General features: G+C 40.1%; 5 protein-coding genes across 10 annotated transcripts; 4 read left to right on the top strand and 1 right to left on the bottom strand.

Annotated features, from left to right (window-relative positions):
* The first annotated feature begins 4827 nt into the window (after nt 1-4827).
* On the top strand, nt 4828-26797 carry dhcr24 (24-dehydrocholesterol reductase). 2 transcript variants are annotated; one of them, XM_061888086.1, is made up of 9 exons: nt 4828-5220; nt 9180-9335; nt 11979-12084; nt 12480-12598; nt 20093-20356; nt 20423-20566; nt 24090-24287; nt 24360-24538; nt 26373-26797. In XM_061888086.1, the coding sequence occupies exons 1-9, from the start codon at nt 4981-4983 to the stop codon at nt 26524-26526; spliced, it is 1560 nt and encodes a 519-aa protein (XP_061744070.1). In that variant the 5' UTR covers nt 4828-4980; the 3' UTR covers nt 26527-26797. The 2 variants fall into 2 exon arrangements, with proteins under 2 accessions (XP_061744070.1, XP_061744071.1); XM_061888087.1 differs by having other exon boundaries at nt 4890-5053.
* A 10501-nt stretch (nt 26798-37298) lies between these two features.
* Nucleotides 37299-52872, top strand: serpinb1 (serpin peptidase inhibitor, clade B (ovalbumin), member 1). The gene is made up of 7 exons (XM_061887971.1): nt 37299-37431; nt 43577-43765; nt 44586-44723; nt 44786-44903; nt 48693-48835; nt 48914-49081; nt 52409-52872. Exons 1-7 carry the CDS (start codon nt 37429-37431, stop codon nt 52817-52819), a joined length of 1170 nt encoding a protein of 389 aa, XP_061743955.1. The 5' UTR covers nt 37299-37428; the 3' UTR covers nt 52820-52872.
* Nucleotides 52873-60562: 7690 nt separating this feature from the next.
* si:ch211-121a2.4 (transmembrane protein 205) lies at nt 60563-82851 on the top strand. Of its 2 annotated transcripts, XM_061888467.1 has the most exons (5): nt 60563-60681; nt 67939-68166; nt 73658-73821; nt 73901-74223; nt 75399-82851. In XM_061888467.1, the coding sequence occupies exons 2-4, from the start codon at nt 68067-68069 to the stop codon at nt 74201-74203; spliced, it is 567 nt and encodes a 188-aa protein (XP_061744451.1). In that variant the 5' UTR covers nt 60563-60681; nt 67939-68066; the 3' UTR covers nt 74204-74223; nt 75399-82851. The 2 variants fall into 2 exon arrangements, with proteins under 2 accessions (XP_061744451.1, XP_061744450.1); XM_061888466.1 differs by lacking the exon at nt 75399-82851 and having other exon boundaries at nt 73901-74570.
* Nucleotides 82852-153142, bottom strand: LOC133543719 (nucleotide sugar transporter SLC35D2-like). Its single transcript, XM_061888461.1, has 12 exons — nt 152944-153142; nt 152741-152774; nt 152561-152647; nt 148089-148156; nt 147912-147983; nt 142911-142979; nt 127338-127440; nt 123226-123318; nt 102922-102989; nt 98445-98523; nt 87001-87083; nt 82852-86913 (listed from the first exon to the last, which is right to left on the bottom strand). The coding sequence occupies exons 1-12, from the start codon at nt 153051-153053 to the stop codon at nt 86808-86810; spliced, it is 972 nt and encodes a 323-aa protein (XP_061744445.1). The 5' UTR covers nt 153054-153142; the 3' UTR covers nt 82852-86807.
* Nucleotides 125814-200329, top strand: bloc1s2 (biogenesis of lysosomal organelles complex-1, subunit 2). Of its 4 annotated transcripts, none has more exons than XM_061888464.1 (5): nt 125814-125952; nt 181793-181909; nt 187807-187926; nt 188011-188132; nt 198074-200329. In XM_061888464.1, exons 1-5 carry the CDS (start codon nt 125883-125885, stop codon nt 198143-198145), a joined length of 501 nt encoding a protein of 166 aa, XP_061744448.1. In that variant the 5' UTR covers nt 125814-125882; the 3' UTR covers nt 198146-200329. The 4 variants fall into 4 exon arrangements, with proteins under 4 accessions (XP_061744448.1, XP_061744446.1, XP_061744447.1 ...); XM_061888462.1 differs by lacking the exon at nt 125814-125952 and adding an exon at nt 179723-179925; XM_061888463.1 differs by lacking the exon at nt 125814-125952 and adding an exon at nt 179725-179925 and having other exon boundaries at nt 188011-188115.
* Nucleotides 200330-242500: the final 42171 nt, after the last annotated feature.

The raw sequence follows: 242500 nt of genomic DNA, 5'->3' as shown, positions 1-242500 counted from the left end.
ACATGGAAACATGACTAGGTTCGTGTGTGTGTGACATCAATTACAGAAACAAGAGCATGTGTTGCCATTCTAATAAGATAATGGTCCCGGCAAAGACTACACGGACTGTAAGTCCCCCAAAATCAAAGCCAAAAAAGTACAAAAGTGAAGTGATTTATATTTATATAGTGCTTTTTCTCTAGTGACTCAAAGCGCTTTACATAGTGAAACCCAATGTCTAAGTTACATTTAAACCAGTGTGGGTAAAGTGTCTTGCCCAAAGACACAACGGCAGTGACTAAGATGGTGTAAGCGGGGATCGAACCTGCAACCCTCAAGTTGCCGGCACGGCCGCTCTACCAACCGATGCCATACCGCCCCAAAACCAGTGACATGTTGGCACTTTGTGTAATTCGTAAATCAATCCAATCCAATCCACTTTATTTATAGAGCACATTTAAACAACAAGAACATGTCCAAAGGGCTGCACAGCCAAGTTAAAAACTATTCAAAAACAGAAACAGAAATTTGCACAATTAGCCTTTTCATATAAACCCATGAGGGAATAGAACGACCTCACAACAAACTTGGAAAGTCGAAGAGTTTACTCGTCATTCACAATTGAAGTTGAAAAGTGCCTTTGGAGCAATCAAAGCTGCTCACACGGTCAATAAGGTGGTCACTATGTTTGACACATCAACTTAAAGGCCTACTGAAACCCACTACTACCGACCACGCAGTCTGATAGTTTATATATCAATGATGAAATATTAACATTGCAACACATGCCAATACGGCCTTTTTAGTTTACTAAATTACAAATTTTAATTTCCCGCAGAGTTTCTTGTTGAAAACGTCGCAGAATGATGATGCGTGTGCATGACGTCTCTGGTTGGAGGGGACGTATTAGCCCAGCACCACACACGGCTAAAATTGTCTCTTTTCATCGCATAATTACACAGTATTTTAGACATCTGTGTTGCTGAATCTTTTGCAATTTGTTCAATTAATAATGGAGACTATAAATAAGAATGCTGTTGGTGGAAAGCGGTGGATTGCAGCTGCCTTTAGCACCGAGACACAGTTTCTTTGTTGTGAAGCTTTAACACAGAGCGGTCAAGCGAACATGTTTCTCTACGTCAACCAGCAAGTTTTTGGATGGGAAAATTGTGATATTAAGTCAGCTCTTACCGGAGACTTCAGTGGATTATGGGACCTCCTCCTGTAGCTGTCAAATCTGTAATAATGGCTCCTCCATTGGCTTCTCTCTGAGACACTGGCGTTCACCACAGCCATCCGACTTTCAGGTATGACTTTAGAATCTCACTAAAACACTATTAAAACAATAAGCAGATAAGGGATTTTCCAGAATTATCCTCGTAAATGTGTCTAATTACATCTGAAACGCTACCACTGCCGCTGTCCAGAGGTGTCGCTTTTTCTTTTCTTTTTTTTTTTAGTGCCTCACTCTAACTTTCCTCATCCACAAATCTTTCATCCTCGCTCAAATTAATGGGAAAATCATCGCTTTCTCGGTCCGAATAGCTCTTGCTGCTGGTGGCCATGATTGTAAACAATGTGAGGATGTGAGGAGCTCCACAACCCGTGACGTCACGCGCACATCGTCTGCTACTTCCGGTACAGGCAAGGCTTTTTTGTTAGCGACCAAACGTTGCGAACTTTATCGTCGATGTTCTTTACTAAATCCTTTCAGCAAAAATACGACAATATCGCGAAATGATCAAGTATTTTACATAGAATGGACCTGCTATCCCCGTTTAAATAAGAAAATCTCATTTCAGTAGGCCTTTAATGTGTATTATATTCATCCATGAGAGCATTTTTGTTGTAAATTGTGAGGTGTGTTTGTTAAAATCATTGTGTTTTTTTTTTACAAAGGATGACAGATGTGAACAAGAGCATGTATTGTCTTTGTGTGATGATGTAAATGAGGTGGGGTTGTATTGTATATTGTGTGTCCATGAAAGGGCATTTTATGACTTTTCTTAATTTGATCACATGCTGTGGTATGATTTTATTGTCATAATTGTATTGCATCATTTTTGAATCCCTTTAATTTAGGTAGCCAGGGACTGCAGATGGAAATGAGCTATTTAGCTATAATCTGGTACAGAACATATCTGTCTTTGAGCTTAATGTTTCTGTGCATTGTCCCTTCAGATAAAGACTAAACTAAACTATTCAACCTTATATTCAATTGAATAGACTGCAAAAACAAGATATTTAATGTTAGAACTGAGAAACGTATCTTTTTAATGCAAATAATCATTAACTTAGAATTTAATGGCAGCAACACATTGCAAAAAAGTTGGCACAGGGGCATTTTTAACACTGTTACATGGCCTTTCCTTTTAACAACACTCAGTAGATGTTTGGGAACTGAGGAGACAGATTTTTGAAAGTTTTTCAGGTGGAATTCTTTCCAATTCTTGCTTGATGTACAGCTTAAGTTGTTTAACAGTCCGGGGTCTCCGTTATTGTATTTTACGCTTCATAATGCGCCACACATTTTCAATGGGAGACAGGTCTTGACTACAGGCAGGCCAGTCTAGTACCCGCACTGTTTTACTACAAAGCCAAGCTGTTGTAACACGTTGTTTGGCATTGTGTTGCTGAAATGAGCAGGGGCGTCCATGATAACGTTGCTTGGATGGCAACATGTGTTGCTCCAAAACCTGCATGTACCTTTCGGCATTAATGGTGCCTTCACAGGTGTGTAAGTTACCCATGCCTTGGGCACTAATACACCTACATACTGTCCCATATGCCGGCTTTTGAACTTTGGGCCTATAACAGTCCGGATGGTTCTGTTCCGCTTTGGTCCGGAGGACACAGTGTCCACAGTTTCCAAAAAAAAATTGAAATGTGGACTCATCAGACCACAGGACACATTTCCACTTTGCATCAGTCCATCTTAGATGAGCTCGGGCCCAGCGAAGCCGGCAGCGTTTCTGGGTGTTGTTGATAAATGGCTTTCGCGTTGCATAGTACAGCTTTAACTTGCACTTACAGATGTAGTGACAAACTGAATTTAGTGACAGTGGTTTTCTAAAGTGTTCCTCAGCCCATGTGGTGATATCCTTTAGAGATTGATGTCGGTTTTAGATACAGTGCCGTCTGAGGGATCGAAGGTCACGGTCATTCAATGTTGGTTTCCGGCCATGCCGCTTAGGTGGAGTGATTTCTCCAGATTCTCTGAACCTTTTGATGATATTATGGACCGTAGATGTTGAAATCCCTAGATTTCTTGCAATTGCACTTTGAGAAATGTTGTCCTTAAACTGTTTGACTATTTGCTCACGCAGTTGTGGACAAAGGGGTGTACCTCGCCCCATCCTTTCTTGTGAAAGACTGAGCCTTTTTTGGGAAGCTGTTTTTATACCCAATCATGGCACCCACCTGTTCCCAATTAGCCTGCACACCTGAGGGATGTTTCAAATAAGTGTTTGATAAGCATTCCTCAACTTTATCAGTATTTATTGCCAACTTTCCCAACTTCTTTGTCACGTGTTGCTGGCAAATTCTAAAGTTAATGATTATTTGAACATCAAATATGTTTTTTTTGTAGCATATTCAAATGAACATGGGTTGAAAAGGATTTGCAAATCATTGTATTCCGTTTATATTTACATCTAACACAGTTTACCAACTCATATGGAAACAGAGTTTGTCTGTATATGTTAGGGGTGTGGGAAAAAAATCGTTTTGACTATGAATCAATTCGGATCGAATCGAATACGTTGTGCGATTCAGAATCTATTTTAATTTTTTTTTTTTAAATCGATTTATTTATTTATTTATTTATTTTTTTTGATCAATTCAACAAACCACTACACAGCAATACCTTAACAATACAATGCAATTCCAAAACCAAACCTGACCCAGCAACACTGCAATAAACAGAGCAATTGAGAGTAGACACAAACACGACACAGAACAAACCAAAAGTAGTGAAACAAATATGAATATTATCAACAACAGTATCAATATTAGTTATAATTTTAGCATAGCAGTGATTAAAAAGCCCTCATTTACATTATCATTAGACATTTATAAAAAATTCAAAAAAAAGAACAATACTGTCACAGTGTCCAATGTTTTCACAAAGATAAAATAAGTCATATTTATGGTTCGTTTAATAGTTAAAACACATTTACATTATTGCAATCAGTTGATAAAACATTGTCCTTTACAATTATAAAAGCTTTTTTAAAAAAATCTACTACTCTGCTAGCATGTCAGCAGACTGGGGTAGATCCTGCTGAAATCCTAGGTATTGAATGAATAGAGAATCAGTTTGAATCGGAAAAATATCGTTTCTGAATCGAGAATTGAATCGAAAAAATCGATATATTATCGAATCGTGACCCCAAGAATCGATATTGAATCGAATCGTGGGACAACCAAAGATTCGCTGTCCTAATATATATATATACATATATATATACATATGTATATATATATATATTTTTGTACATATATGTATGTATATATGTATTTATATGCATATGTATATGTATATGTATGTATATTTTCATATATATATATATATATATATATATATATATATATATATATATATATATATGTCTGTTTAACACACATTCATAACAATCAATACCAAGTCAAGACGGTGGGTGGTGTGACAAATTTCCTGCTTTTTTATTGGTCAAAGCTCAGGAAGTAAACGCCAAACGTGTCAGCCCGTTCACAAACTTGACCAATCAGAGGGAGGTGGCCGGCGCCTGGGCCCGCCTTCTCGGCTGTATCCACCAATGGTTGTCCTCCTAGCTGGCAGCTGTGAGTCCACATAGCCCTGCTCACCTATCAGGAGGAAGAGGTGACCGGCGGTGGCTTTTTAGGCTTTTTTTTTTTTTTTTTTTTTAAAGTAACCCCACGACGACTCGTCACGTTTCCCCGTGGAAGTGTGGCAGCTGCCTGTGTTTGGCGGTCACTGGTGTGTCAAACAGTTGTAGTAGAATGCAGACTATGGAGATGCTGCTCTACGTGGCCGTCGTGGTTCTCATGTTGGCGCTGTGGACCAAAGTCAAAGGTGTTGACTACGTGCTGGTACACCAGCGGTGGATTTTTGTGTGTTTGTTCCTGCTGCCTCTCTCCGTTGTCTTCGACGTGTATTTCTACCTGAGAGCGTGGATTATATTCAAGGTGTGCTCGGCGCCCAAAATGCACGAGCAGCGCGTGCGCGACATCCAGCGACAGGTGGGTGCAAAGTAGCCAGGGGCGGACCTTTGCGCCTGCGCACTAGGGGAGACCCGCTGTGTTGTTTACATGCATCAAGAAATAACTTTTTTGCAATAACCTATTGATCCATCCACTGTCTACCGCAGGGGTCACCAACGCGCTGCCCGCGGGCACCAGGTAGCCCGTAAGGACCAGATGAGTTGCCCGCTGGCCTGTTCTAAAAATAGCTCAAATAGCAGCACTTACCAGTGAGCTGCCTCTATTTTTTAAATTTTATTTATTTACTAGCAAGCTGGTTTCGATTAGCGTGACATTTTTTAATTCTTAGAGAGACAAAACTCATAGAATTTGAAAATCCAAGAAAATATTTCAAAGACTTGCTCTTCACTTGTTTGAATAAATTCATTTTTTTTTTTTACTTTGCTTCTTATAACTTTCAGAAAGACAATTTTAGAGAAAAAATACAACCTTAAAAATGATTTTAGAATTTTTAAAAACCTTTTAAATAGGTTCCTCTTCTTTCCTGATAATTTAAATCAATCTCCATCCATCCATCCATCTTCCTCCGCTTATCCGAGGTCAGGTCGCGGGGGCAGCAGCCTAAGCAGGGAAGCCCAGACATCTGTTTCCCCAGCCACTTCGTCTAGTTCTTCCTTGGGGGATCCCAAGGCGTTCCCAGGCCAGCCGGGAGACATAGTCTTCCCAACGTGTCCTGAGTCTTCCCCGTGGCCTCCTACCGGTTGGACGTGCCCTAAACACCTCCCTCGGGAGGCGTTCGGGTGGCATCCTGACCAGATGCCCGAACCACCTCATCTGGCTCCTCTCGATGTGGAGGAGCAGTGGCTTTACGTTGAGCTCCTCCCGGATGACAGAGCTTCTCACCCCATCTCCACCCGGCGGAGGAAACTCATCTCGGCCGCTTGTACCCGTGATCTTATCCTTTTGGTCATGACCCAAAGCTCATGACCACAGGTGTGAATGGGAACGTAGATCGACCGGTAAATTTAGAGCTTTGCCTTCCGGCTCAGCTCCTTCTTCATTTCAAATCAATCTTCAAGTAAATTAATGTTTTTATTGTAAAGAATAATAAATACATTTTAATTTAATTCTTCATTTTAGCTTCTGTTTTTTCGACGAAGAGTATTTGTAAAATATTTCTTCAAACTTATTATGATTAAAATAAAAATAAAAATAATCTGGCAAATCTAGAAAATCTTTAGAATCAAATTTGAATCTTATTTCAAAGTTTTTTGAATTTCTTTAAAATTTTTGTTCTAGAAAATCTACAACAAATAGTGATTTGTCTTTGTTAGAAATATAGCTTGGTCCAATTTGTTATAAATACTAACAAAATGCAGATTGGATTTTAACCTATTTAAAACATGTCATCAAAATTCTAAAATTAATCTTAATCAGGAAAAATTACTAATGATGTTCCATAAATTATTTTTTTAATTTTTTCAAAAAGATTCGAATTAGCTAGTTTTTGTCTTCATTTTTTTCGGTTGAATTTTGAATTTTAAAGAGTCGAAATTGAAGATAAAGTATGTTTAAAAATTTCATTTTCATTTTTTCCCTGTTTTCTCCTCTTTTAAACTGTTCAATTAAGTGTTTTTTTCATCATTTATTCTCTTCCGTAAAAGGAAAAAAAATGTATGACGGAATGACAGACAGAAATACCCATTTATGTATATATATATATATATATATATGTATGTATATGTATATGTATGTATGTATTTTATTTATTTATCAAAGGTAAATTGAGCAAATTGGCTATTTCTGGCAATTTATTTAAGTGTGTTTCAAACTGGTAGCCCTTGGCATTAATCAGTACTCAAGAAGTAGCTCTTGGTATCAAAAAGGTTGGTGACCCCTGGCCTACCACTTGTCCCTTTTTGGGTCGCGGGGGGTGCTCGAGCCTATTTCAGCGGGGTACATCCTGGACAAGTCGCCACCTCATCACAGGGCAACACCGACAACATTCACACTCACATTAACCCATCATTCGTAAATTGACTGACAAAAGTGAGACATTCACTAAATTCAGTTTTAAAAGTGACTTTGTACTGCGCTATCTTGAAAACTACCACTTTAATCACAAAACTGTTCACAGTATTGCTTCTCCTATATATTTTTTTTTTACAGGTTTATCTCAATTAGATTTGCCCTACCTGACACATTTGTTCATTCAGTATTGTATTAACTTATATTTGCACGACCTAAAACATTCATTCAGTATTTTGTTATAATTGCGCTACGAGGGACATTCATTCAATATTCTGCTGTCTTATATTTGCACTACCTAAAACATTCACTCGGTATTTTGTTATATTTGCGCTACATTGGGACATTCATTCAGTATTCTACTATCTGATATTTGCACTGGCTAAAACATTCAGTCAAGATTTTGTCATAATTGCGCTACATTGGGACATTCATTCAGTATTCTACTATCTGATATTTGCACTACCTAAACATTCAGTCAATATTTTGTTATATTTGCGCTACATTGGGACATTCATTCAATATTCTACTGTCTTATATTTGCACTACCTAAAACCTTCACTCAGTATTTTGTTATATTCGCTCTATGAGGGACATTCATTCAACATTATATTATCTGATATTTGCACTACTTAAAACATTCACTTAGCATTGTGTTATATTTGCGCTACAAGGGACATTAATTCATTATTCTACTACCTTATTTTTGCACTACTTAAAACATTCAGTGAATATTTTGTTGTTATATCTGTGCCACGAGGGACATTCATTCAATATTCTATCATCTGATATTTGCACTACGCAAAACATTTAGTCAATATTTTGTTATTTGTGCTACGTTGGGACATTCATTCAATATTCTACTGTTTTATATTTGCACTACCTAAAACATTCACTCAGTATTTTGTTATATTTGTGCTACAAAGGACATTCATTCATTATTCTACTATCTGATATTTGCACAGCCTAAAACATTCAGTGAATATTTTGTTGTTATATCTGTGCCACGAGGGACATTCATTCAATATTCTACTATCTGATATTTGCACTACCTAAAACATTCACTCAGTATTTTGTTATATTTGTGCTACGTTGGGCCATTCATTCAATATTCTACTGTCTTATTTTTGCACTACCTAAAACATTCACTCAGTATTTTGTTATATTTGTGCTATGAAGGACATTCATTAATTATTCTACTATCTGATATTTGCAAAACCTAAACATTCAGTCAATATTTTGTTATATTTGCGCTATGTTGGGACATTCATTCAATTTTCTTTTGTTATATTTGCACTACCTAAAACATTCACTCAGTATTTTGTTATATTTGCGCTACATTGGGACTATCATTCAGTATTCCACTATTTGATATTTGCACTACCTAAACATTCAGTCAATATTTTGTTATATTTGCGCTACGTTGGGTCTTTCATTCAATATTCTACTATCTTATTTTTGCACTACCTAAAACATTCACTCAGTATTTTGTTATATTTGCGCTACATTGGGACTATCATTCAGTATTCCACTATTTGATATTTGCACTACCTAAACATTCAGTCAATATTTTGTTATATTTGCGCTACGTTGGGTCTTTCATTCAATATTCTACTATCTTATTTTTGCACTACCTAAAACATTCACTCAGTATTTTGTTATAGTTGCGCTACGAGGTACATTCATTCATTATTGTATTATCTGATCTTTGCACTACCTAAAATATCCAGTCACTATTTTCTTATGTATGCGCTACGTTGGGACATTCCTTCAGTATTCTACTATCTTATATTTGCACTACCTAAAACATTCAGTCAATATTTTGTTGTTATATTTGTACAACGAGAGACGTTCAGTCAATATTTTACCGTCTAATATTTGCTCTATCTAATGCACACATTCAATATTTAGTTTTGTTTGATTTGCGCTACTTGGCGCATTCATTCAGCTTTCCATTATTTACTTTTCAGGTGCGTGAGTGGAGGAAAGAGGGCGGCAAGAGCTTCATGTGCACGGGTCGACCCGGCTGGCTGACTGTGTCTCTGCGAGTGGGCAAATACAAGAAAACACACAAGAACATCACTATCAATATGATGGACATTCTTGAGGTGGACACCAAGAAGCAGGTGAGATAAAGCAACACAGACGTTGAGTTTCTCTGCAACCTATCAGGGAAGGTATTTATTTTTCAAAATACTGGTGTATTAATCCGTAACATTTTTTTCATTTGACAAACCAGTGGGTTTTTTGATTTAAAAAAAGTACCGTATTGGCGTATGAGTGGGTCTATTCAGGTCTTTTTTCATACAAAAGATATGAGGCGCATTAAAGGAGTCATTTTATGATTGTTTTCTAAATGTAAAACACTCCCTTGTGGTCTACATAACATGTAATGGTGGTTCTTTGGTCAAAATGTTGCATGGACTATAATTTACAGATCATCTTTCTGACAGTCGCTTCAGGATGCACCGTTTTGTCTTTTTTACGTGGCTCACCTTGGCATTAAAGTATTACAATCTGTGCTTCAAACTTAAGTAAACATTTATGTAACAAGAATTCAGATCGGCACAAGGAGATTTAAGAGTAACCGGTAATGTCGTTATCTCGCTACATAGGAGCGCACAAAGCTGGTTGGCCCGTTGCCAATTATTAGCACAGTCTAAACCGCCCACGTAGCGTAAAAATAATGCAAGTGAATTGACGGAATTGTGTTACAAATTCCAACTATTTCTTTGGTGTTTTATCTTTAACAATAGCCACGTGTACATGGACAACTTTTAATTAATCTGATCAACATTAGGATTCGAATGTTACTTTGTACGTGCACCCTGAAAAAATTGATCTGATAATGATCTGTATTTTCATGCATCACACCTTCAATCGGAATTCTTTACTTTGACATGCGCATAACCTAACATAAACATAAAGATGTGTTATTGTTTGTGTTACGGCGCCATCTTTTGGACGAGTTCACTCACTGCAGGTGCTGAAGAAGCAGTAGATTTCCACCGTACACAAACATGGATTTGTGCATTCTGCCTGTCCGACGTTATCACAGTATTTATTAATTCCTCCTTCTCTTCACTACTTTTGTTTTACCTCTCTTTTTGAAATGGAGCTGTTCTGTGTTTTTTATGTCGTGATTATGTATGACAGCGTCCAGCCAACAAAAAAAGGTGAAATAACTGAAAACATGTTTTATATTCTAGTTTCTTCAAAATAGCCACCCTTTGCTCTGATTTCTGCTTTGCACACTCTTGGCATTCTCTTGATGAGCTTCAAGCACAACTGTGAAGTGAAAACCATTCCAGGTGAGAGAATGCCAAGAGTGTACAAAAAAGTAATAAGAGCAAAGGGTGGTTATTTTGAAGAAACTAGAATATAAAACATGTTGTCAGTTATTTCACCTTTTTTTGTTAAGTACATAACCCCACATGTGTTCATTTGTAGTTGTGTTGCCTTCAGTGACAATCTACAATGTAAATAGTCATGAAAATAAAGAAAACACATTGAATGAGAAGGTGTGTCCAAACGTTTGGCCTGTACTGTAGCTACGGTGTCTTTTACCTGCTACTTGTCTTTGTTGGAGGTCCATGTTTTCTCAATGTGGCCAGCTCAGTGCTTCCCGTACATTAATTTAACCTTTTCAGGCCCAAGCTGTTTGTTTACATGCTTATTTTTATTTCTCTTTGATATCTAGGCTTCTTGGAGCCTATTTAGAATAAAAACTAAGAATCATCTTTTGATATGATGTACTTAGTCCATAAGTACACAGACGTGTACTTCGTGTATAGTGACATGCTAATTCTTATTTTTACACTTTTTTTCCCCCCAAATTCCATTGTATGTTATACTCTTCTGACACCACTAGATGGCGGTATACGTGTCCACATAAGCGGCCATAAGACCCCAATTCAGTCGTGTACACCCATCCATCCATCCATCATCTTCCGCTTATCCGAGGTCGGGTCGCGGGGGCAACAGCCTAAGCAGGGAAACCCAGACTTCCCTCTCCCCAGCCACTTCGTCTAGCTCTTCCCGGGGGATCCCGAGGCGTTCCCAGGCCAGTCGTGTACACCATTTTGGGAATAAGAGCTAAAAAGGTGCTGTCCATGCATGTGGCCACTAAGCCTTTAGAGCAGGGGTCACCAACGCGGTGCCTGCAAGCACCAGGTAGCCCGTAAGGACCAGATGAGTCCCACGCTGGCCTGTTCTAAAAATAGCTCAAATAGCAGCACTTACCAGTGAGCTGCCTCTATTTTTTTATTTTATTTTATTTATTTACTAGCAAGCTGGTCTTGCTTTGCTCGACATTTTTAATTCTAAGAGAGACAAAACTCAAATAGAATTTGAAAATCCAAGAAAATATTTTAAAGACTTGGTCTTCACTTGTTTAAATAAATTATTTTATTTTTTTACTTTGCTTATTATAACTTTCAGAAAGACAATATTAGAGAAAAAATACAACCTTAAAAATGATTTTTAGATTTTTAAACACATATTCCTTTTTACCTTTTAAATTCCTTCCTCTTATTTCCTGACAATTTAAATCAATGTTCAAGTATTTTTAGATTTTTTTTGTAAAGAATAATAAATACATTTTAATTTAATTCTTCATTTTAGCTTCTGTTTTTTCGACGAAATATTTCTTCAAACTTATTATGATTAAAATTCCCCAAAAATATTCTGGCAAATCTAGAAAATCTGTTTTAAAATAATAAATAAATAAACATAAAATGCTAATGTTAGTTCTGCTGTCTGTTATTTAGGTGGTGAGAGTCGAGCCCCTGGCCAACATGGGTCAGGTGACTGCCCTTCTCAACTCCATTGGCTGGACCCTGCCAGTGCTCCCGGAGCTGGATGACCTCACCGTGGGTACGTCACGGCACACATGAATTTCTCTGGAATCTTCAACGACTGTGTGTGTGTGTGTGTGTGTGTGTGTGTGTGTGTGTGTGTGTGTGGGGTGGGGGGTTTCGAGGTGTATGGTCTGTGCACCCATCCATCACTGCTTCCTGTTTGGACGTCCCTAACTCTGTTAGAAGACGTCCACAGATAAAACTCTGCGGAAATGGCCGCAGAGTCGGAGGCACCCGGGGATCGGGTTTCATAATGGATTTCCTGATGCCATAAACTGTCCATCAGCGGCCTAATGTTTTCCCATCAAGCCCGCCGTGCGCTCATTTATCCTGACGTTTGTGTGCATCCACGGCCTCTGTTGTTGTGCAAGAAATGAAATCACAGCGCGCTCCCCCCTCCTCCCGTCTCAGGTGGTTTGGTGATGGGCACCGGCATCGAGTCGTCCTCTCATATTTACGGCCTCTTTCAGCACATCTGCGTGGCCTTCGAGCTGGTGCTGGCTGACGGCAGCCTTGTGCGCTGCACTGAGGTGAGTTTCTTTTTTTTTACTGTGCTTTTACTTTCAAAAAGTATCCAATTTCATCCGTAGGAATAAATGTACAGTAAATATTCATTTGTTGACATATTAAAGGGGAACATTATCACAATTTCAGAAGGGTTAAAACCAATACAAATCAGTTCCCAGTGGCTTATTTTATTTTTCGAAGTTTTTTTCAAAATTTTACCCATCATGGAATATCCCGAAAAAAGGCTTTAAAGGGGAACATTATCACAATTTCAAAAGGGTTAAAAACAATAAAAATCAGTTAGTTCCCAGTGGCTTGTAGTATTTTTTGAAGTTTTTTTCAAAATTTTACCGGTCCCGGAATATCCCTAAAAAAGCTTTAAAGTGCCTTTTTTTCGCTCTCTGCCAAGACACTGTTCATTTTCCTGTGACGTCATACAGTGCTGCCAATACAAAAAAACAATGGCGAATACCACAGCAAGATATAGCGACGTTAGCTCGGATTCAGACTCATATTTCAGCGGCTTAATCGATTCAACAGATTACCCATGTATTGAAACAGATGGTCGGAGTATGAAAGTATTGAAGAAGAAACTTAAACTATTGAGCGAATAGCTATTGACGCTATTCATAGCCATAGCATGGCCGAATAGCTGCGTTAGCATCGCCGGTAAAATGTGCGGACCAAACGATCAGGACTTTGGCATCTTGTGACACTGGAGCAACTTAAGTCCGTCGATTGGTAAGTGTTTGTTTCGCATTAAATGTGGGTGGAAGGAAACGTAATATAGTTACAAATGCATCTGCAGGTTATCCATACATCTCTGTGCCATGTCTGCTTTAGCACCGCCGGTAAATAGCATGTTAGCATCGATTAGTGTAGCATGTTAGCATCGATTAGCTGGCAGTCAACATCAACAAAACTCACCTTTGTGATTTCGTTGACTTTATAGTTGCAAATGCATCTGCAGGTTATCCATACATCTCTGTGCCATGTCTGCTTTAGCACCCCCGGTAAATAGCATGTTAGCATCGATTAGCTGGCAGTCACGCCGCGACCAAATATGTCTGATTAGCACATAAGTCAACAACATCAACAAAACTCACCTTTGTGATTTAGTTGACTTTATCGTTGCAAATGCATCTGCAGGTTATCCATACATCTCTGTGCCATGTCTGTCATCGCCGGTCAAATGTGGAGACACTTTGGCACATTCAATGGGGGTCTGGCGGCAGATTTCTTGCCACTTTCGCATCTTCGGGCCGGTGGTGCAACTTGAATCTCTCCCTGTTAGTGTTGTTACACCCTCCGACAACACACTGACGAGGCATAATGTCTCCAAGGTTCCAAAAAATAGTCGAAAATAACAGAGCTGAGACTTGGTGTTTGCAATGTGTTGAAAATGAAAATGGCGGGTGTGTTACCTCGGTGACGTCACGTTCTGACGTCATCGCAAAAAGACTGATAATAAACAGAAAGGCGTTTAATTTGCCAAAATTCACTCATTTAGAGTTCGGAAATCGGTTAAAAAAATATATGGTCTTTTTTCTTCAACATCAAGGTACATATTGACGCTTACATAGGTCTGGTGATAATGTTCCCTTATAAAGTGCCTGATTTTCGCTATCTGTAAATCCACCCGTCCATTTTCCTGTGACGTCACATAATGACGCCAATACAAACAAACATGGCGGATAGAACAGCAATGTATAGCGACATTAGCTCGGTTTCAGACTCGGATTTCAGCGGCTTAAGCGAATCAACAGATCACGCATGTATTGAAACGGATGGTTGGAGTGTGGAGGTAGATAGCGAAAACGAAATTGAAGAAGAAACTGAAGCTATTGAGCGAATAGCTATTGAAGATATTCGGCGATCGCTTTCTAACCAACGATTGCATCATTTGACCACTGGAGCAACTTAAATCTGTCAATTGGTAAGTGTTTGTTTGGCATTAAATGTGGGTGGAGGGAAAGGCTGGATGCAAATATAGCTACAAATGTACATACAGCTTTCCTAAAGAGCATGTTAGCATCGATTAGTTGGCAGACATGCCGTGACCAAATATGTCTGATTAGCCCATAAGTCAATAACATCAACAAAACTCACCTTTGTGATTTTGTTGACTTTATCGTTGGAAATGCATCTGCTTTGAGTGTCGCAGGATATCCACACATTCTTGCCATTTCTGCCATGTTAGCATCGATTAGCATGCCGTGTTAATCGATGCACACTCCACGTAAGACAACTTGAATCCGTCCCCGATCGTGTTGTTACACCCTCAACACACCCACGATTCATGATGTCTCCAAGTTACGGAAAACAGTCGAAAATAACAGAGCTGATTTGACTTGTGTGTGTAATGTGTTTGAGAAAATGGCTGATTGCTTCACATTGTAACGTCACGGCAGTAAGATCATCGCTCCGACAGCGAACAATTGAAAGGCGTTTAAATCGCCAAGTTCACCCTTTTAGAGTTCAGAAATCGGTTAAAAAAACATATGGTCTTTTTTCTGCAACATCAATGTATATATTGACGCTTACATAGGTCTGGTGATAATGTTCCCCTTTAACTGCTAGCATTTTATTTTCCTTAACTGTCAGCGTTTGGATTGAACAATAATTAAACAAACTTAAGTCAAGTAAGACTATTGACTTTTTGAAAACACCTCACACTACAGAGCATTAGTGTCACCTAGTGGCCTTTTATAGGTATTGCTGCAATAAATACGTTTTTCCGCACTGGTGCCATTGTAACTCTCAAAATTAAATTACATTTATTTATTTTTTTAAAATCAAAACCTGATAATACACGTATTAAACTACACATGATGTGTTGGCCCATCTCTGGAAGCCATTTCATTTTTTTTTACTACACAATAATTTAGTAACGAGTGTTTTTTTTTAGCATAAAATTAGTAAATGGATAAAATTGAAGCACATTGCATCTATGCTGATAGCAAATTAAGCACATTACGGCGATTCAACATATTGTAAGTTAGGTAACAGGACTGTGCTGAGGTTTTTCGCGGAATTCTTATTTTAAAGACTACTTTTACTTAAGTCATTTTATTCTAAATTAGCTGTATTTTTGCTTGAGAACAAAAAAGCTTGCAAAATCCCGGAACGACTAATTATAATTCAGCTTCCTATTTATTATCACTGTAAGCCTTCAGTAATGAAATACCATGAAGTACAAACAAACAGTAAGACACTTGTTGTGTAGTTAGAATAGAATAGAAAGTACTTTATTGATCCCTGGGGGATATTCAGCAATAATAATAATAATAATAAGCAAATGAATAATTGTTGTGTCATGACTTAAATATGTAGCAGTGTTGGCGCTAGCAATTTTCAAAATGAGGACCCAGGGACCCCATCAAGTCATAAAAACGGGGTCCCACAATACATTTTTGGGGTACCACATTTTTTTTGTAAGTGTTTTGAAAACAAATGATAAATGTATGCATTATCCTGTTATATCTCACATTCTATATAGTGTTTTGGAAAATGGTTGTCATAAACCATGGGTGTCAAACTCTGGCCCGCGGGCCAAATTTGGCCCGCCATGTAATTTATTTTGGCCCTTGAGACAATATTAAATTAACATTAGAGCTGGCCCGCCGGTATTATACTGCGGCGGTGAATTCACCGCTAATTCTAATACTTGCCAACCCCCGCAATTTTCCCAGGAGACAACCGAATTTCAGTGCCCCCCCCCAGAAAATCTACCGGGGCAACCATTCTCCCGAATTTCTTCCGATTTCCACTCGGACAACAATATCGGCGGCGTGCCTTAAAGGTACTGCTTTTAGCGTCCTCTACAACCTGTTGTCATGTCCGCTTTTCCGCCATACAATCAGCGTGCCGGCCCAGTCACGTAGTATTTGCGGATTCTACACATACACTAACACAAGTGAATGCAATGCATACTTGGTCAACAGTCATACAGGTCACACTGAGGGTGGCCTTATAAACAACGTTAACACTGTTACAAATATGCACCACACTGTGAACCCACACCAAACAAGAATGACAAACACATTTCGGGCGAACATTCGCACTGTAACACAACATCAACACAACAGAACAAATACCCAGAATCCCTTGCAGCACTAACTCTTTTGGGACACTACAATTTCAACCCCCGCTACCAACAAACCTCGATTTTGCATGTCACTATATTTTAAATTTTCAATGCAAAACTTGTTTGGGTCCCTATTAAAAGGTTAAGTTGTTCAACTTTGGCCCGCGGCTTTGTTCAGTTTAGAATCTTGGCCCACTCTGTATTTGAGTTTGACACCCCTGTCATAAACGTTACTTTTTTAAATTCATTTTAAAAAATACTACAAAAGAAAACACATTTTTTTGCACATGTAAATGTATTGAGTTATAAACATTCATTCACATTCTTCTTTCCTTCATGGATGTAAACTTTATTGCTCCCGGTAGTTTTTTCTATATATCTTTTTAATATGTTGTAGGTGTATTTATTTCAGTATAAAAGTGTAAAAAGTTTTTTGCTTCGGTCAGGGAATGATGATAATGGTGTGCCAGGGCATACATACATTATTTATTTAACGCTTAAATATCTAGAGTCTACATCAACTTCAGATCTATCCGTCAATTCTAAGTTTTTGGGGGGGGCGGGGGGGGGGGTTTATGTTGTTGTTTTTATGTTTGTTTTTTGCCCTTGTTTTTATGGCAAACACACAAAATATGCAAAATCTTCAACAAAAAAAATATTATTTTAAAGAGGAATATTAGATGTGAGGTAATCAGAGACTTGGATAGGTCAATAATTCATGAAAACATTGATTTTATGTTTTGAGCAATGACAGTTTTAAAGAAAAAAAACAGCTTTGTTTTATTAGTCAATATTGCAAGTTTCTAAATTACATTTCACCTGTAAGCTTTTTTATTCCAGTTTTTTTGTATTTTTGTTTATTTGAATAGTATTTTTAGAATGTACCGTGGGCCTTTAAAACATTAGCTGTGGGCTGCAAATTGCCTCCAGGCCACACTTTTGACACCCCTGCTATAGATAATAAAAAATGTTATCTGATATGTATGTCGATTAAAAAGCAGAGCCTGGTGACGCATGCACGTTTATTATAATGCACAGTCAGCGTCTCTGCTTCAGTAAACAATGACGGCGATGACGTCACTGTCAGCGATGCGAGTGACACTTGCTAACTTGTCAGCCACTTCTCCAAGAGACTCCTTTTGAACACCCCTTGCACATTAGCACTTAAAAAGGCACATATTTGCCCCGTTTGTTGACCTACAAAGTATGTTTTTGGGCTGAAGAAGTCTGGTCGGGCCTGTCTCCATTCTCGAACGATGTCGATCCAGCTGGAGATAAAAGTGAAGTTTAAGTGGACTTACCAAGACTAAAACAAGTCATTTACTGGAGACATGGCACAGGATGAAGTTAAAAAGGTTGACTTCACACTCACCGAAGTGTTTACCAAGAAGTATTTATTTTGACAGCCCCTCGCGGAAAAGTTGGCCGAGTGCAAACTGAGTCAGTATTTGTCATTGATAAAGCTTTCGGGGAGTCAAAATTTAAGAAATTGGACCGAAAAGTTCATTACTTTGAAGACAACCAATAAAAACGCGGAGAAGGCAGGGTCAGTAAAAAAAAATCTGCGTCCCGGGACATGATGACTTACGAAAATTTCAATGTGTAAAAAGACAAAGTGCGTTCACGCCAACAGTGTGAAGACACAAGTTTTGTGACATTTCGCTTTTCCACAGTTGCGTCTGACCGTTCTTTCTCTCAGGGAATACAAGTCACTGGTCAATCCCAAAATCTTTCAGATGACATACATGCAGAGTGAGGACCATCAAAACAGAATAGGGATATTATCAAGTTTTACTAAATATTTAGGAGACCAGTCCTACAGTCCGTTTAATTGCGGCATCTAGAAGCGGTCTGAAAATCAAACGGGAAGAGACAACTTATCGAATACAAAAACAGAGTATTGTTTTAATACTGATAAGGTAAAAAGAGAGTATGCTATACTCCCACATTCCAACCCTTCAAGGGAAAGCACAGACTTTACTTGCGGACATAAGATACAAGCAAAAAAGGTACTCATGGGAAAATATTAGCGGTTTTAAAGGCCTGCTGAAACCCACTACTACCGACCACGCAGTCTGATAGTTTATAAATAAATGATGAAATATTAACATTGCAACACATGCCAATACGGCTTTGTTAGTTTACTAAATGGCAATTTTAAATTTATCGCCGAAGTATCCTGCTGAAACTTTGCGATATGATGACACGTGCGCGTGACGTCACACATTGTAGAGGACATTTTGTTCCAGCATCGTTCCCAGCTATAAGTCGTCTGTTTTCATCGCATAATTCCACAGTATTATGGACACCTGTGTTGCTGAATCTTTTGCAATTTGTTCAATGAATAATGGAGACATCAAGGAAGAAAGCTGTAGGTGGGAAGCGGTGTATTGCAGCCGCCTTTAGCAACACAAACACAGCCGGTGTTTCATTGTTTACATTCCCGAAAGATTACGGTGAAGCTTTTACTGTGGAACAGAGCGGTCAAGCGAACACGGTTGGATTGGACCACACACACAAAGTATAGTGTATTATGCAGCGATCATTTCGAAAGATCCAGTTTCAAAGAGGGTCCCTTGCGAAGGGCAGGGACGGGCATCGCCACCACCCGTCGACTGGTGCTGAAGAAAGGTGCGGGGCCGACCTTCAGGTTGTACAGGTACAACCGTATAATCTCACTAAAACACTAGTAACACAATAAGCAGATAAGGGATTTTCCAGAATTATCCTAGTAAATTTGTCTAATAACATCTGAAACGCTCCCACTGTATAGCCTTTTTTCTTCTTTCTAGTCCTTCACTCTCACTTTCCTCATCCACAAATCTTTCATCCTCGCTCAAATTAATGGGGAAATCGTCGCTTTCTCGGTCCGAATCGCTCTTGTAGCTGGTGGCCATGATTGTAAACAATGTTCAGATGTGAGGAGCTCCAAACCTGTGACGTCACGCGCACATCATCTGTTACTTCCGGTACAGGCAAGGCTTTTTTATTAGCGACCAAAAGTTGCAAACTTTATCGTCGATGTTCTCTACTAAATCCTTTCAGCAAAAATATGGCAATATCGCAAAATGATCAAGTATGACACATAGAACTGACCTGCTATCCCCGTTTAAATTAGAAAATCTCATTTCAGTAAATGAGATTTTCTAATAAAGAAAGAACTCTTGAAAATATATGCATTCTCCACACCACCTGCAGGAAGTAGACAGGAAGACTTTCTTTGCCAGTCTTATAACTTCCAATATTCGAGGAAGACATTCTTATGAGTGTTTAGTTCATTCATCCATTTGTGAGGTCAGACTTCACTGCCTCACATGGAACTTATGTATCCATCCAAGCCATAGGAAAAGGCAAGCCAGCGTGTCTCAATACTTTTGTCCACATCGTGTTCATTCTGAGTGTTTTTGTGTTTGATGCCGCTGGCCAACAGGAGGAGAACTCGGACCTCTTCCACGCCGTCCCGTGGTCCTGCGGCACCCTGGGCTTCCTGGTGGCGGCCGAGATCAAAATCGTGCCGGCTAAAGCGTGGGTCAAGCTGCGCTACGAGCCGGTCCGGGGCCTGGAGAACATCTGCCGCCGCTTTGCGGAGGCGTCCCAGAACAAGCAGAACACGTTCGTGGAGGGCATCCAGTTCTCCCTGGACTCCGCCGTCGTCATGACTGGAAGCATGAGCGAGCACGCCGAGCCAGACAAGGTACCTGTCGGCGAGGGCTTCACGTGAGCCTTCGGTCTTGTCCAATTCACTCTGTTTTGTCGTCAGATCAACAGGATCGGCCTGCATTTCAAACCGTGGTTCTTCAAACACGTGGAGAGCTACCTGACAGGCGGCGAGGCCGGCGTGGAGTACATCCCTCTGAGACAGTACTACCACAGACACACACGCAGCATCTTCTGGGAGATTCAGGTGCGTAAACACACTTTATCTGCCCGTCACGGTCCTCCATCTTTGCACCCTCGCCTCGTGTTTGTGACACGTGCAGCCCATCAAGCCATTAGCCAGCCCTCGCCTTGTGTAGAAGGTAATGGTGTGTTTAATTATGCATGTGTTGGTCCGACACACATCCATCTGCCGACTTTTGGTTTGGAAAGAGAGAGGTCTCCCTCGGCTAAACCGTTGGATGCTTTGAACTAGGGGTGGGCGATATGGCCTTTTTTTAATATCTTGATATTTTTAGGCCATGTCGCGATACACGATATATATCTCGATATTTTGCCTTATTATGGCGGTCCGCTCCCTGGACGATCAGTGCCAGAGCTTGGTCCGCATTGCCGGCAGTAAGTCAAACACATTTCCAGTGAGGGTTGGACTCCGCCAAAGCTGTCCTTTGTCACCGATTCTGTTCATAACTTTTATGGACAGAATTTCTAGGCGCAGCCAAGGCGTTGAGGGGTTCGGGTTTGGTGACCGCAGGATTACGTCTCTGCTTTTTGCAGATGATGTGGTCCTGATGGCTTCATCTGACCGGGATCTTCAGCTCTCACTGGATTGGTTCGCAGCTAAGTGTGAAGCGACCGGAATGATAATCACCACCTCCAAGTCTGAGTCCGTGGTTCTCGCCCGGAAAAGGGTGGAATGCCATCTCCGGGTTGGAGAGGAGACCCTGCCCCAAGTGGAGGAGTTCAAGTACCTAGGAGTCTTGTTCACGAATGAGGGAAGAGTGGCTCGTGAGATCGACAGGCGGATCGGTGCGGCGTCTTCAGTAATGCGGACGTTGTACCGATCCGTTGTGGTGAAGAAGGAGCTGAGCCAGAAGGCGAAGCTCTCAATTTACCGGCCGATCTACGTTCCCATCCTCACCTATGGTCATGAGCTTTGGGTCATGACCGAAAGGATAAGATCATGGGTACAAGCGGCCGGAATTAGTTTCCTCCGCCGTGTGGCGGGGCTCTCCCTTAGAGATAGGGTGAGAAGCTCTGCCATCCGGGAGGAGCTCAAAGTAAAGCCGCTGCTCCTCCACATCGAGAGGAGCCAGATGAGGTGGTTCGGGCATCTGGTCAGGATGCCACCCGAACGCCTCCCGAGGGAGGTGTTTAGAGCATGTCCAACCGGTAGGAGGCCACGGGGAAGACCCAGGACACGTTGGGAAGACTATGTCTCCCGGCTGGCCTGGGAACGCCTCAGGATCCCCCAGGAAGAGCTAGATGAAATGGCTGGGGAGAGAGAAGTCTGGGTTTCCCTGCTTAGGCTGTTGCCCCCGCGACTAGACCTCGGATAAGCGGAGGAAGATGGATGGATTTTGCCTTAGCCTTGAATGAACACTTGATGCATATAATCACAGCGGTATGATGATTCTATGTGTCTACATAGAATCTTGTTCATACTGCATTAATATATGCTCATTTTAAACTTTAATGCAGAGAATGAAATCACAACTAAGTCAATTGACCAAAACCGTATTTATTAAACAGTTATCAAGCAGTGGAACAAATATGGAATTTCCAAAACAGAAAGTACAAGACCGTCAGACACTTTTAAAGGGGAACATTATCACCAGACCTATGTAAGCGTCAATATATACCTTGATGTTGCACAAAAAAGACCATATGTTTTTTTAACCGATTTCAGAACTCTAAATGGGTGAATTTTGGTGAATTATACGCCTTTCTGTTTATCGCTCTCTGAGCGACGACATCAGAACGTGACGTCACCTAGGTAGTCAACGCCTTTTTTCCCTACCACATCACACGCATCAAGTCAAATCAGCTCTGTTATTTTCCGTTTTTTTGACTGTTTTCCGGTACCTTGGAGACATCATGCCTCGTCGGTGTGTTGTCGGAGGGTGTAACAACACGATCAGGGACGGATTCAAGTTGATTTACGTAGAATGTCCATCGATTAGCACGGCATACTAATCGATGCTAACATGCTATTTAGGCTAGCTGTGTGTACATATTAAAGCATTATGCCTCATTTGTAGCTATATTTGCATCCAGCTTTTCTCTCCACCCACATTTAATGCCAAACAAACACATACCAGTCGACGGATTGTAAGTTGCTCCAGTGTCGAGAGATGCAAAAGTCCCTCGTTTGGTTTTTACCGGCGATGCTACGACAGAGATGGCAAGAATGTGTGGATATCCTGCGACACTCAAAGCAAATGCATTCCCAACGATAAAGTTAACGAAATCACAAAGGTGGGTTTTGTTGATGTTATTGACTTATGTGCTAATCAGGCATATTTGGTCGCGGCATGACTGCCAGCTAATCGATGCTAACATGCTATTTAGGCTAGCTGTCTGTACATTTGAAAATATACTTACATCCAGCGTTTCCCTCCACCCACATTTAATGCGAAACAAACACTTACCAATCGACGGATTTAAGTTGCTCCAGTGTCAATGCGAAAGTCCTGATCGTTTGGTCCGCACATTTTACCGGCGATGCTAACGCAGACACGGCCGAATAGCTTCAGTTTCTTCTTCACTTTCGTTTTCGCTATCTGCCTCCACACTCCAACCAGCCGTTTCAATACATGCGTAATCTGTTGATTCGCTTAAACCGCTGAAATCCGAGTCTGAATCCGCGCTAATGTCGCTATATCTTGCTGTGGTATCCGCCATTGTTTGTTTGTATTGGCAGCACTGTGTGACGTCACAGGAAAATGGACAGTGGCTTCGAGAGAGCAAAAATAAGGCACTTTAAAGCTTTTTTTAGGGATATTCCGGGACGGGTAAAATTTAGAAAAAAACTTCAAAAAATAAAATAAGCCACTGGGAACTGATTTTTATTGGTTTTAACCCTTTTGAAATTGTGATAATGTTCCCCTTTAAAGCAAGCTTTGAGTGCACTTGTGCGCATGATGTCACTAAGATGACATTTTAAAACAACACTAAATTAAAGTGCACTTTTTGTACAGAACGCCACTACAATAGTTTAAAACAAATAAAGCGCACTTTTGTGCATGAAATCACACAAGATATTTCAATAAGTGTCAAAAAAAATGGGCTGCATAATAGGAAATCAAATACTGTTCGTCGCCTGCTATGTGGTAGGTTACTACGGACGTTATTAAATTCTGTTGTTGACTATATTTTTCATACGGTGTTGATCTGGAAATGTTTGTGTATATATGTATATGTATTTATATATGTGTGTATATATATATATATATATATATATATATATATGTATGTATATATATATATATATATATATATATATATGTATGTATGTATGTATGTATATGTATGTATGTATATGTGTGTATATGTATTTATATATGTGTATGTATATGTGTATATGTATTTATATATGTGTATGTATGTATGTATATATGTGTGCACATATATATATGTATATATAGATAGATGTGTATATATATGTGTATATTTATATATGTATATGTATATATATATATATAGTATTTTTTTCTTTTTCAAACCTTTTTCCATTTATTTTGCAAACAATATACTTTTGTACATTGCAGGATATCATTCCCTTTGGCAACCACCCGGTGTTCCGCTGGCTCTTTGGGTGGATGGTTCCTCCGAAGATCTCGCTGCTGAAGCTGACGCAGGGAGAGACCATCCGACGCCTGTACGAGCAGCACCACGTGGTCCAGGACATGCTGGTACCCATGAGGCACCTCCGCGCCGCCATCATGCGCTTTCACCAGGACATTGAGGTAGGACTAAGTCAAAAGATACTTGCCGTTCCAAAAAAAAAAACATGTGTGTGCCATTTTCTGCGGTTCCAGGTTTACCCTCTTTGGCTGTGCCCGTTCCTCCTGCCCCCCGGCAGAGGGATGGTCCACCCCGAAGGTCAGGAGGAGGAGTTGTACGTGGATATCGGCGCGTACGGCGAGCCTAAAGTCAAACACTTTGAGGCGACGGCGTCAACGCGGCAGCTGGAGAAGTTTGTCCGAGAAGTTCACGGGTACGTCAGCCTATGCACTGAATTTGACTTCTTACAGCCTCCACGACTGCAGCTGGCTTACTGATAGCTGGCAAAGTCTCAGGCTTCATTTTAAGATGTGTAGCAAAGCCTGCTTCTTTTTTCCCCCCCCCCACAGTTTTACAAATTCAAATTCTAAGATGTCTTCTGTGTTCAGATATTGTTGCTCGATCGGTTTGGGACATTAGTGCGTCTGATGCGGGGGTCAGCAACCCGCGGCTCTCTAGCGCCGCCCTAGTGGCTCCCTGGACCTCTTTCAGAGATATGTGACAAAGGAAAAAGATAAAGAAAAAAATATATTTTTTGTTTTAATATATTGTGGTATAATAATGTAATATATTAACATGACACAAACTTTCCTAATTGTTAGAAGTCCCACTGTTTATATTAAACATGCTTCACTGATGAGAGTATTTGGCAAGCACTCTTTTGTCCGACTAATTTCAGCGGTCCTTGAACTCATCGTAGTTTGTTTACATGTGCCACTTTCAAGGGTGAGCTTTGTTAAAGTTATTGACTTGTTGGAGTGCTAATTAGGCATATTTGGTCAGTGCATGACAGCAAGCTAATCAATGCTAACATGCTATTTAGGCTAGCTGTATGTACATATTGCATCATCATGCCTCCTTTGTAGGTGTATTTGAGCTCATTTAATTTCCTTTACTTATGTCCTCTGTGTATTTAATTTAGAATTGCATGTCTCATGACATTATATGTATGCAATATTGGCTGCGTTTTTGATAGTTGTTTGTGTGCCATTTTGTTCCAGACCACAGCAAACGTTACTCAGCTTGCAAAGATTGTAAGAAAACCATTAGAAGAAGACACGCCCATCTATAGCCTTGGCCATTCTAAGCCAGTAATTTCCAGGAGTTATCTCATCCTGTGAGAAGCCTACATTTTACTAATGATTTCCAATGTTGCAAAAATGTGTAGAATAAAAATTTAAATAGGACATTTCTGTCAACAAAGATTTGTGTCAGCCTTTGATAGTAGGTTAATATAGCCACATCACGTGTTGCCTTCATTATAACACTTATATAAGACTTTTGAAGTCATTTTGATAGTAGGTTAATGTGACAGACTTAAGCCGTCGTACGGGTTCAGTGGACCACCCAGGAAGGACATTCTCAATCAGCAGGTTTGACTCTCGTTTATTTTGCAATAAAGGATGTTGTTTGCGCCGTCGCCGCTACCGCTGCTCGCTCTCCGTATCTCGCTCCTCGTCTCTCGCTCTCCGGTCCGCGCTTTAGTCGGCCGTGTCTCCGTCTCTCGTGTCTTGCTTCCTGTTTCTTCTGCTCTCCAGCCACTGCTGCGGACTCTCCACCTCCTTCAGCCACGTTCCCCCCCCTCCTTCTCCCCTTTTATACAGCCAGAGGAGATAAGATAATTGTGTGCCGGTGAGTGAGCCACGCACCTGATTTAGATTGCGGCGGCGTCGCTCCCGGCATGCCCCGCCTCTCCGCTCCGCCGCATCCTCCACCTCCTTGCCACCATCTTGGGCAGGGCTGCAGCGTGCCCTGCCCCACCGTCGGCCCGTTGGCTCCGCCTCTCCACAGTTAATATAGCTAATATATACACATCACGTGTTGCTTACATTATAACACTTATATAAGACTTTTGAAGTAATTTTGATAGTAGGCTAAAATAGCTAATAAAGACATTTACATCATGTGTTGCCTTCATTATAACACTTATGTAAGACTTTTGATTTTTAGCGGCTCCAGACAGATTAGTTTTTTGTATTTTTTTTCCAATATGGCTCTTTCAACATTTTGTGTTGCCGACCCCTGGTCTAATGCTACGATTTTTGCAGCTTCCAGATGCTGTACGCAGACGTTTACATGGACCGCGCCGAGTTCTGGGAGATGTTCGACGGCACGCTGTACCACAAATTGAGAAAAGAGCTTGGCTGCAAGGACGCCTTTCCGGAAGTTTACGACAAAATCTGTAAGGCCGCACGACACTGATGCACAAAAGCACTTCCTGTGTCAGCGACAGCAGGTTGTATCAGGTGCGTCTTGCTGTGAAAGAAGTTCATTTATATAATCTTTTTAATCATTTATTGCTACCAGCATAAGGCGTTTATCCAAACGGCTCACACATGAAACTCATGAACTTATAAACATATATGTGAAAATGATTCAATCCCATTTGTATTTGCAAGATGTACACATTTCAATAGATGGTCCCTTTTTAATAAAAAAATTAATGCTTGTAATATTTTTTTAAAATTGGAAATCTGCAAGTTTGTACTTTTTTCCATCCATCCATCCATCATCTTCCGCTTATCCGAGGTCGGGTCGCGGGGGCAGCAGCCTAAGCAGGGAAGCCCAGACTTCCCTCTCTCCAGCCACTCTCCAGCCACTTCGTCTAGCTCTTCGGGGCGGTTTAGCTCGGTTGGTAGAGCGGCCGTGCCAGCAACTTGAGGGTTGCAGGTTCGATTCCCGCATCCGCCATCCTAGTCACTGCCGTTGTGTCCTTGGGCAAGACACTTTACCCACCTGCTCCCAGTGCCACCCACACTGGTTTGAATGTAACTTAGATATTGGGTTTCACTATGTAAAGCGCTTTGAGTCACTAGAGAAAAAGCGCTATATAAATATAATTCACTTCACTTCACTTCTTCCCGGGGGATCCCGAGGCGTTCCCAGGCCAGCCCGGAGACATAGTCTTCCCAACGTGTCCTGGGTCTTCCCCGGGGCCTCCTACCAGCTGGACGTGCCCTAAACACCTCCCTAGGGAGGCGTTCGGGTGGCATCCTGACCAGATGCCCGAACCACCTCATCTGGCTCCTCTCGATGTAGAGGAGCAGCGGCTTTACGTTGAGCTCCTCCCGGATGGCAGAGCTTCTCACCCTATCTCTAAGGGAGAGCCCCGCCACACGGCGGAGGAAACTCATTTCGGCCGCTTGTACCCGTGATCTTATCCTTTCGGTCATGACCCAGAGCTCATGACCATAGGTGAGGATGGGAACGTAGATCGACCGGTAAATTGAGAGCTTTGCCTTCTGGCTCAGCTCCTTCTTCACCACAACGGATCGATACAACGTCCGCATTACTGAGGACGCCGCACCGATCCGCCTGTACTTTTTTACCTGTACTTTTGTACTTTTTTAAAAAATGTTTTACTTTTGATCATCTTCCTCTCATTACCGTATATAGTATTGAATAGAATAGAATAGAAAGTACTTTATTGATCCCTGGGGGAAATTCAGCACCACAGTTTGCTCACAATAGACAATAATAATAATAAATAATATACAAGATATATTATATAAATAATGTATAATTTATGAATAATATAAATATATTCTACATTTAAGTGCAGTCAAGGAACATATGTATTATACAGTCTGATGGCTTTCGGTATGAAGGACCTCCTGTATCGTTCCGTGCTGCATTTTGTTATTTGTTATTATTATATACACACTAGTACAGGGCTTTTCAACTACCTAATAAAGAGGGGCGCAGTTTCAAGAACTCAAGGTCTCAGGGGCCAGATATTAAAATTTAGATGTTTCTTTAGAAAGTACCTTTGCAGTTTATATTCCTTTGAAACTGTGTCTACTTATTTACAAAGTAAACACACCGGCTTTCACACTGCACTGTCAACAAATTCATGAATCTGCCCTCGCAACTCGTTTCCAGCGTGTGCAGCTAGACAGATAATTAACAGCATGAAGAAACAAAAGCTAGGTTTTGTTGATTTTAAATTATCAAGTTTTTTTCCATTTTTTATAAATCTTCCTATACCTAGGTCTGTAATAGTGAAAATATAAGCATTACAAAAGTATAACAACTATTTGGAATTTACATAAGTAATGTCCATTGTGTATGTTACACAAATAAAATAGAATATTTAGTATTAATACACACAGCAAACATTGCACACACGTTGTTGAACACAATTAAACTGGTCAAATTTAGCGCTACATGTATTTAACAAGTTTTGATGGCCAAGGTTAAACAGCCAAAAACAACACAACCATGAGTACAAAAGATACAGAGTCAGCAATTATTTTTTTTTTGGTCATTTCCACCTACTCAGGCAAATCATATAGTTGATGTAGATGCCCATATTTGCTGTACATATTTACTTTACAAAAGAGAAGTGTGGGATACTTCTCATCTTGGTTTGTTTGTATACGACTTTATTAAATGGATTTTATTCATGTTTGCCACAGCCGGGCTGGAGCAGAAGGGGATAGAAAGAGGAAAAAAAGGAAGACAGAGGGGGAAATTGCAGAGACAAGAGGGGGATAATAGAGAGAGACCACAATAATAACAACAACAAACACAACAATAACAGGATTCAGGATACTTTATTATTGTCAATTCTAAACATGTACAAGACATCTAAGAACTGAAATTACATTTTCGGCACAGTCCCACTAAGAGCAGACATACATTACAGGGAGACAAGAACAGGACCGCCACTTACGGCGCTCCTTAAAAAAGGTGGGGAAAAAAGATGATATTGGGGGAGGGGGGGAAGAGTAACAAATATCAGTCAAAGGGTGAACCCTCGGGAGGGTGTCCAAACTGAGTCCAAGGGAAAAAAACTCATTTGCCATAGCACACATAAATAAGTTACATATAATCACAACAACTTGCAACAGAGGGGTGGGTAGTTGGGGTCCTGGAGGCCGGCCTGTTGCTATGAAGCGCTACTCAGCCGTCTATCTTGTGGCTGTATAGCTTGGTTGGTAGAGCGGCCGTGCCAGCAACTTGAGGGTTGCAGGTTCGATCCCCGTTTACGCCATCCTAGTCACTGCCATTGTGTCCTTGGGCAAAACACTTTACCCACCTGCTCCCAGTGCCACCCACACTGGTTTAAATGTAACTTAGATATTGGGATTCACTATGTAAAGCGCTTTGAGTCACTAGAGAAAAAGCGCTATATAAATATAATTCACTTCACTATCTTCCCGAAGGGGAATCAAGCGACGATGAAGGCGTTGGGTGGGGGTGGAGTGTGTGTTTGTGTATATGCCCATTGTTTTAGAATAGAATAGAATAGAAAGTACGTTATTGATCCCTGGGGGAAATTCAGCACCACAGTTCGCTCACAATAAGTGTAGTGGTGGTGTGTCCATAGGCCTGGGGCCATTCTGCATGCAATGCAAACAAATTTCAACTTCCAGGTGTCGTTGAAGAGGGAGGGAGGTCAAAAGCGTCCATCATTGAGGAGTCATCGGGGCGTCCTTGCAGCGTCAAGGCCATTCGAGGGAGTCAAATCGTAGATTAGGACTTTTGTTTTTTTCCGCGAGCCGACATTACAATGGCTTGTCTGTTCTATCCGTCCATGCTGGCTCTCATATCCAATCTTTCCTTCTCAACAAGCTTTTCCATGATGTGATCCATCTTGCGATTCAGCTCAGAAATCGCCCAAGTCTGTGATCTCACAGCCCGACCCAATCCTTCCATTGCGACGAACAGCCTTTGGGCTCCTTGAGTGGCTGCCATCGTCTTACGAATTTGACGATACACCAGAGCAATGCCCAGCCCAAACAGCAGGTGCCCCGCGATCACGGTTCTAAATAGGTAGATGTCTTCTACGTCCTCGATGGAAAGGACTGAGAGGCACATGATTCTTCATTTGTCCCAGGAATCTTTCCCGCAGCAATGGTTCCATCAGGGCAGTCAGACTCCCCCGAACAACAACAACAGAACAGCACCAGCAAATACCAGCAAATGTACACATGTGATCGGAAAACTGATAGCAAAGAAGCAGTTAGTGAAGTAAATATTAATAACACAGAAATGACAATGAACATTTTTACACTACAAATGGAGCAATAAAAATAGCAATAGAAAATGCGCTAATTAAAATAAATAGCAATTACCTCTTTTATCAACAATACAATTGTTTCAAATGCGCAAAGTCAGCAACTTCAATACTTTCATACTTTGTTGTCCAGTCGCTGTTAAAACTCACATTGTCGCGATTTATTGCTGGGTTTTTTTCAGGGTCTATAGTGCCATCTTCTTCCTACATATTAAAGATGCGCGGTTTGCGGTCTCATCCGCGTAGTCCGCGGATATATCGGGCGGGTGACATGACGAAAAAATTTATTTTAAATAGATTCGGGCGGGTGGCGGTTGAGCCATTCGGAAATATTTGATATACATGGTTCAGGGATCGGTATCCTTTACCATTTAAAGAGCCATTTTGGACCCGTGTCACAAAGCGAAGAAGACAATAGGAGACACAAACATTCTCTAGAATGACTGCCGGCTGTCACCCAGTTCATAAGTATTAGGGCGTGTTATGAAGCCATTGGTTTTGTCGCCTTCTACAACATGTACGATCTGCTTGTCAGTCCAGCATCATGTTGTGTGTGGCTTCCGCAGACACACGCACACGACTGCAAGGCATACTGGGTGACACAGAGTACAGTGATGGTTGTGATATAAACAATTTTAACACTCTTAGTAATATGCGCCACGCTGTGAAGCCATACCAAACAAGAATGACAAACACATTTCGGGAGAACATCCTCCCAGTAACACAACATAAACGCAACACAACAAATACCCAAAATCCTTTGCATCAATGACTCATCCTGACTATTTTATACACCCCGCTGGATTCCTCAAACCAATTGGTTGATGCTCGGCAGGCCAAATTAAAAGCTTTGGCGGGCCACCAGTTGAATAGACCCGCAGTAGTACCTCAACCTACCAACTCAATTCGTAACATAACCGAGCTTGCAACTCAACACACTTGTATCTCAAATTAGCGCTGCCCAGTGAAATAAATTGAAAATCCATTTAATCAGTACATGCCCCTGGAAGAACAGCACAATTTTAACATGCAACTAACTTTTGAAAAAGAAAAACTAACTTTTACATAAGAAATATTGATTGAAAATCAGTATAATAGTGTGTAGTATTGCAGTAGTTTTATGAAGTAATGTCATAATAAACAGCAGGTACTTAGGAGAATCAGAAGAATTATGGAATCGCCAGACTTGAAGGATGTTTATTCAGTTGTTTAAAAAATGCAGATAACGTGTCAGGTTCAAACACCGATGACATCTATTAGACAAGACACGAAGCAAAGAAATCAAACAGACAGGATTCAATTTAGCTCATGAGGAGAAACGTCTGTGCTGCAACTTCGTACAGTCTCCCACCACGCTCTGACGAGGGAATTCCACGCCACCTCTTTTATTTGGGCCTTTTCTGGTTACATAGCATTACATTATTAAGGGGTGGTGGTCATAAACGGCTTTTGCACTCGGTCATAAACAGTTCAAAGAAAGGGTGCCTGGAACACACTAGTGCGGGGGTCGGCAATCGCCCTAGTGGCTCTTTGGAGCTTTTTCAAAAATGTATAAAAAATGGAAAAAAATTAGGGGGGAAAAAATAAATTTTTTGTTTTAATATGGTTTCTGCAGGAGGACAAAAATGAAACAAATCTCCCTAATTGTTATAAAGCACACTGTTTATATGAAACAAGCTTCACTGATTCGAGAATTTCGCGAGCGCCGTTTTGTCCTACTAATTTTGACGGTCCTTGAACTCGCCGCAGTTTGTTTACACGTATAACTTCCTCCGACTTTCTCGGACGTGTTTTTATGCCACTTCTTTTTCTGTCTCATTTTTGTCCACCAAGCTTTTAACGTTGTGCATGAATGCACACAGGTGAGTTTTGTTGATGTTATTGACTTATGTGTAGTGTGCTATTCAGACATATTTGGTCACTGCATGACTGCAAGCTAATCGATGCTAACATGCTATTTCAGCTAGCTGTATGTACATATTGCATCTTTATATCTCATTTGTAGCTATTTAAGTCCTCATAATTCAATTTATATCTCATGACACACTATCTGTATGTAATATGGCTTTTAATTTTTTGCGGCTCCAGACAGATTTGTTTTTGTATTTTTGATCCAATATGGCTCTTTCAACATTTACGGTTGCCGACCCCTGCACGAGTGTGTTCATGCTAGTGTCCACTAGGCGGCAGCACTGTTCCAAGAGATGATTAAAAAAACACTTCCATGGCATGTTTGTTTGAAATAATATACAAACTCACATGTCCTTCTGCTCAGAACAACAAACCAAATATAGTAATAATAGGTCTCGCTATCAGATGCCATCATTTAAACACAAAAATATTTATTGCATTTTGAGTGTGTATGTATGTGACTGAGCTTTGAATCTCAAAATTATTAAATGGTAAAACACCAAATTTGCATAAAAAATACAGCACTCACACCACTTTAGGACTTATCTTTTTACAGGTGGACTTAATTTGACCTTCTGTAAACTTTTGAATGCATTTGTCCAGCTGTTCCACTACCAAGGTGTGTGTGATCCATGTGGTTTGATTGCAATTCATATTAATCACATTGTTCATATTTGGACATCAAAACGTTGGTCAGCCGGCTACCAAAAGTGGCCACTGAGCTTAAAATAGTGTCTCCATGGTCTAAATCAGGGGTCACCAACCAGGTAGCCCGTAAGGACCAGATGAGTCGCCCGCTGGCCTGTTCTAAAAACAGCTGAAAAAGCAGCACTTACCAGTGAGCTGCCTCTATTTTTAAAATTGTATTTATTTACTAGCAAGCTGGTCTCGCTTTGCTCGACATTTTTGATTCTAAAAGAGACAAAACTCAAATAGAATTTGAATATCCACAAAAATATTTTCAAGACTTGGTCTTCACTTGTTTAAATAAATTCATTTATTTTTTTTACTTTGCTTCTTATAACTTTCAGAAAGACAATTTTAGAGGAAAAATACAACCTTAAAAAGGATTTTAGGATTTTTTTAAACATATACCTTTTTACCTTTTAAATTCCTTCCGTTTCTTTCCTGACAATTTATGTTTTTTGTTGTAAAGAATAATAAATACATTTTAATTTACGTCTTCATTTTAGCTTCAGTTTCTTCGACAAAGAATATTTGTGAAATCTTTCTTCAAACTTATTATGATTAAAATTCCCAAAAAATATTCTGGCAAATCTAGAAAATCCGTAGAATCAAATTTAAATCTTATTTCAAAGTCTTTAGAATTTCTTTAAAAATTTTAGTTCTAGAAAATCTAGAAGAAATAATGATTTGTCTTTGTTAGAAATATAGCATGGTCCGATTTGTTATTTAATTCTGACAAAGTGCAGATTGGATTTTAACCTAATTAAAACATGTCATCAAAATTCTAAAAATAATCTTAATCAAGGAAAATGACTAAGGATGATCCATACATTTTTTTTTTAATTTTTTCAAAAAGATTCAAATTAGCTAGTTTTCCTCTTCTTTTTTTCGGTTGAATTTTGTATTTTGAAGAGTCGAAATTGAAGTTAAACTGTTTCAAAATGTTAATTTCATTTTTTCCTGTTTTCTCTTCGTCTAAACCATTCAATTAAGTGTTTTTTTCATCATTTATTCTCTACAAAAAAACTTCCGTAAAAGGAAAAAAAATGTAGGACGGAATGACAGACAGAAATACCCATTTTTATATATATATATAGATTTATTTATTAAAGGTAAATTGAGCAAATTGGCTATTTCTGGCAATTTATTTAAGTGTGTATCAAACTGGTAGCCCTTCGCATTAATCAGTACCCAAGAAATAGCTCTTGGTTTCAAAAAGGTTGGTGACCCCTGGGGTATTGTGTGTAGAATTTTGAGGACAAAAATACATTCAATAAGGCTGGAACATAACATGTGGAACAAGTGAAGCTGTGAATACTTTCCAGATGCATTGTGTACTTTAAAACAATTATGGGATTATTTGAAAACTATATATTCATCTAATTTAAATAATTTTTATGATTTTTTTCTATTGTCCTAATGAGCGTCCTGTAATAACCGTCACTAGATTGCAATGATTTAAAAAAAAAATTAAATAAAAAAAAAAGTCAGTGCGTCACTGCCCTGCAGTCACCCTTCATCGCGTTTGCTTTTTTTTCCACAGCGAGCAAATGCCACCCTAATGCCGTCCCCATTGTGTGGAATGAAAAAACATTCCACATGCTGTAAAAGAACGATAACAAAGCGCTGCTCCCTGCCTCTGCTGCAAAGCCTTCACCGCCAGCACGAATATGCTACCAACTTTTTTTTTTTTTGGGATTATATCTGAGCAATTTATGCACAAACGACCTATAAAGTACAAACCTTGTTTCCATACGAGTTGGGAAATTGTGTTGGATGTAAATATAAACGGAATAAAATGATTTGCTAATAATTTTCAACCCATATTCAGTTGAATATGCTACAAAAACAACATATTTGATGTTCAAACTCAAACTTTTTTTTTTTTTGGCAAATAATCATTAACTTTAGAATTTGATGCCAGCAACACGTGACAAAGAAGTTGGGAAAGGTGGCAATAAATACTGATAGAGTTGAGGAATGCTCATCAAACACTTATTTGGCGCATCCCACAGGTGTGCAGGCTAATTGGGAACAGGTGGGGTATAATAACAGCTTCCCAAAAAATACTCAGTCTTTCAGGATGGAACAAAGGTACACTCCTTTGTCCACAACTGCGTGAGCAAATAGTCGAACAGTTTACGAACAACGTTTCTCAAAGTGCAATTGCAAGAAATTTAGGGATTTCAACATCTACGGTCCATAATATCATCAAAAGGTTCAAAGAATCTGGAGAAATCACTCCACGTAAGCGGCATGGCCGGAAACCAACATTGAATGACCGTGACCTTCGATCCCTCAGACGGCACTGTATCAAAAACCAACATCAACCTCTGAAGGATATCACCACATGGGCTCAGGAAGACTTTTGAAAACCACTATCACCAAATAAAGTCCGTCGCTACATCTGTAAGTGCAAGTTAAAGCTCTACTATGCAAAGCGAAAGCCATTTATCAACAACATCCAGAAACACCGCCGGCTTCTCTGGGCCCGAGATCATCTAAGATGGACTGATGCAAAGTGGAAAAGTGTTCTGTGATCTGTCGAGTCCACTTTTCAAATTTTTTGGGGATATATTCGACATCGTGTCATCCGGACCAAAGGGGAAGAGAACCATACAGACTGTTGTCGACGCAAAGTTCAAAAGCCAACATCTGTGATGGTATGGGGGTGCATTAGTGCCCAAGGCATGGGTAACTTACACATCTGTGAAGGCACCATTAATGCTGAAAGGTACTTACAGGTTTTGGAACAACAATATCTTTTTCATGGACGCCCCTGCTTATTTCAGCAAGTCAATGCCAAGCCACATTCAGCACGTGTTACAACAGCGTTGCTTCGTAAAAAAAGAGTGCGGGTACTTTCCTGGCCCGCCTGCAGTCCAGACCTGTCTCCCATCAAAAATGTGTGGCGCATTGTGAAGCGTAAAATACGACAGCGGAGACCCCGGACTGTTGAACGACTGAAGCTCGACATAAAACAAGAATGGGAAAGAATTCCAAATTCAAAGCTTCAACAATTAGTTTCCTCAGTTCCCAAACTTTTATTGAGCGTTGTTGAAAGAAAAGGTGATGTAACACAGTGGTGAACATGCCCTTTCCCAACTACTTTGGCACGTGTTGCAGCCATGAAATTCTAAGTTAATTATTATTTGCACAAAAAATAAAGTTTGAGTTTGAACATCAAATATCTTGTCTTTGTAGCATATTCAACTGAATATGGGTTGAAAAGGATTTGCAAATCTTTTTATTCTGTTTATATTTACATCTAACACAATTTCCCAACTCATATGAAAACGGGGTTTGTACAAACAAATATTAAATGTGGGCTGATACTTTACAGATAGTGTAATATGATTTTCTTGTGTTTCAGTCAGTACAAATTGGTGTTGGATCGCATTGCTGTGCGTTACAAACTCAAAAGGCGTTCCGGGTTGTTGTACAAGCTTGCTTATCTCTTGCCGTAGTTAAGGTTTACGGCCGACACCGTAGCACGTTGATGTGTTACTACGCTGACCACATCACACCAACTCTCAAATCCCTTCATTGGCTTCCTGTTCCACTCAGGATTGAATTCAAAATCTCCCTACTAACCCACCAGTGCCTTCATGGAAATGCCCCCCTCTACCTCAAAGAACTGCTCACCCCCAAATCCTCCACAGGACACCTATGCTCCAAACAGGCTAACCTCCTCCAACCTCCACGGACAAAGCTACGAACTATGGGAGACCGGGCTTTCTGCTCCCACTCTGTGGAACGCTCTCCCAGACCACCTGAGGGCACCTCAGACTGTGAATGCTTTTTAAAAAGGCTTAAAAACCCATCTTTTAAAAAAAAACCTTTTTATAAACATGCATGCTGGTTCTAGCTATTGAGCTGTTTCTAGTTATATATTTTATTTTTATTATTATTTTTACTATTTTTTACATTGTGGTACTTTGAGGTTGTTTGCTCAACATAAAGTGCTTTTTTACAAGTAAAATCTATTATAATTATTATTACGCTACAAAAATAGTTCCGCGTTCTTACAATAACGATGTCTTGACAGCTTGGTATTTGCACAAGTTACGGAACATAAATGAAGTATTGGTGACGGGTTTTTGAATGCATTTTTTTAGAGATGGAATTGATTGCTCCCGACATCGAGCCGATTTTTATATGATATAAGGCGGGGGAAAAAACATCTGTCTTCTTGTCCCTCGTAGTGATTGTGAACGATGGGCAAAATTAAATAAATAAAAAAATGTGCACTTAAATTATTTGAGCTACGTCTGTACTTGGAAGTTGACGAGTGCTTCATACCTTTTTCACGCCTGCCTTTCGTAATCCTGCAATCTGGTCCTTTTTTGGTGTGTCAGAGTTCATGTTTACAGTAGCAAGGCGTGTGAGGGAGAGGACGATAAGAAGGACTTCTGTGAGTCGAGTATCTTGATGCCGACAGGATTGAAGCAGTCCAAAACCAGTTAAGTTGGCACGTCGTGTAAATGGTAAATAAAAACAGAATACAATGATTTTCAAATCCTTTTCGACTTATATTCAATTGAATAGACTGCAAAGACAGTATAGATATTTTTTGGCAAATAATCATACACTTAGAATTTAATGGCAAACAAATTGGCACAGGTGCATTTTTACCACTGTGTTACATGGCCTTTACTTTTAACAACACTCAGTAAACATTTGGGAACTGAGGAGACCAATTTTTATAGCTTTTCAGGTGGAATTCTTTCCCATTCTTGTTTGATGTACAGCTTAAGTTGTTCAACAGTCCGGGGTCTCTGTTGTGGTATTTTAGGCTTCATAATGCGCCACACATTTTCTATCGGAGGCGGGTCTGGACTACAGGCAGGCCAGTCTAGTACCCGCACTATTTTACTACGAAGCCAAGCTGTTGTAACACGTGGCTTGGCATTGTCTTGCTGAAATAAGCAGGGCCGTCCATGATAATGTTGCATATGTTGCTCCAAAACCTGTATGGACCATTCAGCATTAATGGTGCCTCCACAGATGTGTAAGTTACCCATGCCTTGGGCACTAATACACCCCCATACCATCACATATGCTTGCTTTTCAACTTTGCGCCTATAACAATCCGGATGGTTCTTTTCCGCTTTGGTCAGGAGGACATGATGTCCTCAGTTTACAAAAATAATTTGAAATGTGGACTTGTCAGATCATGGAACACTTTTTCCACTTTGCATCAGTCCATCTTGGATGAGCTCAGGGCACAGCGAAGCCGGCGGCGTTTCTGGGTGTTGTTGACAAATGGCTTTTTAGCTTTGCATAGTAGAGTTTTAACTTACGCTTACAGATGTAGTGACCAACTATAGTTTCTGACAGTGGTTTTCTGAGGTATTCCTGAGGTGTTCCAGCACCTCTTTAAGTTCATCGAGAGAATGCCAAGTGTGCAAAGCAGTAATTCGAGCAAAGGGTGGCTATTTTTTGAAGAAACTACAATATAAAACATGGTTTCCGTTACTTCACCTAGTTTTTGTTAAGTACATACTGTAACTCCACATGTTTTCATTCATGGTTGTGATGCCTTCAGTGACAATCTACAATGTAAATAGTCATGAAAACGTATTGATAGTGTGCTCTAACTTTTGGCGTGTGTGTGTGTGTATATTTATGTGTATGTAGGTGTGTGTGTATATATATGTATGTGTGTATATATATATATATATATATATATATATATATATGTGTGTGTATGTATATATATACATGTATGTATGTGTGTATGTATGTATATATATATATATACATATATATATATGTGTATATGTATTTATGTATATATGTGTATGAATGTGTATATATGTATTTGTATATATAATTTATGTGTTTGTATGTATATATATATATATGTATAGATATATGGTATTCTGGGATGTTGAAAAGAACAACAATAACCAACAACAAGAGTTACAGACTCGAACTGTGGACTTAGTGAACCGTTCCACCCCTATTAAAATTTATATGTAGCATTTTGCGAGCCGTACTTTATAACCTGACCGTGATGATGGACGCCCTGTTTATACAACAGACCTGAACGGAGCCTTGCATGACCGAGCCTTAAATCAGGTTGCCATAAATCAGAAGCCTTTATCACGGTTGCCAAGGCGATGCAGTATATTTGCATGTCGACACGCACAGAGACACACCTTGCTCGACAAACAATGACTAGTCTTTGCAAAAGGGTTCTTTCTGCCAACTGACCTGTGTAACTCTGTATGAACTGTACATACATGTATGAACAGGATAAGCGGAACGAGTTTTGCTCATTCAGAATTATCCAATGAAGTGGCCCTTCAACTTTTTTACCACCTCAGAAAACACTTGGCTCCCCCGTGTACCAACATTAAAACCCAGTAGCACAGTAGGCCTAAGTAGTCATTAAAGACAAGGCAAATGTTGTACTTGGCAAGTCTATTGTAACATTACACACTGTTTGAACAGTAACACTGTTTAAATATAGACAAATAAAACAGTGTACACCAATATTGAATTAAATATTTAGCGTACCATGTACACGTACCACAGTTGGATTATCCAAGATCTAAGTGGATCAAGACATGAGTCAGACCATCACACTTATTGTTCAACAAACCGATGGATAAGCATAGCAGTGAGGAATAAAACTTGATTGTGTACTTTACTTAAGGCTCCTCCTGTACGTCCTTATCTCCTTTGCACCCCACCTTTGAGTCTTACTAATATACAGGTGGTCATAAAAATTCAGCTTGGTTCATTAACAGTCCCCCGTTTCTCACGGCCACTTGGTTCCAGGCAATACCAGAGCATAAAACAAATCTATTTATGACTTTCTAAATAGTTTTTGGCATTATTAGAGCCGTCTAAACATGGTATAACACTCATAAAGTCACATTATATATATATATATATTTACATATATATTTACATATATGTGTGTGTGTGTATATATATGTGTTTGTGTGTATATATATAAATGTGTGTGTGTATATATATATTTTTTTATATATATATATGTATGTGTATATATGTATGTATGTGTGTGTATATATATATGTGTGTGTGTGCGTGTGTATATAAATATATGTTTGTGTGTGTGTGTATATATATGTGTGTATGTATATATATATATATATATATATGTGTGTATGTATATATATATATATAGATTATATTGATTGATTGATATACACAGTATATTATGTATATGTATATATATACAGTATATTATATATATGTGTGTGTACATATATGTATAGATGTATGTGTGTGTGTATATATATATATATATATATATATATATATATATACAGTATATTATATATATGTGTGTGTACATATATGTATAGATGTATGTGTGTGTATATATATATATATATATATATATTTACAAACATATATTATTTTGTCCTAATTTTTATTCAAATTTTATTTAGACTTTTAAACAAATACATTTTATTCTTATTGTTGTATTTTTATCTGTATCAGCAAAATGTTTTTTTCCAGGTTGGGGACAATTCTAACCAGTCAAAGCATGTTTAAGGAATATTTAAAGTAAAAACAATATTTCAGTATAATTATTTCTAATATGATCATATTTGTGTACATTTTAATTATTCTGATCCACATCCTCTCTAAAGACGATTACTAGTGATTGTTTTGCTGCAACAACAAATAAAAGACTTAGACTATAATAACAATAACTATAAGGACAACTGATGAAAATTAGCTATTGCGCTAACTCCGGCATATTTACATTGTTGCTCTCTGTTGATGAATATGCATTGTTCCATTTCAAATAAATAAATAACAAGCCAGTTTTTTGAACGGCTCTTTTATTGTATCGGCTCCACAACACCCGGCTTCTTTTTGAAGAGCCATGAATCTCATCTCTATTGGAAATGAAAATAAACTCAGCAACTCAAATGACCTCAAATAATATTGTTGGAGTTTCTTGTATAGATGGCAGTGATTAATTTCCCCGCCGTGAGTCACACCCACGCGCGATGCGCAGCGATTGCAGAACTTAAACGAGCGCAGTGACGTCATCGTCACTCAACCTCTGGACGCTTCGGAGCCATTGAGGGTGGGGGGGACTCCAACGGAACTTGGTCGGCTTCTTATCGTGTGAACAAAGTGGCAGTAGCGGTCTACGAGGACGTCGAACAGGTAAAGTGACATTATTGACAAGTTTGGTCAAAATATCGCACGAATGAGAAGGTAAATGACAACAGCTGGTGCTTACCTTTAGAGTGAGGGGTCGTTTAAAAACGATCAGACTTTTAAAAGTCAACGATTCGGTTCTTTACTGTTTTTGTATTAAACTCGTCCGTTTTTCTGTTAAAGCCGCGCGACATTGATGAAAATGTGTAATAATTATAATTTTTATTCAAACAAATGCATTTAGTCATAAACAATTTCAAGTAAAAACAGCATCCAAAGAGCCGTATGGGATTCGAGTCGTGTTTGTGAATCGACATAGAAAAGCCCACTCCACTAAACATAGTGAACCTTATTTCCGGGTAAATTACGTTGGTAGATTGTTGGTTTAAACGGTCAACTTCCGTCAATAAATTTGATGAAGCCCACCACAACCTGCCGTTTATTATCTACTGTTACCAAAACTGTATAGTATACATTCCAACGCAGTTTTGAACTAAAAACTAGCAGCACTGTTAGAAGAAAAGTAGAACAACAGCGCCCTCGTATGGCTGAAAAAAGGCGGGCGAGACAAAGCTGAACATTAGAGGCAGTGCAGGATTTATCCCGTTTTGCAATAGTTAAGGCGGGGGTTGGCAATATAAAAAATGAGGGAAAAACATATATATTTGTTGTTTTAATATTTCTGTATGAGGGCAAACATGACACAAACTTTCCTAATTGTTAGAAATCCCACTGTTTACATTAAACATGCTTCACTGATGAGAAAATTTGGTGCGCGATTTTTTGTCCTACTCATTTCGGAAGTCCTTGAACGCACCGTAGTTTGTTTACATCAGGGGTGTCCAACTTTTTGTCACTGAGGGCCGCAGACTGAAAACTCAAAGCAAGCGGGGGCCATGTTGATATTTCTTATGTTAAAAACCGATACAATATATGTACAAAAAATATACATTTGGGCCTCCACTCAGGCTTGATTTTGGGGACCCTAAAAGGTTTTGGTCAAAAAAATATAAAAAAAATGTGTCATTATTCAGTATTATTATTTTTATTATTATTCAAGGTTTAAATTTCTAGATCAACATTAGGTATATCTTATCTTAGGTTAGGTTAGGACTAAGGTTAAAGATTTCGTTGTATATTAGTGTGACCCCACCACCCCTTTTAAGGGGACGGGCAATATGCGCATTCGAATAGTTAGGAGATGCCTCATTTAGCGCCCAAAAATTGTCTGGATTACCCCAGGTTTCACTGAGACCGATGACGTTAAGATTGTTGTCTCTAATTACTTCATTAACTAATAACGTTTTGGGTGACAATGATCTTATGTTTAAAAAGCCCATATTACAGGAGTTTTAAGGAGTAAAGATGAAAATTATCCGTAGTAGCAATATTAATAATGTTGCATTTATCATACGTAGTGCACTTAAAATATCTGTAAATATAACGTTATTAAAGATTTAAGTTGTATGCTCTTTTTGTCAAAGAAAATCCTGTTTTTTAATGAAGAAAACCCCCACAAAATATGTAATATTTTCACCCAATAAAATTTTTAAGTGGAATATTTGACATTATATAATAATTGGAGCCTTAAAAAGGTCAATAACTCATAACAACATTGATTTTAATTCCTAATTATTGTTATTTATTTAGCAACAACACTCAAAAACTAATTACACAGCAATTATTGGGGATCCAAAAGGGTCCTGCTCATTAAAGTGTTAAAAAAATAAATGTATACATTTTATTAACTGTTTACTTTTAACACAATGACCTCCAGATAAAATTCAGATAAGTTTTATTGTTTATGTTTTTTGTTTGTTTGTTTTAGGCCCTTTTTAAAGCAAATTAAAAAAAACAGCTTACTTTTTTACAGAGCAAACACAAAATATGCAACATTTTCCCCAAAGAATATCTCAAAGTGGAATTTAATGTGACGTTATTGGAGCCTTGAATAAATAATGCCATTGATTTTGATTCATTATTATTTTTTAAAGAAAGAAACAGCCTGAATGGCAGCTTTGTGTTATTAGAGTCAAAATTGCAACATTTTCTTGTTACATTTCACCTGTTGGCTCTTTTATAACACTTTTTATGTTTTTTTTTTTTTTTAAGTATTTTTACAATGTGCCTTGGGGCCGTTAAAAAATGAGCTGTGGGCCGCACTTTGGACACCCCTGGTTTACATAGACAACTTTCCTTGATCCCGCCACAGTGAGACGTGCTTTATGCCACTCCTTTGTCTCAATTTGTCCACCAAACCTTTTCATTTGTTTTTGCCACTTGGCCCTATATAGATAACTCCTACACTTTAAGGGTGTCTGACAGCCTAGATTACTTGACTTTCCAATTGTGATCTTATTAGTTAATTAAAATGTCATTTAATCGCGCTACACTGTCAACAGAAAATTCAGTTTTGGAGTTTTTGCAAAACAGCATAGAAGAATATTGTTTTAAACCCCACCTTGCTCGTTACAGGAGAATCCCTCACCATCAACAATGGCCGCCATCAGCGTCTCCAACACCACTTTTGCTCTGGAGTTGTTCCGCACTCTGAGTCAAACAAACCCCACCGGGAACGTCTTTGTCTCTCCCTTCAGCATCAGCTCAGCGCTGGCCATGGTCTACCTGGGAGCCAGGGGCGACACGGCTGCACAGATGGAACAGGTAAACTGCAACTATATCTCAAATGACTAAACACCAAATTAAAATGTACCGTATTTTTCGGACCATAGGGCGCACCGACCGATTAATGGTCTATTTTCGATTTATAAGGCGCATCGGATTAAAGAAGTCATATTGTTATTTTTTTTCTGAACGTAAAACACTTCCTTGTGGTCTACATAACATGTAATGGTGGTTCTTTGCTCAAAATGTTGCGTAGATGATGTTTTATAGATCATCTTTCAGCCACTTTCCGACAGTCGCTTCAGGATGCGCCGTTTTGTGGGCGGTCTTATTTACGTGCCTCCCCGTCATCTTCGTTGTAGCGGTGTAGCGTGCAAGGACGGGAGTGGAAGAAGTGCCAAGTTCAAGTTGTATCTGTTCTTAGTCTGTTTTGTAGTTTTAATAAATCATTATTTCTTACCTGTACGCTGTGTCTGAGCCCGATCTGCATCCAGGAAGAGCACCACTCGCATCACGATGCCTGCCAAAGGGCTCATTTTTCAGTTGCACTGTTGTTGATTCCTGCATAGTTTGAGATTTAGAGATATTATCTTTTGCATTCATGGGAAAATCCGCCATTCTGTGCTTTCAATTTGCATAATATTGTAAAGCCGTCTTGGTGCAACCTGCAAAGCATGCTGGGAATATTATAAGTTAGTATAAAATTGTGTTCTTGTGCATCTATATTGGTATGCCTAATATTTGCATGTGATCTGAGCGAATAATTGACTGTACTGCAGATCAACCAAACTTTTGCTTTTCCCTTTTCCCTGTTTGTGACACGATTTATAAAAGTCCCTCCTCTGAAATCTTCCCCTAGGCCCTGTCCTTCAGGTCCGGCGAGGGCATCCACGCGGACTTCCAGACACTCAACGAGGACATCAATTCGCCATCTGCAACGTACATCCTGAAAGTGGCCAACCGTCTTTATGGAGAAAAGACATCAAAATTCATCGCTGTGAGTTTTCAGCATAAAGTCAACGAGGAAATTCAACTCACCAGCAATTATTGGTTTCGCAGGAGTTCCTTGATGCCACACTCAAGTACTACAAGGCAGACCTGAAGCCCGTGGATTTCATCGGGGATTCGGAGGCTTGTCGAGCAGAGATTAACAGCTGGGTGGAGCAGCAGACGGAAAGTGAGTTTTGAAAAATAATCAACACTCACACTTAGGGTATTTGACTGATGGCTGAATGTACAAAACCCAAAACCAGTGAAGTTGGCACGTTGTGTAAATCCTAAATAAAATACAGAATACAATGATTCTGAAATCCTTTTCAACTTATATTCAATTGAATAGACTGCAAAGACAAGATATTTAATATTCAAACTGAGAAATATTTTTTTTTTTTGCAAATAGTCATTAACTTAGAATTTAATGGCAGCAACACATTGCAAAAAAGTTGGCACATGTGCATTTTTACCACTGTGTTACATGGCCTTTCCTTTAAAGGCCTCCTGAAATGAGATTTTCTTATTTAAACGGGGATAGCAGGTCCATTCTATGTGTCATACTTGATCATTTTGGGGTATTGCCATATTTTTGCTGAAAGGATTTAGTAGAGAACATCGACGATAAAGTTTGCAACTTTTGGTCGCTGATAAAAAAAGTCTTGCCTGTACCGGAAGTAGCAGACGATGTGCGTGTGACGTCACGGGTTGTGGGGCTCCTCACATTGTTTATAATCATAGCCAGCAGCAGCTAGAGCTATTCGGACCGAAAAAGCGACAATTTGCCCAATAATTTGAGCGAGGATGAAAGATTCGTGGATGAGGAAATTTAGAGTGAAGGACTAGAAGAAAAAAAAAGGCGATTGCAGTGAGAGCGATTCAGATGTTTTTTGACACATTTACTCGGATAATTCTGGAAAATCCCTTATCTGCTTATTGTGTTGCTAGTGTTTTAGTGAGTTAAATAGTACCTGAAAGTTGGAGGGGTGTGGCCACGGGTGTGTTGACGCCAAAGTCTTTGAGGGAAGTCACGAAGCTGCAGCCGGACAGAAGCTCTGCTGATCTCCGGTAAGAGCCGACTTATTACCACAATTTTCTCACCGAAAACTGCCAGTTGACATGTAGTCGGGATCCATGTTCGCTTGACCGCTCTGATCCATAGTAAAGCTTCACCTCCGGGAATGGAAACAAGGAAACACCGGCTGTGTTTGTGTGGCTAAAGGCTAAAAGCTTCCCACCTCCATTTTTCTACTTTGACTTCTCCATTATTAATTGAACAAATTGCGAAAGATTCAGCAACACAGATGTCCAGAATACTGTGTAATTATGGGATTAGAGCAGACTACTTATAGCTTGGATCGGGCTGGAAAATAGTGTCCGCTACAACCGGTGACATCAAAAGCACGCGTCATCATACTGCGACGTTTTCAACACGACACTTCGCGGGAAATTTAAAATTGCAATTTAGTAAACTAAAAAGGCCGTATTGGCATGTGTTGCAATGTTAATATTTCATCATTGATATATAAACTATCAGACTGCGTGGTCGGTTTCAGTAGGCCTTTAAACAACATTCAGTAAACGTTTGGGAACTGAGGAGACCAATTTTTGAAGCTTTTCAGGTGGAATTATTTCCCATTGTTGCTTGATGTATATTTTAAGTTGTTCAACAGTATCTGTTGTGGTATTTTAGGCTTCATAATGCGCCACACATTTTCTACGGGAGACAGGTCTGGACTACAGGCAGGCCAGTCTAGTACCCACACTCTTTTACTAAAAAGCCACGCTGTTGTAACATGTGGCTTGGCATTGTCTTGCTGAAATAAGCAGGGGCGTCCATGAAAAAGACGTTGCTTGGATGGCAACATATGTTGCTCCAAAACCTGTATTTAACTTTCAGCGTTAATGGTGCCTTTACAGATGTGTAAGTTACCCACTGATGTCGCTTTTTGATGCAGTACCGCCTAAGGGATCGAAGGTCTGTGATATAATCGCTTACGTGCAGTGATTTCTCCAGATTCTCTGAACATTTTGATGATATTACGGACCGTAGATTGTGAAGTCTCTAAATTCCTTGCAATAGCTCGTTGAGAAATGTTGTTATTTATTTGTTGGACAATTTGCTCACGCATTTGTTGACAAAGTGGTGACCCTCGCCTCATCCCTGTTTGTGAATGACTGAGCATTTAATGGAAGCTGCTTTTATACAAAATCATGGCACCCACCTGTTCCCAATTAGCCTGTTCCCCTGTGGGATGTTCCAAATAATTGTTTGATGAGCATTCCTTAACTTTGTCAGTCTTTTTTGCCAGTTGTGCCAGTTTTTTTTAAACATGTTGCAGGCATCAAATTCCAAATGAGCTAAAAATGCAAAAAATAACGTTGTCTAGTTCAAACATTAAATATATCGTTTTTGCAGTCCATTCAATTCAATATAGGTTGAAAAGGATTGGCAAATAATTGTTTTCTGTTTTTATTTACTATTTACACAACATGCCAACTTCACTGGTTTTGGAGTAATTTAATTAAAAGAACACCACATTTGGTCAATCGTTATTTTTTTAATGCAAAATAACAAAACTGACAGAATAAAATAAATATTTTCTGAAAATAAATCTTAATCATCCATCCATCCATTTTCTACCGCTTATTCCCTTTTGAGGTTACGGGGGGCGCTGGCGCCTATCTCAGCTACAATCGAGTTGGAAGGCACCACGGACTGGTACCGGTCCCTAGACCGGTGGTTAGGGACCACTGCAATACAACATTATAATCATCTGTTTATTTATCCTAAACCATTAACTATGAACACCTTTAGTCCAGGACAGCCCTACACTCTCTAATTTGAAATGTCTCTAATATTTGCGACATGTTTTTAATGGTCCTTAAAGGGGAATTGCAATTTTGGGGGAGTTTTGCCTATCATTCACAATACTAATGTGACACAAGCACACATGTCTTTCAGGTCTCAAATTTGAACTTTGAAAGGGCAAGGTAATAGTTGCCTTAAAGGACGGCTCAAATTTTATTTTTTTCTTTCGAGGCAGGGGCTCCAAAGCATTATTGAATGCATATATATATATATATATATATATATATATATATATATATATATATATATATATATATATATATATTGGGCTTATATATATATATATATATAAAATGGGCATAGTGTCCTCTTACGCCCAAAACGCCCATGTTTATGCCAATGACGTTAATTATGCAATGTCTTAAACAGTTGAAAATGTAAGAAAAAAAGTAATTTCGTTTTTTTTTTTATGAATTTATTCGACGAAAAAAATACCTTTACAAATGCCCATTAATAAGTAAAAAGTCAGGGGCGGTCACGGCATGCTCTTGCCGTTGATGCCTGTCAATTTTTTTTTACGGCATTACGCTGGTTGCCGTGGTTGAACTCGAACCCTGGAATTTACTTTTTTTTTATGCATTGTAAAGCGTAAATAAAAGCTAAGAAGAGGTGGCTAACAGAGGCTCTAATGGGGTCTGTACTATTTCGGCTATAAAGTGCTCTGAAAACATCCAAAAACCTCCATCAACGTTTTATATACATTTTGTGAGTATATACAGTATGTAATGTAGCAAGAGGCACATTCATAATAACTTGCATTCATTTCACAAACGCATCACAGCGTTCGCTATTTCATGCAACAACTAATACTAATCATGGGAGACTTCATAAGAGCCAGCAAAAGCAACTTTGGGACAAATGACGATCCAGAACTGTATATTTTTGAGCATCAATATATGGAGGATGAACCCGTTTTAGTGTCGCACAAAACATGTACAGCTAAGTGCTGTATAAGAACATAATGTCTATGAATGTTTCAGGGCGTTCAATCGATCACAACTGGAGTGCTCAAAGACTTAGATTGGTCCGAACTAGTCTAGCGGCCGTTGCCTAAACCCAAAATATAACATTGACCTCTTTCTTTGTTTTGTGCATTGTTGTCAGATAAGATTAAAGATCTCCTGAAGCCAGGAACTCTCAGCCCAACGACAAGATTAGCTCTTGTCAACGCCATCTACTTCAAAGGCAACTGGAAGCACATGTTCAACCCAGGCAACACCTGTGAACAGCCTTTTAAAGTCAATCAGGTGGAAAAAAAAATGATCTGCCGCAGATGGTTTGTTATGAGGCAATGACTCTTACGTCGGGGTTTTTATATTTGTCAGAACGTGACCACGAAGGTGCAAATGATGTATCTGAAGGAGAAACTTCCGTACAACTACATCCCTGAGCTGGGTCTGCAGATCCTAGAGATGCCATACAAAGGTGATGAGCTCAGCATGGTCATCCTGCTTCCGGAAGAGTCTACTGATGGTTCTGACCCGCTGCTGAAGGTACACAACACTACAACAATGACCTTCATGCTCAGATGATCTCGTTAAAACTTATTAGGTTACCGTAATTTTCGGACCATAAGGCGCACTGGATTACAAGGCGCACTGCCGATGAATAGTCTATTTTTGATCTTTTTTCATATATAAGGCGCATTAACCTCTTAAGGCCCAAGATGTTTGTTTACATGCTGTTTTTATTTCTCTTAGCTATTTTGGCTTATTGTACTCTAATTAGAATAAAAACATCTTTTGATATGATGTACTTAGTCCATAAGTACACAAACGTGTACTTCATGTTTAGTGACATGCTAATTCTTATTTTGACACTTTTGTTTTATGACCACAGTTCCGTTTGTGTTGACGTTTTTTTTGTTTGTGTCTCCGTCTCGTGCGCGCCTTTTGTTTACACTTTTCAGAGTAAGAATTAAATCATGTGTTCACCTTCATGCCAGTTCTTTTGCATCTCGGGAAAACAATCCACGCAGGAAACTGCATCATAGTCCACGCCCTGACAGGTTCACAGTGTGGCGCATATTTGTAACAGTGTTCAAGTTGTTTATACGCCCACCCTCAGTGTGACCTGTATGGCTGTTGACCAAGTATGCATTGCATTCTCTTCTGTGTGTGAAAAGCCGTAGATATTAAGTGACTGGGCCGGCACGCAAAGGTAATGCCTTTAAGGTTTATTGGCGCTCTGTGTTTCTCCCTACGTCCGTGTACCACTCCGTACGGCGGCGTTTTAAAATGTCATAAATTTTACCTTTTAAAACCGATACAGATAATTTACGATATTACATTTTAAAACATTTATCGGCCGATAACATCGGCAGCCCGATATTATCGGACATCTTTAGTTTTGATGATATTACGGACCGTCGATGGTGAAATCCCTAAATTCCTTGCAATAGCTGGTTGACAAATTTTGTTTTTAAACCGTTGGACAATTACGTCCGATATTATCGGACATCTCTACTTGTGAGTGCGGATGACACAGCTTTACAACTGTTGACATTCTAGTTTCGAGCATGTTTTACTCAATATACAAACTCAATATACCCGCACTCTTTTTTTACAAAGCCACGCTGTTGTAAAACGTGCTGAATGTGGCTTGGCATTGTCTTGCTGAAATAAGCAGGGGCGTCCATAAAAAAGACGGCGCTTGGATGGCAGCATATGTTGTTCCAAAACCTGTATGTACCTTTTCAGCATTAATGGTGCCTTCACAGATGTGTAAGTTACCCATGCCTTGGGCACTAATGCACCCCCATACCATCACAGATGCTGACTTTTGAACTTTGCGTCGATAACAGTCTGGATGGTTCGCTTCCCCTGTGGTCCGGATGACACGATGTCGAATATTTCCACAAACAATTTGAAATGTGGACTCGTCAAACCACAGAACACTTGCATCAGTCCATCTTAGATGATCTCGGGCTCAGAGAAGCCGGCGGCATTTCTGGATGTTGTTGATAAATGGCTTTGGCTTTGCATAGTAGAGCTTTAACTTGCACTTACAGATGTAGCAACAAACTGTATTTAGTGAGAGTGGTTTTCTGAAGTGTTCCTGAGCCCATGTGGTGATATCCTTCAGAGGTTGATGTTGGTTTTTGATACAGTGCCGTCTGAGGGATCGAAGGTCACGGTCATTCATTGTTGGTTTCAGGCCATGCCACTTATGTGGAGTGCTTTCTCCAGATTCTCTGAACCTTTTGATGATATTATGGACTGTAGATGTTGAAATCCCAAAATTTCTTGCAATTGCACTTTGAGAAACGTTGTTCTTAAACTGTTTGACTATTTGCTCACACTGTTCTGGACAAAGGGGTGTACCTCGCCCCATCCTTTCTTGTGAAAGACTGAGCAATTTTTGGGAAGCTGTTTTTATACCCAATCATGGCACCCACCTGTTCCCAATTAGCCTGCACACCTGTTAGATGTTCCAAATAGGTGTTTGATGAGCATTCCTCAACTTTATCAGTATTTATTGCCACCTTTCCCAACGTTTTTGTCCCGGGTTACTGGCATCAAATTATAAAGTTAATGATTATTTGCAAAAAAAAAAAAAAATGTTTATCAGTTTGAACATCAAATATGTTGTCTTTGTAGCATATTCAACTGAATATGAGTTGAAAATTATTTGCAAATCATTGTATTCTGTTTATATTTACAGTGGGGCAAAAAAGTATTTAGTCAGCCACCGATTGTGCAAGTTCTCCCACTTAAAATGATGACAGAGGTCTGTAATTTTCATCATTGGTACACTTCAACTGTGAGAGACAGAATGAGGAAAAAAAATCTATGAATTCACATTGTAGGAATTTTAAAGAATTTATTTGTAAATTATGGTGGAAATTAAGTATTTGGTCAAACATTCAAAGCTCTCACTGATGGAAGGAGGTTTTGGCTCAAAATCTCACGATACATGGCCCTGTTCATTCTTTCCTTAACACGGATCAATCGTCCTGTCCCCTTAGCAGAAAAACAGCCCCAAAGCATGATGTTTCCACCCCCATGCTTCACAGTAGATATGGTGTTCTTGGGATGCAACTCAGTATTCTTCTTCCTCCAAACACGACGAGTTGAGTTTATACCAAAAAGTTCTATTTTGGTTTCATCTGACCACATGACATCCTCCCAATCCTCTGCTGTATCATCCATGTATCCATTTTGGTGTAAACTCAACTCGTCGTGTTTGGAGGAAGAAGAATACTGAGTTGCATCTCAAGAACACCATACCTACTGTGAAGCATGGGGGTGGAAACATCATGCTTTGGGGCTGTTTTTCTGCTAAGGGGACAGAATGATTGATCTGTGTTAAGGAAAGAATGAATGGGGCCATGTATCGTGAGATTTTGAGCCAAAACCTCCTTCCCTCAGTGAGAGCTTTGAATGGTTTATTTTCCACCATAATTTACAAATAAATTCTTTAAAATTCCTACAATGGGATTTCCTGGATTTTTTTTTAAATATTCTGCCTCTCACAGTTGAAGTGTACCTATGATGAAAATTACAGACCTCTGTCATCATTTTAAGTGGGAGAACTTGCACAATAGATGGCTGACTAAATACTTTTTTGCCCCACTGTACATTTAACACAATTTCCCAACTCATATGGAAACGGGGTTTGTTGGACCAAAACTCTTGAAACAAGTAAAACACTATCATAAAATCTGCTTAGTGAGAAGAATAATCTTATCAGACAGAAAATAAGCAAACATCAGCCTTATTTCAGAGATTGAATCTTACCTTGATTTCAGTTTTTGCAGTGAAGAGTGTCTTTGCGTGGATCAATCACACCGTGCTCCTTCTTCTTTCCTCCCCGTGCAGCTAGAAAAGGAGCTTACTCCCACCAAACTGAGCCAGTGGACCAAGAGGGACAACATGGACGTCAACACCGACGTGGTCGTTCACCTGCCCAAGTTCAAACTGGAGGAGGAGTACGAGCTGAACGAACCCCTGGCCAAACTGGGCATGACAAACGTGTTTTGCACCGCCAAGGCTGACCTTTCCGGAATGAACGGCGAGGGAAGACTGTCCTTGTCCACGGTGGCCCACAAGGCCTTCGTGGAGGTAAACGAGGAGGGCAGCGAGGCCGCCGCGGCCACCGCCGGTATCGCCTCGTTCTGCATGCTGATGAGGGAGGAACACTTTAACGCGGACCACCCCTTCCTCTTCTTCATCAGGCACAATAAGTCCAAGGCTGTCCTCTTCCTCGGCAGGTTCTCCTCTCCCCAATAGAGAGAACTCAAATCCATGGAGAAAGAGTTTTTGAAAATGTCATTTTTCTCAATCCATACTAGGGTACCAAACTGTATTTCGATACATTTTCGATACTTTTCTAAATAAAGGGGACCGCAAAAAATGGCATTATTGGCTTTATTTTAACAAACAATCTTAGGGTACTGTGGAGAGGCGGAACGGAGCGGCAGGGCATGCTGGAGCCCGGCCCAAGATGGCGGGAAGGAGGCGGAGAATGCGAGCGAGCGGTGAGGCGGGGCTTGAAGGGAGCGACGCCGCAGGCGAGATCAGGTGAGTGGATCGCGCTCTTGGACACAATTAATGTTTCTCCTCTCAATATATAAGTGTGAAGTGAAGTGAATTATATTTATATAGCGCTTTTCTCTAGTGACTCAAAGCACTTTACATAGTGAAACCCAATATCTAAGTTACATTTAAACCAGTGTGGGTGGCACTGGGAGCAGGTGGGTAAAGTGTCTTGCCCAAGGACACAACGGCAGTGACTAGTATGGCGGAAGTGGGAATTGAACCTGCAACCCCCAAGTTGCTGGCACGGCCACTCTACCAACCGAGCTATACCGCCCTAAAAGGGGAGAAGGAGGAATTGGAGAGACTGAAGCAGTGGATGAGTAGCGAAAGCAACAGAGAGTAAAACGCGGACGACCGGGGCGGCTGAAAAGCGAGACGGAGGAGCGACTCCGGCGCTGCTAATAAAAAAACAGGTGATTAGATAACTCGTTCCAGCTGAGATATCCACTCACCTGTTGGCTGCTTCATGGCCGGCCCCTGCACACACCCCGCCCGCAGGGGATGCGTGGACCACGCCCCTCTCCACAGGTACATTAAACATATGTTTATTATTTTGTCCTTAAATACAATTGTGAACATACAAGACAACTTGTCTTTTATCCATCCATCCGTCCATTTTCTACCGCTTGTCCCTTTTTGGGGTCGCGGGGTGGGTACTGGAGCCTATCTCAGCTGCATTTGGACGGAAGGCGGCGTACACCCTGGACAAGTCGCCACCTCATCACAGGGCGACTTGTCTTTTAGTAGTAAGTAAACAAACAAAGGCTCCTACTTTAGTCTGCTGACATATGCAGTAACATATTGTGTCATTCATGTTATTTTGTCAAAATTATGAAGGACAAGCTGTAAAAATTGATTATTAATCCACTTGTTCATTTACTGTTAATATCTGCTTATTTTCCGTTTTAACATGTTCCATCTACACTTCTGTTAAAATGTAATAATCACTTATAAAGTTAAAGGCCTACTGAAATGAGATTTTCTTATTCAAACGGGGATAGCAGGTCCATTCTATGTGTCATACTTGATCATTTCGCAATATTGCCATATTTTTGCTGAAAGGATTTAGTAGAGAACATCGACGATAAAGTTTGCAACTTTTGGTCGCTAATAAAAAAGCCCTGCCAGTACCGGAAGTAGCAGACGATGTGGGCGTGACGTCACGGGTTGTGGAGCTCTTCACATCCTCACATTGATTACAATCATAGCCACCACCAGCTAGCGCGATTCGGATCGAGAAAGCGACAATTTCCCCATTAATTTGAGCGAGGATGACAGATTCATGGATGAGGACAGGGAGAGTGAAGGACTAGAAGAAAAAAAAGACGAGGGCAGTGGGAGCGATTCAGATATTAGACACATTTACTAGGATAATTATGGAAAATCCCTTATCTGCTTATTGTGTTACTAGTGTTTCAGTGAGATTATATAGTCATACCTGAAAGTCGGAGGGGTGTGGTGACCGCCAGTGTCTCAGAAAAAGTCGCAGCTGCCTCTTTGACAGCTGCAGGGGGGACGACACAACCTCCGCTCATGTTTACGGTAAGAGCCGACTTATTACCACAATTTTCTCACCGAAACCTGCCGGTTGACGTGGTAGAGAAACATGTTCGCTTGACCGCTCTGTTCCATATGAAATAAAATAGTGAACATACAAGACAACTTGTCTATTATGTATCCATCCATCCATTTACTACCGCTTGTCCCTTTTTGGGGTCGCGGGGGGGGGGGTGCTGGAGCCTATCTCAGCTGCATTCGGAGAGAAGGCGGTGTACACCCTGGACAAGTCTTTTAGTAGTACGTAAACAAACAAAGGCTCCTAATGCAGTAACATATTGTGTCATTTATCTACCTATTATTTTGTCCAAATTATGAAGGACAACCTGTAAAAATTGATTATTAATCCGCTTGTTCATTTACTGTTAATATCTGCTTATTTCCCGTTTTAACATGTTCTACCTACACTTCTGTTAAAATGTAATAATCACTTATAAAGTTAAAGGCCTACTGAAATGAGATTTTCTTATTCAAACGGGGATAGCAGGTCCATTCTATGTGTCATACTTGATAATATCGCGATATTGCCATATTTTTGCTGAAAGGATTTAGTAGAGAACATCGACGATAAAGTTTGCAACTTTTGGTCGCTAATAAAAAAGCCCTGCCAGTACCGGAAGTAGCAGACGATGTGGGCGTGACGTCACGGGTTGTGGAGCTCCTCACATCCTCACATTGATTACAATCATGGCCACCAGCAGCCAGAGCGATTCGGAGCGAGAAAGCGACAATTTCACCGTTAATTTGAGCGAGGATGAAAGATTCGTGGATGAGGATAGTGAGAGTGAAGGACTAGAAGAAAAAAAAAAGACAAGGGCAGTGGGAGCGATTCAGATGTTATTAGACACATTTACTAGGATAATTTTGGAAAATGACTTATCTGCTTATTGTGTTACTAGTGTTTTAGTGAGATTATATAGTCATACCTGAAAGTCGGAGGGGTGTGGTGACCGCCAGTGTCTCTGAAAAGTCGCAGCTGACTCTTTGACAGCTGCAGGGGGGACGACACAAGCTCCGCTCATGTTTACGGTAAGAGCCGACTTATTGCCACAATTTTCTCACCGAAACCTGCCGGTTGACGTGGTAGAGGAACAGAGTCGCTTGACCGCTCTGTTCCATATTAAATAAAATAGTGAACATACAAGACAACTTGTCTTTTATCCATCCATCCATCCATTTTCTACCGCTTGTCTCTTTTTGGGGTCGCGGGGGCTTATCTCAGCTGCATTCGGACGGAAGGCGGTGAACACCCTGGACAAGTCTTTCAGTAGTAAGTAAACAAACAAAGGCTCCTATTTAGTCTGCTGACATATGCAGTAACATATTGTGTCATTTATCTACCTATTATTTTGTCAAAATTATGAAGGACAAACTGTAAAAATTGATTATTAATCCACTTGTTCATTTACCGTTAATATCTGCTTATTTCCCGTTTTAACATGTTCTATCTACACTTCTGTTAAAATGTAATAATCACTTATAAAGTTAAAGTACCAATAATTGTCACACACGCACACACACACACACACACACACACACACACACTAGGTGTGGCGAAATTATTCTCTGCGAGCAGTGAGCAGCAGCGGGGGCCGCGCCCGGGATTATTTTTTGGTGATTTAACAGCCAAATCCAACCCTTGATGCTGAGTGCCAAGCAGTGAGATAATGAGTCTCATTTTTATAGTCTTTGGTATGACTCGGCCGGGGTTTGAACTCGCAACCCACCGATCTCAGGGCGGACACTCTAACGTCATTCTCCTGTTGTTTGATCCATTACACCAGTTTTGGATGATATCACACGTTTAGGTATCGATCCGATACAAAGTAGTTACAGGATCACACATTGGTCATATTCAAAGTCATCATAATGATTTTTTCTTTAAATAAAGACCAATGTGGCGATAAAAAATATTGATGTAATCATAGTAGTATCGTCTAAATACGCTCTTGTGCTTGGTATCATCACAGTGGATGTCAGGTGTGGATCCACCCATGGCATTTGTTTACATTCAGGGGTGAGCTATTGTATCCTACGGTGCTTAGCGAAGCATGTTTGGATGATATTTGTAAGAAACGTACTTTATTTGTCGCCATGGAGATGAGGATTAGTGATTTAGAAGTCGCTAAAACACTGCGGATGGACGTTAGCCGCGAGCTAACGAGCCATGTCTTAAAGCACCTCTTCTTGAGGGTGTTTCAGTGTTATAAATTCATATTTAGCTCTACTTTTTAAGCCAAAATGCGTCCGTTCTCCCTTTTCTGTCTCCACACACTGTCTGTTTACAAGTACTCAGTGATTGTGTGCTGCCGAACATGCTCCTCTGCTCGCAAAACCAGCAATGTCGTCATGCCCGTTTAAAAAAAGGTGAACCGGTACTTTTCAAACAGAGGAAAGTACCCTTTTCTATTCATTAAGACCGCGATACTATCCCAGTACAACCCTAATCCATACGCTGAATTAGATGTAATGAAGCACTCACAATGTTTTATTTCAGTTATTTAAAAAAACAACCCCAATAATAATAATAATAATAAAAAAAAGTGGAGTATATGGAAACCGAGGTACCACTGTAGCTGTATCAAAAAAAAAAAGCCCATTCATTTTCCTACCGCTTGTCCCTTTTGGGGTGGCGGGGGGTGCTGGAGCCTATCTCAGCTGCATTCGGGGGGAAGGCGGCGTACACCCTGGACAAGTTGCGTGACAAAAAAAATATTGGCTCTATTTTCCAGTGGGACGTTTTGAGGTGTGCACGGTAAAGAAACGATGATACAGATGTTTGAGCAAAAATAACAAAAGAAAAGCAAAATTGATTAATTCAAAAACCTTTCTTAGCTCTCCTGTCCTGTGTCCAAATACTTGCACGAGTTTGTCAACAATATAATAATATAGAAGTGTAATAATAACAATATGAACACGACAAAAGCACTACACATTTAAAAAAAACAAAACAACAACAACATATTATGACTTATGTTTTTAAATTGTCTCTTTAGTTCTCATAAGTCTTGTTTTTTGTAATTTTCATTCTTATATAATGTAAAATCATTGTTTTTTTCTCATTGCATTAATTGGCAAAAATACTATTTTCCCTCACAATATCACAGCTTCATTGTTGTACTGTTTAATGTAATTTATTTTACGCAATATTACAATTTCAGTCTTACGTTTTTGTTGCGGTCCCCTCCAAGGTTCCTCATTGTAGCCCATTGGGTTGAGTTTTTCCTTGCCCTGATGTGGGATCTGAGCCGAGGATGACGTTGTGGCTTGTGCAGCCCTTTGAGACACTTGTTATTTAAGCCTATATACATAAACTTTGATTGATTGGTTAACTGTTTAGTTAGGCAAATCTGACCTCCCCCCCAAAAAAAATCAAGTGTATTTCCACACGATTCGGTTTTTGTCTGGCCTTTTAGAATGCATCAGTACCATGTTTTCCCATATTCCGTTTTGTGAGCTACAAATGTTTGAGCAAAATCAAATGTGCAAAAATAACAAAAGAAAAGCCAAATTGATTCATTCAAAATCCTTTCTTAGCTCTCTGGTTCTGTCCTGTGTCCAAATACTTGCACGAGTTTGTAAACAAAACAATAATAAAGAAGTGTAATGATAACAATGTGAACAACAACATGACAAAAGCACAGGGATATTTCAAAAAAACATTATATCATGACCTAATTCTTTCACATTGTCTCTTTAGTTCTCATAATTTTATGGATTTAGTCTTGTTTTTTTTGTATTTTTCATTTTTACGTAATGTAAAATTATTGTTTTTTCTCATTGTATTTATGGCAAAAATAACATTTTTCCTCACAATATCACAGCTTCATTATTGTACTTTTTAATACAATTTATTTTACGCAATATTACAATTTCAGTCTTATGTTTTTTTGTAATCGGCTTGATCAGACTATAAATATTTGAGTAAAAAAAATGAGATTGGTAAAATTGTTTTTGCTAATAGTATATAATTTGGGAATTTATGCTTCAGTATTTCCTGTCAAATCAAAACACACAAATCTCACTGTGTAGTTTGGCAAATCCCACCAGAAAAAAAATAAATAACAAAAACACAAACAAATTTGATTCATTCAAAACCTCCTGTGTCCAAATACTTGCACGAGTTTGTAAACAATATAATGATATATAGAAGTCATGTAAACAATATAAACAAACAGTATATAAGTAATAAGTAGTATAAGAAGTAATATAGACAAGTATATACAAACCCCGTTTCCATATGAGTTGGGAAATTGTGTTAAATGTAAATATAAACAAAATACAATGATTTGCAAATCCTTCTCAACCCATATTCAGTTGAATGCACTACAAAGAGAAGATATTTGATGTTCAAACTCTTAAACTTTTTTTTTTTGCAAATAATTATGTTACAATTTCATGCCTGCAACACGTGCCCAAGAAGTTGGGAAAGGGCATGTTCACCACTGTGTTACATCACCTTTTCTTTTAACAACACTCAATAAACCTTTGGGAACTGAGGAGACACACTTTTGAAGCTTTTCAGGTGGAATTCTTTCCCATTCTTGCTTGATGTACAGCTTAAGTTGTTCAACAGTCCGGGGTCTCTGTTGTCGTATTTTACGCTTCAAAATTTTCAGTGGGAGACAGGTCTGGACTACAGGCAGCCCAGTCTAGTACCCACACTCTTTTACTATAAAGCCACGCTGTTGTCAAACGTGGCTTGGCATTGTCTTGCTGAAATAAGCAGGGGCGTCCATGATAATGTTGCTTGAATAACAATATATGTTGCTCCAAAACCTGTATGTACCTTTCAACATTAATGGTCCCTTCACAGATGTGTAAGTTACCCATGCCTTGGACACTAATACAGCACCATATCATCACAGATGCTGGCTTTTGAACTTTGCGCCTAAAACAATCCGGTTGGTTCTTTTCCTCTTTGTTCTGGAGGACACAAATGTCCATAGTTTCCAAAAGCAATTTGAAATGTCGACTCGTCAGACCACAGAACACTTTTCCACTTTGCATCAGTCCATCTTGGATGAGCTCGGGCCCAGAGAAGCCGGCGGCGTTTCTGGATGTTGTTGATAAATGGCTTTTGCTTTGCATAGTAGAGCTTTAACTTGCACTTACAGATGTAGCAACAAACCTTATTTAGTGACAGTGGTTTTCTGAAGTGTTCCTGAGCCCATGTGGTTATATCCTTTAGAGATTGATATCTGTTTTTGATACAGTGCCGTCTGAGGGATCAAAGGTCACGGTCATTCAATGTTGGTTTCCGGCCATGCCGCTTACGTGCAGTGATTTCTCCAGATTCTCTGAACCTTTTGATGATATTATGGACCGCAGATGTTGAAATCCCTAAATTTCTTGCAATTGCACTTTGAGAAACGTTGTTCTAAAACTGTTTAACTATTTGCTCACGCAGTTGTGGACAAAGGGGTGCACATTTTTCGGGAAGCTGTTTTTATACCCAATCATGGCACCCACCTGTTCCCAATTAGCCTGCACACCTGTTAGATGTTCCAAATAAGTGTTTGATGAGCATTCTTCAACTTTATCATTATTTATTGCCACCTTTCCCAACTTCTTCGTCATGTGTTGCTGGCATCAAATTTTAAAGTGATTATTTGCACACACAAAAATGTTTATCAGTTTGAACATCAAATATGTTGTCTTTGTAGCATATTCAACTGAATATGGGTTGAAAATGATTTGCAAATCATTGTATTCCGCTTATATTTACATCTAACACAATTTCCCAACTCGTATGGAAACTGGGTTTGTAATATAAAAGTAATGTAAACAATATAAACAATGTGGTAGTAAATAATATAAGAAGCAATATAAACAATATAAATAACACGACAAAAGCATCGGCAATTGTGACGTCAACTGAAAATATCGAACTCATCACGCTCGTATCGGACCACACCCAGTATCGAGATGATTGATATCGGCGTCGACCCGCCTACCGCCAGCTCTGGAGTCGTCTCTTCACCGCACACACGCAGGTACGTGAATATCAGCTGTTCTCCACCTAAAAGTATTTAAATAGTAACTCACATGATATTGTTGTAATTCGTGGCGGTATAAAAGCGGGCATGGTAACATTAATACGACCAGCTAGCGTGAGTTGTTTGTAACCTTGCCACTCTTTAGCCACACTTGTGCTAACTCGGCTAGCAACCGTGCCGCCTACAAAGTTAGAGAACCTCAAAACGTCACTTTTACCAACGTCGTGTTTCGGAAGTGTAAGTTTAAGTAATACTTTTTTGTTTTATTTTTTGTCGTTGTCTGGTTTTATTTTGCGGTTATTCTGGCTAGTTTGAGGTTAGCCTCGCGGGTCCTTTAAAGTTGGTCTCCATGACAACAACAGCCCGGAAGTGGCTCCATTTCTGTACTGGTTGCCTGTGTAAAAATAAATAAAATACTGCTTGCTGAAGGACAACCATAGAGATCTTATAAGTAGACGCAGCATTGGCCGCTGTGACGCGAGAAATTGCGCCGCCATCTTGAAGTGGTGACGAGGAGCCGGTGAGCAGCCTAAACTGACAGTTGACAGGTACAAAACAAAAATGGTGTTCGTTTTCCTGCTCAAATGAGCGTACTGTTGAAAATAGGAATCGAGGGTAAGATTTAACATTAACATTGATTGTATTTTGTGAAAATAATACAACCGCAGAGTTGAGAAGGAGCAAATATCTTCATCCATCCATCTTTTTCTGCTTATCCGAGGTCGGGTTGCGGGGGCAGCACCCTAAGCAGGGAAGCCCAGACTTCCCTCTCCCCACACACTTCGTCCAGCTCTTCCCGGGGGATCCCGAGGCGTTCCCAAGCCAGCCGGGAGACATAGTCTTCCCAACATGTCCTAAACACCTCCCTAGGGAGGCGTTCGGGTGGCATCCTGACCAGATGCCTGAACCACCTCATCTGGCTCCTCTCGATGTGGAGGAGCAGCGGATTTACTTAGAGTTCCTCCCAGATGGCAGAGCTTCTCACCCTATCTCTAAGAGAGAGCCACCACCCGACGGAGGAAAATCATTTCAGCCGCTTGTACCTGTGATCTTGTCCTTTTGGTCATGACCCAAAGCTCATGACCATAGGTGAGGATGGGAACGTAGATCGACCGGTAAATTGAGAGCTTTGCCTTCCGGCTCAGCTTCTTCTTCACATCAACGGATCGATACAGCGTCCGCATTACTGAAGACGCTGCACCAATCCGCCTGTCGATCTCGCGATCCACTCTTCCCTCACTCGTGAACAAGACTCCTAGGTACTTGAACTCCTTCACTCCACTTTGGGCAGGGTCTCCTCCCCAACCCAGAGATGACAATCCACCGTTTTCCGGGCGAGAACCATGGACTCAGACTTGGAGGTGCTGATTCTCATTCCGGTCGCTTCACACTCTGCTGCAAACCGATCCAGTTAGAGCATAAGATCCCGGCCAGATGAAGCCATCAGAACCACATCGTCTGTGAAAAGCAGAGACCTGATCCCCGGGCCACCAAACCGGAACCCCACAACGCCTTGACTGCGCCTAGAAATTCTGTCCATAAAAGTTATGAACAGAATCGGTGACAAAGGGCAGCTTTGGCGGAGTCCAACCCTCTTTGGAAATGTGTCCAACTTCCATCCATCCATCCATTTTCTACCGCTTATTCCCTTTCGGGGTTGCGGGGGGCGCTGGCGCCTATCTCAGCTACAATCGGGCGGAAGGCAGGGCACACCCTGGACAAGTCGCCACCTCATCGCAGATGTGTCCAACTTACTGCCGGCAATGCGTACCAAGCTCTGACATTGATCGTACAGGGAGCGAACCGTTCCACTCAGACAGTCCGATACCCGATACTCTCTGAGCACTCCCTACAGGACTTCCCGAGGGACACGGTCGAATGCCTTCTCCAAGTCCACAAAGCACATGTAGACTGGTTGGGCAAACTCCCATGCACCCTCAAGGACACTGCCGAGAGTAAAGAGCTGGTCCACAGTTCCACGACCACGACGAAAACCACACTGTTTCTCCGGAATCCGAGGTTCGACTATCCGGCGTTGCCTCCTCTCCAGTACACCTGAATAAACCTTACCGGGAAGGCTTCAATAGTACTGAAATCGTAGCTGCTAGCAAACAAGAGTATGACCATAATAGAATTGCTTGTCAATGAAATTAATTACATTTATAAATGTCATACTTGAATAACGTTGAAATAAATGATGAAGATAAAGATAGCTAACTAGACAATCATATGGACAGTGGCTATACAGTATTTTACAAGTCTAAATTTAGTCTAGCTTTCCAACCCTTCAGTGTAGGGCGATATGGCCTTTTTTTAATATCTCAATATTTTTTAGGCCATGCCACGATACACGATATATATCTCGATATTTTGCCGTAGCCAGTATGATGATTCTATGTGTCTTTTTACTGCATTAATATATGCTCATTTGAAACTTTCATGCAGAGAGGGAAATCACAATTAAGTCAATTTACCAGAACTGTATTTATTAAACAGTGGCACAAACATTCATGTCATTTCCAAAATAGAAAGTACAAGATTGTCAGAGACATTTTAAAACAAGCTATGAGTGCACTTTTGTGCATGATGTCCCTAAGATGACATATCAAAACAACACTAAATTAAAGTGCACTTTTTGGACAGAACACCACTACTATAGTTTAAAACAAATAATGTGCACTTTTGTGCATGATGTCACACAAGATATTGTCAAATAAAAATGAGCTGTATAATAGGAAATCAAATAGTGTATTTCCTTCGCTATGTGGTAGGTTCCTGCGGACATTATCTCTTTCTGTTGTTGACTATTTTTTTCATACGATGCAAATGGTTGCTTCGACATTTTGTTGGTGTGGCACCAAAAAGAGATATTGATATGCGGAGTGTCAAGCACTCTTCATTCTCTAGCGGGTGACTTTTCAAATGATGCTGCATATTAGCCGTAATGCTACTTTTTGTAGCAACGCTTTTGCCCCACACTTGACAAATTATGTTTGTCTGTTCGAAACATTCCCGCTTGAAGCCAAACAACCGCCAGACGATGGAGCCCCTGCTGTATTTTTTGGGAATTAACTCTTCCTTCATTTGTTACCAGATTCGCACCTTCTCTCTCTCGTATTACCCACTGGCACCGCACGGCTAGCACCACAGCTAATGTTACCCATGCCACTACCTCTCTGCTCCGCGAGGGTGCATACGTATGTGACGTATGTAAGAACGTGTGTTTGTTTTAATGTCTCTGTGAGGAGTGAAACAGAGTATAAACGCATTTAGTGTAATGCCCAAAACTAAAAGCAACTGCGTGAGAACGTATACTCAAATATCACGATATAGTCATTTTCTATATCGCACAGAGACAAACCCGCGATATATCGAGTATATTCGATATATCGCCCAGCCCTACTTCAGTGTGCATATTGTATATAGTTCTCTGCAAACCGATGAAATGTTATATTTCGTCTTCATTATTTTGTCAGAATGAACCAGAATACTTAATTTTTATGTGAAAATCAGAAAGAAATGTTTCCCGGGGGATGATGAACCCTCTACAGGGGTTTGGTTTACAAACTTTCAGTCCCACCTAAAACAAAATTCACCAGCCGCCACTGATTATGATGCATTCTCATTTTAGGCAAAGTATAAGAGAATACTTTCTTTACAGTGTAATTGTAACCAGGAATATGTCTTCAAGTGAATATTCAAATACTAACATTGTTAGGTAAGACATATTTTCGTTTTATTCTGAATCCAGTGAAACAGATTGATGGTTTTAGCTGATATAAAGACATTCAAGTGTTTATATATGTTTATGTTTTGGATTTGGCAGACGCTTTTATCCAAAGCAATCACTATAAACATTATCATTTAAGGGAAGAATGTAATACAAAATATCAATCCAAAGTGTAAAGACAGAATAAACTCTCTGCTGCAGCAGCAACAGAGATACAGTCTATAGGTCCCTAAGATATATAGATATCTAATGTATTCATACATTGTTTATGTAGGATATACGCATGTATATATAACCTAATCATATTGTTTCTTCAACTTAAAAGTAGCTGACCGTTTTTTTTCCCCCTTTCTCTGGGATTATATTCCCAGTTTTGATCTTGGATGTCTGGTCACTTATAGCAGGGTTGTATTTGACATTATTAAATGTATTTATAATATCATTTGGTGCTAACATAAAGTCTTAACAAGCTGCTACGCTTCTGCCAGTACGTCTCTACAGCACCCAGCATTGTGCCACCCACACAACCATCTGATTGGTTACACGCAGAGCGGTAACAGCCAATCAGCAGTGTGTATTCAGAGCGCACTGCTACGTACTGCATATTGCTATTGTACTATTTTTTTCAACTATAGTTACATTAATCATTAGTCCCTGCTATCACATGTTGATGAAAATATAACATTTACATAATAAAAATCAACTAGAGGCTTCCCAAAGGCTGTAATAAATTAAGCATGATGAGTTATGCATATGTCAGCATGTGGCCCCACTTTTAACATTTTTATTTTTTTATTTTTTCAAACGCTTATTGCAAACACTTACAGTAGGTCATTAATTTAACTTACCGTATTTTCTTGAATAGCCGCCGGGGCGCTAATTAATTTAAAACCTCTTCTCACTCCTGCGCTTATTCAAGGCATGCGGTAAAAGTAAGCAGGCGCTAATAATTTTAAAACCTCTTTTCACCCCTGCGCTTACCAATGGCATGCAGTAAAAAATAGTGTGATTAAAAAAATAAAAAAATTCTGCCGCTACTCTACAACATGTCATTACGCCCACCTTTACACCATGCTATCTGCGGACCGGCCGGACGCATGCATATCGCTGCTTTCATCGAGATTGCAATGCATACTTGGTCAACAGATGGTTGTGATATAAACAACTTTAACACTCTTACTAATATGCGCCACACTCTGTGAACCCACACCTAACACATTTCTGGAGAACATTGGCTCTGTAACACATTATAAACGCAACATAAGAATCACCCAGAATTCCAAGGCATCCATGACTCTTGCTGTATTATACACACGCCCCCAACCCCGCCCACCTCAACCGATGCACTCGTGACGTCATGACTTTGACCCGGCGGTAAAAGTAAGCATGCGCTAATAAATTTGGGGAGCGAGTTTGACCCGGCAGTAATTCAAGGCAGGCGCATATTACATGCCCGACGGCTATTCAAGGAAATTACTAAGACAAAATAATGACTAAGTCAAATTAATGACTTACTGTAAGTAAGTCACCACCTGTTAGTTAAGGTGGTGTCTCTCTGTAAGGGGGAAGGGGGGCGTCGCCATGGACAGGCGAACGGATGGGGGTGGTGTAAGGAACAGTGGAATGTGGCCCCATCGCGTCTCCATCTCAACGCTGCCTGGGGGGGCAATAGACTACAGGCTGTGGTGAAGTGGGCTGGCTTCGTCGCTACATATTTTGGTTGTGTTTTACGCTCCGTATGCTGAATGGCAATAATACGATATATATCTCGATATTTTTTCCGTAAAGTAAAAACAAAACACAAAACAGTCCTAGTTACCTGAGATACTAAGTATGTCATTATTTTGTCTTAGTAAGTCAATATGTACAAGTCAAATTAATGACTTAGTAAATACAACCAAAAATTGTTGGCTTATTCACGCGACGAAGCCAGCCTACTTCACCACAGTCTGTTGTCTATTGCCCCCGCAGGCAGTGTTGAGATGGAGACGCGATGGGGCCACATTCCACTGTTCCTTACACCCACCCCCGTCCTTTCGCCTGTCCCGGGCGACGCCCTCCTTCCCCCTTACAGAGAGACCCCACCTGAACGGACAAATATTCTGGGGGAAACACTAATATTCTATTACTGTTAAGCAAACAATGTATAATGAAACACGCCAAAACATGTGTCCTTTATCATAGCTACACGTATGACAAAAAAACACGTAAAAATCAGTAATATTCAGTGAGGTAGGATGAATTAAATGCACAGACAGCTCATTGCTTCTGCCAAATGAATTGCACTGAGTGGCGCGGATCACCACTCCAAGATGGCGGCCCCTCGTCTCGTCAGCGCCAGTAGGCGGTAGTGCTCGATGCTGCGTGGCTCCGTTTCCGCACTGAAAGCCTGTCAAAAATAAAAAAATACTCTATGCTGAAGGACAACTTGATAAGAACTACTACTATTATTATTCTAACCTGCTTGAGGTTAGTCTTGCCATGCTTTCAAGCGGTGGGCGCGTGGGTCCTTTTAGTCGGTCTCCATGGCAACAGCAGCCCGGAAGTGGCTCCATTTCTGCACTGATTGCCTGTATAAAAATAAAATACCGCATGCTGAAGGACAACTTGATATGAACTACTACTATTATTATTCTGGCTGACTTGAGGTTAGTCCCGCCATGCCAGCAAGCGGTGGGCGCGTGGGTCCTTTAAGTTGGTCTCCATGGCAACAACAGTGGCTCCATTTCTGCACTGATTGCCTGTATAAAAATAAAATACTGCATGCTGAAGGACAACTTGATAAGAACTACTATTATTATTATTCTGGCCGGCTTGACGTTAGTCTCTCCATGCTTTCAAGCGGTGGGCGCGCGGGTCCTTTTATTCTGTCTCCCTGGCAACAACAGCCCGGAAGTGGCTCCATTTCTGCACTTACTGCCTGTCAAAAATAAAATAAATACTGCATGCTGAAGGACAACTTGATAAGAACTACTACTACTATTATTATTCTGGCTGGCTTGAAGTTAGTCTTGCCATGCTTTCAAGCGGTGGGCGCGCGGGTCCTTTTAGTCGGTCTCCATGGCAACAACAGCCCGGAAGTGGCTTCATTTCTGCACTGATTGCCTGTATGAAAATAAAATACTGCATGCTGAAGGACAACTTGATAAGAACTACTACTATTATTATTATGGCTGGCTTGAGGTTAGTCCCGCCATGTTTTCAAGCGGTGGGCGCGTGGGTCCTTTAAGTTGGTCTCCATGGCAACAACAGTGGCTCCATTTCTTCACTGATTGCCTGTATAAAAATAAAATACTGCATGCTGAAGGACAACTTGATAAGAACTACTATTATTATTATTCTGGCTGGGTTGAAGTTAGTCCCGCCATGCTTTCAAGCGGTGGGCGCGCGGGTCCTTTTAGTCGGTCTCCATGGCAACAACAGCCCGGAAGTGGCTCCATTTCTGCACTGATTGCCTGTATAAAAATAAAATACTGCATGCTGAAAGACAACTTCTTAAGAACTACTACTCTGTTTCTTTTCAGGCGCTGCACTGTTTCTATTCATGCACTGACACCGCCTTCCGGTTCCTTGGCTTTACCGGCCTTTCCTGTAAGTTCTGTTTCGGGGAGTTGAAGCTGCAGTCGAGGGAGAGAGACCGGCAGGAACAAGCATGGCCACCGACCGGGACCCTTCTTTCACCGTCAAGCTCGCCCAGCTGCTGCTGCTGTCTACATACTGGGGCATGCAGATCTGGGTCACCTTTATTTCAAGTTGGTACCACACACACACATGCTAAAGCTTTAGTATCATGCTGCCATTTTGTTATATGCAAACCAATATAGCATATTTAGCAACAATTTTGCAGATTTATCAATTATCTCTCATCCTGAAGCTCCACCGATGTATTGCGTGCCACATATCGGCACTATCGCGCCAAGAACAGGATAAGCGGTAGGGAATGAATGAAACTATTTTAATTTGAAAATATGTGTGTGAAAGTTTGTGAGAGGCAGCAAAAAAAAAAAACGGGCGTGTTCTGGATTGTGTGTTATGATACTTATCCTGTCACTGCAAAGAGAAAGTAGGGCAAAGGTGACTTCATGATTCAATTTCACACTGTAATGTTTAAAAACAGGTCTTCAATCAAAGTTTTTGGTTTGTTGTCACAAATGATGGGTAATGTTTACATCTGAACCGATATCAGGAACTTATAAAAAGGTGCCGGTGCTTAAAAAATGACAAAACAAACTCATTTAGGTTGAAAAGCAATGTTTTTTTTTTTTTTATTCTAAAAGACTTTTGCGACATGCAAGTTGTACATTTTAGTTAGGTTATTATTATTTTATCGGTCAGTGGGCAACAAAGTAAACACAGTTTTACATTCATAAAGTGACAATTTTACTGACCGAATGGGTTTAGGCTGAAGTTAAGCACTTATTTTGCCTAACCCTATAAACCGGGGGTGTCAAACTCATTTCAGATCCAGGGCCACATGGAGAAAAATCTACTCCCAAGCGGGCCGGACTGGCAAAATCACGGCACGATAACTTATAAATAAAGACAACTTCAGATTTTTTTCTTTGTTTAAAAATAGAAAAATCACATTTTGGAAATGTGCAAAACATAATGTTGTTGCGTTTTTTTTTTTACACTTACATGTTGCGGCTACTAGTATTCTATCTTTATTTGTCGTTATTTATACTTTCTGAATAACTTATGTGATAAAAATGGATGGATGGATAATATTCATCAGTAAACTTATTGGTGTTAATGTTCAATCTATCAAGATAAAAGGATATATAAAAATCAAATTACAGGATGTTATTTATATCGTTGGCCCATTTTCCTCGACTGGTGCATTAACATCATGTGGTTTATTTTGTAGAAGAGAACATTCATGTTTTTAAAAGCAGGTTTAAGACCCACCTTTTTGACTTGGCTTTTACCTGATATTAATTGTATTGAAGTCATTTGTATTTTACTTTTCAACCTATTAGTTATGTAAAATCTTATTTATTTACTGTATACTCTATCAATTTTTTCTATCAATCATCTATGTCTTACTTGTATTTTTCATGGTTCTCACCATTTTACATGTTTTATTATATTAATTTTACAACGTTCCTCAGATAAGCCATCTGCCTCAGGGTTTATCGGCCGTGCTTGTCAGCGTCCTGGTGGCCATGGTCCGATGACCTCCTGGTGCAGATGGCTCCTGTGATAGTGTTTACTCACATGTCTCCTCTGTACTCAGCCATGTAATCATTTGTCCATATAGTTGCATATGTGTGTGTGTGTGTGTGTTTGGTACGGGTTCATCGGGGTATTGTTTTTAACTAAGTAAAGCACTTTGCGTCGCAATATTTTTATGTATGAAAAGCACTATATATAAATTAAGATTGATTGATTGATAAAGCGCCAGAAAAAAACTACGCACCTAAGTTTTTGTTTGATACCGTCATGGCTTTATTGCAAAAACTCTGAAACCGAAATAGCGCGCTATCGACAGTAGTGTTACACCCCGAGGAATTTATGTTCAGAATTTCAGGGTTTGTGAACGCACCTCGCTTACCTAAGTGTGTGATTGGTGGTTAATGAGGAAGTGACTTTCAGAATCCTATTACAGTTTAAAAAGAGCATCAGAGTGTGTGCTACTCAATTAGGCAATATCACATTAAGAACTTGTTACAGGTGGCTGAGTCTGCATTCGCTTGGCTACCTTTTTTTCCCCGGTGTGGGAAAATCCTTACTTGTCATACGACTTTTTTTTTTTTTTAAGAAGTATGAAGTGCAGTTCAGTTTCGGTTTCAGTTTTATTTCGAACATGCATACGATACAATGTAATGCATCACACATTTCCAGTTGTTTGATTACAGCACGTCCGAAAAGGAGTAGGAAGAAGCAGAGCTTATTTAAGCTCCCCTTTTCATACTATAGCAATTTTATCCCATTTCCTTGTTGTCTGTAACAGAACAGTGAACAAATGAATAAAAAATAAATAATATACTATAGTAAGCAGACACATATTAAGTACACAAATAATATTGTCTCAGTAACTAACAAACAAACAAAAAGGGTTCAAGATGTTCATCATAATTTTTGTTCTGTGTACTTTGTGCACACTTGTAGTTTGAACAGTCTCTTGAACTGAATCATATTGGTGCTTTGTTTGATTTCTCTGCTTAATCCATTCCATAATTTAATTCCATATACTGATATACTAAAGGTTTAAGTGTTGTACGTGCACACAAATGTTTTAAATTACATTTTCCTCTAAGGTTATATTTTTCCTCTTTTGTTGAGAAGAAATGTTGTATATTCTTGGGTAGCAGGTTATAGTTTGCTTTGTACATCATTTTAGCTGTTTGCAAATGCACCAAATTGTTGAATTTCAATATTTTTGACTCAATAAATGAAAGGTTTGTATGTTCTCTATATCCAACATTATGTAATATTCTAATTGATCTTTTTTGTAACACAGTTAGTGAATGAAATGCACATTAGTAGTTTCCCCATATTTCTGCACAATAACTCCAATATGTAACAGTAGCAAGCAGGAGAGTATGAAGTGATTCTTGGTCTTGAACATGTTTTGCTTTATTCATTATTGACGTGTTTCTAGCCACCTTATGTTGTATATTTTTGACATGAAATTTCCAATTCATTTTATCATATATATACACTATATTGCCAAACGTATTTGGCCACCTGTCTTGACTCACGTATGAGCTTGAAGTGCCACCCCATTCCTAATCCATAGGGTTCAATATGATGTCAGTCCACCTTTTGCAGCTATTACAGCTTCAACTCCTCTGGGAAGGCTGTCCACAAGGTTGTGGAGTGTGTTTATAGGAATTTTCCACCATTCTTCCAAAAGCGCATTGGTGAGGTCACACACTGATGTTGGTTGAGAAGGCCTGGCTCTCAGTCTCCGTTCTAATTCATCCCAAAGGTGCTCAATCGGGTTCAGGTCAGGACTCTGTGCAGGCCAGTCAAGTTCATCCACACCAGACTCTTTATGGACTTTGCTTGTTGTGAAGAGGAAGGGGCCCGCTCCAAACTCTTCCCACTAGGTTGGGAGTATGGAATTGTCCAAAATGTTTTGGTATTCTGGAGCATTCAAAGTTCCTTTCACTGGAACTAAGGGCCAAGCCTAACTCCTGAAAAACAACCCCACACCACAATTCCTCCTCCACTAAATTTTACACTTGGCACAATGCAGTCCGAAAGGTAGCGTTCTCCTGGCAACCTCCAAACCCAGAATATTTAGGAGCAAGGAAATTTCACGACTGGATTTGTTGCACCGGTGGCATCCTATGCCGCTTGAAATCACTGAGAGTGGCCCATTGTTTCACAAATGTTTGTAGAAACGGTCTCCATGCCTAAGTGCTTGGTTTAATACACCTGTGGCCGGGCCAAGTGATTGGGACACCCGATTCTCATCATTTGGTTGGTTGACCAAATCATTTTGGCAATATAGTGTATACATGTAGTCGAGGTTTCTGTGGTGTATCCGTTACACAGTGCTCAATACTGGGGTGGAGCGGAATATACGTTAGGTCAGGGAAAAAAAACACAAGAGGCTATATCATCCCTACGAGCCTGTTTTGCAGGTTTGACGAGCAAGGAAACCTGTGAAACAGGGTTATAGGGATGATATAGCCTCTTGTGTTTTTTCCTAACCTTATATATACAGTGGGGCAAAAAAGTACTTAGTCAGCCACCGATTGTGCAAGTTCTGCCACTTAAAATGATGACAAAGGTCTGTAATTTTCATCATAGGTACACTTCAACTGTGAGAGACAGAATGTGAAAAAAAAATCCCGGAATTCACATTGTAGGAATTTTAAAGATTTTATTTGTAAATTATGGTGGAAAATAAGTATTAGGTCAGCCCTTCAAAGCTCTCACTGATGGAAGGAGGTTTTGGCTAAAAATCTCACGATACATGGCCCCATTCATTCTTTCCTTGACACGGATCAATCGTCCTGTCCCCTTAGCAGAAAAACAGCCCCAAAGCATGATGTTTCCACCCTCCATGCTTCACAGTAGGTATGGTGTTCTTGGGATGCAACTCAGTATTCTTCTTCCTCCAAACATGACGAGTTGAGTTTATACCAAAAAGTTCTATTTTGGTTTCATCTGACCACATGACATTCTCCCAATCCTCTTCTGTATCCATTTTGGTATAAACTCAACTCGCCGTGTTTGGAGGAAGAAGAATACTGAGTTGTATCCCAAGAACACCACACCTACTGTGAAGCATGGGGGTGGAAACATCATGCTTTGGGGCTGTTTTTCTGTTAAGGCAGTGGTAGGGAACCTATGGCTCTCGAGCCAAATGTGGCTCTTTTGATGACTGCATCTGGCTCTCCGATAAATCTTAGCTGACGTTGCTTAATACAATCAGTAATGAATAATACGGCGTGGCGCAGTGGGATAGTGCCCGTGCGCAACCCGAGGGTCACTGGTTCAAATCCCACCTAGAACCAACCTCGTCACGTCCGTTGTGTCCTGAGCAAGACACTTCACCCTTGCTCCTGATGGGTGCTGGTTGGCGCCTTGCATGGCAGCTCCCTCCATCAGTGTGTGAATGGGTAAATGTGGAAGTAGTGTCAAAGTGCTTTGAGTACCTTGAAGGTAGAAAAGCGCTATACAAGTACAACCCATTTATCATTTATTTATTTATAATCACAGTGTTAAACATAACGTTCAAAATATAAAACATTCTCATGCATTTTAATCCATCCATCCGTTTTCTACCGCACCTGTTCAAGAAGTTGTAATAATGGTAAGAAGTACTTTATTTATTATTGGTTAGTTTCAGAATAACAATGTTCAGTGTTCTAATATATTATATGGCTCTCACGAAAATAAATGTTAAAATATTTGGCTTTCATGGCTCTCTCAGCCAAAAAAGTTCCCGACCCCTGTGCTAAGGGGACAGGACGATTGATCCGTGTTAAGGAAAGAATGAATGGGGCCACGTATCGTGAGATTTTGAATGGTTGACCAAATACTTATTTTCCACCATAATTTACAAATAAATTATTTAAAATTCCTACAATGTGAATTCCTGGATTTTTTTTTACATTCTGTGTCTCACAGTTGAAGTGTACCTATGATGAAAATTACAGACCTCTGTCATTTTAAGTGGGAGAACTTGCACAATTGGTGGCTGACTAAATACATTTTTGCCCCACTGGATATATATATATATATATATATATATATATATATATATATATTGTTTGCACGCAGGCTTCGTGATGGACAACCACCTGAACAGGCACACTTACGGCTTCATCCAGAGCCGCCTGGTTCCTTTCTACCTGCACTTGGGCTCTGCCTGCGCCTTCTTCAACCTCGCCATCTACGCCATCTACCATCCCAGCGACATGCTGGACGAAAGGGAGGCCTTCCAGGTGCGACAGGGAGTCCCTTCTTCGCACCTGTGGGAACTGTTGTCTTTAATGCCTATTCCTCCCCCTCCCCCGCCGGCAGATCTTCATCTTCTTCCTGTCGGTCACCATCGCGGCGGTCAACGCCCAGTGGTTCGGCCAGATGACGTCGGAGATCATGGCCGACATGCACCTGGTGGAGCAGGCGTGCGGCCTGGGCCAGGACATCGGCCTGTCGTCCAACCGCGAGGCGTACGCCAAGCTGAGCGAGACGGACGCCAAGTACCGCCACCTGAGCGGGCGCCTGCGGCTCTACCGGCTGCTGTCGTCGCTCTGCAATGTGTGCTGCATCGCCTGCAACTTCTACAGCCTCAGCTACATGGCCGAGAACCTCAGGGCGCTGTGACGCGGACTTTTTTATCAGGAGTAAGTTATCTATTTAATACGTCTTTCTTCCTCTGTGCCTTAGAATCCATGAGCTGGATTTTGCCAAAATCAACTCGACAGACTCGCTCAGGCCTGTTGCTCCTGTTTGTGTACAAGCCCCGCCCACACAGCAGGTTGCTTATTCTCCTCGGGCTAACTCGCTGCACCTGTCACTTGGTTTTCCTCAGTAATCCGGTCCAAAAACTCAGATGAGCTATTTTTCCCTTAGGACAGGGGTTGGCAACCCGCGGCTCTTTAGCACCGCCTTAGTGGCTCTCTTGAGCTTTTTCAAAAATATATGAAAAATGGAAAAATATGAGGGGAAATAAAATACATTTTTTGTTTTATTACGGTTTCTGTAGGAGGACAAACGTGACACAAACCTCCCTAATTGCTATAAAGCAGACTGTTTATATCATACTTGCCAACCTTGAGACCTCCGATTTCAGGGGGGAGGGGGTGTGGTCAGGGGTGGGGAGGGGGCGTGGTTTGGGTGGGGGCGTGGTTAAGAGGGGACGAGTATAATTCACCAGCTCGAGTACTTCATATATATTTCATATATATATATCATCATTGTCACCGACGTCCCACTGGGTGTGAGTTTTCCTTGCCCTTATGTGGGCCTACCGAGGATGTCGTAGTGGTTTGTGTTGTGGTTTGTGCAGCCCTTTGAGACACTAGTGATTTAGGGCTATATAAGTAAACATTGATTGATTGATTGATATATATATATATGTATCTATGTATGTAAGTCTTGATTGGATTATCCAGAGAATAGTGCTCGATACCGTGGTAGAGCGCAATATGTAGGTGTGGGAAAAATCACATGACTACTTCATCTCTACAGAACGTCATCAGGAGATCTCCTGATGATTGAGGGATCCCCTCATGAAACCGTTCTGTAGAGATGAAGTAGTCTTGTGATTTTTCCCACACCTACATATATATATATATATATATATTTATATATATATATATATATATGTGTGTGTATGAAATACTTGACTTTCAATTAATTCTAGCTATATATATATATATATATATATATAAATAAAATAAATAGTTGAATTTCAGACGGCACCTATCAAATACACAGTAATAAAAACACAGTTCTACTAACTGCTAGCTGGTTACTAAAAAAAAAAAAAACCTTTTAATTTTTCCATTTTCTACAGCTTATTCCCTTTGGGGTCGCGGGGGGCGCTGGTGCCTATCTCAGCTACATTCGGGCGCAAGTCGGGGTACACCCTGGACGAGTCGCCACCTCATCAACACAGATGGACAGACAACATTCACACTCACATTCACACACTAGGGCCAATTCAGTGTTGCCAATCAACCTATCCCCAGGTGCATGTCTTTGGAAGTGGGAGGAAGCCGGACTACCCGGAGGGAACCCACACATTCACGGGGAGAACATGCAAACTCCACACAGAAAGATCCACTTACCTTTCACTATTTGAGTAACTTTTGTTCTGCCATTTGCGTACTGGCGAGAGTCACTTGCCGTCAGGTGCCCAACACCACGTAAATCGTTGGCCAATCAAAAAGCAACCCCATAACGCTATAGCCAACATTCACCAGGAGATGGCGACAGACAACATAGAATCACTTTGCTAAGGCTGTAACTTCCTCGTTCTTCTCCTTCGTCCTTGTGTGTGCACTTTTTTATTAAAATCCCTAGATGTTGTAACGTGATTGGGCAGGCAAGCTGTTTATATAACAGGAAAGCGGACGTAAAAACAGGCAGTCCCCACTCATGTCCGCATGGAGCTGGAGGGGGTGTGAATTTCGGGAGAAAATTTCTTCCGGGAGGTTTTCGGGAGAGGCGCTGAATTTCGGGAGTCTTCTGGAAAATCCGGGAGGGTTGGCAAGTATGGTTTGTATTAAACATGCTTCACTGATTCGAGTATTTGGCGAGTGCCGTTTTGTCCTACTAATTTTGGCGGTCCTTGAACTCACCGTAGTTTGTTTACATGTACAACTTTCTCCGAGTTTCTTAGACGTGATTTATGCCGCTTCTTTTTCTGTCTCATTTTGTCCACGTTGTGCATGAATGCACAGAGTTGAGTTTTGTTGATGTTATTGACTCATGTGGAGTGCTAATCAGACATATTTGGTCACTGCATGACCGCAAGCTAATCGATGCTAACATGCTAATTAGGCTAGCTGTATGTACATATTGCATCATTATGCCTCATTTGTAGCTATATTTGAGCTCATTTAGTTTCCTTTAAGTCCTCATAATTCAATTTACAGCTCATGACACACTATCTGTATGTAATATGGCTTTTATTTTTTTGCGGCTCCAGGTGGATTTGTTTTTCTATTTTTGGTCCAATATGGCTCTTTCAACATTTTGGGTTGCCGACCCTTGCCTTAGGAAAAAAAAAAGGGGTGCAATAAATATTACGACAGAACGTCCTGCTGATAACATTAAAAATAAATAGCTCTGATTATAGATTTTTGTCAAAAATAGGTTATAGTACCCGCACTGTGCTGTCGGTGGGTCAGGGCGAACAAATCAAGCGCTCCTTTTCACCTGTAAACAAAAACTGGGATTTCAAATGGTCTGTAAATGTTAAAGTACCAATGATTTGTCCAACACACACTCGTGGCGAAATTATCCTCTGCATTTGACCCATCACCCTTGTTCACCCCCTGGGAGGTGAGGGGAGCAGTGGGCAGCAGCGGTGGCTGCGCCCGGGAATAATTTTTCGTGATTTAACCCCCAATTCCATCCCTTTGATGCTGAGTGCCAAGCAGGGAGGTAATGGCTCCCATTTTTATAGTCTTTATGTCCCGCGGAGAGGGAAAAAAAATAATCATGCATCAACACATCGAACCTTATCATCCACCTGGAATGCCGGCATCGCTACCACAGTGTTGTGAAAGCCTAAGAAGACGCCAAGCAGAAGCCAACTACAGTCAAAGCGCCATTAAAAACATAAATACAATTAAGTTATCGGTCTGAGAAGTTATCTGTAATTGTGTCGGCCCGTCCTAAAAAATATATATTAGCTCATAGGGTAGGAGCCAAAGTAGCCTGTTTTTAAAATGGTTGTATTATTGCTTGAATGCCAAAGAATATATTGCGATACAGAGATGATCACAAAAGGCGGTGTCGCATATCGCAATGTGGATTTTATCCCATGTTGCATATGTCCAAGTGCACCTTTTTTTTAATGAAAGCGCTAACACTCGCAACTTTTTTTGGCCCCATTAGTGAGGTGAGTCACCGGGTGCCTTGTAAAAAAAAAATGTTTAACCAAGACGACATATGAAAACCAAAGGGGAAAAGTTGCTGTAAAAACACGAATCATACAAAAATATGATAGTTTAATCTGTGAATAACTTTTTGCAATTGTGGCATTACTACTCTGCAACCAGCAGGGGCGCTGCAATAAGTTACAGGAAGGCGAGCTCCGGTCTATGCACGCCTCACCCAGGTAACTTTGTTTTCATTTGAAGGGTTTTCAAACACGTTTTCTCCAACGGCGTACGACCGCGACATGTCTGATGGTACGCAGCTGCCATGTTTTGGTGCTAACTTGGTGGGCGGGTGAGGTTGCACATGAAGCACGGCGAGGACTCAAGGTTTTTTTTTTCTTGAGGTCATGTGCACCACTCTCCATGACACTTTGTAAGTGGAGTCCCTTTTATGGAAGTATTATTGTCGCTAGATTATTTGCAAATGTGTATCTCAACTGGAGTGTGTGTAATCAAATTCACACGTGTGTGTGTTCTTGTGTTTCTACCCTTCTTGAGACATCAACAAGGAAAAGTAGCTTCCATATGAGGAGGTGTGAACAAGTTTGGACATAAATCATGCTACCAATACGGAAAAACATTGCATCTAATAGAGAATGTCTCATTTGCACCCCTGCTGGTGAAATGTATCAAAATGAGGGTGGTCCCAAAAAGAAGGGATTTTTCAAATTGACTGTGTGTCGGTTTTAAAGGTGCTCCCTCTCTGGTCAACATATGAAATAACAAGTGTGTGTAAAAATTTGAAATGCTCCCCCTGTGGCCAACATATGAAATAAGTGTGTGGAAGGAATTGAAATGCGCCCCCTCTGGCCAACATAAAATAACAAGTGTGAGTGTGTAAAAATCTGAAGTGCTCCCCCTCTGGCCGACATCAGAAACAAGTGTGTGGAAGGAATTGAAATGCACCCCCTTTGGCCAACATATGAAATAACAAGTGTGTGTGTGTGTAAAAATCTGAAGTGCTCCCCCTCTGGCCGACATCAGAAACAACAAGTGTGTGGAAGGAATTGAAATGCGCCCCCCTTTGGCCAACATATGAAATAACAAGTGTGTGGAAGGATGTGAAATGCTCCCCCTCTGGCCAACATATGAAATAACAAGGGTGTGTAAAAATTTGAAATGCTCCCCCTGTGGCCAACATATGAAATAAGTGTGTGGAAGGAATTGAAATGCGCCCCCTCTGGCCAACATACGAAATAACAAGTTTGTAAAAAATTTGAAATGCTCCCCCTCTGGCCGACATAAAATAACAAGTGTGAGTGTGTAAAAATCTGAAGTGCTCCCCCTCTGGCCGACATCAGAAACAAGTGTGTGGAAGGAATTGAAATGCACCCCCTTTGGCCAACATATGAAATAACAAGTGTGTGTGTGTAAAAATCTGAAGTGCTCCCCCTCTGGCCGACATCAGAAACAACAAGTGTGTGGAAGGAATTGAAATGCGCCCCCCTTTGGCCAACATATGAAATAACAAGTGTGTGGAAGGATGTGAAATGCTCCCCCTCTGGCCAACATATGAAATAACAAGGGTGTGGAAGAAATTGAAATGCTCCCCCTTTGGCCTACATATGAAATAACAAGTGTGTAACAATTTGAAATGCTCCCCCTCCGGCCAACATATGAAATAACAAATGTGTGGAAGGAAGTGAAATGTTCCCCTCTGACCAACATATGAAATAAGTGTGTGGAAGAAATTGAAATGCTCCCCCTCTGGCCAACATATGAAATAATAAGTGTGTGGAAGAAATTTAAAAATGCTTCCCCTCTGGCCAACATATGAAATAATAAGAGTGTGGAAGAAATTGAAATGTTCCCCCTCTGGCCAACATATGAAATAATAAGAGTGTGGAAGAAATTGAAATGTTCCCCCTCTGGCCAACATATGAAATAAGTGTGTGGAAGGAAATGAAATGCTCCCCTTCTGGCCAACATATGAAAGAACAAGTGTGTGGAAGGAAGTGAAATGCGCCCCCCTTTGGCCAACATATGAAATAACAAGTGTGTGGAAGGAAGTGAAATGCTCCTCCTCTGGCCAACATATGAAATAACAAGTGTGTGGAAGAAATTGAAATGCTCCCCCTTTGGCCTATGTATGAAATAACAAGTGTGTAAAAATTTGAAAAGCTCCCCCTCTGGCCAACATATGAAATAACAAGTGTGTGGAAGGAAGTGAAATGCGCCCCCTTTGGCCAAAATTAATTAATTTATTTTTATTTTTATATAGAGACATAAGGTAATAACGAAGTAAATAAACACCAGTTACAAAGAAAACATTCGGAAACAATTTATTAAATGGTTTAATTGTTTTGTATTTGCATTGTATGTATATATTAATGTTGTAAATACAAATATTTTTATATCTAGAAAGGCTGGTCCTAAAGAGGTAGGCATTTTTCAGAGGTCTCAAGAAGGTAAGTAATACAAGAATGTGTGTTTTTGGCCCGTATCATGATGTGTCTGTGTAAAACATATCTGTCCGTATTTCGATTGGGATGTGTTAAATTTAAAAAAATATATGTTTGCGTATTTAGATGTGTGTGTTTGTGTGTGAAGCAGGAACTCTGTCGGCTGTCTTTTTACACACAACTCTTCTGCAGTTTAAGGATGTTCTTGTCTGCAGCGACTTGAGCGTGTAAAGTGATTTGTCTGCTCCTCCCCTTGCCTTTCCTTATACTCACCACTAGTTGGCGCCTTGCAGTCTTTCTCACTCGCGTTGCCATTCAAACTTGAAGCCAAGAAAAATGGACGTTTCATCACTTGCTGTACATAAAAAGTTCATGTTTTAGCAGTAACTCTTTAATCAGAAGTATTTTTGTTGTGGTGATGTAGTGACATGAAGGCGGAAATAATCACGTTTAAGAAGACAGCCGAGGGTTCCTGCTACACACACACATCTAAGTACACACACACACCATTTGTTTTCTACACACAAACTCATATATGAACAACTTAACACACACACACAGATTGCTATACAGACACTCATTAGTACACACGTTAATACACACATACTTTGCTATACAGATACACATTAGTACACACATATTGCTATACTGACAGTGTACACGCATTGATACACAAACACACATTACTACACACAGATAGCTATACAGATACACATTAATACACACACACACAGATTGCTATAAAGATACACATTAGTACACACACAAAGATTGATACACAGACACAAATTAGTACACACACAGATTGCTATACAGATACATATTTGTATACACAGATTGATATACAGATACACATTTGTACACACACAGAGATTGCTATACATGCACACACACACAGATTGATAGACACAAATTAGTACACACACAGATTGCTATACAGATGCACATTAGTACACAGATTGCTATACAGATACACATTTGTACACACACAGAGATTGCTATACATGCCCACACACACACACATACAGATTGATACAGACACAAATTAGTAGACCGATTGATACATAGATATAATAGTACACACACAAATTGATTCACAGACACACATTAGTACACACACAGATTGATATACATACACACAGATTGCTAAACAGACACACATTAGTACACACACACAGATCGCTATACAGACACACATTAGTACACACACACAGATCGCTATACAGACACACAGTACACACACACAGATTGTTATACAGATACACATTAGTACACACACACAGATTGTTATACAGACACACATTAGTACACACACACAGATTGCTATACAGACACACATTAGTACACACACACAGATCGCTATACAGACACATTAGTACACGCACACAGATTGCTATACAGACACACATTAGTAGTACACACACACAGATTGCTATACAGACACACATTAGTACACACACACAGATCGCTATACAGACACACATTAGTAGTACGTACACACACAGATTGCTATACAGACACACATTAGTAGTACACACACACAGATCGCTATACAGACACACAGATTGCTATAAAGATACACATTAGTACACATAAGATTGCTATACACACACACTCACAGAGATTGATACAGAGACACCAATTAGTACACACAGATTGCTATACAGATACACATTAGTACACACACACACAGATTGCTATAGATACACATTGGTACACACATAGATTGCTATAAAGAAACACATTAGTACACACACAAAGATTGCTATACACACAGATTGATACACAAACACGAATTAGTACACACACAGATTGCTATACAGATACACATTAGTACACACACAGATTGGTAGACACACATTAGTACACACAGATTGCTATACAGATACACATTAGTACACACAGATTGATACAGACACACATTACACACACACATGTTGCTATACAGATACACATTAGTACAAACACAGATTGATAGACACACATTAGTACACACACACAGATTGATATACAGATACACATTTCTACTCACACAGATTGATACAGACACACATTAGTATACACACACAGAGAGATTGATACACAGTACACACAGATTACTGTAGAAACACAGATTGCGACCCAGACACACATTAGTATACACACACACACACACACACAGATTGCGATACAGACACACGTTAGGACGCACACACAGATTGTGATACAGACACACATTAGTACACACACACAGATTGTGATACAGACACACATTAGTACACACACACGCAGATTGCGATACAGACACATTAGTACACACACACGCACAGATTGCGATACAGACACATTAGTACACACACACACACACACACATTGCGATGCAGACATACGTTAGTACACACACACACAGAGATTGCGATCGACACACGTTGGTACACACACACAGAGATTGCAATACAGACACAGGTTAGCACACACACACACACACAGAGATTGCGATACAGACACACGTTAGTACACACACACACACAAATTGAGATACACTTTTGCAAGTAATTTTGTTCCAATAACACTTCCATACTTAATGCTGACTCCTCAAGGTGTGTCTGGGACTATGCTGATCAACCAAACAATGCAATATTAATTAGACTTATGTTTGTATGTACTTTATTTATGAATGGAAATGTTTGTGGTTTTTAACTTTTCTTTGGGTGTGGAAAATAAGATGATTGCCTAAAAGTGCAGCTCTTTCAATGATCAGTAACAACTCAGGAAATGAAGAAATAAGCTTGAACTACAACTTGACATTAAGCCAGTTCTTTGTCGGCGTGTAAAGAATAATTTGATTTGATTTTCAAAAGCAATTCTTTATTTGGTCTCACTTGTATTTGTGTTGCTTGTCTATTTAAAACACGCACAATATTGTCATCATTGTAAACATGCTGGAAACATTAAAAGAAAAAGAAGTACAACCTGATCTTTTAATCTTTTTTTTTTTTATTATTAGAAACATGTGCTCATCACATTTCTAATCCTTCACTGGCGTGTCACACGTTTACACGGAACTCCAATCAACTTGGACAAAAAGTTGTAGAACTTGTACCAGAATATTATGAACGTGAAAAAAATAAAATAAATTAAAGGTGAGTGAGGCAGGCTGCTCTGAAAAAAGTGCTGTGTAGCACAAAGTACCAGAACTGCATCGAGGGCACACACACACACACACACACAAACTAATTGTACCGTTTCCCCAAGATAAAGCCATGTTTGACAGTGCAAACACAAAGTAACCGACTATTAAAGGTGACATTGAAGGCATCACATGTTAAGGCTGGAAAACACTCTCATGCCGTCTTGCTTGCAGTTCACTTCTAGAACACTGAGGGGCAGCAGAGGACGGAGGGAACTTGCAATGCTATTTATTTGGCGATGTGACTGAAAACAGTGTTGATGAGTAACTGATGTCCAGACTTGGGAACATAAAGTGTGTTGGAATTCAACCTGAAGCAATAAAGGTTAAAAAGAGAGTAGTGCGATTTAGGCCAAAATAATGACGATTATGTTTTCATTATTCAAGTTGGGTGGCTTGAAGGTGACGTCATCAAGTCATTTGTAATTAAACAGTCTAATAGGAGGCTTGATCAGGGCTATGAAACTCAGTTTATTTTATCATGGCTGCTTTCAGAGGGCCACTTTAAATATTTACACATGTAGAATAGCTTTGTTACATAACTTGCAAAGGCAACTGTTTTTATTGTTTACGACGAGCCGAAATAAAAATATATAGCGGCCTACATAAATGTATGTGTCGGCCTCTATTAAAAAGAAGTGACTGGTCACTAAATGCGTAGCAGACATAAAATGACTTGGCGAGCCACGTTAGATTTTTGTAGTGTGCAACAAAAAAGTTAAGGGAAAGGCTACAATAAATTATGTACAATCAAATGGTGTGCCTGGCCAAGATAAAATTATTTGGCTGGTCGTACTAAAAATATGTGGCTGGTGACATACTTATGTAGCATGCCATGATTAAATGAAGGAACGGGCCACTATAAAATGATATTGTGGCCTACATAAATTAGGTACGGGCCACGATAAAAGATGTAGCGGGGCACAATCAAATGGTGTGCCTTGCCACAGTAAAATTATTTGGCTGGTAACATTAAAAATACGTGGCTGGCCACATAAATGACTTAGCATGCCACGATTAAATTAATGGACGGGCCACTATAAAAGTATATTGTGGTCTACATAAAAATATGTGTCGGGCCACATTAGAATGATGTAGCGGGTCACGTTTAAATGCTGTGACTGGCCACATAAATGATGTGGCAGGCCAAATTAGAATTATGTACCATGCCAAATTAAATGAAGGGACGGGCCACTATAAAATGATATCACGGCCGACATAAAATTATGTTTCGGGCCACACTAGAATGATTTAGCGGGCCACATTACAAATATTTTGCAGGTCACATAAATGACGGACCACAGTAAAATTATGTGGCAGGCGATATTATAATTATGTAGCATGCCACGATAAAATTAAGGGATGGGCTAACATAAAATGATATCACGGCCTACATAAAATTATGTGTCAGGCCACATTAGAATGATGTAGTTGGGCACATTAAAATGGTGTGGCTGGCCATTACAAAATTATTGGGCTGGTCACATTAAACATATGTGGCTGGTCACATAAATGACTTAGCATGCCACGATAAAATTATATCGTGGTCTACATAAAAAAATGTCAGGCCTCATTAAAATTATTTAGCGCGTCACGTTTAAACGGTGTGGCGGGCCACTTAAAATGAAGTAGAGGCCAGGTTAGAATTATGTAACATGCCACGATAAAATTAAGGGACGGTCCATAGTAAAATGATATCGCAGTCTGCATTAAAATGTCGGGCCACGTTGGAATCATTTAGTGGGGCACATTTAAATGGTGTGGAGGGCCACTTAAAAAAAATTGTGGCTGGTCACATACATGACTTAGCGGGCTACATTTGAATTATGTGACGGGCCACAATAAAATTATATCGCGGTCTACATAAAAATATGTGTCGGGCCACGTTAGCGGGGCACATTTAAATGGTGTGGAGGGTCATATTAAAAAAGAAGTGGCTGGTCACATACAGTAAGTGACTTAGCGGACCACATAAAATGACGTGGGCGGGTCACATTAGAATGATGTAGCATGCCACTATAAAATGAAGGGACGGTCCACTATAAAATTATATCGTGGCCTACATAAAACTGTGTCGGACAACATTAGAATTATGTAGTGGGGCATAATCAAGTGGTGTGGCTGGCCACGATTAAAATTATTTGGCTGGTCACGTTAAAATATGTGGCTGGTAAATGACTTAACAGACCACAAAAAATGACGCGAATTGGAATTATGTTGCATGCCATTATAAAATTAAGAGACGGGCCACTATTAAATGATATCGAGGCATGCATAAAATTATTTGTCAGGGCACATTTAAATGGTGTGGAGGGCCACCTTAAAAATACATGGCTGGTCACATAAATGACTTAGCGGGTCAAATTAGAATTGTGTAGCATGCCAAAAAAAAGTTAGGAGAAGGGCCAATATAAAATGATATCGCGGTCTATATAAAAAATATTTGTCGGGCCACTTTAGAATGATGTAGTGGGGCACACATTTAAATGGTGTGGCTGTCCACGTTAAAATATGTGGCTGGTAAATGACTTAACAGACCACATAAAATTACGCAAAAAGACCACATTGGAATTATATAGCATGCCATTATAAAATGAAGGGACGGGCCACTATTAAATGACATCGAGAGCTGCATAAAATAATGTGTTTAGGATAATGTAGCGGGGCACATTAAAATGGAGTGGCTGGCCACATAAATGACTTAGTAAAACGATGTGGCAGGCTACATATTTCTAATGTAGCAACAACAGTCACTCTACAATTAAGGGGCGGGCCCTCATTAAGAGGATATGGCGGCCTACATACAATGACGCGGCGGGCCACTTTAATCTAAAGGCCTTAGTGGCCACATGCGTGAACAGCACCTTTTTTAGCTCATATTTCCAAAATTGTGTACACTACTGAATTGGGGTCTTATGGCCACATATGTGGACACTTATACTGCCATCTGGTGGTGTAATTTTTTTTTTTGTAAATATTAGAATTAGCATGAAGTACACATTTGTGTACTTATGGACTAAGTACATCATATCAAAATATGATTCTTAGTTTTTATTCTAATAAGGGTCCAATAAGTCCAAATAAAGAGAAATAAAAAAAGCATGTAAACAAACAGTGTGTGCCATAAGAGGTTAAATGACGCCGTGGGCAAGATTTGGCCCCTGTTCCTTGAGTGGGTTGGATACGTAACTGTTATCCATTTAGTGTAGACAAATATTGAGTTCATTATTAGTGTCAAGGCTTTCTGACGCTGCCTTAATAACAGCCAAAGTTCCTACAAACAAAAAATACACTAATATCGGCATGAAGTGTAAGGACCTAACCTGGCCTGGATTCATACGCAGGTGCGTGAGTTCTTGCGGGGAGCAGGTTTTTCCAGAACCCGATGAAAAGGGTAGTTACGAATTCTTTTGGCGCCGTGATTGGCAGTTAGTCCTGTCGGTGCGGGGGCGAGAAGACGAGCGAGAGAGTATATTTCAGCCCTCACATTCATGTAAACAGCTAGGAAGATCATCCACATTCCGCACAAACCTCATAAATATTCATCCCTTTTTCAACACTGGCCGTATTAAAAAAATACAGACGTCAAGAAAATAGCATCTCTTTAAAAGGAAAAAAAAACAACAATCTGGTAACCATGGCAGCCACACGACAACTATCAGTCACCTTGCTTGGAGTCATAAATACAAAATAAAAAGACTTTAGCTGTACATTGTCATACAAAAGCAAAAGAGGAACCAGTGTCATACGACCATCTTGCCCTTGATTTCCATTTTGGGGCTTTCGCTGGCCTTGTTGGGCTGCTCCTCTCGCAGACTGATGTAGGAGTACACCAAGCTGGCCACGATGCTGCACACACACACACACACACACACACACACACAGAGTTGTCCCACACCAGTGATCAGGTAACAAATGTGTGAGGAGGATCATTACCTGATGTTCACACCTATGAAGTTAGTCCAGGAGAAGACGTAGTCCCCGATTAACACCATGCCGATATACGTCACCAGCACATTCTGCAAGACAAGTTGTTTCACAACGTTGGAAACACAACCGGCTTGTGTCCGGATGACGCCGTCATATCATTTCCATAATTGGCCGTTACGCATGTGCATGTCATTTAGTTAAAAAGGGGTCATATTTGATTTTGGATTTCCACATATAAAACACTTCCTTGTGGTCTGCATCGGTGTTTCTTCCCCACTAGAGCAGTGGTTCTCAAATGGTGGTAGCTCAGTTGGTAGGGCCGTGCCAGCAACTTGAGAGTTCCAGGTTCGATCCCCGCTTCCGCCATCCTAGTCTCTGCCGTTGTGTCCTTGGGCAAGACACTTTACCCACCTGCTCCCAGTGCCACCCACACTGGTTTAAATGTACTGTATTTTCCGCACTATAAGGCGCACCTAAAAACCTAAAATTTTCTCAAAAGCTGACAGTGCGCCTTATAATCCGGTGCACCTTACATATGGACCAATATTGAGCCACAACAGGTCTCACAACTACGGTATGTAGTTGAATGAATGGTTTATTTTGAGCCATGCAAACAAAACAAGAGAATGACATAAAATACAAAAGAAATATATAGATACATTATTTTTACAGCTACATTGAAAACATTACATGTGACTATAATCTTTTGTAGATGTCAAGATTGGCTCAAAAGGGAGTGGGAAGAAGTAAACTTATTAGGTCCCACCCCTATACATATACAATATATATATACAATATATAATACAATAATATATATAATATAATTCAATTTGGTGGTTGCTGCTATATATTGTCTATATAAAATACATTTAAATTCACACACACTTACATATATACATATGTACACAACACACACATATATACACACACACACACATATATATATATATATATATATACATATATATATATGTATATATATACACACATACATACATATACACACATAATCACATAGATACACAAATGCATATACCCAAAATACACACACACACACACACACCTATATAAATACTATAAATATAATAGTATATATAATATACACTTTTGTCTAAACATTATTAACAGTTTATGTTGCCGATTTCATTTTCCCCCGTAGAAGAAGAAGCACGCGGTGCATGCTGGGATGTCTGACTGCACCAGGCGTGCCGTTTCATTTCCATTTATGTGTTTATGTAAAGACCCCAAAAAGGCTCCTATTGAGAGAAATTATTTCAGGAAAGCGGGAACAGCAGCGACACTAAATCCATTAACAACGTCTCAAAATAGTGCAAAGCAATAACAATATATCAATAACTCAATGTTGCTTAAACGATAATGTCACACAACAAAACACACAGAATAAACATGTAAAGCTCACTTTATTAAGTTATTCCTCATCCACGAATCCCTCGAAATCTTTAGTGTCCGAATTAAACATGCCACAAGAGGTCTCGCAACTATGGTGAGCAGCCGCCTAGCTTATTTTCCCCCGTAGAAGAAGAAGCGCGTGGTGCATGCTGGGATATATGACTGCGGGAGGAGTGCAGTTTCTGTGCAAAGTTTAAACTCAAGGCGATCAGTCACACAGTAGATCAGTGGTTCTCAACCTTTTTTCAGCGATGTACCCCCTGTGAAAATGTTTTTCATTCAAGTACCCCCTAATCACAGCAAAGCATTTTTGGTTGAAAAAAAGAGATAAAGAAGTAAAATACAGCACTATGTCATCAGTTTCTGATTTATTAAATTTGTATAACAGTGCAAAATATTGCTTATTTGTAGTGCTCTTTCTTGAAATATTTGAAAAGAAAAGATATAAAAATAACTAAAAACTTGTTGAAAAATAAACAAGTGATTCACTTATAAATAAAGATTTCTACATATAGAAGTAATCATCAACTTAAAGTTGCCCTCTTTGGGGATTGTAATAGAGATCTATCTGGATTCATGAACTTAATTCCAAACATCCATCCATTTTCTACCGCTTATTCCCTTTCGGGGGCGCGGGGGGCGCTGGCGCCTATCTCAGCTACAATCGGGCGGAAGGCGGGGTACACCCTGGACAAGTCGCCACCTCATCGCAGGGCCAACACAGATAGACAGACAACATTCACACTCACATTCACACACTAGGGCCAATTTAGTGTTGACAATCAACCTATCCCCAGGTGCATGTCTTTGGAAGTGGGAGGAAGCCGGAGTACCCGGAGGGAACCCACGCATTCACGGGGAGAACATGCAAACTCCACACAGAAAGATCCCGAGCCTGGATTTGAACCCAGGACTGCAGGACCTTCGTATTGTGAGGCAGACGCACTAACCCCTCTGCCACCGTGAAGCCCAATTCCAAACATTTCTTCACAAAAAACAATTTTTTAACATCAATATTTATGGAACATGTCCACAAAAATCTAGCTGTCAACACTGAATATTGCATTGTTGCATTTCTTTTCACGGTTTAAGAACTTACATTCATAATTTAAGTAGTATTCAATAAATATATTCATAAAGGATTTTTGAATTGTTGCTATTTTTAGAATGTTTTTCTAAAATCTCACGTACTCCTTGGCATACCTTCAAGTACCCCCATTTGAGAACCACTGCAGTAGAAGACGGGAATAGAGCAGCAGCAAGAGGATTTAACATTAACAACAGCGACATTGACTCGTTTAATGACGACTTTGACGAGACGGAGTCGGGCTAGTTGGATGCTGTATTCGCCCAACTGTTGAATTCGAACACTGAAGAAGAAGAATTTGAGGGATTCGTTGATGAGGAATAATTTTACATGTTTATTTTGTGTGTTGTGTTTTGTGACATTATCATTTGAGCAAGGTTGAGTTATTGATATAGTATTGCTTTGCACTATTTCGAGAGTTACTATATTATGATTGCAGTAACCTTTGATTTACCGTAACAGTATCAGACTGTTTTTTACGTGTTTATTGAATCGGGGAAAAAAATAAAACAGCTGTTAATTCATTTTGGGAGTGAACGGAGTTGTCAGAACGCTGGTTTGTAATCTATTAATAAAGCTTGACTGACCTATTTGACTGTTTTGTTGACATTCCCTATGGCGCAGCTCCATCTAAAGGATGCATAACGTAACCCCAGTCTCTACTGTAGCATCTATTCTACGCGCCTTATAATGTGGTGCGCCTTATATATGAACAAAATATTAAAATAGGCCATTCATTGAAGGTGCGCCTTATAGTGCGGAAAATACGGTAACTTAGATATTGGGTTTCACAATGTAAAGCGCTTTGAGTCACTAGAGAAAAGCGCTATATAAATATAATTAACTTCACTTCACTTGAAGGTATGCCAAGGAGATTTTTTTAAAAATAGCAACAATTCAAAAATCCTTTATAAATATATTCATTGAATAATACGTCAACAAAATATGAATGTAAGTTCATAAACTGTGAAAAGAAATACAAAAATGCAATATTCAGTGTTGACAGCTAGATTTTTTGTGGACATGTTCCATAAATATTGAGGTTAAAGATTTCTTTTTTTGTGAAGAAGTGTTTAGAATTAAGTTCATGAATCCAGATGGATCTCTATTACAATCCCCAAAGAGGGCACTTTAAGTTGATGATTACTTCTACCGTATTTCCTTGAATTGCCGCCAGGTGTATGCGCCTGCCTAGAATTACTGCCGGGTCAAACTCGTTTCGCAAAATAATTAGCGCATGCTTAGCCTTACCGCCGGCTCAGGATTAACGCCAGGTCAAACTCGTTTCGAAAAATATTATTTTTATTAGCGCATGTCTAGAATTTCCGCCGGGTCAAACTCGTCACGAGTGACACTTCACCTGTCGTCATTTTCAAAATGGAGGAGGCTGATTTCAATAATTTGAAATCGCATAAAGGGAAGAAGATTAAGAGCTATTTAGTAGGATTTCTAGGCGCAGTCAAGGCGTTGAGGGGTTCCGGTTTGGTGGCCACGGGATTAGGTCTCTGCTTTTTGCAGATGATGTAGTCCTGATGGCTTCATCTGGCCGGGATCTTCAGCTCTCACTGGATCGGTTCGCAGCCGAGTGTGAAGCGACCGGAATGAGAATCAGCACCTCCAAGTCCGAGTCCATGGTTCTCGCCCGGAAAAGGGTGGAGTGCCATCTCCGGGTTGGGGAGGAGACCCTGCCCCAAGTGGAGGAGTTCAAGTACCTAGGAGTCTTGTTCACGAGTGGGGGAAGAGTGGATCGTGAGATCGACAGGCGGATCGGTGCGGCGTCTTCAGTAATGCGGACGTTGTATCGATCCGTTGTGGTGAAGAAGGAGCTGAGCCGGAAGGCAAAGCTCTCAATTTACCGGTCGATCTACGTTCCCATCCTCACCTATGGTCATGAGCTTTGGGTCATGACCGAAAGGATAAGATCACGGGTACAAGCGGCCGAAATGAGTTTCCTCCGCCGGGTGGCGGGGCTCTCCCTTAGAGATAGGGTGAGAAGCTCTGCCATCCGGGGGGAGCTCAACGTAAAGCCGCTGCTCCTCCACATCGAGAGGAGCCAGATGAGGTGGTTCGGGCATCTGGTCAGGATGCCACCCGAACGCCTCCCTAGGGAGGTGTTTAGGGCACGTCCAACCGGTAGGAGGCCACGGGGAAGACCCAGGACACATTGGAAAGACTATGTCTCCCGGCTGGCCTGGGAACGCCTCGGGATCCCCCGGGAAGAGCTAGACGAAGTGGCTGGGGATAGGGAAGTCTGGGCTTCCCTGCTTAGGCTGCTGCCCCCGCGACCCGACCTCGGATAAGCGGAAGATGATGGATGGATGGATGGATAGTAGGATTTAATGTCCAAGCTATTGAATATGCTAAAAAGAACAGTAAGCAGCTATGTTTTATTAATATACTGTAGCTGCGTGTGTCAAATATGAGTCATTAAATGACTCCCGCCTCCTGGTGGTAGAGGGAGCTAGTGATCCTTCTTGCGATTACTTGGCTGCAAAAGAAGTGACAACAAGCAGCAAGAGTGAGCAGCGATCGTTTATTTTTTCCTCTCGCTTGCACTTTTAACATGGAGGATTACATATCTAAAATAAAACAGCTTTCTAAACTGGACTTTCAATCGAAGCAGGAGGTAATAAAGGTAGATCTCCATCGAGACAGAGAGACTTTTAAAACTGAAGAAAGATAAGGAAAACTTCTATAAACAAGTTATCGATGCTTTTGATCAGAAGGAGCTGCGCATGGACTTCATTTATAAGTAAAGATAAGGCCATAATAACGTTTTTTTAAATTAAATGTGCTTTTCATGATGGTATCCTTACATCACACTCAAATTTATAAGCACAGGCCTAAATTTACCGCATGCCTTTGGTAAACGCCGGAGTGAGAAGAGGTTTTAAATTAATTAGCGCCCCGGCGGCAATTCAAGGAAATGCGGTATGTGTAGAAATCTTTATTTATAATTGAATCACTTGTTTATTTTTCAACAAGTTTTTGGTTATTTTTATATATTTTTTTCCGAATAGTTCAAGAAAGACCACTAAAAATGAGCAATATTTTGCACTATTATACAATTTAATAAACCAGAAACTGATGACATAGTGCTGTATTTTAATTCTTTATCTCTTTTTTTCAACCCAAATTGCTATTGCTCGGATTAGGGGGTACTTGAATTAAAAAAATGTTCACAGGGGGTACATCACTGAAAAAAGGTTGAGAACCACTGAACTAGAGGGCTGCCCAAAAATATGTTTGTCAGCTGTGGTTGTCGCTACACCAGGCCTGGGCAATTATTTTGACCCAACGGCCAAATTTAGAGAAAAACATGTGTCTGGGGACCGGTGTATCTGATTTTCAGGAAATCCGATTTTTACTAATTTCTTTTTAATACGTACAATATTTTGAGCAAAATAACAAAACATAAGCTAAAGCCACGTTTGGCTTTGATTGAAATTCTTTGTTGTTGCCCCTTAAAGCTCTCCTGTGAGCGGGGACTTATTTCCTGAGTTTGTAAATAATAACAAAAGCAACAAAAAAAGATTGAGTGATAAAAACTAAAATCGATCCACCCGCTGTAGTATTGATTATGTACTGATACTAGACTTAATATTGTTACTTTCAATATTTGTATCCCTCTGCCCACCTTTGTTTACATTCAAGAACTCTTGCTTAGCGGTTAGCATATCCTCTTAAGGTGGATTAATTAGTAAACATCAATCTATTTATTTATTGTAAATAAAGTAAAGCAGACAGTTCTAAAATTTGGCTGACTGCAACGAGTCACTTCAAATATACGACCGGCTCCTAAATTATAGGGCACTTATTGTCATGATCCACTACTTGGATCATGTCATATTCTGTTTTGGTACCGTCTTGGTATCGATTCTGTTCTGTTGTCTTCCTGGTGGCACTTTCTGTTTTGTTCGGTTGTCATGACTACACATTTGTGTCACCTGCCTTGTGTTTTGACGCACGCACCTGCCTCCCAATTTCTGTCCCTATTTAAGCCTGCCCTTTTTGTTCCTTCGGTCTCGCAGTGTAAATTTACTTTTCATGCAACAGGTGACGTCGCTATTCCCGCTTGTGGTAAAGTACCTTTTGAACTCGTTAGCGTCCACGCTATTCTTCTGTATGTTTCCCTAGCTCACATGCAAGCGCCTTTTGTTCTTTTTATCTCTCACGCTAGTTCCGTTGGTTTTGTTGTTAGTGCCTTTGTGCAAGTGTTTTTTGTTCTTAGTCTGTTTTTGTAGTTATTAATAAATCATCATTCTTACCTTCACGCTGTGTCTTATCAGACTGCACATTTGAGAGAACGCATCCGCATCACCACAATGCCAGCAAAACGTCACACTTATGTCCGAGTTTTGCACATATTTGCAAGTATTTAATACATTTCATGGGAATTTCTTATTACTTATCCTTGTTTTTAAAAGTTGCAAGTGATTAAGACTTATTTAGTGAAACTGCATCAATATACATAAATTAAAGATGCATCAATAATTGATTTTTAATAGGAATCGAAGCTCCTGAATGGTAATCGAATCCTGAGGTGGCCAAAAAATCCCACCTCAAGTGTGTAATGTTTGCATGTTTGCCTATTCTTCATCCTCCAGTGATAATGCTACGTGTAAGAAATGTAATTTATGTGCTGCCAAGGAGGATTACTGACTTAGAAGCACGTCGTACACATACTTGCCAACCCTCCCGATTTTTCTGGGAGACTCCAGAATTTCAGTGCCCCTCCCGAAAATCTCCCGGGGCAACCCTTCTCCCGATTTCCACCCGGACAACAATATTGGGGGCATGCCTAAAAGGCACTGCCTTCAGCATCCTCAAAAACCTGTCGTCACGTCCGTTTTATCGGCGTACATACTCCCACATAATATATGCGGCTTTTACAGACACACATAAAACAATGCATGCACACTTGGTCAACAGCCATACAGGTCACACTGAGGGTGGCCGTATTAACAACTTTAACACACTTACAAAAATGCGACACACTGTGAACCCATACCAAACAAGAATGACAAACACATTTCGGGAGAACATCCGCACCGTAACAAAACACAAACACAACAGAACAAATACCCAGAACCCCTCACAGCACTAACTCTTCCGGGACACTACAATATACACCCTAGCTACCACCAAACCCCGCCCCACCCCACATCTCCCAAATTCAGAGGTGTCAATGTTGGCAAGTATGGTCGTACAGCAGGGGTCTCAGACACGCAAAATTGGCCCGCGAGACGTTATTTTGCGGTCCGCACCTTGATATGTAAATGTAGTGTTAGTGTTTTATATGAATGGCGCTTGATACCGTCATATTTGCTCTAATTACCAACCCTCCCGAATTTTCCGGGAGACTCCGAAATTTCAAGGCAATCATTCAAGGGTAATCATTCCCGCGACCATCCGTCAGTTTTCACCCAAACAACAATGTTCAATGGGTGCCGTGTTGACACTGCCTTTGACGCCCTCTACATCTTGTACTAACAGCGTATCATTCCAGACCAGTGGTTCTTAACCTTGTTGGAGGTACCGAACCCCACCAGTTTCATATGTGCATTCACCGAACCCTTCTTTAGTGAAAAAAAATAATAATTTTTTTTTCAAATTCAAGACAAAGTTCTATGTTTTTGGTAACACTTTAGTATGGGGAACATACTCTAAGTCAGTGGTTCTCAACCTTTTTTCAGTGATGTACCCCCCGTGAACATTTTTTTAATTCGAGTACCCCCTAATATGAGCAAAGCATTTTTGGTTGAACAAAACAGTTGAAGTAAAATACAGCACTAGTCATCAGTTTCTGATTTATTAAATTGTATAACAGTGCAAAGTATTGCTCATTTTTAGTGGTCTTTCTTGAACTATTTTGAAAAAAAGATAAAAATAGCTAAAAACTTGTTGAAAAATAAACAAGTGCTTCAATTATAAATACACATAGAAGTAATCATCAACCCAAAGTGCCCTCTTTGGGGATTGTAATAGAGATCCATCTGGATTCATCAACTTAATTCTAAACATTTCTTCACAAAAAAAAAATCTTTAACATCAATATTTATGAAACATGTCTAAAAAAAACCTGGCTGTCAACACTGAATATTGCATTGTTGTATTTTTTTTCCACAGTTTAACCTACATTCATATTTTGTCCATCCATCCATTTTCTACCGCTTATTCCCTATTCAATAAATATATTTATAAAGGATTTTTGAATTGTTTCTATTTTTTCAATATTAAAAAAAAAAAATCTCACGTACCCCTTGGCCTACCTTCAAGTACCCCTATTTGAGAACCACTGTTCTAATTAACAAATACTTAATTTAGAGTTATTTGGACACTAGGGGGAACATATTCTAAGTCAGGGATAGAGAACCTATGGCTCTAGAGCCAGATGTGGCTCTTTTGATGACGGCATCTGGCTTCCAGATAAATCTTAGCTGACATTGCTTAACACGATAAGTAATGAATAATTCTGCTGGTAATCACAGTGTTAAAAATGACGTTCAAATTATATAACATTCTCATTCATTTTAATCCAACCATCCATTTTCTATCCCACCTGTTTAAGAATTTGCATTATGGGAAGAAGTATTATATTTATTATTGGTTAGCTTCAGAATAACAATGTTATTAAAAAGAATAAGAGACTTATTATACTCTAAAAATGTTGTTCTTACTTAAAAATGCACGCATTTAGCTGTATTCAGTGTTAAAAAATATTATATGGCTCTCACGGAAATACATTTTGAAATATTCGGCTTTCATGGCTCTCTCAGCCAAAAAGGTTCCCGACGCCTGGTCTACGTGATAAAGACTTAAATTAGAGTTATTTGGTTAGGGTTAGGGACTGGGTTAGGGTTATAATAAAGCCATGCCGAATAAGGCATTAATAAGAAATGACTAGTTAAGAGCCAAAATGTTACTAATTTGCATGTTAATAAGCACCTATATTAATGGTGAATATGTTCCCCATACTAAAGTGTTACCATGTTTTTTTTACTGGTGCACAAAATGAACCGTGCATGAACATCACCTTGTTCAAACAACAAAACCAACACAGTGCATAAACTCACAACAAATTATACACCTGCAAATCAGTCAGCTGTTGCTGTATCCGTAATACGCCGATAGGGAGAAGTTTGTATTTACACGAAGAGTTGGGTCTGTTTTGACCTCCGCCGAACCCCTGGGGCCGACTCACCGAGCCCCTAGGGTTCGATCGAACCCTGGTTAAGAACCACTGTTCCAGACATTTCTGCCAACGCATCCACCTTTTCATCAAACATACAGCATACAGTCTCAGCCACATGTTCTGTAAGGTTCCTGCAAACACGTGTCAGTGACTGCAAGGCATACTTAAAGGTCACACTGACGGTGGCTGTTTAAAAAGCTTTAACACTGTTACAAATATGTAACACTGTGAACACACACCAAACAAGAATGACAAACACATTTCGGGAAAACATCCGCACTGCAACACAACGTAAACACAACAGAACAAATACCCAGAATCCCATGCAGCCCTGACTCTTCCGGGCTACTAACAAACCCCGCCTCCCAACTCAATTGTCAGTCAAATGTCTATATTCCGCTACTCTGATTACATTAGGATCAGATATGTTTAATTTAGAGACGCCTGGTCACAGTCTGACTCTGTATTTTGTGTTTTTCAGTCATCAAGTTTCCATGTCATTGCCACGACGTTAGAAGAATGGCTGTTACTTTCTTTTTTAATGTTACAGTTGTCTATTTGGTGGAGTCGAGGGAGGTGTTTAAAGCTTTGTCGGTAGCACGGCGTGGCTAATGTGTCCAGGCTAACTGAAGCAAAGCACACACGGTGTATGCACACTGACATAGGGCTGGGCGATATGGCCTTTTTTTAATATCTCGATATTTTTAGGCCATGTCACAATACACGATATATATCTCGATATTTTGCCTTAGCCTTGAATGAACATTTGATACATATAATCACAGCAGTATGATGATTCTATGTGTCTACATTAAAACATTGTTGTTCAGACTGCATTAATATATGCTCATTTTAGACTTTCATGCAGAGAGGGAAAACACAACTAAGTCAATTGACCAAAAGTGTATTCATTAAACAGTTATGAAGTAGTGGGACAAACGTTCATGTCATTTCAAAACAGAAAGTGCAAGATTGTCAGAGAAGTTTTAAGTGTCAAATAAAAATGAGCTGCATGATAGGAAATCAAATAGTGTTCGTCCTTTGCTATGTGGTAGGTTACTACGGACGTTATTAAATTCTGTTGCTGACTATTTTTTTTCATACGGCGTTGATCTGGAAATGTTTGCCTCAGCATTTTGATGGTATGGCGTGTGGCACCGAATGGAGATGTTGACATGCGGAGTAAGCACTCTTCATTCTCTAGCAGGTGACTTTTCAAATGATGCTACATATTAGCAGCAATGCTACTTTTGGTAGCAACGCTTCTGCCCCACACTTGAAAAACTACGGTTGTCTGTTCGACATATTCCCACTTGAAGCCAAACCACCGCCAGACAATGGACGCCCTGCTGTTAAACCAGTAATTCTTTCTTCATTTGATACCAGATTCGCACCTTCTTTCTCTCGTATTACCACTCGCACGGCTCTGCTAGCACCACAGCTAACGTTACCCATGCTGCTACGTCTCTGCTCCGCGAGGGCGTGTATGTATGTGACGTATGTAAGAAAGTGCGCTTGCTTGACTGTGAGAAGGAGAGACAAGAAAGAGCGAGAAGAGCCTGTAGTGTAATGCCCGCAGCTAAAAGCAACTGCGTGAGAACGTATACTCAAATATCACGATATAGTCATTTTCTTTATCGCACAGACAAACCCGCGATATATCGCCCAGCCCCACACTGACATTATTGTGTGCATTTTTTTTTGACATTCTGATTTCACTGTTACAAGCTTGCATGTGTCTGTCATTGTGCGGCTAACCTTGATGCATCCAACGATGGCGGTGGTCAACGCAGAGTTATACTGTGTACACAACACTGTGGAGTACATGAGAACAAACCTGCAAAAGTAAAGACATGCTCAGTCATTAGTTGTCCCGATACCAATAATTTGGTACCGGTACCAAAATGTATATCAATACTTAAAAAATGTCAATATTGGCTTTATTTTAACAGAAAATCTTACAATGCATCAAACATATGTTTCCTATTTTAAAGTTTTACTGACATTATATTAAATGTTTCATGATTTATGGTTGCCACTCCTGGCATATGCTTAAAGAAAAAATAAATTATTAGTAAGTACTTCAAACAAAACGATGGATAAATGTACACGGATAAGCCATGTAGCGGGTAAAACACACATTTGTTAAAGATAAAACACAAATCGTAGCAATATGTTAGAAAAAATTCAGTCATTTCACTTGCATTAGTTGACGCTAAAAGGGCGGTCTTAGCTCTGCTAATATTTGACATCACACTGCAAAAAGTCGGTGTTCAAAAACAAGAAAAAAAAAATACAGAAATGAGGGGTATTTTATTTGAACTAAGCAAAATGATCTGCCAATAGAACAAGAACATTTGGCTTGTCAAGACCAAAACAAGTAAAATTAGCTAACCTCAGTGAACCCGAAAAATACCTTAAAATAAGTATATTCTCACTAATAACAAGTGCATTTTTCTTGGTAGAAAAAAAAGAGATCGTTTTGCTCAATATGTTGAAAAATATTCTTAAATTAAGTAAATGCTAGTGTCATTATCTTGACATAATGATATGCGCTCGGCATCATAGTTTTTTCATGCTTGAAAGTAAGAAATTATTACTTTAAAAAAGTAATTTTATACTTGTGAGTGTTGATGACACACCTTTGCATCAGTTGATATTCTACTTTCAAGCATGTTTCACTCAATATGTGGGGGAGTAAAGAGAGAGGTAGCGCGTGCACTGCGCAGTAGAAGAATGAACGGCTCCCGTTGTGTCCTGCAAAACTAATAATAAAGCCACTAGATTATCACGGATTGGTGGCCTCGAATTCTGACCGGAAAGCAGAGTTTAGCAGATCCATTTCCGGGTGACGTATAGGGTGTTACCCCCGATGAAAACATCCACCCTGGAAGGAATGTATGTCCTGTACTCTTCGACTACGGTCTGTACCGGAGCCAAACCGGTGTAACAACTACATTATTACCTGTCACTCTTCATAACTCCTTATGCAGAGCTGAATGAGTATAATTTACATGTTAACCTAAGTTTGAAGCAACGGTGGTAATATTTATCGCCACGTTGTAGGTTGGTAGAAGGTGGGGATCGAACCTGGAACCCTCAAGTTGCTGGCACGGCCACCCTACCAACCGAGCTAAACCGCCTAGTAGAGATATGATAATAAGATTTCATATCACAGTTATCGTTCATGGTTATCATGAATTGTCAGTTGTGGTATTGTTGGGTGTGCTCAAAATGTACACACTGAAATCCTTTAACCAAGTTTCGTTATTTTTCTGAACTAAAATTAATACCGTGTTAGAAAACCAACTGTTTTGCTTCTTAATGCTTAACTGATAGTTTTTTAGTCTTAGTATTTTACCTGTATTAATGGCTTTTGTTGTATAAAATATCACTTTATACTGTAACACTTTAAGATTTATTCAAATGAAAATTGCTCAAAATGTTCTTACCGGTATACACACTGAAATCTTTTAACCAAGTTTCGTTATTTTTCTGAACTAAAATTAATACCATGTTAGAAAACCAACTGTTTTGCTTCTTAATGCTTAACTGATAGTTTTTTAGTCTTAGTATTTTACCTGTACTAATGGCTTTTGTTGTATAAAATATCGCTTTGTACTGTAGCACTTTAACATTTATTCAAATGAAAATTGCTCAAAATGTACTTACCGGTATACACACTGAAATCTTTAACCAAGTTTCGTTATTTTTCTGATCTAAAATAAATACCGTGTTAGAAAACCAACTGTTTTGCTTCTTAATGCTTAACTGATAATTTTTTTGTCTTAGTATTTTACCTGTATTAATGGCTTTTATTGTACAAAATATCGCTTTGTACTGTAGCACTTTAAGATTTATTCAAATGAAAATTGCTCAAAATGTACTTACCGGTATACACACTGAAATCCTTTAACCAAGTTTCGTTATTTTTCTGATGTAAAATAAATACCGTGTTAGAAAACCAACTGTTTTGCTTCTTAATGCTTAACTGATAATTTTTTTGTCTTAGTATTTTACCTGTATTAATGGCTTTTATTGTACAAAATATCGCTTTGTACTGTAGCACTTTAAGATTTATTCAAATGAAAATTGCTCAAAATTTACTTACCGGTATACACACTGAAATCCTTTAACCAAGTTTCGTTATTTTTCTGATGTAAAATAAATACCGTGTTAGAAAACCAACTGTTTTGCTTCTTAATGCTTAACTGATAGTTTTTTAGTCTTAATATTTTACCTGTATTAATGGCTTTTGTTGTACAAAATAACCCTTTTTTTACTGCAGCACTTTAAGATGTATTCAAATGAAAATTGCTCAAAATGTACTTACCGGTATGGTATACACACTGAAATCTTTTAACCAAGTTTCGTTATTTTTCTGATGTAAAATAAATACCGTGTTAGAAAACCAACTGTTTTGCTTCTTAATGCTTAACTGATAGTTTTTTAGTCTTAATATTTTACCTGTATTAATGGCTTTTGTTGTACAAAATAACCATTTTTTTACTGCAGCACTTTAAGATGTATTCAAATGAAAATTGCTCAAAATGTACTTACCGGTATGGTATACACACTGAAATCTTTTAACCAAGTTTCGTTATTTTTCTGATGTAAAATAAATACCGTGTTAGAAAACCAACTGTTTTGCTTCTTAATGCTTAACTGATAGTTTTTTAGTCTTAATATTTTACCTGTATTAATGGCTTTTGTTGTACAAAATAACCCTTTTTTTACTGCAGCACTTTAAGATGTATTCAAATGAAAATTGCTCAAAATGTACTTACCGGTATGGTATACACACTGAAATCTTTTAACCAAGTTTCGTTATTTTTCTGATGTAAAATAAATACCGTGTTAGAAAACCAACTGTTTTGCTTCTTAATGCTTAACTGATAGTTTTTTAGTCTTAATATTTTACCTGTATTAATGGCTTTTGTTGTACAAAATAACCATTTTTTTACTGCAGCACTTTAAGATGTATTCAAATGAAAATTGCTCAAAATGTACTTACCGGTATGGTATACACACTGAAATCTTTTAACCAAGTTTCGTTATTTTTCTGATGTAAAATAAATACCGTGTTAGAAAACCAACTGTTGTGCTTCTTAATGCTTAACTGATAGTTTTTTAGTCTTAGTATTTTACCTGTATTAATGGCTTTTGTTGTACAAAATATCGCTTTGTACTGCAGCACTTTAAGATTTATTCAAATGAAAATAGCATTAAACAGGCACTGAGTGAGCACAATATGTCCATCATGTCCTCATGTGTAATGTTTACATTTTTTTTCTCTATTTTTTCGGACTACAATGTGCAATAATGTTATATGTATGTGTGTATATATATTCATATGCATGCATATATGCATCTGTGTGGATATATATACATATACATAGATACATCTCTCATCTCTATATTTTTTTTTTTACTATTTATATTACCATATTGTATATGCACCTTAGGAGGATCTGCTCCAATTTTGTTGTTCTTTGAACCTGTTCATTGCAATAATGACAATAAAACTCTATTCTATTCTAAAATGTACTTACCGGTATACACACTGAAATCTTTTAACCAAGTTTTGTTATTTTTCTGGTCTAAAATAAATACCGTGTCAGAAAACCAACTGTTTTGCTTCTTAATGCTTAACTGATAGTTTTTTTAGTCTTAGTATTTTACCTGTATTAATGGCTTTTGTTGTATAAAATATCGCTTTGTACTGTAGCACTTTAAGATTTATTCAAATGAAAATTGCATAACACATAAAAACTATTATTATTCCTGGCGGGTGCTGTGGCGTTGCACTCAGCGGTCTTTGACCGCGACATAAAACACCTTTGTCTCGCAATCCTCCGAGTATAGAACGATCACTCTGTTCTGAGAGGGCACAGCTCGTAGGTTCAATGTGCATAATTGAGTATTTTAATTACTCAGAGGGACTTGCGTTTATAAGTTTAGATTGGGGTGAGTCATTTTTTTTTATGAGGAAAGCTGTTAATGTTTCTTGTATTCATGTTAGCGAGCTAGCGCCAGTCAGTCTGTGAGTTTATTAAAGTGGAGTTATCAATTAGACTTTTTTGATCATTTCAATTTAAAACAGCAACACTAACCGTTGGGGTTTTTACCGCTTTATCATTAATACTGTTTATCGTTACACCCTCAGTCATTACATACAAACGCACACAGCTAAAAATAAGTAGCACACTAACAACAACAGTCATGATCATCTTACCCCATGATGCAAGAGAGGAGGAACAGTGTGAGGAACAAAGCATCTGACCAGCCATTGAAAGCCATAGCCTTGCAAGGAGAAAGAAACACATTTTTAAACTCTTTACTTCGGACAAAAAGATCAAAAGCAAAATGTGGTTTAGAGACGGGCCAAAAACCCCCCAAAAAACTGAGGTTAAAAGTTTGGATCAAACCAGCAAGTCTTTCAGGCTTGACTAGTTACCTCCCTAAAACAGGCTGGGCTGCTGGAGTACCGAACGGCAACAAAGATGAGTTTGGGAGCGTTATACAGTAACACTAATTATATATGTTACAAATGTGTATGCAGTGTATGTGTGACATTCACATCACTCTTCACACAAAACTGGTCCAACAGAGCACACATGAGAGCGGGCCACCTATAGAAAGGCATTCTTGTGAAATGTCTGCACTGTCAAATGGAGATGACATTTCAAAATAGCACTAGATCTATGGTGCAGCATGTTACTTGAAGCCCCCAGCATATTTACAGAGCAAACAAGCAGAAACATGTTAAAGTCTATATAAACTACATAGTATATGTTTGAACAAATGTTTAAAGGGGAACATTATCACCAGACCTATGTAAGCATCAATATATACCTTGATGGTGCAGAAAAAAGACCATATATTTTTTTAACCGATTTCCGAACTCTAAATGGGTGAATTTTGGCGAATTAAACGCCTTTCTGTTTATCGCTCTGGAGGGGATGACGTCAGAATGTGACGTCGCCGAGGTAATACAGCCGCCATTTTCATTTTCAACCCATTGTAAACATTGGGTCTCAGCTCTGTTATTTTCCGTTTTTTCGACTATTTTTTGGAACCTTGGAGACATCATGCCTCGTCGGTGTGTTGTCGAGGGTGTACCAACACTAACAGGGAGGGATTCAAGTTGCACCACTGGCCCCAAGATGCGAAAGTGTCTGCCGCCAGACCCCCGTTGAATGTACCTAAGTGGCTCCACATTTTACCGGCGATGACAGACATGGCACAGAGATGTATGGATAACCTGCAGATGCATTTGCAATGATAAATTCAACGAAATCACAAAGGTGAGTTTTGTTGATGTTGACTTATTTGCTAATCAGACATATTTGGTCGCGGCGTGACTGCCAGTTAATCGATGCTAACATGCTACGCTAATCGACGCTAACATGCTATTTACCGGCGGTGCTAAAGCAGACATGGCACAGAGATGTATGGATAACCTGCAGATGCATTTGCAACTATATAACGTTTCCTTCTACCCACATTTAATGCGAAAAAAACACTTACCAATCGACGGATTTAAATTGCTCCAGTGTCACAAGATGCGAAAGTCCTGATCGTTCGGTCCGCACATTTTACCGGCGATGCTAACGCAGCTATTCGGCCATGCTATGGCTATGAATAGCGTCAATAGCTATTTGCTCAATAGCTTCAGTTTCTTCTTCAATACTTTCATACTCCAACCATCTGTTTCAATACATGCGTAATCTGTTGAATCACTTAAGCCGCTGAAATCCGAGTCTGAATCCGAGCTAATGTCGCTATATCTTGCTGTGCTATTCGCCATTGTTTGTTTACATTGGCAGCACTGTATGTCGTCACAGGGAAATGGATAGTGGCATCGTGAATAGCGAAGATCAAGCACTTTAAAGCTTTTTTTAGGGATATTCGGAGACCGGTGAAATTTTGAAAAAAAACTTCAAAAAAATACAACATGCCACTGGGAACTGATTTTTATTGTTTTTAACCCTTTTGAAATTGTGATAATGTTCCCCTTTAAAGGCCTACTGAAACTCACTGCTACTGACCATGCAGTCTGATAGTTTATATATCAATGATGAAATATTAACATTGTGACACATGCCAACACGGCCGGGGTTAGTTTACTAAATTGCAATTTTAAATTTCGCGCAGAAATATCCGGGTGAAACGTCTCGGTATGATGACGCGTGCACGTAACGTCACGGATTGTTGAGGACATTTTGTTCCAGCATTGTTCCCAGCTCGTCTGCTTTCATCGCGAAATTCCACAGTATTCCGAACATCTGTGTGGCTGAATCTTTAGCAATTTGTTCACTGAATAATGGAGACGTCAAAGAAGAAAGCTGTAGGTGGGAAGCGTTGTATTGCGGCCGGCTCTAGCAACACAAACACAGCCGGTGTTTCATTGTTTACATTCCCGAAAGATGCCAGTCAAGCTCTAATATGGAACAGAGCGGTCAAGCGAACACGGTTGGATTGGACCACACACACAAAGTACAGTGTATTATGCAGCGATTATTCAAAAGATCATGTTTCGAAGAGAGTCCCTTGCGAAGGGCAGAGATGGGCATCGCCACCACCCGTCGACTGGTGCTGAAGAAAGGTGCGGGGCCGACCTTCAGGTTGTACGGGTACGATCATATAATCTCACTAAAACACTAGTAACACAATAAGCAGATAAGGGATTTACCAAATTTATCCTAGTAGTACTCCTAGTAGTACTCCTCTCTGAGCTGCAACCTTATCGTGGTAGAGGAGTTTGCGTGTCCCAATGATCCTAGGAGCTATGTTGTCCGGGGGCATAAAGCCCCCTGGTAGGGTCTCCCAAGGCAAACAGGTTCTAGGTGAGGGATCAGACAAAGAGCAGCTCGAAGACCTTTATGAAGATGAAAAACCATGGAACCAGATTTCCCTCGCCCGGACGCGGGTCACCGGGGCCCCCCTCTGGAGCCAGACCCGAAGGTGGGGCACGATGGCGAGCGCCTGGTGGCCGGGCCTGTTCCCATGGGGCCCGGCCGGGCACAGCCCGAAGAGGCAACGTGGGTCACCCTTCCAATGGGCTCACCACCCATAGCAGGGGCCATAGAGGTCGGGTGCATTGTGAGCTGGGCGACAGCCGAAGGCAGGGCACTTGGCGGTCCGATCCTCGGCTACAGAAGCTAGCTCTTGGGACGTGGAACGTCACGTAACTGGGGGGGAAAGAGCCTGAGCTAGTGCGCGAAGTCGAGAAATTCCGGCTGGATATAGTCGGACTCACTTCGACGCACAGCAAGGGCTCTGGAACCACTTCTCTCGAGAGGGATTGGACTCTCTTCCACTCTGGCGTTGCCGGCAGTGAGAGGCGACGGGCTGGGGTGGCAATTCTTGTTTCCCCCTGGCTCAAAGCCTGTACGTTGGAGTTCAACCCGGTGGACGAAAGGGTAGCCTCCCTCCGCCTTCGGGTGGGGGGACGGGTCCTGACTGTTGTTTGTGCTTATGCACCAAACAGCAGTTCAGAGTACCCACCCTTTTTGGGAACACTCGAGGGAGTACTGGAAAGTGCTCCCCCGGGTGATTCCCTTGTCCTACTGGGAGACTTCAACGCTCACGTTGGCAACGACAGTGAAACCTGGAGAGGCGTGATTGGGAAGAATGGCCGCCCGGATCTGAACCCGAGTGGTGTTTTGTTATTGGACTTTTGTGCTCGTCACAGTTTGTCCATAACAAACACCATGTTCAAACATAAGGGTGTCCATATGTGCACTTGGCACCAGGACACCCTAGGCCGCAGTTCCATGATCGACTTTGTAGTTGTGTCATCGGATTTGCGGCCTCATGTTTTGGACACTCGGGTGAAGAGATGGGCGGAGCTTTCTACCGATCACCACCTGGTGGTGAGTTGGCTGCGATGGTGGGGGAGGATGCCGGACAGACCTGGGAGGCCCAAACGCATTGTGAGGGTCTGCTGGGAACGTCTGGCAGAGTCTCCTGTCAGACAAAGTTTCAATTCCCACCTCCGGAAGAACTTTGAACATGTCACGAGGGAGGTGCTGGACATTGAGTCCGAGTGGACCATGTTCCGCACCTCTATTGTCGAGGCGGCAGATCGGAGCTGTGGCCGCAAGGTAGTTGGTGCCTGTCGGGGCGGCAATCCTAAAACCCCTTGGTGGAGACCAGCGGTGAGGGATGCCGTCAAGCTGAAGAAGGAGTCCTATCGGGTCCTTTTGGCTCATAGGACTCCGGAGGCAGTGGACAGGTACCAACAGGCCAAGCGGTGTGCAGCTTCAGCGGTCGCGGAGGCAAAAACTCGGACATGGGAAGAGTTCGGGGAAGCCATGGAAAACGACTTCCGGACGGCTTCGAAGCGATTCTGGACCACCGTCCGCCGCCTCAGGAAGGGGAAGCAGTGCACTATCAACACCGTGTATGGTGCGGATGGTGTTCTGCTGACCTCGACTGCGGATGTTGTGGATAGGTGGAAGGAATACTTCGAAGACCTCCTCAATCCCACCAACACGTCTTCCTATGAGGAAGCAGTGCCTGGGGAATCTGTGGTGGACTCTCCTATTTCTGGGGCTGAGGTCGCTGAGGTAGTTAAAAAGCTCCTCGGTGGAAAGGCCCCAGGGGTGGACGAGATCCGCCCGGAGTTCCTTAAGGCTCTGGATGCTGTGGGGCTGTCTTGGTTGACAAGACTTTGCAGCATCGCGTGGACATCGGGGGGCGGTACCTCTGGATTGGCAGACCGGGGTGGTGGTTCCTCTCTTTAAGAAGGGGGACCGGAGGGTGTGTTCCAACTATCGTGGGATCACACTCCTCAGCCTTCCCGGTAAGGTTTATTCAGGTGTACTGGAGAGGAGGCTACGTCGGATAGTCGAACCTCGGATTCAGGAGGAACAGTGTGGTTTTCGTCCTGGTCGTGGAACTGTGGACCAGCTCTATACTCTCTGCAGGGTTCTTGAGGGTGCATGGGAGTTTGCCCAACCAGTCTACATGTGCTTTGTGGACTTGGAGAAGGCATTCGACCGTGTCCCTCGGGAAGTCCTGTGGGGAGTGCTCAGAGAGTATGGGGTATCGGACTGTCTTATTGTGGCGGTCCGTTCCCTGTACGATCAGTGCCAGAGCTTGGTTCGCATTGCCGGCAGTAAGTCGAACACATTTCCAGTGAGGGTTGGACTCCGCCAAGGCTGTCCTTTGTCACCGATTCTGTTCATAACTTTTATGGACAGAATTTCTAGGCGCAGTCAAGGCGTTGAGGGGTTCGGGTTTGGTAACCGCAGGATTAGGTCTCTGCTTTTTGCAGATGATGTGGTCCTGATGGCTTCATCTGACCGGGATCTTCAGCTCTCGCTGGATCGGTTCGCAGCCGAGTGTGAAGCGACCGGAATGAGAATCAGCACCTCCAAGTCCGAGTCCATGGTTCTCGCCCGGAAAAGGGTGGAGTGCCATCTCCGGGTTGGGGAGGAGACCCTGCCCCAAGTGGAGGAGTTCAAGTACCTAGGAGTCTTGTTCACGAGTGAGGGAAGAGTGGATCGTGAGATCGACAGGCGGATCGGTGCGGTGTCTTCAGTAATGCGGACGTTGTACCGATCCGTTGTGGTGAAGAAGGAGCTGAGCCGGAAGGCAAAGCTCTCAATTTACCGGTCGATCTACGTTCCCATCCTCACCTATGGTCATGAGCTTTGGGTCATGACCGAAAGGATAAGATGACGGGTACAAGCGGCCGAAATGAGTTTCCTCCGCCGTGTGGCGGGGCTCTCCCTTAGAGATAGGGTGAGAAGCTCTGCCATCCGGGAGGGACTCAAAGTAAAGCCGCTGCTCCTCCACATCGAGAGGAGCCAGATGAGGTGGTTCGGGCATCTGGTCAGGATGCCACCCGAACGCCTCCCTAGGGAGGTGTTTAGGGCACGTCCAACCGGTAGGAGGCCACGGGGAAGACCCAGGACACTTTGGGAAGACTATGTCTCCCGGCTGGCCTGGGAACGCCTCGGCATCCCCCAGGAAGAGCTAGACGAAGTGGCTGGGGAGAGGGAAGTCTGGGTTTCCCTGCTTAGGCTGTTGCCCCCGCGACCCGACCCGGATAAGCGGAAGATGATGGATGGATGGATCCTAGTAGTAGTAGTAGTAAACTATATTTATATAGCGCTTTTCTCTAGTGACTCAAAGCGCTTCACATAGTGAAACCCAATATATAAGCTACATTTTTTAAACCAGTGTGGGTAGCACTGGGAGCAGGTGGGTAAAGTGTCTTGCCCAAGGACACAACGGCAGTGACTAGGATGGCAGAAGCGGGAATCGAACCTGCAACCCCCAATTTCTGGCAGGGCCACTTTACCAACCGATCTATGCCGCCCCAAATAGTAAATGTGTCTAATAACATCTGAATCGCTCCCACTGCCCTCGTCTTTTTTTAATTTATTTTCTAGTCCTTCACTCTCACTTTCCTCATCCACAAATCTTTCATCCTCGCTTAAATTAATGGGGAAATCGTCGCTTTCTCGGTCCCAATCGCTCTCGCCGCTGGTGGCCAAGATTGTAAACAATGTTCAGATGTGAGGAGCTCCACAACCCGTGACGTCACACGCACATCGTCTGCTACTTCCCGTACAGGCAAGGCTTTTTTATTAGCGACCAAAAGTTGCGAACTTTATCGTCGATGTTCTCTACTAAATCCTTTCAGCAAAAATATGGCAATATCGTGAAATGATCAAGTATGACACATAAAATGGACCTGCTATCTCCGTTTAAATGACAAAATCTCATTTCAGTAGGCCTTTAAGTCACACTTGTGAGGACATGTTAGCATCTAGTTTGTATATCATTGCCAATTTTTTTGTTGTCAAAAATCAAACCCAACTCCTCCAATTAGTACCTTTTTAAATGTGCACGTTGTCACTCAATTTATTACATTTTATCAGAGAGGCTTTTTGTTTAAACCAGTGGTTCTCAACCATTTTTCAGTGATGTACTCCCTGTGAATATTTTTTTAATTCAAGTACCCCCTAATCAGAGCAAAGCATTTTTAGTTGAAAAAAAGAGATGAAAAAAGTAAAATACAGCACTATGTCATCAGTTTCTGATTTATCAAATTGTATAACAATGCAAAATATTGCTCATTTGTAGTGGTGTTTTTTGAACTATTTGGAAAGAAAGATATAAAAATAACTAAAAACTTGTTGAAAAATAAACAAGTGATTCAATTATAAATAAAGATTTCTACACATAGAAGTAATCATCAACTTAAATAGAGATCCATCTCGATTCATGAACTTAATTCTAAACATTTCTTCACAAAAAAATAAATCTTTAACATCAATATTTATGGAACATGTCCACAAAACAATCTAGCTTTCAACACTGGATATTGCATTTTTGTATTTTTTTTTTCCACAGTTTATAAACTTACATTCATATTTTCTTGAAGTATTATTCAATAAATATATTTATAAAGGATTTTTGACTTGTTGCTATTTTTAGAATATTTAAAAAAAAATCTCATGTACCCCTTGGCATACCTTAAAGTACCCCCAGGGGTACATCTACCCCCATTTGAGAACCACTGGCCTAAACTAAAGTCTTAAGAAAAAAAAAAAAGCTTCTTAGGTGTCAGGTTTGTACCTGACAGTTTGGTCATGTTTTAGTTTTTCCTCTGTGTTTGTCTTTATTTCCTGCTGTTATCCCTTTAGTGTTTTTTCCCCTCAGCTGTGGCTGATTGGCACCGGGCCACACCTGGCGTCAATCAGCCAGATGCTATTTATACCTGCTTGTTCCTCCACTCTGGGCTGGATTATTGTCATTAATGCTTTTCGTAGAACCTGTAGCTGTTTGCAGCGTGCTGTCTTTTTGTTGCTAGTTCCTGTTTGCTGGATCCTGTTTATCGTTTTCCAGTTTGGCTGTTCCTAGTTCCTGGTTTGTGTTTTTTCATTTCTAAAGATTAAATCATGTGTTCCTGCACAATACTCTGCATCTGAGGGTTCGTCACAAACTCTATGTGATATTGGGCAAATCATATAAATCTCTTTACAAATCTGAAGTGTAGGATACTTCTCTTGTTGCCTTATTTGTATTTGACTTTATTAAATATATTTATAATTTCATTTGGGGCTAATCTAAAGTCTTAACAAGCTGCAACGCTTTGTTCTACCTCTGTCAGTACGTCTCTGCAGCACCCACCATTGTCCCACCCACACAACCATCTGATTGGTTACACACAGACCGGTAACAGCCAATCAGTAGAGCGTATTCAGAGCGCATGGACGGTGCGGGTTAGTAGAAAGGTGTTTAGCAGGTGAGCATTATGCAGCGGACGCTCGCTCGCAGTACACAGTCTGTAGTCTATTGCCCCACCCAGGCAGCGATGAGATGAAGATATCTAAACACCCAGCCACCCCCTTGTTGCACGTCTGTCCGCCTGTCTCGGGCGACGCCTCCTTCCTCCTGGAGAGACACCACCTTAACTAACAAATATTCTGGGGGAAACACTGATATATATGTATGTATGTACAGTATATGTATATGTATGTACAGTATATGTGTATGTATGTGTATGTATGTATATAGATGTATGTATGTATATATATATATATGTATGTGTATATATATGTATGTATATGTGTGTATGTATATATATATATGTATGTGTATATATATGTATGTATATGTGTGTATGTATATATATATGTATGTGTATATATATATGTATGTATATGTATATATATATATATATATGTGTATGTATATGTATATATATATATATGTGTATGTATATGTATATATATATATGTGTATGTATATGTATATATATATATGTGTATGTATATGTATATATATATACGTGTATGTATATGTATATATATATATGTATATGTATATATATATATGTGTATGTATATGTGTATATATGTATGTGTATATATATGTGTATATATATATATATATATATATATATATATATATATATATATATATATATATATATATATATATATATATATATATATGTATGTATATCCATTATTTCAGTAATCGAGAATTCCTTCAATCAATCGAGTAATTTAATAAAATACGTTCTTGCCTTAATGTGTCTCTTTCGGCAAAATAGATGAATTAAACAAGTATTTTTCTAATGACCTTTTAGTCTTATATATGAACATCACATTGAAATTTGCAGGTTTACAATGGGAAAATCACTATATATGACTTATACAGTAGCATCTCAACATATAAGTAATTTGAGATACGAGCTGTTGTTTGCTTTTATACTACGCTTTAAATTGCGAGCATATCTTAAGTTATCAGTACCGAATTTTTGTAGTATGTCGCACCTGCCGAAAATGCATAAAAAACAAGGAAAAAAACACATAAGTCGCACTGGAGTATAAGTCGTATTTATGTGATAAAACCCAACACCAAAAATAGACATTTGAAAGGCAATTTAAAATAAATAAAGAATAGTGAACAACAGGCTGAATAAGTGTACGTTATATGAGGCATAAATAACCAACTGAGAAGGTACCTGGTATGTTAACGTAACATTATGGTAAGAGTCATTCAAATAACTATAACATATAGAACATGCTATACGTTTACCAAACAATCTGTCACTCCTAATCGCTAAATCCCATGAAATCTTATACGTCTAGTCTCTTACGTGAATGAGATAAATAACATTATTTGATATTTTACGGTATTGTGTTAGAAATTTCACACATAAGTCGCTCCTGAGTATAAGTCGCACCCCCGGCCAAACTATGAAAAAAAATGCGACTTGTAGTCCGAAAAATACGGTATTTTTGTTCTCTGTAAATTAATATTTTGTGACAGGTTTGTGCATTGGAGGAATAAAAAGTTATATGTATTGTTACTAGCATTGTCCCAATACCAATAATTTGGTACCGGTACCAAAATTATTTTGATACTTTTCTAAATAAAGGGGACCACAAAAAAATTACATTGTTGGCTTTATTTTAACAACAAAAAAACTTACGTTACATTAAACATATGATTCTTATTGCAAGTTTGTCTTTAAATAACAAAGTGAACATAAAAGACAACTTGTCTTTTATTAGTAAGTAAAAAAACCAAGGCTCCTAATTTAGTCTGCTGACGTATGCAGGAACATATTGTGTCATCTATCATTCTATTATTTTGTCAAAATTATTAAAAACGAATGATTAATTTACCTTTCATTTACTTTCTCTTTATCTTACACTCATAAAGCGGACGTTTCTCTTCGCACAGCAGTCTGAACTTAGCCGGTTTAAATAGATAAATGGATAGATAGATAGATAGATAGATTGATAGATAGATGGATAGATAGTACTTTATTGATTCCTTCAGGAGAGTTCCCTCGGGAAAATAAAAATTCCAGCAGCAGTGTACCGGATTGAGATCGAATTTAAAAAGTAAATAATGTGAGTATAAATGGAAACAAAATAGAAAAATATTACAATAACAATACAAATAAAAAGCAACAATGAGAATAAAAATATAACAGTAAAATAAGAATATAACAAGAGAAACAAGGCAGTAGTGACCATGTTATGAAAGAGTATTGCTGTATACGAGCACGGCCTGTCCGCCTCTCACTGCAAGTATACATTCAAGTGCTTTAGTGCTAAAGTGTCCCACTTTTCTCTTCTCTTGTCCGTTAAGTAGCAAGCTGTGTCTTGTCACCGTCAAATTAGAAAAAACTTGTTTTTCCACTGAACTGGTACTTTAAAGAGAACATCTAATGATACATCAATCATATGTTCCTTGCTGCAATCAAATAACAATTATACTAGAGAACTTGTCTTTTAGAAGTAAGCGAGCAAACGGGTTACACATGCTCCTAATTTGGCCTCTGACGTATGCAGTAACATTCATAATTGTGTTATTTTGTCAAAATTATGGGAAAATGGTATATTATTCTACTAGTTCATTTCTCTTTTTAACAAGTTCTATCTACGCTTCTGTTAAAATGTATTCAGCACTTATTGTTTGGTTGTTCTGGGTGATTCTACAAATGTGGGTATCGATCCAATACCAAGTAATTACAGGGTCATACATTGGTCCTAATTAAAGTCCTCCTGTGTCCAGGGGCGTATTTCCTTAGTTTATAAACAATATAGAAGCCAAACGATATTGAAAGATTATATACTATTATTACATAAAAAGATGACAATCAGTATAGACCAGTGGTTCTTAACCTGGGTTTGATCGAACCATTGGGGTTCGGTGAATCGGCCTTTAGGGGTTCGGTCAAAACACCCGACTCATCGTGTAAATATTATGGATACAGCAACAGCAGAAGTCAGACTGATTTGCAGGTGTGTAATTTGTTGTGAGTTTATGCACTGTGTTGGTTTTGTCGTTTGAACAAGATGATGGTCATGTACAGTTCATTTTGTGCACCAGTAAAAAAAAAAACATGGTAACACTTTAGTATGGGGAACATATTAACCATCAATTAGTTGCTCATTAACATGCTAATTAGTAACATATTGGCTCTTAACTAGTCATTAAGTTCTTATTAATGCCTTATTCTCGGCATTGGCCTTATTATAACCCTAACCCTCTAACCCTGACCCTAACCCTAACCAAATAACTTTAAATTAAGTCTTTGTTGCTTAGAATATGTTCCTCTAGTGTCCAAATAACTCTTAAATTAAGTCTGTTACTTAGAATATGTTCTCCATACTAAAGTGTTACCGAAAACATATAAGTTGTGTATATATATATATACACACTGTATTTTTCGGATTATAAATCGCAGTTTTTTTCATAGTTTGGCCGGGGGTGCGACTTATACTCAGGAGCGACTTATGTGTGAAATTATTAACACATTACCGTAAAATATCAAATAATATTATTTATCTCATTCATGTAAGAGACTAGATATATAAGATTTCATGGGATTTCGCAATTAGGAGTGACAGATTGTTTGGTAAAGGTATAGCATGTTCTATATGTTATAGTTATTTGAATGACTCTTAAATTAATATGTTCCGTTAACATAGCAGGCACCTTCTCAGTTGGTTATTTATGCCTCATATAACGTACACTTATTCAGTCTGTTGTTCACTATTCTTTATTTTAAATTGCCTTTCAAATGTCTATTCTTGGTGTTGGGTTTTATCAAATAAATGTGTACAAAAAATGCAACGTATACTCCAGTGTGACATATATATGTTTTTTTCCTTCTTTATTATGCATTTTCGGCAGGTGCGACTTATACTCTGGAGCGACTTATACTCTGAAAAATACGGTAACTGTCATGAATTTGGGGCTTCACGGTGGAAGAGGGGTTAGTGCGTATGCCTCACAATACGAAGGTCTTGAGTAGTCCTGGGTTCAATCCCGGGCTCGGGAACTTTCTGTGTGGAGTTTGCATGCTCTCCCCGTGAATGCGTGGGTTCCCTCCGGGTACTCCGGCTTCCTCCCACTTCCAAAGACATGCACCTGGGGATAGGTTGATTGGCAACACTAAATTGGCCCTAGTGTGTGAATTGTGAGTGTGAATGTTGTCTGTCTATCTGTGTTGGCCCTGCGATGAGTTGGCGACTTGTCCAGGGTGTACCCTGCCTTCCGCCCGATTGTAGCTGAGATAGGCACTAGCGCCCCCCGCAACCTCAAAGGGAATAAGCGGTAGAAAATGGATGGAAAATAAAATAATTTTTCATTAAAGAAGGGTTCGGTACCTCCAACAAAGTTAAGAACCACTGGTATAGATGTTATCATTGTAGTATCGACCAGATAAGTCAATATTTGTATGGATGCACTTGTTTACATACAAGGGGGCTGGCAGTTGTATCCTCCTACGGTGTATAGTCAAGCATCTTTAGATATTCCTCGTCCAGCAGGGATGATCATACTTGCCAACCTTACCGATTTTCCCGGGACATTCCTGAATTTCAGTGCCGGGGCAACCATCCTCTCAAATTTCTCTCGATTTCCACCAGGCCAATAATATTGGGGGCGTGCCTTAAAGGCACTGCCTTTAGCTTCCTCTCTCACCTGAAAAGGAGACTATTATATATGTCTCTGTTATCCATAGGTGTATCTATAACCCATAAAGTAGGCAGGGACGGAGCTATTTCTCAGCGTGTGTTTATTCCAGCCGGCACGTTAATAAACTGACACACAACATCCGGATTCTTATCATGCATTGCTTCAAAACTACGGCAAGTAGTAATGTCCAAAAACGTAACAGAGACGAAGCAGAAGAACGAAGAAGAGACATGGCGACGACGAGTAAGAAGAAGTACGCTAGCATGTTCCAAAATGATTGGAAAAAAATGATTTCGGTTCAAAAAGGATAGATCGAAGGGGAAGGGGTATGTTGCCTGCAAATTAACCCCCCGCCCCATCTCCCGAATTCGGAGGTCTCAAGGTGGGCAAGTATAGGGATGATACTTTTAAAAAACAAAGTTTATTTGTCACCATGGAGGCGAGAATTAGTCATTTTGAAGTAGCTAAAACACTGTCAAGGGACGTTAGCGACGAGCTGGCTATTTTTTTAAAGGCTTACTGAAACCCACTACTACCGACCACAAAGTCTGATAGTTTATATATCAATGATGAAATATTAACATTGCAACACATGCCAATAGGGCCTTTTTAGTTGACTAAATTGCCATTTAAAATTTCCCGCGAAGTGTCCTGTTGAAAACGTAGCGGAATGATGACGCTTATGACGTTATTGGTTGTAGCGGACATTTTATCCCAGCACCACTCACGGCTAAAAGTTGTCCGATTTAATCACATAATTACACAGTATTCTGGACATCTGTGTTGCTGAATCTTTTGCATTTTGTTCAACTAATAATGGAGACTACAAAGAAGAATGCATTTGGTGGAAAGCGGTGTATTTCGGCCGGATTTAGCAACACAAACACAGCCAGTGTTTCTTTGTTTGTTGTGAAGCTTTAATATGGAACAGAGCGGTCAAGCGAACATGTTTCTTTACCACATGTCGACCGGCAGGTTTCGGTGAGAAAATTGTGGTAATAAGTTGGCTCTTACCGTAAACATGAGCTGAGCTTGTGTAGTTCTTCCTGCAGCAGCTGCCAAAGAGGCACCTGCGACTGACTTTCTTGGCTCCTCCATGGCTTCACTCAGAGACACTGGCGGTCACCACACCTCTCCGACTTTCAGTTATGACTTTATAATCTCACTAAAACACTAGTAACACAATATTCAGATAAGGGATTTTCCAGAATTATCCTAGTAAATGTGTCTAATAACATCTGAATCGCTCCCACTGCCCTCGTCTTTTTTTTTCCTTCTTCTTCTTCTAGTCCTTCACTCTCACTATCCTCATCCATGAATCTTTCATCCTCGCTCCAATTAATGAGGAGATTGTTGCTTTTTTGGTCAGAATCGCTCTCGCTGCTAGTGGCCATGATTGTAGTCAATGTGCGGATGTGAGGAGCTCTCACACCGGTGACGTCACGCGCACATCGTCTGCTACTTCCGGTACAGGCAAGGCTTTTTTATTAGCGACCAAAAGTTGCAAACTTTATCGTCGATATTCTCTACTAAATCCTATATGGCAATAAATAGGGCAATATCGCGAAATGATCAAGTATGACACAGAGAATGGACCTGCTATCCCCGTTTAAATAAGAAAATCTAATTTCAGTAGGCCTTTAAAAGCACGATAAATGCGAACAGCGAACAAGCGGACCACGTCACATTCATCGCTGATTTTTAAACCCAAATTTGTCAAATCTCCCTCTGCTGTCGCCATTCTGTTTGTGCTTGTAGGTGCTCTGTGTGTGTTGACTAACGTGCGCCTCGGTTGATATTACCAGCAATGCCACCACGGTGCGCCATCATGTCCATGAAAAAAAGTACCTGTATTGTTTTCAAAGGCTGTATAGTACCTTTTTTTTAATTCATTAGTACCACAGGACTTTATCAGTACCGTATATAGTAAAACCCTATTTTAATATAAAGTTCATGTACTTTTTGTACATTATACAAATACACTGATTTCAGTTGTTTGCTTTCCAGATAACCCTTAAGGGGAATTCTTTTTGAATGCACCTTTAATGATGAGGTTAGTACCACGCACGTGTTGTCAATAGCAGTAGTATGTGCTGTTGCAATGAGTCTATGAGGTGCATAATAGCAGCTTTGTGTCTTTCTGGCTCCTGCTGGGCCTTACACCGAAAAAGCCAGTTTCCAGCAGTTTTTAACCATTCAAGTACCAGTAGACAGAGGTGGGTAGAGTAGCCAGAAATTGTACTCAAGTAAGAGTACTGTTACTTTACAGATGTATTACTCAAGTAAAAGTAAGGAGTAGTCACCCAAATATTTACTTGGGTAAAAGTAAAAAGTATGTTGTGAAAAAACTACTCAAGTACTGAGTAACTGATGAGTAACCTGTTCGTTTAATGACGACGGCAACAAGTAATGCACAAAAACATAAAAAATTGCAATGAACAAATTCAGAGCCAGGAACATCTCTTAAACAACTGAAACAATAATATATATTAAGTAATATATATTTGGTTTTACAAAGCATTGAAAAAAAATTAGAAAATGAATTTTACCTTTGCAACCTCATTATACTATTGGCTAAGTTTTATATTCATAAATGTAAGTTTCTCAATACCCGACCTGTTTTTTGTGCCTTTAAAAAAGATTTAGAACTCTACATTAAAACACTCTACCTCTAACAACCAAAAAGCTGTGAAAACGATGATGCTGTGTTCCAAATTTAAGTTATTTACTGAAATTGAGTGAGCCTATAGCTTTGCACTTTGTTTACTTTATATACATATATATTTTTTGCATTCTATTTTAGTTACTTTGGATTTACAACACCCTGGCGCTGTTTTGTACGGTTTTTATACTGTTTTGTATTGTTTTTGTACATACTTTGATTATTATTTTCAACTGTTTGTAAAAGTTGAAATTTATAAATAAAGGTTTCTTAAAAAGTATATATATATATATATATATATATATATATATATATATATATATATATAATATATATATATATATATATATATACATATACGTGTGCAGTTAATCATGTGACCGCCTGGCTCTGTTTGATTGGTGAAACGGAGTCAAACGTCACCAGTGACTGCATTTGAATGGTGAAACACAGTCATGTAATAGATCCGACTTTGAAAGTCTGTCTGACAAAACAACAAAGCGTGCACTAACAGATCGATAAAAATCAGTAGCGAGTAGAATGGTGATAAATGGAGCGGACTAAAAGTAGCGTTTCTTCTCTATAAATATACTCAAGTAAAAAAAAAAGTATGTTGCATTAAAACTACTCTTAGAAGTACAATTTATCCCAAAAGTTACTCAAGTAGATGTAACGGAGCAAATGTAGCGCGTTACTACCCACCTCTGCCAGTAGAGTGGAAAAACAAGTTGACTCTGTATTGAAGCTATTATGATATACATCTGATTTATGACACCGAAATATTTCCAAAGTTCGCTGATAAATAAATATGCTCAAAAAAGTATCAATCTCACGGAAATTCCCGAGCCCTTTTGAGAGTTAATGAGTAAACCAGTCACATGATCCGTGACAGAGCGTTAGGAGCCGCAGATCCCTTCCCCATCAACAAAAATGCTAATCAAGCAGACATTGTGACAGCCAACAACGATTACTTTGTGAAAAAATATGACCAGTCTCCGCTTAAGATGGTCTCCTGCTGTTCTCACTATGGACTGTACTCTCACACTATTATGTTAGATCCACTATGCACTGGACTCTCACACTATTATGTTAGACCCACTATGGACTGGACTCTCACAATATTATGCTAGATCCACTATGGACTGGACTCTCACACTATGATGTTAGATCCACTATGCACTGGACTCTCACACTATTATGTTAGATCCACTATGGACTGGACTCTCACAATATTATGTTAGATCCACTATGGACTGGACTCTCACACTATTATGTTAGATCCACTATGGACTGGACTCTCACACTATTATGTTAGATCCACTATGGACTGGACTCTCACAATATTATGCTAGATCCACTCGACGTCCATTGCACCGGTTGCCCCGGGTCCCCACATCTGCGGTCCTCTCCAAGGTTTCTTATTGTCCCATTGGGTTGAGTTTTTCCTTGCCCTTATGTGGGATCTGAGCGGAGGATGTCGTTGTGACTTGTGCAGCCCTTTGAGACACTCGTGATTTAGGGCTATATAAGTAAACATTGATTGATTGATTGATTACAGAACCTTATATATTTGAGCCCCAACACAAAGAGGATGAGCAATAGGTTTTAGAAGCCGAGTGCTAAGCGGATGTAGTTTTATCGAAACACTATAGCATCAGTGGCAATGCCAGGTAGTAACATACTAACTAGAGATGCGCGGATAGGCAATTATATCATCCGCAACCGCATCGCCAAAGTCGTCATCCACCCGCAGTCCACCCGAACCAACATATTATCAGAACCGTAACCGCCCGCCACCTGCCCGCTGAAATACATCAGAAGTCGGCCACCTTTGTCACTCACAGAGCTATTTTAACCCGTTTCACAGAGTAATGAAGACAATTGGAGCCGCAAACGTTCTGGCGAATATCCAATTGGCGTTCATCCTGATGACAAGAACATGGGCGTGCTGTGAAGCCATTGCCTTTGACACCTTCAACAACATGTACAAACCGATTGTTAGTCCGGCAACATGTTGTGTGCAGCTTCCGCAATCACACGTACAAGATTGAAAGGCATACTGGGTGACGCCGAGTACACTGATGGTTGTGATATAAACAACTTTAACACTTACTAATATGCGCCACGCTGTGAAGCCACACCAAACAAGATTGACAAACACATTTCGGGAGAACATCCTCACAGTAACACAAAATAAACGCAACACTACAAATACCCAGAATCCTTTGTATCCGTGCTATTTCCTGAATATATTTTACACATCCGCGCCCCCAACCCTGTCCACCTTACCGACGCACGGGGGGGGGGGGTGTTGCTGCTAGCGGTGTGTATAAAATAGTCAGGAAGTCTCATGGATACAAAGGATTCTGGGTATTTGTTGTGTTGCGTTTATGTTGTGTTATTGTGAGGATGTTCTCCCGAAATGTGTTTGTCAATCTTGTTTGGTGTGGTTTCACAGCGTGGCGCATATTACTAAGAGTGTTAAAATTGTTTATATCACAACCATTACTGTACTCTGCGTCACCCAGTATGCCTTGCAGTCATGTGCGTGTTGCTGCGGAAGCCACACACAACATGTTGCTGGACTGACAAGCAGATCGTACATGCTGTAGTAGGCGACAAAGCCAATGGTTTCATCGCACGCCCTAATACTTATTATCCGGGTGACTGCCGGCAGTCATTCTAGAGAATATTAGCATCTCCTATTGTCTTCTTCGATTTGTGACACGGGTCCTAAATGGCTCTTTGAATGGCAAAGGATACCGATCCCAGAACCATGTATATCAAATATTTCCGGATGGTTCAACCGCCACCCGCCCGAATCTAATTAAAATAAATTTTTTCGTCATGTCACCCGCCCGACCCGCGGTTTATCCGCGGACTCCGGATGAGACCGCAAACCGCGCATCTCTAATACAAACTAACCATAATAAAACAAACACTTACTGTACACTTTCCACTCTCGCCGAGATGCCGACCGACAGGTCACTTAAATTATCTCGTTTAGAAGAATCAATCCTCAAGAAAGGTTAAAAAAAAAAGTAGCAGCAACTGACGTTTTTTTCACCATTTTGGGGGATGTGAAAGTCGACCAGCTTCTCGGCCCATGGCCACAAATGTCTACTGCTAGGTGAGAGATGCATCAATTATAATGTAGAATGTACTTTCCAGAAGCAACTTAGTGTGTCAACAATAGCAGGGTAAGTTTGCAAAATTGGCCGTCTGCGTTAGCACTTCTAATGACAAATATCACTCATATTTGGCAAATTTGTAAATAAAGTATTGTTGGCAGTTTTCTGTACGTAGAATGGGTGCAATAGAGCAGTGGTTCTCAAATGGGGGTACGCGTACCCCCGGGGGTACTTGAAGGTATGCCAAGGGGTACGTGAGATTTTTGAAAAATATTCTAAAAACAGCAACAATTCAAAAATCCTTTATAAATATATTTATTGAATAATACTTCAACAAAATATGAATGTAAGTTCATAAACTGTGAAAAGAAATGCAACAATGCAATATTCAGTGTTGACCGCTAGATTTTTTTTGTGGACATGTTCCATAAATATTGATGTTAGATTTTTTTTTTTGTAAAAAAAAGGCTTAAATATTAAGTTCATGAATCCAGGTGGATCTCTATTACAATCCCGAAAGAAAGCACTTTAAGTTGATGACTAATTCTATGTGTAGAAATCTTTATTTATATTTGAATCCCTTGTTTATTTTTCAACAAGTTTTTGGTTATTTGTTACCTTTTTTCCCCAAATAGTTCAAGAAAGACCACTACAAATGAGCAATATTTTGCACAATTTAATAAATCAGAAACTGATGACTTAGTGCTGTATTTTACTTCATCTCTGTCATGCTGTGTGAACATGTTTTGTTTTAGTCCTGTTTGGTTTTGTTTTTGGACTCTTTGTGCACTTTTATTTGTTTTGTCACCATCGCAACCCATTAGTTTTCACCTGTCGAGTCACGCACCTGTTTTCACTGATCATATCATTGCTATTTAAACCGGTCTGTTTCTGTTTTTCGATCTATCTATCTATCTATCTATCTATCTATCTATCTATCCATCCATCCATACTACCTCTGCTACCCATGACATTCCTATTTATTATAGTTGATTCTTCATGCCATGCCACAGTAAGTGTTTTTGTTTCGTGTTCATAGTTAATTGCCTTTGTGCAAATCTTTTGTTTTCATTAGTCAAATTTGTTCTCCGCCATTGTGCGCGCCTTTTGTTTGCTTCCTTTTTTGTAGTTTGTTAGTGTTCAAATAAATGATGTCCTTACCTTCACGCCTTGCCCGCGCCAACTTTCCTTTGCCTTCCAGGAAAACAAACCTCACAGTCCACGCATTGACAATCTCTTTTTTTCAACCAGAAATGCTTTGCTCTGATTAGGGAGTACTTGTATTAAAAACAATTTCACATGGGGCACATCACTGAAAAAAGGTTGAGAACCACTGAAATAGAGGACCCTCGATCTTTTAACTCAATTGTTAGCTATTTATTAACGATTTTGAATGCATAAAATATTATTAATAGTATTTCCAATATGACTGATCTGATTATATAGTCAGAGTGCAGAAGCATTACTCTAGCGACGTAGAATCTATGGAAATTGCCGAAGATATTTGGAGCGGAATATCTTTAAAAATGGCTGTCTGAATGTGTAGAATTTTGTGATGTTTGGACGGTATTTTCACCATATTTTTCAGCTTGTACATACAGTTAGATATGACTTAATGGGTACAGTGAAACAGAATAAAGCAAATTAAGTCAACTTGTGTTTCCACTCTACTGGTACTTTAAGGAGTTAGCTCACTTTTAACACACTCAGAAGGCGCACAAGTGCGTGTACACAACTCTATTTCAGGTTCAAGTCTGAAGACCATGTAACTTACCTTCTGTATGTCGCCGGTCATGTGAGCCAACATCACAGTGGGCAGGATCATAAATAGTGCGTTATAATACAGCAAACCGTATTTGCCCAGCTCCTGTGAAACATATGGGACGCACAAAATCAACATTAAAATGAGCTCATGTCTCTTTTGTTAAAGTTGCCCAATTTTTTATCCCACATGGTTTTATCACACAAATGTCTTTTGTTTGAACGTCTGATGTAAAATTATCATTAGAGACCTGAAGTAGCAAAATTAACATTTGTAATAAATACACTTGTGTTTTATCTATAAAGATTCATTCTTTATTTATGAAAATATCAAAGAAAATGTGTCTCTCTTGCAACGCTCATACTGTAGGAATCCAAATTTGTGAAAGGTTTTCCCGTTAGCCCTATGCCTCACTCCTATGAATGGTGATTGAATTTGGAACTTTTAAAGGTACCAACCAAATTGCGTTTGTACTACCTTAAAGTTAAAGTACCAATGATTGTCACACACACACAAGGTGTGGTGAAATTTGTCCCCTGCATTTGACCCATACCCTTGATCACCTCCTGGGAAGTGAGGGGAGCAGTGGGCAGCAGCGGGGCCGCGCCCGGGAATCATTTATGGTGATTTAACCCTTGATGCTGAGTGCCAAGCAGGGAGGTAATGGGTCCCGTTTTTTTTATTGTCTTTGGTATGACTCGGCCGGGGTTTGAACTCCCAAACTACCGATCTCAGGGCGGACACTCTAACCACTAGGCCACCGAGTAGGTCGTGTACAAAGTCATGTAAAATCAAACAGTGCTATAAGTTAAAAAACGTTGTCACACTGGACAGCCCTTCTGGTTGTAGTCTTGGCGGCAGCTCATGCCTTTAGGTAATAATTTGTTGATGTTATTATACTAGAATTACAGCTGTGTTTTGTAAATAGCATTTGACTGTAATGAGCTCGGGCTTCACGGTGGCAGAGGGGTTAGTGCGTCTGCCTCACAATACGAAGTTCCTGCAGTCCTGGGTTCAAATCCACGCTCGGGAACTTTCTGTGTGGAGTTTGCATGTTCTCCCCGTGAATGCGTGGGTTCCCTCCGGGTACTCCGGCTTCCTCCCACTTCCAAATACATGCACCTGGGGATAGGTTGATTGGCAACACTAAATTGGCCCTAGAGTTTGAATGTGAGTGTGAATGTTGTCTGTCTATCTGTGTTGGCCCTGTGATGAGATGGCGACTTGTCCAGGGTGTACCCTGCCTTCCGCCCGATTGTAGCTGAGACAGGCGCCAGCACCCCCCGCGACCCCAAAAGGGAATAAGTGGTAGAAAATGGATGGATGGATGTAATGAGCTCCTATGGCTAACTTGCACATGCTGATTTAAGACTATAATTGAAACTTACATGCAAGTATATATGCTGCCATTGGTCGCATCAACATTTTTGTATTACATCAATATTCAGTTTATAAGCATACAAGATACAGGCATTGAGTTTTAAATGACAGAATAATAAAATGATCTTGTGTATTTCAGATACTAAACCAATGCCCTGTGTATTAACTTTAAAGTCCACTTGATAACTTTGTGTTTAAATGAAAGTCATCTCGGGAATAAAGGACATTTACATTAATTTGTGCCTGTAATTATGCGATCATTCCTAATTATGCAAATGAGACACTGATGTAATTTCCTGATGCCATCTTTTTGACAAATATTTAATCGTACAAAAAGTAGGGTGTACGAAAACCAAAGTACTTGTGGAGTTAAAAAACTCAGAAGTGTCAGTAATCCATGCCCTACATCAGGGGTCGGGAACCTTTTTGTCTGAGAGAGCCAAGAAGCCGAATATTTTGAAATGTATTTACGTATGAGCCATATAATATTTTTTCAACACTGAACACAACTAAACGTGTGCAGTTTTAAGTAAGACCAACATTTCTAGAGTATAATAAGTCTCTTATTCTTTGTAATAAGATTGTTCTTCTGAAGCTAACTGTGGAGGAGGCGTGGCCCGCGGGCGTGCAGCGAAGCAGGGTGTTGCCATGATCGGCCTCAAAATCAGTGACAGGTGCGTAGATGGCCCACCTGGGCCTTGTTATCTAGTCACCTGTCGCTCTGTTATAAACAGCAGCCAGGAGGATAGACGGGGTTGGGGCTGGAGCCAGAGCGCGAGCGAGAACGAAAGAGAAAAAGACTGTTGCTGGAAAGCAACTGAGAGACTTATTGAAAAATAAAACAATAGTGTAACCCTGAAACAGGCTCTCATGTCGGTGCTTGGTGGTCTGAAGAACCCCCAGGAGGGCAAGTCCCACGCTAACCAAAAATAAATAAATAACTTCTTACCATTAACGTAACTTCATGAACAGGTGTGGTAGAAAACCGATGGATGGATAAAAAATGCATGAGAATTTTTTACAGAAGTTATTTTTAACACTGTGATTAAAGGTGGAATTATTCATTACTTATCGTGTCAAGCAATGTCAGCTCAGATTTATCCGAGAGCCAGGTGCTGTCATCAAAAGAGCCACATCTGGCTCGCGAGCCATAGGTTCCCTACCCCTGCCCTACATGGTTAAAAAAATCATTGAAAACTACAACTCCCAGAATGCCAAGGTAAAATGGCCGCCAAAATTACTGATTGAAGGCACCTGAAAAGGAAGGACTCATTCACCAAACAAGCTACATGCAAGGAAGAACAGCCAGCAGCCACAACCGCAAGATCCACTCTCCAGGTTTCTCAAAACACACCAAGGGTCAGTGAATATGCTTCATTTAATGACGATCGAAATGCTTTGTTTGATATGCTTAACTTGTAGCTGCAAGCTGGTTAAATTTGTTTACTGAACTATCTTAAAGTGTTTGTTTCAACTGCTGGGTTCAAGTTGAAATACCGCATTACACTTTGAGCATTGATTGCATACAATGTTAGACCAGTTTAAAGCACACGTAAAAGTTTAAATCTGAAGTTAAAATGTTAAATGGTTTAATTTAATAGATTTAAAGTCAAAGCTAATGGTTTAAAGCTAAAACAATATGTAGAAACATTAAAACATTATTCAGTGATTTAAAAGCTTTTGCAAAACATTGTGTAATTAGATTAACATCCATGTTTCTGTGGTTTAAAGGTTTACAACCTGCTGATGATTATTTGGAAATCAACTGAAATTAAACCACGTTTCAAGTTGGAAAATAAAAAGTTGATCAATTGTGTGGAGTTTAAAACTCATAAGTGTCAGTAATTTTGGCGGCCATTTTACCTTGGCATTCTGGGAGTTGTAGTTTTCAACGATTTTGACCATGTAGGGCAGGGGTCGGCAACGCGAAATGTTAAAAGAGCCATATTGGACCAAAAATACAAGTAATCTGTCTGGAGCCGCAAAACATTAAAAGACTTGGATAAACTCACCTCTGTTCATTCACGCACAGTATAAAATGTTTGGTGGACAAAATGAAACAAAGGAGTAGCATAAAACATGTCTTTCTGTAGCAAAGTCGGAAAAAGTTGTATATGTAAAACAAACTGTTGAGTCACGGTCCACACAACGGTGAGTTCGAGGGCCGCTGAAATGAGGACAAAACGGCGTTCGCCAAACACTCATCAGTGAAGCATCAACATAAAACAGTGGGCTTTCTAATAATTAAGAAGTTTTTTTGTCGTGTTTATCCTCCTACAGAAACCGTATTACAACACAAAATATATTTTTCATTAAATTTTTTTTCCATTTCCATACATTTTTGAAAAAGCTCCATGGAGCCACCAGGGCACTGCTCAAGAGCCACACGTGGCTCTAGAGCCGCGCGTTGCTGATCCCCGATGTAGGGCATGGATTACTGACACTTCTGAGTATTTAACTCCACAGTACTTCTGTAATTAGAAACATGTTTTTTTGGGTGAAAATAAATAAAAGTAATTCAATGAAAGCCGCAAATAGCCACACATTTGTCAGCAGCACCTTTTCTTTGGTTTTTCCTCTATAAAAAACATTAGATCAAAGTATGCAGAGTGTTCCTTGAGAGCAGATATTCAGGGACAAGTTTACTTCGCCACATTCACATACGCTCCAGCCCAATTCTGAAAACAGCTCCTGACAAGCCAACAATGACTGCTATTCATGCGCAGGTCACAACCGCCACATACCTTTGCATCCAATTTCTGCTTCACATAAGCACCGTTGGCGGCGGTGAGCACGTTGTTGAGGAAGATGAAGACGTAGCCTTGCATGTCAAAGGACATGTCAGCGCTGCGAGACAAGAGGACAGACAGGCTTTGTCAGGTTTTGTACATAATGTGTACAGTGTTTCCCACAGGTCAGGCATCTATTTGTGGTGGTGTGGGTGGGTGGGGTAGGGGGGCGATGACCAAGAAGAACGCAGAGTTGGAATATAATTACAACACTTTATGTACATATTTATATAATATTTACATATTTATATAATATGTAACTACAAGATCCATTCACAGACAGTCCCATTGCTTTTATGAGCGGTCGAGCGAGTCAAAAGCCGGAAAAAATATTTTAAAAAATGTCATTTTTTAAAAAAAAATCTTTTTTTTTTTTTGTCGCGGCCGTAACTCTTTCGTGAAGGACCGCCACAAATAAATGAATGTGTGGGAAACCCTGGTGTATACCCCCCCCCACCCCCCCATTTTTTTGTACAGTATATATTGCTTTTCAAATCACCTGACATGTATACTGTGTATATGTACATAATTTATCCATTTTTTACGTGTTTTTTTTATATACATATTACAAGTTATAAATCTTTTGTTATTGAATGTATCCAATGTGATGAATATTTAATGGACCACAATGGAAACAAGCCTTTTGGCTTTTTGTGCCATCCATTTACCTTTATTAAAGCATTACATGGATTCAATTCTTTAAGATGTCAAACTTCTCAATCAATCAATGTCTTTGGTGCAATGATTGATGTACCACATTGTAAGTGTATGCATGTTGGAAATAAATACTATAACCATAACCATTATTTACTCTGCAGAGAGTACCAGGTAGCGATTGGAGGGAAGGCATTTACAAATACAATAAAAATAACAATACATTAAATTACAAAAAATTATTCTTTATTTGCAATATGGAAATTGCTCTTTTTCCCCTTTTTCCTGTGCCCCTTGTTTTTCTAGTGATTCTCCTTTCTCGGAAACTAAGGTTCTGATAGCAAGACCACTACAGCCCAAAGTTATTCACTAACTCAAGGGGCCTCATTTCAAGAAAGCTAAGGACCAAGGGCCAGACTTCTCCCTTCACTATTATTCTTATTTTATATATTCCGGAGAACCAGGGTGTGAACTCGAGTATTCATTTCATTTCTGTCTATTTGTTAGTACAGCACTAGTGTTTAAAAATCTAATTTAACTGAACTCGCAGGCCACCAGTTGAATCTTCGAAATGATGAAAAAGAAAAGATCTAACGGCCGAAAATGCATAATAAAGAATGAAAAAAACATATATACGTCGCACTGGAGTTTGAATTGCATTTTTGGGGGAAATTTATTTGATAAAATCCAACACCAAGAATTGATCATTTGAAAGGCAATTTAAAATAAATAAAGAATAGTGAACAACAGGCTGAATTAGTGTATGTTATATGATGCATAAATAACCAACTGAGAAGGTGCCTGCTATGTAAACGGAACATATTATGGTAAGAGTCATTCAAATAACTATGACATATAGAACATGCTATACGTTTACCAAACAATCTGTCACTCCTAATCGATAAATCCGGTGAAATCTTTTTCCTCGATGTCTCTTCTAAACAACTCTGCCAACTCCAAAGGTATGCGCCGCTTCCTCTTGTCGTTTTCTGCTGCATATTTCACTACGTCCAGCTCGTAATCTGCAGTACATGATTTTCTTTTTGGTTCCATTTTTGTTCAGCCCTTCTCAGTTTTTATAAGTTACCTCCGTTGAAATGATCCTTTTTAATAGCTATAGCAGTTAGCATTCCATGACCCACAATGCACTTCTGCCATGACCCCCCCCTCCGAATTCCTATTGGTTGACGTGTGTGTGACGATTGCTGACATTTTCTCCGTCTCTTCCCCGAATGAGCTAAATAATTTTGATGTTTTACGGTAATGTGTTAATAATTTCACACATAAGTCGCTCCGGAGTATATGTCGCACCCCTGGCCAAACTATGAAAAAAACTGCGACTTATAGTCCGAAAAATACGGTACACATTCTGTACATATGCATACATACATACACTCATGCACATAATCGCGTTTCATCAAACATATATTAACGTTGTTGCCCTTGGGGACACCGGGTAACACCTGGCACACTGACAAAGCTGAACCTATTGTTACTATAACAATCTACAAGGTTAACATAGGTTGCCTTTCTTTCTTCCCCTGCATTTTTCAGTAGTCCTTTTATATCTGTAGTTATCATTTCTTATATGTATTGTTGCATTTGAACAACTGTATTGTTAACAGAGAAAAATTACTGTTATTGTTATCAATAGCGCTATTTCTATTGATATTTGTAATGCTCCATTTGTAGTGTAATAATGCTCATTGTCATTTCTTTATTACTTCGCTAACTGCTTCTTTGCTATCACTTTTACCATCATATTTGTACATATCGTATGTGCTGGTGGTGTTCTATTGTTATTGTTGTTTGCTGTTGTTTTTTTGTCTCTGTCTAATTGCCCTTTTGTCTCCACAATTTGTCTCCCTTTTTTTTCTCTCCTTCTATCCCTTACTGTTCCGGCCTGGCTGCACCAAAGGATAATATAAATACATTTAATAAAGTCTCATACAAATAACGCAACAAGAGAAGTATCCAACACTAAAGTAAATCTGAACAGCCGATATGGGCATCTACATCAACCATATGATTCACCTGAGAAGCTGGACAGGAAAAAAAAAAAGAAGTTAACACTTGAGTTACATGAGTCAAACTACAAATAAAAACTAACATTTTAATTGCCAAAAAAGAGAGGACCTATAGAGGTGCCTTGAAGAATGCCTGTTGTCAGGGCACACCCCACAGTAACTATTTCGTTATGCTGCTGGGTTGTAAAAAAAGAATGCGTCCGCACGATGTCATCTAAAGTATGAGTCACATCAGTGCGGAAACAATCACTGGGTGAAAATGATGTTAAAGAATGCCTTCTCGCAAGAGGCGCTGTAAGCGGACAGACAATGCAATGAACTTCCTCCAGGAGTCAATAGTGACATCAGGAAAGTCAAACCAGTTGAAGAAGCTCTGGAACAAGTACAAACATTCTGTGTATTCTGGGGGTCGAAAGGGCCACAGGCGTTTGGATCTGATGTTTCCAACTTTGTGAAGAAGTTTGGGATGGATCAACAGTTGGCAACCACCACCACCGGCTAGATATACTGTAGCAGACAGATGAAGAGTCTTCATTCTACAACTTGCCTCGAATGTGCTCACACCAGCGATAGTTTGTTTCGTGGAGTGGGCAACTACCGCCTCTGGTAGCTTTAATCATACTTTAATCTTGACGAGCTACTTGTTATGCGACAACAGAGAAAGCTGACATGACGTAACTTTAAATGTGTTAATGGGGAACTGCACTTTTTTTGGGAAAATTGCCTATTATTCACAATCATTATGAGAAACAAGAACATGTCTATTTTCTAAACGATTCTAAAGATAAAAAAACGCTTGCAAGATGCGGCTAATGGGAGTCCTCTATGTTGCATTCAGACCCATCTAAAACAACTTCAAAACCCATCAACATTTTTTATACAAGCAGCATGTCTATATATATATGTATGTATGTATGTATGTGTGGGAAAAATCCTCAATCATCAGGAGATGATTGAGGGAACCCCTCATGAAACAGTTCTGTAGAGATGTAGTCTTGTGATTTTTCCAAAACATACATATTGCGCTCTACCACAGTATTGAGCACTATTCTCTGGATAATCCAATCAAGATATATTTATATATGACCCAATGACAGTCACGTTCGTGTCAATGTTAACCGTATTTTGGTCATTTGAAGCATTATCGGAACATAATTCCTGGGAGCATTTATTTCAGCGCCCATAGCAACGCACTTAAGACTTCCAAGAACAAACACTGGTGTTTTATAATCACGGCAGACATCTTAATAGACAACTAAGATGATTATTCTTGTACAAATAAGGATTCACAACCTTATCTTTTTGAACCGGAATATACGCAGGATGAACTGCTGCTTATAGAATCCAAGCGAGCACAAAGACAAGATGAAACGGAGCAGACAGAAGCCGAGAGAGAGCACTCGGAAAGACCAACTGTTTGCGCTAACAAACCCTGCAGGGGTAGAAACTTTTTTCCACTTACCCCAAACCAGGGGCGTCGCCAGACATATTTCACTGGGGCACGTGCCCCACTGTTGATCTGCAGTGCCCCAGTAAAAATTTCACCAATAAAAAAAAACAAAAAAAAAACGCTTCAGAGTTTTAAGTCTACATAACATAGACAACAGCGCACATACTACTTAGTATGGTAATTAATTGCTACTGTATTCACTCCACTAACAATGAACACATGGCTAATTAATATGGTAATTTATTCACGTGTGGATCGAGACTTCGGTTGAGAGAGAGAGGGGGGAGATGCGAATCACTGCGTGAGGTAGGTAACGTTAGCCAACAACAATTTGTTAATTATATTATTTTGATTTTGATTTGACTCTAACTGTAACTCCTAGATGGATTTCAGAAAGTTATTCGCCCGCAGCAGAGAAGAAGCAGCGAGAAATGAGAGATGTAAGTGAAGTCCTAGCTAGCTAGGCAACATCATTGTCTTAAGTTGATGCTAAGTTAGCTAACGTTAGTCCTTGTATCAAGACAAACATATTCATTTGCTGTACGAGCTGTCGGGGGAATTTCCAATGAACATGAAACATAATGTTGGTTATTGTCTGCTGGTTCTGCATCAATGATGATTTGGAGTAAACGTGTGAGTTGAGTGCTTCTCAAATGGTTTATCTTCAGGAAGAAAAACATTTTTTCATATCAAGTCGTCAGCCAAGTTTTAAATCAGTCAAGTTTATTTCACAGAAAAATAGCACAGTAGACTTGTCTTGTTAATCGGTGTGACTTTGACTAAAATAATCTTGTTTTGTCACCAGAAAAATGGCTACAGCTAAAGCATCTGGTTTTGTTTCCAGAAAAAATAGTAACATTTATGTATTTGTTTTCAGAAAGATGGCTGAAAATATCGGGTTTTGTTGCCCCATTTAGATTTTTTAAAAATATATTTCCATGTCTGTCCTGAGTCCTCCTCCAACTTGTTAGTGGGTTTGCCTTTTGCTAAAATACTCACTAATAGTCACTAGAATAAAGGCTAAAATAACCTGGTTTTGTTGCCACAATTTGATTTTTTTCCTCCCTAAACTTTTTTTTTTTCATGCACACATCTGACTGTGACTCACTGAAAATGACACACAATCCACTTTTATGTCACGACCCAGCAGTTGGGAACCACTGGTCAACTGTATAACAGTTACTGTAATATTTCCATGTCTGTCCAGAGTGATTGACCACTTTGCAAAAATGAAAACGAGACGTTATAGTTTACTTCTCAGAAAATGATTCCCTGAACAGTCACACAACAGTTTTTTTTTCTACTACTGTGGCTTTATTGTTTTGTGTATATTATATAGTTTTGTGTATCTGAAATAGGATTAGCCACATTGCCATAAATGGAAATTAAATAATATAAAAGATCCCCGGGGATGTAGGGGTGCTTTATTTTGTGTTTTAATTTTGTAGATGTTAAATTTGCTGATGATTACTGCAATATATATATTTTAAAAAGATTAATTGCTCTTCCTTTTTGCTTTTACCATTAGCAGTTTAGAAGTCTGGAGTAAAAAAGTGCACAAGTAGGTCAAATGCATTAGTTAATTCCAGGTGGTTAATCAAAGATGCATACAACATAATCTGATATGATTTCATAGTTTAAAGCACTATTTATGTATTTTTTTATGATAAATAAGTGCTAAAAATGTTTTGCTTGCACGCTTTGCACGTTCAAATGAATTATTTGTGCCCCATGTGTGCCCCAGTACAGTATTAGGTCTAGTGACGCCCCTGCCCCAAACCAACTGAAAACATCTCCAGCCAGCTGGACCAAATACACAAGTGTCCGAGTAAGTCATGATAATATTCAATTATGATTCACGCAGGTACATCATGCTTGTTATTTCAACTACAGTCCATAGAGTTGCAAGAAAAAGTATGTGAACCCGTTGGGGTTACTTGGATTTCTGCTTAAAATTAGTGATAACATGTCTTCTTCTCTTCATCAGAGTTACAACATTAGACAAACACAGTCTGCTTAAACTAATACCGCACAAAAAAATATAGGTTTTCATCTTTTTATTGAACACATGTAAACATTCACGTCTGGAAAAAGTATCCGAAACTTTGGATTTAATAACTGGTATGACCTTCCCACCTGCTCAGTGGCCTAGTAGTTAGAGTCTCCGCCCTGAGATCGGTAGGTCATACTAAAGACTATAAAAATGCCCTCCTTGGCACTCAGCATCAAGGGTTGGAATTGGGGGTTAAATGACCAAAAATGATTCCCGTGCGTGGCCACCGCTGCTGACCACTGCTCCCCTCACCTCCCAGGGGGTGATCAAGAGTGTTGGGTCAAATGCAGAGAATCATTTCCCCACACAGTGTGTTAGTGACAATCATTGGTACTTTAACTTAACTCTGGCAGCAACAACCTCAACCAAACCAAACGTTTCCTGGCCATGAGGAATTTTGGACCATTCCTCTTTACAAAACTGTTTCAGTGCAGGAATATTCTTGGGATGTGTGGTGTGAATCTCTGTCTTGAGGTCATGCCAAAGCATCTCAATTGGGTTGAGGTCAGGACTCTGACTGGGTCACTCCAGAAGGCGTATTTTCTTCAGTTGTTGATTTACGTCTATGCTTGGGGTTGTTGTTCTGTTGCATTACCCATCCTCTGTTTAGCGTCAGTTGGTGGACAAATGGTCTTAAAGGCCTACTGAAACCTACTATTACCGACCACGCAGTCTGATAGTTTATATATCAATGATGAAATATTAACATTGCAACACATGCCAATAGGGCCGGTTTAGTTGACTAAATTACAGTTTTAAGTTTCCCGCTGAGTTTCCTGTTGAAAACGTCGCGTAATGATGACTCTTATGATGACGCGTGTTTGTGACGTTATTGGTTGGAGGGGACATATTAGCCCAGCACCACTTACGGCTAAAAGTCGTCTCTTTTCATCGCGCAATTACACAGTATTTTGGACATCTGTGTTGCTGAATCTTTTGCAATTTGTTCAATTAATAATGGAGAAGTCAAAGTACAAAGATGGAGGTTGGAAGCTTTTAGCCACACAAACACACAGTGTTTCCTTGTTTGAAATTCCCAGAAGTGAAGCTTTACTATGGATCAGAGCGGTCAAGCGAACATGGATCCTGACTACATGTCGACCGGCAGTTTTCGGAGAGAAAATTGAGGAAATAAGTCGCCTCTTACCGGAGATCAGCGGAGCTTCTGTCCTGCTGCAGCTTCATGACTTCCCTCAGACTGGCGTCAACACACCCATGGACACACCCCTCCGACTATCAGGTACTATTTAAACTAAAACACTAGCGACACAATAGAAAGATAAGGGTATTTTCCAGAATTATCCTAGTAAATGTGTCTGAAAACATCCGAGTTGCTCCCAATGCAATCGCCTTTTTTTTTCTTTTTCTAATCCTTCACTCTAAATGTCCTCATCCACGAATCTTTCATCCTCGCTCAAATTAATGGGGAAATTGTCGCTTTCTCGGTCCGAATAGCTCTTGCTGCTGGAGGCTCACATTTATAAACTATGTGAGGAGCCCTACAACCCGTGACGTCATACGCACATCGTCTGCTACTTCCGGTACAGGCAAGGCTTTTTTATTAGCGACCAAAAGTTGCAAACTTTATCGTGGATGTTCTCTACTAAATCCTTTCAGCAAAAATATGGCAATATCGCAAAATGATCAAGTATGACACATAGAATGGACCTGGTGTCCCCGTTTAAATAAGAAAATCTCATTTCAGTAGGCCTTTAAGTGTTCCTGCAAAATATTTTGATAAACTTGGGAATTGATTTTTCCATCGATGAAAGCTATCTGTCCAGGCCCTGAGGCAGCAAAGCAACCCCAAACCATGATGCCACCGCCCCCATATTTAAGTTTGTATGAGTTTTTGATGTTGGTGGGCTGTGCCTATCATTGTGTATACCTTCCAAACAACTAGATTTTGGTTTCATCTGTCCACAGAATATCTTGCCAGTAGTGCTCTGGAACAGCCAGGTGCTCTTTTGCAAACTTCAAATGTGCAGCAAGGTTTTTTTTTGAACAGCAGTGGCTTCCTCCGTGGTGTCCTCCTATGATCTCCATTCTTGTTCAATGTTTTACGTATTGTAGATTCATTAACAATAATGTCTAACCTGACTCTCGCCAGATTCCTGTAGTTCGCTGAGCTCCACACAAGAATCTGGGAGTTTAAATAGGAGATGTATTTCAGAAGGCATACAAAAATCATTGTATGTGATTGGATAAACCACTTGTCCATTATCTTGAATGACGTGCTACTTCAACCACTCACATCGAAATCAACCAATGACGCTGATGCGAGCGACACTGTGTATGTTTCGCCTTTGTTGTTGGAACCAAACTGTCGCTTTTCACATCTATGAAATCCCGCCCGGCGATCCTGATTGGTTCATTATTTTTTTGCTATCAGGAAGGTGTGGAGCTCCCTTTTGTGGAGCTCAGCGAATTACAAGGGTCTGGCGAGAGTCAGGTTAAATGTCAGCATGTGCCAGAGATTTCTGTAAGTCCTTAGCTGACGCTCTAGGATTCTTCTTCACCCCAACTGAGCATTCTGCGCTGTGCTCTCAGTCATCTTTCCAGGTCGACCACGCCGAGGAAGAGTAGCAGCAGTGCTCAACTTTCTACATTTGTAGACCGTCTGTCTTACCGTGGACACATGAATATCAAGGCTTTTAGAGGTACTTTTGTAACCCTTTCTAGCTTTATGAAAGTTAACAATCATAGATCTTCTGTGCGAGGCATGGTTCTCATCAGGTAATGCTTCTTGAGAACAGCACACTTATCACAGGTGTGTTTTTTTTTTTTTTTTATAGTGCAAGGAAACTTAAGTCCTGGCTCCAATCAGCTCTTGGAGAAGTCATTAGCCTAGGAGTTCACATACTTTTTTTCACCCTGCACTGTGAATGTTCACATGCTGTGATCAATAAAAAGATGAAACCTGTATTTTTTGTGCGGTATTACTGTAAGCCTCCAAAAACATGCACCTGGGGATAGGTTGATTGGTAACACTAAATTGGCCCTCGTGTGTGAAAGTGAGTCTGAATGTTGTCTGTCTATCTATGTTGGCCCTGCGATGACGTGGAGACTTGTCCAGGGTGTACCTCGCCCTCTGCCCCGAAGGGGATAAGCGGTAGAAAATGGATGGATGGAAGTCCTTTGTGGTCTTTGACGTTTCCCTCTTACACACATGGTTATGTGTGCTATGACTGAGTTTTTTTCCCCTTGGCCTCAGTCTGATCCCCCTTTCCAGGGACCCAGGCTTGGACTGAATATTGTTTTTTGTCAATTTGAACTGAACTCTGGGGCCGGTATGGCCTGGGTTCTACAGTTGAATCGCCCTGAAATACAGAATTTCCATGTGATGAGGTGGTGACTTGTCCAGAATGTACCGCACCTTCCGTTCAAATGCACCTGAGATAGGCTCAAGCGATAGAAACTGGATGGATAGTTTAAGCAGACTGTTTGTCTATTGTTGTGGTTTTGATGGAGATCAAAACACATTTTATGATTAAATTATGCAGAAATCCAAGTAATTCCAAATGGTTGACATACTTTTTCTATCAACTGTAAGCTGTTGAGGTAGCGGTGTACAAACAAAACAAGAAATGTGGTCTAAAACTTACACTGTAACATGATTGTCTATGTTCTTCAGTCAGTACAGATTGGAGTAATTTCGCCTTACAAACTTAAAGGCCTACTGAAATGAGACTTTCTTATTTAAACGGGGATAGCAGGTCCATTCTATGTCATACTTGATCATTTTGCGATATTGCCATATTTTTGCTGAAAGGATTTAGTAGAGAACATCCACGATAAAGTTCGCAACTTTCGGTCTTAAGAGAAATACCCTCCCTCTACCGGAAGTCGCAGACGATGACGTCACACGTGTGGGGGCACCTCACATATTCACATTATTTTTAATGGGAGCCTCCAACAAAAAGTGCTATTCGGACTGAGAAAAAACGACAATTTCCCCATTAATTTGAGCGACGATGAAAGATTCGTGGATGAGGATATTGATAGCAAAGGACTACGAAAAAAAATGCCATTGGGACGGATTCCGATGTTTTTAGACACATTCAAAAGGATAATTGTGGGAAATCCCTTATCTTTCTATTGTGTTGCTAGTGTTTTAGTGAGTTTAATAGTACCTGATAGTCGGAAGGGTGTCTCCACGGGTGTGTTGATGCCAATGTCTCAGGGGAGTCGACGGCAGCTAAGGACGACACAAGCTAGGCTTTTCTCCGGTAAGAAGCGACTTTTTACCCACAATTTTCTCGCCGAAACGAGCTGGTTGACATTCCGTCTTGATTCATGTTCTCTTGAACGCGCTCTGATCCATAGTAACGTTTCACCTCCAGGAATTTTAAACAAGGAATCACCGTGTGTTTGTGTGGCTAAAGGCTAAAGCTTCCCAACTCCATCTTTCTGTGACTCCTCCAATATTAATTGAACAAATTGCAAAAGATTCAGCAACACAGATCTCCAAAATACTGTCTAAATATGCCGTTAAAGCAGACGACATTTAGCTGTGTGTGTGCGTAGCCCTCATACTTCCTAAAAACCTGTGACGTCTTGCGTACACGACATTTCCAGGACGAAACTCCTGGGAAATTTAAAATTGCAATTTAGTAAACTAAACTGGCCGTATTGGCATGTGTTGCAATGTTAATATTTCATCATTGATATATAAACTATCAGACTGCGTGGTCGGTAGTAGTGGGTTTCAGTAGGCCTTTAAAAGCCATTCAGTTGCTGACGCAGAAGCTCGCTTACGGTTAATGCCGTAGCATGCCGTCGCAAGGCGATTTGTAACTACGCTAAAAACCTGTTCCTCAGTGTTCACGCTTAACAATAACTGTCGCTACAGCTTGTTTTTTATACAGGTTACGGAATGTAAATGAAGTACTGTTGGCGTTTTTTGGATGCATTTTTAAAGTGATTTAGAGGCAAAATGATTTGCTCCCATTAGCGGCATTGCAACCCACCTAAAACGAGCCGTTTTACTACAAATTAAAATTCAAAACATGTCTTCTTGTCTTTCATAAGGATTGTGAACGATAGTCTAAATTCCCCCCCAAAAATACAGTTATTCTTTAAGTTATGATGCGTAATCTTTGTGTTGTTCATATTTCATTTTTGTATTTATCTCCTTCATTGATGTGCATCTTTGATCGATAGACAATTATACCTCAATTATACAATTTTAAATTCACAAAACAATGTCTGAAAAGGATCAGGATGAAGAAAAATCTTATAGTTTCCTACCCCCTTTGACATAATACATAGTTTTACTTCATGGATATCATTTAAACCAAAAAATACATCCAAATGTAATGAAACAATCGAAAAACACAAGTGCAAAACTTCATAAAGTATAAACCAAACAGACGAAATAATAATATATACCTCACACAATGATACAAAGAAAATACAAAACCTGACAAAATAAGTAAAAAAGCAAAATGTAAACTTTCCTAACATAGTGTTTACATTGAGGTGATGACACATTCTAAATTGCTTACTTTGTTTACATAGACACACAACAGCCGCAGGAGAGACAGAATGAAGCGAAAGTGTCCACAGCAGATGCAGGCAAATGGAAAAATAAAAGAGGATGTTGAATATATTTTTGTGTGCATATGTAGATGAATCTTTGTAGTCTTATATTGTTTGATACTGTATGTTCACTGTTTTAAAAAGTGAATCTTGTCCACTAAAATAAATTAAGGTAAAGGCTGTCATTAATTACATCACAAACACGCAGTTCACCAACATTTCCTTGTTTTAATTCCACATTTTTAACCAAATATTTATACGAAGGTTACAATTAAACGACAATTGTACGTAATAAAACACTATCGCAGTACAACGCTGATTTTCGCAGTAGTATTCAATAATAAAAATAATGAATACGCATATCTAGTTGATGTATGTTGACGTTTTGTTGCCATAGTGATAATAGTAACTACATCACAACCACAGCTTTGTTGTTCATCATGGTTGTTAGCTGTAGCATATCTTCTCCCTTTTTTTTTGTCACGTAACTGTGAAAGAGTTGGCGATGTCATCATTATAACTGGCGGAATCCTTGTTCCACAGAATCGACAAGGCGGGTTTGTCAGACTTTCTCACTCTCAAAAACTCTCTTTTCCGACATAAAGCTGAAACGATACATTTCTTTACCGTTTCCACCTATTGGGGACACGGCCTGAACCACAACTTTGGCGCCCAGTTTTCTGTTTGCGAGCAAGATAAAAACGTCAATCAAAAAATAAGTTGTTAGACTAGAAACTCCCACACCAATTTAAACAAGTGTCGTTGGGATTGGCAGAGGGGTAGTTCTTTTGCATCTCTGCAGTGATTTTTTTTTTTTTTTTCCCCCCAGGGCGGAACCATCCTTGCACTCCTTCCCTTGTGTTAAGAGTATAAATAGTTGTGGTTTGGGCACCAACTTCTAGGCTAGTTTGTCTCCAAGGTTTTGAACTAAACTCGAGGGCCGGTAAGGTGTTATTCCCGGGCCACCATTTGAATAGCCATTCCATACAAGACTTAGCTTTGTGTTTTGTCTATACTATATGACATTTATAATGATTTGTTAGATTTGGATGTGTCTATACCTAATGTCTAGTTGATATATGTTGACAATATTTTGTTGTCATAGTGATAATAATAACTACATCACAATCACAGCTCTGTTCGAGGTTTGTACAAATTTTCCATGGCCAAATTCAAGCACTTTTTAAAGACTTTCAAGATACATTTCCCAGTTTTTCCAGTAGCCTTCAAAAGGTGAATTTTTAAACGTATACACAGACGAATATAAAGCATTCAGCCGGGCTGCAAAGCAAGCTGGGACTCTGACCTTGTAGTTTTAAAAGAAATGTGAAATGAAAGACTGGTAAAATCACATCAAATATTCACTATTTACTTTGTTACATTGCGTAAAAGTAGCAAGTGACACGCTAATTGTGTAGTTATTCGTCTCAACCCGAGTGGACTGAATGATAATGCTAACAAGCTAATGCTAAATCTGATGCGTTTATGTTGTTGCTGTGAGACAAACACTGACATTTATTACCTATATATTGTTATTTACAGCTTTAATGAATCATAAAGACCCTCGTGAATTCCTGATTTACTGAGAGGACGACTTTCTGACTGTTAGAAAAATAATAATGTAAAATTATATACACTGTACACTTTGTTTTTAAATCATATTGTTTTGTATTTAATTTCCTTACACTTTAATGAAATAAATAGGACATAACATTGTCTGTTTATTTACATGGCATTAGTGTGGAAATATACTGTATCACTCTCTCCTTTGAGGCACACATTAAAAGCGTTACTAAAACGGCCTTCTTTCATCTCCGTAATATCGCTAAAATTTGCTCCATTCTGTCCACTAAAGACGCTGAGATCATTATCCATGCGTTTGTTACGTCTCGCCTCGACTACTGTAACGTATTATTTTCGGGTCTCCCCATGTCTAACATTAAAAGATTACAGTTGGTACAAAATGCGGCTGCTAGACTTTTGACAAGAACAAGAAAGTTTGATCACATTACGCCTGCACTGGCTTCCTGTGCACTTAAGATGTGACTTTAAGTCCGCTGTGAACGGGACTCTCGCTGCTGTGTTGGATCCGCTTTGGACTGGACTCTCGCGACTGTGTTGGATCCATTGTGGATTGAACTTTCACAGTATCATGTTAGACCCGCTCGACATCCATTGCTTTCCTCCTCTCTAAGGTTCTCATAGTCATCATTGTCACCGACGTCCCACTGGGTCATTATTGTCACCGATGTCCCACTGGGTGTGAGTTTTCCTTGCCCTTATGTGGGCCTACCGAGGATGTCGTGGTGGTTTGTGCAGCCCTTTGAGACACTAGTGATTTAGGGCTATATAAGTAAACATTGATTGATTGATTGATTCATAAGTCATCCGCCTAATTTGTATAAACTACCCTTAACTAAGTGTTTTTAACCACTGTGCCGTGGCACACTATTGTGCCTTGAGATACAGTCTGGTGTGCCGTGGGAGATTCTCTAATTTCACCTATTTGGGTTACAACAATTTTTTGTAAACCAGTAAATATAGTCATGATGTGCTGTTGTTGAGTGTCGGTTCTGTCTAGAGCTCGGCAGAGTAACCGTGTAATACTCTTCCATATCAGTAGGTGGCAACCGGTAGCTAATCGCTTTGTAGCTGTTGGAAACAGCGGGACACAGGGTGCAGGTAAAAAGGTGTCTAATGCTTAAACCAAAAATAAACAAAAGGCGAGTGCCCCTAACAAAAGGCATTGGAGTTTAGCGATGGCTATGCAGAACGAAACTAAAACTGAACGGGCTACAAAGTAAACAAAAACAGAATGCTGGACGACAGCAAAGACTTACTGTGGAGCAAATACAGCATCCACAATGTACATCCGGACAGGACAAACAATGTCCCCACAAAGAGAGATAAAAACAACAAATATTCTTGATTGCTAATCCAAAGTAGATCCGGGAAAATATTGCTCAAAGGAAGACATGAAACTGCTACAGGAAAATACCAAAAAAAAGAGAAAAAGCCGCCAAAATAGGAGCGCAAGACAAGATAGTTCTTGTCTCTAGTTTTTTGCTGTTTTCGTGTGTGTAGTGTTTTGGTAAACACTAAACACAGGAAAACATCAAAAAAGTCAGGGCGTGATGTGTCTGGTAGTGACAGTACACCTACTTTGAGACAAGAGATATAGTGATGCATGCTTGGTTATGTTTTAGTCATATCCACAATTGCGACGACGACTTTTTACTCTCAACTGAGTTTTGTTTTTTAATGATTTCTGCTGGTGGTGTGCCTGCGGATTTTTTCAACGCAAAAAATGTGCCTTGGCTCAAAAAAGGTTGAAAAACACTGCCTTAACTCATAGGCGCCGATCTACATTTCTGCCAATGGGTGCTTGGTGTGTGTATTAAAAAAATTAAAAATAAAATTAAAAAAAAAAGACATTCAGCAAAGTTAAAATCCCATATGATTTGTGGCTTTATTATTTTGTAAAACGCACCAAACTTGCCACAAAATTAACTACAACAAGACAGATTTTTCAAAAATGATTTTAAAGATTGAAAGTTGCCATCAATACCACGGGAGCGGCGCCTATGCTGAACTATGAAATGTGGATGAAAAACAAACCACACAAAGCTTCGTTGTACTTGTGCAAAGACAATAAAGACCTATCTATCTACACTTCTACAGGTACCTTTTTAATTACAGGACTAAAAGTTCCTAAACTTACGGTAAAAAAAAAGATGCCTAATGAAAGCAATTAAGGCGTAATTACAAACCTGGTACATCCAAATGTAGTTTAAAAACCTTACCTTGCAGCTATGAAGGCCCCGAGGATCATTGCAAATACTGTCAGCTGGATGGACTTGGAGAATTTTCTCCTGTCAAAAAAGTAAAACATTTTAACAATACGACTCTTTTTCTTAAATGGTAAATGGGTTCTACTTGTATAGCGTTTTTCTTCCTTAAATGTACTCAATGCGCTTTAACACTATTTCCACATTCACCCATTCACATCAAGAGCAAGGATGACATTTTTGAATAATGAATGAGGGGAAAATTGGAAATTTTAGTTTTTGGTCCAGCACTCATTGACTTGGGACAATTGCAAAATGTTGTGCGTACCAAAGTCATCAGCCTTGGCGTCATTATAGACAGTGATTTTAAATTGGACAAACAAGTCAATGGCGTTTTAAAATCGTGTTTTTTTTTCGTCTTTTTTTTTTTTTCTTAGTTTATTTCAAACATGACATACCTACAACATTATACATCATACAATTTCATCATTTCACAATACACAATACATCATGTTTGAAAAGGAGTAGGAAGAAGCAAAGCTTATTTAATCCTAGAGAGCCCACAAATATATCCATTCATTTACTGACCTTTACAGCAAAATAGCAAAATGACATCTGTGAATGAGTAGCACAACAGTTTTGTAACATGTACTTAATCAATTCAGTCATTAACATACTGAGATGAAGAATATTTTATTTTCAATAAGTCTGAAAGTGTTTCTCATTGTTCTTCTTCTTTGTACTTTATAAGCACTATTAATTTAAACATCCTCTTAAACTGGATCATATCAGTACAATGTTTAACTTCTTTACTTAATCCATTCCATAATTTAATTCCACATACTGATATACTGAATGTTTTAAGTGTTGTACGTGCATACAAATGTTTTAAATTAGATTTTCCTCAAAGGTTATATTTCTCCTCTTTAGTTGAGAAGAATTGCTGTACATTTCTTTGGTAGCAGGTTATAATTTGCTTTGTACATCATTTTAGCTGTTTGCAATTTTATCAAATCATCGAGCTTTAATATTTTCGACTCAATAAATAGAGGGTTTGTATGTTCTCTATATCCAACATTATGTATTATTCTAATTGATCTTTTTTGAAACACAGTTAACGAATGTAGCGCACATTTGTAGTTGTTTCCCCATATTTCTGCACAATAACTCAGGTATTGTTTTTATGGTTTTAGCAAAAGTAAAACAGTTTTCATTTTTTAACCTTTTTCAACAAGTCGTGCGTGCTTTTTTTTTCAAGTCGCCTGGACAGAACGCGGCAGCCAACGTTCCCTCTAATGTGCGCGCCTGTGCGATTGCGCACTGCTCACGAGTCCTCTGCCCAAGGCAAATCTATGCCGCGCACAAAATCCAATAAAAAAAACAAAAAGCAATTTTCAAAGTAACTGACAAGAGGCCACAACAGAGAAAACTGTTTTTGTTATCACTGTTCAATTATTGTAACGTCTGTCAAGACGCTTTGAGGACATTAATTCCATTGATCACTTTATTGAGCAAAACTCTTTATAAACACATGACCAAAAACATTGCTAAACAATTTCTGTCTAGCAACGCTGATCATTTTCTGCTGTACAAAGCAGACCAAGACCAACTTTGCCATCTGTCATATCAACAGCAGCCGCTCGCTCTTTCTCACTTGTGCCAGCACATATGATGCGTTTACAGCCACACAAAACGTCGGACATTTCCAATGCCGCACATTATGTGTCATTCCAGGTCGTTACACTGAGTTACCAATCAAATATGTGCTCATTCTACTGTCATTTATTAAGAATCTTAATTTATAAATATTCATCATGAAATGCTGTTATTATATTAAAGAGATACTAATAAAAATATATATATTTTACAAACGGAAAGTTACAGCAATGTTCACATGATCCAGTGCTTACATCTCATTGTGCAACATGTGAATGTTTTAATGGGAACTAAATGCGATATCTGAAAGGGGTACACATTACTTCCAAAGCAGGACCCCACCCAGGCACACAATACTAGTACACAGCTCATTGGAAAAACAATATTTGTTTTTCTTATCAGTGTAAATGAGCCAAATCACTTACATTAGAAAATGATCACATGGAAGAGGCTGCTGTCATTTGATTAAAATAATAAGAAATTTAACAGTGTGCTCCACTGAATGCTCAAGCAGTTTTTGCGTTTGCTCACACACATGAAAAATTAGAGGGAACATTGGCGAGAATATAACCCCGATTCTTAAGACTTTGCGCTGGCTCCTTGTTCATTTTAGAATTGATTTTAAAGTATTGTTGTTTGGTTTTAAAGCTTTGCATGGACTGGCACCTCATTATATCTCGGACCTCGTCCAAATTTATACTCCTGCGCGCGCTCTCTGAGGTCCGAGAGCCAGCTCCAGCTCGTGGTGCCCAAGACCAGACTTAAAACCAGGGGAGACAGGGGTGGTCGGTCCTAACCTCTGGAACACTCTACCACTCCATGTTCCAACTGCTCCCACAGTGGAGTGTTTTTATGTCTCGTCTTAAGACTCACTTTTATTCTCTGGCTTTTAACACTACGTGAGTTGTGTGGTCCTCTGTGTTTTTAAATGTTTATTTCTATTTGTTTTTACCCATTTTAAAACATCTTTTAATCATATATACTTTTATATTGTTTTTATATTTTGTTTATTCAGTCATTGGTGGAACTAAGGATAGTATTTGAATCTTATTTTTAATATTTTTGTGCAGCACTTTGGAAAAATTTTTGTTGTTTAAATGTGCCATATAAATAAAGTGCATTGGATTGAAGTGTTTCGCTCAAGGACACAACGGACGTGACTAAGTTGGTAGAAGCTGGGTATCGAACCAGGGACCCCCAGGTTTCTGGCACGGCCACTCTCCCGACCGCGCCACGTCGTCCCCTCAGTGTTTTTCAACCGCTGTGCTGCGGCACACGCGAAATACAGTCTGGTGTGCCGTGAAAGATTATATAGTTTCCCCTAGCTGTGTTAAAAATATTTTTTGCAAACCAGTAAATCCAATCCGCAAATAATGAGGTGGCTAGGGAGAGGGAAGTATGGGCTTCTCTGCTTAGGCTGCTGCGCCCGCGACCCCACCCCATAAGCGGAAGAGAATGGATGGATGGTAATCTAGTTGGTTACTATGGTCATCTAATTGGTTATTTTTTGTAATCTTTGTCACAACACCTCAGATGAGGCACCAAGCAGTGTGGGCGGGAAGCGTTTCACAAACGCGGAAGGAGATTTTCACAACCGAATTCTACAGCTTAGTGATGATGTATCAGATTGTAGGTGGGTTTATTTTGTACCCTTTACGTTCATATTTCACTGTTTGTTGGATGTTTGTTGCGTTTCACTTGATTACAAAATATGTCGATCGAAAGGGGGTGTGGCATTATTATTTTGTCAATATTCAGTTGTCTTATCGTTCATAGAAAAACGTAAAATTCCATTACGTTTTTAAGGCGGTCTGTCATAGCGTTTTTAGCATTCAATCACACATTATTTCGAAGTTTTGTATTGATGTCCCTAAAAATAGATACACTGGCCCCCAGACACATTTTTTCTCTCTAAATGTGGCCCCCGAGTCAAAATAATTGCAGAGGCCTGGTTTATAGGGTTAGGCGCAATAAGTACCAACATAGTACCAACCTCGTCACGTCCGTTGTGTCCTGAGCAAGACACTTCACCCTTGCTCCTGATGGGTGCTGGTTGGCGCCTTGCATGGCAGCTCCCTCCATCAGTGTGTGAATGTGTGTGTGAATGGGTAAATGTGGAAGTAGTGTCAAAGCGCTTTGAGTACCTTGAAGGTAGAAAAGCGCTATACAAGTACAACCCATTTATTTATCATTTATTTATTTAAGTGTTCAACTTTAGCGTAAACCCTTTCGGTCTGCAACATTTGGAATTTATGAATGTAAAACTGTTTGTTTATTTTCTTGACCACTGACCAAAGAAATAATAAACTAAAAGAGGAGCGCAGGACACCAAAAAACTCCAAATAAGTCACAATGTGACAGGTGGTGACAGTACACCTACTTTGAGACAAGACCTATAGTGATGCATAGTTGGTTACGGTTTGAATTCATAACAATTGTGGGAATAGGGCTGGGCGATACATCGATATACGCAATATATCGCGGGTTTGTCTCTATGCGATATAGAAAATGACTATATTGTGATATTTGAGTATACGTTCTCACGCAGTTGCTTTTAGCTGCGAGCATTACACTACAGGGTCTTCTTCACTCTTTCTTGTCTCTCATTCTCACGGAGACATAAAATAAGCGCACCTTCTTACATACGTCACACACGCGCAACGTCATACGTCACATACGTATACGTCCTCGCGGAGCAGAGAGATAGCAGCATGGGTAACGTTAGCTGTGATGCTAGCGGAGCCGTGCGAGTGATAATACAAGAGAAAGAAGGTGCGAATCTGGTAACAAATGAAGGAAGAATTAATTCCCAAGAAAAACGGCAGGGGGTGCATCGTCTGGCTTAGGTTTGCCTTTAAGCGGGAAGATGTCGAATAGACAACTTTAATTTGTCAAGTGTGGGGCACAAGCATTGCTAGCAAAAGTAGCATCATTTGAGAAGTCACCTGCTAATAACTGTTTAATAAATACAGTTTTGGTCAATTGACTTAGTTGGGATTTCCTTCTCTGCATGAAAGTTTAAAATGAGCATAAATTAATGCAGTATAAACAAGAATGTTTTGATGTAGACACATAGAATCATCATACTGCTGTGATTATATGTATCAAGAGTTAATTCAAGGCTAAGGCAAAATATTGAGATATATAACGTGTATCGCGATATGGCCTAAAAATATTGAGATTAAAAAAAGGCCATATCGCCCAGTCCTATGTGGGAATTACTTTTTACTGTCAATATCTGTTCATTTTTAAATTTTTTTTTTTGCTGGTGGGGTGCTTCCATATATCTTCAACGAAAAAAAAGGTTGAAAAACACTGCCCTACATCACACAATAAAATCACCAGTAAAAAGGAACTGACTTGAGCAGAAATCTCTCGGCCAGCATCGTGAATAGGATGGAGAACCTCCTGAGGACAGTGAACATGGGCAAACTGGTGGAGCAGAGCAGAAATACAAAATTTTAATGACATATATTCCATGAATTATCTTCTGATTAAAAAAAAAATAATAATAATAAAAATAATAAAAAAACTTACTTGAGGGATTTGGTTCCACACAGACCAGTAATTTGATTGCCCACATAGAGGAGAGGTAGAGGAAACGTCTGAAGGCATGCATGTCATTGATGAAGCTGATTAGTGACCAGAGTTGATATTGATCATAGGGCTGGGCGATATATCGATATACACGATATATCGTGGCTTTATCTATGTGCGATATAGAAAATGACTATATCGTGATATTCGAGTATACGTTCTCACGCAGTTGCTTTTAGCTGCGGGCATTACAGTACAGGCTTTTATCGCTCTTTGTTGTCTCTCCTTCTCACTGAGATATAAAACAAGCGCACCTTCTTACATACGTCACATACCGTCATGTCATACATCACATACAGTACGCCCTCGCGGAGCAGAGAGGAAGCAGCATGGGTAACGTTAGCTGTGATGCTAGCAGAGCCGTGCGAGTGGTAATACGAGAGAAAGAAGGTGCGAATGAAGGAAGAATTAATTCCCAGGAAAAACAGCAGGGGGTCCATCGTCTGGCGGTGGTTTGGCTTTAGGTGGGAATATGTCCAACAGACAACCGTAATTTGTCAAGTGTGCGGAAAAACGGCGTTGCTCCAAAAAGTAGCATTACTGCTAATATGTAGCATCATTTGAAAAGTCACCTGCTAGAGAATGAAGAGTGATTACTCTGCTTGTCAACATCTTTAACAGAATTTAATAACGTCCGTAGTAACCTACCACATAGCGGAGGACGAAAACTATTTGATTTCCTATTATGCAGCTCATTTTTATTTGACACTTAAAATGTCTCTGACAATGTTGCACTTTCTGTTTTGAAATGACATGAACGTTTGTGTCATTGCTTAACTGTTTAATAAATACAGTTTTGGTAATTTGACTTAGTTGTGATTTCCCTCTCTGCATGAAAGTATAAAAAGTAGCATATATTAATGCAGTATGAACAAGAATGTTTTAAAGGCCTACAGAAATGAGATTTTCTTATTTAAATGGGGATAGCAGGTCCATTCTATGTGTCATACACGATCATTTCGCGATATTACCATATTTTTGCTGAAAGGATTTAGTAGAGAACATCAACGATAAAGTTCGCAACTTTTGGTCGCTAATAAAAAAGCCTTACCTGTACCGGAAATAGCAGACTATGTGCGCGTGACGTCACGGTTTGTAGGGCTTCTCACATCCTCACATTGTTTACAATCATAGCCAGCAGCAGCTAGAGCTATTTGGACCGAGAAAGCTACAATTTCCCTATTAATTTGAGCAAGGATAAAAGATTCGTGGATGAGGAAATTTAGAGTGAAGGACTAGAAAGAAAAAAAGAAAAAAAAAGGGCATTTGCAGTGGGAGCGATTCAGGTGTTTTAGACACATTTACTAGGATAATTCTGGAAAATCCCTTATCTGCCTATTGTGTTGCTGGTGTTTTAGTGAGATTAAATAGTACCTGAAAATCAGAGGGGTGTGGCCACGGGTGTGTTGACGCCAGAGTCTCTGAGGTAAGTCACGGCAGCTGCAGTAGGATGGAGGCTCCGCTCATGTATACGGTAAGAGGCGATTTATTACCACAATTTTCTCACCGAAAACTGTCGGTTGACATGTAGTCGGGATCCATGTTCGCTTGACCGCTCTGATCCATAGTAAAGCTTCACCTCCGGGAATTTTAAACACTGAAACACTGGCTGTGTTTTTGTGGCTAAAGGTTAAACGCTTCCCACCTCCATCTTTCTACTTTGACTTCTCCATTATTAATTTAACAAATTGCAAAAGATTCAGCAACACAAGATGTCCAGAATACTGTGTAATTATGCGTTTAAAGCAGACTACTTATAGCTTGGATCGGGCTGGAAAATAATGTCCACTACACTCGGTGACGTCACGCGCACGCGTCATCATACGCGTCATAATACCGCGACGTGTTCAAGCGGATACTTCGCGCGAAATTGAAAATTGCAATTTAGTAAACTAAACCGGCTGTATTGGAATGTGTTGCAATGTTAATATTTCATCATTGATGTATAAACTATCAGACTGCGTGGTGGGGTGGGTAGTAGTGGGTTTCAGTAGGCCTTTAATAACTGTTTAATAAATACAGTTTTGGTCAATTGACTTAGTTGTGATTTCCCTCTCTGCATAAAAGTTTAAAAAGTAGCATATATTAATGTAGTGTGAACAAGAATGTTTTAAAGGCCTACTGAAACCCACTACTACCAACCACGCAGTCTGATATTTCATATATATAAATGATGAAATCTTAAAATTGCAACACATGCCAATACGGCCTTTTTAGTTTACTAAATTGCAATTTTAAATTTCCAGCGGAGTTTTTTGTTGAAAACGTCGCGGAATGATGACGCGTGTTTGTGACGTCTCGGGTTGTAGCGGACATATTAGCCCAGCACCACACACGGGGCTAAAAGTCTCTTTTCATCGCATAATTACACAGTAATTTGGACATCTGTGTTGCTGAATCTTTTGCAATTTGTTCAATTAATAATGGAGACTATAAAGAATAATGCTGTTGGTGGAAAGCGGTGGATGGCAGCTTTCCACCGAAACACACTCTGTGTTTCTTTGTTTGTTGTGAAGCTTTAACACAGAGCGGTCAAGCGAACATGTTTCTCTACGTAAACCAGCAAGTTTTTGGGATGGTTTCTCTGAGACACTGGCTTTCACCGCAGCCATCCGACTTTCAGGTATGACTTTACAATCTCACTAAAACACTAAACAATAAGCATATAAGGGATTTTCCAGAATTATACTAATAAATGTGTCTAATTACATCTGAAGCGGTCCCCCTGGAGCCGTCGCCTTTTCCTTTTTTTTTTTGTGCGCTTCACTCTAACTTTCCTCATCCACGAATCTTTCATCCTCGCTCAAATTAATGGGGAAATAGTCGCTTTCTCGGTCCAAATAGCTCTTGCTACTGGAGGCTATGATTATAAACAAAGTGAGGATGTGAGGAGCCCTACAACCCGTGACATCACGCGTACATCGTCTGCTACTTCCGGTACAGGCAAGGCTTTTATTAGCGACCAAAAGTTGCGAACTTTATAGTCGATGTTCTCTACTAGATCCTTTCAGCAAAAAATGGCAATATCGCGAAATGATCAAGTATGACACATAGAATGGACCTGCTATCCCTGTTTAAATAAGAAAATCTCATTTCAGTAGGCCTTTGATGTAGACACATTGAATAATCATACTGCTGTGATTATACAGTGGGGCAAAAAAGTATTTAGTCAGCCACCGATTGTGCAAGTCCTCCCACTTAAAATGATGACAGAGGTCTGTAATTTTCATCATAGGTACACTTCAACTGTGAGAGACAGAATGTGAAAAAAAATCCAGGAATTGACATTGTAGGAATTTTAAAGAATTTATTTGTAAAATTATGGTGGACAATAAGTATTTGGTCAACCATTCAAAGCTCTCACTGATGGAAGGAGGTTTTGGCTCAAAATCTCACGATACATGGCCCCATTCATTCTTTCCTTAACACGGATCAATCGTCCTGTCCCCTTAGCAGAAAAACAGCCCCAAAGCATGATGTTTCCACTCCCATGCTTCACAGTAGTTATGGTGTTCTTGGGATGCAACTCAGTATTCTTCTTCCTCCAAACACGACGAGTGGAGTTTATACCAAAATGGACACATGGATGATACAGCAGAGGATTGGGAGAATGTCATGTGGTGAGATGAAACCAAAATAGAACTTTTTGGTATAAACTTCAGTTTCAGTTTATTTTCAGTCCAACAAAAACATATTCAAACATGGATCAGGATTCAAAAATGAATAACATGACTGAAACAGGCAGAAGCAAAAAAGCTTACATGCCCAACATAAAAATGTTTACATTCAATTAAGTTACCTTTTCTAATAATTTTGTAATACAAAAAGAAATATAGTCATTCAGCATTTACATTTAAGTTGCCCTTTAACAAATAATACAAAAATATGTACTCATCTCGTCCTGTTTGGAGGAAGAATACTGAGTTGCATCCCAAGAACACCATACCTACTGTGAAGCATGGGGGTGGAAACATCATGCTTTGGGGCTGTTTTTCTGCTAAGGGGACAGGACGATTGATCCGTGTTAAGGAAAGAATGAATGGGGCCATGTATCGTGAGATTTTGAGCCAAAACCTCCTTCCATCAGTGAGAGCTTAGAATGGTTGACCAAATACTTATTTTCCACCATAATTTACAAATTCTTTTTTTCACATTCTGTCTCTCACAGTTGAAGTGTACCTATGATGAAAATTACATACCTCTGTCATCATTCTAAGTGGGAGAACTTGCACAATCGGTGGCTGACAACCCTTTACCCCTCAGTATATATCAAGTGTTCATTCGAGGCCAAGGCAAAATATTCGAGATATATATCGTGTATCACTATATGGCCTAAAAATATGGAGATATTAAAAGGCCATATCACCCAGCCCTAATTGATCATACAAAAAAAATACACAGGTGGTTCTCACCTTGCGTGGTACTTTCTTGTCGAAGTCTGGGAAGCTGATCACCCTCGCAGCCTTGCCCACCCACAGGACAATCACCGTGGCCAACATCTGCAAAAATATCCCAAAATCAACCAACTCCATCCCGCGACATTTAACGTGATGTTTCTCGCGTGTTTTCGGGAAAGTTGTTGCCAAACTCACTTGCCCAATCCCGACGCATATCGACGAAGGGAACCTGAAACATGAAATAGTCACACTCGAAGTCAGCTAAAAGTGCCCCCAAAAACCACAAATAACTGAAAGATGACGGGGTTATAAAGTAGTAAGAGTGAATGTAATATCCTTGTTATAACTGTGCAGCTCAAAGTTGTATTTAGCTAACTTCGCTACGCCGACGTGGTTACCTGTAGTGGGTGAGCACACTCTTGTTCACCACCACCAGGAAAAACGAGCTGGAACTATAAAATCCGGCGGCCAGCAGCTTCATGAACACCGTCGGAGGTCTTTCTGCCATCCCCGATTTGTTCTCATTCCGCTCCGTGGACGAGTGTCGGCTGCGGTCCTGCCATTGATTGAGTCGCTCTAACCTCCCTCCCTCCCGACGTCGTCTTCTTCCTTGTTTTCATTTTTTGGCTGTTGGCAAGCAATCGTGTGGTGCGCATTAGCGCCACCTTTTGACATGGAGTGTGGACCAGGCCTGCAAACATTCTTTTATTTCACGGCCTCCTGAAACCCACTACTACCCACCACGCAGTCTGATAGCAGGTCCATTCTATGTGTCATACTTTATCATTTTGCGATATTGCCATATTTTTTGCTGAAAGGAGTTAGTAGCGAACATCCACGATAAAGTTCGCAACTTTCGGTCGCTAATAAAAAAAGCCTTGCCTGTACCGGAAGTAGCAGACGATGTGCGCGTGACGTCACTGGTTGTAGGTCCAGGATTGGGTATAAAAACTGCTTCCCAAAAAATTCTCAGTCTTTCACAAGAAAGGATGGGGCAAGATACACCCCTTTGTCCACAAATGCGTGAGCAAACAGTCAAACAGTTTAAGAACAATGTTTCTCAAAGTGCAATTGCAAGACATTTAGGGATTTCAACATCTACGGTCCATAATATCATCAAAAGGTTCAGAGATTCTGGAGAAATCACTCCGCGTAAGCGGCATGGCCGGAAACCAACATTGAATGACCGTGACCTTCGATCCCTCAGACGGCACTGTATCAAAAACCGACATCAATCTCTAAAGGATATCACCACATGGGCTCAGGAACACTTCAGAAAACCACTGTCACTAAATACAGTTCGTCGCTACATCTGTAAGTGCAAGTTAAAGCTCTACCATGCAAAGCGAAAGCCATTTATCAACAACATCCAGAAACGCCGCCGGCTTCTCTGGGCCCAAGATCATCTAAGATGGACTGATGCAAAGTGGAAAAGTGTTCTGTGGCGGCTTCCCTGCTTAGGCTGCTGCCCCCGCAACCCGACCTCTGATAAGCAGAAGAAGATGGATGGATGGATGGCCCTCAGGGGAAAAAGTTTGTACACCCCTGGCCTAGCTAAAGGCCTACTGAAATGAGATTTTCTTATTCAAACGGGGATAGCAGGTCTATTCTATGTGTCATACTTTATCATTTTGCGATTATTGCCATATTTTTTGCTGAAAGGATTTAGTAGAGAACATCCACGATAAAGTTCGCAACTTTCGGTGTTAAGAGAAATGCATTCCCTCTACCGGAAGTCGCAGACGATGATGTCACACGTGTGGGGGCTCCTCACATATACACATTATTTTTAATGGGAGCCTTGATTGATTGATTGATTGATTGATTGATTGATTGATACTTTTGTTAGTAGATTGCACAGTTCAGTACATATTTCGTACAATTGACCACTAAATGGTAACACCTGAATAAGTTTTTCAACTTGTTTAAGTCGGGGTCCACGTTAATCAATTCATGGTACAAATATATATTATCAACATAATACAGTCATCACACAAGTTAATCATCATAGTATGTACATTGAATTATTTACATTATTTACAATCCGGGGGGTGGGATGAGGAGCTTTGGTTGATATCAGAACTTCAGTCATCAACAGAGGAATGTGGACATTGAAACAGTGTAGGTCTTATTTAGTAGGATATGTACAGCCAGCAGAGAACATAGTGAGTTCACATTGCATAAGAACAAGTATATACATTAGAAGTACATTTGAGTTGTTTATAATCCGGGGAGATGGGATGTGAATGGAGGAGGGTATTAGTAAAGTGTTGAAGTTGCCTGGAGGTGTTGTTTTAGAGCGCTTTTGAAGGAATATAGAGATGCACTTACTTTTATACCTGTTGGGAGTGCATTCCACATTGATGTGGCATAGAAAGAGAATGAATTAAGACCTTTGTTAAATCGGAATCTGGGTTTAACGTGGTTTGTGGAGCTCCCCCTAGTGTTGTGGTTATGGTGGTCATTTACGTTAAGGAAGTAGTTTGACATGTACTTCGGTATCAAAGAGGTGTAGCGGATTTTATAGACTAGGCTCAGTGCAAGTTGTTTTACTCTGTCCTCCACCCTGAGCCAGCCCACTTTGGAGAAGTGGGTTGGATTGAGGTGTGATTTGGGGTGGAGGTCTAAAAGTAACCGGACTAGCTTATTCTGGGATGTTTGGAGTCTAGATTTGAGGGTTTTGGAGGTGCTGGGGTACCAGGAGGTGCAAGCGTAATCGAAGAAGGGTTGAATGAGAGTTCCCGCTAGAATCCTCAAGGTGCTTTTGTTGACCACAGAGGAGATTCTGTAGAGGAATCTCGTTCTTTGGTTGACCTTTTTGATCACCTTGGTTGCCATTTTATCACAGGAAAGATTAGCCTCTAGAATGGAACCTAGGTAGGTGATCTCATCCTTCCTGGTGATAACAATGTCACCCACTTTTATAGTGAAGTCACTGACCTTCTTAAGTTTGATATGGGACCCAAATAAGATGGATTCCGTTTTACCTAAGTGTATGGATAGCTTGTTGTCAGCGAGCCAGGTGCAAATATTGAGGAGTTCAGCACAGAGGATTTGTTCCACCTGTGACTTGTCCTTGCCGGATACCAGCAGGGCCGAGTCATCCGCAAACAGGAACAATTCACAGTGGCATGCTGATGGCATGTCATTTGCGTATATCAGGAACAGTAAAGGTCCTAGTATACTGCCTTGGAGGACTCCCCAGCTTACTGAGAGGGGAGGGGACATGGTGCCGTTCACCTCTACCACCTGTTTCCTCCCCTCCAAGTAAGATTGCATCCAGCTCGATGAGGTTTCGTCGAATCCGATTGCTCGGAGCTTATCCAACAGTATAGCATGGTTAACGGTGTCAACCACGCCTCCAACAAAAAGTGCTATTCGGACAGAGAAAACGACAATTCCCCCATTAATTTGAGCGAGGATGAAAGATTCGTGTTTAAGGATATTGATAGCGACGGACTAGAAAAAAAAAAAAGATTAAAAAAAAAAAAAAAAAACGCGATTGCATTGGGACGGATTCCAATGTTTTTAGACACATTTACTAGGATAATTAAGGGAAATCCTGTATCTTTCTATTGTGTTGCTAGTGTTTTAGTGAGTTAAATAGTACCTGATAGTCGGAAGGGTGTCTCCACAGGTGTCTTGACGCGCAGTGTCTCAGGAGCAAGGGAGTAGGTTTGATTTTGAGATTGGTGGTCACACAAAAGTGCTCCAAGGCAGCACTCTGAAAGTTTACTTTTTTTTTTTTTTTTACATTAGCAATCATAATTTCACGTCATGCAGATGTTATAGGGCAGGGGTCAGGAACCTTTTTGGCTGAGAGAGCCATGAAAGCCAAATATTTCAAAATGTATTTCCGTGAGAGCCATATCATATTTTTTAACACTCAATACAACTAAATGCGTGCATTTTTAAGTAAGACCAACATTTTTAGAGTATAAAAAGTCTCTTATTCTTTTTCATAACATTGTTATTCTAAAGCTAACCAATAATAAATAAAATGTAATGTCTGTTGATCATGTTTTTGTTTGGCCATGTGCTGTTTGTCTTTTGAACTCTTTAAGTTCCTGTTTTCTTCCACTCCCTTGTCTGGTTTCCTTGGTTACTCATTTTGTCCACCTGTCTCTGGTGGACAAAATGCCTGCTCACCTGCTTCCCGAGCACTAGTCAGAGGCAGTATTTAAGCTTGTCTTTGCCAGTCAGTCGCCCTGGCGTCAATGTGATCTTTTCTTGCTCTGTGCTGACTTTTTTCATGCCTTGCCATAGTTTCGTGCTTCATGCCATGCCAAGTAAGTTTTGTTTGATTAATGTTCATAGTCTGTTTATGCGTTAGCTTTCTTCCTTAGCCCAAGTTGTGCCTCCGCTGTGAGAGATTTTTGTTTGTATCTTTTTTTTAGTTTAAATTAAGTCATGTTTTTACCTAAATGCCGTGTCCCGAGTAGTCCGTCTGCCTTCCTGGGAGAACTAACCCGCAGCAAACTGCGACGACCCCCCCCCATCGTGACATAAAATACTTCTTACCGTTAATGCGACTTCTTGAACAGGTGCGGTAGGAAACGGTTGGACGTTATTTTTAGCATTGTGAATTCCAGAGGAATTATTCATAATTATCGTGTTAAGCAATGTCAGCTAAGATTTATCTGAGAGCCAGACGCAGTCATCAAAAGAGCCACACCTGGCTCTAGAGCCATGGGTTCCCTACCCCTGCCCTAGGGCAACATTGATTGATTGATTGATTGAGACTTTTATTAGTAGATTGCACAGTTCAATCAATCAATGATTATTTATATAGCCCTAAATCACTAGTGTCTCAAAGGGCTGCACAAACCACAACACAAACCACGACATCCTCGGTAGAGCCCACATAAGGGCAAGGAAAACTCACAGCCAGTGGGACTTCTGTGACAATGATGATTATAAGAAACCTTGGAGAGGACCGCAAATGTGGGCAACCCTCCCCTCTAGGGGAACCGAAAGCAATGGATGTCGAGCGGGTTCAGTTCAGTACATATTCCGTACAATTGACCACTAAATGGTAACACCCGAATAAGTTTTTCAACTTGTTTAAGTAGGTGTCCACGTTAATTCATGGTAAACGTTTATATAGGATAGGATAGATCTGGGGTCGGGAACCTTTTTGGCTGAAAGAGCCATGAAAACCAAATATTTTAAAATGTATTTCTGTGAGAGCCATATAATACTTTTAACACTGAATACAACTGTCAGGTTCAAACACTTATGACATGTATTAAACAGACAAGAAGCAAGGAATCCAACAGACAGGATTCAATTTAGCTCAATGAGGAGAAACCCGTGGACCTGTACCCTTGTACAGTGTCGTCCCACAAGAGAATTCTATGCCTCTTAACAACTAAATGCGTGCATCTCTTATTCTTTTTAATAACATTGTTTTTCTGAAGTTAACCAATAATAAATAAAATACTCTTGACCATTAATGCGACTTCTTGAACAGGTGCGGTAGAAACGGATGGATGGATTAAAATGCATGAGAATGTTTTATATTTTGAACGTTATTTTTAACACTGTGATTACCAGCAGAATTATTAATTACTTAGCGTGTTAAGCAATGTCAGCTAAGATTTATCTGAGAGCCAGATGCAGTCATCAAAAGAGCCACATCTGGCTCTAGAGCCATAGGTTCCCTACCCCTGTTATAGGGTAAAGCAACTAAAATGAAAGCAAAGGAGACAACTTGGAAGAGTTATCATCTTTACTCTTTAGTGTAAGGCTGTAGTGCAACTGTGCATCATACTGTCAATGAACATAGCCTACTGTCCATCAACATCATCAGAAATACATTCATGCAATACAACATTGTAAATAAACATAAATGAACTGTAATAATCTTTTCCCAAACCTGTGTTTAAATCACTCACAATTTTTCCCTTCATTTACTTCTTTCCATTGCTGCGTTTGTACTGTAAAAATGTTACATGAAACTAAAAAAAATTAAAAAAATAAAACGGAAAGGTGAAATCCGGCAATCTGATTGGCTGTTAACCGTGGTATAAATATTGAGCATGGCTACTATTCTAAAGCCTTATCACAGCGCAGGCTATCACTCCGCCTCAGGCACGTATGAATGGAAGTTGTTGTCATGTATCCGTGACAACGGACTGTTGCAGTCCGTAGTAAAAGACAGCTGATGTTTTTACGATGTTAAAAAAACGGACTAAAGTAGTTGAATTCACATGTTTAAGGTTAACTTTCACCTACGGGGAGGGTTAACAATGGTAGAGGGGACTGAGCATTGACTTTCACCTGGAAAAAAAGTGGAGGAAAAGACGAGATGCAGTGCTAATTTGGAGCTAACGTCCGGATAAGTGGGACTGTTTTTTCCACAGTGAGGAGTGACAGTTGAGACAGCCAATCTCACGTAAGTTAGAATGAAAGCGGCAACCAATCAGGGAGCGATATTTAGGTTAGAGGCGGGACTTCTAGCAGAGACCGACATTTAACCCTTACTGTGCCATAATCATTGACTAAACATTACGGGCAGCGCTTGTATTGATAGTGACTACACAGTAGCTGCTGGATATTGGTAGGGACGTGTCCCTAGCGTCCCTACCCAATTCTACGCCCTTGCTCAGGGGAGTCGACGGCAGCTATGGACGGCACAAGCTCAGCTTTTCTCCGGTAAGAACTGACTTTTTAAACCACAATTTTCTCACCGAAACCTGCTGGTTGACATTCGGTAGGATCCATGTTGGCTCTGATCCATAGGAAAGTTTCACCTCCAGGAATTTTAAACAAGGAATCACCGTGTGTTTGTGTGGCTAAAGGCTTAAGCTTCCCAACTCTATTTTTCTACTGTGACCTCTCCAATATTAATGGAACAAATTGCAAAAGATTCGGCAACACAGATCTCCAAAATATTAAGATTGCAACACATGCCAATACGGCCTTTTTAGTTTACCAAATTACTATTTTAAATTTCCCTGGAGTTTCGTCTTGAAAACGTCGTGTAATGATGACGTGTACGCAAGACGTCACGGATTTTTAGGGAAGTATGAGCGCTGCACACACACACAGCTAAAAGTTGTCTGCTTTAACGGCATAATTACACAGTATTTTGGAGCTCTGTGTCGCTGAATCTTTTGCAATTTGTTCAATTAATATTGGAGAAGTCACAGTAGAAAAATGGAGTTGGGAAGCTTTAGCCTTTAGCCACACAAACACACGGTGATTCCTTGTTTAAAATTCCTGGAGGTGAAACTTTCCTATGGATCAAGCCAACATGGATCCTACTGAATGTCAATCAGCAGGTTTCTGTGAAAAAATTGTGGTTTAAAAAGTCAGTTCTTACCGGAGAAAAGCTGAGCTTGTGCCGTCCGTAGCTGCCGTCGACTCCCCTGAGACACTGCTCGTCGAGACACCCTTCCGACTATCAGGTAATAGCAACACAATAGAAAGATACGGGATTTCCCAGAATTATCCTAGTAAATGTGTCTAAAAACATTGGAATCCGTCCCAATGCAATCGCGTTTTTTTTTAAACTTATTTTTTTAAATCTTTTTTTCTTTCTAGTCCGTCGCTATCAATATCCTTAAACACGAATCTTTCATCCTCGCTCAAATTAATGGGGGAATTGTCGTTTTCTCTGTCCAAATAGCACTTTTTGTTGGAGGCTCCCATTAAAAATAATGTGAATATGTGAGGAGCCCCCACACGTGTGACGTCATCGTCTGCGACTTCCGGTAGAGGGAAGGCATTTCTCTTAACACCGAAAGTTGCGAACTTTATCGTGAATGTTCTCTACTAAATCCTTTCAGCAAAAATATGGCAATATCGCGAAATGATCAAGTATGACACATAGAATGGACCTGCTATCCCCGTTTAAATAAGAAAATCTCATTTCAGTAGGCCTTTAGCTAGGCCAGGGGTATACAAACTTTTTCCACTGAGGGCCATCCATCCATCCATCTTCTTCTGCTTATCAGAGGTCGGGTTGCGGGGGCAGCAGCCTAAGCAGGGAAGCCACAGAACACTTTTCCACTTTGCATCAGTCCATCTTAGATGGTCTCGGGCCCAGAGAAGCCGGCGGCGTTTCTGGATGTTGTTGATAAATGGCTTTCGCTTTGCATAGTAGAGCTTTAACTTGCACTTACAGATGTAGCGACGAACTGTAATTAGTGACAGTGGTTTTCTGAAGTGTTCCTGAGCCCATGTGGTGATATCCTTTAGAGATTGATGTCGGTTTTTGATACAGTGCCGTCTGAGGGATCGCAGGTCACGGTCATTCAATGTTGGTTCCCGGCCATGCCGCTTACGCTTTCTCCAGAATCTCTGAACTTTTTGACGATATTATGGACCGTAGATTTTGAAATCCCTAAATTTCTTGCAATCGCGCTTTGAGAAACATTGTTCTTAAACGGTTTGACTGTTTGCTCACACATTTGTGGACAAAGGGGTGTATCTTGCCCCATTTTTTGGGAAGCAGTTTTTATACCCAATCATGGCACCCCCCTTTTCCCAATTAGCCTACACACCTGTGGGATGTTCCGAATAAGTGACGGCTCCCGGAGTGTTATCTGGCGCAAGCGTATAAAGAAGTCATACTGTTCCATTACTGTTGTTCATACTGCTGTCACCACTCAACTACCAAAGAACTGTAGACACCTTAATATCTGTTGCTTCCTATACTGTACATACTGTTATACTATTTGATCTTGCACTGCTACTGTATTTGACTACTGTACTTCTACTTGTACTGATACTTCTAACATAACTACTGTGACTTATTGTGCAACTTAATTGTCTTGTAATTAATGTACATCAGAGCTATTCAATTTTTTGTATTTTTGTTTTGTATTTAGTGTATTGGATTCTGCAACTAGTGTTTGGATCCCACTGTATGCAATATTTGAAGAGCAAGGAAAAATGCATTTCAGTGTGGTGTAGTCTGCATGTGAAAAATAAACTTGAACCATACAGAAATATCTGTAGTGTTCATCAGGGGAGGCAAGGCAAATTAAACAATAAAAAAAAAAAAAAAATAACAGTTTGAATTGGTCCAGGTTATCGGGAACTGTTATTACCGACGGACAGATGTCGCGATGTGACTGCAGCCAGGCACATAAGAAAACCCTCGTCTCTGTCGCTTTCACTCATTTTCCGCTTTTCCACTAATGCAGGGGTAGATAGATAGATAGATAGTACTTTATTTATTCCGTCAGGAGAGTTCCTTCAGGAAAATTAAAATTTTCAGCACAATCCCATTCAAGTTTAGACAAACATTACAGGAAGACAGAACAGGATCGCTGACGGGTCTGCCGGCTTCCAGCGCCCCTTACAAAAAAGATGAGATAAAGGTAAACAAAGGGGGGGAGGGGGGGAGAAAAAAATAGAATATTAAAATAAAATTTAAAAAATCGGTCTTTGCCTGGGCCCTGGAGAGGAGGTGCAGACTGAGGCCAAGGGAAAAAAACAAATAAATTAAAAAAAATTAAAAAACAACTCATAACCATGGTACACATCCCTCTTCCATGTGTGTAAGAGGGAAACATCAAACATCAAAGAACACAGAGGACATAAAAGACATTAAAGCAGCAGATACAACCAGACACTTCTACATACAGCTATGAATAAAAAGTAAAAGAAACATATCCACTGTGGTGGCCTCTGCGGTGTTCCACGCCATCGTCTGCTGGGGAGGAGGGAGCATGGTCAGAGACAGAAGCAGACCCAACAAAGCAACCAAGACAGCTGACTCCACTCTCGGTCAGTGTCCAGTCCGCATGGATGAGCGAGGATACGTCCAAGGTGACTGAGGTGTCCGACACCTGCTCACCCAGTCAAGACACCGCGAAGCCTCTCCGTCCCAGCGCTCAGTGCTAGCTCCGCAGCCCTGTCCCTTCATCCGCATCTCCTCCAGTACATTCAAACAGACTCTGGTGTAGCAGACACCCAGCAGCTGGTCTCCATAGCCAAAAGGCTCCCGGGAGGCAGATCCAGAAGTCCACAAAAAAAGCACCACAGAGGTCACGAAAGTGCCACCCCTTGTCACACAGTCCCAAAGGGTCCCGGACCAAAAGGCAAAAAAATATAATAAGACATGAAAACAAGAGGGAAACACAAAAGGATGACACAAGAGCACAGAGCTCCTGCCTACAGCAGCCACTACAGCAGCGCCATCTTGGAAAAATGGCAAATGGTAGGCAACCCAGAATGTTGAAAGAGCCATTTTGGACCCAAATAACACAACGCTGTCAAGCATCATTCATATAAAACTTGCAGGCCGCACTAACATTAAACTTTCATATTAAGGTGGGGGCAGCAAAATGTCTTGCCCGCTGCAATTGGCCTGCGGGCCGCGTGTCTGAGACCCCTGATTTGACCTCTTAAGGCCAAAGCTGTTTTTTTTTTTTTTTTTACATGTTTTTTTTTTTATTTCTTTTTGCTGTTTGGGCTTATTGGACCCTAATTAGAATAAAAACTAAGAATCATCTTTTTATATGATTTTCTTTCCATAAGTAACAAACGTGTACCTCTTGTTTAGTGACATGCTAATTCTTATTTTTACACTTTTTAAAATTCCATTGTATGTTATACTCTTCTGACACCACCAGATGGCAGTATAAGTGTCCACATAAGCGGCCATAAGACCCAAATTCAGTAGTGTACACAATATAGGATATAAGAGAAAAAAGTGCTGTCCACGCATGTGGCCAACGAAGCCTTCAGAGTTAACCCAGTTTTTTTTTTTTTTTTAAATGCATGCAATGCTTTGTACCATAGGCGCCGATCCCACGGGTGCTTCGGGGCCCGACAATGCCGAGCACCCATTTTTTGATTGATTGAAACTTTTATTAGTGGATTGCACAGTACAGTACATATTCCGTACAATTGACCACTAAATCGTAACACCCGAATAAGTTTTTCAACTTGTTTAAGTTGGGGTACACGTTAATTAATTCATGGTAATGGTAAGAAATGGACATTAAAACAGTGCAGGTCTGACTTCGTAGGGTATGTACAGCAAGTAGTGGACAAAAGAGATCAGAAAGCAAATTAACAACTGTATACATTTGATTTACATTTGATTATTTACAATCTCGGGATGTGGTGGGGGAAGGGTGTTAGTCTAGGGTTATAGTTGCCTGGAGGTGTTTTTTTTGTGCGGTTTTGAAGGAGGGTAGAGATGCACTTTCTTTTACACCTGTTGGGAGTGCATTCCATTTTGATGTGGCATATTGGGAGAATTAGTTAAGACCTTTGTAAGATCGGAATCTGAGTTTAACGTGGTTTGTGGAGCTCCCCCTGGTGTTGTGGTTATGGCGGTCATTTACGTTCTGGAAGTAGTTTGACATGTACTTCGGTATCAGGGAGGTGTAGCGGATTTTATAGACCAGGCTCAGTGCAAGTTGTTTTACTCTGTCCTCCAACATGAGTCAGCCCACTTTGGAGAAGTGGATAGGAGTAAGGTGTGATCTGGGGTGGTCTAGAAGTAACCTGACTACCTTGTTCTGGGATGTTTGGAGTCTAGATTTGAGGGTTTTGGAGGTGGTGGGGTACCAGGAAAGGCATGCGTAATCGAAAAGGGGTTTAATGAGAGTTCCCGCTAGAATCTTCATGGTGCTTTTGTTGACCAGAGAGGAGATTCTGTTCGTTGGATGACCTTTTTGATTATAATTGGTTGCCATTCAGGAAAGATTAGCTTGTAGAATGGAACCTAGGTAGGTGACCTCATCTTTCCTGGTGATAACAATGTCACTCACTTTGATATTGAAGTCACTGACTTTCTTACGGTTGATTTGGGACCCAAATAAGATGGATTCCGTTTTACCTAAGTGTATGGTCCTGTAACCCAAGCACTGGACTAATGTGGTCATCTTTCCTGGTTCTAGTCAAGACTCGAGCAGCAGCATTTTGGGTGTACTGCAACTGTTTTACAGTTTGTTTAGAGAGCCCGGTGAGAAGGCTGTCACAGTAGTCTAAACTGCTGGAGACAAAAGAACTACGCTTCCTTTTTAGCTGAAAAACGGTCGCTCTCAAAAAAGTGTTAGCTCTTTTTTTTTTTTTAAACCTTGAAATCTTTAAATTCATCAACAGCTTCAGACCTTTCCATAGATTTAAGTTTTAATATAATTCTAATCGTTTTACATTTCAAGCTCTTTTTATAAAAAAACCCAACTTTTTTTATGAAGGGAAAACAAAATATGCAACGTGGATTAGGTGACATAAATACAGCCTTTAATAGGTCAATAATTCACGGCAACACGGATTTTGATGCATTATTATTTTTTTGGAACTATGACGTTTTTTTCCAAAAATTCCCACCATCCCTCTCTGCCGAAAAATAGTCAAACTAATAAGAGTCTTATGAGTAAGTCATATGATTTTTTTTTTTTTTTTTTAACTTTCAACACTTCAAATCTTTCAGCAGCTTCAGATCCATTCATTTTTATTAGTTTTTTCTTATTTGTGTGTGTTTTAATGTTTTATGTTGTTTTTGTAAAAAAAAACAAAATAATAAAAAAAAAAAAAACACGGGAAAAACTAAATAGGAAAAATTTTCCCCCAAAGTTGGTGTGGAGTAAAATACTGAAAATGATTTATTGACACTCTTAAATTGGTAAATACGATGAGAATGTATCAAAAACACAGCCAACAAGGTAACAAAACATAAGAGACTGTATTTACAGGCAAAAGTCATAGACCCATTTCAGTGCTGTGTTACGCTCAGCAAAGGCTGGGTCCCAGAAGCAGAGCACGTAACAAACGGAACCGTTCAAAAGGTTTAATATGCAAATTAGGGAAGGATCAAAAAAATAATGGCACTGGGTGGAGGAGCCCTGCCATTAAAACAACAAGGGATTAAAGTAAATAGAGTGACTATGCACAAAAACAAAGTAACTAATGAAACATTGAAAAAATAATTGCACTTGAACTGACAGGCGGAAGCTTGGCATGGTCTGGATTAGTGACGGAATGTTAAGGGAAAGAACCGATGTGTGCAATTACTATATGCAGGGTGTGGAGATTTCTGCAAGGTGTGCTTAAGAACTTCCTGCCTTTCTTCGCTGCCATGACAACTGGGAAGAGAGAGAAAGAGTTAGAGCAGGGCGGCCATGAAAAGCACACGAAAGAAACAGGAATGTGATACTTTTTTGGGGATTTTTGCCTATTGTTCACAATTAGAGACAAGAACAAATGTCTTTTTGTTTAGGATTCTGAAGACGATAACACTTTCAAGTGCATCGTGCTTCTCTCGCTCCCGGAAGTAAGACCTACTTTAAGATCTTTAAGACCGATCTTAGCTCCGGTTTAGTACTAAATTCGCATGTGGAGTACAGCCCACCTGAACTTTGAGACATCAAAGACAATTCGGTTATCACAATCCCACTGAAGCTGAGATCCACATTGGGAAGAGAACAGCTCCTGAGGACAACGGAGTGACAGAGCAGAAGTAAGACCTTTTAAGACCGATCTCAGCTACGGTTTAGTACTAAATTTGCATGTGTAATACAGCCCAACTGAACATGAGACATCAAAGACCGTTCGGTTATCACAATTCCACCGAAGCTGAAATCCACACTGGGAAGATAGCAGCTCCTGAGGACAACGGATTGGCAGAGCAGAAGTAAGACCTACTTTAAGACCTTTTAGACCGTTTTTAGCTACGGTTTAGTACTAAATTTGCATGTGGAGTACAGTGAAGTGAATTTTGTTTATATAGCGCTTTTCTCAAGTGACTCAAAGCGCTTTACATAGTGACACCCAATATCGAAGTTCCATTTAAACCAGTGTGGGTGGCACTGGGAGCAGGTGGGTAAAGTGTCTTGCCCAAGGACACAACGGCAGTAACTAGGATGGCACAAGCGGGAATCGAACCTGCAACCCTCAAGTTGCTGACACGGCCACTCTACCAACCGAGCTACGCCCCAACTGTACTTTGAGACATCAAAGACAGTTGTGTTATCACAATTCAACCGAAGCTGAAATCCACACTGGGAAGACAGCAGCTCTTGAGGACAACGGAGTGGCAGAGCAAAAGTAAGACTTACTTTAAGACCTTTGAGACCGATCTCAGCTACGGTTTAGTACTAAATTAGCATGTGTAATACAGCCCAACTGAACATTGAGACATCAAAGACAGTTCGTTTATCACAATTCCACCGAAGCTGAAATCCACACTGGGAAGACAGCAGCTCCTGAGGACAACGGCGTGGCAGAGCAGAAGTAAGACCTACTTTAAGACCTTTTAGACCATTTTTAGCTAGGTTTAGTACTAAATTCACGTGTGGAGTACAGCCCAACTGAACTTTGAGACATCAAAGACAGTTCGGTCATCACAATTCCACCGAAGCTGAAATCCACACTGGGAAGATAGCAGCTCCTGAGGACAACGGAGTGGCAGAGCAGAAGTAAGACCTACTTTAAGACCGATTTTAGCTACGGTTTAGTACTAAATTCGCATGTGTAATACAGCCCAACTGAACATTGAGACATCAAAGACAGTTCGGTTATCACGATTCCACCGAAGCTGGAATCCGCGCTAGGAAGACAGCAGATCCCGAGGACAACGGTGTGGCAGAGCAGAAGTAAGACCTACTTTAAGACCTTTTTAGACCGTTTTTAGCAACGGTTTAGTACTAAATTCGCGTGTGGAGTCCAGCCCAACTGTACTTTGAGACGTCAAAGACAGTTTGGGTATCACAATTCCGCCAAAGCTGAAATCCACACTGGGAAGAGAGCAGCTCCTGAGGAAAATGGAGTGGCAGAGCGGAAGTAAGACATACTTTAAGACCTTTTAGACAGTTTTTAAGCTCCGGTTTAGAACTAAATTCGCGTGTGGAGTACAGCCCAACTGAATATTTAGGCATCAGAGACCGTTCGGTTATCACAATTCCAACGAAGCTGAAATCCGCGCTAGGAAGACAGCAGAGCCTGAGGACAACTGAGTGGCAGAGCAGACTACAGAGTCCTGATAAGGAACGCAGATTTTTGAACAATTTCCTTTGTGATCGAACAATTTCTCTTGAGGATCAATAAAATTTGTCTAAGTCTAAGTGCAATTTTTTTATTCCTATTTATTCATTTCATTCCACACAGCGTTCTCAGTCGGCTAATCTTGTCCTACGTCTTTAAGAGCCTCATGTTTATTGCCCGTTTTTATCTATTTGTTTTTCTTGATACTTGCTGGGACCTGAGTCCACATTTCTTTCTGTACATGTGTAAATGTGTACATGCAGGTATGACAATTAAAGCTCCTTGAATCCTCAACCTAAAGAGGGGCCCCAGGACTGACAACTTTTTCCAACACCCCCCCATATAGGAAGGGCCTTAGGAACCTACCAGACAGAGTTCAGGGTTAGTCGCACCAATAAAAGGCAGAAGGTGATGAGGCAATTAAGCTCTCTTTAACTACTTTTGTTTTACATTACGGCTCAATTGCATCATGAGGAATTGACCCACAGGAGCCAGTTGGATCGAGAACTACTCAAAACTTCATGCATGCTTCATGTCTGCATGTTTTGGCACAAGAAACCACCTGCTAGTATATTTACCAACAGCTGCAAAATGTGTGATGATGCGTTGCATTTTTTAATCTGCTATGGCTCTTGGAAATGATGATGAATTACAATAAATGTTTGACCAAATGGATTTACTCTTTAAATATAATATATTTTAATGTGTTTTGTAGTTGTGTTTTGAATATAGCAGTATTGCATGATAATGCAGGTTGTGTATTGTTTTTGACAAATGACATATGGGCTTCAATCAATCAATCAATCAATCAATGTTTACTTATATAGCCCTAAATCACTAGTGTCTCAAAGGGCTGCACAAACCACTACGACATCCTCGGTAGGCCCACATAAGGGCAAGGAAAACTCACACCCAGTGGGACATCGGTGACAATAATGACCCAGTGGGACGTCGGTGACAATGATGACTATGAGAACCTTGGAGAGGAGGAAAGAAATGGATGTCGAGCGGGTCTAACATGATTCTGTGAAAGTTCGATCCATAATGGATCCAACACAGTCGCGAGAGTCCAGTCCAAAGCGGATCCAACACAGCAGCGAGAGTCCCGTTCACAGCGGAGCCAGCAGGAAACCATCCCAAGCGGAGGCGGATCAGCAGCGCAGAGATGTCCCCAGCCGATACACAGGCAAGCAGTACATGGCCACCGGATCGGACCGGACCCCCTCCACAAAGGAGAGTGGGACATAGAAGAAAAAGAAAAGAAACGGCAGGTCAACTGGTCTAAAAAGGGAGTCTATTTAAAGGCTAGAGTATACAAATGAGTTTTAAGGTGAGACTTAAATACTTCTACTGAGGTGGCATCTCGAACTGAGGTGGCATCTCGAACTGTTACCGGGAGGGCATTCCAGAGTACTGGAGCCCGAAATGAAAAAGCTCTACAGCCCGCAGACTTTTTTTGGGCTTTGGGAATCACTAATAAGCCGGAGTCCTTTGAACGCAGATTTCTTGCCGGGACATATGGTACAATACAATCGGCAAGATAGGATGGAGCTAGACCGTGTAGTATTTTATACTTAAGTAGTAAAACCTTAAAGTCACATCTTAAGTGCACAGGAAGCCAGTGCTTAAAGAAGAAGACTACAATATAATGTAACTTGGACAACAACATAGAGAACAGGGGAGATTCAGTTGATTTTTGATTTGAAGAGATTGTTTTTTAATTGAAACCAACCGCTCCATCATTAAGCTGTTGTTTTCTGGCTGAGAGTGAGAATAAAGAATGCGTTAACTTAATAAAATGTTGAGTGTATATAATGTTTGAATGTCAACGGTGATGAGAATCTATATATATATATATATATATATATATATATATATATAGGAGGAGAGCACATTTGAATGTTTCAGGTTAAAAGTCCGTTTATATTTTCCTACTAAAGGAATAAATGTTTTGCTATGTCCTCATTTTCAATACAACGCAACAGTAAAAAATGTTCATAACATCGGAGGCTAGCAATTTGTGTTTTGTGGTAGTGTGCTTACAATTATGCTTCATAAAACTTGCTGAATTGTAAACTTAAAAAAAGGGTAATATTTTCTAACTTCTCTTTTTTCCACCAAAAAAGAGAAAAAGCAGAGAAAAAGCCATCAATCCGTCAATACTTATGTATGTATATATATATATATATATATATATATATATATATATATATATATATATATATATATATATATATATATATATATCTCCTGATGATTGAGGGAACCCCTCATGAAACAGTTCTGTAGAGATGAAATAGTCTTGTGATTTTTTCCCCATACATACATATATATATATATATATATATATATATATATATATATGCTTCCTCCCACTTCCAAAGACATGCACCTGGGGATAGGTTGATTAGCAACACTAAATTGGCCCTAGTGTGTGAATCTGAGTGTGAATGTTGTCTGTCTATCTGTGTTGGCCCTGCGATGAGGTGGCGACTTGTCCAGGGTGTACCCTGCCTTCCGCCCGATTGTAGCTGAGATAGGCGCCAGCGTCCCCCGCGACCCCGAAAGGGAATAAGCGGTAGAAAATGGATGGATGGATGGATATATATATATTTATGCATATTGCAGTATCCCACGATATTGGCCAGATGTGCTCAATACTTTGTTGATTTTGATAATACTTTTTTTTTCAAAAATTTGTAATTTGCTATTTACAAAATTAAAATCAACTATGGCGTTATTGTCTGTAGGATTTCGAGAACAAAATTGATTTATTCCATTTAGGAATAAGGCTGTAACATAAGTAAATGTGGTAAAAAGCGACGCACGGACATTTACCATGAATTGATTAACGTGTACCCCGACTTAAACAAGTTGAAAAACGTATTTGGGTGTTACCATTTAGTGGTCAATTGTACGGAAAATGTACTGCACTGTGCAATCTACTTATTAAAGTTCAAATCAATCAATCAATCACAGTGCCGGCCCAAGCCTCCATGGGGCCCTAAGCAAAATTTGATATTGGGGCCCTCTATTTCTGCCAATAATATCGATTGTTGATCATTTACACACCTACTATAAACTCATTGCGGCTCTGGCAGTGTTGTTTACATTATCCTATTGTCAGCCTGGCATGCCTTTACAAATGACATGTCATTTATAAAGATATGGGGGTGGCCCAGTTAAGAACATAAATAATACCAATGAATGAACGAATGATGTCCAGAGTGCCACACATGGTTCCTAATCTTAAAATTTAGAAAACATTCAGCTACAAGAGTGGCCTGGGGTTGAACAGTCCAAGTGATAAAGCTTTGTATTTACAGTAAAAGTGTCATCTTGTACATATTCGTCTTTAATTACTAGTTAATATTTTTAGTTAATTGTTCATATTTAATGTTTACTTTGTACAAAGAGAGCGCAGTCTACTGAAGTTACAAATGTATGCATAATTTCCAAAAACGATTTGCAAAGTGGAATACATTTAGACGAGGTAATTACAGCCTTTAATAGGTCAATAATTCATAACACTATTTATATTTTTTGGAACAATTACAAAAAACAGACTACCTCTCTTTATCTGAATAACGGACATGCCAAAAAAGTGTTAAAGGTAATATTTTTTTCAATTTGACGCTTTAAATTTTTTCAACAGTTTTAGACCTACAGTATCTATAGATAGAACGTTTTTATATATTCCTAATATTCATTTAATGTTTTATGCTCTCTTTTTGTACACACACACACAAAAATAATAAGAAACATTTTTTTATGATTGGGAAAAACACCCAAATATGCAATAATTGAATAACTGAGTTGCAAAGTGGAATACTTTAAATGAGGTAATTACAGCCTTTATTAGGTCAGTGATTAAAAGCACTGATTTTGATGCATTATTTTGCTGAAAAAAGCACAAACTCTAAAATGTAAGTTATAAGTTAAATATATATATATTTTTACTTTAAGCACTTAAAAATTTTCAGCACTTTTAGACCATTTCTGTAGATATAAAGTTATTTTTTTTAATGTCTTGTATGTTTATTTCTTTTTTGTATAGAAAAAAAAATACATATATATTTGGAGAGACATCTATCTATTGTAGAAACCAAACCATACAGCTATTCAGCATCTTTGTATTCCCACTATTTGGATATTTAAACGGCACCAAGAGTGAAAGTAACCTTGCATACAGCTTTAAAAGGCCTAAGAGCATTCAATTCTATTTTATTTACACTATGTAAACTCGTCGCATCAAAACTCATTTTTAAAGTATAATAGCTAATAAGAGACCATAGAAAATGTTAGAAATAATATACTCTTTAAGTTGTACTTGTAAAAGTGGTCTTGTTTATAAACTATTACAGAAAGTAATGTCTGCTTTTAAAATAAAAATAAAACACTTAACACATTCAGAAAACACAAAAGCAAAAGACTAACAGTTTACATTTCAACAACACAAAAATAAAAGACTAAATACTTTACAATTACAAAAAAACACAAAAGCAAAAGACTAAACCGTTTACAATTTTACAAAACACAAAAACAAAAGAATAAATACTTTACAATTACAGAAAACACAAAAACAAAAGACTAAATACTTTACAATTACAGAAAACTCAAAAGCCGAAACAACTATCACAGATTGACAGCTGAATCAGCCAATCAATGTTAAACTGAAATAGTAAACAAAGACACGGCGGATGTGGTCAGTGATTGGCTGATTTAGCTGTCAATCTGGGATTTGGGACATTCTGTTTCCGGTTTATGAAATTGTTTGAACTTTGTTGTTGTGTTTTATGAAATTGTAAAGTGCTTTGTCTTTTTGAAATTCTGAACTGATTCGTCCTTTATTTAGTTTTCTTTATTTGCAGGCCACCGTAGATGATAGTTCTGTCATTTGTGGTCTTCAATTTGAAGTTGTTTGCATACGATTTAATTGAACAAAAACCACACAAACAGAACCCGATTGTTTGCGAAAGGCTGCGCGGGGTATTATTGTGTGGCGCAAAGAAAGACTTTTGTCTACCATTTTCTCTTGCACTGTGCAATAAGAATGTTTTGTTAATTGCTTTTGGGGGCCCCCTGGTGGCCGCGGGGCCCTGAGCAAGCGCTTAGTACGCTTATGCCATGGGTGTCAAACTCTGGCCCGCGGGCCAAATATGGCCCGCCGTGTAATATAATTTGGCCCTTGAGGCAATATCAATTTAGCATTAGAACTGGCCCGCCGGTGTTATACAGCGTCAGTCAACAGTCATACAGGTCACACTGAGGGTGGCCGTATAAACAACTTTAGCACTGTTACAAATATATGCCACATTGTGAACCCACACCAAACAAGAATGACAAACACATTTCGGGTGAACATCCGCACCGTAACACAACAGAACAAATACCCAGATGCCCTTGCAGCACTAACTCTTCCGGCGAAACTTCCAGCAAACTGACCAATAATTAACGTTTTATTCATGCATTTTCTCTTGCTACTTCAAAGCTTGAATGTTTGGTTCATTCATTATTGTTATTTTATTTTCAAATTTATTATGAGCCTGTGGAAAAAAAATTATATTTACCTCAGAAGATTGCAAATAGAAAAAAAGGCATAACATTTTTATTTAAATTGTATTTGATATGCCATTGATATTTTTTTAATTATTATTATTATTTGAAACTGGATTTTGCATGTCACTAAAGTTATATAAGCCTTGCTTGTTCAATATTTAATGCAAAACTTGTTTGGGTCCCTATTAAAAGGTTAATTTGTCAACCTTGGCCCGCGGCTTTGTTCAGTCTTAAATTTCGGCCCACTCTGTATTTGAGTTTGACACCCCTGGCTTATGCCTTGGTAGGTTTTCAGTATATTGAAAAATATGTGTCAGAATGGGAGTCAATGGGCAACAATAATGGGCAACGGGACAAAGTGCGTGTATAGTAAATGAATATCTCCTTTATGGGAGATAGGCTCCAGCGACTCCCAAAAAAGGGACAAGCGGTAGGAAATGGATGGAATAATTTTGCATGCCATGATGCCCGAAGGGCTTCTTCAAAGCTATATGGCCAAATTTCAGCCCTCAAACCCTTACATTTGGGATGGGATATTGTTGAGGCTTGTGCAGCCCTTTGAGACACTTGTATTCAAGCGCTGTACAAATTAACTTTGACATCCCCCTTCCACCCCGAAAGGGATAAGCAGTAGAAAATTAATGAATGGATGATTGATTGATTTAATTGATTTGTCGATAGTGGAAAAAAGATGCAGAATTTGAACGATAAGGGTTGAAAAAATAACTTTAAAAAAAAGGATAGGAAAAGCGGTAGGAAATAGATGGCTGGATGGAATAGTCCAGGGGTCACGAACGCGGTGCCTGCGGGCATCAGGTAGCCCGTAAGGACCAAATGAGTAGCCCGCTGGCCTGTTCTAAAAATAGCTAAAATAGCAGCACTTACCAGTGAGCTGCCTCTATTTTTTAAATTGCATTTATTTACTCGCAAGCTGGTCTCGCTTTGCTTGACGTTATAAATTCTAAGAGAGACAAAACTCAAATAGAATTAGAAAATCCAAGAAAATATTTTAAAGACTTGGTATTCACTTGTTTAAATAAATACATTTATTTGTTTTACTTTGCTTCTTATAACGTTCAGAAAGACAATTTTAGAGAAAAAAATACAAGCTTAAAAATTATTTTAGGATTTTTAAACACATATACCTTTCTACTTTTAAATTCCTTCCTCTTCTTCCCTGACAATTTGAATCAATGTTCAAGTATTCTTTTTTTTATTGTAAAGAATAATAAATACATTTTAATCTAATTCTTCATTTTAGCTTCTGTTTTTTCGATGAAGAATATTTGTGAAATATTTCTTCAAATTTATGATTAAAATAAAAAAAGATATATTCTGGCAAATCTAGACAATCTGCAGAATCAAATTTAAATCATATTTCAAAGTCTTGAATTTTCTTTTAAATTTTTTGTTCTGGAAAATCTAGAAGAAATAATGTTTGTCTTTGTTAGAAATATAACTTGGTCCAATTTGTTATATATTCTAACAAAGTGCAGATGGGATTTTAACCTATTTTAAAACATGTCATCATAATTCTAAAAATAATCTTAATCAGGAAAAATTACTAATGATGTTCGATAAATTATTTTTTACATTTTTTCAAAAAGACTTGAATTAGCTAGTTTTTCTCTCTTTTTTTTCGGTTGAATTTTGAATATTAAAGAGTGGAAATTTAAGATAAACTGTTTCAAAATTTAATTTAATTTTTTTTTGTGTTTTCTCCTCTTTTAAACCGTTCTCCATCCATCCATTTTCTACCGCTTGTTCCCTTTTGGGGTCGCGGGGGGCGCTGGCGCCTATCACAGTTACAATCGGGCGGAAGGCAGGGTACACCCTGGACAAGTCGCCACCTCATCGCAGGGCCAACACAGATAGACAGACAACATTCACACTCACATTCACACACTAGGGCCAATTTAGTGTTGCCAATCAACCTATCCCCAGGTGCATGTCTTTGGAAGTGGGAGGAAGCCGGAGTACCCGGAGGGAACCCACGCATTCACGGGGAGAACATGCAAACTCCACACAGAAAGATCCCGAGCCTGGATTTGAACCCAGGACTGCAGGACCTTCGTATTGTGAGGCAGACACACTAACCCCTCTTCCACCGTTCTATTAAGTTTTATTTCATCATTTATTCTCTACAAAAAACCTTCCATAGAAGGAAAAAAAATGTACAACGGAACGACAGAAATACCCGTTTTGTTATATTTATCTTTTTCTATAAATATTTATTGTGAGAAATCATTAAGATGATCAGTGTTTCCACAGAGAAAATATCATTAATTATTAATAATAACAGAGTTAAAGGTGAATTGAGCAAATTGGCTATTTCTGGCAATTTATTTAAGTGTGTATCAAACTGGTAGCCCTTCGCATTAAGCAGTACTCAAGAAGTAGCTGTTGGTTTCAAAAATGTTGGTGACCCCTGGATTAGTCCATGGAGTTCGTCGCCCCCGTGCGTCACTCATTGCAACGACAGAAGAGTGAAAGTGGTTGAAATTGTAGCGATAATACTCCATTGTTTACTTTTTTTTTTTTAATCTTCCTCTCGTTAATTGTTTTATTCTTGTTCTCTTTCACTACTAGGCAAATGATTTATTTTTTATATAAAACACTAACGAATCACGTGATGTCACAAAAGTTCCGTTGACGTAAAACCAGCTCGACGGAAGTGACGTAATGCAACCTCATTATATACTATTGGCTAAGTTTTATATTTCTAAATGTAAGTTTCTCAATACCCAATTTTTTTTTGTGCCTGTAAAAAAGAATTAGAACTCTAGTTTAAAACGCTCACTACGTCTAACAACCAAAAAGCTGTTGAAACTGTGATGCTATTCTAAATTTGGATTATTTACTGAACTTTTGTGAGCCTATGGCTTTACATTTTGTTACACACAAAAAATATATATACACACACACACACACACACACACACACACACACACACACATATATATATATATATATATATATATATATATATATATATATATATGCAATTATATATATATATATATATATATATATATATGTAATATGTGTGTTTTGCATTCTATTTTAGTTACTTTATTTAGTTTACCACCCCATGGCGCTGTTTTGTATTGTTTCTGTACTTGTTTTGTTTATTTTTTTTGCTTACATGTAGATGTTGCATTTTATAAATAAAAGTTTATAAAAAAATGTTTTTAAATAAAATAAACAGCTTGACAGGAAGTGACATAATGTTTGTGCAGGTGTGAACCGCTTAGGTCAGTGGTTCTCAGATGGGGTTACGCGTACCCCTAGGGGTACTTAAAGGTATGCAAAGGGGTACGTGAGAATTAAAAAAAATATTCTAAAAATAGCAACAGTTCAAAAATCCATCCATCCGTCCATGTACTACCGCTTATTCCCTTTGGGGTCGCGGGGGGCGCTGGTGCCTATCTCAGCTACAATCGGGCAGAAGGCGGTGTACACCCTGGACAAGTCGCCCCCTCATTGCAGCAATTCAAAAATCTTTTATAAATATATTTATTGAACAATATATTAAATGTATTATATATAGATAATCTATAGCATCTACACAGCAACCACTGAATTGAATTATATTATATATATTATTGTATTATATATTGTATATATATATTGTGTATATGTATAGGGGTGGGACCTAATAAGTTTACTTCTTCCCACTCCCTTTTGAGCCAATCTTGACATCTACAAAAGATTAGTCACATGTAATATTTTCAATGTAGCTGTAAATATAATGTGTGTATATATATATTTCTTTTGTATTTTATGTCATTCGTTTGTTTTGTTGCATGGCTCAAAATAAACCATTCATTCATTCATTCATTCAACAATACTTCAACAAAATATGAATGTAAGTTCATAAACTGTGAAAAGAAATGCAACAATGCAATATTCAGTATTGACAGCTAGGTTTTTTGTGGACATATTCCATAAATATTGACATGTAAGATTTCTTTTTTTGTGAAGAAATGTTTACAACTAAGTTCCTAAATCCAGATGGATCTCTATTACAATCCCCAGAGAGGGCACTTTAAGTTCCTTCTATGTGTAGAAATCTGTATTTATAATTGAATCACTTGTTTATTTTTCAACAAGGTTTTAGTTATATGTATCTCTTTTTTTCCAGGTAGTTCAAGAAAGACCACTACAAATGAGCAATATTTTGCCCTCTTATACAATTTTTAATAAATCAGAAACTGATGTACAGTACATATTCCGTACAATTGACCACTAAATGGTAACACCCCAATAAGTTTTTCAACTTGTTTAAGTAGGGGTCCACGTTAATCAATTCATGGTAAAACACAGCCTAATTTAAAATACGCCACTATAATTACCTATTCCAAAAGTAAACTTTTACTTTTGAATAAATTATATTTGTATTCATATGCATGTTCATTTACGAACGTTTAAGGCAGGGGTCTGCAACCTCTGGCTCTTTAGTGCCTCCTTAGTGGCTCCCTGGAGCTTTTTAAAAATGTATGAAAATCGAAAAAGATGGGGAAAAATATATTTTTGTTTTAATAGGGTTTCTCTAGGAGGACAATCCCACTATTTATATTAAACATGCTTTTCTGATGACAGTATTTGGCGAGTGCCCTTTTGTCCTACTAATTTTGGCTGTCCTTGAACTCACCGGAATTTGTTTACATGTACAATTTTCTTGTTTTATGCCACTCTTTCTTTGTCTCATTTTGTCCACCAAACTATTTATGCTGTGTGTGATTGCACAAATGTGAGCTTTGTTGATGTTATTGACTTGTGGGGAGTGCATGACTTCAAGCGAATCGATGCTAACATTCTATTTAGAATATATTTATCGGTATTCCTCGGTTGTTAGCGTGGCTGTGCCAGCAACTTGAGAGTTCCAGGTTCGATCCCCGCTTCCGCCATCCTAATCACTGCCGTTGTGTCCTTGGGCCAGACACTTTACCCACCTGCTCCCAGTGCCACCCACAATGGTTTAAATGTAACTTAGATATTGGGTTTCACTATGTAAAGTGCTTTGAGTCTCTAGAGAAAAGGGCTATATAAATAAAATTAACTTCACTTCACTTTATGTACATATTGTATCACTATGCCTCACTTGTATGTATATTTCAGCTCATTTAATTTCCTATGTCCTCTGTTTATTTAATTTGTATCTGCATTTCTCATGACATATTATCTGTATGTAATATTGGCTGCATGTCTGATAGTTGTTTGTGTGCCATGTTGTTCCAAACCACAGCAAACATTACCCAGCTTGCATACATTGTTATAAATCCATTCAAAGAAGACAGCTTGCCATTTTCTTTAACTTGGACCTTTGGCCATTCAAAGCCAGTAATATCTAAACATTATCTCATATTCTAAGAAGCCTCTGTTTTACAAATGTTTTCCAATGTTGTGAAAATGTGTAAAATATTTCAACATTTCTGTCAACAAAGATTTGTGTCAGCCTGCAACACAGTCATTTTGATAGTAGGCTATCATAGCCCATATAGACATTTCCGTCATGTGTTGCCTTCATTATAACACTTACAGGACTGTCTCAGAAAATTAGAATATTGTGATAAAGTCCTTTATTTTCTGTCTAGAGTTCAGGAGAGGCTTGACCATGGGAATACGGCTATTGAAGCTGTATCCGTTGAAAAGCTCTATGGAGATGATGATTTAATTTTCCAGCATGATTTGGCACCTGCTCACAGTGCCAAAACCAGCAGTAACTGGTGTACTGACCATGGTATTACTGTCCTCGATTGGCCTGCCAACTCTCCATAGAGAATTTGTGGGGTATTATGAAGAAGAACCTGAAAGACACCAGACCCAATAATACAAATGAGCTGAAGGCCGCTATTGAAGCATCCTGGGCATCCGTAACACCTCAACAATGCCACAGGCCGATTGCCTCCATGCCACGCCGTATTGATGCAGTAATCCGTGCAAAAGGTTTCCCAACCAAGTACTGAGTGCATTAATTGACATTTTCAAATGTTTGATTTTGTTTTGGTGCCATAAATCTTTTTTTTTTTTACTTGGTCTGAGGAAATAATCTATTTTTTTTAGATAGGATTTTGGAGTTTTCTTAAGCTGTATGCCATAATCCGCAATATTGAAATAATAAGAGGCTTGCAATATTTCAGTTGATGTGTAATGAATCCAGAATGAATGACATGTTCATGTTTTTGGTTGCATTACAGAAAATAAAGGACTTTATCACAATATTTAAATTTTCTAAGACAGTCCTGTATATACGGCTTTTCTTTTTTTTATTTTTTTTTATTTTTTGTCCAATATGGCTCTTTCAACATTTTGGGTTGCCGATCCCTGGTTTAAGGCAGTGGTCCCCAACCACTCGATTGGTACCGGGCCGCAGAATATTTTTTTATAATTTTTTTTTACATTTTATTTGTATTTTTTATTTATTAAATCAACATAAAAATCACAATATACACTTACAAGTAGTGCACTAACCCCAAACAACTCCATTTTTCATGACAAAAAATAAATAAATAAATAAAAAATTATAATAATAATTCCCCCGCACCCCGCCGGGCCGCGGGACAAATTATCATGCGTTGACCGGTCCGCAGCTACAAAAAGGTTGGGGACCACTGGGCCTAAAGGGATGAAAACAAGGAACGTTTAGTTTGAAAAACGATCACCGGAAGTGTGACGGTCACGTGGATGTCCAAACATAAACCAAATGGCCGCCACGGGAGACGACGCTGCCGCGATGGACAGCATCTCCAGGTCACCCGGGGCCCAATCGGCTCCTCTGAACGCCACCGAAGATTGCAGGAGTCAAGGAGATGGCTCGGAAGACGTCAAGGAAACTCCGGCACCCGCTGTTAAAAAAACCACCAACAGTGAGCCAGTTTTCTTTCCTGCTTCCGTAGCATGCTAATGCTAACGTCTCACAACAACTAAAATGACACTGCTTTAATGGCGCCTTCTGCCCTACAACTACTAGAGCAGTGGTTCTCAAATGGGGGTACTTGAAGGTATGCCAAGGGGTACGTGAGATCTTTTTTAAATATTCTAAAAAATAGCAACAATTCAAAAATCCTTTATAAATATATTTCTTGAATAATACCTCAACAAAATATGAATATAAGTTCATAAACTGTGAAAAAAAAAAAATGCAATATTAAGTGTTGACAGCTAGATTTTTTTGTGGACGTGTTTCATAAATATTGATGTCAAAGATTTATTTTTTTGTGAAGGAATGTTTAGCGTTAAGTTGATGAATCTAGATGGATCTCTATTACAATCCCCAAAGAGGGGACTTTAAAGGCCTCCTGAAACCCACTATTACTGACCACGCAGTCTGATAGTTTATATATCAATGATGAAATATTAACATTGCAACACATGCCAATACGGCCTTTTTAGATTACTAAATTGCAATTTTAAATTTCCCACGAAGTGTGATGTTGAAAACGTCACGGTATGATGACTCGTATGATGACGCGTGCGTTTGACGTCTCGGGTTGTAGCGGACATTATTTTCCAGCCCGATCCTAGCTATAAGTAGTCTGCTTTAATCGCATAATTACACAGTATTCTGGACATCTGTGTTGCGGAATCTTTTGCTATTTGTTCAATTAATAATGGAGAAGTCAAAGTAGAAAGATGAAGGTGGGAAGCTTTTAGCCTTTAGCCACATAAACAGAACCAGTGTTTCCTTGTTTAAAATTCCTGAAAGTGAAGCTTTACTATGGATCAGAGCGGTCAAGCGAACATGGATCCTGACGACATGTCAACCGGCAGTTTTCGGTGAGAAAATTGTGGTAGTAAGTCGGCTGTTACCGGAGACATCAGCGGAGCTTCCGTCCTGCTGCAGCTGCGTGACTTCCCTCAGAGACACTGGGTCAACAGACCCGTGGCCACACCCCTCCGACTTTCAGGTAACATATAATCTCACTAAAACACTATTAAAACAATAAGCATATAAGGGATTTTACAGAATTATCCTAGTAAATGTGTCTAATAACATCTGAATCACTCCCACTGCAATAGCCTAAATGTTTAACACTTTGTTTTTTTTTCTAGTCCTTCACTCTAAATTTCCTCATCCACACATCTTTCGTCCTCGCTCTAATTAATGGGGAAATTGTCGCTTTCTTGGTCCGAATAGCTCTTGCTGCTGGAGGCTATGATTATAAACAATGTGAGGATGTGAGGAGCCCTACAACCCGTGACATCACGCGCACATCGTCTGCTACTTCCGGTACAGGCAAAGCTTTTTTATTAGCGACCAAAAGTTGCGAACTTTATCGTCGATGTTCTCTACTGAATCCTTTCAGCAAAAATATGGCAATATCGCGAAATGATCAAGTATGACACGTAGAATGGACCTGCTATCCCCGTTTGAGTAAGAAAATCTCATTTCAGTAGGCCTTTAAGTTGATGATACTTCTATGTGTATAAATCTTTATTTATAATTGAATCACTTGTTTTTAGTTATTTTTATATCTTTTTTTCCAAATAGTTCAAGAGAGACCACTTCAAATGAGCAATATTTTGCACTATTATACAATTTAATAAATCAGAAACCGATGACATAATGCTGTATTTTACTTCATCTCTTTTTTTCAACCAAAAATGCTTTGCTCTGATTAGGGGGTACTTGAATTAAAAAAATGTTCACAGGGGGTACATCACTGAAAAAAGGTTGAGAACCACTGTATTAGAAGACTGTAAAATAATTTAAACAATCTTATTTACGTTCAGGTGATGGCGGTGTGGAAACAGCAGAAGAGGCCGTGGAACCTGCCGAGCCCGACATCAACGAGTTGTGTGCAGACATGTTTGAAAAGATGTCGGTCTTCCTGCAAGGAGAGCTCACAGGTGACTTAGACCAGTGTTTTTTTTTTGGTTTTACATGATTAAAAAGTCACATTTAGGCACATTTTTTTCATAGAAAAAATTCTGAGTTACACCACCAGCAGGAAACGTAAAAAACATGAAACCCAGTAGCCGATATTGACAATTAAAGTCGTTCTCGCAATTGTTGGATATGAATTCAAACCGTAAGCAAGCATGCATCACTATAGCTCTTGTCTAAAAGTACTGTCACAACCTGTCACATGACACCCTGACTTATTTTGAGTTTTTTGCTGTTTTCTTGTATGTAGTGTAGGGCTGGACGATATGGCCTTTTATTAATATCTCAATATTTCTTGTCTGTGTTACGATACACAATATATATATTGATATTTTTCCTTAGCCTTGAATCAACACGTGATGCATATAATCACAGCAGTATGATGATTCTATGGGTCTACATTAAAACATTCTTGTTCATACCGCATTAATATATGCTACTTTTAAACTTTTATGCAGAGAGGGAAATCACAACTAAGTTAATGTACCAAAACTGTATTTATTAAACAGTTTTTAAACAGTGGCACAAACATTCATGTCATTTCAAAACAGAAAGTGCAAGATCGTCAGACATTTTTAAAACAAGCTATGAGTGCACTTGTGTGCATGATGTCACTAAGATGTCATATCAAGACAACACTAAATTAAAGTGCACTTTTTGTACAGAACGCCACTACAATAGTTTAAAACTAATAAAGTGCACTTTTGTTGATGATGTCACACAAAATATTTCAATAACTGTCAAATAAAAAATAGCTATATAGTAGGAAATCATGTGCTTCGCTATGTGGTAGGTTACTGCAGACGTTATCTCCTTCTGTTGACTATTTTTTTTCATACGGTGTTGATGTGGAAATGGTTGCTTGGGCATTTTGTGGGTGTGGCACCGGCCCAGATGTTGACATTCAGAGTTTCAAGAACTCCTTATTCTCTAGCGGGGAACCTTTTAAATGATGCTACACATTAGCAGTGCTGCTACTATTTGTAGCAACACTTTTGCGGCATACTTGACGGATAGATAAATAGGTCTTTATTGTCATTGCACAAGTACAACGAAACGACAAAAAGAACAGCAACGCTGATGGGTAGCCACAAGGCGCCCCGTAAAAGATGGGGTAAAGGTCAACGCTGGGGAAGGATGAGTAAAAAAATACAATGTAGAATGGGCTCATAAGGGGGCCCAGTCTGGAGTGGGAAAAAACCTCCATAGCAAAGCACGTACATATTACAACATACATTTCGAGATATCTAGCAACATAGGGAAGGGAGTTCGGGGTCATAATGGTTGGCCGCAGCTCTCAGGCGCTGACCATCCATTCGTCACCCCTACGGGATTTGCGTCGAGGGCGTCGGGTTAAGGGGTGTGTGTGTGTGTGTGTGTGTGTATGGCGTATATTTTTGTGGATGTGTTTGTGTGTAAGCCTGCAGTGTCTCTCTGTTCCGCGGCCTTGATGTATTGTACAGTCGCTACAACAACAGGTGTGTGTCCATGAGAGACAAGAAGGGAGTTTGTTGTGTCTTCACTGCACTGTCCTTCGGGAGAGTCTCGATGCCAGAGAAACAATCCAAGTTAGAATGTTTTGTATGCGGGTGAAAATAAAATTTGCTTTTCACTCTAAATTGTCTATGACTGGTCCTCAAAAACTGCGGGGTAGACAGTCCAATGTGATCCACAGTTCTTCCCGCATCTTCCAATCATTTGTGGCAACTTTGGGGTACTTTGAAGACTGCAAGCTACTTCCAATTTGTCGACAAACCAGAGCAACGCTTACTCGAATCAGCAGGTGTCCTGTTGTTATAATTCTGAATAGGTAGATATATTCACGGTTATATTACGGTTGTCTGTTCAACATATTCCCGCTTGAAGCCAAACCACCGGCAGACAATGGACCCCGTGCTGTTTTTCTTGGGAATTAATTATTCCTCCATTTGTTACCAGATTTTCACCTTCTTTCTCTCGTGTTACCACTCGACCCGCACCGTTAGCACCACAGCTAATGTTACCGGTGTCGCTACCGCTGTGCTCTGCGAGGGCGACAGTATGTGACGTATGTAAGAAGGTGCGCTCTATATATGTCTCCGTGAGAAGGAGAGACAACAAAGAGTGATTAAAGCATGTAGTGTAATGCCCACAGCTCAAAGCAACTGCATGAGAACGTATACTCGAGTATCACAATATCGTCCTTTTCTTTATCGCTCAGAGACAAACCCGCGATATATCGAGTGATTTCGATATATCGGCCAGCCCTAATGTAGTGTTTTAGGTATTGTATTGCGCTTCTATTTTGTTGGCTTTTCCTGTTTTGTTGGTATCTTCTAAGGATGCACCGATTAATCGGTAACCGAATATATTCGGCCAAATATGGTAAAAAAAGCCACATTCGGCCTTCGGTGGAATGAGTTAAAAACAAGGCCGAATAGTGGCATGTGACGCAATTTTTTGACGCGGTGACGCAATCAACGAACGTGCAGTGATGCGGTGACGTTGGGATATGTTGTGTACCTGTATAAGTGTATTAGGTTACAAGCACACACTTATTGAGATTTAGTGGGGCCTCTGTTTACATTATTAGCCTGTTGTGTAAGCTACCTGTATAAGTGTAAGAGGTTACAAGCACACACTTAATTGAGATTTACTTAAGCCTTCTGTTTACATTATTAGCCTATCTACTGTGGCTAAGCAGACTTTTGCCAAAAGGACAATTCATTTGTTGTGGGTTTATCCACTTTAATGCACTTTATTTTTTTTGGAATGCATGTTTTGTTTGAAGGCCTAATATAAATGAAAAACTTTGTGCTTTTTTTGGAAAGCAAAGGCTACTGGATTATTAAAAAAATGTCAATACTAAAAAAAAAATACTTTATTTGAAAAACATGTCTAAATATTTATTCCAGGCTATTTATGCAATATAAAGAAAATTGTGAAAAACTGCATTCATTATTCGGTATTCGGCCTTCGGCCAAGCGTTTAAATTTTATTCGGCTTTGGCCACAAATTTTCATTTCGGTGCATCCCTAGTATCTTCCCGGAGCAGTCTCTTGTCCTTCTTGAACGCTATTCTCCGCACTTGCTTTGTTTTCGCAAAAATGACTAATAAGTTGTGCGGACGCTATCTTTTTTAATTGGAAACATTGTTGATTGTCATGTCATGTAAGGATGTTCTTCGTGTATGCCATCTGCGCCACACGCAGTAAGTCTTTGCTGTCGTCCAGCATTCTGTTTTTGTTTACTTTGCAGCCAGTTCAGTTTTAGTTGTTTTGCATAGCCATCCTTAAGCTTCAATGCCCTTTCTTAGCGGCACTTAGTAGCACCAGCCTTTTGTTTTAGTGTTAGATACTGTTTTACCTACACACTGCCTCCCGCATTTTGTGATCATGACAAACCATGTTCCCGACATATACAAAGCAATTAGTTACCTGCTGCCCCCTACTGATATGGAAGAATATTACACGGTTACTCTGCCGAGCTTTCGACAGCACTGACACTCAACAACGGAATATTTGCGGATTATAATTACTGGTTTGCAAAAAATATTTTTAACCCAATTAGGTGAAATTACATAATCTCTCACGGCATACCAGACTGTATCAAAAAATGATTGAAAAACACAGATTTAGGCCATGTCCACATGCACATGGAGAGTTTCAAAAACACATATTTGGGGTTAAAACGATCTCCATCCACACAAGTGCCGTTTCAAAACATTATATGTCTACACACAAACGCATACATATGTCGCACACATTTTGTCCAATCAGAAGCCTGAAAAAAAGCAGCAATATCTGACCTGGTGGCATTACACCTCCTATTATGTTTATTTCGATCGACTTTAGCTGTACAAAGACATGTACATTATCTTTAAAACCAGCATGCACGTACACATAGTCCTGGGAACATTATTAAAGAGAGAATGCATGCCTGTGCTGCTGAAACCCAACACTCACAGAATTTTAACATGTTCAGCAACATGGTGATGTATTACAGATGTAGCGAAGTGTACATTATTTCTAAAATCAGCACGAGCCAAGGAAACAATTTTGCATGTATACGGGAATTATAAAGCATTTAATCATTGATATGGTACATGTGTAATGAAGTGTATATTGTCTTTAACATCAGTACACTCTAAAAGGAGGACGCTACACTGTTGTTGTTTTTTTAAGTTGCTTGGTAGCTTTTTACGCGCGGCTACATTTACAAAAATTGAAGCAAGACACGCAAGTTAACTTCATGATTTGTCGTTACACAAGGTCTAAAAACATAACATAAGGTTGCACCTTTCTTGTAACACAGAGCAAAAAGTCTTGCTTGTCAAAGTGGAGGTTATACATCGATCGTATCCAAAACAGTCATTATCGCTGGCGGGAGTGTGGCAAAGCCCATTTTGATGTGTCTTTTTTTGTTAATATTGAGTGAAAATAGCTGCATGTTTACGTTCAAACATTAAGTCCTCTTACAGTGTGTTCAAAGCCAGCAAGGCAGTGTTGTTGAGCTTGGAAATGACAGCGCACAACCGTGACGTCATCACAAGTCTCCGTTTGTGCTGTCCGTGTAAACGCATACGCTAAGCGGAGAGTTTTGGATGTCTACGCTTTGGCCAGTGTTTGTAAAAGTCTGCGTTTTTAATGACAAAAGTACGCGCTTGCGTGTGATTAAGAGTCCTAAACGCAGAGATAAATATGCGTCTATTAAGGATCTGTGTTCGTGTGGATTTGGCCTTGAAACCTCTAAAGCATGGGTGTCAAACTCTGGCCCGCGGGGGGCGCTGGCGCCTATCTCAGCTACAATCGGGCGGAAGGCGGGTACACCCTGGACAAGTCGCCACCTCATCGCAGGGCCAACACAGATAGACAGACAACATTCACACTCACATTCACACACTAGGGCCAATTTAGTGTTGCCAATCAACCTATCCCCAGGTGCATGTCTTTGGAAGTGGGAGGAAGCCGGAGTACCCGGAGGGAACCCACGCATTCACGGGGAGGACATGCAAACTCCACACAGAAAGATCCCGAGGCTGGATTTGAACCCAGGACTGCAGGGCCTTCGTATTGTGAGGCAATTGTATTCAATATACCACTAATGTTTTTTGAAAGTTGATTTTGCACTATTACGTTATATAAGCTCAGCCTGTTCCATGGGAGGAAGCCCGAGTACCCGGAGGGAACCCAAGCAGTCACGGGGAGAACATGCAAACTCCACACAGAAAGATCCCAAACCCGGGATTGAACCCAGGATTACTCAGGACCTTCATATTTTGAGGCAGATGCACTAACCCCTGTACCACCATGCTGCCCGATTTAAGCCTTACTTGTTCAATATTCATTGCAAAACTTGTTTGGGTCCCTGTTAAAAGACTAATTTGTTTAACCTTGGCCCGCGGCTTTTTTCAGTTTTAAATTTTGGCCCACTCTATATTTGAGTTTGACACCCCTGCTCTAAAGGCTTAGTGTCCACATGCGTGGACAGCACCTTTTAGCTCTTATTTCCAAAATTGTGTACACTACTGAATTGGGGTCTTATGGTTGCTTATGTGGACACTTATATTGCCATCTGGTGGTGTCAGAAGAGTATAACATACAATGGTTTTGGAAAAAAAACTGTAAAACTAAGAATTAGCATGTCACTAAACATGAAGTACACGTTTGTGTACTTATGGACTAAGTACATAATATCAAAAGATGATTCTTAGTTTTTATTCCAATTTGGGTCCAATAAGCCCAAATAGCAAAGATGAATTAAAAAAAAAAAACAGGTAAAAAAACAGCTTGGGCCTTAAGAGGTTTTAAACTACTAAACTCATTGTTTGCATTTCATTGACCAAGCCAGTGACCACATTTCATTACCTGCTGTATTTCAGCCACCTGCGAGGATTACCGTCTGTTGGAGAACATGAACAAGCTAACTAGCTTGAAGTACATGGAGATGAAGGACATCAGCATCAACATCAGCCGGAATCTACAGGATCTCAACAATAAGTGTAAGTCGAGCTTGGTTATTGCGTTTTCTTGAATCCGACCACTTTATCATTCACCTCCCGGGAAATGTGTGCTCTTTTCTTTAGATGCCAGCCTCCAGCCCTACCTGGACCAAATAAATCAGATTGAGGAGCAGGTATCCGCACTAGAACAAGCTGCTTATAAATTGGATGGGTATTCCAAGAAACTAGGTGAGAAACTTGTCATGGTAAGACAATTCTGTGTTTTGCAGCGCTTAACTTTTTTTTTATACTTGCAGACACATTTAGAATAGAGTGGCCTTTGCATTGTCTTTGTCATTGAAGCTAAAACTGGGAGTTCTATATTTTTTAATAGTAAGAGGGGTTAACTTGTTTTTACACTTGAGGAATAATGAACTCAGTGAGAAGCCTTTTTATTGGTCACTCTGTACTGATGGTGTGACTACTTGCCCATTCCGAGATTTAAATAAGCATCATCAGTCGAGATGTTCGATAATGGCTTTTTTGCCGATATTCCGATATTGTCCGACTCTTAATTACCAATTTCGATATCAACCGATACCGATATATATACAGTCGTGGAATTAGCACATTATTATGTCTAATTTTGTTGTGATGCCCCGCTGGATGCATTAAAGAATGTAACAAGGTTTTCCAAAATAAATCAACTCCAGAATAAATAAACTCAAGTTATGGAAAAAAATGCCAACATTTTTTGTGTCTACATTAAAACATTCTTCTTCACACTGCATTAATATACTGTATGCTCATTTTAAACTTTCATGCAGAGAATAAATCACAACTAAATCAATTGACCAAAACTATATTTATTTGATAGATAGATGGATAGATAGTACTTTATCGATTCCTTGAAGAGAGTTCCTTCAGGAAAATTAAAATTCCAGCAGCAGTGTACAGAATTGAGATCAATTTAAAAAAAAGTAAATAATGGGGGTTTAAATGGAAACAAAATAGAGAAATATTACAATTAAGAATAATAAATAAAAAGCAACAATGGGAATAAAAATATAACAGTAAAATAAGAATATAACAAGAGAAAGTAGTAAGTAAATTAAACAGTTATTAAGCAGTGGCACAAACATTCATGTCATTTCCAAAACAAAAAGTGCAAGATTGTCAGAGACATTTTAGAACATCGGTGTCAAACTCTGGCCCGCGGGCCAAATCTGACACTCAACACCGCCATGTAATTTCATTTGGCCCTTGAGGCAATATCAAATTAACATTAGAGCTGGCCCGCCGGTGTTATACAGCGGTGCCGCTATAACCGATTTCACCGATTTCCCGGGATATTCTTGAATTTCAGTGCCCCTCCCAAAAATCTCCCGGTGCAACCATTCTCCCGAATTACACCCGGACAACAATATTGGGGGTGTGCCTTAAAGGCACTGCCTTTAGCGTCCCCTACAACCTGTCGTCAAGTCTGTTTTTCCTCCTCACAAACAGCGTGCCGGCCCAGTCACGTAATATATGTGGCTTCTATGTGATCAACAGTATACAGGTCACACTGAGGGTGGTCATATAAACAACTTTAACACTGTTACAAATATGCGCCACACTGTGAACCCACACCAAACAAGAATGACCAACACATTTCGGGAGAACACCTGCACCATAACACAACATAAACACAACAGAACAAATACCCAGAACCCCTTGCAGCACTAACTCTTCCGGACCGCTACAATATGCACCCCCTCCCCGCTACCAACAAACCCCGCCCCCCTAATCCCACCCACCTGAGCCCCGACATTAACTGAGCAGTAAAAAGGCCTGAATGGTTGATTTATTCATTATTTTATTTTCAAATGTATTAGCCTGTGGAAAAAGTTAATGTTAATATTTACCTCAGAAGGCTGCAAATACAAAAGAGGCATTCAATTTTTATTTAAATTTGATTTGATATACCATTGATATTTTTTAATTATTATTATTATTTTAAACTCAATTTTGCATGTCACTATAAAGTTATATAAGCCTTGCTTGTTCAATATTCAATGAAAAACTTTTTGGGGTCCCTATTAAAAGATTAATTGTTCAACCTCGGCCCACGACTTTGTTCAGTTTTAAATTTTGGCCCACTCTGTCTTTGAGTTTGACACCCCTGCTCTAGCAGGTGACTTTTCAAATGATGCTACATATTAGCAGTGCTGCTACTTTTTGTAGCAACACTTCTGCCCCACACTCGACAAATTACGGTTGTCTGTTCGACATATTGCCACTTAATGCCAAACCACCGCCAGACAATGGAGCCCCTGCTGTTTTTCTTGGGAATTAATTCTTCCTTCATTTGTTACCAGATTGGCACCTTCTTTTCCTTGTATTACCACTCGCATCACAGCTAACGTTACCCATGCTGCTACCTCTCTGCTCCGCGAGGGCGTATACGTATGTGGCGTATGTAAGAAGGTGCGCTTGCTGTCTGTGTGAAGGAGAGACAGGAAAGAGGAATAAAAGCCTGCAGTGTAAGGCCCGCAGCTAAAAGCAACTGCGTGAGAACGTATACCCAAATATCACGATATAGTCATTTTCCATATCGCACAGAGACAAATCCGCGATATATCGAGTATATCAATATATCGCCCAGCCCTGCCTTGTACTCTATTTTGTATAGCTAGCTGTGGCCAGACTTAAAGCTGGCATCTCAATCATAACTTCCAGGTTGGTGTTGCACATTGCCAGTTGTTATGCCTGACAAATAGAGCAAATACCGCATCTTTGTGAACAAGAGATGCACTTATGAGGGATATATGGAACAAGGGAATTGGGCTGTGTTTTATTTAGATTATTGAGCGATCTGTGTAATATGAGCCATCTTCTGGCGCAGGCTGTACGCGGTCATTCATCCGTGTGTCTTGCTTGGTTACATAAAATTACCCGGGTTACGATGGAAAATACTAAGCGTTAAAAGTATAGCAAAAAAAAACCTCTAAAGCCCCACGTAAGAACTTTCAGTTTTTGTTTATTTTAGCGGGGCCAGTGGACCAAAGCGGTAGGGTTTTGCCAGAAGAAGACCATGTTTCCCATTTACTAGCACATGTAGCATCATACTGACAGGATGGCCGCTGTAATATTGGCACAAACGTTACGTTTCTAATGGCTATGGTAATTTTGAATAGCTGACACTATCAATAAATAATGTTAAACCTGTTTCTCTACTTTCACATTTTTCCAAAATGATTGAAAAACTGTTTAACCTTCGTCTTGTGTTAGGATCGGCACTGACCCGTTATAGTTTTTAAATGCATAAAACAGGGGTCTCAGACACGCGGGCCAATTGCGTTCCGCGAGACGTTATTTTGCGGCCCCCACCTTAATATGAAAGTTTAATGTTAGTGCGACCCGCAAGTTTTATATGAATGGCGCTTTACAGCGTTGTGTTATTTGGGTCCAAAATGGCTCTTTCAACGTTCCGGGTTGCCTACACCTGCGTTAGTGGAAAAGCGGCAAATGAGTGAAAGCAACAGACGTTGCCATGGAGATGAAGGTTTTCTTACGTGCCTGGCTGCAGTCACACCGCGACACTTGTCCGTCAGTAATAACAGTCCCCGATAACCTGGAACAATTCAAACCGTTTTGTGTTTTTACATTGTTTAATTAGCATTGCCTGTCACGATGAACACTGCACATATTTCTATATGACGCCGGATAACACTCCAGGAGCCGTCACTTTTTTGCGCTCGCTATCCCGGTACTTTCCGGCTATTATCCGCCGACCGCTGTGTTGCTGTAGGGAGGGAAAGCGGAAAGACACACATTGCGGAAATAACATTATTCTCCGTACGTCTGCTAATTGCAAATATATTCCATGCTGAGGAGTATGCAACATTCTTTTTAGGAAATCTTTTCTCGCGGCCCAGCCTCACCCAGACTCTGCATCCAGTGGCCCCCAGCTAAAGTGAGTTTGAGACCCCTGGCATAAAAGAACCACATAAATTCTTTTTTTTTTTACTTTGTCAGGAACCTGTATTTCAACAAATAATGAATTTTTTTTTTTTTACTAAATTATAAAATGCTCTGGTTGAAATTATGAAATTATAAAATAAGATTATCAAGCAATAATTAGTGCCAAAACTGAACATACTGACAGCCAGATCCTCCCCCAATCATGTGAGCTTTAGAGCAGGGGTCCGGAACCTTTTTGGAAGAGAAAGCCAAAAAGCCAAATATTTTAAAATATATTTCCGTAAGAGCCATATAATATTTTTTTTAACACTGAACATAACTAAACACGTGCATTTTTAAGTAAGACCAACATTTCTAGAGTATAATAGGTCTATTATTCTTTGTAATAACATTGTTATTCTGAAGCTAACTGTGGAGGGGGCGTGGCCTGCAGCGACAGGTGCGTAGAAGGCCCACCTGGGCCTTGTTATGTAATCACCTGTCGCTCTGTTATAAGCAGCAGCCAGGAGGAGAGACTGGGTTGGGGCTGGAAAAACTATTGCTGGAAAGCAACTGAGAGACTTACTGAAAAATAAAACAATATTGTAACCCTGAAACAGGCTCTCATGTCGGTGCTTGGGGGTCTGAAGAACCCCCAGGAGGGCAAGCCCTATATTAACCAATAATAAATAAATAACTTCTTACCATTAAAGCAACTTCTTGAACAAGTGCGGTAGAAAACAGATGGATGGATTAAAAATGCATGAGAATGTTTTATATTTTGAACATTTTTTTTAACACTGTGATTACAAGTGGAATTATTCATTACTTATCGTGCTAAGCAACGTCAGCTCAGATTTATCAGAGAGCCAGATGCAGTCATCAAAAGAGCCATATCTGGCTCTAGAGCCATAGGTCCCCTACCCCTGCTTTAGAGGATTCTCATTTTACCTTATTATCCAGTACAAAAATAACCAAAGACGGTCATGTCCAGACATGTAAGGTCATTTCAGTATAAAATTATTAAAATTAAAAAATAAATCAAACACATTTATTTAAGAGATGTGTTCTAATACCCCTCAGTAAAGGTCAGGTAACACAACAACCTTTTGTTTATTTATACGATTCTCTTGAGGTTCATTTTACCATTTTTTTTAATTGAAATCGAGGGGTATACTGACAAAACAAAAAGGCCCAATGGCCCACACCGAAAATATTAAAACCAATATTTTCATGGATAAGGAAGTCTAACAAGGTAACCAAGAGATGAGAAACAAATTGGATGGTAGATAGTTGTTTTTAGTGTAGCTGATATAAGACATAGGTCAAAACCGCTCCGTTAACATAAGAGATGGTAACAGAAATCTAACACAACAGGAAGGTTAACAACAGATTAGACACATTCATAAATAAAAACGAAACACTCACAGACAACCAATACGGATACAGAGCCAACATCTTAACATCAATGGCATTAATCGAAATAACGGAAGAGATCACCAATGCAATGGATAACAAAACGTGCTGCCACAAGCATTTGATACAATTAATCATAGCATTTTAATAAACAAATTAGAAAGGTATGTAATCAGAGGGTTGGTCTTGAACTGGGTTAGAAGCTACTTAACCAACAGGAAGCAATATGTGAATATAGGTAAATACACTTCTACAGAGCTGAAAACATTTTGTGGCATACCTCACGGATCAATACTTTGACCATAATTGTTTAATCTTTATACAAACGACACTTGTATTGTTACAAAGGACTTAAAGTTAGTATTATTTCCAGATGATACAACTGTGTTTTGTTTAGGAGAGATTACACAAAAGCAAATACAAATAACAAGAAATGAACAATTAAAAAGATGTTTTGACAAAAACAGACCGTCTTTGAATCCCAGTAAAGCTAAAATAATGCTATTTGCTAGGGCAAAATTCCGAAAAAAGTGCAGCCCCCCTTTAAAAAAATGTAAACTATGACCTGGTAATACATCTGCTTGTACTATAGTCTTTATAATATTACTCTGCACTTTTGTTTACAAAGTTACTAACTTGATTGTCAATTAAGTAATGTAACCCTAACCCTCTGCTTACTAGAGATGCGCGGTTTGCAGTCTCGTCTGCAGGTAAACCGCGGGTCGGGTGGGTGACATGACGAAAAAATAGATTTTAATTAGATTCGGGCGGGTGGCGGTTGAACCATCCAGAGACATTTGATATACGTGGTTCTGGGATCAGTATCCTTTGCCATTCAAAGAGCCATTTAAGACCCGTGTCATAAAGCGAAGAAGTCAATAGGAGATGCTATTATTCTCTTGAATGACTGCCGCCAGTCACTCAGATATTAAATATTAGTGCGTGCTATGAAGCCACTGGCTTTGCCGCCTCCTACATCATACACGATTTGCTTGTCAGTCCAGCATTATGTTGTGTGTGGCTTCCGCAGCAACACGCACACGACTGCAAGGCATACTGGGTGACACAGAGTACACTAATGGTTGTGATATAAACAATTTTAACACTCTTAGTAATATGCGCCACGCTTTGAAGCCACACCAATTAAGAACGACAAACACATTTCGGGAGAACATCCTCACAGTAACACAACATAAACGCAACACAACAAATACCCATAATCCTTTGTATTCATGACACATCCTATTTTATACACCCCGCTAGCAGCAAATCCCCCCTCCGTGCGTCGGTAAGGTGGGCGGGGTTGAGGGTGCGGGGGTGTAAAATATATTCAGGAAGTATCATGAATACAAAGGATTATGGGTATTAGTTGTGTTGCGTTTATGTTGTTACTGTGAGGACGTTCTCCCGAAATTTGTTTGTCAATCTTGTATTGTGTGGCTTCACAGCATGGCGCATGTTAGTAAGTGTTAAAGTTGTTTATATCACAACCATCAGTGTACTCTGTGTCACCCAGTATGCCTTTCAATCTTGAATGTGTAATTGCGGAAGCTGCACACATGTTGCTGGACCAACACTCGGTTCGTACATGTTGTTGAAGTTGTCTAAGGCAATGGCTTCACAGCACGTCCATATTATTGTCATCAGGATGAACGCTATTGAATAGTTGCGGGAATGTTAGGGGCTCCAAATGACTACATTACTCTGTGAAACAGTTTTAAATATCTCTGGGAGTGGTAAAGGTGGCCAACCTCTGATGTAATCCAGCGGGCGGTTACGGTCCCGATATAATGTTGGTTCGGGTGGGCGGCGGCGGGTGGATGACGATTTTGGTGATGCGGATGATATAATTGCCTCTCCGTGCATCTCTACTGCTTACATAGTCAATATTGAAGTGCGATTTTGTCAATACTTTATTCCCCCCCAAAAAAGGGACAAGCGGTAGAAAATGGATGGATGGATTTATGGTTTTAGTTGTGTATATTTGAGGGTCCTTCACCCCCTCCTTAACAGACAGTCTATTTTATTGCCTTTGGTTGGGATTTTTATGCAAGTGCAAAATGTTTCTAACTTATGGAGTGTATTATAGTTTTTATATTTTGTGCATTGTATTTAACCTAAATATTTAAAAGTTTACATTTTAATTACATTGTAAAAATATACAAGAAATACACTTTTTTGCATTTGAAAGGGTATAATTGCATTAGTATAATGTATTACGGTTACAACAGTGGTTAATTCGGTCTTAAAATACTGGTGAAAATAATTTTGTTTATCAGCAATTATTTGTAGGTCAAAATAGTGTCAAGCAAAATTTATTAGGGTCAGGGATTACCAATACGAGCCTGACAATGGCAGATTCCTCTAGAGCAGATACATTTTCATGTTTTTATCACATGATAAGCACACGTTTTACAATTACGGCAGGGAGCTGCTGGTTACTTAAGACGGTTTTGCTCCTGTTGGAAGTAGTTACGGTATCATTGCAAACTGACCAATAAAAGGACTTCTAATATTGTTTAGAGCAGGGGTCTGCAACCCGCGGCTCTGGAGCCTCCGCCGTGGCTCCCTTTGGCTTTGAAACTGAATGTCAACAAAAATTGGTTACTTGATCTATTATATTTCATTTTATTCAGTTAGTTCATTTGAATTCAACAGTTGTTATTTTGGAGGGTTCTGGGATCTTGTCATAAGAAAAATAAAACATTTAAATATATTGTCGATGAAAATGTATGTCACAGCCCTTATGCGACATCCCTTGCTGCCATGCAATTGAATTATTTTTAGCGGTAAACCCCTTGCAATGGACAAATCCAAAAAGAGAAACATTTTATTTACTTACATTTTTATTAATTTGCTCTTTTTATTGATGACTACGTAGTTGTTTTCAATTTTTTGTCAAATGAATATGCCGTAGTCGTATGCCTTCAGGATATTGGAATGCGTGGATTTTTATTTTTTCATTCATTAATAAGGAAAGGAACAGTGTATTTTGTTTCTATTTTTCAAAATAATTTGATGATTTGCTTCGTTATACCCAGAAATAAATCAAATAAGCACACGTGTAAGGAAACTAAAAGTGGTGTTATTGTCATTTTAGGAATCTAACAGAGTTTGTGGCTCTAGGTGTTTTTTATTTGGGGGGAAATGAGCTCCAATGACTCTTTGTATGCTGAAGGTTGCCGACCCATGGTTTAAAGGAAGACTTTTAAGTTGAAAAGCTAACAAAGCTTCAGAAAACGCAAACAAATGTATAGTTTCATGAGAACAACTTTTTGATTTGTAAACTAAACCATCATTTTTGTAAATATGTTTTATAGTTTGCAGAATAATTGTTCTGATTCACTATATTTTTTGTTTGATTGCATAAACTCTACTTGTGCAGTTCGTAGTAGTTTGTTGTTCTGCATTGCATTATGAAGTCCTCCAGCAGAGGGCAGTATTGCACCACAAGCCAAACTGCTGGAACTACAGCAAAACATTTTTGTTCCCTATATCAGTGGTTCTCAACCTTTTTTTCAGTGATGTACCCCCTGTGAACATTTTTTTTAATTCAAGCACCCCCTAATCAGAGCAAAGCATTTTGGGTTGAAAAAAAGAGTTAAAGAAGTAAAATACAGCACTATGTCATTAGTTTCTTATTTATTAAATTGTATAACAGTGCAAAATATTGCTCAGTTGTAGTGGTCTTTCTTGAACTATTTGGGAAAAAACGATGTAAAAACTTGTTGAAAAATAAACAAGTGATTCAATTATAAATAAAGATTTCTACACATAGAAGTAATCATCAACTTAAAGTGCCCTCTTTGGGGATTGTAATAGAGATCCATCTGGATTCATGATCTTAATTCCAAACATTTCTTCACAAAAAAAGAAATCTTTAACATCAATATTTATTAGGGATGCACCGATTAATTGGTAACCGAATATATTCGGTCGAATATGGCAAAAAAAGCCACATTCGGCCTTAGGTGGAATGAGCTAAAAACAAGGCCGAATAGTGGCGTGTGACGCAATCAACCAACGTGTAGTGACGTGGTGACGTTGGGATATGTTGTGTACCTGTATAAGTGTATGAGGTTACAAGCACACACTTATTGAGATTTAGTGGGGCCTCTGTTTACATTATTAGCCTGTTGTGTAGGCTACCTATATAAGTGTAAGAGGTTACAAGCACACACTTAATTGAGATTTACTTAAGCCTTCTGTTTACATTATTAGCATATCTACTGTGGCTAAGCAGACTTTTGCCAAAAGGACAATAATTCATTTGTTGTGGGTTTATCCACTTTAATGCACTTTATTTTTTTTGGAATGCACGTTTTGTTTGAAGGCCTAATATAAATGAAAAACTGTGCTTTTTTCGAAAAGCAAAGACTACTGGAATATTAAAAAAATGTCAATATTCAATAAAAAATTACTTTATTTGAAAAACATGTCTAAATATTTATTCTAGGCTATTTATGCAATATTAAAAAAATTGTGAAAAACTGTATTCAGTATTCGGCCTTCGGCCAAGCGTTTAAATTTTATTTGGCTTCGGCCACAAATTTTCATTTCGGTGCACATTTATGGAACGTGTCCACAAAAGTCTAGCTGTCAAAACTGAATATTGCATTGTTGCATTTCTTTTCACATTTTATGAATTTACATTCATATTTTGTTGAAGTGTTATTCAATAAATATATTTATAAACGATTTTTGAATTGCTGCTATTTTTAGAATATTAAAAAAAAATCTCACCTACCCCTTGGCATACCTTCAAGTACCCCCGTGGGTACGCGTACTCCCATTTGAGAACCACTGCTCTACATCTTTCAACATTATGTTTTCTTTCTCTCCACAGAGGCCAGATTTAAAAAACTGGAGAAGCGTTGATGGTTGCGAAAATGCAACGCTCTTGACAGTGGACGCTTAAATGACACCCGAGGCCACGTTTAACAGCCAGAAATGGGATAAGTGTGGCGCAGATGAAAGCTGCAGGGTTTGAACACCTATATCACAGTTTTGATGCAGCCAAGAGGTGTGTGAAGCACTTTGTGTCAATAGAAACATTCTGTTTGAACTGTACACATACTAACAATGTTAAGATGTCGTACACCACTTATCAAATGTAGAAATATACATGAAGCATGCTCAAAGACTACTGAAGGCTAACAACCCTCCCCCACGACAAGCGTATATAATTTATGGATCTGCTCTCCAGGTTAGTGCTGTTTGCCTGCAATTTGATACGAGTGAAATGTTTTACACGATGTAATATATATGTATACAAACATTTCGAGTCAAGGCTTTTTAAATAAAACACAATGTGCATTTAATGGCACTGACCCTTTTATTCAAGGTTGTGGCAAGTTTCTATTGCAGTCAGACCCAGTGGACGCAGCATTAGGTACTGTTGTACTACATGATGAGATCCAGTACGAGAGTTCTCCCGTCCAAAGGCAAAACCTGGTAACTCACTTCTAGCTGATTTTGAGAAAACAAAGGAAAACCAATCTATCTTGCTGCTGTCTTACAAAAATCTTCAAAGTCATCAAACGTATAGATCATGGGTGTCAAACTCTGGCCCGCGGGCCAAATTTTGCCCGCCGTGTAAGTTCATTTGGCCCCTTGAGGCAATAATAAATTAAAATTTAAAGCTGGCCCGCCGGTATCAACGCTAATTTTCATACTTGCCAACCCTCCCGATTTTTCCAGGAGAATCCCAAATTTCAGTGCCCCCCTCCGAAAATCTCCCGGGGCAACCATTCTCCTGAATTTCCACCCGGACAACAATATTGGGGGCGTGCCTTAAAGATACTGCTTTCAGCATCCTCTACAACCTGTCGTCACGTCCGCTTTTCCTCCATACAAACAGCGTGCCGGCCCAGTCACGTAATATATGCGACTTCTACACACACACAAGTGAATGCAACGCATACTTGGTCAACAGCCATACGGGTCACACTGAGGGTGGCCGTATAAAAAACTTTAACACTGTTACACCACACTGTGAACCCACACCAAACAAGAATGACAAACACATTTCGGGAGAACATCCGCACCGTAACACAACATAAACACAACAGAACAAATACCCAGAACCCCTTGCAGCACTAACTCTTCCGGGACGCTACAATATACACCGCCGCTACCAACAAAACTCGATTTTGCATGTCACTATAAAGTTATATAAGCTTTGCTTGTTCAATATTCAATGCAAAACAGGTTTGGGTCCCTATTAAAATGTTAAGTTGTTCAACTTTGGCCCGCAGCTTTGTTCAGTTTAGAATTTTGGCCCACTCTGTATTTGAGTTTGACACCCCCGGTATAGATGTTTTCTTGAGCTTTCATTTTCTTGCCGATTGAGCCATTGATTGAATCTGCTCTCATGAACGTGTGCCCTTTCTCCAAATATTTTATCACAATCTCGGGTGGGCCCCATTCTGCGTTTGCACAGTGGGCAAGAACCGTGTACAGCGTCCAGTTTTTATTTTGACCTCCACAGTTATCTGCCCAAAAGAGTATGCAAGGGGAAGAATCAAGAACAATACATTTAATGAAGGTGCTTGCAAATTGTCTTCCAAATATCCCCTTGTGCCAAATGTTCACATAATCAGGTTGACCGTCGCCCCCCATTCGTGCAAATGTCTCATTAAAGACAATAAGGCGACTGACAAAGAAGCTTCGATTGGTCCCTTGAGATACTAGGTTTTTCTGTTGTATCTACGCGGTTATGTGGTAGTTGCTAGGTCCTGCCATGCGCGTAAGAGCTTACTTACGGAACAAATTACAATATCGCATACACTAATGTAAAGCATATCACCTAGGAACTCCAAAATTATTATCAGCTCAGTTTTGACCAAAATTGAGTTACTGGGTTTTGCCTTTGGACGGGAGAGTTGTCAACAGTTCTGCAATTACCCAAACGACAATGTCCAAGTTAGAATGACACCATTACATGTGAAATGATCAGCGTTTGCAACACAACCGCAATCTGTCTGTGGCTGTGCTTTGCAGGGGTGATAGATCATGTGGTAACTTGCATAATGGAGCATGAGGAATTTCTATTGTGAGCAAAAAACATTAAAAGCAAAATAAATATATTTTGAAATTCAAACTAACTTTCTTTTCTTTGCTTCTTTTGTTCTTGCATGGTGGATCCTCCAAGACTACTTTTAAGTTGCCCAAATCGGACTTTTTTGAAAATTAGATTTTTTTTCCAGCTAACTGTTTACACGGCAAGTAAAATGTGTTCTTGTGGCCTGGGCGTCATTTGCACGCAGAGGCAGAGTTCCATAAAATGAAAAGAAAGGAAGTCGCTACTAATGCTGCTACAAAATAAACGTCACCACATTTTAAAAATGAGTGGGGTTTTTGTGCAGGGTGTACATCACCTTCCGCCCGAACGGGACAAGCGGTAGAAATGGATGGATGAATGGATGGATTTTTTTTACATGAAAATAAATTGAAGTAACTTAATATATGAATGTATGTTGCACAAACCCCAAAACTATTAAAGTTGGCACGTTGTGCAAATGGTAAAGAAAAACAAATTACAATGATTTGCAAATCCTTTTCAACCTATATTCAATTGAATAGAAAGCAAAGACAAGATACTTAACGTCCGGACTGGAAAACTTTATTTTTTGCAAAAATTAGATCACTTGGAATTTGATGCCTGCAACATGTTTCTAAAAAGCTGGCACAAGTGGCAAAAAAGACTAAGAAAGTTGAGGAATACTCATCAAACACTTATTTGGAACATCCCACAGGTGAACAGGCTAATTGGGAACAGGTGGGTGCCATGATTGGGTTTAAAAGCAGCTTTTATGAAATGCTCAGTCATTCACGAACAAGGATGGGGCGAGGGTCACCACTTTGTGAACAAATGCGTGAGGAAATTGTCAAACAGTTTAAGAACAACATTTCTCAACGAGCTATTGCAAGGAATTTAGGGATTTCACCATCTAAGGTCTGTAATATCATCAAAAGGTTCAGAAAATCTGGAGAAATCACTGCACGTAACATTGAAAGCCCTTGACCTTGGATCCCCTCCGGCGGTACTGCATCAAAAAGCAACATCAGTGTGTAAAGGATATCACCACATGAGCTCAGGAACACTTCAGAAAACCACTGTCAGGAACTGCAGTTTGTCGCTACATCTGTAAGTGCAAGTTAAAACTATACTATTAAAGGCGAAAACCATTTATCAACAACACCCAGAAACGCCACCGGCTTCGCTGGGCCCGAGCTCATGTAAGATGAACTGATGCAAAGTGGAAAAGTGTTCTGTGGTCTGACGAGTCCACATTTCAAATTGTTTTTGGAAACTCTGGACGTCGTGTCCTCCGGACCAAAGAGGAAAAGAACCATCTGGCTTGTTCTAGGCGTAAAGTTCAAAAGCTACTTTAAATTATAAATAGCAACAGCGGATGATGAATGTCCCATAACAAGAAGATAGAGAAAAAGAAGAAGCTTATCGACTACGGCGTAGCCACGAACTACAATGGCGGACCTGCGCATATTTTCAGGACTTATGTAGATTCCAAATACACATCAGCAGGTACCAGAAGGTAAGAAAAGTTGATTTTGCATAATTTTGTGAAACAAAACGCCAGATCATGTCTGCTAATTGGTGCCATTTTTCGGTTCTTATACACACACACCATGATTCACTCATGTTGAAGCACAGCACATTTGACTGCAGTCGCCATAATGCTCCGACAATCCATCAAGCGGTGCAGCTTCTTAGCTTACCAAAGTCGTACTAAAACATTTTGACGGATTTTTGAGCGCCGTGTGTAATGTTCTATATTTTCAAAATTACCTTTTAAAGTTTTGGTGTTGTTTACTGGCGTCATCTTGCAGTCTACACATATCTCTTATGTGTGACTACCATCTACTGGTCAGACTTATCATTACACCATGTAACAACTGAAATAGCTTCAAGATCGGTAAGCACAGCCAGAATGTTTCCATACATTAGGCGCACCGGGTTATAAGCTGCACTGTCGATTTTTGAGAAAATTAAAAGATTTTAAGTGCGCCTTATATTTTCAAAAATGTCTTTTTGCTGTTTTTTTCTTACATTTTTACTTTTTTTTTTCCGACAATATGTTGCGGGCCAACAAAAACTGGCTACACTTTGAGCACTCCTGTAATAACGAATGATAGTACACTCTGTCACCTATAAGCTGACACTGTCTTTAAATATATGTAGTATGTCTATATGCAAGTATGTTTTCTGCATTTTCTTTTACAAAAGAAAATATCAAAATGGCCCTTGCATCCTTTTTTTCCTTCCTTTTTTTTTTAATTGTACAACAAACATATCTACAATGTGCAGTAAAGGCCAAAACTTTGGACACACATTCTCCTCATTCCATACGTTTTCTTTATTTGCATGACTATTTACATTGTAGATTGTCCTTGAAGGCATCACAACTATGAACGAACACATGTGGAGTTATGTACTTAACAAAAAAAATGTAAAAAAACTGAAAACATGTTTTGTATTCTATCCATCCATCCATCCATTTTCTACCGCTTGTTCCCTTTCGGGGTCGCGGGGGGCGCTGGCGCCTATCTCAGCTACAATCGGGCGGAAGGCGGGGTACACCCTGGACAAGTCGCCACCTCATCGCAGGGCCAACACAGATAGACAGACAACATTCATTTTCTTCAAAATAACCACCTTTTGCTCTGATTATTGTTTAGCACACTCTTGGCATTCTCTCAATGAGCACACCTGTGATGTGAACCATTTCAGGTGACTACCTCTTGAAGCTCATCCAGAGAATGCCAAGAGTGTGCAAAGGGTGACTATTTCGAAGAAACTAGAATACAAATCATGTTTTCAGTTATTTCACCTTTCTTTGTTAAGTACATAACTCCACATGTGTTCATTCATAGTTTGGATGCCTTGAGTGACAATCTTCAATGTAAATAGTCTTGAAAATAAAGAAAACGCATTGAATGAGATTGGCCCGTACTGTACATACATATATATATAAATATTACAGTATCCCAGGATATGAGCCAGATTTGCTCAATACTTTGTTGATTTTTTTTAATAGTTTAATAGTCAAAACTATGAATGAACACATTTGGAGTTATGTACTTAACATAAACAGGTGAAATAACCGAAAACATGTTTTGTATTCTAGTTTCTTCAAAATAGCCACCCTTTGCTGTGATTACTGTTTTGCACACTCTTGGCATTCTCTCGATGAGCTTCAAGAGGTAGTCACCTGAAAGGGTTTTCACTTCACAGGTGCGCTCGAAGCTCATGTAGAGAATGCCAAGAGTGTGCAAAGCAGTAATCAGAGCAAGAGGTGGCTATTTTGAAGAAACTAGAGTATAAAACCTCTTATTTCACCTTTTTTTTGTTAAGTACATAACTCCACGTGTTCATAGTTTTGATGCCTTCAGTGACAATGTAAATAGTCATGAAAATAAAGAAAACACATTGAATGAGAAGGTGTGGCCAAACTTTTGGCCTTTTCTGTACAAACATATATATAAATATCCCAGTATCCCAGGATATGAGCCAGATGTGCTCAATACTTTGATTTTTTTTCCAAATAGTTTAATAGTCAAAACTATGAGTGAAAACAAGCGGAGTTATGTACTTAACAAAAAAAGGTGAAATAACTGAAAACATGTTTTATATTCTAGTTTCTTCAAAATAGCCACCCTTTGCTGTGATTACTGTTTTGCACACTAGGCGTTCTCTCGATGAGCTTCAAGAGGTAGTCACGTGAAAGGGTTTTCACTTCACAGGTGCGCTCGAAGCTCATGTAGAGAATGCCAAGAGTGTGCAAAGCAGTAATCAGAGCAAGGGGTGGCTATTTTGAAGAAACTAGAATATAAAACCTCTTATTTCACCTTTTTTTTGTTAAGTACATAACTCCACATGTGTTCATTCATAGTTTGGATACCTTCATTGACAATGTAAATAGTCATGAAAATAAAGAAAACACATTGAGTGAGAAGGTGTGGCCAAACTTTTGGCCTTTTCTGTACAAACATATACATAAATATTACAGTATCCCAGGATATGAGCCAGATGTGCTCAATACTTAGATTTTTTTCAAATAGTTTAATAGTCAAAACTATGAGTGAACACATGCGGAGTTATGTACTCAACAAAAAAAGGTGAAATAACTGAAAACATGTTTTATATTCTAGTTTCTTCAAAATAGCTACCCTTTGCTCTGATTACTGCTTTGCACACTCTTGGCATTCTCTGGATGAGCTTCAAGAGGTAGTCACCTGAAAGGGTTTTCACTTCATAGGTGTGCTCGAAACTCATGGCGAGAATGCCAAGAGTGTGCAAAGCAGTAATCAGAGCAAGTGGTGGCTATTTTGAAGAAACTAGAATATAAAACATGTTTTCAGTTATTTGACCATTTTATTATTAAGTACATAACTCCACATGTGTTCATTCATAGTTTTGATGCCTTCAGTGACAATCTGCAATTCAAATAGTCATGAAAATAAAGAAAATGCATTGAATGAGAAGGTGTCCAAACTTTTGGCTTGTACTGTACATAAAAATCATGGCACTTCAACCGGGTTGAGCCAATTATTTCTTTAACAAAACACGTCAAGGAAGAAAATAAAAGCAAACACAAAAATAGTATTGAAAAATAATAAACAATAGGATTAGATACAAAATTCCAAAAGACAAAAAAGGCGAAGCTAAATCCCTTTAAATTTCTCCATTAAAGATAGCCATTTAACAGCATTTTCCAAGATTGAATTAATAAATTGAACAAAAAATTAAAATAGGTTTTATTTCCAGAAATCGACATTTATGTAAAAAAAATGCCATAAAAAATGGCCTTTGCTTACTTTGACTTTTATGCAGTATATAAAATGTATTCTTCTGTAGATTTAATAAGCGGTATGCCAAACTGGAAGAAACAAGTACACCGAGCGAGGTGTACGTGATCGACGCTTCCTACGTGTGTGTGTGTGTGTGTGTGTGTGTGTGTGTGTGTGTGTGTGTGTGTGTGTGTGTGTGTGTGTTTGTGGAAGGCCTAATCCAAAACAGGTCTCTGTCATTAGTCCAGTTGGGGCCTCCCTCCCTCCACTGTTGCTGCACACATTGATCCTTCCATTCCATCTCCCTCTTGTTTCTCTTTTGCAGCACCTCAAGGTATACATTTGGCTCACAATTGGGGTCCATCAAAATTATTCTGGGTTTTGCAAAAACACTGCACAGGATGCCAGCAGTCAGTCAAGCACAGAGAAGGTAACAAAAATGATGACAAATGTTTCTTTGGTGTGATTACACGCAAATAAGACTTGCACAATTACAATACAGTTTGGGTGTGAAAATCCCCTGGATGTTGTCCTGAACGCTCATTTGAGGTACAGACCGTGCACGAAAAGCGTAGAATTCCACTGTAAAAAGCATGTTTGCCTCCGGTTGCCAAGTCAAAATGACCTAAAAGGGTAATATAAGACATCACGGCATATCATAGCAATCCCCAGATCATATGGTGGCTGCGGTTAACATCGCTTTGAATCTTATTCCGGTACGCAGGTTTACATAATGATATTTCAAATGTAGTTTTCATTTCACGTTTAAACCAATATGGTACCTGAGACTCAATAGCCGTACTTAACGGTACCAATTTTCTGTACTTTTGGTCAACATGCCCTTTCCCAACTACTTTGGCAACACGTGCCAAAGTAGTTGGGAAAGGGCATGTTGACCACTGTGTTACATCACCTTTTCTTTTAACAACACTCAATAAATGTTTGAGAACTGAGGGAATTAATTGTTAAAGCTTTGAAAGTGGGATTCTTTCCCATTCTTGTTTTATGTAGAGCTTCAGTCGTTCAACAGTCCGGGGTCTCTGCTGTCGTATTTTACGCTTCATAATGCGCCACACATTTTCGATGGGAGACGGGTCTGGACTGCAGGCAGGCCAGGAGAGTACCCGCACTCTTTTTTTTATGAAGCCACGTTGTTGTAACACGTGCTGAATGTGGCTTGCCATTGTTTTTGTTGAAATAAGCAGGGGCGTCCATGAAAAAGACAGCGCTTAGATGGCAGCGTATGTTGTTCCAAAACCTGTATGTACAGTACCTTTCAGCATTAATGGTGCCTTTACAGATGTGTAAGTTACCCATGCCTTGGGCACTAATGCACCCCCATACCATCACAGATGCTGGCTTTTGAACTTTGCGTCGATGACAGTCTGGATGGTTTGGTTCCCCTTTGGTCCGGATGACACAATGTCGAATATTTCCAAAAACAATTTGAAATGTGGATTCGCCAGACCATAGAACACTTTCCCACTTTGCATCAGTCCATCTTAGATGATCTCAGGCCCAAAGAAGCCGGCGGCATTTCTGGATGTTGTTGATAAATGGCTTTCGCTTTGCATAGTAGAGCTTTAACTTGCACTTACAGATGTAGCGACGAACTGTATTTAGTGACAGTGGTTTTCTGAAGTGTTCCTTAGCCCATGTGGTGATATCCAGATTGATGTTGGTTTTTGATACAGTGCCGTCTGAAGGATCAAAGGTCACGGTCATTCAATGTTGGTTTACGGCCATGCCGCTTACGTGGAGTGATTTCTCCAGATTCTCTGAACCTTTTGATGATATTATGGACCGTAGATGTTGAAATCCCTAAATTTCCTGCAATTGCACTTTTAGAAACGTTGTTCTTAAACGGTTTGACTATTTGCTCACGCAGTTGTGGACAAAGGGGTGTACCTCGCCCCATCCTTTCTTGTGAAAGACCGAGCATTTTTTGGGAAGCTGTTATTATACCCAATCATGGCATCCACCTGTTCCCAATTAGCCTGAACACCTGTGGGACGTTCCAAATAAGTGTTTGATGAGCCTTCCTCAACTTTATCAGTATTTATTGCCAACTTTTTCTAATTTCTTTGTCACGTGTTGCTGGCATCAAATTCTAAAGTTATTGATTATTTGAAAAAAAAAAAGTTTATCAGTTTGAACATAAACTGTTTCCTTTGTAGCATATTCAACTGAATATGGGTTGAAAAGGATTTGCAAATCATTGTATTCCGTTTATATTTACATCTAACACAATTTCCCAACTCATATGGAAACGGGGTTTGTATAATATTACAGAATTTGGTAGCCGTCCCGACATGATAGTTGCAAACTCCCAACAAATTAACCATCCTTCTTGTTACTGTACGACGTGCAGCTCACTCGAAAAAAATATCAACCACAAAGACGGCAAATCAGCTGTGGCGGGGGGGCTGGTCACGCCGTAAATCTAACTTAAAGAGTAGACTGGGCCAACGAACGATAACAAGGCAGGACGCCATGGCAGTTATGTAAGCATCATTGTGAAATGGTCTTCCCGAATGACAAGAGGACACACTTAAAAATCCTTTTAGTGACCACCACACAATACACAAGTGTATGAATTGATTAACGTGGACCCCGACTTAAACAAGTTGAAAAACTTATTCGGGTGTTACCATTTAGTGGTCAATTGTACGGAATATGTACTGTACTGTGCAATCTACTAATAAAAGTATCAATCAATCAATCAAAGAGTAAACAGCCACCATGATTGCAACATCAAGCCTAGATTCAATCAGTACGGACACACAAATGTCATGTTTGCGTCCATTCCAAGCAGCCAGTAGATCTGGGAGGTATTTAAGCTCAAATATGAGCCACATGTGAGATCTGAGAGTCCAGGTTTAAAAAAGAAAAGAAAAAGGGGCATGACGAGCGACACGAGGTCAGCATTGAGCTCTGTGATCACTCACACCTCCTTCATGGCGCACATCACCTTTTTTCGGAAATTCCAACCCTGCAGGTGTGTGGATTTTGGAATACGATGACCGATGCAATCTGTTTTGGTTACGGAAAAATACGAACACCGCTCCTCGTTATTTAGAAGCCCAAATAAGCAGAGTAGACCTTTACCATGGAACGCAGTCACATGACCAAGGGCCCGTTGTTCGGAAGCCGGTTTAGTAATGGAAATAATCCCATCCAGGATCAAACTCAGAATCAGAACCAAAATTATATTGGATCCACTTTAGACTGGACTCTCACCGTCACCAACCGAGCTATGGGGCGGCATAGCTCGGTTGGTAAAGTGGCCGTGCCAGCAATTTGCGGGTTTCAGGTATGATTCCCGCTTCCGCCATCCTAGTCACTGCCGTTGTGTCCTTGGGCAAGACACTTTACCCACCTGCTCCCAGTGCCACCCACACTGGCTTAAATGGAACTTAGATATTGGGTTTCACTATGTAAAGCGCTTTGAGTCACTAGAGAAAAGCGCTATATAAATATACTTCACTTCACTTCACTTATGAAGGGGGGGATTGCCTACATATGCGGTTCTCTCCAAGGTTTCTCATAGTCATCATTGTCACGGTCACCGACGTCCCACTGGGTGTGAGTTTTTCCTTGCCCTTATGTGGGCTCTACAGAGGATGTCGTTGTGGTTTGTGCAGCCCTTTGAGACACTTGTGATTTAGGGCTGTATAAATAATCATTGATTGATTGGTTGATTGGATTAGAAATACTTGAATAATCCCCGAGGGGAAATTAAGATTTTCAGCACAATCCCATTTAAGAGCAGACAAACATTACAGGGAGACAGAACAGGATCACTAACGGGTCAGCCGACTTCCGGCGGCCCTTACAAAAAAAAAGTGAGAAACATGTAAACGCTGAGGGGGGGAATTGTTATTATTCAGACTAAATCAATTCATAAAAAAAAAATAAGACATTTTTTTTTTCAAGAATTGATTTTCAAAAATGTTTTTTTTAGGCCGTCTCCGATCAGATGAGCGTATGCTTCGGCAGCAAAGAGGGGCTTTTGCAACCAGTTTTAAAAGGTGGCGTTATAGTTTAATACCAAATAATATATTGGAAGAATCCGTTTGAGTCAAGTTGAATCCAGAATTGTGTTGAGTTGAGAATCGATTTTGATTCGAATCGTCACCGCAAGAATGGGAATTTTTTGGCAAACAAGGGACATTTTCTAGAAAAAAAGGGCAATTTTCTGCACAACAAGGATCACTTTCAAGAAAAAAAAAAAATCAATTTTTTTGGAAAACAAGGGACTTTTTCTAAAAACCTAAGGACATTTTCTGGGAAAATAAGGGACATTTTACTGGGAGGTAAGGGGTATTAGTAACACTTTAGTATGGGGAACACATATTCACCATTAATTAGTTGCTTATTAACATGCAAAATAATTAAATATTAACTCTTAATTAGTCATTATTAAGTCCTTATTAATGCCTTATTCTGCATGGCCTTAATCATACTAGCCATCAACTAAGAGTGTTCCCTCAATTACCTCGGAATTATTGCGTATTAGTAAACCTAACCCTAACCCCTTATATGTTTCCCTAGTGTCCAAATAACTCTAAATTAAGTCTTGGTTACTTTAATAAGCAACTAATTGTCAAAGTTTGTTGTTGACGAACCCCAAGATGCAAAGATGGAGGCAGGCATTGAAACATGGTTTTAATATAAAATACTAGAACAAAACCAAACAAAGAGTACAAACAAAGCACGCACGAGGCGGATTACAAACTAAGGGGGCTAGCATGGGAGCTAGAAAACAAAAGGGTCTTTAGCATGGAAGCTAGTAAGAAACAAAAAGGGGCCTAGCGTGGAAGCTAGCGGGTAGCAAATAAGAAAACAGAAGTCGTTACTTGTAGAGTGAAAACAAAACGGAAGCAGGGAACAAAAAACAGTAATCTACAAACAGATATCGAAAAATTGCTTACCGCTACGCTGCAATGACTCGACATTAAACAACACGACAGGAGCGACATTACGGAAGTCATCGACAAGACAAGACAATACGATAATCAAGCAGTGACTGGATGGGAAGACAGGTCTAAATAGGAGCGGACTGATTGACACCAGGTGTGGCCAGATGCCAATCAGCCGCAGCTGAGGGGGAACACAGCACTCAGGGAGAAAGACAGGAAACCAACAAAATAAGAGCACTGACAGGAAACACTACACACACAGAGGAAACAAAGACAAATGCAGAGGAAAAAACTAAAATATAGTCACTGTTAGAGGCAAGCCTGACACCAATTAATGGTAAATATGTTCCGCATATCCCGAACGCCTCCTGAGGGAGGTGTTTAGGGCACGTCCAACCGGTAGGAGGCCACGGGGAAGACCCAGGTCACGTTGGGAAGACTATGTCTCCCGGCTGGCCCGGGAACGCCTCGGGATCCCCCGGGAAGAGGTAGACGAAGTGACTGGGGAGAGGGAAGTCTGGGCTTCCCTGCTTAGGCTGCTGCCCCCGCGACCCAACCTCGGATAAGCGGAAGATGATGGATGGATGGATGGATGGATGGATGGATGTTCCCCATACTAAAGTGTTACCGGGGTAATTTCTGTAGAACAAGGAAACCTTTCTGGGATATTATTTTCAATGCAAAATAAGAGACGTTTTCTAAAAAACATGAGAAATTTTATGGAAATCAACAACACCCAGAAACACGGAAAACAAGAGTACATTTCTGGGAAAAACGAAAGTTTAAAAGTTTCTTTTTTAAATGCAATGACAATGAAGTTCCATTCTATTCCAAATAAGGAACATTTTCTTGCAAACAAGCAAAACCTTCTGGGAAAAACAAGGGATTTGAATGCGGAAAATAAGAGACATTTTCCGGATAACATGGTACATGTTCTGGAAAATAAGGGGAAATCACACTTGCTGAAAGGTAAACTGCGGGAAACTATTTAAATAGGAGTGTGACGGCAAAGAAGGGCAAAATTTATAGTCATTTTCCAGGGTCTCTAAAGTCTTGAAGTCTTTGAAAAATACAGGGTCGGCAGGTATGCTCCTCTAGAGCAGCCGCAAAACCAGGACAGGCAAAATACGTTGGATTTGTACGATCCTTTTTAAAAGAGGCAATCTTCCAAAAACCTGGCGGACTTGCGCTGAACCTTGTATCAAATCAGTTCTGCATGTTCCCTGCTGTTGTTTGTCTTACCAGCTTGACGCATGCCCGAGGGCCCGACCACCATGTGTGTCCGGTGCTGTGTCTAAGCGGACTCAGCAGTTCTTGGGAGATACCCCACTCAGACTCTTTGGCACCAGGAGCTGAGCTCTGTGAGCTGGGCCTTTAATGCATTTGGAGTGATTTACAATTCACCTATGCGTCTTTAAAGATCCAAAGGCACATGCAAACATTAAGCGATTTAAAAAGAAATGTGATTATTTTGCATTGTGTAGTCACGATCCTGGCAAGTCTGTCCGTAAAAGTCCCTTGCAAAACCAACCATGTTGTAGTCACGCAATGAAGAACATGGCACACAAGTAGCCACCGTTAAGCAAGAGCTACTATACTGATTTCACAAACCGTGAATTTGCAACCTCTTTTATGCAATTATTCCGTAACTAGATTCAAGTTGAACAATTACACTGTCTGCCCTAGTCCCTGAGGGAAAAACTGCTATTAGCAACATGCCCACTTTGTCTAAAAGTGAACCTATTTAAAGGGGAACATTATCACCAAACCTATGCAAGCGTCAATATATACCTTGATGGTGCAGAAAAAAGACCATGTATTTTTTTAACCGATTTCCGAACTCTAAATGGGTGAATTTTGGCAAATTAAACGCCTTTCTGTTTATCGATCTTTTAGCGATGACGTCAGAACGTGACGTCACCGAGGTAATATACCCGCCATTTTCATTTTCACATTACGAACACAGCTTTGTTATTTTCCGTTTTTTCGACTATTTTTTGGAACCTTGGAGACATCATGCCTCGTCGGTGTGTTGTCGAAGGGTGTAACAACACTAACAGGGAGGGATTCAAGTTGCACCACTGGCAGGAAATCTGCCGCCAGACCCCCATTGAATTTGCCAGAGTGTCTGCACATTTTACCGGCGATGCTAAGACAGACATGGCATAGAAATGTATGGATAACCTGCAGATGCATTTGCAGCGATTAAGTCAACGAAATCACAAAGGTGAGTTTTGTTGATGTTGTTGACTTATGAGCTAATCAGACATATTTGGTCGCGGCATGACTGCCAGCTAATCGATGCTAACATGCTACGCTAATCGATGCTAACATGCTATTTACGCCAGCTGTATGTACATTTGAAACTAGATACCCACATTTAATGCGAAACAAACACTTACCAATCGACGGATTTAAGTTGCTCCAGTGTCACAAGATGCGAAAGTCCTGATCGTTTGGTCCGCACATTTTACCAGCGATGCTAATAAGGCAGCCATGCTATGGGCCACTTCATTAGGTACACCCATGCCATGGCCGAATAGCGTCAATAGCTATCCGCTCAATAGCTTCAATTTCTTCTTCAATTTCATTTTCGCTATCTGCCTCCGTACTCCGACCATCTGTTTCAATACATGCGTAATCTGTTGAATCGCATAAGCCGCTGAAATCCGAGTCTGAATCCGAGCTAATGTCGAGGTGTAAAATTTTGAAAAAAACTTCGAAAAATAAAACAAGCCACTGGGAACTGATTTTTATTGTTTTTAACCCTTTTGAAATTGTGATAATGTTCCCCTTAAGGTTTCTTCGGTCAAAAAAAAAATCAAAAAACATCGACAGACCAGACAATTCATTGTCTGTCTTCGACCAAGGATTTTCATATACCGTATTTTCCAGACTATAAGGCACACCTAAAATCCTTTTTTTCTCTCAAAACTCGACAGTGCGCCTTGTGACCCGGTGCCCCTAATATACGGAATAATTGTGGTTTTGCTTACCGACCTCAAAGCAATTTTATTTGGTGCATGGTGTAGTGATAAGTGTGACCAGTAGATGGCAGTCAAAAATAAGAGATATGTGTAGACTGCAGTATGACTTAAGTAAACAACACCAACATTTTATATGCCAGCCATCCATTTACTACCGCTTACTTCCTTTGGGGTCTCCGGGGGCGAATACAAATGTTTTAGTACGACTTTGGTAAGCTATGAAGCCACACCACTTGATGGATTGTCGTCACATTAAACATATTATGGTGTGTGTGTATAATGTAAGACATTTTATCTGGCGTTTTGTTTTGCAATATTATGCAGTATCAGCTTTGCTTACCTTCTGGTACCTGCTGATTTGTATTTGGGATCTGCATAAATCCTGAAAATTTGCGCACCTTCGTCTTTGTAGTCCGTGTCGAAACCGTAGTCATTAAGTTTCTTCTTTTTCCTCTATCTTCTTGTTATGGGACATTCCTCCTCCACTGGATAAGATAGGATAGGTCTTTATTGTCATTGCACAAGTACAACGAAACTTTGTTTTCAGCACAGATTAGACAAACAAACAGTTTACAGGCTTACAGAACAGGAACGCTGATGGGTCGCCACAAAGCGCCCCGTAAAAGATGGGGAAAAAGGTAAACGCTGGGGAAGGATGAATAAAAAAATACAATCTAGACTGGGCTCCTAAGGGGGCCCTGTCTGGAGTGGGAAAAAAACCTCCATAGCAAAGCACATACACATATTACAACGTTACAAGATCTTTAGCAACAGAGGGGAGGGAGTGGGGGGTCATGGTGGCCGGCCGTCAAAGGCGTTGGATTTGGGGGTGGGGTATGTATGCGTGGCGTATATTTTTGTGGGTGCATGTGTGTGTAAGCCTGCAGGGTGTCTCTGTTACATTTCTAATATAAAGTAGTGTAAAGTTCTTACTTATATCTGTCCGTAAACTCGCCATGAAAGCGCTAAAACATACCGGTGTTGTGATTTTACATTATTCACCCAAGGAACTTTAGTTATTAGAGAGTTCCGGTCGGACCGTTTTTCACGGGACACATTTCCGGTCTTGTTGTTTTCGGATGAGGAGATGCTGCTCCGTTATTGATTGAAGTAAAGTCTGAATGTTAAAAAAACAGTTAGCGCCATCTTTCTACACTTCCTCCACTCCCTTCCTTGCACGCTACAACAAAGATGACGGGGGGAAGACGCTGTCGAAGGTGAGCCACGTAAATAAGACCAGCCACTAAACAACGCATCCGGAAGCGACTGTCAGAAAGCGGTTTGAAGATGGTCTGTAAAATATGCCCAGCCAAGTAGCACAGGAAGGCGGGGAGAAAAGTTGGCAAAAGTCCCAATTTTGTCCACAATACCTACCCAGGTTCGAGTCCCACAAGTCCCGCCGCCTGCCGCGCAAGTCCCGGGATGCCCAAAATGTCCACAATGCGCCCAGCCGAGTCCAACAGAGAGGGGGGGGGATAAAAGTTGGAAAACTCGGCAAAAGTCCCAAAAATGTTCAAAATACCTACCCAGGTTCGAGTCCCACAAGTCCAGCTGCTGGCCAGGATGCCCAAAATGTCAATAACGGACGCAGCTGAGTCCAACGGGGAGGGTGGGATTAAAGTTGGAAAAGTCGGCAAAAGTCCCCAAAATGTTGAAAATACGTACCCCGGTTCGAGTCCCACAACTCCCGCTGGGATGCCCAAAAGGTCCAAAACGCAAAGAACCACCATTACATGTTATGTAGACCACAAGGAAGTATTTTAGAAAGAAAAAACAAAAATATGACTCCTTTAATGTGCCCTATAATCCGGTGTGCCCTATGTATGAAAAATTTGGCGATCTAGAACAGGTATGTCTATATCAATTTAGGTCAAGGGCCACATAGAGGAAAAAATATTCCCTGGTCAAATCATTGCGTGATAACATAAAAATAAAGACGACTTCAGATTGTTTTCTTTGTTTTACGCTGTCCAAAAATAGAACAAGAGTTCAGATCGTTTTCTCGGATTTACTTAAGCCTATGACACAACAAGCACATTTTGAAAATGTACAAATCACATATAATCAATCCTCCTGACAAAATACTTCAAGTTATTTGAACATTCTGAAAAAAATAATTGGTGCAGTTTCAAAAAGACAATAAAGAACACCATGAACTCAGACTTTGTATCTACAAAGCCATCATCTGGGATTAAACAAAATAAGTAGATAAACAATCTTTTAGATATCAAATACCTCATTTGTCATGTCCACCTATTCATTCTGTGGGATTGAATCCTGTGCTAAAGGGACAAGCGGTAGAAAATGAATGAATGGAACTCGACAAACCATAAGAAATGAAGGGACGGCGTGGCGCAGTGGGGAGAGTGGCCGTGCGGAACCCAAGCGTCCCTGGTTCAATTCCCACTTAGTACCAACCTCGTCACGTCCGTTGTGTCCTGAGCAAGACACTTCACCCTTGCTCCTGATGGGTGCTGGTTGGCGCCTTGCATGGCAGCTCCCTCCATCAGTGTGTGAATGTGTGTTTGAATGGGTAAATGTGGAAGTAGTGTCAAAGCGCTTTGAGTACCTTGAAGGTAGAAAAGCGCTATACAAGTACAACCCATTTATCATTTAAGGTAGAAACTATTCAAATGTTGAGTTACAGTCTGCGTTCTCTTTTCTTGTTTTCGACAGACGTTTGGGGTCATTGAGGGTGCCAAAGGACGATGTGTTCAAATCAGAAGACTTAAAACCATCAGGTTTTATGTTTCATTTGGGTCGAAGGGGGATGAGGCCCAGCCAGACTTTACTGCGTACCGCTTCCTCGGCCCTGGTACAAACTGTTTACTCGCCGAACAGAATTGCTATTGCTACATCTAGTGGACACATTTAGAACTGCAGTTTCTTTCATTAAACCACTTAAAGGCCTACTGAAATGAGATTTTCTTATTTAAACGGGGATAGCAGGTCCATTCTTTGTGTCATACTTGATCATTTCGCGATATTGCCATATTTTTGCTGAAAGGATTTAGTAGAGAACATCGACGATAAATTTAGCAACTTTTGGTCGCTAATAAAAAAAGCCTTGCCTGTACCGGAAGTAGCAGACGATGTGCGCGTGACATCACGGGTTGTGGAGCTCCTCACATCTGAACATTGTTTATAATCATGGCCACCAGCAGCGAGAGCGATTCGGACCGAGAAAGCGACGATATCCCCATTAATTTGAGCGAGGATGAAAGATTCGTGGATGAGGAAAGTGAGAGTGAAGGACTAGAAAAAAGGGGGCAGTGGGAGCGATTCAGATATTATTAGACACATTTACTAGGATCAGTCTGGAAAATCCCTGATCTGCTTATTGTGTTACTAGTGTTTTAGTGAGATTATATGGTCGTACCTGTACAACCTGAAGGTCGGCCCCGCGCCTTTATTCAGCACCAGTCGACGGGTGGTGGCGATGCCCATTTCTGCCCTTCGCAAGGGACCCTCTTCAAAACACGATCTTTCGAAACGATCGCTGCATAATACACTGTACTTTGTGTGTGTGGTCCAATCCAACCGTGTTCGCTTGACATCTATGTTCCATAGTAAAGTTTGACTGTCATCTTTCGGGAATCTAAACAATAAAACACCGGCTGTGTTTGTGTTTCTAAAGGCGGCCGCAATACACCGCTTGCCACCTACAGCTTTCTTCTTTGACGTCTCCATTATCCATTGAACAAATTGCTAAAGATTCAGCAAACAGATGCCCATAATAGTGTGAAATTATGCGATGTAAACAGACGACTTATAATTGGGAACGATGCTGGAACAAAATGTCCTCTACAATGCGTGACATCACGCACACGCGACGTTTTAGCATGATTCTTCCGCGCGAAATTTAAAACTGCAATTTAGTAAACTAAAAAGGCCGTATTGGCATGTGTTTCAATGTTAATATTTCATCATTGATTTATAAACTATCAGACTGCGTGGTCGGTAGTAGTGGGTTTCAGTAGGCCTTTAAACTCAGTTTTATGTTCGGTAAACTCATACCGAACATAAAACCTGACCCGGGCCTGACGTTTGACATTCCTGACCCAGAAGAAGTACACCAGTACTTTTACCAGTTTGTTTGAGCAAACTGGTAAAAGTTACACTCACATTTCCATGATTTCTCAAATACAAATGTTAAAAACCAGTGAAGTTGGCACGTTGTGCAATTGGTAAATAAAAACAGAATACAATGATTAGCAATTTTTTTTTCAACTTATATTCAATTGAAAGACTGCAAAGACAAGATATTTAATGTTCCAACTGAGAAACTTAATTTTGTTTAGCAAATGATCATTAACTTAGAGTTTAATGGCAGCAACACATTGCAAAAAATGTTGGCACAGGGGCATTTTTAACACTGTGTTACATGGCCTTTCCTTTTAACAACACTTAGTAAACGTTTGGGAACTGAGAAAAAACATTTTTTTAAGCTTTTCAGGTGAAATTCTTTTCCATTCTTGCTTGATGTACAGCTAAAGTTGTGGTATTTTAGGCTTTACAATGCGCCACACATTTTCAATGGGAGACAGGTCTGGACTACAGGCAGGCCAGTCTAGTACCCGCACTCTTTTACTATGAAGCCACGCTGTTGTAACACGTGGCTTGGCATTGTCTTGCTGAAATAAGCAGGGGCGTCCATGATGACGTTGTTTGAATGGCAACATATGTTGCTCCAAAACCTGTATGTACCTTTCAGCATTAATGGTGCCTTCACAGGTGTGTAAGTTACCCATGCCTTGGGCACTAATTCACTCCCATACCATCACAAAAGCTGGCTTTTCAACCATTTTGATACATTTTTGAGCGCCGTGTGTAATGTTCTATATTTTCAATGGAACATATAAAAATGTTGGTGTTCTTTATTTGAATCATATTGCCATCATAGTGCAATCTATCTTATGTATTACTGCCATCTACTGGTCACACTTATCATTTCACCATCTACCAAATAACATTTCTTCGAGGTCGGTAAGCAAAACCAGAATTATCCCGTTCATTAGGCGCACCGGGTAATACGTAGCACTGTCGAGTTTTCATAAAACAAAAGGATTTTAAGTGTGCCTTATAGTACGTAAAATACGGTACTTAAGAAATCGGACTAATTTAGTGCATGGAAATGTAGTGACTGATACTTCATGGAATGACACTAATGGTTCTTTTTGCAAACAGGATATATTCATTGAATCATATTGCCATCATATTAGTCTACACGTATCTCTTATTTTTGACTGCCATCTACTGGTCACACTTATCATTTCACCATGTACCAAAAAAAATTTCTTTGAGGTCGGTAAGCAAAACCAGAATTATTCCGTACATTATGCACACCGGGTTATAAGGCGAGCTGTCAAGTTTTCAGAAAATTAAAAAGTATTTTAAGTGCCCCTTATAGTACGGAAAATACGGTACTTAAGAAATCGGACTAAATTAGTGCATGGAAACGTAGTGACTGATACTTCATGGACTCACACTAATGGTTCTTTTTGCAAACACATAATAAATTAATTGAATCATATTGCCATCATATTAGTCTACACGTATCTCTTATTTTTGACTGCCATCTACTGGTCACACTTATCATTTCACCATGTACCCAACATAATTTCTTTGAGGTCGGTAAGCAAAACCAGAATCATTCTTTTTGCAAACTCATGATAAATTAAATTTAAACCAGTGTTTTTTCCCCATAAATGATGTGCCTTTTGGTCTTTAAAGAACATTGTCATGTATCGCACGTATGAGAGATGGCCTGTGGAACAAGAAGTGAGGACACTGTTCCCTCGGGACAAGGTTCTGCTTAGCGTTAACGACAGCACATGGGCTCAGTTTGTGTGGGACATTCAGTGGAACATTGAATCAAACCTCCATCTATTCTCTCTGCTCTACTGAGGCTATTTTAAGAAAGTTGTCAGAAAGCCAAAGCAAAAAAATGTACAAAGACACAATACTTTCTGGAGGCGATTCATATCTTTACTGTAGATGTGAATGTTGATGAGTTCTCTTTGCTTAAAAAAATGCTAAAAAAACAATCCAAAGTAGGTCAATATATGCTATATGAACATAACTGTGGAAGTTTCTCCCTTGGGGGTTCTTCTGATGCCGACAAATCTTCTTGAGCCCGGTGTACAGGGTTGAGCAAGTTTTTATTGTCATGCACACATGTAAGGATTGCTTTCCAGCAATATATTTTTTGAACTTTTCAGTCCGGCGTGTCCCTGTACGTGTGTCTTTCTCCGGCTCCAACTCTAAAAACGTGTCTCCGTCCGGCTGCTGCTAATAAGGGCGACAGGTGACCATGAATTGATTAACGTGGACCCCGACTTACAGGCTTACTGAAACCCACTACTACCGACCACGCAGTCTGGTAGTTTATATATCAATGATGAAATATTAACATTGCAACACATGCCGGTTTAGTTTACTAAATTGCAATTTTAAATTTCCCGCGAAGTGTCGTGTTGAAAACGTCGCGGTATGATGACGCGTGCGTTTGACGTCTCGGGTTGTAGCGGACATTATTTTCCAGCCCGATCCAAGCTATAAGTAGTCTGCTTTAATCGCATAATTACACAGTATTCTGGACATCTGTGTTGCTGAATTTTTTGCAATTTGTTCAATTAATAATAGAGAAGTCAAAGTAGAAAGATGGAGGTGGGAAGCTTTTAGCCTTTAGCCACAAAAACACAGCCGGTGTTTCCTTGTTTAAAATTCCAGAAGATGAAGCTTTACTATGGAACAGAGCGGTCAAGCGAACATGGATCCCGACTACATGTCAACTGGCAGTTTTAGGTGAGAAAAATGTGGTAATAAGTCGCCTCTTACCGGAGACATCAGTGGAGCTTCCTTCCTGCTGCTGCTGCCGTAACTTCTCTCAGAGACTCTGGCGTCAACACACCCGTGGCCGCACCCCTCCGACTATCAGGTACTATTTAATCTCACTAAAACACTAGCAAAACAATAGGCAGATAAGGGATTTTCCAGAATTATCCTAGTAAATGTGTCTAAAAAAATCTGAATCGCTCCCACTGCAATCGCCTTTTTTTTTCTTTCTTTTTTATCCTAGTACTTCACTCTAAACGTCCCCATTCACAAATCTTTCATCCTCGCTCAAATTAATGGGGAAATTATCGCTTCCTCGGTCTGAATAGCTCTATCCACTGCTGTTCAGATGTGAGGATCCCTACAACCCGTGACGTCACGCGCACATCGTCTGCTACTTCCGGTACAGGCAAGGCTTTTTTATTAGCGACCAAAAGTTGCGAACTTTATCGTCGTCGTTCTCTACTAAATCCTTTCAGCAAAAATATAGCAATATCGCGAAATGATCAAGTATGACACATAGAATGGACCTGCTATCCCCGTTTGAATAAGAAAATGTAATTTCAGTAGGCCTTTAATAAAACTAACAAAAAAATTTAATAAATACAAATTAATAAAAAAAAAAATTCTGCGGCCCGGTGGTTTGGGACCGCTGCTCTAAATAACATGTAATGGTAGTTCTTTGGTCAAAATGTTGCTTAGATTATGTTTTACAGATCATCTTCAAGCCGCTATCTGACAGTCGCTTCAGGATGTGCTGTTTCGTGGGCGATCTTATTTACGTGGCTCACCTTTGACAGCGTCTTCTCACCCGTCATCTTTTTTGTAGCGGTGTAGCGTGCAAGGACGGGAGTGGAAAAAGAGTCAAAAGAGGGCGCAAACTGTTTAAATGGCAGTTGTTTGAAATGCATTTTTAGACAATATGATTTGCCTGAGCGACTAGGAGACACTGAGAGTAACAAGCAGTAGAAAATGGATTAGAAAGGACAGATAAAAATAAATAAATAAATATATTTTTTTAACTTGGGACTTCCCGCGGGCCGGATTTTGGACGCTGTTGAGCCGCATCTGGCCCGCGGGCCGTAGGATGGGGACTCCTGTTCTATACTCTCAATGGAACATTTGAAGTTTTGGTGTTTACTGGCGTCCTCTTGCAGTTTACAGGTATCTCTTATGTGTGACTGCCATCTACCGGTCACACTTACCATTACACCATGTACCAAATAAAATAGCTTCGAGGTCGGTAAGAACAACCAGAATTATGCCGTACATTAGGTGCACCGGGTTATAAGACGCACTGTCGATTTTTGAGGAAATTAAAGGATTTTAAGTGTGCCTTACAGTCCGGAGAATGATTTTTAATTCCCAGAAATTCATTTATCGCGGTTCCATGTCTGGAACCAGGTAACGGCGATAAACGAGGGACGACTCTAAAACAAAATGGTAGCCAAATTTAGCAACTATAACTTAGCAATTATAGCAACTTTAGCAATTATAACTAGAGGGCCTTTGCACTACTGTGCTTAGAGTGTCCGCCTTGAGATCGGTAGGTTATGAGTTCAAACCCCGGCAGAGTCATACCAAAGACTATAAACATGGGACCCATTACCTCCCTGCTTGGCACTCAGCATCAAGGGTTGGAATTGGGGCTTAAATCACCAAAAATGATTCTCGGGCGCGGCCACCGCTGCTGCTCACTGCTCCCCTCACCTCCCAGGTGGTGAACAAGGGGATGAGTCAAATACAGAGGACACATTTCATCACACCTAGTGTGTGCGTGTTACAATCATTGGTACTTCAACTTGTAGTATTTAAGCCTTGATGCGGTTACAAAATGTAGATCAGGGGTCACCAGCCTTTTTGAAACCAAGAGCTACTTCTTGGGTACTGATTAATGCGAAGGGCTACCAGTTTGATACACACTTAAATAAATTGCCAGAAATAGCCAATTTGCTCAATTTACCTTTAAAAAATAATTCTCCACACACATATATATATATATATATATATATATATATATATAAATGGGTATTTCTGTCTGTCATTCCGTTGTACATTTTTTTTCCTTTTACGGAAGGTTTTTTGTAGAGAATAAATGATGAAAAAAAACACTTGATTAAACGGTTTAAAAGAGGACAAAACACGAAAAAAATGAAAATACAATTTTGAAACCTAGTTTATTTTCAATTTCGACTCTTTAAGATTCAAAATGAATAGAAAAACTTGTTCATTCGAATCTTTTTGAAAAAATTTAAAAAATATTTTATGGAACATTATTAGTCATTTTTCCTGATTAAGATTAATTTTAGAATTTTGATGACATCTTTTAAAATCGGTTAAAATCCAATCTGCACTTAGTTAGAATATATCACAAATTGGACCAAGCTATATTTCTAACAAAGACAAATCATTATTTCTTTTAGATTTTCCAGAACAAAAATTTTAAAAGAAATTCAAAAGACTTTGAAATAAGATTTCAATTTGATTCTACAGATTTTCTAGATTCGCCAGAATAATTTTTTTGAATTTTAATCATAATAAGTTTGAAGAACTTCGTCGAAAAAACAGAAGCTAAAATCAAGAATTAAATTAAAATGTATTTATTATTCTTTACAATTAAAAAAATGAATTTACTTGAACATTGATTTAAATTGTCAGGAAAGAAGAGGAAGGGATTTAAAAGGTAAAAATGTATGTGTTTAAAAATCCTAAAATAATTTTTAAGGTTGTATTTTTTTCTCTAAAATTGTCTTTCTGAAAGTTATAAGAAGCAAAGTAAAAAGATAAAATCATTTATTTAAACAAGTGAAGACCAAGTCTTTAAAATATTTTCTTGGATTTTCAAATTCTATTTGAGTTTTGTCTCTCTTAGCATTAAAAATGTCGAAGAAAGCGAGACCAGCTTGCTAGTAAATGAATAAAATTTAAAAAATAGAGGCAGCTCACTGGTAAGTGCTGCTATTTCAGCTATTTTTAGAACAGGCCAGCGGGCGACTCATCTGGTCCTTACGGGCTGGTGATCCCTGATGTATAGATATTGTTATGCAGCATATAGTATCATTGACTCGCACTGTCCAGTATTGTCGTTAGCATTTGTCTCTGTTTTCTTTACATGCATTGATTATCACTTAACTGCTGTATCATGATGTTGCTGATAACACTGGCTAAATATCGTCACTTTATCGCTTAAAGAGACCAACCTTGGATCGATTTAAAGCCAAAAAGCCGTTTTCCAACCATCTCCCCGGCTTTGTACCAACATGTGTTTTATACGACGTCATTGAGTTGAACTACATGTTTTAGTGCTAGGAATGCATAAACACCGCAATGCACAGGCCGTGGATTGTTCTGGATCGCCGCCCCTCGTCCTCGTTTCCAAGCCCTCATTATCCTATCAAAGCTAGACCCCCGAGGACCTGTCCAAATATTAAATCAGCGGGCGTGCGGCCTTTCGTTTGGGTGTGTGTGTACACGCCAAAGTGCATGTAAATGGTGCGCGCCAGGGACTTCTATTTTGAGAGAAAACAGGAAGCAGTAAACACATACTGTACACATGTCATATGTTGCTGCTCCAGCGGCCCCAGGGGTCATGCCAAGAGGCAGAGAGAGAGAACGAAAGAAAAGTGAGGCATGATTGAAGACTTGACCCCACTCTCCTTTTTTTTAAAGACGCGTGTAGCAACTCTAACCCACAACAGATGTGTGCATTTTCACAGCTCCACACTGTTAGGAATTCGTACACAATAGATGGCTGGTGTGTGTCGCGTGGGAAGAAGTTGGTTTGTTGTTTTGGCAAAACACGCTGTTCTTTTTTGAAAGCAAACATGTGATGTTGGCGGTGGCCGCTGGTGACGAGGGACTGAGAAAATACCAGAATGGCAAAGAGTGGACCAAAATCCATCCATTTACTACCCGCTTGTCCCGTTTGGGGGTTGGTGGGGGTCGCTGGAGCCCATCCCAACTGCACTCCGGCGGAGGGCGGCGTACAACTTGGACAAGTCGCCACCTCGTCGCAGGGCAAACACAGATAGACAGACAACATTCACACTCACATTCACACACAAGGGCCCATTTAGTGTTGCCAATCAACCTATCCCCAGGTGCATGTCTTTGGAGGTGGGAGGGGCCGATCCCCAGGTGCATGTCTTTGGAGGTGGGAGGGGCCTATCCCCAGGTGCAAGTCTTTCAAGGTGGGAGGGGCCTATCCCCAGGTGCATGCCTTTGGAGGTCGTAGGCAGGGGGGAACCCACGCATGCATGGGGAGAACATGCAAACTCCACACAGAAAGATCCCAAGGCTGGGATTGAACTCAGGACAACTCAGGACCTTCATTTTGTGAGGCACAAGCACTAACCCCTCTTCCACCGTGCTGCCCTATATCCATCCATCCATTTTCTACCGCTTATTCCCTTTTGGGGTCGCGGGGGGCCCTGGCGCCTATCTCAGCTACAATCGGGCGGAAGGCGGGGTACACCCTGGACAAGTCGCCACCTCATCGCAGGGCCAACACTCACATTCAAACACTAGGGCCAATTTTTTAGTGTTGCCAATCAACCAATCCCCAGCTGCATGTTTTTGGAAGTGGGAGTACCCGGAGGGAACCCACGCATTCACGGGGAGAACATGCAAACTCTACACAGAAAGATACCGAGCCTGGATTTGAACCCAGGACTGCAGGAATGTTGTATTGTGAGGCAGACATATATATATATATATATATATATATATATATATATATACAAACCCCGTTTCCATCTGAGTTGGGCAATTGTGTTAGATGTAAATATAAACGGAATACAATGATTTGCAAATCCTTTTCAACCCATATTCAGTTGAATGCACTACAAAGACAAGATATTTCATGTTCGAACTCATAAACTCAATTTATTTTTAATGCAAATAACTAACTTAGAATTTCATGGCTGCAACACGTGCCAAAGTAGTTGGGAAAGGGCATGTTCACCACTGTGTTACATCAACTTTTCTTTTAACAACACTCAATAAACGTTTGGGAACTGAGGAAACTAATTGTTGAAGCTTTGAAAGTGGAATTCTTTCCCATTCTTGTTTTATGTAGAGCTTCGGTTGTTCAACAGTCCGGGGTTTCCGCTGTTGATTTTACGCTTCATAATGCGCCACACATTTTCGATGGGAGACAGGTCTGGACTGCAGGCGGGCCAGGAAAGTACCCGCAATATTTTTTTACGAAGCCACGTTGTTGTAACACGTGCTGAATGTGGCTTGGCATTGTCTAGCTGAAATAAGCAGGGGCGTCCATGAAAAAGACGGCGCTTAGATGGCAGCTTAAGTTGTTCCAAAACCTGTATGTACCATCATCACAGATGCTTGCTTTTGAACTTTGCGTCGATAACAGTCTGAATGGTTCTCTTCCCTTTGGGTCCGGATGACAAAATGTTAAATATTTCCCCCAAAAATTCTAAATGTGGACTCGTCAGACCACAGAACATTTTTCCACTTTGCATCAGTCCATCTTAGATGAGCTCGGGCCCAGAGAAGCCGGCGGCGTTTCTGGATGTTGTTGATAAATGGCTTTCGCTTTGCATAGTAGAGCTTTAACTTGCACTTACAGATGTAGCGACGAACTGTATTTAGTGACAGTGGTTTTCTGAAGTGTTCCGGAGCCCATGTGGTGATATCCTTTAGAGATTGATGTCGGTCTTTGATACAGTGCCGTCTGAGGGATCAAAGGTCACGGTCATTCAATGTTGGTTTCCGGCCATGCCGCTTATGTGGAGTCATTTCTCCAGATTCTCCGAACCTTTTGATGATATTATGGACCGTAGATGTTGAAATCCCTAAATTTCTTGCAATTGCACTTTGAGAAACGTTGTTCTTAAACTGTTTGACTATTTGCTCACGCAGTTGTGGACAAAGGGGTGTACCTCGCCCCATCCTTTCTTGTGAAAGACTGAGCATTTTTTGGGAAGCTGTTTTTATACCCAATCATGGCACCCACCTGTTCCCAATTAGCCTGCACACCTGTGGAATGTTCCAGATAAGTGTTTGATGAGCATCCCTCAACTTTGTCAGTATTTCTTGCCACCTTTCCTAACTTCTCTGTTGCTGGCATCAAATTCTAAAGTTATATTTACATCTAACACAATTTCCCAACTCATATGGAAACAGGGTTTGTGTGTATATATATATATATATATATATATATATATATATATATATATATATATATATATATATATATATGTGTATATGTATGTATATATATATATATGTGTGTATATGTATGTATATATAAATATGTGTGTATATGTATGTATATGTATGTATATATGTATGTATATATATGTATGTATATATATATATGTATATGCATGTATATATATATGTATATGTATTTATATGTATATGTATATGTATGTATATATATATGTATATGTATGTATATATATATGTATATGTATGTATATATATATGTATATGTATGTATATATATATGTATATGTATGTATATATATGTATATGTATGTATATGTATATGTATGTATATATATATATGTATATATATGTATATGTATATATATACGTATATGTATGTATATATATGTATATGTATGTATATATATATGTATATGTATGTATATATATGTGTGTATATATGTATGCATATGTATGTATATATATATGTATATGTATGTATATATATGTATATATATGTATGTGTATATATATATATATATATATATATGTATATGTATGTATATATATATGTATATATATGTGTATGCATTTATATGTATGTATATGTATGTATATATATGTATGTAAATGTATGTGTATGTATATATGTATATATATGTATATGTATGTATATATGTATGTATATATATGTATATATATATGTATGTATATATATGTATATATATATGTATGTATATATATATGTATATATATATATGTGTATGTATGTATATATATATGTATATATATATATGTATGTGTGTATATATATATATGTATATATATATATATATATATATATATATATATATATATATATATGTATGTGTGTATATATATATATGTATATATATATATATATATATATATATATATATATATATATATATATATATATATATATATATATAAACGTGTTGGCATGACCGACCAACCATCTGCCAACATTCACGCCACATTTGTGAGAGGCTCAGTCGTCATGTCAAGGCAGAGCTTGATCGCCTTGTCTAAGGACTGAGCCTCAAAAGAGAAACATTCCTGGTGTGAATTTGTTTGGGGCCCCCGAAAAGGGAAATGGAGTGTGCATAGAGAAACATCCTTATGATCCTAGTACCCGCAGCAAAAGGACAAGGAAATGGCTATTTTGAGAATGGCCAACAAAAAGGGACCTTGGCTGTGTTTAGTAAACATAAAGGCGCAAATTGTGTCCTTTAAGGCGTGTCCGCCGTGCCTCAGATTCCCTCCTGTGCGACGTCATGTCACTTCCCCTCTTTGTTCCCCCAATTCTAAAAATGCCCCCTTGTTTAATGTTTCTCACTCGCCCGTCTTCCTCCTCGTGGTGCAGAGGATGCTGACGCAAAAGGGTGTGTGTGTGTGTGTGTGTGTGTGTGTGTGTGTGTGTGTGTGTGTGTGTGTGTGTGTTTCCCTCTCGTCGAGGAGTCAAGAAGCGTGTTCGACGTGTGACGGCGATCGTCTCTTAACGTCTCGCACCGTGTTTCCCACAGGACTGCGAGCTATTTGTGGGGCTGGGTCGCATAATTAGCCGTGACGCATCTGCATGTCCTTTTTTATGGATGCTCTGGATGACTAAAATAGAGGGAAAACGTGTGTAAAGCATACACAATATTGCCAAAAGTATTTGGCCGCCCATCCAAATAATGAGAATCGGGTGCGTTAATCACTTGGCCCGGTGTATAAAATTAAGCACTTAGGCATGGAGACTGTGGGATCTGAGCGGCTTGTGCAGCCCTTTGAGACACTCGTGATTTAAAGGCCTACCGAAACCCACTACTACCGACCACGCAGTCTGATAGTTTATATATCAATGATGAAATATTAACATTACAACACATGCCAATACGGCCTTTTTAGTTTACTAAATTGCTATTTTAAATTTTGCGCCAAAATATCTTGCTGAAACGTCTCGGTATGATGACGCGTGCGCGTGACGTCACGCATTATAGAGGACATTTTGTTCCAGCATCGTTCCCAGCTGTAAGTCTCTTTTCATCGCATAATTCCACAGTATTCTGGACACCTGTGTTGCTGAATCTTTTGCAATTTGTTCAATGAATAATGGAGACGTCAAAGAAGAAAGCTGTAGGTGGGAAGCGGTGTATTGCGGCCGCTTTTAGCAACGCAAACAGCCGGTGTTTCATTGTTTACATTCCCGAAAGATGACGGTGAAGCTTTACTATGGAACAGAGCGGTCAAGCGAACATGGTTGGATTGGAACACACACACACACACACACACACAAAGTACAGTGTATTATGCAGCGATCATTTCGCAAGATCGTGTTTCGAAGAGGGTCCCTTGCGAAGGGCAGAGATGGGCATCGCCACCACCAGTCGACTGGTGCTGAAGAAAGGTGCGGGGCCGACTTTCAGGCTGTACAGGTACGATCATATAATCTCACTAAAACACTAGTAACACAATAAGAAGATAAGGGATTTTCCAGAATTATTCTAGTAACTGTGTCTAATAACATCTGAATCGCTCCCACTGTATAGTCTTTTTTTTTCTACTCCTTCACTCTCACTTTCCTCATCCACAAATCTTTAATCTTTGCTCAAATTAATGCGGGAATCGTCGCTTTCTCAGTCTGAATCGCTCTCGCTGCTGGTGGCCATGATTGTAAACAATGTTCAGATGTGAGGAGCTCCACAACCCGTGACGTCACGCGCACATCGTCCCAGGCAAGGCTTTTTTATTAACGACCAAAAGTTGCGAACTTTATCGTCGTCTGTTTTCATCGCATAATTCCAGAATATTCTGGACATCTGTGTTGCTGAATCTTTTGCAATTTGTTCAATGGATAATGGAGACGTCAAAGAAGAAAGCTGTAGGTGGGAAGCGGTGTATTGCGGCCGCCTTTAGCAACACAAACACAGCCGGTGCTTCCTTGTTTCCTTGTTTCCATTCCCGAAAAATGGCGGTGAAGCTCTGCTATGGAACAGAGCGGTCAAGCGAACATGGTTCCCGACCACATGTCAACCGGCAGGTTTCGGTGAGAAAATGGTGTAAGTGTGCTCCTACCGTAGACATTAGCGGATAGCTTGGGTCGTTCCTCGTGCACCTGTCAAAGAGGCAGCTGCAGACTCTCTTGCCTCCTCCGACTGGCCGCCCCCGAACGTGGGATGCTTCCACTGTAGAAGAGTGGGGAAAAAAGCCCAGCCCAGCCCCAACGGCTGCCTTCACTTCGCCTCGTCGAGAAACGTGGCTTCCCTCAGAGACACTGGCGGTCACCACACCCGTGGCCACACCCCTCCGACTTTCATGTACCATATAATCTCACTAAAACACTAGAAACACAATAAGCAGATAATGGATTTTCCAGAATTATCCTAGTAAATGTGTCTAATAACATCTGAATCGCCCCCACTGCCGTGTTTTTTTTTTCTAGTCCTTCACTCTAACAAACAGCAACACAGATGTCCATAATACTGTGGAATTATGAGATGAAAAGAGACGATTTATAGCTGGGAACCGTGCTGGACCAAAATGTCCTCTACAATACGCGAAGTTTAAAATTGTAATTTAGTAAACTAAACCCGCCGTATTGGCATGTGTTACAATGTTAAGATTTCATCATTGATGTATAAACTATCAGACTGCGTGGTCGGTAGTAGTGGGTTTCAGTAGGCCTTTAATTCACAAACAGTCTGGTAACAAAGTTCCAAATGATTTTGTGGTAAGTCGCCACAAATAAATGAACGTATGGCAAATAGCCACAACTGGGTTCGGTGCAGAATGACCTCCAACGTGGGGACGCGTCCTCTCCCTGACACGCATGATGTAACTCCATTCTCTCTGGGTCGACACAGCTGTGTTGTTTTAATAGGTGTCATATTGTTATTACGTTTCGCTCGTTTTAAGTCATACAAGAAAAAAAAAAAAAAAGAGATGGCTGCGTCCTAAATTTAGTGGAAGTCCAAGAAAAGCAACACATGCTTTTGTCCTTAGTGGAAAGTGGCCGGAGACCCGGTGACTTCCAGTACTTCCAAAGCTATCTTGATTGGAGCGGGGACAACAATAAGAAGGCGGAGGATGCACTTTGCACAGAGCGCTGATAAGCGGACCTCTAGGGACACGTCCAGTAGGACGGTAAACGATCAGGGAAAAGGTTTTGATGACAAAACCACATGAGTGTTTTTCTTTGATCGTGTGTAGCTTTTTCTGTCAGCGGCAGGGAAAAAAGCATCCTCTTCCTGCAATGACTGCTGGGATTCTTCCAATAATAAATGTTTCATTGTTGATCTGGAGTGGCACTGAGCAGAACATCCTAATATTGGACTTGGCGCGTTTAAGACTCGCAATTGCCTGAAACATGCACAGTATTTTCATTGAAGACTGTCTTCAAGGTGTGGGAAAAAAACCTATGCAGTGGTCTCCAAACTTTCCCAGGCCAAGACTCCTGGTCTCAACCGAAAAACCGAGCAAGATCTACCCCTGCGTCAGCTATGGTTTTATAAATAGAAAGAAAAACCCAGGCGTCCGGCGGTGTGGGGGTTAAAATGCGAGCTTTCTAATATTTTCGGGATTGACCGGTAGGGTCCCAAAGATCGACTGATGCATCGTGATCCTGATCTATACAGTGGCACCTATGCAGTGGTCACCAACTTTTTCCAGCCCAAGACTCCTGGTCTCAACCGGAAAACCAGGCAAGCTATGGTTTTATAAATGGAAAGAAAGGCACAGGCGTACGGGGGTGTTTTTTTAATATTTTCGCGATTGACCGGTAGGGTCCCAAAGATAAACTGATGCATCGTGATCCTGACCTATGCAGTGGTCACCAACCTTTTCCAGCCCAAGACTCCAGGTCTCAACCGAAAAACCAAGCAAGATCTACCCCTGCGTCAACTATAGAAATAAAGGGACAGGCGTACGGGGGGGTTTTTCCTAATATTTTCGCGATTGACCGGTAGGGTCCCAAAGATCGACTGATGCATCGTGATCCTGATCTATACAGTGGCATCTATGCAGTGGTCGCCAACCTTTTCTAGCCCAAATCTCCTAGTATTAACCGAAAAACCAAGCAAGATCTACCCCTGCGTCAGCTATAGTTTTATAAATAAAAAGAAAGCCACAGGCGTACTGGGGTGATTTTCCTAATATTTTCGCGATTGACCGGTAGGGTCTCAAATATTGACTGATACATCGTGAACTTGACCTATACAGTGGCACCTATGCCGTGGTCTCCAACCTTTCCCAGCCCAAGACCCTTGGTCTCAACCGAAAAACCAAGCGAGATCTACTCCTGCGTCAACTATGGTTATATAAATAGAAAGAAAGCCACAAGCGTACGAGGGTGTTTGGTAATACTTTCGCAATTGACCGGTAGGGTCCCAAAGATCGACTGATGCATCGTGATCCTGACCCATACAGTGGCACCTATGCAGTGGTCACCAACTTTTTACAGCCCAAGACTCCTGGTCTCAACCGGAAAACCAGGCAAGCTATGGTTTTATAAATGGAAAGAAAGGCACAGGCGTACGGGGGTGTTTTTTTAATGTTTTCGCGATTGACCGGTAGGGTCCCAAAGATCAACTGATGCATCGTGATCCTGACCTATGCAGTGGTCACCAACCTTTTCCAGCCCAAGACTCCTGGTCTCAACCGAAAAACCAAGCAAGATCTACCCCTGCGTCAACTATAGAAATAAAGGGACAGGCGTACGGGGGGGGGGTTTCCTAATATTTTCGCGATTGACCGGTAGGGTCCCAAAGATCGACTGATGCATCGTGATCCTGATCTATACAGTGGCACCTATGCAGTGGTCGCCAACCTTTTCTAGCCCAAATCTCCTAGTATTAACCGAAAAACCAAGCAAGATCTACCCCTGCGTCAGCTATAGTTTTATAAATAAAAAGAAAGCCACAGGCGTACTGGGGTGATTTTCCTAATATTTTCGCGATTGACCGGTAGGGTCTCAAATATTGACTGATACATCGTGATCTTGACCTATACAGTGGCACCTATGCCATGGTCTCCAACCTTTCCCAGCCCAAGACCCTTGGTCTCAACCGAAAAACCAAGCAAGATCTACTCCTGCGTCAACTATGGTTATATAAATAGAAAGAAAGCCACAAGCGTACGAGGGTGTTTGGTAATACTTTCGCAATTGACCGGTAGGGTCCCAAAGATCGACTGATACATCGTGATCCTGACCCATACAGTGGAACCTATGCAGTGGTCACCAACTTTTTCCAGCCCAAGACTCCTGGTCTCAACCGGAAAACCAGGCAAGCTATGGTTTTATAAATGGAAAGAAAGGCACAAGCGTACGGGGGTGTTTTTTTAATATTTTCGCGATTGACCGGTAGGGTCCCAAAGATCAACTGATGCATCGTGATCCTGACCTATGCAGTGGTCACCAACCTTTTCCAGCCCAATACTCCTGGTCTCAACCGAAAAACCAAGCAAAAGCTACCCCTGCGTCAACTATAGAAATAAAGGGACAGGCGTACGGGGGGTTTTTTCCTAATATTTTCGCGATTGACCGGTAGGGTCCCAAAGATCGACTGATGCATCGTGATCCTGATCTATACAGTGGCACCTATGCAGTGGTCGCCAACCTTTTCTAGCCCAAATCTCCCAGTATTAACCGAAAAACCAAGCAAGATATACCCCTGCGTCAGCTATAGTTTTATAAATAAAAAGAAAGCCACAGGCGTACTGGGGTGATTTTCCTAATATTTTCGCGATTGACCGGTAGGGTCTCAAAAATTGACTGATACATCGTGATCTTGACCTATACAGTGGCACCTATGCAGTGGTCACCAACTTTTTCTAGCCCAAGACTCCTGGTCTCAACCGGAAAACCAGGCAAGCTATGGTTTTATAAATGGAAAGAAAGGCACAGGCGTACGGGGGTGTTTTTTTAATATGTTCGCGATTGACCGGTAGGGTCCCAAAGATCAACTGATGCATCGTGATCCTGACCTATGCAGTGGTCACCAACCTTTTCCAGCCCAAGACTCCTGGTCTCAACCGAAAAACCAAGCAAGATCTACCCCTGCGTCAACTATAGAAATAAAGGGACAGGCGTACGGGGGGTTTTTTCCTAATATTTTCGCGATTGACCGGTAGGGTCCCAAAGATCGACTGATGCATCGTGATCCTGATCTATACAGTGGCACCTATGCAGTGGTCGCCAACCTTTTCTAGCCCAAATCTCCCAGTATTAACCGAAAAACCAAGCAAGATATACCCCTGCGTCAGCTATAGTTTTATAAATAAAAAGAAAGCCACAGGCGTACTGGGGTGATTTTCCTAATATTTTCGCGATTGACCGGTAGGGTCTCAAAAATTGACTGATACATCGTGATCTTGACCTATACAGTGTCACCTATGCCGTGGTCTCCAACCTTTCCCAGCCCAAGACCCTTGGTCTCAACCGAAAAACCAGGCGAGATCTACTCCTGCGTCAACTATGGTTATATAAATAGAAAGAAAGCCACAAGCGTACGAGGGTGTTTGGTAATACCTTCGCAATTGACCGGTAGGGTCCCAAAGATCGACTGATACATCAAGATCCTACAGTGGCACCTATGCCGTGGTCTCCAACCTTTCCCAGCCCATTACTCCTGGTCTCAACCGAAAAAAAACAAGCAAGATCTACAGCTGCGTCAACTATAGAAAGAAAGGCACAGACGTACGGGGGTGTTTTTCTAATATTTTCGCCATTGACCGGTAGGGTCCCAAAGATCGACTGATGCATCGTGATCCTGACCTATACAGTGGCACCTATGCAGTGGTCACCAACCTTTTCTAGCCCAAGACTCCTGGTCTCAACCGAAAAACCAAACAAGATCTACCCCTGCGTCAACTATAGAAATAAAGCCACAGGCGTACGGGGTTTTTTTTCCTAATATTTTCGCGATTGATTGGTAGCGTCCCAAAGATCGACTGATGCATCGTGATCCTGACTTATACAGTGATACCTATGCAGGGGTCGCCAATCTTTTCCAGCCCAAGACTCCTGGTCTCAACCGTAAAACCAAGCAAGATCTACGCCCACGTCAACTAAGGTTTTATAAATCGGAAGAAAGGCACAGGCGTACGGGGGTGTTTTTTTAATATTTGCGCGATTGACCGGTAGGGTCCCAAAGATCAACTGATGCATCGTGATCCTGACCTATGCAGTGGTCACCAACCTTTTCCAGCCCAAGACTCCTGGTCTCAACCGAAAAACCAAGCAAGATCTACCCCTGCGTCAACTATAGAAATAAAGAGACAGGTGTACGGGGGGGTTTTTCCTAATATTTTCGCGATTGACCGGTAGGGTCCCAAAGATCGACTGATGCATCGTGATCCTGATCTATACAGTGGCACCTATGCAGTGGTCGCCAACCTTTTCTAGCCCAAATCTCCCAGTATTAACCGAAAAACCAAGCAAGATCTACCCCAGCGTCAGCTATAGTTTTATAAATAAAAAGAAAGCCACAGGCGTACTGGGGTGATTTTCCTAATATTTTCGCGATTGACCGGTAGGGTCTCAAAAATTGACTGATACATCGTGATCTTGACCTATACAGTGGCACCTATGCCGTGGTCTCCAACCTTTCCCAGCCCAAGACCCTTGGTCTCAACCGAAAAACCAAGCAAGATCTACTCCTGCGTCAACTATGGTTATATAAATAGAAAGAAAGCCACAAGCGTACGAGGGTGTTTGGTAATACTTTCGCAATTGACCGGTAGGGTCCCAAAGATCGACTGATACATCAAGATCCTACAGTGGCACCTATGCCGTGGTCTCCAACCTTTCCCAGCCCATGACTCCTGGTCTCAACCGAAAAAAACAAGCAAGATCTACAGCTGCGTCAACTATAGAAAGAAAGGCACGGACGTACGGGGGTGTTTTTCTAATATTTTCGCCATTGACCGGTAGGGTCCCAAAGATCAACTGATGCATCGTGATCCTGACCTATACAGTGGCACCTATGCAGTGGTCATCAACCTTTTCCAGCCCAAGACTCCTGGTCTCAACCGAAAAACCAAACAAGATCTACCCCTGCGTCAACTATAGAAATAAAGCCACAGGCGTACGGGGTTTTTTTTCCTAATATTTTCGCGATTGATTGGTAGCGTCCCAAAGATCAACTGATGCATCGTGATCCTGACTTATACAGTGATACCTATGCAGGGGTCGCCAATCTTTTCCAGCCCAAGACTCCTGGTCTCAACCGTAAAACCAAGCAAGATCTACGCCCACGTCAACTAAGGTTTTATAAATCGGAAGAAAGGCACAGGCATACGGGGGTGTTTTTGTAATATTTTTGCGGTTGACCGGTAGGGTCCCAAAGATCGACTGATACATCGTGATCCTGACCTATACAGTGGCACCTATGCAGTGGTCGCCAACCTTTTCCAGCCCAAGACTCCTGGTCTCAACCGAAAAAAACAAGTAAGATCTACCCCGCGTCAATTATAGAAATAAAGGCACCGGCGTACGGGGGTGTTTTTCCTAATATTTTCGCGATCTACCGGTAGGGTCCCAAAGATCGACTGATGCATCGTGATCCTGACTTATACAGCGGCACCTATGCAGTGGTCGCCAACCTTTTCTAGCCCAAATCTCCTGGTATCAACCGAAAAACCAAGCAAGATCTACCCCTGCGTCAGCTATGGTTTTATAAATAGAAAGAAAGCCACAGGCGTACTGGGGTGTTTTTCCTAAAATTTTCGCGATTGACCGGTAGGGTCCCAAAGATCAACTGATACATCGTGATCCTGACTTATACAGTAATACCTATGCAGGGGTCGCCAATCTTTTCCAGCCCAAGACTCCTGGTCTCAACCGAAAAACCAAGCAAGATCTATTTCTGCGTCAACAATGGTTTTATAAATAGAAAGAAAGGCACAGGCGTACGGGGGTGTTTTTCCCTAATATTTTCACGATTGACCGGTAGGGTCCCAAAGATCGACTGATACATCATGATCCTGACCTATACAGTGGCACCTATGCAGTGGTCTACAACCATACCCAGCCCAAAACTACCTGGTCTCACCCGAAAAAACCAAGCAAGATCTGCCCCTGCATCAACTATAGTTTTATGAATGGAAAGAAAGGCACAGGCGTACAGGAGTTTGTATCTAATATTTTCCACGAATGACCGGTAGGGTCTCAAAGATCGACTGATGCATTGTGATCCTGACCTATACAGCGATACCCTAGACTCCTGGTCTCAACCAATAAACCAAGCAAGATCTACCACCGCGTCAAATATGGTTTTATAAATAGAAAGAAAGGCACAGGTATACGGAGGTGTTTTTCTAATATTTTCGCGATTGACCAGTAGGATCCCAAAGATCAACTGATGCATCGTGATCCTGACCTATACAGTGGCACCTATGCAAGGTCGCCAACCATTTCCAACCCAAGACTCTTGGTCTCAACCGAAAAAACCAAGCAAGCTATGGTTTTATAAATAGAAAGAAAGGCCCAGGCGTGCGGGGGCGTCGGGGTTAAAATGCGTGCCTTTGTTTCTAATATTTTCGCGATTGACCGGTAGTGTCTCAAAGATCCACTGATGCATCGTGATCCTGACCTATACAGTGGCACCTATGCAGTTGTCTACAACCATACCCAGCCCAAAACTCCTGGTCTCAACCGAAAAAACCAAGCAAGATCTTCCCCTGCGTCAAATATAGTTTTATGAATGGAAAGAAAAGCACAGGCGTACAGGACTTTGTATCTAATATTTTCCACGATTGACCGGTAGGGTCCAAAAGATTGACTGATGCATTGTGATCCTGACCTATACAGTGATACCCAAGACTCCTGGTCTCAACCAATAAACCAAGCAAGATCTACCCCCGCGTCAAATATGGTTTTATAAATAGAAAGAAAGGCACAGGCATACGGAGGTGTTTTTCTAATATTGTCGTGATTGACTGGTAGGGGCCCAAAGATCGACTGATACATCGTGATCCTTACCTATACAGTGGCACCTATGCAGAGGTCGCCAACCTTTTCCAGCCCAAGACTCCTGGTCTCAACCGAAAAGCCAAGCAAGCTATGGTTATATAAATAGAAAGAAAAGCCCAGGCGTGTGGGGGTGTTGGGGTTAAAATGCGTGCGTTTGTTTCTAATATTTTTGCGATTGACCGTTAGGGTCCCAAAGATCGACTGTTGCATTGTGATCCTGACCTATACAGTGATACCTTGGCAGTGGTCGCCAACCTTTTCCAGCCCAAGACTCCTGGTCTCAAACGAAAAACCAAGCAAGATCTACCCCTGCGTCAACTATGGTTTTATAAATAGAAAGAAAGCCACAGGTGTACGGGGTTGATTTTCCTAATATTTTTGCGATTGACCGGTAGGATCCCAAAGATCGACTGATACATCGTGATCTTGACCCATACAGTGGCACCTATGCAGAGGTCGCCAACCTTTTCCAGCCAAAGACTCCTGGTCTCAACTGAAAAACCAAGCGAGATCTACTCTTGCGTCAACTATAGTTATGTAAATAGAAAAAAAGCCACAAGCGTACAGGGGTGTTTTGTAATACTTTCGCAATCGACTGGTAGGGTCCCAAAGATCGACTGATAGATCGTGATCCTGACATATACAGTGGCACCTATGCAGTGGTCTCCAACCTTTCCCAGCCCAAGACTCCTGGTCTCAACCGAAAAACCAAGCAAGATCTACCCCTGCGTCAACTATAGAAAGAAAGGCACAGGCGTACGGGGGTGTTTTTGTAATATTTTCGTGATTGACCGGTATGGTCCCAAAGATCGACTGATACATCGTGACCCTGACCTATACAGTGGCACCTATGCAGAGGTCTCCAACCTTTCCCAGCCCAAGACCCTTGGTTTCAACCGAAAAACCAAGCGAGATATACTCCTGCGTCAACTATGGTTATATAAATAGAAAGAAAGCCACAAGCGTACGAGGGTGTTTGGTAATACCTTCGCAATTGACCGGTAGGGTCCCAAAGATCGACTGATACATCGTGATCCTGACCCATACAGTGGCACCTATGCAGTGGTCACCAACTTTTTCCAGCCCAAGACTCCTGGTCTCAACCGAAAAACCAGGCAAGCTATGGTTTTATAAATGGAAAGAAAGGCACAGGCGTACGGGGGTGTTTTTTTAATATTTTCGCGATTGACCGGTAGGGTCCCAAAGATCAACTGATGCATCGTGATCCTGACCTATGCAGTGGTCACCAACCTTTTCCAGCCCAAGACTCCTGGTCTCAACCGAAAAACCAAGCAAGATCTACCCCTGCGTCAACTATAGAAATAAAGGGACAGGCGTACGGGGGGGTTTTTCCTAATATTTTCGCGATTGACCGATAGGGTCCCAAAGATCGACTGATGCATCGTGATCCTGATCTATACAGTGGCACATATGCAGTGGTCGCCAACCTTTTCTAGCCCAAATCTCCTAGTATTAACCGAAAAACCAAGCAAGATCTACCCCTGCGTCAGCTATAGTTTTATAAATAAAAAGAAAGCCACAGGCGTACTGGGGTGATTTTCCTAATATTTTCGCGATTGACCGGTAGGGTCTCAAAAATTGACTGATACATCGTGAACTTGACCTATACAGTGGCACCTATGCCGTGGTCTCCAACCTTTCCCAGCCCAAGACCCTTGGTCTCAACCGAAAAACCAAGCGAGATCTACTCCTGCGTCAACTATGGTTATATAAATAGAAAGAAAGCCACAAGCGTACGAGGGTGTTTGGTAATACCTTCGCAATTGACCGGTAGGGTCCCAAAGATCGACTGATACATCGTGCTCCTGACCCATACAGTGGCACCTATGCAGTGGTCACCAACTTTTTCCAGCCCAAGACTCCTGGTCTCAACCGGAAAACCAGGCAAGCTATGGTTTTATAAATGGAAAGAAAGGCACAGGCGTACGGGTTTTTTTTTTTAAATATTTTCGCGATTGACCGGTAGGGTCCCAAAGATCAACTGATGCTTCGTGATCCTGACCTATGCAGTGGTCACCAACCTTTTCCAGCCCAAGACTCCAGGTCTCAACCGAAAAACCAAGCAAGATCTACCCCTGCGTCAACTATAGAAATAAAGGGACAGGCGTACGAGGGGGTTTTTCCTAATATTTTCGCGATTGACCGGTAGGGTCCCAAAGATCGACTGATGCATCGTGATCCTGATCTATACAGTGGCACCTATGCAGTGGTCGCCAACCTTTTCTAGCCCAAATCTCCTAGTATTAACCGAAAAACCAAGCAAGATCTACTCCTGCGTCAGCTATAGTTTTATAAATAGCTGGGAACCAGCTATGGTTTTATAAATGGAAAGAAAGGCACAGGCGTACGGGGGTGTTTTTTTAATATTTTCGCGATTGACCGGTAGGGTCCCAAAGATCAACTGATGCATCGTGATCCTGACCTATGCAGTGGTCACCAACCTTTTCCAGCCCAAGACTCCTGGTCTCAACCGGAAAAACAAGTAAGATCTACCCCGCGTCAATTATAGAAATAAAGGCACCGGCGTACGGGGGTGTTTTTCCTAATATTTTCGCGATCTACCGGTAGGGTCCCAAAGATCAACTGATGCATCGTGATCCTGACCTATACAGTGGCACCTATGCAGTGGTCGCCAACCTTTTCTAGCCCAAATCTCCTGGTATCAACCGAAAAACCAAGCAAGATCTACCCCTGCGTCAGCTATGGTTTTATAAATAGAAAGAAAGCCACAGGCGTACTGGGGTGTTTTTCCTAAAATTTTCGCGATTGACCGGTAGGGTCCCAAAGATCGACTTATACATCATGATCCTGACCTATACAGTGGCACCTATGCAGTGGTCTACAACCATACCCAGCCCAAAACTACCTGGTCTCAACCGAAAAAACCAAGCAAGATCTGCCCCTGCATCAACTATAGTTTTATGAATGGAAAGAAAGGCACAGGCGTACAGGAGTTTGTATCTAATATTTTCCACGATTGACCGGTAGGGTTCCAAAGATCGACTGATGCATTGTGATCCTGACCTATACAGTGATACCCTAGACTCCTGGTCTCAACCAATAAACCAAGCAAGATCTACCACCGCGTCAAATATGGTTTTATAAATAGAAAGAAAGGCACAGGCATACGGAGGTGTTTTTCTAATATTTTCGCGATTCCCAAAGATCAACTGATGCATCGTGATCCTGACCTATACAGTGGCACCTATGCATGGTCGCCAACCATTTCCAACCCAAGACTCTTGGTCTCAAGTGAAAAACCAAGCAAGCTATGGTTTTATAAATAGAAAGAAAGGCCCAGGCGTGCGGGGGTGTCGGGGTTAAAATGCGTGCCTTTGTTTCTAATATTTTCGCGATTGACCGGTAGTGTCTCAAAGATCCACTGATGCATCGTGATCCTGACCTATACAGTCCCACCTATGCAGTTGTCTACAACCATACCCAGCCCAAAACTCCTGGTCTCAACCGAAAAAACCAAGCAAGATCTTGCCCTGCGTCAAATATAGTTTTATGAATGGAAAGAAAAGCACAGGCGTACAGGACTTTGTATCTAATATTTTCCACGATTGACCGGTAGGGTCCAAAAGATTGACTGATGCATTGTGATCCTGACCTATACAGTGATACCCAAGACTCCTGGTCTCAACCAATAAACCAAGCAAGATCTACCCCCGCGTCAAATATGGTTTTATAAATAGAAAGAAAGGCACAGGCATACGGAGGTGTTTTTCTAATATTGTCGTGATTGACTGGTAGGGTCCCAAAGATCGACTGATACATCGTGATCCTTACCTATACAGTGGCACCTATGCAGAGGTCGCCAACCTTTTCCAGCCCAAGACTCCTGGTCTCAACCGAAAAGCCAAGCAAGCTATGGTTATATAAATAGAAAGAAAAGCCCAGGCGTGTGGGGGTGTTGGGGTTAAAATGCGTGCGTTTGTTTCTAATATTTTTGCGATTGACCGTTAGGGTCCCAAAGATCGACTGTTGCATTGTGATCCTGACCTATACAGTGATACCTTGGCAGTGGTCGCCAACCTTTTCCAGCCCAAGACTCCTGGTCTCAAACGAAAAACCAAGCAAGATCTACCCCTGCGTCAACTATGGTTTTATAAATAGAAAGAAAGCCACAGGTGTACGGGGTTGATTTTCCTAATATTTTTGCGATTGACCGGTAGGATCACAAAGATCGACTGATACATCGTGATCTTGACCTATACAGTGGCACCTATGCAGAGGTCGCCAACCTTTTCCAGCCAAAGACTCCTGGTCTCAACTGAAAAACCAAGCGAGATCTACTCTTGCGTCAACTATAGTTATGTAAATAGAAAAAAAGCCACAAGCGTACAGGGGTGTTTTGTAATACTTTCGCAATCGACTGGTAGGGTCCCAAAGATCGACTGATAGATTGTGATCCTGACATATACAGTGGCACCTATGCAGTGGTCTCCAACCTTTCCCAGCCCAAGACTCCTGGTCTCAACCGAAAAACCAAGCAAGATCTACCCCTGCGTCAACTATAGAAAGAAAGGCACAGGCGTACGGGGGTGTTTTTGTAATATTTTCGTGATTGACCGGTAGGGTCCCAAAGATCGACTGATACATCGTGACCCTGACCTATACAGTGGCACCTATGCAGTGGTCTACAACCATACCCAGCCCAAAACTCCTGGTCTCAATCGAAAAAAACAAGCAAGATCTGCCCCTGCGCCAACTACGGTTTTATAAATGGAAAAAAAGGCACAGGCGTACAGGAGTTTGTATCTAATATTTTCTGCGATTGACCGGTAGGGTCCCAAAGATCGACTGATACATCGTGATCATGACCTATACAATGGCAGCTATGCAATGGTCGCCAACCTTTTCCAGCCCAAGACTCTTGGTCTCAACCGAAAAACCAAGCAAGCTATGGTTTTGTAAATCGAAAGAAAGGCCCAGGTGTGCGGGGCTGTTGGGGTTAAAATGCGTGCCTTTGTTTCTAGTATTTTTGCGATTGACCGGTAGGATCCCAAAGATCGACTGATACATCGTGATCTTGACCTATACAGTGGCACCTATGCAGAGGGTGCCAACCTTTCCAGCCCAAGACTCCTGGTCTCATCCAAAAAAACCAAGCGAGATCTACTCCTGCGTCAACTATGGTTATATAAATAGAAAGAAAGCCACAAGCGTACGGGGTTGTTTGGTAATACTTTCGCAATCGACTGGTAGGGTCCCAAAGATCGACTGATACATCGTGATCCTGACCTATACAGTGGCACCTATGCAGTGGTCGCCAACCTTTCCCAGCCCAAGACTCCTGGTCTCAACCGAAAAAACCAAGCAAGATCTACCCCTGCGTCAACTATAGAAAGAGAGGCACAGGTGTACGGGGGTGTTTTTGTAATATTTTCGTGATTGACCGGTAGGGTCCCAAAGATCGACTGATGCATCATGATCCAGACCTATACAGTGGCACCTATGCAGTGGTCACCAACCTTTTCCAGCCCAAGACTCCTGGTCTCAACCGAAAAACCAGGTAAGATCTGCCCCTGCGTCAACTA

The sequence above is a fragment of the Nerophis ophidion genome, linkage group LG26 (genome assembly GCF_033978795.1).
Source record: "Nerophis ophidion isolate RoL-2023_Sa linkage group LG26, RoL_Noph_v1.0, whole genome shotgun sequence".
Classification (NCBI taxonomy): domain Eukaryota; kingdom Metazoa; phylum Chordata; class Actinopteri; order Syngnathiformes; family Syngnathidae; genus Nerophis; species Nerophis ophidion.
The sequence above is the reverse complement of the archived record's forward strand: the minus strand, read 5'-3'. Positions and strand labels throughout refer to the sequence as shown.

Excerpts from the sequence above, each read along its gene's own strand:
- dhcr24 (XM_061888086.1), top strand. The coding sequence starts at position 4,981 with ATGCAGACTATGGAGATGCTGCTCTACGTGGCCGTCGTGGTTCTCATG. Across the intron at positions 5,221-9,179 it reads TGCGCGACATCCAGCGACAG|GTGCGTGAGTGGAGGAAAGA; the intron begins GTGGGTGCAAAG and ends TTTACTTTTCAG. Across the intron at positions 24,539-26,372 it reads TTTGTCCGAGAAGTTCACGG|CTTCCAGATGCTGTACGCAG; the intron begins GTACGTCAGCCT and ends CGATTTTTGCAG.
- serpinb1 (XM_061887971.1), top strand. Across the intron at positions 43,766-44,585 it reads CGGCTGCACAGATGGAACAG|GCCCTGTCCTTCAGGTCCGG; the intron begins GTAAACTGCAAC and ends ATCTTCCCCTAG. Across the intron at positions 44,904-48,692 it reads GGTGGAGCAGCAGACGGAAA|ATAAGATTAAAGATCTCCTG; the intron begins GTGAGTTTTGAA and ends CATTGTTGTCAG.
- si:ch211-121a2.4 (XM_061888467.1), top strand. The coding sequence starts at position 68,067 with ATGGCCACCGACCGGGACCCTTCTTTCACCGTCAAGCTCGCCCAGCTG. Across the intron at positions 68,167-73,657 it reads CTGGGTCACCTTTATTTCAA|GCTTCGTGATGGACAACCAC; the intron begins GTTGGTACCACA and ends GTTTGCACGCAG. Across the intron at positions 73,822-73,900 it reads ACGAAAGGGAGGCCTTCCAG|ATCTTCATCTTCTTCCTGTC; the intron begins GTGCGACAGGGA and ends CCCCGCCGGCAG.
- LOC133543719 (XM_061888461.1), bottom strand. The coding sequence starts at position 153,053 with ATGGCAGAAAGACCTCCGACGGTGTTCATGAAGCTGCTGGCCGCCGGA. Across the intron at positions 127,441-142,910 it reads GGGGCCTTCATAGCTGCAAG|CGCTGACATGTCCTTTGACA; the intron begins GTAAGGTTTTTA and ends CTTGTCTCGCAG. Across the intron at positions 102,990-123,225 it reads TGACCGGCGACATACAGAAG|GCTATGGCTTTCAATGGCTG; the intron begins GTAAGTTACATG and ends TCTCCTTGCAAG.
- bloc1s2 (XM_061888462.1), top strand. The coding sequence starts at position 179,763 with ATGGCCGCCACGGGAGACGACGCTGCCGCGATGGACAGCATCTCCAGG. Across the intron at positions 187,927-188,010 it reads ACAGGATCTCAACAATAAGT|ATGCCAGCCTCCAGCCCTAC; the intron begins GTAAGTCGAGCT and ends TCTTTTCTTTAG. Across the intron at positions 188,133-198,073 it reads TAGGTGAGAAACTTGTCATG|AGGCCAGATTTAAAAAACTG; the intron begins GTAAGACAATTC and ends TTCTCTCCACAG.